Genomic DNA, 288,358 nt, shown 5'->3' on the forward strand with positions numbered 1-288,358 from the left:
CCAGTTAAATCTGCGTGTCGCGTGTATCCGGTACCTCCCTGTCCTTAACGGTGGTAACTCATCATATGACTCTGTTCACGCCCCGGACATAGCCCATCAGGTCTGGTAACAGCACTAAACATGAACATTAGTAATACACTTTGGTGGTCGTTCACCATCTTACTCCCGTTATACCATTTTCTGCTGCTGTTGATATTACCCTCTATAACCGGAAATCCTGGTCTTCTTTCCATTTCAGATCGCTGACCCCTGTTATATCTAGACTGAACCTTTGCATTTCCCTTTTCGGATTTTATCGCTTTCCTACCACGTTCAAGTTAATGACATTCTATGCGCAGACAAGTACAATTTTATCCTTTCGTTGGTTATTCAAACGTTTTCTCATGGTCACTCCCCATTGACAGACCCCTTCCATAAATTCGAATTGGGGACTATTCCAGGATCTTTCGCCGATGTAGATATAATCATAGCACTTTTTCATTTACAGGCTACTTGTCCTGTTATGTGTCTTTAATGCAGTGCTTTCCATTGCCTTTTACAACCCTATGCCATTGATCATTGCTGATTCTTCTGCCTTTAGGGGTAGTTTCCCATCCCAAGAACAAGAGAATGCACTGAGCCTCTGGTCGCTTCTCCACCTCTTCGACAGGGCCGTTGGCAGAATGAGGGTGACCTCTAATGTTGGAAGTATTCCTCTGCCAATGCTGATTGTTTATAACAATGTAAGCGATGGTGGGTATCGATTCTGGGGCCGAGGACGTTTCTATTACTAATCAAAGACGCTACCTCTAGTCCTTGACTTGATGAATATCGCTAGAACTAGACATGATGAATATTCCACTCTTATTAAAGGATCCAGTTACATTAATGTGACCACCGTCCATGCCGGACTTCAACGTGCAGTAACCATTCAAACCTTCCTATGGTAGTTCAAACTGACTGCAAGACAAAAAACTGTGCCTTTTTGCAGCACAGCACAACATTTAATTTCTGGCATTCAGTTTCAAGAGAAAAACTTTGCATTACCATTTAAATATACATATAGCGTATGCCCACCTGAATGTTCATTAGCTTATCGTGTCAAAATGTGAAGTACATCTGTAAACAAACCTTGGGAAATTTTTTTAACAATGTCTCCCCTTTATACATTCCAAATGTATATTTATACACTCCTGGAAATTGAAATAAGAACACCGTGAATTCATTGTCCCAGGAAGGGGAAACTTTATTGACACATTCCTGGGGTCAGATACATCACATGATCACACTGACAGAACCACAGGCACATAGACACAGGCAACAGAGCATGCACAATGTCGGCACTAGTACAGTGTATATCCACCTTTCGCAGCAATGCAGGCTGCTATTCTCCCATGGAGACGATCGTAGAGATGCTGGATGTAGTCCTGTGGAACGGCTTGCCATGCCATTTCCACCTGGCGCTTTAGTTGGACCAGCGTTCGTGCTGGACGTGGAGACCGCGTGAGACGACGCTTCATCCAGTCCCAAACATGCTCAATGGGGGACAGATCCGGAGATCTTGCTGGCCAGGGTAGTTGACTTATACCATCTAGAGCACGTTGGGTGGCACGGGATACATGCGGACGTGCATTGTCCTGTTGGAACAGCAAGTTCCCTTGCCGGTCTAGGAATGGTAGAACGATGGGTTCGATGTTGGTTTGGATGTACCGTGCGCTATTCAGTGTCCCCTCGACGATCACCAGTGGTGTACGGCCAATGTAGGAGATCGCTCCCCACACCATGATGCCGGGTGTTGGCCCTGTGTGCCTCGGTCGTATGCAGTCCTGATTGTGCCGCTCACTTGCACGGCGCCAAACACGCATACGACCATCATTGGCACCAAGGCAGAAGCGACTCTCATCGCTGAAGACGACACGTCTCCATTCGTCCCTCCATTCACGCCTGTCGCGACACCACTGGAGGCGGGCTGCACGATGTTGGGGCGTGAGCGGAAGACGGCCTAACGGTGTGCGGGACCGTAGCCCAGCTTCATGGAGACGGTTGCGAATGGTCCTCGCCGATACCCCAGGAGCAACAGTGTCCCTAATTTGCTGGGAAGTGGCGGTGCGGTCCCCTACGGCACTGCGTAGGATCCTACGGTCTTGGCGTGCATCCGTGCGTCGCTGCGGTCCGGTCCCAGGTCGACGGGCACGTGCACCTTCCGCCGACCACTGGCGACAACATCGATGTACTGTGGAGACCTCACGCCCCACGTGTTGAGCAATTCGGCGGTAAGTCCACCCGGCCTCCCGCATGCCCACTATACGCCCTCGCTCAAAGTCCGTCAACTGCACATACGGTTCACGTCCACGCTGTCGCGGCATGCTACCAGTGTTAAAGACTGCGATGGAGCTCCGTATGCCACGGCAAACTGGCTGACACTGACGGCGGCGGTGCACAAATGCTGCGCAGCTACCGCCATTCGACGGCCAACACCGCGGTTCCTGGTGTGTCCGCTGTGCCGTGCGTGTGATCATTGCTTGTACAGCCCTCTCGCAGTGTCCGGAGCAAGTATGGTTGGTCTGACACACCGGTGTCAATGTGTTCTTTTTTCCATTTCCAGAAGTGTATATTATGTATATTAAAATATGTAGTCTATGTTCATCCACATGCTCATTAGAAGTACAAATCTGAAATGTATCCGACAAGAAGTATTCGAAATTGCTGGTAACAATGTTTTCCATTTATCATTACATTTGCATTGATACATTATATATAAAAATACACAATTTATGTACAAACGAATGTTCATTTGAGCGTCTTTTATACATTTGAAAGTTATGGGTCAAGAATTTTTCGAGATTTTTGGTAACAACGTTTTCCCGTTATGCGTTACATACACCTTTAGACATGATAAGCATTTAAAAATATGTAGCCTGTGTCTGTCCAAATGTTAGGTAGAGTACCGTGTAAAAAATTGAAGTAAAGGTGTCAAGAATTTTCGACATTTTTGATAGCAACATTTCCCTTCTACATGCCACATACAAAGGGTGAGTGACGTAACGGGTAATACCCCTTCATTTCGTGAACTATTACACATTCCGAAACGTAGCTTACGGCAGCTGTTAGAGCGCCGAGAGCACGTTGGTTGCCCTTCGGTTAATGTTGTTAGCGCTGGTATCAACCGAGAAATTGAAGTAAGCACTTTTTTAAAAAATGGAACCATATACATTTTATAATTGAATTCGATAGCTCTTGAAGAGTGATATTACGTTTGTTAATTTTCACTTGACACCTGTTGAGAAAAATCCAGAAATGTCCTACGATGTGAGAGCACGGTGGTTAGAAACGGTATTTGCGTTGCAAACACTGGCAAGCAGTCGTTTTGGGCCATGGTGCGTAGTTGTTTACCTTAAAGTAGAGCTACGCCACCAAAATTATATTTCATTTCCCCTTGAAACAATTTACGACCGAGATGCAGGTTTACCTACGAATGTTGTGTATGAAAATGCGAAATAGGCTAGACTGTAGCGTATCACAAAGGGTTTAGGAAGACCATTTTACATTGGTGTATCCTCCCAGATTTACGTGAGCTGAAACAGAGAAATCAGCTGTTCATGCTTCAAAAATAAAGGGGTGTTCTACGTTGCCAAACTTAACTACTGTATATTACAAGGAGGATTTGACCTCTTTTCTCCTGTATGTGGCTGTGTGGTTCTTAGGTGTAGAACATATGCTGACGGACAACTGTCTCTACCTCCACTCCTCTAAATGATATCTTTTTTTTTTTTTTTTTTAGTCATCAGTCTACGCACGTATTGTCCTTCGTTGTTCTTACGATTATTTGTTTGGCGACCAGGAACTCAGCGGGCACACACCTCTGAGTACCACAACTGGTGGACGAGAGTGTCAGCAGAACCAATGGAGACAACTAGTTGTGGAGCGACGTGTTTGATTGTGGTCCGACGATCACCTCCAGTGAGTGTGTCGGCACGTTCCACATTGCAAGAGTCACAGCAGTATGTAGCAGACTGGCAGGCGTGAGAACGGACGAGTTTACGGGACCTTAATGCGATGATGACAGGCGCTTCACCCAATGACTCATCGTGCCTGTGTTCACTAACAGGCCACCGTTGTCTTTCCGCAAACACCTATGAATAAATGTGACGCTCTGGTTTTGCACCAGAAGAAACTCAGGGGCAGCTTACTGCTTGGAGTGCACCTCTTTCACAGACGTCACTTTGAGGGCTACGTATGGAGCCGCCACCTATCGGTACTACATGAAACTATATAGGCTGCAGTTCGAATATACCACGATGTCAAACAACAAATTCCGCATTTTTTCAACTGAACTTACTTATTCAACGTCCCTTGTATATTCCAATCAGAATTTAGAAAATCACTCTAGTTCATTTCCGTTTTTCAGCCAACTTCCAGTTCCTAGTACTCTTTTTTTCCCTCTGCCTTTGTCCTACATCTTCGCAGTGCTGGCGCTCTTACGGTGGATTTGGCATGGCTAATTTATAAGGTGGCGAGATGCCCGTCTTATTGCCACCCTGTTAGCTCCTCAGTAAGGAATATATTTACACGGAGTGTCTGTGTGCAGGGCACGTGAAAGAGTATGAGGATTTGCTAGATGTTTTTCTATAGCATAACTGAGGTGGGGTCTATGGACTAGTCCAGTATTCATCTAGCTAGACGAGGGAAAACACCTAAAATCCACGTCCAGTGCGACCGGCACATCTACCCTCATCGTTAAGCCGTGTGGCTAATTGCCCATTGTATCGCCACCCTGTTAACTTCCCAGTAAGGAATATTTGTGCTAGAAGTGTCTCTTTGCAGTTCGGGAAGCAATGCTTTAACACACGCCCCTGTCTGGGTCAAACAATTCCTAGTAATATGAAGGTAGTATTACATTGAATAAGCTGAAGAATACTAGTACTAACCCAGCCCAAATATCCCTGCTACAGTTCCTTAATGGTGGCTGATTTGCACCTTTGTAAATAAACACTTTTTTGATACAGCTTCACTGTAACAAGGATGTGGGAACACAATACCAAATATCAAATAACATTAATGAGAAGTATGTCACAAAATGGTGTTCAACTTTAGTAGAGTTTAATGTGTGGCACTTGATGTCCTAAACTTTATACAACCAATCACAATAACTTCACCGTCTCTTGTCAATTTACGTGGTGATTTAGTAGTAATCATAATCAAGCGGACATGCGACAGTGCAATTACTCTATAAATAGCGACTGCTAAGTTGAAAGTCGTCTTTTCTTTCTTTCTTGATTGTTATTTCATGCCTCATACGAGGTGGGCCAGCAGTGGCCTAGATCTGCTGCTCTTTAGCCGATAGATGCAACAGATAGACATAGTAGACATCGAACATAAAAATCATGGTAATACATGACAATGAACATTACCTAATTAGAAGCCATTCAACGGAAGGCACTGTGTACACGAAGGTGGCCATCAGTAGAACACACAAAGACATCCAGTTGGAGACATGAACGTAGGACAATGATGAAAACACTGTAGCACAAAACGAAGAAACACTTATGCATGGAAACACTGGTGACGATCATTGGCGAATCACTCACAAATACACTGATTGAGGGGGGGGGGCTGCCTCTGGGTGGAAGGAAAAGGTAGGAGGGCAAAAAGGAGGGGGGGGGGATTGAGCCAGTAGGAGAAAGAAGGGAGAGTGTGGGGGAGGGGAGAGAGGAGGTGTTGGAAGCCCGGGGAGGGAGGAGAAGTGGGAGACATGGGAGAGAGAAGGTGGGGCAGAAAGGAAGGTGAGGAAGGAGAGATGGAGCCCTGGTGGAAAATGAGGGGAAATGAGAGGGGAGAGTCAGATCTGGTAGGAGGGAACAATGACATCATCAGGAAAGGAAAGTTGGCGGAAGCCACCTTGGGCAAGGGTATGGAGAGTGTGAAGATGGAGCGCAGGCGAGACGCAAGAACACAGGAGCAGCAGTGGGCTGGGATGGGCGAGGATGGGAGAGACAACCGGGTGTGGGGGAATGGGAGAGACAAGCGGGTTAGGGGGATCGAACTTGCGGCAGGTTTAAAACATAAGGTAGTCTTCAGAATTTTGTCTAAGTGTGCTGCAAGTGCTTCGTGACTGTGAGTATTTGGAGAGCAGCGTTATTTGAGTCTGTCGATGAAAGAATATCCATGTCTGTCCACACATGGTGGAAGCAATATGCGGTCGACTACATTCACTGTTGGCTGCTGTCCACTCTATGTACATGACACACAAGGAGGGAAGAGGCACGGAAGAAGGAAGAGGTCCTTGTTTGTGAAGGCCATTTGGAGGCTGCTGAACAGAGAAGGGAGAAGGCAGTCGGGGCTGTGCATGTGTCGTGGTAACTTGATTGGTACACAACATAAGTAAAATTAATTCTGATACCTTATGGTGAATGTTCCTGCTGATCACATATTAAAATTTTCTTTTTCTAATCTACCGAGACAGAAGTGGTATCTGAGAGTAATGTGGCTGATCTAACTTCGAATATTGGTTTTGTCATGAATTTCATAATTTTTCTTTTAGTTTCTTACATGTACCTTCCTGCCTAAGCAACTGCATCCTTCAAAAACCAATTTTTGCATTATTATGGTAGGCCAAGTACATTTATCGACTCTTGCACAACGCTGCAGAGTGAAAGACATACATGCACTGTTTTGCACCATAGTCATGAAGATTCTGTAAACAACCAGAACTGAACATTTTCATCGTCGGAAAACTTGTTATTTCAGCGAGTCACTTCCATGAAAGTCTGGTCATAGCCATCTGTGCTGGATGTTGCTGCAATGCTTTTACGATCGGCACCACCAAAGTCTATTCGGCCATGGTCAAATTATTGGCACTACTTCACTGCAAGTGGACTCGACATGGGAATTGGTCCATATACCGCCAGAATTTCATGGTGAATGTATATGCAGTGCAGAAATTCTTTCGACAATAATTGTAAGCGAGACCGGGCACTTTTACGCATGGGACACGTGTACACGGAGCACTTTTCTCGGGTATCGTTCTTGCTAGAGCGTAACCGACAGTGGAAGGCCACAACCACCGTCTATTAAGGGTTCTCATATTATTCATGACACCAGTTCAGTGAATATATTAGCGCGAAGAATATGTCTGTGTTTTTATGCTACCTGAGTAAATTTTCTTATTCAAATATCGAAGCTCCTAGACAGCATATCTTTTAGAATCTAGAACAGATTAAATATATAGTATGTTCGTTTACAGCAGATTATTGTACTTTACAAGGTACATCCGTACCAATTTTAATCGTGAAATTTACTACAGTATTTCCGGAACTAGCTCAAACATGCCGTTAGTAAACGTTTATGCAGTTCTTTTCGTGCACATGTACGCACTATTTTGCATTGCAGTCCTAACAGTTTCACCAGTCAAGGAAACATTAAGACAACAGCAGCTGAAAGGGCAGTCTAAGCAAAAGAACGCACAGAAGAAAAAAGGTAAAAACTGCTGAAATAGTTATTTCAATGTAATGAATCCGAAGCAGAAATAATTAATTCTATGAGACCAAGAACAGATAAGTGCGAGAAATTTCTAATAACAAGAACAAGGAAAAATGTCGATAGTTCTATTTGTGATGCCATCATTAGTGTTCTGCCCAAAGGCTGGTTTTCACCTGGTAATTCTCCATGCTGACGTGTCCTCTTCCATCCACTTTATGTCCACATAATTTCTGCCATCTTGTATCTCATCCTTCCTCTCAAACTCCTCTTACAAACTAGTCCCTCCAAAGCGTCCGTTAAGAAGGACTCAAGTCTGAATGAATGTCCCATTCAGTCCTTCATCTTTTCTCTTCTAACCCACAGCAACTTGATGAAGAGGATGAAATTTGTCGTTGCAGTAACTGCTAGAAACAGTACAACCAATCTAAAAGAAACGAAGACCTACAAGGTGGACTCACGACGACTGTGCCACAGGAAATATTTTTTTGTGTGCGTAACCTGCAACGCGGACATTGATTTAATATTTAAATTTCTATGTAGGACATATTATCCAAAAAGGTGGAAGATCACCAAAACGTTTCTATACTGCCACTGCGGTTTTGGTATTTAACCATGTCATCTAGTGTAAATAAACCTGTGGTTAAGTAAATAACCAAACAGTTTGCTTAGTGCAAATAAAATATATTTTGTAAATTTTAGCAGTGTGTTTTGTTTCTTTACTCATTATTGTGTTCTATGATAACTGTAAATGTGCGTCTGTAGATGCATAAGACTTCCCCATTCCAACGCAGCAGGTTTATGCACTCGACTTGAGTCCATAGAAAAGTATTTTGTAATATTAAATGTTACGTTAAGCTAGAATCATGCATATCAAACTATAATAACCATGTTATAAGACTAAACAGTTTTGAACCCGATAAATCTAACCAAAAATAGAAAAATATCCGGAAATAAATAAATTTAGTCGTGCCCTGGTCTCTCCTACCGTTTAGTGCACTTGAACTTTGGGGTAATCGTCTCCATTTGCCCCAATATTTCGCTTCCACACTGTGAAGCATGTGTTAACCGTGCCGCTGCAAAGCAGTGCATGCACGATATCCAGTATATGTTCCCTGTTCCGACAACGCTCCACTGTTGTTCCGTAATGATCTTAGAGTGAGGCGATCAGTGGAACTTAGCTTTGAAGATCCTTTCGAATTGCTAGACAGTCTTACAGTTCTCCTTCCGAAAGCAGAGGTCGAGAAATTCGTATCCGAGATCGTCGCAGAACACTCTAGGGCTGTAGATTAATCCAAATAAAAGGACCGCGATCGATTCACTGTACGATCCGGCAAATTGTGATTCTGATTCCGATACTAGCTGCCTTCACGAAGGCACCCAACCACTTGAGAGGAACTGAGGAAAACGTCAGAAAGCAGACGGAAAGCGGCGTTTGTGAAGACACGAGCCATTATCAGCAGCGGGGCGCACCCACTGCACTCAATATCCGCCGGCTAACCAGTACATCCCCGACGAGACTTTCTTACCAACAAACCGGGTTGACACTGGTCTACTGTAGTGGCTCAGCCCACTTTCCGCTTCCACCCAGAAATAGTAGAACCAAAGCAATCTGCTACTCATCCCCGAAGGAGAACAATCTGTTCAGATAATGCACTTCGTACGACGCTTTGACAAAGAAGTTGTCAGGGGATTTCAGTGGCACCACAGGTTACGCAGTTTTCGCTGCCAGTATCCTTGACATGGACGGTGATAGGGGCCGAATCCTGAAGCTTGTCAACCGTGACCACTTTCCAGCTGTTGCCGGACAACAACCAGTTCTGCTTGAATCCAGATACAACAAATACACTATGTGACCAAAGGATCGAGACACCTGGTTGAAAACGACCAAGCTCGTGGCGCCGTCCATCGAATGCTGGAATTCAGTATGGTGTTGGCGGACGCTTAGCATTGATGACACTTCAACTGTCGCAGGCATACATTCAGTCAGGTGTTGGAAAGTTTCTTGCGGAATTGTAGCTCATTCGCCACGGGATGCTGCACTGAGGAAACGTGTCGAAGTCGGTCGGTGAGGCCTGGCACGAAGTCGATGTTCCAAAACATCCCAAAGGTGTTCTATGGGATTCAGGTCAGGACTCTTTGCAGGCCAGTCCATTACAGGGATGTTATTGGCGTGTAACCACTCCGCCACAGGCCGTGCCTTATAAACCGGTACTCGATCGTGTTGGATGATACAATCGCCACCCCCGAATTCCTCTTCAACAGTGGGAAGCAAGAAGGTGCTTAAAACATTAATGTAGGCCTGTGCTGTGGTAGTGGCAAACAAAACAATAAGGGGTACAAGACCCCTTCATAAAAAATACCACCACACCATAACACTACCGCCTCCGAATTTTACTGTTGCCACTACACACGCTGGCAGATCACGTTCACCGGACATTCACCATACACACTTGTGCCGTCGGATATCCACATTGTGTACTGTGGTTCGTCATTCCACAACAACGTTTTTCCACCGTTCAATCGTCTAATGCTTACGCTCCTTACACGAAGCGAGGTGTCGTTTGGCTGTTACCGGCGTGAGGTGTGGCTCATGAGCAGCCTCTCGACCATAAAATCCAAGTTTTCTCACCTCCTGCCTAACTCTCATAGTACTTGCAATGGATCCTGACGCAGTTTGGAATTCCTGTGCGATGGTCTATTAACATGACGATCCTCTTCAACTGTCGGCGGTCTCTGACAGTCAACAGACGAGGTCGGCCTGTATGCCTTTGTGCTGAATGCGTCCCTTCACGTTTCCACTTAACTATCACATCGGAAACAGTGGACCTAGGAATGTTTAGGAGTGTGGAAGTCCCGCGTAAAGACGTATGACACAAGTGACATCTAATCACCTGAACACGTTCGAAGTCTGTGAGTTCGACGGCGCGCCCCACTCTGCCCTCTCACGATGTCTAATGACTACTGAGGTCACTGATATGGAGTACCTGCCAGTAGGTGCAGCACAATGCATCTAATTTGAAAAACGTGTGTTTTGGAGGTTGGGGGTGTCCGGATACTTTTCATTACATAGTGTACGACCCTATCAGTTTTCTTCTATGAGAAAGAAAATCTAAAATCAAGAACACATTTACTAAGCAATCAGTGTGGAATGAATTTAAAAGGATAAGCTAATCGGGAAGGTCGCAGAAAACAAGCGCTACCGCTTACAGCGGCAGGAAGCTGCATTACACTGTTAACTAACTTAACTGTGCACCATTCGCGACTGGAACAGCAATGTGGGTACGATCTGTGCTTCTGGTACACGAAGCTTTGTCCCCGACAAATCATAATTTTGGTTGTTGGGTGTAGGTAAACATGCATAAATAAAAGAAAATAATATTTTTCAGTTTAATTATAGTTTGATACTACCAGAAAATCTGGAAATGACTGTAAGTGACTCTTACTAAAAGAATGTGTTATGAAACATATTGCTCTTCTTTGGATCTTCTGTATTTCCTTAATACCTAACCGGTACGATTCTATTTTTGACCTTCCTTACTTCTTACATCATTTCTATCCGGTACGGTTTTCTAACGCGATAAATGTACAACCATCTGTTGGACAAGTGTTTTATAAGCTTCTTCCTTCGTGGTTGGTTTCCCTTCCCGGAGATTGTTGCAACGAGTCTCAGTTCCTGCAATTAATTTATGCTGTCGCTCCACTTAAAATTGCTCCGTGCGCTCATGCCAAGAAGGTATTTAATGGATAAGACTGCTCAAACTGATTTTTTGGCAAATGCGTAATAAAAAATTACGATTTTTCGCGTGTTTAATTGCAGCATGCAAATTGTTTTGTGCCGAAGGTCAAGAGGAAATACCTGCACCTTGCATCAATGTTCTACAGGTTTTCCTGCATCATGGTATAATTTTCAAGCATTGTGACTACAGTGTACGCAAATGCATCTCTCACTACCGGCCTCACAAAGGTTCCGGCGTTATTATGCAGATCATTTGGCCACATATTCTGTACACTCGTATCTTGTTCATTAGGCGCCAGTGCGCCAGTCGATAGAATGCCTTTCAGAAGTCAGGGAACACGGCATCAACTTGCATGCCAGCAACTACTTTCTTTGGAGCCTCTTGGACGAGCAGAGGTGTATGGGTTTCGGGGAGATTCTCGATACTCAGAAAGGTCGTAACACGTGAGCAGAATTCTTCTACGGAAATTCTGCTACATAATGACGAGAGTGATAAAAGCCTGTAGCTGTGTGTTTTTGGAGAGCGAATCAGTTAATTCGGCTACAATATCTTGAACCCATATACCCTGAAGGATAACTATTATATTCTATCCCGTGATGGCTTATTTACATATCTGTGATAGTGTCGCTCTTGTGGTGTTTTGAAGAACTATAGTGCTATCTCCCTTATTGAAACAATATGCGACAAGGAATTTAATACTTAGAACTGCTATCCAGCGATTTGATGCCACAAAGACAACTGAGATTTTAAACAGGTGGCACTGATCCGTTTACGATTCAATTTATCCTACCTTCTTAGGCTTTTCTGTCAGATCGGTGGATAGGAATATGCCTCGGATTCGTTGTGCGCTCTCGCGTAGCTCTCCGTTGTTTGATTGTAGATTCTTTCAGTCAATATCCTTTGGCTACAGTTAAATCTGCTTTGGACTTCTCTTAGCTGTTGGAGCAGTAATAGCAGTAACAGTGACACAAAGGGAAACTGGAGTACAGCTACTGAGGACAAGGAGACGCTAATAACATGTGAAGGCCACGAGGAATCAAACGAAATATGCTAGTTACCTCATGAAATGTACATATACTAATTCGTACTTGTTTCACCTGGTACATATGAAAAGTCAGAATTTAGTATGTGTAGGCCCAATGGAAAAGCTCGACATTTTTATTTACATATCGACTAGCCCGTATACTCTTTCCTTCCTACTTCCATTAATCTACGAAAATTTGTGAACGCGTTTGCGACGTACAACTTTTAATCATAAGGGGCAACGGCCGTCAGTTTCGCCAGACTGTATACTGAAAGACAGCAATTTACATTAGCCAGCTCGTGCGAAGAGTGAGAGCAGAGTGGCTCAGGACGGTTCTGGAACCGCAGTATTAATTATAACGTTCGCCGCTACAGTCAAATACGTCCATTGCATTCTCCTGGCTGGCAATAAACTCTCTCAACCAAAATAAGTCTGCAATATATCAAACAAACCACTTTAATTATCCGGTGGGGCATCAGTTAGTCTGCAAAGCCTCACCCCCTACGAGAAGTTCGACGGAACACAGTGGCAGCGAAATTATATTTTGTTCCTCGTATAGCTAATTCTCACAGCTCCCGGCGTTAACACAGTGAAGCTTCCTGGGGCTAAAAAGGTACGGAAAGTAATTCATCGTATTATTGGAACGATGTGTACTTGTAGGTCAAATAGTTCCACTAATTTGTAGCGTAAAATTAACGCTTCTGAAGGAGGTTTCCACTCTGTCCCTTGTTAAGTGCTTCATTCTCAAATGTATTGTCATGACTCAAATAGGTCTCTACAACCATGGGCGATTGTCATTTTGTTGACCTACATTTTCTGAATGTCTCGCGTACACACACTGGTCTGAGATAATGACGACAGCAACTTTCGCATAGTGTGACTCTGCCGAGTAACATAGCTCTATGAAACTTGTACCGTGCGTAGAAAGAACAGCTACAGCATAATTCAGAAGGCAACTTGCAGAAATACACGTTAATACGAATATAAATTAATATCGAAAGACAATCATTACACTGAAGCAACGGCGAATAGTGATGGACTTTGCAAAAAGAGGGACATGGTTCCTTTCAGGATGTGCAATCACCACAGAGAGCAATCAATGCTCTGCAACGTGCTGCCATGCTATCCAAGAGGCTGGTGAGAAGTTGTTGTGGTGCAGCGTTCCATTCCTTTAGTACCGCGGTTGACATTTGCTGGATGGTCGTTGGTGCATGTGGACGTACTGTGCTACGTCTCTCCAATGCACCCCAAAGTGCTCGATGGTCAGGGGAAACGGACGGCCAGTTCATTCCCCGAATATCATCTCGTTCCGAGAACCCATGCGCTTGTGCTATTCCATGCGGTCGTGCATTGTCATGCATAAAAGTCAAATTAGGGCTGAATGCACCCCTGAAAAGACGCACATGTGGCAATAACACCGACCGGTGTGTCTATCGTGTTCGGAGATTTGGAGGTCAGTGTGCCATTCCAACACTATGTCTCCATACACCACAAGACCTTGTAACCCTTCGCTCGGGCGCACGATACTCTTTAAAGCCTGTACTATGGTCAGTTGACGGGCTTCACCTTATAAGAAAGGATTTTGGTATATATGTTGACCGCGTGTACCTGAATGGAGGCAAAATCAGACTTACACCCACTCAGTAACAACAATGATACGTCAGGCAAGTCTGAAGTGCATATACACGTTAGGACGGACAAGAAACAACACAGCAGATGCTACCAATTGTTAATAATACGGTCGCCAGCCTAATTAGGCATTAACTGAGTTTCTTCCCTGTACAAGTTGATGTACGTTCATACAAAACAACACGTAATGACACTGCATAATATGGTAAATTTTAGAACCAGAAAATCTACCGTACTAATAGTTTCACTTTCTGTACTAATATGGACAAGCCATAAATACACAACAACACACTATAATGTTTACTACAAACTTCATACTGTCTTTTGATCTGATTAAAATCGGGCATAGGTTACCCTAGAAATAGCACTTTTGAAACACGCATACAATGTCAATTTTGAAAAATGTAAAACACTAATAACTTTTGGTTTTATCTTGACTTTAACTTTGCTGGTCAAATCAGTTCAGTACATTTCAGAATTTACATGAATAGACAAGAAAAAAGGGGGGGGGGGACCCTGAAACTGTTATGATCACTGTACTGAAATTTTTGATTATCGAAATCGTTAAGCACTCATGATTTCCAATATATGAGTTACTACTCTTTTTGTCTTATTTCTTGCTCATGTAACTACCATTATTTTTGTCTCAAATTCATTAGCCTTCATTACTAAACCAATTTCAACATTATCTTCCAACTTTGTCAGACCTATATTATTTACCTATATATTCATTAACAACAAAGTTCTTTAAACATCATTCTAACATAGATAGGTCTGCAGGTAATTATTATTAACATAAACTTTAAATCTTCATCTCGGGACACTCGGATTGCACATGTGGAAAGGACCCTCTCTAGGTTAGTGATGAGGATAATTAAATGATAGGACAGTTCTGGTAGAAGTTAAGTTGTTATTGAACAGTAAGGAACAAAAGTAACACTGGTCCACACGAATACAGTACTAAAAGTTTTAACCTGTTCGTATCGATGCGGCGGTTGGCGGGCGGCGAGATGGCGAGGCGCAAAGCACACATACAATCACAGCTATGGCTCTTGATGTATCGGCACTTTACTTCTTCACAGCGTCGCAATATTTTTCCATTTAGTGCCTACGAATTTTGCCATGCTGTGTAGTCGTCGGAAACGGCACATCCGAGGCTCAATGAAACTGTGTCTTCCAGGAGAGCCTCCTCGATCCTGAGCGTGTTTCTCAGACCGATGCCCAACTCCGACTACTACTGCTGAGCCCGTTACCCGTACAGTGCCCGTGTGCATTTTCCCGCGCTCGCCTACCATCCACCTTTTACCGCTCCCCTACAGACAGGGTATTCACCCGAGGTTTTGCATTCTACGTATCCTAATACATTGCCTACGTATGGACCAGGAGCACAATTGCAACTTTAACATCTTACAACAGTTTCAACATTTCTTACATTTCAATTTTGATATAATATTGCTTGCAATTTGACATAAACATCAATATTTACATCGAAAATTGTTTACAGTTTCTTTAACATAATGACATGAAAAGAAAAGAAATGAATTCAGAACATCTATTACACTAATTTATCGAAAATCAGAAGAAAAAAATTATTATATGAACAATAGTACAGCGTTGTTGTTGTTACACATGTCCCTGTTTCCAGTAAATTTCACTAAGTGCTAATTTGATGGGAACACTAAATTTTCTATTTATATAATGGTTCTGAATCTTTGTGTGAGTGTCCCATCAAAAAATTTTATACCACTAACTTCCTTTCACTCACATTATCTAGTTCTATACTTTTTAACATATCAAGAACATTTACCTATCGTTTGCTTAAGTGGCTTTGGCACAGTCCATCCTCCTATCAAAACATGAATTAAATAGCAAATTACTCATTTTTATTAAATTTCTCAAAGAAATAATTTCAAATTCTGGAACACTAACACTTAACTGCAAAACCAGATACAAATACCTATATACACCATAAGACAATTTGGTGCTGCTTGCATTGAATGGCAGTCCATTTCCTTACTTACTAAAAAAAACACAATAACATTCATAAAATTTACTACACATATTTGCTGCCTAATATTCAGATTTGGGCAGTCCATTTCGCACCTTTTTATCACATCTCCTGTACCACACTTACAATTCTCCTTTGACTATTTATCTGCCCTCTTTGATTTTTGGCAGTCCCACCTTTTATCTGGCTTACAGCATTTGCTTTTTCTTTTCAACCCTTTTCTCCATACATCTTTACATTTATAGGACATTTGGTAATCTGAAACTCACATAACTACATTAGCACACTGACATCAGTATACATACATTTACAAAGATTTGTTACATTTGGAATAAAATAGTTTCAGCATAATATACAGCACATTTACTGCAAATTGCTTTCTGATTGTACTTAGGTCACTCACTTCTAGGAACATACAGTTTCAGGTCCACAACATTTCTTACACCTAAAGGTCTTTTGGATTTTGGGTAGATCAGGCAGTAAGCATTATTGTGTGGAATGTTCTGTATTATATACGGTCCATTATAAATATATTTAAATTTGGAAATTTCATGGTTCAGTTCACTAGACTTTTCGTGGGTTTTTAAAAGAACATAATCCCCAATTTTAAATTTTGACACTTTCAGATTTTTATCATGTCTTTTAGATCTAGATTCAGCTTTTTGCTTTGCCCTTTTTCTGACTAAATCTTTCTTTTGACTCAACCCCAAGCTTGTACAAGGTGGAAACTCTAGTTTTTTCTCAATTAAACTTTTACTTCTGCTGCCTAACAAAATTTCTTCCGGTGGGAACCCAGTAGATTCATGATGTACTGTGTTCATGACATTCTCAAAGTCCAATATAAATCTGCCCCAGGCTCTAAATCATGCCCCTTCCTGTTTTTCCCACAACACACCTTGGTCGACTGTGACGTCGTCCCAAGATACGTTCCTGACCTGTGAACCATTTATATCTGGTGGCTTTTTCGGTTTCTGCAGTTCAAAGTCTTTACTTACTTGAACTTGTTGCAAAATAAACACTGAGTCGTCAGGTGCCTCTTTCTTTCTTTGTTCAGTCTCAACATCTGGATTTTGTTTTTAAACTTCGTCATCATTAGGTACAATATCGCAATTAGCTGTATTCCGATTATTTTCATTATTACCGAAATATTCGTCATCTGAACTATCGTCAGAATCCGACCATTCTGGATCGCTTTCAGGTTCTAACATAAAAGCTTTTCTGAGATAGGCACTAAGTTCTCCCTCTGCATTTTCGTCAGGCTTTAATTTTAATTCAATATCCTCTTTTGACAAAACGGCCTCATTATCAGCTTTACTCACATCCACTGTTACTTCATATTTAGTGTAATTCTCGTGGACTTCAATTACTTTTAGGTAATCACCTGCCTCTTCCCCACAGTGCCTTTCGGTTGCAGCTTGTACTGTTGGCGGATTGTTAACAGAAGTTACTTCCTCGTCAATGCTTAGGATTTCATCCTCCAATTCCTTTCTATCTTTAACCTTCGTCCTATCGGCAGCACGCGTACTTTGCGCGGCGCTATTTATTCTCTCCTCTTTAAATTCGGGCCACGTCACGTTATTGACGTCCCTACTATCTCCTTTTTCAGTAATTAACCTTCTTGCCTCATACTGCTTCTTAAAATCCTCCCAGTCACATTGCTTGAGGCCCTTGTACAGATCGTCGATCTGCACACGCCAATTAATTACTTCCTCTAATTCATTCTCGCCTTTTACTTTATTGCTAACACTGCTAACCGCACCTCTGTGTATCCACAGTTTCGTCTATTATTTCCTTTTCCACGGAATTACCACTCTTAATGTATTCACCAGTTCTTACGGCTATGATTGTACCGAATCCTGCCGCATTGCAATCGGCTTCTCTCTGAACAGCTGTTCTGCTAGGCTGGGCCGTTGCCCCCTGAACTCCACTCGCCTGTTAGTATGTAGCACTCTGCGCAGCGAAAATGAGTCATCTGTGCGCGCACCTGACGCTTGTTCCGCAACAACATTGCGTCGTTCCACTCCTGTCTCTAACCTGTCTCATAATTTTACTGTCAGTCGGGTAACATTTCTTAAATAGGCGCCGGTATGTACTGTCCGCTTCCGTTTGGCCCGCAACGTTCGCGGAAATCAGTTTCCCGCGTCGTTATTATTTAGCGCGGTGTACCCTCTACCGTGACCTGGATAACTTCCTCTTCCTCTTCCTCTACCTCTACCTCTCTGTATCATATTCATGTGAAACCCATCGCCGTCATTTCTCTTGTCATTATTACGGTTATTCCTTTAACTAAAATTTTGATGATTGGCACGACTTTCGCGCCAATGGTCTTCGTCTTCGACCCTTTCGATAAACACTTGGAAGCTGCGATGATTGCTTCCCACGTATCTCTTCGAATCTTCTGGAAGCTTTTTATATAGCTCCCATATGATTTCTGAATCGGATCTTCTCCCTCTTAAATGTGTCACGTTTCGGTACCAATATCCGCAGAAATCTTTCAAAGAATTCCTGCCCTGTTATCATGAAGCTTGGCCATGATAAACTCGCGCCACAAATGTTCCTGGTTTTGTTCGGACCAATATTCTTCCGTAAACTTTTGCTTAAATTCTTCGAACGTCATTCGTTCGGTATTCATATTAATTCCCCAGCGCTTAGCGTCACCTGCTAAGGTGCTAATTACTACGTTTATCTTTTCCTGATCAGACAAGTGTTCAGGAAACATTCTCTCGCAGTTTTTGATGAAATCTAACTGATGCCATCCATTATGTTTCTTGGCGGGATCGAAGCGTTTCTCACCTTCCAATTGCTTCGTAAGTGGTGTGCCATTATAGACAACACCAGGCCTATCTATAAATTTACTCTCCAGATCGAAAATTTTGCCTTGAATTTTTGAAGTATTTTGTTCACATTTTTGCACACATCCGGTCACTTTTTCGCCTAAATCTCTTTCGGTGTCTGATACTGCCTTTTTCAACTGTGATATTCCATGTTGACATTCGTTTACGATCTCAGTTTTAAGACCGAAAACTTTTTCTTCTACTTTTGTTTCGACTAGAGGCTCTACTTTCTCTTGGATGTTGAGAATTTCAACATCAAACCTACTGTTAATGTTTTCAATTTCCTCCTGCATAGTATCCATATTTTTATTAATTGTGTTAATTTCAAACTTCATAGTATTTACCACAGAACTTAAATTACCCACTTTTTGTTCTACCTGTTCTATTTGTTTACTGATTTTAATTCCTTGTTCTTCGACCTGTGCTTTAATCTGACTAACTTGTGTTTTAAGCTGCTCGTCAACATGTGTTTTAAGCTGATCATTTATAGTTTTGAGCTGATGACTTTGAGTTTTAAGCTGCTCATCAACGTGTCTTTTAAGTTGACTAACCTGATTACCGACTTGTTTTTGAAGCTGATCATTCTGGCCTGCAATTTGTTTGGTTAATTGTTCAAATAAATCGTTCATGCTTAATTTTTCACACTGTTTTGTTCTACGGAATCGGTGTGTTCCGATCCTACTTCAAAAGTTTCTTTCGGTTCTTTCTTTATCTTTGGTGAATCAAACATGTCAGTGGATTATTTCACATACCCACCATCATCTACAAAGTCACCCTCTACATCCTGTTTTATTCCTTGCTGCGTTCGAGACGATCTCGACATTTCAATCTGTTCGTTAACGTGTTCGTGATATTGTATGTACGCCAATTGTCTTCCGCTAACGCCATCTGTTATCTGGCCGCGTAAACTCCTGCTACTGCCAGCCGCATTTTCCATTTCGCTCGGCACATCTACTGTTTCTACGTTCTTGTCCATACTGAATGCCAATTACACCTCTCCACTGTACTTGACGTTCACTGCTATTTACTTTACTAATTATTATTGCAATTCGTGCAACTGAACATCCACTGTTCGGTATTCACGTTAATTTGTGACCAACAACAACTGGATGTCCTGTCACCGGGAGCCACTAGTGACCGTTCGCTCGGGCGCACGATACTCTTTAAAGCCTGTACTATGGTCAGTTGACGGGCTTCACCTTATAAGAAAGGATTTTGGTATATATGTTGACCGCGTGTACCTGAATGGAGGCAAAATCAGACTTACACCCACTCAGTAACAACAATGATACGTCAAGCAAGTCTGAAGTGCAACTACACGTTAGGACGGACAAGAAACAACACAGCAGATGCTACCAATTGTTAATAATACGGTCGCCAGCCTAATTAGGCATTAACTGAGTTTCTTCCCTGTACAAGTTGATGTACGTTCATACAAAACAACACGTAATGACACTGCATAATATGGTAAATTTTAGAACCGAACTAATAGTTTCACTTTCTGTACTAATATGGACAAGCCATAAATACACAACAATACGCTATAATGTTTACTACAAACTTCATACTGTCTTTTGATCTGATTACAATCGGGCATAGGTTACCCTAGAAATAGCACTTTTGAAACACGCATACAATGTCAATTTTGAAAAATGTAAAACACTAATAACTTTTGGTTTTATCTTGACTTTAACTTTGCTGGTCAAATCAGTTCAGTACATTTCAGAATTTACATGAATAGACAAGAAAAAAAGGGGGAGGGCGGGACCCTGAAACTGTTATGATCACCGTACTGAAATTTTTGATTATCGAAATCGATAAACACTCATGATTTCCAATATATGAGTTACTACTCTTTTTGTCTTATTTCTTGCTCATTTAACTACCATTATTTTTGTCTCAAATTCATTAGCCTTCATTACTAAACCAATTTCAACATTGTCTTCCAACTTTGTCAGACCTATATTATTTACCTATATATTCATTAACAACAAAGTTCTTTAAACATCATTCTAACATAGATAGGTCTGCAGGTAATTATTATTAACATAAACTTTAAAACTTCATCTCGGGACACTCGGATTGCACAACATGTGGAAAGGACGCTGTCTAGGTTAGTGATGAGGATAATTAAATGGTAGGACAGTTCTGGTAAAAGTTAAGTTGTTATTGAACAGTAAGGAACAAAAGTAACACTGGTCCACACGAATACAGTACTAAAAGATTTAACCTGTTCGTATGGATGTGGCGGTTGGCGGGCGGCGAGATGGCGAGGCGCAAAGCACACATACAAACACAGCTATGGCTCTTGATGTATCGGCACTTTACTTCTTCATAGCGTCGCAATATTTTTCCATTTAGTGCCTACGAATTTTCCCATGCTGTATAGTCGTCGGAAACGGCACATCCGAGGCTCAATGAAACTGTGTCTTCCAGGAGAGCCGCCTCGATCCTGAGCGTGTTTCTCAGACCGATGCCCAACTCCGACTACTACTGCTGAGCCCGTTATGCCGTACAGTGCCCGTGTGCATTTTCCCGCGCTCGCCTACCATCCACCTTTTACCGCTCCCCTACAGACAGGGTATTCACCCGAGGTTTTGCATTCTACATATCCTAATACATTGCCTACGTATGGACCAGGAGCACAATTACAACTTTAACATCTTACAACAGTTTCAACATTTCTTACATTTCAATTTTGTTATAATATTGCTTGCAATTTGACATAAACATTAATATTTACATCGAAAATTGTTTACAGTTTCTTTAACATAATGACATGAGAAGAAAAGAAATGAATTCAGAACATCTATTACACTAATTTATCGAAAATCAGAGGAAAAAAATTATTATATGTACAATAGTACATCGTTGTTGTTGTTACAACCTGGGCCACCAAACGGTCATGTTTGGTAACGTTCCTTGGTAATTTATGCGTTCCCACCTTTGGCGATATGAGGGTACGTCCAGCGTTGCCGAACATGATCGTTTTAGTCGTGGAGGTGATATGACGTAGGGAGGCAGAATGTTGAGTGTGGGTACTGACCTCTAGAGTTTTGAACACGGTACACTCACTGGTTAAGTTTAATGTGAAATGTAATTCTTCTCCATGTGCTTCTTTTCAGTACATTCGACTCTGAACTTGACCCCTTCGAACACGCTGGTGGCGGAGCTCACCCATACAGTCTCTGAAGAGCAGTTCCGAGGACCTTAACGAAGAGTAGCCGCCTATTTTCACGTATGTCCAGCGTGAAGTCAAGATGTCTGGGGGAGGAAGCCAAGTTTACGGCTGTTCCGCTCTCGATCATAGGCAGCAGATTTTTGGGTACCAAACTGTTCGTAATGATGATCGTCACTGCATTATATGTACATTAAGGTTCTTGTTTCATAAGCCTGTGTCATCACCGTATAATGCCAACTTCACCTGTGGTGTTGTGGGGATATCTGCCGTATGCAGAGTGTACCGGCACTTCCTGTATGCCTACGGCGATGGGACGACGTGATAACATTCCTTCGTAACACATAGAAGTCTGGTTCATCCAATTATTATGGGGTGGTGTCAACTTAAGCAATTATCTGTCAATGATGTTGACGAAAAAGGAGGCCCCTGAACCGCTTGCTTCGCGGGGCGGTAGAGAGTAATTTAATCTTCCAGCATGTAAAGGAAACTTCACGATTTCAAGTACATTCAGTTTTTGCGTCTACATAATGACGATCTGCGTACAATTGTTTCAAGTTTTTTAATTGACAGTTACTGTAACACTGATGTTTTGTGACCAATTTGTCTTATCAGTGTCAAAAATGGCTGAAATGGCTCTAACCACTATGGGACTTAACACCTGCGGTCATCAGTGTCGTAGACTTAGAACTACTTAAATTTAACGAACCTAAGGACATCACACACATCCATGCCCAAGGCAGGATTCGAACCTGCGATCGTAGCAGCAGCGTGGTTCCAGACTGAAGCGCCTGTAACCTCTGGGTCACAGCGGACCGCTCTTATCAGTGTCGCATACGTTAATATCATTTAAATCCACCACATTTGATCAAAACTTATTTAATGAATAACGAAAGACATTGTTCTGAGTCATCAGCCATTGCTCTTGAGATCGGACGCAGTAACTGCCGTCTGCGTACCCGTGGCGCGTGTCCTCGCCTATATCACAGACTGTAATTTTAGTCTTCGTAAAAGTTATCAGTGAACATAAAAATTCACCCTATCGGTCACTGGAGTATTTGCATTGTTCTTATTAGAGCAATTAACGATGTTATTATCACCTTTCTTTATGAACTGAACGGTCCGCGTACTAAATGAGTTGCTCTTAAACAAATAAGGCAACCGACTATCAATTTCGAAATAGCTGATGGATGCAGCGACTCGACTGTAATATTCATTGCGTATGACGAAAAACCTGCTTTTATTATAGCACTGCCTGCCTCCAGTATCGTAATTACGAATACATCCACCTATTGAGCAGCTTAAGTCGCAGGTGCTGGGAAAGAGAAGTTTGTGTCTCAATTTAGAAAACCCTCTGAAAGAAGTATTATGTCTAAGTTTCTACGGTCACCAAGTTCTGAATTAGACAATTTAGCTGTAATTGCTTCTGAAATTTACTGTGAATTTAAAAGTAAGGTTGTTCACATTTCTTTGTACTCAAAACTGTAAGATGGAAGCAAGTCAAACTGATTCTATGTTATGGCAGCATTCTTTAAACTGTTTTATTAATTAATTATTGCTATTTATTAAGTTTCAAGTATCAAAATTAACCCCAGGAAATGAAAAATCAAAGATGACCAATGCATTGATACTATAGTGCGGTTTACAAGAAACTACGTAGTTGGCATTGTGTTGGGAAGTACTGTAGCCTTTGATTATTACGATCCTAAAGATCGTAATTTTCCCACAAGTTAATTTTGTAATAAATGACAAAAACTGCGGATCGAACTGTCGTAGAATAATCAAATAAAAGTCTGATTAATTTTACTGATAAACTATAACGTTCAAATTAAGTATTCTTTCCTTTTGCGCTATTGAGAGTAATACTCTGTTTACAGAAGTACTTCACTGGATAAATTGGAAGTCGGGAAATTCATGCATCTATAACTTGATGACAGCAGGGACGACTTAATAGCGTGCAAAAAAAAGCCACATAAATTTAATAAAGTTTCAGTGCACTTTTAGCACCACAATCATTTTTCAATCGCATCCATCGACAATGTATCTAAGCCGTTCGACGCCTCGCCACTATCTCCTTCTTCAGCTACCAAGCCAGTGGTCCAATCAGATTGCTAGATTATCGCGACATTAATGTTTCTCTTAAGTAGAGAATCAGCAGAGCAGTCACATACCGTTTAATACACAGCTGTTAAACTATTTTCATCTTGTTGAAATAGATCACGTAGACACTGACGAAAAAAAACTGCGACACCAAAAAATAATGAATGCATAGGAATGAAATTTCGGAATACGTTTCTCTAGGTGACTTATTCAAGTGATTAACAAAACAAGATCACAGGTTAATGTAAGCGCGACATAAGCCATTGCTAATGCAAAATGCTGGTACATTAATAAGCGACGTTACCGCCGAATGTTGAAGGCATACATGTAAACCTTAATGCATTTAGTTGTACAGTTGCTGGATGTCAGTTTGTGGGCTGGAGTTGCATCCCTGTTGCACACGGTCACCTAGCACAAGGACGGTTAATGCTGGTTGTGGATGACGATGGATTTGTCGTCCGATATGTACAATATGTGGTCGATTGGAGACAGATTTGGTGATCGAGCAGGCAAAGGCAACATATCGACACTCTGTAGAGCATGTTGGGTGACAACAGCAGTACGTTGGCAATCGTTATGGTATTGGAAAACACGTTTTGGAATGACGTTCGTGAATGACAGCACAACAGGTCTAATCGTGGAATGACCACGAGATTACTCTTGCTGTCATACGAAACCGCACCTAAGACATTAACTCAGGTATAGATCCAGTGTGTTTAGCATGCAGCAGGTTTCTTGCAGGCCCTCAGCTGGCTCCTCCTAACCAACACATGGCCATCACTGGCAACGAGGTAGAAACAGCTTTCATCAGAAAACACAACACACCTTCATCACGACTTCCAGTGAACGCTCACTTGGCACCACCGAAGTCGCAAACGGTGATGGTTTGCGGTCAGTGGAATGAACGTAAAAGGCCTCTGCCTCGGAGCTGTCCATGAAGTAACCGTTCATTGTGTCGCTGTGGTGCCAACTGCTGCTACAGATCCAGTACGATGCTCCAGAGCCATACGCCGAACACGAAGGCCTTCCCTTTCGGTAGTGCGATGTGACCGTCCAGAGAGCAGTCTTCTTGCGGCTGTACATTCTCGTGAACCCGCTGCCATCAATCATGTACAGTGGCTACATTCATGCAAAGCCTTTTGCAATATTTCTTGTAGCCTTATTACATGACCCCGTTCAAACTCAATGAGGAGTTGCCAACGGCATCTTTTTCGCCTTAAAGGCATTTTTGCCTAACGTCAGCTCACCACGTCTAAACTCAAAAGTGGCTAACGCTCACGACATTTATAGCGTGTATTTAACACCGCCAGCCACACCATCGACCTCTGAGGCCTACATGCTCACTCAGACCAATCTAATCCTGCTCCAACACAGCTGGAGGCGGAGTGACTGTCATGTAAGCCTTCCCTAGTTAGTTGTCTCTGAGCTAGTTTACTGTATACAATACTTCCGTACCTGTCGGCCCGTTCAGGTAAACAACTAGGCCTCCGATGCCTCTGCTGTGGCTTACATGTAAATTGTCCCTAGGCCTGTGAGGCCGATGGTGTGGTTGAACGTATGTCAGTATCTAGGTCTCAGCGGCCTTGGTGTGCTTGTCAGTTGTCCGTATTATATTTTACAGTATCCCTCTTTTGACTTGATTTTTCCCATCGTTTATAATAATACACGTATTCTTTCAGTAGATAGAATCTTTAGTTTTTCCTTTCTATTGCCAGAATGCATTCTAAGGCGGGAAAAGCAATTCTACATTGATGATGAAATGTTAGCAGAATTGACATAACCTTTGTCAGATGATGACTGTGCCTCTGAAGTTGAATCACTACTATGGGACGGAGATTGTGATACTGAAGTAGAAGAACTTTCCAATTCGGAATCAGAACACTCTTCAGATGACGATCCTGAATTCATCCCTTCATGATGAATAAGCAGTTAGAGAGACTGTGAGACGACATGTCGTACCCGAAACTTCCAAAAAAGACACTTTATCGTCTTCAAAACCTTTAAAGCGACGTGGAAAGATGAAGATAGAATGTAACCTTCAGGTAAAGGGTAAACCACGTGTAGAAGATAAAGTTGCGAGGATGGTAGTGGAGAAGGAAGCTGAGAGATTGCAAATTTACATCGACAGATCAGACGTCAAAGGGAAGAATGTCCCCACAGTTTAGGAAACCAGTTCCATGATAACGACCGCGACGAAGACACTAAAAAAGTATAGTACATCTGAGAGGTAAGACTCCTGGCCCCGTTTCTGATGCTAAGATGCCTGTTGAATGTTTCAGAGCATTTTTCACACATTTCCTAATGCATCTTGTATTGAAATACACATATGAAAGCATGGCCAAGACGAAAATGCGATTTTTCAGCAGAGAAGAAATGCAAGCCTCCCTTCAAACCAGTTGTTATAGAAGAGCTGGAAGCTTTTGTTGTTCTTCTTGTTTTGTCAGGAGCCATGAAAAACAATCATATCCCCTTCAAACAACTATATGATAGCACAATAAGTGGAGATAGATTCCAGGGTACACTGTCTTGCAGCCGCTTTGTTTTTATTAGTAGCCACTTACAATTTGGCGATCCCAGAGTCGAGAAGAGAGACGAAAGATAGACAAATTCCCGTTAGTCTGTGAAATTTGGAATATTCTAATTGAAATGTTGTTGTTGTTGTGGTCTTCAGTCCTGAGACTGGTTTGATGCAGCTCTCCATGCTACCCTATCCTGTGCAAGTTTCTTCATCTCCCAATACCTACTGCAACCTACATCCTTCTGAATCTGCTTAGTGTATTCATCTCTTGGTCTCCCTCTACGATTTTTACCCTCCACGCTGCCCTCCAATGCTAAATTTGTGATCCCTTGATGCCTCAGAACATGTCCTACCAACCGATCCCTTCTTCTCGTCAAGTTGTGCCACAAACTCCTCTTCTTCCCAATTCTATTCAATACCTCCTCATTAGTTATGTGATCTACCCATCTAATCTTCAGCATTCTTTTGTAGCACCACATTTCGAAAGCTTCTATTCTCTTCCTGTCCAAACTATTTATCGTCCATGTTTCACTTCCATACATGGCTACACTCCATACAAATACTTTCAGAAACGACTTCCTGACACTTAAATCTATACTCGATGTTAACAATTTCTCTTCTTCAGAAACGCTTTCCTTGCCATTGCCAGTCTACATTTTATATCCTCCCTACTTCGACCATCAGCAGTTATTTTGCTCCCCAGATAGCAAAACTCCTTTACTACTTTAAGTGTCTCATTTCCTAATCTAATTCCCTCAGCATCACCCGACTTAATTCGACTACATTCCATGATGCTAGTTTTGCTTTTGTTGATGTTCATCTTATACCCTCCTTTCAAGACAATGTCCATTCCGTTCAACTGCCCTTCCAAGTCCTTTGCTGTCTCTGAAGGAATTACAACGTCATCGGCGAACCTCAAAGTTTTTATTTCTTCTCCATGGATTTTAATACCCACTCCGAATTTTTCTTTTGTTTCCTTTACTGCTTGCTCAATATACAGATTGAATAACATCGGGGATAGGCTACAACCCTGTCTCACTCCCTTCCCAACCACTGCTTCCCTTCCATGTCCCTCGACTCTTATAACTGCCATCTGGTTTCTGTACAAATTGTAAATAGGGTTTCGCTCCCTGTATTTTACCCCTGCCACCTTTAGAATTTGGAAGAGAGTATTCCAGTCAACATTGTCAAAAGCTTTCTCTAAGTCTACAAATGCTAGAAACGTAGGTTTTCCTTTCCTTAATCTTTCTTCTAAGATAAGTCGTAAGGTCAGTATTGCCTCACGTGTTCCAATATTTCTACGGAATCCAAACTGATCTCCCCCGAGGTCCGCTTCTACCAGTTTTTCCATTCGTCTGTAAAGAATTCGTGTTAGTATTTTGCAGCCGTGACTTATTAAACTGATAGTTAGGTAATTTTCACATCTGTCAACACTTGCTTTCTTTGGGATTGGAATTATTATATTCTTCTTGAAGTCTGAGAGTATTTCGCCTGTCTCATACATCTTGCTCACCAGAAGGTAGAGTTTTGTCAGGACTGGCTCTCCCAAGGCTATCAGTAGTTCTAATGGAATGTCGTCTACTCCCGGGGCCTTGTTTCGGCTCAGGTCTTTCAATGCTCTGTCAAACTCTTCACACAGTATCGCATCTCCCATTTCATGTTCATTTACATTCTCTTCCATTTCTATTATATTGTCCTCAAGTACTTCGCCCTTGGATAGACTCTCTATATACTCCTTCCATCTTTCTGCTTTCCCTTCTTTGGTTAGAACTGGTTTTACATCTGAGTTCTTGATATTCATACAAGTGGTTCTCTTTTCTCCAAAGGTCTCTTTAATTTTCCTGTAGGTAGTATCTATCTTACCCCTAGAGAGATAAGCCTCTACATCCTTACATTTGTCCTCTAGCCATCCCTGCTTAGACATTTTGCACTTCCTTTCGATCTCATTTTTGAAACGTTTGTATTCCTTTTTGCCTGCTTCATTTTCTGCATTTTTATATTTTCCCCTTTCATCAATTAAATTAAATATCTCTCCTGTTACTCAAGGATTTCTACTACCCCTCGTCTTTTTAGCTACATGATCCTCTGCTGTCTTCACTACTTCATCCCTCAGAGCTACCCATTCTTCTTCTACTGTATTTCTTTCCCCCACTACTGCCAATTGTTCCCTTATGCTCTCCCTGAAACTCTATAAAATCTCTGGTTTAGTCAGCTTATCCAGGTCCCATCTCCTTAAATTCCAACCTTTTTGCAGTTTCTTCAATTTTAATCTGCAGTTCATAACAAATAGATTGTGGCCAGAGTCCACATCTGCCCCTGGAAATGTCTTACAATTTAAAACCTGGTTCCTAAATCTCTGTCTTACCATTATATAATCTATCTGATACCTTTTAGTATCTCCGGGATTCTTCCGTGTATACAACCTTCTTATATGATTCTTGAACCAAGTGTTAGCTATGATTAAGATATGCTCTGTGCAAAATTCTACCAGACGGCTTCCTCTTTCATTTCTTAGCCCCAATCCCTATTCACCTACTATGTTTCCTTCTCTCCCTTTTCCTACACTCGAGTTCCAGTCACCCATGACTATTAAATTTTCGTCTCCCTTCACTATCTGAATAATTTCTTTTATCTCATCATTGAAATATACCTCTAATTGAAATATGTAAGCCCAATTATCAACCAAATTCGTGTCTAACTATAGATGAACAGTTAGTGGGTTTATTGGTAAGTTCCCATTCAAAATGTACCAATAAATACAGGATTAAGACCATAATGCTTTGCGATCAAGCACCTCGATATCTAATAAATACTATTTCATATTTGGGTAACGGTTCCACGCCACCCGGTGTTCCTGCTGCTGTTTATTTTACAAAACTACTGACCAAACCATTTTAAGGTACAAACAGTAATATCACCACCGATAACTGAATTACTGGTATATCTCTGACCGCTGATCTGCTGAAAACCCAGCAAGTGACATATATCGGGACCATAAAGAAAAATAAACGAGAATTCCCCCCTGAATTCATCGATCTGAAGTACAAGGACCGCAAAGTTGGAACGTCGCTTTCCATATTCCGAGAAGACGTGAAAGCTGTTTCATATAAACCCAAGAAAAATAAAATGGTTACTGTCACCTCATCCGTGCATGGAGATGATGCTGTACGTCACGATTACAACAAAACATACGTGATTCTCAACTACAACGAAACCAAAGCGTGTGTCGACCCGCTTGATCAAGTGTCAGTTCTATAGGCCGACGAACACGTCGATGGAATGTATGAGTTTTTTCCAAAGTGATAACCATTGCTTGCATAAATGCCTAAAATGTGTACCTCCATAATTTTTACAAAACCGAGGGAAAGAGAGAAACAGCGATCAAACAAAACCGTTGTCGAGATTTGATTTTATGTTTACGCTTTCTCAACAGCTTACAGCACCCAGGATGTAGGCTAGGCTTGACACATAGATTCCCCATGACCTACAATACAGTATTTATGGATAACTGAACATGACTCCACCTGCAGAGGCAGCTCGTGAAGAAATTGAGCAAGGTGCTGTTCCAAAGACAACTTACTGTAAATTTCATGACTACAAAAAAACAAAGGAAAATCAAAAATTCAGCTTGATTTATGTAAGCTGCCAGTGTGTGTCGAGCACCAACTAGCACCAGTAAAAAATAGGAAACAGAATTTTGTGATAACGGGTTTTACTTCTAAGAAACATTATTAATTGTACGTGATTTTCTGATATGATGCAGTTTTTAGTTATATGAAGTTTAGACTAATATTGTTTAATTTTTGAGACTTTGGTTGTATTTTGTTTTGTTGATTTTTGAGCAAATATATATTTTTTTATGTTATTCAAGGTTATTTAATGTCTTATACCCTAACCCCTACCATAAAATTGAAATTATTTAAGTGTTCCTCATTATTACGATTACATATCGTGTAGGGCTATGAGGCCTATGATCTGATCCAGACGTAGGAGCCTGGTGGTGTGGTCAGAAGGGTTAAATCAAACCTGATTTGCATCCTCAAGTGGAGCGTAATTTGAACAGCATGAACTCCAGATTTAGAAACACGCCTACCAACTTTATGTCGACAACAACTTTTCGGTGTTGCGACTTTTTTTCCCTGAGTATGGAAAGTAAAACATTTAACGAGTTTAAAAAGGTATTTCTATTGATAATCTTCCATATTGTTTCAAGATTAATCGTCGCATATTTCTATTGAAAGCGATTCTTAACTATATTTTGTTTATTTATATGGTACAGTTGTTCCCCTATAGAGAACTGCACCATTGTTGCTTGTGGTTGCGTGCCTTGTTCCCTTTGTGTGCTGGTGTGTGAGATTCATCATTTTCAGCCGAATGTTCCAGTGATGATAAAGCATCGGTAGTCGCAAGGTCTGCTGCTGGGAACCTCGCATCATGTGTTGTTCTGCATGTTGGCTTAAAAGCCTCTTCGTCCTCAATTGGTGGGTGAGCATACTTGCAGACTCTCTTGGAAGCCTTCATGATCATGAGGAGAGTAGCATACTTGCTGATCGAGGAGGCGGCTATTTTCTTCCTGTTGTTGTGGTGATCCTCACCAGTAACAAGCCTTTTCCGTCCGGTCTTCTATTGTTCCACGTGGATGTAGATGTGGCAGAAATCAGCGCCATTAACACAGAAATTCAGCCGTAAGTACTGGACTGCGCCCAGTCCGTAGTGGTGCCCATGCCATCGTCTCTTCTCGTCGCAAGGACCGTCGTGGTTGGACGACCGGCTGTGACATCAAACAGGTTGAGAACCGTTGTTGTCGGCTGCCGACACCTGTGCGTCCGTGGCCGAAGCAACGTGCGCAGCGCACGCGTTTGCCCCGGTAGCCGTGATTCGGGCTCGCGTTCCCGTGTTGCACTTCCCAGTGCTCACTGACTGCCGACTTCAGTGCACCGTACGATCAGCCTCATACACTGCTCTCTGTTAGAAAGCGTTGTTTCTGCGGACACTTTTGCCGCCTACTTGCGGTCTATAGCAGGCAGACGTTATCAGTGCAGGCTGATCGCATGGCGGCGATACAAAGCGTAATAAAATTAATTTGGCAATCACACCGAAGAAAAAATGTAAAAAATAGGTATATACTTTAGCGTATATCATTTGTTGTAAGACAAGTGAAACATTTTGATTCAAAGTATGTAAATTATTTGCTTGCATCAACCACCGTTTTTTTAAGGTATTCCTCCGACCATTTGTGTTAGAGGAAGTATTTTTGTAGCAGGGAGTACCTATGAACATGGCATGAGCTAACTAAGTAGTGGTATTGAGTCATATGGCACACATTCCATGCCGGCAACTGTGCCCGAACAGTTCGAAGGTGCTTTACTTCGGAACCGCGCTGCTGCTACGGTCGCAGGTTCGAATCCTACCTCGGGGGTGGATGCGAGTGATGTCCTTTCGTTATTTAAGTTTAACTAGTTCTAAGTCTAGGGGACTGATGACCTCAGAAGTTAAGTCCCATGGTGCTTAGAGCCATTTGAACCATTAGAACACATTCTATACAGGGAGTTTGGAATCCCGCGTCCGTCGGCCGTCGTAATTTAATATACTATTATTATTGTCATTATTATTTTTTGATTGTTGCCGACTTACGTGGTGGGCCTTAATAAAAATGATATTTAAGTTGAACAATGTAATAAACTTTTCATATTAATTTCCTCGGCTAGTCAGTTCACTTTAAAGCAAAAGATCTTTAGTTATTTATTACAATTGCGGCCCACACACGCGCGAGAGTATTTTTCTTACCTCCTTCAACCATTGTATTGTAGTCGGAGTCCTGGCTCTGGGTCTCGGCTATGGTACTGAAAATAAGAATCTTAAAGCTAAGTATTTCTGCAACTTCGTGCGGCTGTGGAGAAAAATTAATATTATGCTAATAGCGGGCGAGTTTTCAGCTTCCGCTAATTTTTCATAAGTTAATATCACCACGTAATGGCGTCGTTGGCTGCATCGGCCGCTGCGATTGTTGAACTGTAAATTACTTGAATGCAGGTTAATTCAAGGAAGGTGGACATGAAATCGGGATCACCTCTTACAAATTAAAAGTGCACAATGATATTAAATCAGTATATTATATGCTTAACTCATACAAATATGCTTACATTCGCCAGCACTCGCAAAATCTTGTACGTACACATTCAAGACAAAAGGAGAAGTGAAGTCGACTAAAAGATTAACAAAAGAGCGTATCTTGTCGTCTCTTTAGATCATTCTGTAATAAATTATTTCTTTGCAATCTAAACCTACACAGAGAAATTATTATTTTACGGCTACATGATAAAAAAATTGGCACTGGGGACGCTGTATTGGCCCCCGAAATGTTTATGTCATAAAAATGTTCGTGTTTTTTGACATAAATATTTCCACTTTCATGTCCACAGTGTCCACACGCAGATTTTTCTTTCACAGTTTACATATGTCACATCGTATGTTGTAATTACTGAGGTGCGTTGCACACAAAGTGTAACACAGATGAAGTTCAAGGTATACAACCACGAGTTAGTCCGGAATATTTGAAGTCCCAGGGGTGTCAACTGTTCGCTCCCCATTTGGCGCGGCCGTAGGGAAACCTGGGGAAAACCTCGGCGGAGCGACAGACTAACTGCTTGGGTCACTTTCACTTAAACGTTTCTGGGATGTCATTGGAGTATAGGATGTGCATATCTACGCCGCGACGTTTGGCTCGCGACGGCGTCGGTTGGTGTGTTCGGTGCTCGGCGTTCGCGGCGGCTGCGGAGAGGTCAACGCCCGCTCGACGCCAGCGTGTGTCTCGCCGTCGCGGAACGTCAGAATCAGCTGATCGGCTGCACGGTTGGCGATGCGCTTCTGTCTCGGCCAGGCGTGGCGGAGTGGGATGATATTCGCCCCCCGCTCTTGTTGGCAGGAGTCAGCTCTGCTACGCATCTCCGACGTAGTACATGAAACACACACACAACCAACGTAATATTTGTTTCCCGCTGCAGATGGTTACGCTAGTGGGAAAGGAACATTTATTAGTGCGGCAGTTGTTAAATTTTCGCCAGTTTCCGAGTGTCAAGCTAGCACTGTCTTGCAGAATACATGACATGGATCTTCTCCCGTGAATGAAGTTTTGTTGCGCCACTGTTTCCTTTACACGTCAGTTTTTGTCTTGATACAATTATTTATGTTTTCGCCGCACTCGCAGGCACTGGTGAGTGTCCCAATACGAGCTTAGCACAAACATTCGCCGTTTCTGCGGTCGCTATTTTGCAACAGTCCACGCATCGCATTCCAATCTCGCATTGTTGTACTCACTGAAATTACAGTCTGTCCCAAAAATATTTACTGTGGGTTCACTTCACGTTAACAGTTCACATGTATAAGGAAATTCACAGTTTTTCGTGCGTAATATTGGCGTTTGGCGTCTTTACCGCTGTTGAACGTTCAATACTAGCACTTCACTGTCCATATCACAGTTTCACCTTCACAGATTTTCACACTGCTTAAAGTAACTGTTACGATTAGTTCAGAAACACTAATGTATTTCATTCAGTCTGAACTAGATTTTGGCTCGTGCTGGATTTTACTAGTCTCTCGCACTAATTATCTCTTTTCATTTTCCACTTAGAGTCGTACTTGCCTTCAGATTTTTTGACTATACAATTGTATTTCCGTCTCATCTGAGGTAAGTCCCCATGTCATGTCTGCCCACTCATTGCGTACTTGCCCTCCAGAGCCAGGCTTGACTTCACAAAACTTTGCCTCTCGCATTATTGTACACATTTTATAATCTAGGCCTAGCGTGCAAGTTCCTAGATTAATGTTAGATTTGTGACTTTTGTTTACACTACAAATTCGTGCAAATCTCTGCCTTAGCAGATGGCAATATATTTTAATAGTGCTTAGCGTAATCGCGTTTACTGATTTGCTTTGTACCTTGTCCACAACACATGAGGTATCTTGGGTGATGTACACCCTGCACTCATGTTGTTCAGTAAATTATGATTGAGCTTATTTCAAGATCGGTATGGACATAAATACATGGAACAACATATACACTATAATACTGAATTTCATAAGTTGCATTACTACTACAGTTCAAAAATATTCATGACACACTAATGAAAAATTCTTTGATCATTACATGCTGGTGAATTTTTTTTTAAATATGTTTTAAAGCATTTTTCAACATGAAATTTTTAACATATTCTTAAACCTACGTTCATTTTTTTTCAAAATGCAATTGTTTAAAAATACTATTATTCCTTAACATCTACAAAATTGAATCGCACTAACCTTGTGTGCCTCATTGTCTTTAAATATTACACTAAAATCGGATCATTTACACACAGAAAAAATACACTATAAACTTAACCTACTACACACAAATGTAAACGTTGCTCTACTGAGCGAACTTCTTTAAGTCTTTGTAAGTATTTTTTCTTATTTCCTTGGTAACTGCCTCCTTATTTGACCACGGAATGGTGTAGTTTGCGTGACAGAAAGTATCGTGAGGTACCACTTCGATGTTATAGGTGTAGCCCTCGATAACACCGGGTTTTTCCGAAAACACATTCCCATAATCTGTAAGTAGCTGAAACAATTGGTTTTGTTGTGCTTCAGTCAAATGTTCTGACTCCCTAACTTTCATGGCTATCAGTTTCCTTTTTTCCTCTTTGTCTTCAGTAATAAAATCTTTAAAATATACTTGTCTTGTACTTAAGTCAGAATATAAATTCATTACCTGTATTCCTTCGAATCTCGTTTGAAAGCTCCGGCAATATTTACCGTGCACTTCCCGTGTCCTCAACAACGGCAAAACTACACGTGTACCCTCATTCATAAGGCTTACTTCCCCGCACAAGAGGTCGATTTTTGCGTCCCTCTGGCGTAAAAATTCCATTCCCAGGATGCAAGCAACACCTAATCCCTTAACTACTAGGAACGAGCTTTTCATTGCTTCATTTCCTACCGTAAACTCGACTTGCACCTGATGCTTTATGATATGAGATTGTGCACCTATTGCACCTGTTACGCGACAATTCTTCACTGGCAGTACTGGTATTCTATTATTTTGACTCAAGTACTTGTAAAAATTTGCACTCATGACATTGGTTGACGCACCGGTATCGACTATTATGTGTATTGGTGCTCCATACATATCTGCTTGCAATATAGCCTGCACAACACTTTTGTCGGTTCGGTTACATTTCTGCGGTATGTCTACAAGTTCCTTTTCTATTTTTGTTCCTTCATGGTATCTCAGCATACAAAGTTTATGGCTGTCATCCGTGAATGTGCCCTCACTACACCATCCTGCAGCCAACAACGGAGAGCGTATTGTGGCTGTCTTTAGTTTAACGGATGAGCATTAGTGGGTTGACAGTTGTCTGTCACTTCCACTAACCTCACATTGTGGTTCTGGTTGTTGTTGTTGCTACTGTTGGGTTGGCCGCCCTGCCTCCCCGATGGTGTATTTTGATATTGTGTATGGCTCTGGTTTTGCGGTGGTCGGTTGTAACTCCCTGACGTGTTCTGTGACGGACCTGGGTTGACGTTCCATTGTGGCGCTGTGTTTTGTTGCCATTGTGGTCGGCTGTCGGCCGGCCGAAGTGGCCATGCGGTTAAAGGCGCTGCAGTCTGGAACCGCAAGACCGCTACGGTCGCAGGTTCGAATCCTGCCTCGGGCATGGATGTTTGTGATGTCCTTAGGTTAGTTATGTTTAACTAGTTCTAAGTTCTAGGGGACTAATGACCTCAGCAGTTGAGTCCCATAGTGCTCAGAGCCATTTGAACCATTTGAACCACTGTGGTGTCGGTTCGTTACGACCACGCCACTGGTTTCGGTTGTTCCGCCATTGCGGATTGCCGTTACCATTATAACCATTACTCATACGTCCATCATGATGTCTCTTTCGATTTTGACGATTATAACCGTTGCCGTTATAACCATTGCCATTGTTTGTGCCTCGATTCTGTTGCCGGTGCTCTTGCCTATTCCCGTTACCATTTGGTACTAAGTTACTACCATTACTGTGGCTGCTATTGTAATCGGCTTTTTGTTGATTACAGCCTGCATGGTTCCACTTGTTTTCGGTTTTCATATCTTCGATCAATAAGTCAACAGAATCCACTATTTCCATGAATTGTTCTATATCGTATTCCGGCACAATGATGAAATATCTTTTAATTTCACTGGGCAACTTCATTTTTATTAATCTGATTATGTCACGATCGGACATTGGCTCGTCCCAGTACCTGGTTTTGTTTATATACTTTTCGAAATATTTGCGTAACGTTCCCATCTTAGGATTGTACATTTCTGGACTGTACAACTCCTTTCGTAGTCTTTCTTGGACGCTATCGGACCAGAATTTTTGCAAGAATGCACCTTCAAACTGTTGCATCGTTAGACACTTTTCGGACACGTCGGTGGCCCACAGTGCCGCGTCACCTTGAATAAAGGAGACCACGAACTGTATTCTTTGTCTATCCGTCCATGTCCTGGGAAACACATTCCTGAAGCTCTTAATAAATACAACAGGGTGGACATTTCGTTTTTCGCTATTGAAGGGTTGGAATGTCCTGTGTTTTATTACATTGTCCTCTTTTTTGCACGTCTGATTGCTACATTCTGGGACATTCATCACTTCGTGATGTACGCTGCACGGTATCGCATGTTGTTCGTGCTCATAATTCGCATTAGGTTGCGGTTGCGCACTCGTACCCTGCCTATCGTCAGCGTTATTATAGTAATCAGTGCGCGGAGTCGGATTCATGATCTGTCCGCCACTGTTTACATTGCTTTCCAACGCAGACAGTCTTCGCGCGACCTCCTGTTGCCAATTTGGCAACTCCGCTGTCACACGGGACTTGATCTGTGCTAATTCGGCATGTAGTGCGGCAGCGCTAGCGTCAATATTTACACTCGCGGCCGCAGTCGCTTGTTCTACAGCTGTTTTTACATCGCTTTCAATCTTTGCAGATATCTCGCGATCCTTTACTTCTAGCCATTCATTTAATTCTTTTTCTACTTTTTGAGCTTGCACTTCCAAATATGCGTCAATACTTTTCCGTGCATCTATCTCCACATTATCCACGCGGTTGGTTAAAGTCTGGACATTGTCTTCAAGCCTAGCCTGCGACATCTGTAATTTTTGCATTTCGCCGGCTAAGTTTTGCACAAGATCGGGTATTTCTTTGCACGCGTCCCGCATCTCGGCAAGTTCGCTTTGGATACTGTCTAGTTTTGCTTCACTGCGCTGCTCTTACTCAATGAGCTTTTGCGTTAATTTTTTCTCCTGCTCATGCAGCATCTGAGCCAGTTTTTCGTCTCTTTGTTTTTCCCTCTGTTCTAACATTCTTTTTCCCTATCTCTTTCTTCTAACCTGCGCAGATATTCTGCAAATGGGTCTGCAATCGGTGAGCATACTGGTGCCCCACTTAATCTAGCACTCGATTGGCCCCCCTGCCCAGGCAGTGGAGTTGTTACTCTATTCCCATCCTGCTGTGGAGCGTCATTCACCGTCCACAGATCCTCGCCCCCCGCTCCGGAAATTATGTTATCCGATGCGGTGGCTTGGGATTCGTTTACGTATTGCAAATGACCCTCACTTTCCATATTAATAGAATTTTGTTCTTCTGCTACGGATGTTTTAGGTTGTCCTATCTTACCCATAATAAATTCACTTTAAGCCACTGACAAATCAATAACACTGATACACACACGAATAATTATCCCCTCCAAAAATAAACATATAAATAAACAAAACGAATAATTATCCCCTCCAAAAATAAACACATAAATACACAAAACACCGAAGGTATCTCATGTGCACATGGGTTCGATATTCCGCACAGAGCTACACAGGATGCTTGCACAATAGGCCTTACCTTACTTATTTTTCTTTCTCGCAATCCTTTTTCTTTTCTACACTTTTTCTTCTCCAGATCTCCTCAGGGTGTGGTTTTGTTGTTGTACATGTAAAAGAATTCATATAAGCATTAATATTTTACAACAATTAGACACATACATAATTACATTCATTACAATAGAATCATATTAATCGGGCCCCAAAGTTGCGGCGCCAATCTCACGTCCGTCGGCCGTCGTAATTTAATATATATATTATTATTGTTATTATTATTTTTTGATTGTTGCCGACTTACGTGGTGGGCCTTAATAAAAATGATATTTAAGTTGAACAATGTAATAAACTTTTCATATTAATTTCCTCGGCTAATCAGTTCACTTTAAAGCAAAAGATCTTTAGTTATTAATTACAATTGCGGCCCACACACGCGCGAGAGTATTTTTCTTACCTCCTTCAACCATTGTATTGTAGTCGGAGTCCTGGCTCTGGGTCTCGGCTATGGTACTGAAAATAAGAATCTTAAAGCTAAGTATTTCTGCAACTTCGTGCGGCTGTGGAGAAATATTAATATTATGCTAATAGCGGGCGAGTTTTCAGCTTCCGCTAATATTTCATAAGTTAATATCGCCACGTAATGGCGTCGTTGGCTGCATCGGCCGCTGCGATTGTTGAGCTGTAAATTACTTGAATGCAGGTTAATTCAAGGAAGGTGGACATGAAATCGGGATCACCTCTTACAAATTAAAAGTGCACAATGATATTAAATCAGTATATTATATGCTTAACTCATCCAAATATGCTTACATTCGCCAGCACTCGCAAGATCTTGTACGTACACATTCAAGACAAAAGAAGAAGTGAAGTCGACTAAAATATTAACAAAAAGAGCGTATCTTGTCGTCTCTTTAGATCATTCTGTCATAAATTATTTCTTTGCAATCTAAACCTACACAGAAAAATTATTATTTTACGGCTACATGATAAAAAATTTGGCACTGGGGACGTTATAGGGACTGATGACCTCAGAAGTTAAGTCCCATGGTGCTTAGAGCCATTTGAACCATTAGAACACATTCTATACAGGGAGTTTGGAAATTCCCGTTACAGAATTCTGTGGCTTGTACCAATGAAGGAGTACGTAATGTTATGGATAGGAACCTACATCAGGAAACGTGCCGTTTCGGTCCTACTTGTTTGCTAGGTAGATATGCAACAGGGTAGTCGCGAGGCGGTGGCGGGGGTTGGGGTGTGTGTGTGGAGGCGGATTACGTCGGGTCGGATGATCTCATTTGACGTGTATCCTATCTCTCTGACCTACTTCGAACCAAGTGGTTGTAAGACGCAGACGGTACGTATCCGGGCATGGGTTCCAGTTCAAAATGGTATCTCCTCAATCACCTCTACAAGTCCTAGAAGTTAGTAATGGGAATTTCTGAATCCCTGTGTAGTAATATACGTTCTATACGCATTAATGTGCCAGCCGCCTATGTTAAACGTGAATGTGGCATCACTAGTAGTGGAAAGCGTATAAAGCACGTCGGGGAGTAATTTGGGGTGGTGGGTCGCGGGAGACGGCGGGACCGTTGTTGTAGTGCGGGAACAATGCAATTTACCTGACGTCTAGAAGGGCATGATCATTAACTTCTGTGCCATTAATAGAAAAATTCCCGTAACGGCTAAGTTTGTAAAACATTCATATTCCACCGTAGTCAATGAATACCGTGAGTAGCAAAATGGCGCTATGCAAAACCGACACTATAGCAACTGTGGTGGGTCACGGGCCGTAGATTGCAGGGGTGAACCACGGCTGCAGGTATGTGTAAGGGGGAAAAGACGTGCAACTGTTCGGCAAATGACTGCTCAGACTAACTAAGAAGTTAAAACGTTGGGGCATATGAGCCTCCGCAGTAGGCGTCTGCTTTTTGCAACCATGCTGACTGCTGTTCGTCGGTGACGAAGGCTGGAATTTGCACACCAATAGCGCAACTGGACGTCTACTGCGTGGGAACAACTGGCCTTGTCAGATCAATCACGTCTTATGCTCCATCTGTCTGAAATGTATGGAAGCAAATACCCAGCAACAATCGTCTGAAGGGTCCAGTCCGATAGTCTGGAGAACGTTTTCGTGCCATCCCCTGGCTGATTTCGTCATTCTGGAAGGCACAATGGATCGAAAGAAGTATGAATCTAGTAGTATCGCGTCTTATCGATACTGTCGGAGCCGGTGCCTCGAGGTTTTAATTTCGCCACCAGTCAAGAACATCCAGGCCGGCGACCAAGTAATACCGACAGGACGATGTTATAAGTGTTGGGCATCTGGGCACCAGTGTTCCAATCGAGATTACTTACGTGTCGCTAGTTGGTGCCCAACGTCTCAGCGATTTGTTGCTAGCTCTACCGGCAATATTCAGATTAATTAGACTCACGCCCATGTCGGGCCTCGGCTTATAGCTAGCCGCGTCTGCCGCAAGTTGACAACAGTGTAGCATTCCTGCACCCATAAATTGAGTTCATTATATTTATTTAAAGTGCACTTCTGATTGACCTTCCAGATTTCTACAGTGACAGATCCCTATGGCCAACTTCCATCCACTTATCAATAGCAGCGAGGACGTGCCATTATCCTCCTTGAAACATAGCGGCTGCCGACTCCTTCCCAACTAAGTCCACGCCTCGTGCACTTTGTATTCCCTCGGCAAGATGGCATCTACCAACAGGATTATGCAACGTGTCACACAGCTCGCAGTGTGCATTCGTCGTCTGAAGGGCACCAAAATGAGTTTACCGTAATTTCAGGTTACAGAAGGTCTCCGATTTAAATCCAATCGAATATCTGTAGGTCCACTTCAGTGGAGGTTTCCGCGCAACTGACCACATTACTGGATTCGCCATGGCTGCGCATCCCTATCCGTACCTTCCAGAGTCTCACTGACTTTATCCCTGGACGTCTTGCAGCAGTCCGCACTGCTGGAGGTGCTCATCGAGATTTTTGACAGGTGGTGAAATTGTTGTGACTGGACTATGTATGTCAGATAGAGCAAAAATGTTCAAAAAATGGCTCTGAGCACTATAGGACTTAACATCTCAGGTCATCAGTCTCCTAGACTTAGAACCATTTAAACCTAACTGACCTAAAGACATCACACACATCCATGCCCGAGGCAGGATTCGAACCTGCGACGGTAGCAGCAGCGCGTTCCGCACTGAAGCGCCTAGAACCTCTCGGCCACAACGCCAAAAATGTTAACTGCCTACAGTTCTTATATGAGTTTCAGATTTTTAGTCACGATGGTACTACGATAATCTTTCGCAAACGTGATGTATAACTTATTATATAGATCGCTTGCACCTTGCCGTAACGCTCTTAGTTCCTAACTTGAAACAAAATGTCTTTTAACTACCTACGGCATCTGCCTCGAGGACTCTCTGTAGGTAAATAATAAACAGAAGTCGCAGACGTCACTTTCTGTAGATTCAGACGCCACCTAGCTATTCCTTTCTCTTACCATCCTACGAAATTTTTCGCTACAAATCTAGTAACTGAGACACTATCTACATACAATGGCTAAGATAAAACTTTGTTGCATGCTATATTTCACCAAAATACCAGTAAGAGGCAGCTTCTCTTTGAAAGTGCATACATTCTAGATGATAGATGAAAGCACTCACAGTTTTAGGAAATAAGGAACGTACAACGAATTTTTCTCTCGCAGTCTCTTTTAATATGAGTTGACGTCATGTCTAATTCATTCCCCTTACTGTTCGAGTCGGATCCTGTGCGCACCAGGCAAACACATCGTAGTTGCTGACATCATCATCTCTTGCACACTGCTTGTGTTTCTTTCTTTTTTTAAGACCCAAACGTCTTCCCATTGTTGGAGCCGATTTTATTGTAATGCGTTAGTTAGTTCCATGCAGCGAAGTGTGCGCTCATATGAAACTTCCTGGCACATTAAAACTTATCGATTGTCATTTATCATTTGTAGTTCGCGGTTTCAGTTTGTCATTTGGAGATAGTGAGTGGAGCTGTGGACGCTATAAAATGGAGTGCCGAATGGAGAAATAGAAACGTTCCCAGCACATTCTTCTCCCTGATTTCAGTAGATAACTGGCAGCGACTAAGGAATCCACAAACATAGGCGCCGAGTGTGAGGCAATGCCGTTGACCAGAGGAACAGAGCACGAGAAATAAATGGTTTTCTCGTTTTCAAAGGATTGTTTTGACATTAGTGACTCTCCACGCTCAGGAGGACCTTGGTGACGGACGGGGCGAGGATGGGGGGTGGGGGGGGGGGGGTGTTATGAAGATCGTTTAGGCGCGTTAATCCACAGTGACACATTTCATTGTACTCGACACAAGTACAAGGACCTATCAAGGAGAAACTTTTCCAGTTTGTTTTGAAGTTTTACTTTGGTGTCTGACATACGCTTTTTATATGCATCGGTAAGTATTCAAAACAACTGGTTGCAACAGTGCGCAATCCTTGTTCTGCTAAACATTACGTGAGCGGCTGCGAAACGAAAGGTCCTGGGTTCAAGTCTTCTCTCGAGTGAAAACTTTACTTTCTTTATTTACTAAACACCTTTTTCCAAAGCTGTTTCACAGAGGAAGACCGCACTGCAGTTCCTTCTCTAAATCCTCGCACAAACGAAAAAATGGCTGACATCGAAATAAGTGTCCAAGGAATAGAAAAGCAACTGGAATCACTCAATAGGGGAAAGTCCACTGGACCTGACGGGATACCAATTCGATTCTACACAGAGTACGCGAAAGAACTTGCCCCCCTTCTAACAGCCGTGTACCGCAAGTCTCTAGAGGAACGGAGGGTTCCAAATGATTGGAAAAGAGCACAGATAATCCCAGTCTTCAAGAAGGGTCGTCGAGCAGATGCGCAAAACTATAGACCTATATCTCTTACGTCGATCTCTTGTAGAATTTTAGAACATGCTCGCGTATCATGTCATTTCTGGAAACCCAGAATCTACTTTGTAGGAATCAACATGGATTCCGGAAACAGCGATCGTGTGAGACCCAACTCGCCTTATTTGCTCATGAGACCCAGAAAATATTAGATACAGGCTCGCAGGTAGATGCTATTTTTCTTGACTTCCGGAAGGCGTTCGATACAGTTCCGCACTGTCGCCTGATAAACAAAGTAAGAGCCTACGGAATATCAGACCAGCTGTGTGGCTGGATTGAAGAGTTTTTAGCAAACAGAACACAGCATGTTGTTATCAATGGAGAGACGTCTGCAGACGTTAAAGTAACCTCTGGCGTGCCACAGGGGAGTGTTATGGGACCATTGCTTTTCACAATATATATAAATGACTTAGTAGACAGTGTCGGAAGTTCCATGCGGCTTTTCGCGGATGATGCTGTAGTATACAGAGAAGTTGCAGCATTAGAAAATTGTAGCGAAATGCAGGAAGATCTGCAGCGGATAGGCACTTGGTGCAGGGAGTGGCTACTGACCCTTAACATAGACAAATGTAATGTATTACGAATACATAGAAAGAAGGATCCTTTATTGTATGATTATATGATAGCGGAACAAACACTGGTAGCAGTTACTTCTGTAAAATATCTGGGAGTATGCGTGCAGAACGATTTGAAGTGGAATGATCATATAAAATTAATTGTTGGTAAGGCGGGTACCAGGTTGAGATTCATTGGGAGAGTGCTTAGAAAATGTAGTCCATCAACAAAGGAGGTGGCTTACAAAACACTCGTTCGACCTATACTTGAGTATTGCTCATCAGTGTGGGATCCGTACCAGATCGGTCTGACGGAGGAGATAGAGAAGATCCAAAGAAGAGCGGCGCGTTTCGTCACAGGGTTATTTGGTAACCGTGATAGCGTTACGGAGATGTTTAATAAACTCAAGTGGCAGACTCTGCAAGAGAGGCGCTCTGCATCGCGGTGTAGCTTGCTCGCCAGGTTTCGAGAGGGTGCGTTTCTGGATGAGGTATCGGATATATTGCTTCCCCCTACTTATACCTCCCGAGGAGATCACGAATGTAAAATTAGAGAGATTGGAGCGCGCACGGAGGCTTTCAGACAGTCGTTCTTCCCGCGAACCATACGCGACTGGAACAGGAAAGGGAGGTAATGACAGTGGCACGTAAAGTGCCCTCCGCCACACACCGTTGGGTGGCTTGCGGAGTATCAATGTAGATGTAGATGTAGATGTAGACACTGTGGTTAATAATTGTAATTTAGTTCTTATGATGCCTTAATTATCTACTCCTTTGATCCTTCACCAACAAACGTCATGAGCAGATAAATGTACTGTGAAGAAATAGTCAAAATGCCTAATTCCTTTTAACAAATATCTACAAGATGATCGCGGGTGAGAACCACATGTTATTCTTACATAATGGTTTTCAAAAGTGAAGACTTCCGTTCTTAATGATTCCAGGACATATTCCACATTATACTAAAAAAAATCTCCGCCCGAAGAGGCCATGAAGGTCCAACGGTACCGACCGACGGCCGTGTCATCGTTAGCCCACAGGCGTCACTGGATGAGGATATGGAGAGGCACGTGGGCAGCACACCCCTCTCACCGCCATATGTCAGTTTACGAGTCCGGAGCCACTACTTCTCAGTCAAGTAGCTCCGCAGTTTGCCTCACAAGGGCTGAGAGCACCCCGCTTGCCAACAGCGCTGGACACACAGGATGGTCACCCTCCCAAATGCTAGCCCAGCCCGATAGCGCTTAACTTCGGTGATCTGACGGGAACCGGTGTTACTACTGTGGCGCGGCCGTTGGGTTCCACATTATATTACTGAGCGAAAATATACAAAATATATCAATTTACTGATCTATAGCCGCCCCCCCCCCCCCCCCCCCTCCCCGAGGTTAGCAATGACACTAAGTGCGATAGTTGCTGAATTAAGTTGACTTAACAGTTCCTAAACGGTTTTTTTCCACTTTAAATACCCATCACTGTGGGAAAATAAGAATTTCAAGATTCCATCCTATTTATTATATCTTCACCATGCGCTATACTTATCATTGGTGTAGTATCTCTAGATGTGGAGGAGTGAATGTATTGAGTCTTTTTTTAAAAATTAAGAGGGAGAATATTTGCAGCAAGCAAGTTAGTGACACAAAGACACTGATTACCAATTCTTATGATTCTGTATGTTTGCTCAAAATGGTTCAAATGGCTCTGAGCACTATGGGACTCAACTGCTGAGGTCATTAGTCCCCTAGAACTTAGAACTAGTTAAACCTAACTAACCTAAGGACATCACAAACATCCATGCCCGAGGCAGGATTCGAACCTGCGACCGTAGCGGTCTTGCGGTTCCAGACTGCAGCGCCTTTAACTGCACGGCCACTTCGGCCGGCCTATGTTTGCTAGGATTGTCACAATACTAGTGCCACTTGCTAAAGGAAATAATGTTTTGCATTAGACTTAAGGTTGTTTACTTATATCAGGAACAATAGTGGACATAATACTGAGACTTGGGAAACCTATACGGGACTTCCCCCAGTCAGAGAAATTTCCCCTGATTACACTGGTTGAATCATAAAGTATAGCTTGCCGCATTCTTTTGCTTATGACATCCACTGGTTGACTATAACATCAGTCTCATAAAACATCAGTTCATCTAGGAGAATATTATGATTAACAAAGACAGTTGCCTTAGATATGTCGCAGATAATACCAGCCGGCACCTTTTGTTATTTAATGCTCGTAAAATTTGGCGAATGAGCGTGTAAAATGCATTGTGAGTGGAGAAACTCTTGTGATATCAGAAGTGTGATTTACTGAGCATATTATTGTCACTCTGGTGGGATGCTATTCCAGGATACACCATCTTCTGAAATAATTCGGACAGCGATGGCAGTTGTGTATCACATCGGTAGTTGTTGACATCTCGCTTGTCACCTTTCTTGCAGAGGGGCTTAACAAGAATCTATTTCAGTGTCTCTGGAAAAATGCTACTCGCTAGTGATGCATTACATATTTCAGATAAGACAGACCGTGTTACATACGAGCTTCTTTGGTACTCTGTTGGAAACACCATCAAATCAAGATGAGCTTTTTCTTTTGAGAGAATATGTAGTTTTTTTAATCCCTGAATGTGAATTTGATGATACACTTACGTCACTGAATTTTATGAAAGTTGCTTTTTCAACACTTTGCTGTCATATTTCTCCCTATTGTTTGTCCCTACATTTTCTACTATATTTAAGAAACAGTCACTCATTATTTGTAGTCTTTACGCTTTATTCAACAGTAATGTTATCATGTTCTGTGGCTAGTTTTCCTATATTTCGTTTTACTACACTCCATGAAGTCTGAAGTGTGCAGTTGGAATTACTGATTTCTGTCATAATGTGCGGATTCTTTGATATTTTTAAATAACTCTTCTTAGTTACTTTGATTAGTTTTTATAGTGTGCAAATACAGGATGATGGCTACTAATTCTTGGCAACAGATCCATTTTTCTTTTCAATTCATAAGATACATTAACCACCCTAGTTATCTGTGGTTTTTTATATGGTTGTTTACAATTCATTCTGGTTAGCTAACGCGGGAAGCTATTTTCATACGCTGAGAATGAATTTGTCAAGGAACAGACTAAATTTTATGTCAGTATTTTATTTGTTGAAGATTTAATTCCAGGTCATCTCTTGTAAACTAAATTTAAAATATTTTGTTCCAAAGCCATTAATTATTTCAACTGGTTCCCACTAAGAAGTATCCATACTGTACGGCACTATATTGTTGAACCTAAGCAGTTGTGCATCATGAACCGAGATATTTTGTTCCTTATAAATTACTGTGATAAAGTTATAAGATCCAAGAAAGGTTTACAGATCATTTTTCCAGTCCAAAATTAGTAGAAAATCTGCACTGAAGCCACTACAAACTTAAATGCTTGCTAAGATCTGACAGACAGCATTGTAAGGAATCGAAATTTCTCAAAACATTTAAAACTTCTAAGTATGGATCTATATACAGTTACTACTAAAAGTCAATTATTTTTCAGTATTAATTCACAAGCACACACTTCAACGTGCTCATGTGTACAGAATCTACTTGTATCAATGTTTTAGATCATAGGTTCTGTCTTAAAATATGTAAACCTCCTATTCACAGATTAATTGTCCTTGAGTAAGCTGTTAGAGCAGCTCAAGAGTGGAAACATTGGATTGCAGAAAGGAATCGCGCCACAGGTTGGATGCCAGTCTCTTGGCAGACAACGTCAAAAGTCTTCACCATTCGGAACACTCTGTGTCGGATGGTTCCTGTTCCACATTGCTGCCGCTCTCAGCGACCCCAAAGTCGTGACACTGACGAAGTGTTGTGGTTCTGTCTGTGCGCGCGTACGATTAAAAGATTAATAACATTAACTGCAATGTATTTAAATTCCTTATGCAATATGAAACATGATCGCAAATATTTGCTAAATGTTTTGAATGTAACTATTCTTTGCATTGCATTCAAATAGCCTTAACAGACTTTCTTACGCCTTGCTACAAATACAAACCACATTTGAGGATGATGGTCTCTTTTGTGCGTATTCAAGAATCCTTGTTACTTCCACGTCAAATTTTATGTCGTAGCGGCTGCTAGGTACGTTCGCGCATGCCCCATAGTTGTCAGTACTGTAAGAGAAAAAATAAACATTCCCTCTATCACAACCTCTAACCTCGCATGACCTGTGCTACTTATCCCTATACCCTGAGATAAGCGGCCAACTTAACTCAGTTCACAGACAAACGAACCGCCGTCAGTTACAACCAAGCACGTCTTAAACTATGAATGTCTCAGTGAGTATTTTTGTTTTTTACTAAGGACGAAAATTACACTTTCAAGACGTTTTTAACGTTAGCTGACGTTTCTACATTCGGCAGTTAGTTGCTAAATGTATATTGGTATAAAATACGGCTGAGAACAATGGGCCGCACGAATTCTTGCTACCCGCAGGTGGCAGATTGTCGAGCACTGCATTAGAGAAACGCCTACTAAGGTTCTCCTGGTGATACTGGGCTTGCTACCATTGGCCAAAGCCGTAAGATATAGTGATGCACATTACTGGTTCAAGAAGCTTGAACAGTATAAGGTAAACGAGATAATGGAGACAAGAGCAGCATCTAAGAAGAAATTAAAGGCATCTATTGATGGAGAATGGCAAGAAATCAGGTATGGGACAGAAACGGAGAGGACTACGGACCCGTTCCTTCTTAACATGAAACAGAGGCCAAGAACGTCATAATTGATTCCAACCAAGTGGCCTATAAGCTCCGGAATGAGTCCTCAGTCAGCTGCTACGTGAGCGCTGATGTCAAACTTCAGACTGGAGCCTGCGATATTTGACTTTCGTGGGTAAGTGCTCAGCCTACTGAGTCATTCAAGCGTGACTTGAGACCCGTCCTCAGAGATTCACTTCCGCCATTACTCCGTTACTTACTTTCCGAACCACACATAAGTTCTCCTGCATGCTTTGTCGAACTAGCTCTCCTAAAAGAAAGCGTATTGCAGAGACAAGTCTTAGTTGCAGCTTGAGGCATTGTTTCCAGAATGAATATTAACTCGGCAGCAGAATATGCGCTTATTTGAAACTTACTGGCAGATTAAGCGCCCTGGAAACGACCCTCCCACATTGTAGCTTAGCCTTGTCTCCGCTATATCCTCTTTTCCAGGAAGGATAGTCCCGCAAGGGATGCAGGAAAATTTCTGTGTAGTGTGCAAAGTAGATGAGGGACTGGCGGAAGTAAAGCCGTGAGGAAGGGTCGTGAGTAGAGCTCGTATGACTCAGTCCGTAGAGCACTTGGTTACAAATGGCGAAGGTCCAAGATTCGAGTCACTGTTCGGCACATAATTTTAATGAGTTGGAAAGTTTCGGGTTATACACTATCTAGCTACACTTACTGCATGCCCCAGCTACTTACTGAAAATACGTCAACGCACCAGAAACACCTGTGGAAATGGAAAAATCGACATCCCGGACCACATCATCTGGGAGTCTGCCATTAGACAAAATGTTTCAGATCATAATAGAAAAGTGGTTGTTAATACACTGGTGTATAAGATAATAAGGAATGAGATGCTGTGGCACAAGCTGAATTTGATGACAGCGAAAATATCTGAAAGTCCACATGCCCGAGAGTAAACCAAGAAGAGGCCATACAACATGACAACGAGATGCACGTCTTACAACAACCTTCTGGAAGAAGACATGAGCCTCAGGTAGGAACAGGAAGCACTTTCTGAGATCCTGACAGCCATCTCCAAATTTTTATACCTTGGGTGAGACGGCAACACGATTCCTGTAAATTCTGTGTTTTCGCACAGTGCAGCTTGAGCTGTCTATCCCGACAAATTAGGCGATATATTTCCATTCTGACACCAAGTATAGCAGTGTAGTACAGTGTAGTGTAGTGGGTGTAGTGCTGTATGGCATAATGTAGTCTTCAAATACAAACAGCAGATTTGTGTTGCAACAGTGTAGCATAGAGCAACAGATCAGTAGCATGCCTCTTTTGGAAACCAAATGAATGCAGCCCTACAATATCCTTAAAGAGGGTTTAAAACGTCAGGGGGGAAGGGGGGAAGTAGCGTAAAGACAGTTCGTTGCTCAACGAACTGAGAATTGTCGTTTTAGAACATTAATTATACTGGAATCAACACTTCAAGGATAGCAGTGGTTTCGTTGTCGCCCGCACTCTGATGCGTATTTGTATCTATTCTGATTAGCAGTGTATCTGAAGTTCTGCTCCCGAATTTCCATAAGAAAACCGCGTGGTTTCAGCGCAGTGTGTTGTCGTTATGATCTCCATCTCAGAGGCTCTAAAGAAGGGGTAAAATGTGGGTAAGAGTGAGTATGACGTTCTGCACTGCGAGTGACTCGTCCACGGTGGGGGTGGGCTGGATTGTAGTGAACGTTTTCCCAGCGTGGCATCATTAACCAACTTACACGTCACAGGAATTTCTGAACTGTGGCGTTTCTTTCGCACATGTCAACACTTTGCTGTTTGAAGAGTCATAGAGCACGTGAGTGACGTCACAGGGCACAACGCCCTTGCATCATTACACAGAAAGCTGTTAGGCACCGTTGAGCCAAAATTTTAAACTTACACGTTGCAGTGGGACTTAGTTACAGAGTTCCTTTAATTATGTTCCTCAACGGAGATTACAGAAGCCTGTGTTTTGAAAATCTTTGGCCAATAATGCCTCAAAAACAGGTGTTTTGTAATTAATACTGCCTTTCGTGGTTCTTTGTAATGCTGATGTGATAAGTAAATTAAATAACAATACTGGTGCTGTTCAAGATCATTTATTTGAAATGGTGTTCCTTAACAGAAGCCCCCACTCTTTCACACGCTGCTTCGTAATGTCACAACCTGCTACATAACAGCAGTAATAACTAATACAAACAGAGAAGAAAGAGAGAGAGAGAGGAAGAGAGTTCTTGGCATGACAGATCGAAAGGGAAAGGATAGAAGCGCCTGTGCATAGGATAAGTCACACACTTGAGAAGTTTATCAGTTTTTGCCAACTCGAGGGGAGAGATTTCAGTAGCTATAGGCTTCAAATTGTGGTGGATAGTGCTGCAAGTTAAGAGTAACTGTTTTTGAACAATACATTGTTATGTGCAGATGACAGATACTAGTCATCATGTGATCTAGTTATTTGGTTAGTTTCGGTTAAATACTAGGGACAGATTTCATCACATAACATAAGCTCTTGTACTCGCAATTTACAAACACTTTCACTCATTTTGGGGGGAGAGTGCACTGTTGCTCTTAGCCTCATACGTCAGCCTTCTCTCCGGCTACAAACAAACAAACAAACACACACACACACACTGTGAACTGACTGTCTCATGGAACCGCAGTGGCAGCCGAAAATGGTGTCTTCGGTGTTCTCCTACGCAGAACGGTAACAAAGGTGTGTCAGTCCATTGTACACTACATAGTTGTTGCATGAATCTCCTCCCCTGATCAAAGCTGAGAGGAAAATATGTGAAGAGAAATTTTCTTTTATGCAGAGATGTTCTGCACTATATCTACACAATACCTTCACCTAAGAGCGTATAGTGGGTGCTACTTATTCCCGTAGTTTACCTTCACAAACATAACATGGTATGTTTAGAGGATACGGTCATAAGTTTTTGTACCCTGGTAGAAAGTCTTCTGATGCCATAGTGCCACAACACCCATAACATGATAACGCGGTGTAGTTCTGCAATCGGTTCTATTAGTTGGTGTTACCGACTGCACAATTCGTCTGAGGAGGAGGAAGAAGTTGTATTTGTCTATCTTGGAGTCTGGACAGTACGTTAATCTGGCACCAGCGTGTAGAGGATTCGCAAGGGAAGGTACAGAAGCCACAGACTCTATACGTGAGGCAGATGTAAACAATAATCATAGGCCCTTGTTTCAACATGTATTTCTGAACAACATGTAATTTTGTATTCTGTTTAACAGACGTTCATGGCAGAACGTTAATTGGCGAATGATGCAATATATAAATTCCATTCATTTGTAGGGGTTCAAAAATGGTTCAAATGGCTCTGAGCACTATGGGACTTAACATCTGTGGTCATCAGTCCCCTACAACTTAGGACTACTTAAACCTAACTAACCTAAGGACATCACACACATCCATGCCCGAAGCAGGATTCGAACCTGCGACCGTAGCAGTCGCGCGGTTCCCGACTGAGCGCCTAGAACCGCGAGACCACCGCGGCCGGCATCTGTAGGGGCTGTAAGTTTTTATAAGACGAGTATATTATTTTCGCTTCTGAAGAAAAAATTCAAAGCCTCGGATTGGTATATTTCCCATTCGTCTATGTCTATTTCAGGTGACTCAAAAAACATTTTTTGTACTGACTCTACGCATTTATATGCATGAGACGAAATACTTTTGAATCGCTGGAGAAAATTATGAGATACCATCATCTTGTCCATCTCTGGAGAAAATTATGAGGTGTACCACTATAGAAATTAGAACAAAAGCAGTTTCATTATTCCAGTTTTATTTAAAAGTGTATTGATCCATAAATTCAGCGCGCACGTGCAATCTTCTACGCTTATCGGGTAGATCTCGGTTAGTCCTCTCCTCCGCTGTCCCAGAATGTCTTGAGCCTTGCAGAGAACGGCGTCGTCGTCGTCGTTGTTGTAGTCCGATAAACCAAAGGCCCTGAAAAAGAAGAGGGTTCATGAACAAAAGATTACTACCAATCGTGGAAGCTCGTACGGCTCAGACACCACGGAATCGCACGCAAACAGCATCGACACCACCACATCCTCCTCAGTCTTCATGCTTCCAGCGACTTGTACCAAGTGTCGTCATCGTACTTCAATAAATGCCAGGCTCTGGAAAAAAATGCAGGTGAGTCAGCAAGAGCTTACTTTGAGCTGTGAAAGCCCGTTAGTGCTCAGACATCGCTTCGTACCTTCCTGTTGTTCACAAATAGCTTCCACACTTTCAGCTTTTTCGTCGAAGCTTCCAGCGTCTTTTACAGGTTGACTTTGTCGTCGTCATATTCAAATAAATGTCAGGTCCTGAAAAAAATTACAAGTACGTTAGCAAGAATTTACTGCGAGTCGTGGGAGCTCATATGTGCTCAGGGACTAGAGCATACGTTCGAATCGTTCGGGAATTATTCATGAAGAGCTTTCTGCGAGTCGTAGGAACGGTACACGCTCAGACACCATATCATACCTCTAATCTGTTCGCAAACATCTTAGACACCGCCACCTTCTAAAACTTTGCCCTTCCCGTGACGTGTTCAAGGCGGCGCGCTCGATTTCGTACTCAAATAAATGCTAGGCTCTGAAAAAAAAGCAGGTACGTGAGCAATAGTTCACTGCCAGTCGTTAGATCTCGTACGCGCTCAGTCACTGCGCCTTACCTTCGTATCGTTCGCAAGCAGCTTCGACACCGCCACTTCCTCGGCGGCGCCGTCGTCGAAATACGGTCAGCTTCTGCGTCACGCTGCCTACTCGCAGAGTACTCTATCCACGTCTTTCCTTATATAAAAGTATGACAATGCTAAGCGTGGTTTCCGCGGAAACATCAATTCTTCAACCATTGTTCATTAAAGTTACACATGCATGTACCGGTACTACACAACCATTTGTGAAAGGTGTAGCGTGGAAAGACACACTAGCTCACCCACTCATCCTATGTTTGATATTTAAACAGAAAACTTGGTGACTGTAATGTCCAGATAGCTTTTACGTAACTTTCAGACAATATCCTCTACGCTGACCCTTTAATCTGTGTATGGTGTTGAGACTTATACCTTGGTGTTCGTCGCTTTTGACAAGGATTCGTACAAGCGCCATACACAATATTATGTATTTTTAGTAATAGTAAGAGAGGTGGTACAATTGTTAAGGCACCAGAATGGTTCTGGATGACACTAGGTTCAACTCTCTAGATTTCTTCTGTACAACTCCGTGGTTTCTTATCACAGCTTAACGCAGCATAAAGTAACCCTGAGGCCTTTACTGTCGTAGCAGTCCCCTTTTATGACTTTTCTGGCAAAGAGTCATTATATTCTAAGCTTCTTCTTCCTTAATTCTTCCCATATATTTCCAAACTGAGCTTCCGGTAAAAGAAGACATCATCATTCTGCCAACAGCCTTGTCAAAGAGAGCGGAGGAGGCGAAAGACTTTCGTAGAACCCTCTTGTCCTCTTGAGTTTGGAACTATCCTTAAACGATAGAAGATTTAGCAACAATCAACGATATAACGATGCGGAAGGGGATGAGACCATGCCATTAAGACGCATAACGATTGGGTACAAGAAAAGTGCACTATTACAGGTGCCTGGTGGTTTAAAGTGAGTCTGAAAAGTGATGTTCACCCCCCCCCCCCCCCCCCCTCCCAACACACCCGCAACCCCAAATTAAGGTAATTTCCATGACATGTGAAGTATGAAACGTACGAGACTGCTAAACGGAGGGCTTCAGTTCGCTCCTAGATACTGGAAAAGACCACTAGCTCGTTGGAAGGCATTTGCGGGTCCAAGTGGCGTCCCTATGGTATACGCCTCCCGAGACTGCTTAATCAGAGAATGAGGCTGTGGTCAGTCGTATCGGATGATACAGCTATAGACGTCACTCTCTGAACACGTCAGTTCCTGGGTAGATTTGTAAGCCTACGCCTTTACGCTAGCGTGTCAATGTGAGGGAGAAGAAATTGGTGTATGGCCTTTCTAACGCGTTTCACATGAAGCTATACGAAGTACACTGTCTGACAAAGACTTGTAGCGCCTGTAAGACATGTTCAGATGATAATGTAACTTTGCACGAGTACACATATTCGGCGGGCACGTTAATGATTAGAATTGCTATGCTCTATTACAACAGTCATCGGAATGCTTTAGTATTCTTCCTGTTTAGGGATTTTACCAGTCCCGGTAGCATATACAACTGGTGTTAACACCGTCATATATTGAGTGATTACTGTGAAGATCACAGAGATGTAGTGTATTCGTAAGGAACACAGCCATCAGCAAGAGTATGAAAGTGACCTCATTATAAATCTCCGTTTGGCTGGCTGGTCGAATTGTGCAGTATCGAGATTTATGGGGCATTCTGATGTGGCAGTGGCCTGATGTTGAACTGCATGGGAAAGTGACAGCAGGCATACTCTTCGCGAAGTTCCACGGGACCATATATGAGCAGCTGTAGGGAGGATCGCCGTATTTCACACCAACAACTTCATAATGATCCTGACATTAATGCCACCCAACCGAGAACAAGTAACATTCGGTGTCGTCCCACACCAGTGGCCGGAAACTAGGTAGCAGACAGGCTAAAGAATTACTGGCCCATGCGTAGCCTACCCTTAACACAGTAGCACAGAAAATGTTCAAATGCTTCTGAATTCCTAAGCGATCAAACTGCTTAGGTCATCGATCCCTAGACTTGCACAGCACGTAAACTAAGTTAAACCAACTGATGCTAAGGGCAACACACACACCCATGCCCGAAAGAGGACTCGAACCTCCGGCCGGAGGACCCGCGCAGTCCGTGACATGGCGCCTCAAACCGCGTGGCCACTCTGCGCGGCACACAATAACACAATCACATACGTTTCGAATGGTGCTGTGAATGGGAAGAATTAACTTCTGATGAATAGCGTCGCATTGTGATCAGTGATGAATCAATGTTCTGCAGTGCCCTGATGACTGTCGCCAAGTATGACGGCGACCAGGGGTAAGAGCCCATTCTTCCAGTCTTTTGAAGAGACACAGTGGTGTTACTCTACTCCTACATAGGCATTTTTCAAGCCACCGTACGGTGCGCGCCAGAGGGTACCCTCGTAAGATTTTCTCTCCTGTTCCACCCACCAATAGAGCGAGGGAAAGCTACTGCCTGTAGGCCACCGTACGAACCCATATTCCTCTTATCTCCTCTTCGTTTTCCGTACGCGAAATGTACTGCAGCTGCATTAGAATCTTGTACAGTCAGCTGCAAATGACTTTTCTCCAAAGTTCCGCAAAATGGTTTCAAAGAAAGGGTTTCTCAAATGTTCAAATGTGTGTGAAATCGTATGGGACTTAACTGCTAAGGTCATCAGTCCCTAAGCTTACACACCACTTAACCTAAATTATCCGAAACACAGCCACACACATCCATGCCCGACGGAGGAATGGTTCAAATGGCTCTGAGCACTATGGGACTTAACATCTGAGGTCATCAGTCCCCTAGAACTTAGAACTAACTAAACCTAACTAACCTATGGACAACACACACACCCATGCCCGAGGCAGGATTCGAACCTGCGGCCGTAGCGGTCGTGCGGTTCCAGACTGTAGTGCCTAGAACCGCTCGGCCACTCCGGCCGGCATAAAATAACAAAAGGGTTCTATGACATTTTTGTGAGACATTCCTGACTATACTTTTATCTCTAATGAACACTCCAGGACAACGAACTCAGTTCTGTTAGTTAAGTCTTACAGCCACTTACATATCTGAGAATCTATTCTGTATGCTCAGCAGATTTCCGTTAACAGTCTGCAGTCCGGAACTGTGTCAAATGCATTTCGCAAATGTGGGAATATGGAACATGCCGGTTACCCTTCATCAATGTTTCACAGCATACAGTGCGGGAAAGGGACAAACTGAGTTTATCTCGAGTGATGGCTTCTAAATCCGAGATGCTTTGTGGATAGAAACTGTTCTACCACCAGGAAAGTTATTCCATTCTAACTTATAGTATCCTCAAGAATTCTGCAGCAAACCAGCGTTTAGGATACTACATTAAATTTGTTCGAGCTGTGGACCAGCATCAGCTATAGTATGGAAAGACGACAATGAGTATTTGTGCCGGACCGGGACTCGAACCCGGATTTTCCACATATCTCGAGTGAACGTCTTACCATTCGGCTATCCGTCCACATCTCACGATCATACCAAAACTTCCATATGTTTTCAACCACGCGTCTACAACCTGTACTCGTACATCCCTTATGTATATTCCCATTCTGGTGAGACACATTTCTTGAAACTCACTTCCTCAGTCTCGGCGAGTAAGTGCGATATTGAGGTGCCTGGGTTATTCTGAATTAAGATGAAAAGTCCCGTTGGACATGCAGAAATGGATCAGCTAGCAGGATGGACTGGTCGGCATAATTATGACCATAATGAAAGTGAAATATAGGTGGAGAGAACATGTACGCCGACAAATGGATGGCAGATGGAGGACTGAAGTTCTTTACTACATTCCTGGCAACAAAAGAAGGCCTAGACGATAATGCAATGGAAGGCTGGTAGATGACATCAGAAAAAGTGGATGCGTACAGCAAAAAACCATAAACCTTGGGGAAGTACGGAGGGAGATAAGGTCTGTTACCTAATGTGATGATCGCGTTGTGATACCTCTATTGTGCTCATTCAGTTCGAGTAAATTATATACTGCTCGACAAAAAAAGTGAAACAACTAGGAGGTGTGGCGGAACCGTTTATTGCATTTCGTGACGTTAATTATTTATAAATGATATTTCAGGTAGATCAAAAAAATATATATAAAAACCTGTTACCTATTGGCAGCGCAACAATTCATTTGTGTGACGTCATAAGCGAGTGACTGCGTGTGAGATCGCTCTCAAAGTTTTCATATATTTTTAGGTTTCAGATACATATTTTAACGGTTTTTGTGATAATATTTACTATATAAGTGACGTATTAGTGGTTTCTTCATTCTGCTCTGCCTTTCTTGTGTTGTGACCTGATATTTGTGAGTGTTTCGTATCGAGCAACTTAACCTCTTGTCTGTGTTTACATTCCGCGCTGACCAGTTGCAGCTGTAGCGGCGCATCGAAAGGTAAGTACTAATTAATTGTTTGTGTATTGTGGTTTATTTAGGAACTTTAGTAGTCTTCAGCCGGTGTTCTTGGTGTTTTATGGTGAAATAATTTCAGAAGAACCTTTTGGGAACTGTTTTCAGCTTCGTTACTGTGTCATTAGACGTTTGATTCTCTTTCTGTATTAGTCTTTTGTTATATTCACATTTGTTGTTTATTAATACTGTTAATAATAGTAGTTACTTCCCTTGTAGAGTATGTTTGTGATTATTGTAGTCAGGTTTTTAACATCTTCTTATCGTAGTAGCGGAACTTAGAAAAAGTAAAATTTTACCATGAGTGAGAAGTGTGTGCTTTGCCGTAGGTTCGTGAGTAGTGGATTGCGGTGTGAGACTTGTTCGAAGTATTTTCACTGGGGGGGAATGCAGTGGGGAAGCCAGTGGGCATTCTGGTGATATCCTCTCCTGGAACTGCAGGTTATGTAGCAAGAGTAAGTTGATAGAGGAGCAGGAGCGTAAGATCTGTGCCCTTCAGGTGCAGTTGAAAAACGCACAGGAGGAGCTAGATAGGATGAGGAGGGAGAAGGGGGTTGGGGAATGGGAGCTGGCTGTTAGCAAGAGATCTGCTAGGAGAAGAAGATTTTCAGATAGTTTTACTATTGGTGTTTACAATAGATATGACCAACTGTCAGAGTCTAGTGGAGAGGAATCTCTAGTAGCTGTATATGTAGGAAGTATGCAGCAGACCTCAGTGGTTACTGCGCCTAGAACAGTTGCAAAGTCGAAGAGGAAGAAGAAGGTTCTGCTGTTAGGTAGTTCTCTTGGCAGAGGTGTAGGCCAGCAGTTGCAGGAAGTGCTGGGGAATGAGTACCAGGTCACCAGCATAGTGAAGCCTAATGCAGGGTTGGCTCAGGTGACTGTTAACATAGGGGGGTTATGTAGGGATTTTACTAAAGAGGATCAGGTAGTGATTGTGGGTGGGGCTGGTAATAGTATTGGTAGGGATGTGGAGTATAACATAGATGGTGACCTGGAAAAGATAGCCACTCAGACTGGCAACACGAATGTGCATTTCGTGGAACTGTTTCAGCGTCACTATCTGCCTCATCTTAATACAGCCGTCAGGCGTAATAACATGAGACTTGGGGGTGCGCTGATGACAGAAAGCATGGGTCACATTTCAGTGGTGTCGGTGGAGTCTATCAGCAGGACGGGTTTCACTGGACATGGCCTGCACCTCAACAGGTATGGGAAGGGGAGGTTAGCAAAGCTTATAGGTGACAGCATAGGTGGGGTTGGTGGGATCACTCAAGGGAAAATTGCTGCAGTAGTGGGTGTTAGAGCTGCACCTTTTTTAGATTGAAGTCAGCTGATAGGTATTCCTGCTTAAGGGAAGTCTCTCTAACAAGGGAATCACTTTTGACAAAGCTTAGGTATCCGAGTAGTGAGGGAATTAGTATATTTCATCAAAATATACAAGGTATTAGAGATAAAGTTAGTGAACTGCTTATAGATGTTGACTCTGAAATTATTGGTACATCTGAACACTTCTTAAATAAGGAGATAATTCAGAATCTTCCTTTACCAGGATACAGGTTGGCTGGCAGCTTTTCGAGGAGCTCTTTGCGGAGTGGGGGAGTAGCCATGTATGTGAAAAACGGCATCCCATTTGAGTCAATTGATGTTTCAAAGTACTGCACTGAAAAGGTGCTTGAATGTTGTGCAGGTGTGGTTAAATTTAGCGGAGCTATACTTCTAACTGTTGTTATTTATAGATCCCCAGACTCCGATTTCACAACATTTTTGTTAAAGCTAGAGGAGGTTTTTGGTTCACTTTATAGGAAATACAAAATGTTAGTTATATGTGGTGACTTCAATATTAATTGTATAAGTGATTGTGCAAGGAAGAGGATGCTGGTAGACCTCTTTAATTCATATAAACTTATGCAAACCGCATTGTTTCCGACGAGAGTGCAAGGGACCAGTAGAACAACCATAGACAACATTTTTGTTCATTCCTCATTACTAGAAGGGCATTCTGTTAGCAAAAAGGTGAATAGCCTTTCAGATCATGATGCACAAATTTTAACTTTAAAAGATTTTTGTGCTGCAACACGTGTTAAATATAGTCATCAGCTGTTCAGGAAAGCTGATCCAGTTGCTGTAGAGACCTTTGTAAACCTCATAAAGGAACAAGAGTGGCAAGATGTTTATAGCGCTGATTCAGTAGACGATAAATATAATGCTTTTCTCAAGACTTTTCTCATGCTCTTTGAAAGTTGCTTTCCGTTAGAACGTTTAAAACAGGGTACTAGCACAAACAGGCAGCCTGGGTGGCTGACTAGAGGGATAAGAGCATCTTGTAGAACAAAGTGTCAACTATATCAAAACGTTAGAAACTGTCAAAATCTAAATGCTGCAGCCCATTACAAACAGTATTGTAAGGTGCTTAAAAATGTTATTAGGAAGGCAAAAAGTATGTGGTATGCAGATAGAATAGCTAAGTCTCAGGATAAAATTAAAACCATATGGTCAGTCGTAAAGGAAGTGGTTGGTCTGCAGAGACAGGTCGAGGATATAGAATCAGTGCGTAGTGGGAATGTCCGTGTTACTGATAAGTCGCATATATGTACAGTATTTAATAATCACTTTCTGAATATAGCAGGTGAACTAAATAGAAACCTAGTCCCAACAGGGAATCATATAGCGCTCTTAGAAGAAAGTGTTCCGAGACTGTTACCTGAAATGCTCCTCCATGATACTGACAAGAGGGAGATTGAGTTAATAATTAAATCACTAAAGACCAAGAACTCTCATGGATATGACGGGGTATCTAGCAGAATACTGAAGTATTGTTCTATGTATGTTAGCCCAGTTCTCAGCCATATCTGTAACTTTTCCTTTAGGAGTGGTTGGTTTCCTGACCGATTAAAGTACTCGGTAGTGAAGCCACTTTATAAAAAGGGAGACATTGATAATGTTGACAATTATAGACCTATTTCTATGTCATCGGTGTTTGCTAAAGTTATCGAGAAGGTTGTATATACAAGGTTACTGGAGCATTTAAATTCGCATAATTTGCTGTCAAATGTTCAGTTTGGTTTTAGAAATGGTTTAACAACTGAAAATGCTATATTCTCTTTTCTCTGTGAGAATATAAAAAGTTGCGAACGCTAGGTGTTTTCTTTGTTTTAACGAAGGCTGTTGACTGTGTTGACCACAAAATATTACTGCAGAAGTTGGACCATTATGGAGTAAGGGGAGTAGCTTACAATTGGTTCGCCTCTTACTTTAAGAACAGAAAGCAGAGGGTAATTCTCCGCAATATTGAGAGTGGTAGTGATGTTCAGTCCCAATGGGGCACTGTTAAGTGGGGCGTTCTACAAGGGTCGGTGCTGGGGCCACTGCTGTTTCTTATTTATATAAATGAAATGCCTTCTAGTATTACAGGTGATTCAAAAATATTTCTGTTTGCTGATGACACCAGCTTGATAGTGAAGGATCTTGTGTGTACTATTGAAACAGTAACAAATAATGTAGTTCATGAAATATGTTCGTGGCTTGTGGAAAATAATTTGATGCTAAATCACAGTAAGACTCAGTTTTTACAGTTTCTAACTCATAATTCAACAAGAACCGATATTTTGATCAGACAGAATAGGCATATTATAAGCGAGACGGAACAGTTCAAGTTCCTAGGCGTTCGGATAGATAGTAAGCTGTTGTGGAAAGCCCATGTCCAGGTTCCTGTTCAGAAGCTAAATGCTGCTTTATTTACCATTAGAACAGTATCTGAAATAAGTGACACTTCAACACGAAAAGTAGTCTACCTCGCATATTTTCATACGCTTATGTCGTATGGTATTATTTTTTGGGGTAATTCTTCTGACTCAAAAAGGGTATTTTTGGCTCAAAAACGGGCTGTTCGAGCTATTTGTGGTGTAAGTTCGAGAACGTCTTGTTGACCCCTATTCAAAAATCTGGGAATTCTGACATTGCCCTCACAGTATATATTTTCTTTAATGTCGTTTGCTGTTAGCAATATTAGCCTATTCCCAAGAGTTAGCAGCTTTCACTCAGTTAATACTAGGCAGAAATCAAATCTGCATGTAGAATGCACTTCCTTGACTCTTGTGCAGAAACGAGTGCAGTATTTTGCTGCATCCATTTTCAAAAATCTTAGCAGTAGCCCAAACTCTGTTAAGTCTAATCTGAAGAGTTTCCTCATGGCTCACTCCTTCTATTCTGTCGAGGAGCTCCTGAAAGAGCGAAAAAATTAAGCAAATTCCAGAGTTACATTGTTGATTTTCTTCATTTAAACTTACAACTTGTCACCTGAATATGTTTTTTTATATTTCATTTTATCTGTTTCTAATATCGTGATATAATTTCATGTATTGACTCGTTCCATGACCATGGAGACTTCTCCTTAATTTGGTCCCACGGAACAATAAATAAATAAATAAATAAATAAAATCTCAAAAATGATTATCTCGGCTAATATTTGTCACTCCGCTAAAGACGTCTCCCCTTGACGTTGCGTAGAAATGTTGTCTGTAAAGTAGTGTGAGTGGGATTAAATTGCATATCATTTATCAGATTTTACACAACTGTTACTTACGATGGAAGCACCTTTCTCTAGGAAAAGGAACAATTAGTCACAAAATACTACCTGCGCACAACACTGACGTATGTCTCCTATTAAAATATTTCATGCAAATCGTCCGAAATAATCAGGCTTCATACATCAGCAAATAAGAAATTGATATTACGTAACGTGCTGCGAGCATTATTTTTAAAGATTCAATCTAAGTTGAATTCTATCTTTTAAAGTAGATTCGGGACCACCAGTGCACATTTGCTTCCATTCATCTATATCTAACAACATTTATGTTTGTTAAAATTCTATATTCAAAACTGCCACGGAGATATTTTTGCCAAGATGGCAGCAGACAGACGATAGACAATTTGTCTATTTTTATTTTCCATTACTTTTATATCAAGTTAATATATTCAGATAAAAGTCTTTAAACCTTTTGCTTTCTATTCTTCAGCATTTAAAGTTACACTCAGTGATAAATGCCAGCCACTAGTAAACTCCGCTGTAAGGTACTAGCGCTAATGGCTGCGCTCTTAATTGCGGAGATGAAATGTAACACCTAAAAACATGACTTAGATTGGATTACAACTGAAATAAACACAAATCCACGTCTAGGCAATAGGGGCTCCATTTTTCAAATAATAATAACAATACAGTTACAGGCTTTCTCTTTACAGACCTCACACGTCTCACGTCCGAACAGTTCGTCGGCTAGCACAGGAACAACAACTGCACCACAATTATCACAGATAACAAAAAACATTATAATTGTCGTTGTCCATGAATGTAGTTCTCTAATAATAGTTTAAATTAACACAGAAATTAAATTATTACAGCAATAATGGAATAATTGTCGTCATTTTTACACGAACAGTCTTTTTTAAGCGTAATATCGATAATATTTGTTGAAGTTTGTACACTTAGTTCATTTTAACATCTTCTGGCTAGAACATCGTGTCCCGGATATTACAGAGGCTAATAATAAACTTCGTTTGTTGAGAAGGTGTGTTATCTTATTTCGATGATTATGATACACGGTCGAATTCACAAACAACTTTGCATATGAGGAAAAGAGGCACAAAGTGACGTTGTTCGGACATGGAGGAGATAGAGAGAGACAGGTAGTGTCGCAGGTTCGAATCCTGCCTCGGGCATCGATGTGTGTGATGTCCTTAAGTTAGTTAGGTTTAAGTAGTTCTAAGTTCTAGGGGACTGATGACCTAGAAGTTAAGTCCCATAGTGCTCAGAGCCATCTGAACCAAACACACACACACACACACACACACACACACACACACACACATACACACACACACTCACACTGTGACTGGGGAACGCGAGGGCGCTAGCGCGCGCGCGCGCACACACACTGTGTGAACTGACTGTCTCATGGTACCGCAGTGGCAGCCAAAAATGGTGTGTTCGGTGTCACAAAGGTGTTGTAGTCCACTGCAAACGACAGAGATGTTGCATCAATCTCCCGTAATCAAAGCGGTGTCACAAAGGTGTTCCAGTCCACTGCGAACGTCAGAGATGTTGCACCAATCTCCCGTAATCAAAGCTGGGAGACAAATTTGTGAAGAGGAATTTTCTGTGATGCAGGGATGTTCTGCTCTAGATCTACACGATACCTTTAGCTAAGTTGGTATAGTAGGTGCCACTTACTCCAGGAGTTTAATTCACCTTCGCAGATCTAAGACGATCTGTATACAGAATACTTTCATAAGTTTTTGACCCCTGGTGGAAAGTCCTCTGATACTAGATTGCCACAGCACCCATAAAATGACAACGCTGTGTACTTTTGCAGTCTGTTCTACTAGTTGGTGTTACTGACTGCAGGGTTCATGTGACCATCAGGAAGAAGTTGTATTTGCCTATCGTGGTGTCTGGACAGTACGTTAATGTGGCACCAGCGAGTAGAGGAGTCGCAAGGGAAGGCGCAGAAGCAACAGACTATTCGTGCGGCAGGCAAGGGAAGGCGCAGAAGCAACAGACTATTCGTGCGGCAGATATAAACATTAATCATAGGCCCTTGTTCATGAGCAACACATTTCTGAGCAGCGTGTAGCTTTGCATTCTGATTAACAGACGTTCATGGCAGGATGTTAATTGGTGAATGATTTAATCGACAATTATAAAATCCATTAGTCTGTAGGGGATGTAAGCTTTTTATAAGCACCAGTACATAATTTCTGCATTTAAAGTAAAAATTCTGAGCCTCGGATTGGTATATTTCACATTCGCCTATGTCTATTTCAGGTAACTAAAAACATTTTTTGTACTGGCTTTACGTATTTATATGCATGAGACGAAATACTTTGAAATATCTGCAGAAATTTCTTAGATACCATCATCTCGTCCATCTCTGGAGAAAATTATGAGGTCTACCGCTATAGAAATTACAACAAAAGCCGTCTACTTATTCCAGGTTTATTTAAAAGTGTATTGAGTCCATAAATTCAGCGTGCACGTGCAATCATCTACGCTTATTAATGTTCCCCTCCGGCGTCCCAAAATGTCTTGAATCTTCTACTGGTCAAAGCTGTCACGACACCACAATGTATTTTCCTGTTGTTTGCCAACGATGTCGCCAACTCCTCAGCTTTTGCCCTTCCAGCAACTTGTACACAACTGCGGCGTCGCTGTCGGTCGTTGAAGTCCGATAAACCGAAGGCTCTGGAAAAAAAAGAGGGTGCATGAGCAAAAGTTTACTGCCAATCGTGAAAGCTCGTACGGCTCAGACACCACGGTATCGTACGCAAACAACATCGACACCGCCACGTCCTCCTCAGTCTTTGTGCTTCCAGCGACTTGTACCAAGTGTCGTCATCGTACTTCAATAAATTCCATGCTCTGAAAAAAAAAATACAAGTGAGTGAGCAAGAGTTTACTGTGAGCCGCGATAACGCTCAGACACCTCTTCGTACCTTCGTGTCGTACACTAACAGCTTCGACGCCCCTATCCCTTCAGCTTCCACGCTTCCAGCGACTTGTACACGTTGGTTTTTTCGTCATCGTATTCAAATAAATGTCAGGTCCTGAAAAAAAAAATACAAATACGTGAGCAAGAATTTACAGGGAGTCGTGGGAGCTCGTATGTGCTGAGAGACTACAGCATACCTTCGAATCGTTCGCGAACAGTACATGAGCAAAAGCTTTCGGTGAGTCACGGGAACGGTACATGCTTAGACACAATGGCATACCTCTTGTCTGTTCGCAAACATCTTCGACAACGCAACCTTCTCAATATTTGCGCTTCCAGCGGCATAAACAAGGCGGCCTCGTCGTTGTACTTAGATAAATGCTAGGCTCTGAAAAAAAAGAAACAAGTACGTGAGAAATAGTTCACAGCGAGACGTGAGGATTCGTACGTGCTCAGATACTGAGGCTTACCATCGTATCGTTCGCAAGCAACTTCGACACCGCCACCTCCTCAGCTTTCGCGATTGCAGCGATTTCTACACGACGGGGCCGACGTCGGAATACGTTCACCTTCTGCGGCACGCTGTCTACTCGCAGAGTACTCTGTCTACAGCTGTCAGCGTCTTTCCTTATATAGCCGTATGACAATGCTAAGCGTGGTTTCCGCGGAAATGTGCCATGACGTCATTCCCACAAGCATTGTTCATTAAAAAGCCACATGCAAATATCGATACTACACAACCATTTGTGAAAGATGTAGTGTGGAAAGACACACTAGCTTACCCGGTCGTCCTATGGTGGCTGTTTATACTGAAAACTTAGTGACTGTAATGCCCAGATAGCTTTCACGTAACTAGCAGACACTATCGTGTACACTGAGTTTCTGATCTCGGTATGGTGCCTAGACTTATATTTACGTGTTGCTCGTTTATAACAAGGATTCGTACAAGCGCCATAAGCAATATTATGTACTTTTAACATTAGTGCGAGAGGTGAAACAGTTCTTAACGCACCAGAATGGTGCCGGAATGATGCTAGGTTCAACTCTCTGGATATATTCGGTACATTCTTATTTCGTGGTTTCCTTACACAGTTTAACGCAACAGAAAAAAAACCTCAATCCTTTTCTGTCGTAGCAGTCTCCTCTTTTTTACTATATTGGCAAAGAGAAATTAAATTCGAACTTCTTGTTTCTTAATTCTTACTATATATTACGAAGCTAGACTCCTGGTAGAAGAAGTCATATCATTCTGCCAACTGCCTTGTCAAAGAGGGCGAAGAAGGCGAAACTGTTTCAGGGAACTCTCTTGAGCTTTGGGGTTGGAAAGTACCCTTATAAGAGAGAAACGTTGGCTGTAATCAACAATATGACGATGCAGAAGGCAACGGAGACCATGGCATAAAAGGGGCATAATTATGGGCTACAGGAAAAGTGCCATACTACAGGTGGCGAGTCACTTAAAACTAGTCAAAAAGCTGATCATCCATCCCCCAAATAAGGTAATTTGCATCATTTACGTTGTACGAAAAGTATGAGACCGCTAATCGGAGGACTCTGGTGCGATCCTAGATATTGGAAAAGATCGTTTGTTCGTTTGAAGAGAGTTGCTGGACCAAGTGGCGTCCCTGCGGTGGCCTCATACATGTCCAAATTCTGATGGATGGTCGAATTGGGCATTATCTTGATTTGCGGGGCATTCTGATATGATAGTTGCCAGTACCAGAGACTGCTTGAGCAGAGAATGAAGCTGCGAGTCCCGGCCCGGCACTTCTTTCTCACTCCACGAAATTTCTTAGCTCCCTTTCTGACAAAATTTCAACTTCGGCAACTCTTGTTGTACACGACTGGCCATTAAAATTGATACACCACGAAGATGACGTGCTAAAGACGCGAAATTTAACCGACAGGAAGAAGATGCTGTGATATGCAAATTATTAGCTTTTCAGAGCATTCACACAAGGTTGGCGCCTGTGGTGACACCTACAACGTGCTGACATGAAGAAAGTTTCCAACCGATTTCTCATACACAAACAGCAGTTGACCGGCGTTGCCTGGTGAAACGTTGTTGTGATGCCTCGTGTAAGGAGGAGAAACGCGTACCATCGCCTGTAGCGATTGCGGTTTATCGTATCGCGACATTGCTGCTCGTGTTGGTCGATATCCAATGACGGTTAGCGGGATATGGAATTGGTGGGTTCAGGAGGGTAATACGGAACGCCGTGCTGGATCCCAACGGCCTCGTATCACTAGCAGACGAGATGACAGGCATATTATCCACATGGCTGTAACGGATGGTGCAGCCACGTCTCGATCCCTGAGTCAACAGATGGGGATGTTTGCAAGACAACAACCGTCTGCACGAACAGTTCGACGACGTTTACAACAGTCAGCTCGGAGACCATGGCTGCGTTTACCCTTGACGCTGCATCACAGACAGGAGCGCCTGCGATGATGTACTCAACGATGAACCTGGGTGCACGAATGGCGAAACGTCATTTTTTCAGTTGAATCCAGATTCTGTTTACAGCATCATGATGGTCGCATCCGTGTTTGGCGACATCGCGGTGAACGCACATTGGAAGTGTGTATTCGTCATCGCCATACTGGCGTATCACCCGGCGTGATGGTATGGGGTGCCACTGGTTACACGTCTCGGTCACCTTTTGGTCGCATTGACGGCACTTTGAACAGTGGACGTTACATTTCAGATGTGTTACGACCCGTGACTTTACCCTCCATTTGATCCCTGCGAAACCCTACATTTTAGCAGGATAATGCACGACCGCATGTTGCAGGTCCTGTACGGGCCTTTCTGGTTACAGAAAATGTTCGACTGCTGCCCTGGCCAGCATATTGTCCAGATCTCTCACCAATTCAAAACGTCTCGTTAATGGTGGCCGAGCATCTGGCTCGTCATAGTACGCCTGTCACTAATTTTGATTAACTGTGTTATCGTGTTGAAGCTGCATGGGCAGCTGTACCTGTACACGCCATCCAAGCTCTGTTTGCCTCAATGCCCAGGCGTATCAAGGCCGTTATTACGGCCAGAGGTGGTTGTTCTGGGTACTGAATTTTAAGGCTCTATGCACCCAAATTGCGTGAAAATGTAATCACATATCAGTTCTAGTATAACAGATTTGTCCAATGAATATCCGTTTATCATCTGCATTTCTTCTTGGTGTCGCAGTTTTAATGGCCAGTAGTGTAGATATGATGCAATGTTAGCCTTGTTTATCGTTGCCATTTCTCTGCTTTGTATTCATGCCTCAAGAACTGTAGCATTGTTGTGGGTTACTCGCCGACTAAGCACCTCAAGTCCACTCCGTAGTCTCATGCTGTGCTCACCATTGCATACCTCCAATCCAGCCCTCTGTTGCCATTAGCAGCCAGTTTTGCGGTTGTATGGTAGACTGTATGTGGGGTGGCGAATGCCGTAAACATCATTGGCCTTTTGCGACTACGCGCTCAACGGGTACTTTGAAAGTTAAATAAAAACGCATCACAACGCAGATCTAGCCGCAACTGTGGGCTATTGTTCGCTTGCGAGTGTGCCACATCGGCAGAAACGTAACGAAGGAACACACACATCGGCGAGCACAGAGAAGTGTATTTATTACTGCACTGACAGGTTAATATTGAACAGTGGTCGTCAAACGTTTCTGCTCAATAGCCAATGCTGTCATTGCGAGCCGGAAACATGGGCCGTATCTGTACCCATCATGCTATTTATTGGTAACGTACATAAATTAGTATTTTATAAGCCCCCAACAGACTACCAATTGTCATGGTGCGATAAGTTGGCCACCGGCGCCTTAGGACTGATCGTTAAAAGGCGGCACTATTCGGAACACTTCTCGTCGACTGTTCTGTTTCACAATGCCTCCACCCTCACTGACTGCAAATTTGTGACCCTGACGACGTGTTTTTGTGTGAGCGGACGACTTATTAATTAATAACAGTAATGTATTTAAATACCTTGTGCAGTGCCGGCCGGAGTGGCCGAGCGGTTCTAGGCGCTACAGTCTGGAACCGCGCGACCGCTACGGTCGCATGTTCGAATCCTGCCTCGGGCATGGATGTGTATGATGTCCTTAGGTTACTTGGGTTTAAGTAGTTCAAAGTTCTAGGGGACTGATGACTTCAGACGTTAAGTCCCATAGTGCTCAGTGCCATTTCAACCATTGGAGCCTTGTGCAGTATGAGATACGATCGCAAATGTTAACTAAATGTTTTGAGTATCATTTTTCTTCTCTTCATTGCAATAGTCTTACAGCAACCCTAATTTAACTGCACAATCCTTACTATAAATATGAACAGTATTTGAAGATGCTCGTATATAATGCGCATTCGTGAATCTATATTAGTTCCGTATCAAAAAATCGTTCAAATGGCTCTAAGCATTATGGGACTTAACATCTGAGGGCATAAAAAAAAATGGTTCAAATGGCTCTGAGCACTATGGGACTTAACTGCTACGGTCATCAGTCCCCTAGAACTTAGAACTACTTAAACCTAACTAACCTAAGGACGGCACACAACACCCAGCCATCACGAGGCAGAGAAAATCCCTGACCCCGCCGGGAATCGAACCCGGGAACCCGGGCGTGGGAAGCGAGAACGCTACCGCACGACCACGAGATGCGGGCTCTGAGGGCATCAGTCCCCTTTTTTCTTTTTTTATCAAATCAGCTCCTACTTGGCAAAAATAAATGAACGAATCCTTTTGAGGCGTTGCCCCTAAATATTCCCTCACTTTATTTTTATCTTTTATTTTATTATGTATGTATGTATTTATTTATTTATTTAAATGTTTACATTTAGGAGACGTGTACAAATGATAATTCTAGTAACTGAGTGTTACAACAACAAAGGTGGCATTCAAAGAGTAAAATATAAAGAATAAAAATGTAAACCACTGATGCAATTCCAACTAGAAAAGTTCTTCAATAGACGTAACTGGTTCCATTTGGTACTTCGCTATCGATATCTGATATCTCCAACAACGCCTTAGAAGGGTATCTGCAACGGAGGCATTCTGCTTCGCTAGTGCCTCAAGGAAAACAGCAATCCCTGAAGTAGTCTGTCTCTTCCTTCTCTCATCGCTGACAAGGCAGGACGTTCAGCCGTAAGTGTGATGCGGCACAGAACATTAACCGCAGCTTGGCACTCCCCAGCTCAGTGGGGGTTAACGATAATACTGCGTAAATGAATTGCGAAGAGTGTACGGTATTTCCGTGTGCGTGCGAGTGCATTGTCAGCATTTAGTAAGAACCACCAGTAATCAAGCGGCTCTTTCTTTCCGTCGCTAAACTTACAGGCGACGGTAATTCCTTTGAACAATGTAAGCGCATAATATTTTGCGGCGGGAAAGTAAGATTCATCTGGACAGAGTAGGGTCTGAGGGTCAATCATATCAGGCATGATCCGGAGGTAACAAGCCAATATCTTCTGTGTTAGTCGCCAAACTCCGGACGATGATGCGCATGTAAAACGATATTCATCGGAATTCAAGAGGTGACAATCTGGGCGGTAAGGTGAGTCTGCCAGTCCAATAACGTGAAGTCGCTGTCGTGTCTCATAATTTTTGTTGGCGATCTGATACCACTTCGAACGCACCGTGGACGACAGAAAGCTGTGGTGTATCGTTGTCCACACTCTTGTCCAATGAACCGTAGGGTACTTGTTTGCCACCATTTTATGGGGTACAGCCCGCAGAAAGTTGGGATAAAAATCTTTCGCCTTTGGTTGACGTGTGGCGTGGAGGTTCGAGCTGACATAGCTGTAAACAAGAAGGTCGACACATGGGAGAGCTGTGGTGCGACGTGCGCAACCAACACCAGCGGAACGTGAGAGACTGGCATCAGGTCCTGTATTAAACGCCCCTTGAGAGAGGTGTGTCAACTTTTCCATCGTTTCCTCATGTTACTCATGAAAAGGGCAGCTGCTCTCTCTCTGACGTTGACCAATCCCAGCTCCTCTTTGTGCACTGGGAAGGTAAGAGTGTCGTATCGTACTTAAAATGTATGACCTGCGGAAACGTAGTAACTGAAGGCCGCCTGAAGCCGGCGACCTATCTGCAGCGGTAGTGGGAGGACTTGTGCCACATGGTTGAGTTTTGATGTAACGTAGAGGTTCAAGTATTCAACACGTTGTAGCTGATTCAAGTCCTGGAGCAGGTTCTGGTGCACCATTGCGCGTATGATCTGTAGTAACCGTCGATACTTTGCTGCAGCTGTTTTGCGTACATCATTCATGAACGTGATACCCAAATATCGCAGATCAGAAACTGGTGGGACAGGAGTGAGGGCTTCCGGTCCGATACCACGCCCAACATCCAACGCCGCCGACTTTTTGATGTTCAGAAGACTGCCTGCAGCCTATCCGTTTCGCTCGATCCAAGATAGTACGCTTTGAACTTCGTCATTGGAACGAAACAGCAGTAGTATGTCGTCAGCGTACACCGTATAGCGAAGGTGACGTCCCGCAGCATATGCCTCGTAGACAGTGGTTAAAGCCCCCGAGGAGTGGCTCGAGTGGGATTCCATAAAGGTAGGTAGAAAGGGGACAACCTTGTCGTAGAGATCTCTTAATGGGTGCTGGTCCAACCATCCTTCCATTGACCTGGACGTGTGAGTTGGCTGTCGTCCAAAGACGCCGTAGGGTGTCAATGAGGCCTGGAGGAAATCCCATACGGTCCATCACTCGTAGGAGGAAGTTATGGTGCACTCTATCAAACGGGCGATTCAGACCGAGGGAGACGATCGCATCTCTCAGACGGCACGCAGAGGCTTTCGCTTTTAAGTCCCTGAAGTCACCGCTGGCCATATCTATGTTGGCTTCTCCCACCTGCGACGTCTGTTCTGCGCGAGAATCATCGGCAAAATCGTCTTAATACGGCCCGCCATAAGCCTGGCGAAAATCTTGTAGTCAGCGTTCAGCATTGTGAGCGGTCGATAGTCGTTAATTGATCGCCCTCCAACTGGCTTGTGGACTGGTATGAGAAGCCCTTCTACAAACGCTGGCGGCAGGACACAGTCTGGAGACGTAAGTTCGCGGAAGATTATAACCTAGTGAGGCATCAAGATGTCACGGAACGTCCGCTAGAACTCGATGGGCAATGCATAAGGCCCAGCAGACTTAATGGCCGCACCTCTGTCCAGAGCGTCTTCGACTTCTTCGAGTGAGACTTCCTCCTTTAGTGCATTCACGGTAGCCTTGTCGATAGTACGTGTTACCTGCTGTAACATTTCAGTTGTGGCCTCGTCATCTACGGTTCTTTCCTGGTAAAAATGACGAAACTGATCCTCCACCGCATTTACTATGGTTGCTGAGGCAGTACAGAAGCGACCGTCTTGTGTCCTGAGTTGTGTGATTAAGTGTTGGCGATGTCGGCGCATATCCGCCACAACGTGGTGCATAGTGGGTTCCTCTGCGGCCGTTCGGTCTTGCCGTCGCGAGAGGAGTACGGCACCTTCTAGTCGGCGCTTCGTCAATGATAGTATGTGAGCCTTGAATCTGCTTTGGTCATGTTGTCTCTCCAAGGAAGGGGGTAAGGCGTAGAGGTCCCTGAGTGCAGCGTAGTAAAACTCGAGGGTCTGTCGATGCCACTCAGCCATGTCCTTGCCAAACAGCATAAGTGTCCTACGGATTACTGGTTTGGCACAGGAGAGCCACCACTCCAGGTTCGAGGTGTATGGTAGGTGACGGCGGTCACAGTCAGCCCACGTGCCTTCAACTTGCGGACGGCAATCCAGGTCCTGGAGGTGAGTTACATTATTAAGCCTTTGCTGCGCCAGACTTGTTGGAGGCGGACATGAATAGTGCAGATATAGACAATATGATCTGAATAGGCCTAAGGCCATGGTTCGGTGGCCATCACTCCTTGTGTGAGGCCTTGCGACACATATATGCGATCAAGTCGGCTGGCCGAATGACTGTAAGATGAGTGCCGCCAGAGCGATTACCGTGGACTTTTTCCCACGTGTCGGACAAGTGATGCTCTTGGATCATCGCATCCAGTCCCGAACAGGGAATATAGTGTGAGATTTGGTCCTTGGGGTGAAGTACGCAATTAAAATCGCCGGCGAAGACGCTGTTTTCGTACCGTCCGAGGAATAGGTGGGCAACATCCGTGGAGTAGAATCTGGTATGGTTGTGACGTCCTGTGGTACCCGATGCCGCGTAAACATTAAGGAATCAGTTGTTGAGCGACGTTAGTGCTATTCCTCTCGCAGAGGGAAGATACGTGACGTCAGTAACTTCAATACCATCACGCACTAATGTTGCACTCCGGTGTCTGCAGGGCCACCGGGTATCACATATCTGGCGTAACCATAAGCGTTCGGGAGTGCGGTCGTTTTCACTTCTTGTTGGAAAGTAAAATCAACTACCAGGGCTTGTATTGTTTCTTTCAAAAGTTGGTTCTTGACAGGAAAACGTATTATGTTGTTATACATTGTCGCCAGGCGGCAAGCCTGGCAACGCGTTGGTTGGGCGAGGTTATCCATGTCGATGTTGGAGAGAAGCGAACATCGGAAGTGATTTCATCCCCCGCCGAACGCGATCCTCCTTGTGCTGCTTACGCTGCACGATCCGGCAGCGCCTCAGCTGGCCCCGGGTTGGGATCTTGTATCTCTACGTCCTTGGCCCACGAAGTTGGCACGGATGTCTGTTCATGTTCTATAGGCTCCGAGTGTTTGATAGTAAGGAACCAGGTGACTTCGCTGCCTGCATAGGTACCTCCCTGCTGCTCACTGTTTATGTCAAGGGGCTTATAGTATAACGCTGTGTGTTTCTCTGTCTGTTCTGCAAGTTTAATCAATGGAAACGGGCTCAGCCTCGCGGTTGGTTTCTTGAGTGGTTAGTTGTTCTTCCCCGGCTAAATGTGAACCGCCGTGTTCCGACACGTGTTCCGACACGGTCCGATTACGGCGCTTTCGGCGTTTCGGTGATCGCTATTTCCATACGTGGCCTTCATTGTCTGAAGACGGCACTGACTCACGCCCCACCATGACAAATGCTTCGGTCGGTACAATAAGGGAATCAATTGCCATCTTGCTGTCGTCAATGCCCGTCGCGTTCGGTAGCTCCTAATTCATCGTACTATTTTCCCCCACTGGCCAGGCCGGTGGATCATCCAGGTTTCTTTCTGTGGAAGGTGATTCCTGTACGGCTAAATCGGTCAGCTGTGTCTATTTTGCGAAGAACGCGCGTAAGTCACGGGGAGAATAGTCTGCGTCGGTGGAGGTGCAACGTCCGTCGATGGGAATTGTGTGATCCGACGCTGGAGGCACTCGGAACGAAGGTGACCTTCCATGCCGCATCCGGAACTCGTCTTCGGCTAGCTGTCATAAATAACTATGGCCCGGCGCCTTCCTATCTGTAGATAGGACGGCACGTGTCGTTGGAGGTCAATGCGCACTTGGCGTACTCCATTGAGCACTGGATACTTCTTACAATGGGTCCATTTTTCAGCCACGTGTTCGTGTACCGAGCCGTAGGGGCGGAGTGCCGCCACAGAGTCTGCCGCAGGGATTTCAAATAGAAGTTCGAATAAGCGTATACTCCGCAGTCCCATTGCGGCATGGGCGACCTCGACGTTGCCAAAATTTCCCTCTGCGTGGCAGAAGCGGAGTTATTGTTTCATCTCACGAAGCACCTTGTCGCATGTAGCTTCGTTTATGAGTTTTACGTAGACCGTGCTATTGACGATCGAAAAGTGAATGCCAACAATGTCGGCAGCCAGGATCTTGGCTTCTTCTTTTAAAAAGCGTTCGACTTCGAGCGCTTTTGGTCGGGTAAAGTTGTTTCGAAATCAGAATATCAAGGTTGATCTTCTGTATTGGTTTTCCATGGTCTTGTTGTGCTACGGCGTCACATTAGTGTCTGCCGAAGGAAGTAAACAAGGCGTTCGGGCCCGCGCTGATGGCGGAGAGCACACACTACACGTCTGCTTCGCACAGCTGCGAGAGTCGGACTGTCCCCTAGACTTAGAACTACATAAATCTAAGTAACCAAGGGACATCACACACATCCACCACGAGGCAGGATTTGAACCTGCGACCGTAGCACTAGCGAGGTTCCCAATTGATGCGCCTAGAACCGCTGTGCCACAACGACCGGCTTCCGTATCAAAATAGATATCATACCAGTAGCTCGGCACGTTCGCCCACGGCAATGAGTTGTAAGTACTGGATGTACTGCAAGGGAAACAGCTAAACCTTCCCTCTCTCAAACCCTCTACCGCAACAGGTGCTGTCCAAGGTACCGCTCTGCCCTTAAGGTGAGCGGCCAGGTTTACTCAGCTCCCGGCAGAATGTAAAATCATTAATTAATATTAAACACATCCTGAAATATTACTGCCTGTGTAAGGGTTTTTTCTTTGTTTACCAAGCATGAAAACTGTACTCTCTAGTTCTTACGCTAGCTGACGTTTTTGGATTTGGTTGTTAGTTTCTCGATGCATATTATTGCAAAATACGGCTGAGAACCAGAGCCGCACCAGTACTTGATTCGAAATGTTAACCTTTTGTGTTTAACTCCTGTGACCCGGGGCTTACGTGGGGCTCAGATAGGCACAGGATGTTTATCTTTTCAGTACTGTGTAAGTTTTCCAAATAGGCATGAAATGCCGGCCGCTGTGGCCGAGCGGTTCTAGGCGCTTTAGTCCGGAACAGCGGTGCTGCTACGGTCGCAGTTTCGCATCCTGCTTCGGGCATGGATGCGTGTGATGTCCTTAGGTTAGTTAGGTTTATGTAGTTCTAAGTCTAGGGGACTCATGACCGCAGATGTTAAGTCCCATAGTATTTAGAGCCATTTGAACCATTTTAGGCATGAAATCTCTTTACTTTATTACTTCCTAACATTCCCATAAAATAAGCCGATCTCAATTTCAGTACGTTCCACTCAGTACCTATTCGTTATGTATCGGTGTAAATCTCATCATACGTCCCTACCAACACTCTCCAAATGTTCCTATCCTCTTGTTATCTCTATTTTCATAAAAAAATTAAATTCCATACAAGGTTACATTCCATAATTAAGTATCAAGTTTGCCGCTCTGCAGACGCAAAGGTACGAGTATCTTAGCGTTACAGATAGGCGAATAATAGATGCAGCCCCAATGAAAGGTTACCTCTTAAGAGGCAAAGCCAAAAAATCGAATCCTGGAGGAAAATCAGTTAGGCTAGTACTTCCATTACTTTCAAAGTTCAGAGATATTTTTGGGAAAAATTTATTTCCGAAGAAAAAAGCCTCACTGTGCATAAATGATTTATATACAACGCTGAACCTCAATATTCAGGCACAGGTAGACAGACGGTGTAAGTAAAACCAACGGCATAAATATTTTGTTTAACCATTTGCATAATAGTTTACTTTTAATACTGGAAAAGTAGGATTAAAACTCCTATAAACGACCATACTAACAAAAGTACGAGACTAATGTTTTTTTGTCGCTATTATAACTGATTTCGACTAAAATACGTGCTAGCAAAAAGTTGAGGATTCGTCGCTTCCAAGTACTTTTTCAACAGTATGTTGTTAAACAGGTCATTACTCTTTTCGTTCTGATATTTTGCAATGTTGTTGTTGTGGTCTTCAGTCCTGAGACTGGTTTGATGCAGCTCTCCCTGCTACTCTATCCCGTGCAAGCTTCTTCATCTCCTAGTACCTACTGCTGCCTACATCCTTCTGAATCTGCTTAGTGTATTCATCTCTTGGTCTCCCTCTGCGATTTTTACCCCCCACGTTGCCCTCCAATACTAAATTGGTGATCCCTCGATGTCTCAGAACATGTCCTACCAACCGATCCCCTCTTCTAGTCAAGTTGTGCCACAGGTTCCACTTCTCCGCAATTCTATTCAATACCTCCTCATTAGTTATGTGATCAACCCATCTAATCTTCAACATTCTTCTGTAGCACCACATTTCTAAAGCTTCTATTCTCTTCTTGTCTAAGCTATTTATCGTCCACGTTTCACTTCCATACATGGCTACACTCCACACAAATACTTTCAGTAACGACTTCCTGACATTTAAATCTATACTCGATGTTAACAAATTTTTCTTCTTCAGAAACGCTTTCCTCGCCATTGCCAGTCTACATTTTATATCCTCTCTACTTCGACCTTCATCTGTTATTTTGCTCCCCCAACTCCTTTACTACTTTAAGTGTCTCATTTCCTAATCTAATTCGCTCATCATCACCCGACTTAATTCGAGTACATTCCATTATCCTCGTTTTGCATTTGTTGATCTTCATCTTATATCCCCCTTTAAAGACACTGTCCATTCCGTTCAACTGCTCTTCCAAGTCCTTTGCTGTCTCTGACAGAATTACAATGTCATCGGCTAACCTCAAAGTTTTTTTTTCTTCTCCTGTATTGCTTGCTCAAGATACAGATAGAATAACATCGGGGATAGGCAACAACACTGTCTCACTCCCATCCCAACCACTGCTTCCCTATCATACCCCTCGACTCTTATAAATGCCATCTGCTTTCTGTACAAATAGTAAATAGCCTTTCGCTCTCTGTATTTTACTCCTGCCACCTTCAGAATTTGAAAAAGAGTATTCCAATCAACATTGTCAAAAGCTTTATTAAGTCTACAAATGCTAGAAACGTATGTTTGCCTTTCCTCAATCTTTCTTCTAAGATAAGTCGTAGGGTCAGTATTGCCTCACGTGTTCCAACATTTCTAACGAATCCAAACTAATCTTCCCCGAGGCCGGCTTCTATCAGTTTTTCCATTCGTCTGTAAAGAATTCGCGTCAGTATTTTGCAGCTGAGACTTATTAAACTGATAGTTCGGTAATTTTCACATCTGTCAACACCAGCTTTCTTTGGGATTGGGATTATTACACTCCTCTTGATGTCTGAGGGTATTTCGCCGGTCCCATACATCTTGCTCACGTGATGGTAGAGTTTTTCAGGGCTGGCTCTCCCAAGGCTACCAGTAGGTCTAATGGAATGTTGTCTACTCCGGGCCCCGTGTTTCGACTCAGGTCTTTCAGTGCTCTGTCAAACTCTTCACGCAATATCATTTCTCCCATTTCATCTTCATCTACATCCTCTTCCATTTCCATAATATTGTCCTCAAGTACATCGTCCTTGTATAGACCCTCTATATACTTCTTCCACCTTCGTGCTTTCCCTTCTTTGCTTAGAACTGGGTTTCCATCAAAGCTCTTTATATTCATGCAAATGGTTTTCCTTTCTCGAAAGGTTTCTTTAATTTTCCTGTAGGCAGTATCTATCTTACCGATAGTGAGATAAGACTCTACATCCTTACATTTGGCTGGCTCTCCCAAGGCTACCAGTAGGTCTAATGGAATGTTGTCTACTCCGGGCCCCGTGTTTCGACTCAGGTCTTTCAGTGCTCTGTCAAACTCTTCACGCAATATCATTTCTCCCATTTCATCTTCATCTACATCCTCTTCCATTTCCATAATATTGTCCTCAAGTACATCGTCCTTGTATAGACCCTCTATATACTTCTTCCACCTTCGTGCTTTCCCTTCTTTGCTTAGAACTGGGTTTCCATCAAAGCTCTTTATATTCATGCAAATGGTTTTCCTTTCTCGAAAGGTTTCTTTAATTTTCCTGTAGGCAGTATCTATCTTACCGATAGTGAGATAAGACTCTACATCCTTACATTTGGCCTCTAGCCATCCCTGATTAGCCATTTTGCACTTCATGTCGATATCATTTTTGAGACGTTTGTATTCCTTTCTGTCTGCTTCATTTACTGCATTTTTGTATTTTCTCCTGTCATCAATTAAATTCAATATTTCTTCTGTTACCCAAGGGTTTCTACTAGCCCTCATCTTTTTACCTATTTGATCCTCTGTTGCTTTCACTATTTCATCCCTCAAAGTTATCCATTCTTCTTCTACTGTATTTCTTTTCCCCATTCCTGTCAATTGTTCCCTTATGCTTTCCCTGAAACTCTGTACATCCTCTGGTTCTTTCAGTTTATCCAGGTCCCACCTCCTTAAATTCCCACCATTTTGCAGTTTCTTGAGTTTTAATCTAGAGTTCATAACCAATAGATTGTGGTCAGAGTCCACATCTGCCACTGGAAATGTCTTACAATTTAAAACCTGGTTCCTAAATCACTGTCTTACCATTATATAATCTATTTGACACCTTTTAGTGTCTCCAGGGTTCTTCCATGTATACAGCCTTCCTTCATGATTCTTAAACCAAGTGTTAGCTATGATTAAGTTATGCTCTGCGCAAAATTCTACCAGGCGGCTTCCTCTTTCATTTCTTAGCCCCAATCCATGTTCACCTACTACGTTTCCTTCTCTCCCTTTTCCTACTCTTGAATTCCAGTGACCCATGACTATTAAATTTTCGTCTCCCTTCACTACCTGAATAATTTCTTTTATCTCATCATACATTTCATCAATTTCTTCGTCATCTGCAGAGCTAGTTGGCATATAATCTTGTACTACTGTAGTAGGGGTGGGCTTCGTGTCTATCTTGGCCACAATGATGCGTTCACTATGCTGTTTGTAGTAGCTTACCTGTACTCCTATTTTTTGTTCATTATTAAACCTACTCCTGCATTACCCCTATTTGATTTTGTATTTATAACCCTGTATTCACCTGACCAAATGTCTTGTACCTCCTGCCACTGATCTTCACTAATTCCCACTATATCTAACTTTAACCTATCCCTTTCCCTTTTTAAATTTTCTAACCTATCTGCCCGATTAAGGGATCGGGCATTCCAGGCTCCGATCCGTAGAACGCCAGTTTTCTTTCTCCTGATAACAGCGTCCTCTTTAGTAGTCCCCGCCCGGAGATCCGAATGGGGGGACTATTTTACCTCCGGAATATTTTACCCAAGAGGACGCCATCATCATTTAATCATACAGTAAAGCTGCATGCCCTCGGGAAAAATTAAGGCTGCAGTTTTCCCTTGCTTTCCGCCGTTCGCAGTACCAGAACAGCAAGGCCATTTTGGTTAGTGTTACAAGGCCTGATCAGTCAATCATGCAGACGGTTGTCCCTGCAACTGCTGAAAAGGCTGCTGCCCCTCTTCAGGAACCACACGTTTGTCTGGCCTCTGAACAGATACACCTCCTTTGCGGTTGCACCTACGGTACGGCTATGTGTATCGTTGAGGCACACAAGCATCCCCACCAACGGCAAGGTCCATGGTTCATATTATCCAATATTCGTCCATATATTGAACCGACTAAGTCCGACAGCTACCAAAGGATCTATAGTTCAAATGGAGCCATGGTTGAAATTGAAAATCAGCTGTTCACATACATTAATCATTGCGAAAATATGTGTAGGACATTTGGAGCTGTAGTCAGACGCTTATCATTCAGAGAGACTGTTGTGAAAAGAACTCCGAGTTCTCATACACGTGGATAGCAGAAAATTAATCTTTATAAACAAACTGAACGGAAAATATTCTTCAACTTTCCATTCTTCAAGTTTCTTGTAATGAAAATAAAAAATTCTTATTTTCTCCCTTCCAATCAATTTCGCTAAGAAGTATACAACACTCAGTGGTATGCAGCCTCGTATAATAATAATTTTCATTTCATGGTCTAGAATGTGAGACTTTTCACACGATAACGAGGATTTATGATAATATCATGACTTGTAATGTGAACATCAAAATCTACATTTCCATACATTTCTGCAAGCCACCGTACTGTGCATAGCGGACGCGCCTTATACCACAATAAGTCATTACCTTTCCTGTTCCACTCGCAAATAGACCGGGGGAAAATGACTATATGCCTTCCTAGGAGATTTAATTTCTCTTACCTTACATTGGTGGTCCTAACACGAAATGATCGTTGGCAGTAGTAGAACAGTTCTGCAGTCAGCTTCAGGTGACGGTTCCGTAAATTTTCTCAATAGTGTTACGCGAAATTAGCTTCGTCTCTATCGAGAAGTTCCTGTTTGAGTTCTCGAAGCATTCCCGTAATACTCGCGTGATGGTCAAATCTACCAGGAAGAAACCTAGCTAAGGACTTCTGAATTGCAGCGATGTATTCCTTTAATACAACCTTGTGGAGATTCAAAGTCATCTAACAGTTCTCAAGAATTGGTAATACTAACGATCTATGGCGGTATCATTTGCAGATGAATTACAATTTCCTACGATTTCCCCGTTAATACGAAATCCTCCGTTTTACCGTACTTACGCGCTGGTTCCAACTCGTTTCGCTTTCTCTGAAAGCTGGACATCACATAAATATCCTCCGGCGTCACAGCACAGCTTTTCACGTCATAGTGAAGATCATTGTCAGCACGTAGTGAGGTTATCCAAGGTCAAGGGGGAAGGGATGAGGAGGGGAGGGAGAGGGGGAATGTGGGAAGTAGTCTAAAATGATTCCAACTCCATCCGAAACCCCCATTCTCATCCAGTAGGAATCATTACAGTTCTGTGCTCTGTCATGAGAGAACCCATTGATCATTTTTGTAACAAATAATTATTTAAAAATTACCCTGCTGATCGCAGGTCGGCGCGGCGACTTAGCGCCAACATTAACGCTGATGCCCCACCCAGGCTATGTGCTGCTAGCGTGCGAAATGGTGTCGATGTCTGTGTCGTCGTCACAAAATAAACTCGCACACATTTCGAATTATACTGCCATTAGCCCACTGATCATCATTCCTACACGCCCACAGTTTTGTACACAGGATTGGCAGAAGGCACGGGATAGAGATATGGCCGTAGTATCGCGCACACAAGTTATAAAACGGCAGCACACAGGCGGAGCTGTCATTTGTACTCAGTTGATTCATTTGGAAAGGTTTCCGACGTGATTATGGGGCCACGACGGGAATTTACAGACTTTGATCGGTAGTTGCTGCCGGCCGGAGTGGCCGAGCGGTTCTAGGCGCTGCAGTCTGAAACCGCGCGACCGCTACGGTCGCAGGTTCGAAGCCTGCCTCGGGCATGGATGTGTGTCATGGCCTTAGGTTAGTTAGGTTTATCAGTGTCAAGAGTGTGCGGAGAATATCACATTTCAGGCACTACCATACAGCGTTGTCATCCGAGAGCAGCGGCGTTTGTGCAAACTGATTAGTTCTAACAGACAAGCAACAATGCGGGAAATAACAGCAGAAATCACTGTAAGACTTAAAAAGAACGTATTCCTAATGACAGTGCGGTGAAATTTGACGTTTATGTGCTATAGCAGCAGACTACTCAGGCGAGGCCATTGCTAACAGCACGACTTCGCCTGCAGTGCCTCTTCTGGGCTTCTGACCATGTTGGTTGGACCGTAGACGACTGAAAAACCGTGGACTGGTCAGATGAGTCCAGATTTCAGTTGATACGAGCTGATGGTAGGATTCATTTGTGCCGCGGACCCTATGTAGCCAAGCACCTAAGTTGTGAACAAGGCACTGTGGAAGCTGGTTGCGGCTCCATGCTGGTGTGGGGTTTGTTTACATGTAATGGACTGGGTACTCTGCTCTGACTTAACCGTTCTGTGCCTGGTTGTCCTGTCTCTCGTTTCACTTCTTTCCATATAATCTGAAGTGTGTTGTTCAAATATCTCAGTGTGGATCTGTACAGGGTGTTTGGGGAGGCATGGTCAATATTTTAAGCAGTGATAGTATAAGTAATCCTGAACAAAACATATTATATAAACATGGGTCCTCAAATGCTTCGTTAGGGAGGTATGGGTATTGAAAGGATTTCAAAATGGCTCTGAGCACTATGGGACTTTGTGGTCATCAGTCCCCTAGAACTTAGAACTACTTAAACCTAACTAACCTAAGGACATCACACACATCCATGCCCGAGGCAGGATTCGAACCTGCGACCGTAGCAGCCTCGCGGTTCCGGACTGAGCGCCAGAACCGCTAGACCACCGCGGCCGGCTATGGAAAGGATTTTAAGTGTGAAAAATTGATGTGCACAACGTGAACGTAAACCCAATATAGCTGGACCGTAACGTGATTTTCTTGCAAACAACGCACGAGTACATGCCATATTTACGCTATGCAACCTACCACATATTATGGTCCTGTGACATATGTAGTTCAGTCACCCGTCGTTTGCGTAGTTGTACAGTGTAAGCCGCATTGTGTAGTTTACTGCCGACGGATCGGTTAACTGTGTAGTGTATGGTATTAATTGTGTTGGTAAAAGCGCTGCCAACAATGCCACATGTCTATGGTAATGAGGAACAGGCAAATTTGGTGTATGTTTATGGCTTCTGTGACGGTAATGCTACCGCTGCAAGAGAAGAATACCACAGACGCTTTCCGACTCGACGATTACCTGATCGTTGGGTGTTTACCAAAGTGTTTATCACTTTGCGGGGAACAGGCTCTTTTCCTAGTAGATATTTTCGTCCGAGCGTCCACATCAACAAACTTTGCAAGAACAGGAAGAAATTATCGCAAGTGTTGAGCGAAGTCCCAGTACGACCATATGAAGAATGTCCATTAGTATGAATGCCCCACAGATATGTATAAGGAAAACATTACATGTGGAAAACCTGTATCCATTTCATATACAGCCTGTCAAGACTTTCCATGTTAGCGAGATTGCCCAACGACTTCAATTCTGTCACTGGGTAATTGAGAATAGTCATTTTCTTCCATAAATACTATTCACTAACGTACCCCAGTCTCCACGACATGGAATAAACAACACACGCACTAATTATCGATTGTCACGGGAAAATACACACTGTTCAGTGGATACCAACTTACATGTTCATTTTCACGCAAATGTTTGGTGCGACACCTTCGCTAACCTTTTGATAGCTCCATTTATTATCAATCAGCGATTGACAGGATAGAGATACTTGCATTTTTTGGAAAATTCATTTGTGGAACTATTGGAAGACTTTCCTTTAGCCAAGCGAACTGTTATATTCTTTCAACATAACAATGCCCCTCCGCATGTTACCTTACGTGTGAGGGACCATCTCAACCGCACCTACCTTAATCGTTGGAGTGACCGTGGTGGAGCTATTAACTAGCCTCTAAGATCACCTCACCTTACACCTTTAGATTTCTGTTTATGGAGCTGCATGAAATCGGAGGCGCGCAAAGTGAAGGTAAATATAAGGGATGAACTGCATCGTCGTATCAATGACCCTGCTGAATTAATTAGGAAACAATCACAGGCAACTAAACAAGCAACACGTTATCGGTAGAGCGCAAAAGTTCATTGAAGTTCATGGTGTGATATACGAACCTATTCTGTGAACTGTACAACATCTGTACGATAAGTGTTAAAGCCGTTTGTAAGAGACATGTTACGTCTTTGTCAACTGAATGCATGTAAAATGCACGTAGCAAAGAATTGTGTACTAATTAAAAGTAAATAAACAGTATCTAAAAATGTGTAACATAACTGTACTTCTCTGTAACACGGTTGTCAATAAAATTACTATACGGTCCAGTTGTATTGCGTATACGTTCACGTTGTGCACATCAATTTTGCAGAATTTAAGTTCCTTTCAATACCTACACCTCCCTAACGAAGCATTTGCCGACCTATTTTCATATAACATTTCTTGTTCCGAATTACGTATACTATCACTGTGTAAAATATTGCCCTTTCCACCCCAAACAACCTGTATACGGCTACAATTAAAAGTGAATTATTTTTCAGTATTAATTCACAAGCACACAAATTTAAGTGCTGATTTTTACAAAATCTACTTGTATCAGTGTTATAGAACTTAGGTTCTGTCTTAATATACGTAAACCTCCGTTTCCCATCTGAGATATCTTTTAGCAAGCTGCTAGACCAGTGGTCTTCAAACATTTTTGCTCAAGACCCAAAAGTAATATTTTAGGTCAACACCTTAGGCCGCATGTATTTCGATCTTGTTATTAATTGCTATTCTACCTAAAATAGTATCTTATCCACCTCAAATAGACAGCTACTGAAAGTGCGCTATAAATTGGACGCCAGGCCCTTAGAAGAGATTTTTAAAAGTCGGCGCCATTCGGAACACTTTGTATCGACCTGGGTTTCATATTGCTGCCACCCTAGGCGACCACAAAGTTGTGTCACTGACGGAGTGTTGGTGTGCCGTATGCGTTTCCGTACGGATAGAGGATTAATAGCTGTAACTGTATTGTACTTAAATATCCTATGCAATATTGGACACGATCGCAAACTTTTATTAAATATTTTAAATGTCATCTTTCTTTACATTCTATTAGAACAGTCTGAGTTCACTTTCTTATGTCTTGTTACAAATACGAAACACATTTGAAGATGATCATCTCTGTAATGCGTATTCACGAATTTGTGTTACTTCCATGTCAAAATTTGTATCATAACAGCTGCTTCGTACGTTCCCGCACGCCCGTCAGTTGTCAGTACTGGAACAGAAAAAACGGAACATTCCCTGTCCCACAACCTCTAACCTCGTAGGAGCTGCGCTACTTACCCCCTGATCTGAGATATGCCTCAAACGTTTCCAAATTGGGCTGTTAGTTGCTAGATGTATATTATTATTAAATACGGCTGAACACAGCGGGCCGTAAAGATTCTTGCTTCGGGTCCGCAGGTCTCAGTTTGTCGACCACTGCTACAGAGCAACACTGACTGACGTGGTCATGGTGATACTGGTAGCACTACCAGTGGCCAGAGATGCAACATATACTGGTGTACATTATTGGTTAAAACAGCTGAATATGATAAGGTAGAGGAGATACTGGGCACAAGAGCCGCATCTGAGGAGGAAGTAAAGTTATGTATTGATAGAGAATGGCAAGAAATCTTGTATGGGGTAGAAACGGGGCGGAGGACGTACCTGTTCCTTCCTAACATGAAACAAAGATCAAGAATGTCATGTTTGCTTCCAACAAAGGGGCCTACAATCTCCGGATTGAGTTTTCACTCAGCAGCTAGTTGAGTCTGATCGAATCCTTGGACTCAGACCTGCGACCTTTGACTTTCGTGGGCAAGTCCTCGACCTACTGAGTCATTCAAGGGCAACTCACGACCCGTCCAGAAGGATTCACTTCCGCCAGTACGCCAAACTTGATTTAAGTTCTCCTATGAATTAGCAGTCTTGAAAGAAATTGTTTTGTCGTGACATGGCTTAGTCCCAGCCTGGGACATTATTTCCAGAATGAACGTTCTCTCTGTAGCAGAATGTATGCTTATGTGAAACTTAATGACAGATTAAATGCCTGGAAAACAACCCTCCTCGGCTGTTGCCTAGCCATGTCCGCGTCATATCCTTTTCTCTAGGAGGGCCAGGTCCGTATCGACTACAGGAGAACTTCTGTGAAGTTCGTAAGGTAGATAAGGTAGTAGCGGAAGTAAACCTGAGGGTGGTTCCAAAAGGCAAAGGTTCCAGGTTGGAACCCCTTTTGACACAAAATTTTAATGAGGTGGAAAGTTTCGTGTTATATACTGTCTATCGAGACTTGGTTCATGTCCCAGCTGCTTACTGAAAGTTTTACAACGCACCACAAACTCTAGTGGATGTGGAGCAATCGACAACGTAAACAACATCGTCTGGAAGTCTGGTATTAGACAACATGTTTCATTCTAGTGTAGGAAAGTCTTTGATAATGGCAGAAGATCAACTTGCTGACAGGAAAAATATCTGCTAATGAACTGCAAGTCCACTTGGCTGAGAGAGAACCAACATGATAAAGAGATGCACCACTTGCACCAGCCTTCTGGAAGCAGCGAGGAGGTGATCTTCGGGGAAGACCGGGAAGCACTTTGTGAAACTCTGACAGCTGTCTAGAAATCTCCATTCTTTGGATAACACGGCAGCACAGACCCTGTAAATCCTGAGCTTTGGCACAGTGCTGCTGGAGCTATCTGTCCAGACAAATGAGCAGATCTAATTTCGTTGTGATACCAAGTCAGACAGTGTAGTACTGCGCAATGTAGTGGTGTTGTACGACACAGAGTAGTCTGCAATCAGAAATTGCCGATTTTGATGTAACAATGTAAGATAGTACAACAAACCAGTACCACGTTCCTTTTGGATTCCAACTGAATGAATCCCCATAATGTCCATAGATATGGACTTAAACGTTCTGCGGGTATTACCTGCATCAAAGAATGTCAAGGAGGTATCCTTGTTTCTCAACGAACTGAGAACAGTCGTTTCCGACATTGAAATTTAAAGGAATAGATAAGGGAAGGGGAGGTTTCACTATGGCCTCTTCGCCTCTGTTCTAAACAGTGGTGCATCTGAAGTCTTGTCCCAAGCCTCGCATAAGAAAACTGAGTGATCTAAATGCTGTGTGTCGCCGTTTTGACTTTCACCGCAGAGGCATCAAAAGAAATGGTGGGTGAGAGTGGGTATGATGACCTTCTCATCAAGTGACACTCCACGGTAAGGGTGGACACAACTGAGGTGCAATTTGGTGCCAATGTGACATCATTAACGAACCCCATAGGTGACATGAACTTCCGAGATGTGGCTTTTTTTCATTTATGTCGATATCTTGCTATTTGAAGCCCGGGGGTTACATCGTAGGGTACCACGATTTTGCATCTTCACAGAGACTGGTTGTAGGCACTTATACGTTGCAGCAGGCGTCCTTTATGGAGTTCCTTTGTGTTTCGCACTGGAGATTACGCAACCACGCGTTTTGAAAATTTTCGACATGTAATTTCTAAAATACAGGTATTCCACAATCAATAGTGACACTCAAAATAAATTTTCTTCTATCTCGTGAGGACTTTTCATGAAGACTTTTCACAATATAAGATCACTTATTTTAAAGATTTAATCAAATGAAACACCAATATTGAAATAAAATTTCAATATATGTACTATAAAATTTTACTGCCCATTTCATTTCTTTGTAATGCTGACGTGATAAGGAAATTGAAAAATACTACTGGTGTTTTTAAAGATCACTGATTTAAAAATGGTGCTCCTTAGCAGAAGCTTTCATCGTTTCTCACACCGCTTCGTAATGCCACAACTTGTTACGCAGCAGAAGCAACAGATAACATAGACTGGGAAGAGGAGGAGAAAGAGGAAGACAAAAAGAGAGAAGGAGAGAAGCACGGGAGAGGGAGGAAGGGGAATAAGATTCTGTTGCTGACGTTCTTCGCGTGTAGAATAGGAAAGGAAAGGACGTAAGAGCCTATGTTTAGCCAACCACTCACCAATGTAGTTTAATCGATTTGTGTGAATCGAGTTTTCAGTAGTATCGGATTCAAGTTGTGGTAAGCGTGTAACGACAACAGTACATATAATAATTTTTTTCTTTATGAATTTAGATAAATTAATGTAAGCAATGTTTTGAACTTTTTTTTTCGGTTCGTATCGTTATGTTAAAGAGACTGTGAGCAACTTTTGAAATGAATATTATTATTTATGTTAGATATCAAATAATGTGGTGATCAAAGGAAAGTGTATTTAATGTTAAAACTATTGTAAGATGTGAAAATTGTAATTTATACACTTGGTCCATACGTAGGTAATGCATTAGGATATGTGTAGTAGAAAACCTGTGGTGAATACCCTACCTCCAGGGGAGCGGGAAAAGGTGGAGGCAGGCGAGGCGGGAAAACGCACACTGGCGCGGTTCGGCACAACGGGCACAGTAATACGGTCGGAGGCGAGCAACAGTCGGAAGTACACGTACTGTACCGAGGAGGCTACCCAGGAAATGTGGATTCCATCGAGCCTCGGATGAACCGATTCCGACGACTACTTGGCATGGCTATATTCTGAGGCACGAAATTGGAAAGATTACGACGCTAAGAAGATGGAAAGTGCCGATGTTGTGTGAGCCTTAGCCGTGCTTGTATGTGTGCCGTGCTGCCCGCTATCTCGCTGCCCGCCAACCGCCGCACCGACTTGCACAGGTCAAACATTTATTTCATCTTTAGAAGTGTATCTGTGTGGACCAGTGTCGAAAATGTTTCTGACTGTTCAATAATAACGTGACTTTTACCAGAATTGCATTAGCCATGACTTATCCTGATCACTGACCTAGACAGGATCCTTACCTCGTATTGTGCAACCCGAGTATCCTAAACTGAAAGTTTAATGTTAGTATTAATGAAAATTATCAGCAGATTAATCTATGCCGTAAAGGAGCCTAAAATTTCTATGTGTCATTGCAAATGTTGAGAAAGAACAAAAGTGTGACTAAATTGGAAGAGAGTTTTTGTTGGATTGAGTTAGCGATGTTATTTAATTAATTTGAGACAGAAATAATGGCAGTTAAATTATTCAGAAGTAAGACAAAAGAGTAGTTATCCATAGATTGATAATTTTGAGTGTTAATTTGCCTTCAGTACTTAACAGTTTCAGTATAACGACTATAACAGTTTCAGCCCCCCCCCCCCCCCCTTCTCTTGTCCATTCTTGCAAACCTTGAAATGTGTTGATCAGATTTGACCAGTAAAGCTAAATTATATATTAATCCTAAGTGTATTAATGTTTGTCCATCCTTAATAGTGACGTAGTGTGTGTACTTTCGAGATTGCTAATGCTAGGGCAATCTGACGTTGTGTGTGTACTTTCGAGATTGCTAATGCTAGGGCAATCTATGCCCGATTTCAGTCTGACCAAAATACAAAATGTAGTTCGTAGTAATCATTGCTGTGTGGTGTTGTGTATTTATAGCTCGTTCAAATTAGTACTAAAAGAGAAAACTTTAGTTCAGTGGATTTTTCTGGTTCCAAACTTTGCCGTATAACGCAACTTTACTACGTGTAGTCATGCTTGTACATGCACCCACTTGTACAAGGAAAAACTCACTCATTGCCTAAGTAGGCTGGCGACCGAATTGTTAATTACAGGTAGCATCTACTGTGTGTACTTCTTGTCCATGCGAAAGAGTAATTATACTTTACATTTGCTTGATGCATCACTGTAGTTATTGACTGAGTATAAGTCCGATCTTGCTTCTATTAGGTACACGCGGTCAACTTATGTACTAAAATCCTTGTTTATAAGGTGAAGCCCGTGAACTTATTGCAGTACAGGCTTTATAGAGATAACGTACGTCCGAGCAGGGCGGAAGCGTTACAAGCGGTGCAGCAAATCAAAAGTAGCAGTGTCAGTATGGGATCTAGTAACTTGGCTACTTTTGGTTTAGTCATTATGAGGGGAGAATGCACTGTTACTGTCAGCATCATTCGCCAACCAGAGGTAATTAAAGGTCGTCGTGAGTGTCTGTGTGTAACCAGCCCTTTCCTCTGAGCTGGGTTTAAATCTTAATGGGAGAGATCTGAGATACCCTCACGCTCTACATTCATTCATACATACATACATACATACATACAAACACACACACACACACACACACACACACACACACACACGTCACACATGTGTTTCAGTTCATTTTAGGCGACAGAGGTGGTGCTGCACAAGCGAGGCGAAAACTTGTGAAGAGGAATTTTCTGTGTTGCATCCCAGGGTTGTATCTTTTCTGTGCAGAGATATTCTGCACTATGTCGGCATAATGTCTTTACCTTCGTTTTTGTATAGCAGGTTGCAATTCATATTCCTGGTGTCTAATCTAACTTCACAACTCTAAAAAGAACTGTTTACGGAAGATTGAACTTCCTGCCCCGTGGTGTTTACGGAAGACACACGTTCCTGCCCCATGGTGAATAGTCCTCTGATGCCACAGCCACATCACTCACGATTGACGTAGCGGTGTAATTCTGCAATTCGTTCTACTCTAACTTCACGATTCATGAAACCAGCGACCAAGTACAAAGTGTCAAACCAGCGACCAAGTACAAAGTGTCAGCTATCATTCGTTGCGATGAATGATGCAGAACGGTAGGTTAATGTGGCACCTGCGTGTACAGGAGTTGCTGGGGAAGGCACAGGCTCTACACGTGAGGCAGATACAAACAATAATCATAGGTCCTTGTTTATAGACAACACACATTTCGAGAGCAATATGTAGCTTTGTATAATCTTAAGGGAAGCGTTCGTGGCAGGACGTCAATTAGTGGCAAATATAAGAAAAATCCATTCGTCTGTATGTGCTGTAAGGTTTTATAAGCATGGGGTAATTATTTTTGGTGGTCAAGTAAAACTCAGAGCCTCAGACTGGCATATTTCCCATTCGTCTGTCGTTATCGCAGATAAATGAAATTTTCTTATTTCAACTGAAAACGTTTCTTGTAGAAAAGAAATACTTTGCATCTCTGGAAGAAAGTGAGATACCATCCTCACAGTCTATCGTTACCGCAGTTAGAACAAAGTCAGTTTACTTATTCCAATTTTGTTTTATTTAAAAGTATATTGAGTCCAGAAATTCAGCGTAGACGTGACATCTTCCAAGCTCGTCAGATGCAGCTCGCTTAGACTTCTCCTCCGCCGTTTTGATGTTCAAAGCGTCACGACACCACGGTATGCTTTCTCGTCGTTTGCAAACAGCTAACACGCCACCATCTCCTCAGCTTTAGCCCTTCCAGCGACGAAGGCACCGTCGTTGCCGTAGTCCAACAAATCGGAAGGCTCTGGAAAAAAAGAGGGTACATGAGCGAAATAGGAAGGTACATGAGCGAAATTTTACTGCGAATCGTAGGGCTCAGACACAACGGTATCCTTCGCAGACAGCATGGATACAGCCACGTCTTCATTCTTCGTGCTTCCAGCGACTCGAAACCGGCACCGTACGTGCTCAGACACCGCGCCATACTTCGTATCTTTCGCAAACAGCTTCGACGTACCTATTCTCTGAACTTTTGCGCTTCCAGCGACTTGTTCACGACGGCTTTCTCGTTGTTGTACTCAAATACATGCTAGGTTCTGAAAAACAAATACAAGTACTTAACCAAGAATTTCCAGTGAGTCATGGGAGCTCGTATGTGGGCAGACACTACGGCATACCTTCGAATCGTTCACGAACAGTACATGAGCAAGAGTATTCGGCGAGTCGTGCGAACTGGTACGTGCTCAGAAACCATAGCATAGCTTCTGTCAGTTCGCAAACATCTTCGACACCGCCACCTTCTGAACTTTAGGGCTTTCTCTGAGTTGTACAAGGTGGCAGCCGTTATCGTAGTCAAATCAATGCTAGGGCCTGAAAAAAAACCACTTACATAAGCAAGAGCTTACTGCGAGTCGTGGGAGCTCGTACGTGCTCAGACATCGTGACTTACCTTCGTAACGACGCTGCCGTCTCCTCAGCTTTCGCGCTTCCGGCGACTTGCACACGGCGGCGACGTCGACGAAATACGTTCACATTCTGCGGCACTCTATCCACTCGCAGAGCACTCTGCCTAAATGTCCCAGCGTCCTTCCTTATGTAGAAGTGTGACAATGCTAAGCGTGGTTTCCGTGGAAATGTGGTATGACGTCATTCCTTCTACCATTGTTCATTACAATTCTAAATGCGTGTATCGATTGTACATAAGCACTTGTAAAAGATGAAGTGCGGAAATACACTCTAGATCTCCCACTATCTAGCTTGAAAACTTTTTTTTAACCCACTTTACGTTTTATGTAACTTGAAAACACAGTCCTCTACACTGAGTATTTGATCTCTGTATGGTGTCTAGATCTGTACGAATGTGCTCCTCGCTATTAATAAGGATTTGTCCTAGCACCATACACAATATTATGTACCTCTAGTTTTAGTGAGAAAGGTGAAACAGTTCTTACGACAACTGAATGTTACTGGAATGATACTAGGTTCAGCTCTCTGGATATCTTTTCTATACTCGTGATTTCTTTTCATAGTTTAACGAAACAGAAAATAACTCTCAACCCTTTTCGGTCGTAGCATTGACCTCTTGAGACGTTTTTTGCAAAGACACATTAAATTCTAAGTTTCTTCTTTCTTACTTATTACTAAATTTTCATTAATGAGTACCTACTAGAAAAGTGCCCTTTCTTAGGTGGTGGATGACAAAGCGTCAGAAAACTGATGACCCGTCCCACAGATAAGGAAATTTGCATCATTTAGGTAGTACGAGACTGCTAGACTGAGGACGTGATTCGACCCTGGTTACTGGAAAACAACACTGGGTGGAAGACAGTTGTGGAAGACTCATATCTAGAGACTGTTTAAGCAGAAATAAGGCTGCGGTCAGTCGCTAAACTTGTGTCCTGTCGGATAATACAACTGTGTACTTCACTCTGGAGAGATGTCAGTTCCTGCGTCGGTTCGTAAGCTTACGCATTTACACTCGCATGTCACTGTGAGGGATAAGGACTTGCTGTGTGGCCTTCCTAGCACGTTTAACAAGAAGATATATTCGAACTTGGTTGTCCGTGCAATATACCGCGTGACCCTCGGACGGGGCCTAAGAGTTACTGTTTATTCAGATAGTTTGTGAAGTATTCTGCCCTAATTGTCGCCCTGTTCACCATTTGGCAAAGCCTCTGGATTATACGTTTGCCTCCTACCAAATTAGGTCAACAATGCAGACTCTGAACTCTACAAAGTTGATCATATTCGAAGCATCTTAAAAATACTCTCATGCTCGTGTTCACTAACACACGTACATATCAAGGCAATTTAGGAATGAGACAGGCTGTGCACAGTTGAATAAACAAAGGAAAAGTTGCTCCTCCTTTTTTCAGAGGTTAACGTGTGGTTCCAGCAGAGTGAAACGTCAAACGGACTGAAACCTGTCCGTATGTTAAGATTCTAAATTCTCTTAACATCATGGAAAGGAATTAAACCGACGCTTTTCATTGTTATGTTGAGGTTGTGGAATGGTGATCTTTTTATATAACATTCCGTTACGTTCTTAGGTCTCCGCATGCATAATGTCCCCGATATTTAGCTACCTTAGATTTCAATGCTACCATCTACTCATACTTAAATTTATACTGGCTGATCAAAAAGTCAGTATAAATTTGAAAACTGAATAAATCAAGGAATAACGTAGATAGAGAGGTACAAATTGAAACACATGCATGGAATGACATGGGGTTTTATTAGAACCAAAAAAATACAAACGTTCAAAAAATGTCCGACAGATGGCGCTTCATCTGATCATAATAAGCAATAATTAGCATAACAAAGTAAGACAAAGCAAAGATGATGTTCTTTACAGGAGATGCTCAATATGTCGACCATCATTCCTCAACAATAGCTGTAGTCGAGGAGTAATGTTCAGAACAGCACTGTAAAGCATGTCCGGAGTTGTGGTGAGGCTTTGGTGTCGGATGTTGTCTTTCAGCATCTCTTGAGATGTCGGTCGATCACGATACACTTGTGACTTCAGGTAACCCCAAAGCCAGTAATCGCACGGACTGAGGTCTGGCGACCTGGGAGGCCAAGCATGACGAAAGTGGCGGGTGAGCACACGATCATCACCAAACGACGCGTGCAAGAGATCTTTCACGCGTCTAGCAATACTTTGTTTTATGTTTGGTTCTAATAAAACCCCATGTCACTCCAAGCACGTGTGTCAATTTTTACCTCTCTATCTACATTATTCCATGGTTTATTAAGTTTTAAAATTTATACTGACTTTTTGATCACCCAGTATGTACGAATCCTTCATTGGGAACTTGCAGGTTTTGGTGCCCATTTGCATATGTGCTGCGTGTTTCCTCTGTTCTAGACTTCGTGAGACGTCAGTTGTTTGTGATTCATTCACAGTATCAGGCAGTCGTACTGGAGAAAAATAAGAGAAACAATGAGTCATCACCAACGAAACCGACAAGAATTAGGACACATAGTTCATTATATACCTTCTTTTTATTTTTGTAGTGTACCCCTTTCATCCGTCTTGCATAACACCTCATTGAAATAAGTGATGTTATTCCCAATAAAGCAGTGGGACAATTACTTCTCTTCGCCATAACACCCAGTGTAGCTATGAAGAGGTACTATAAGAAGAAGAACGATTAAATGGCCATAGTAGGACTGCTACCGGCCAATAAGCAACTTCGAAAGATATGGGATAGAAGAGTGTTGAGGATACAGCAACCTAGATCACTAAAATTGAAAAATGAGCAATAAATGTGCATTGAGAGAAAAATCAGATAAATAGGAATGAATTAAATAATTTTACAAGGAAACTGGGGTCTATTGTGAGAGAGGATGTCGTTTCCCGACAGTCGCAAGCTTTCAAGGCTCTTGAAACATAAGCAATCCTCAGAGATAAATATAACTGTTTGGTAATTATGGATTTTTTTATACTCCAAGGAATGTTAGTGCTGCGAGTATATCATCTCTTATTACGTATATTGAATAATTATACATTTTACTATACCGAACGCCAAGAACATGCCTACTGAAACTTTTATTCTGATAAATAATCTTCAATACCCTTGTATGAAATATCTTCTGGAATGCCTTAAATACCTTCTCTTTATTATTTTGGCAATATGTTTCGAATGAAATATTCCTTTTTTAACTTGGTTGTGATGCAGTCTATGGAAAAGTTTTTATTTCAGCTTAGCTGTATTGTAAGTAAGATGGTCAAAATTAACTTTTTATTTAAATTTGTTTATGTATTAGGCATGGAGCGTTTCTTAGATTACTATTTGAATAATAGCAAGTAAGACATTTAGCACAAATATTTTAAAATAATTCACCTACAGACCATTTTACATACATATTTATTGATAGATCACAATAACTTCAAAGTCAAAATCGAAATATTACACCGAAAGAAAATGAAGAAGATCAAAACTACTTTTTACTATAGTTTAAAATAGTGCAAGTTCCATATGAAACATTTTTTTGCTTTTGCACAAATAAATATTAACCCCATTTACATTTTCTTTCTTAACAAAAATGTCGAAGTTTATTTTATTTATACAGAATTTTCATTCAGTTTTTATTATTCACCATTTTTCCACAAAAGTGACGCTACAGCAGGAGACAAGTGTACTTAATGTCCTGTTTGTCAGTGGTGAAGAAAGATACTAGCAGATTGTAGCTCTGAGTCTGTTTGATGATCATCTCAGTTTGATAGGGAATCCCCAGTGAAAAGGAAAAGATCCAGTGTTTAAATGCCTCTGCTGCAAATAGTTTTAGTCTTTCCATACTGGTAAGTTAGAAAGCCCACAGCACCGCAGACTGAGGGATCACTCTGGGGGTATAAACCCGCTAGACATTACGCAATGCAAGATAGACGCCATGGCTATAGAGCATCGAACGACTGCAGAGAAATAGATAGGATTCAGTCGTTCTCTCCGCAGAATGATTGAAATTTTTCTATTAAAGTGGATGAGTGATTCATTCTAGCATTTCCATTTGGTGTGCCATTGTCGGAACGTTTTCCATGGCTTAAATTGCAACACGGTTTGGGAAATGATGAAAAGGTTCTATTTCTTCCGCTTTTTTTTGGTGAAAGGCGTCTTAAATAGGACAATTCTTCTTATAGAAGTAAAGGTGCGATTGAGTGAATCAGTGCCGATAAAGACTAAAAATCTGCAGGACGTTCACGACTCGCAATTTTATCTACACTACATTTGACCGACGGTATAAAAATGTATACGAAGTGACAACAGTGGTTAAAAGGTTGCAATCATTAAAATTACGCGGTGTCGTTAGCGTGAATTGTTTTAATTCTTCAGCAGGCGAAACAGACGAAATCGACGAAAAATATACTGTTATATAAAAACATAAAAAAATTAAAAACAAAAATATAAAAAAATATGCGCCCTCTTCACTTTTAAGGACGACAGAAAATTTAACGTTATATTTTCCAACGAATATTCATCTCATTTTTAAAATAATGACTCATAAATGTAATTAAATATTTTATACCTCCTTCTAACGCAGCTTTCATGGGACCACGTATGTGAATGTGAATCAGTTGCAGTGGTTTTTGATCTACGGAAGCGTCATATGATTTGCTTCTTTTTGATAGAGATGCATGTTAGAAATTCTTAAATCATTGAAACAGACGTGATTAATCCCTTGGTACTATTGGCTATGTTATTTACATATTAAAAATGCAAAACTTTCACGTTCAGATAGCACTGGAAAACGGCATTTACATTATGAGCAGACATTAGACGCTCCTGAGTCCATTTAGTAAATATCACTTCATTGTTAATTTATCTAAACGTACAAATGCTACTTTTATGGGATTAGTTTTTGCTGGAGTTGGATTTCATCTTCTGTAAATAGAGGAGAAACAAAAAGTTGCATTCCATGTACACATTATCTAAAGTTTTCATTGCCAACTGAAAAGATAACATGCAAGAAACATTTCACAGAGTTCTGAATCACTGATTATATGAGAAACCACAAACCACAATCCGTTAACAGGAAGTAAATTGATGTGGTTATTTTCTTTCAAAATTAAAAACTTACTGTAACAATTAAGCAAAACCAGAGGCCAGGAAAACCTACAAAGTGAGTTTAGTGTACTTTTCATTTCACCAATCTTAAATCGAAATTGTCAAGTGATATATATATATATATATATATATATATATATATATATATATATATATATATATATACAAATCAGTTTGTTCACATTTTGAACTAAGTCTGAAGCCATATGTTATACTTGTTCACTCTGTTTTCACATATTTACTTATCAGTAACTACAACTTTGAGGAACTGCTGTTGCTATGAACAAAAATCGAAATATGATAGGTACGTAAGTATGACGGATTCAAATCGAAATATCTGGAGCAGACAAGTACCAAGAAATTCTCATTCCTCTTATCAGTCCGAAAAAACCACGCTATCAGTTGAAATTACTCGAACATATTGCAATATAATGTTAATATTCCTTGAGTATTTTATGTGATTGTCTGGCCACATTCATGGTTTTCACACACATTCCTGCTGGAGGTACAACTGTTCAGAGGAAGGAGGAAAGTTCCTATAATAATATGTCCGAAAAACAATACTTGTTCATATATGGACCACTGAGGACACGCAGTTCATTGTCTGAATGTTATTTACAGATGAGGAGGGATTCACAAATGGTAATGTAATTAAGTGCAACAATATGAACGCATGGCAGACTCAAATCCCTGAGCTCACATACAGGTGAAGCATTGAGGTTCCTTCAGTGACATTGTACGGACAGGATTTGTCGATGAAAGACTCAAAGGGCCCTACACATTACCAAACAGATTAACAGGTCCTGTGGATCACCGATTTCTTTAAGATGAATTACTAGTGTCATTGGAGAATGTCATCCTTGCGCAAGAACGTAGCCAAAAGGGAAGTGCAGGGAGTCCGGACATCCCTCCCCTCCCCCTATCACCTAAATGAAATTACACGCGACCCTGTAACGAAACTGAAAAATAGTTTGATTTACAATCAGACAACCCAATAAGATACGTACTACCGATAGTCAGCGAGGCTAACGACAGATTTAAACTACCTGTACTTCCACAGTACTATCGGTCATTAATATTTTAGCCAAACCAATTGCTGGCCTCGCTTCAGCTCATTTGTTGTTTTTGTTAATCAGTTCAGTTCTTACTTGCTGTTGAATTTATTGTTTTTGTGCTGTGTGCATTTGTGATAGTTTCTAGTTATGGATAAATTTGTGACAAGAAATAAAAGGAAAACCGATTTTGGTTTGGCGTTATGGTAAGTAAAATGTAGGTACGCACTATGGTAGTAGCCTGAATACTTATATAAAGCTGTTTAATGTTCGTACTGGAATCATTTGGCGGCTAGTAGAATCTTCGGGTTCCAATGTCTGAGCATTCCACGGGGCAGCGGAGCGGTAAATGTCGTTAAAAATAATATTGAAGTTGCACTTGAATTGGTCGGCGTCGCCCAAAAGGTACACTGATCAAACAATGTGTCACGTAAATGGCGATGGTTGTATTTCTTTAAAACATTTGCTCAGTATTCCATCATTAGTAGCTCAAATGCAAAAATCGCAAAATCTCGTCAGCCGGGCGGATAATGAACGATGAGGAGTGGTTTGTGGAGAACTGAATGGCTATCAGATAACAGCATATTCTACAATTCGTTCGCTTCTAAAAGAGTTTTTCAGTGGGCTGCTTGAATTCGTCCCAGACGACTGCCCCCTACATCCCTCCATCCTCCTATCGTCGAAAACCTATTTACGCTGTTGTAATTCTATGACTGAGGCCCGCACTCTGATTCACAATTTAATCCTGATATACCCATGACTGCAGATGCACAGTTAAAGGAAAAACATGCACTATCAGAAATCAGTCTGTTGTTGTGATTCATTGTACAGGGTGATTCAAAAAGAATACCACAACTTTAGGAATTTAAAACTCTGCAACGACAAAAGGCAGAGCTAAGCACTATCTGTCGGCGAATTAAGGGAGCTATGAAGTTTCATTTAGTTGTACATTTGTTCGCTTGAGGCGCTGTTGACTAGGCGTCAGCGTCAGTCGATGCTAAGATGGCGACTGCTCAACAGAATGCTTTTTGTGTTATTGAGTACGGCAGAAGTGAATCGACGACAGTTGTTCAGCGTGCATTTCGAACGAAGTATGGTGTTAAACCTCCTGATAGGTGGTGTATTAAACGTTGGTATAAACAGTTTACAGAGAATGGGTGTTTGTGCAAAGGGAAAAGTTCTGGACGGCCGAGAACGAGTGATGAAAATGTAGCACGCATCCAGCAAGCATTTGTTCGCAGCCCAGGAAAATCGACTCGCAGAGCTAGCAGAGAGCTGCAAATTCCACAATCAACTGTATGGAGAGTCCTACGAAAAAGGTTAGTTATGAAACCTGAACGTCAACTACCCGAGGCGATGGATCGGCCACCAGGCCGCCCGTGACAGAGCACTTCATCACTGGCCTCCAAGAAGCCCTGATCTTACACCCTGCGATTTTTTCTTATGGGGGTATGTTAAGGATATGGTGTTCCGGCCACCTCTCCCAGCCACCATTGATGATTTGAAACGGGAAATAACAGCAGCTATCCAAACTGTTATGCCTGATATGCTACAGAGAGTGTGGAACGAGTTGGAGTATCGGGTTGATATTGCTCGAGTGTCTGGAGGGGGCCATATTGAACATCTCTGAACTTGTTTTTGAGTGAAAAAAAACCTTTTTAAATACTCTTTGTAATGATGTATAACAGAAGGTTATATTATGTTTCTTTCATTAAACACGCATTTTTAAAGTTGTGGTATTCTTTTTGAATCACCCTGTATTTTATTTTAAATGTACAACAATCAGCTTTTCAAATTCTCCCCCGACGCGGGGTAGGTCTGCGTGTTGAGCTTCCCTAAATTCGAATGGTGAGGTAGTTTGAATCCATCCGCTGGCAACCTAGAAAATCGTTTTCTGTGGTTTCCCATTTTCAGTTTAGGCAAATTCCAGGGTTGATCCCTTAGTATAGGCCGCAGGCATTTCTTTCCCATTATCTTACTTTCCTGACAGATTCCAATTCTCCTGAAGATGCAACCCCTCAGCTTAAATGAATAGAGTTGCACCGAAAGCGAGCCGAGCATGTTTTAGTTGAATACTGGCAGTATCAACCACATGATAAAAAATAATAATCAAAAACCTCCTCATTCGGGATCATGAATTAGTCTGCCGGAACATTGTTTAAAGCAGAGAATAACCATTCTTGCATTGAAAAAAGTGACACGTACATACTTAAATAACGAAATCTGGGTAAGAATTCCAGATCGTTTACATTTTCGCCACCAAAAGTTATTCTAGCTTCTTTGTCGAACAGAGATCTCGTTATTAAAAATAAATCGGTATGGACCACGTTGTCCCTAAAACTTACCACTCTTACTTTCCTGATCACTTCCTCAGCTCCAATCTAGACTGAAAGAAGGAGAGTCTAAACTAACCTTCGTGGATGAAGGGAGATTGGAGCACCACTGCTTCTTAGTGATTTGATAAAATACAGCGCTTCTAAGTATTGAGGCTGTATTTCCACTTTGCGGAAACTCCGATGTCAATTTCGTATAGAATGCTTTCTTGTTCTTTACAAAAATTTTCAGAATAAATAAAAGCACGCGTCTTTCTAAGATATTCCTTAACAAACAGGACCTCCTCCCCCCTTTCCAGGCTAGGTCTTTGCCTTGAGTGAAGACAACGACTGTGGTTTATGTGTCATAGGGCACCACACCGTTTTCTGCAGATCGTGCTAGAGTACCTTACTGGAATGTTTCATAGTTGGTGTATTGGTCGAGAAAGTCTGGTTATAAGGGCTCCGCGTTCACCGGAACTGGAACCGTAGGACTCATAGCTATGAAGACATTTAAAATTATTTTTGTATGCTCAATCCACAGAGAATGCCCTGCCGTTACAGGAGCATGGGACTAATGCGTGTGACGCAATTCGAATGGAGCCTGGTGTGTCTGAGAAAGTACGTGATTTCCTGTGACGATGTGTCAGGATGCGTGCTATCACATGATAAATTCCCTTTACTGTCAACTTGTAAGAAGCAGACAGATGGAAACGAAAGAACAGATTGACCAAAATCTGCTGGACAAATCGTTATAGAAAATTTTCTCCTAGTTTTGGCCAGCCAATACAACCTCCTGTAGGGAAAAAGGACGTTTTCTAAACGCCCTGTACGTGTAATACAAGTGACATACTCGATTGCGGGGATGATTTTTTAAAATTAATTTCGATCCATTTCTTCACGGGGAACCGTGGTAGGGCGGTGCCCTTATCAGCCACTTGTGGTTAATACTTTTGTGGTACTGCTCATTTTTAAACGCAGGAGCTGGTTGCCAGCCAGTCCGTTTAACGTATATACATTTCGAACAGTTTTCACTTACGGATAAGATTTACATACACAACCTGTGTCGTTATCTTTGCAGCGCACCCTTACGTGAACAATTGTGCTTAAAGTCACAATAGGGGACTATGGAATTGGTACCAAAGTAATGGACGATGTCCCATTAGCTATTTAATTCCCAAGATATGAATGAATATTAAATGTATGCAGTAGTAGGGAAATACTTCAGTATGTGAAAATTCTCTAAGTTATCGTACACCGTTCCCCAAATTCGATGTTTGTTTGTGGTAGCTCCACGTTGGTACATTAGGCGCTACTTTGCGAAGTCTATGCAGCACAATTCATTGAAAAATGAAAATCGGCATTAAGATCAAGTTAAAGGTGTGAATTTAGGAAAGCCATCTTGAAATGATGACAAATTGTATTGATTAGTATACAGCTACCAGACAACTGGGTACATTGTCATAATTTGCGTGAGCAAGACAGTTCGCAATAAAATACAAGCTAATAATGACGTAATTTATCGCAGAAAAAAACTTCATCACATTAAATGCAAGGTGATTGAAACAGATATTTATATATGTGCTCAATGAGATTATGCTTGGCACAGTACGTTATTCAAAAGTAACGTCCGCAGCACTGACTGTTATGGGCTCTGTAGAACGAGGTGCCTGTTCCGTATTAGAAACTAGTTCTGCGTGATTTCAGTGTGTGAAATTAAACATCCTGTGTTGCTCAGTACGCAGTACTCGGTAGACAAGGAAGTGCCCATGTTACGGTAGGTTGGTCTTCTATCTACCGTAGCACGGGCTCTTCCTGGTATTCCTGGGATTGTGTCACTCCTGTTTGCATATGTAGGTTACATAGTACTAGTAGGTTACATAGTACTAGTTTCCAGTGTGGAACAGGTGCCTCATTTACCGAGTTCACAGCGATCACTGCTGTGGGTACTACTTTCGAGTAACGTATTACTTTGTAACATTGGAAGCCACAGCCGCACTGAACCAAGCACGATCCCAGTGTCCGCATATGTGAACTGTCTGTTTGATCCTGTCAGTGTGCATTACATATGACGATATATTATTCTGGGGTATATTAAATCTCTGATCTACTGGTTTCAACAACAAACGATTCTGCTCACACAAATTATGAGGATGTGTTCCGCCTTCTGGTGGTTGTATACTAATCAGTGAAATCTGTCATTAGCTCAACGTGGCTTGTAGGTAAGTCGAAACAAGCTATTATTAAAATAATATTTGCGATCTTGACAGTTGATGGTTTTTCTGAATCCTCATCTGTGACACAACATCTCGCTCACCTCCATATTGGACAATGTCAAATAATAAGATAAGATCAGTTGCTGTACGAAACCTAAAAATAATTGTGGCTTTACATTCTGTTCCTACACTGAAGAGCCAAAGAAACTGGTACACCTGCCTAACATCGTGTACAGGTCCCGCGATCAAACAGAAGTGCCGCAACACGACGTGGCATGGACTCAACTAATGTCTGAAGTAGCGCTGGAGGGAACTGACACCATGAATCCTGCAGGGCTGTCCATAAATCCGAAAGAGTACGACGGTGTGGGGATGTCTTCCGAACAGCATGTTGCGAGGCATCCCAGATATGCTCTACACTATTAATTTCTGGGGAGTTTGGTGGCCAGCGGATGGTTTTGATATCAGAACAGTGTTTCTGAAGCTACTCTGTAGTAATGCGAGACGTGCGGGATGTTGCAGCGTCCTGCTGGAATTGTCGAAATCCGTCGGAATGCATAATAGACATGAATGGATGCAGGTCATCAGACTTACGTGTCACCTGTCAGAGTCGTATCTAGACGTATCAGGAACCTCATATCACTCCAACTTCACGCGCCCCACACCATCAGAGACCCTCCACCAGCTTCAACGTTCCTTGCTGCCATATAGGTTCAATGGATTCATGAGGTTGTCTCCATACCCGTACACGTCCATCCGATCGACAGAATCTGAAACGAGACTCGTCCGACCAGGCACCATGTTTCCAGTCATCAACAGTCCAACGACGGCTTTGACGGGCCCAGACGAGGCGTAAGGCATCAAGGGTACACGCGTGGACCTTCAGCTCTGAAAACCAGTATCGACGAAGTTTCGATGGCTAGCACGCTGACAGTTGTTGAAGGCCCGGAACTGAAATCAGCAGCAATCTGCAGAAGGGTTGCACTTCTGTCACGTTGAACGACTCTCTTCAGTCGTCTTTGGTCCCGTTCTTGAAGGATCTTTTTCCGGCCACATCGACGTGGTAGATTTGATGTTTTACCGATATTCACGCTACACTCGTGAAATTGTCGTAAGGTAAAATCCCCACTTCATCACTACCTCGGAGATGCTGTGTCCCATCACTCGGGCTCCGACTATAACACCACGTTCAAAGTTACTTAAATCGTGATAACCTGCCATTGTAGCAGCAGTAACCGATCTACTGCATAGCCATGTTGACTCCAGTTATCAATATACATTGTCAAAATGATAATGAAATGTCAATACATAACACTGCATAGTACTTAATAGTATAAAGTGGGTTCTAGAAGCCCTAGTGATGTAATTATATTCAACGTCGGCAGGATGCTCGGCCGGACTTATGCCGCACCATAGTCCCAGAGTCACATGGTTGTCAAAGTCAATTGCAGATAAAATTTTGTTTTCTGCATTAATATATTCACACCGTACGTATTCCTATTTTATGATCAAAACGATATTTGTTGGAACTATGTACTTCAAAGATTATGTGTAGCACAGAGCATGCCACACAGCCAGGGAATCTTTATTTTCACTCTGATTCTCATTAGCTGCTGTAAAAGCATAATATTATGTCAACCGTCTAAGACGAATTAGCAGCCACGATTACCCTTCTTATATACATTAAAACAATTTTTTAAAAGAATGAGGCAAAACTGACCTGAGAACATAACAAATATTCACGCCGTACAGCCAGCAAAGGTCCCGAAGAGTTTAAGTGGGTTTGGTGCGACTGCTTCCCTCGTCTGTCTGAACCAGTCACGTAACGGTGTTCAGCTTACGACCTAAGACCTGGTGCTCATCTAGAAAACTGTGGATTTTTAGTTATCACTGAGCACTGATTTCTGTTCTTCGCAATTCAAAGCTGAAGCACTACCCGCTGTCAAGGATCTTATCTCACAGCACAAAGTGTACTTTCATAAAAGACATGACCACACTTGTTACATAGAAACAAGTATTTCACCCTGGCATCATAATCCTCCACGTAACTTTAATAGTTGGAATGGTAGTCTCTTGCGCTGCTTCCGAGGACTGGAAAACAAATGCCTAGGCAGCTCTCAGGGCTTAAATCTCGGTAGGGAAAGTTTTCTTCGCCTCACCGTCGTTGTCTTCATCATCACCATTGCTACCAATAATTGGCTTCGAAGCCCGGCATGACCGTCAGTGCTAGTCATCTGCAGTCATCGCCTTCATCAGGCAGTCGTCGCCTTCGTCACGGTTTCATCGTCTACCTGGCAACGTCATTGTCAAACTTCTTCCGTCTTATAGTCTCCGTGTTGCTGTCCTCATAATATAAGATGTACCAAAAACGACTACAATATCCACATTGCACCTGGGGCCCACCCCCTTCTTATTAGCCCCTTTACCACCTAATCTATATATCCACCAGTTATACTACATTTTGCACCTTCTACGCTAAGCGGATTACTCCACCAGTCTTGCCACCTACACAAAATGAATCCTTGTATTTAACAAATACCTTTTGAGCAGATTATACCACTTCAGTGTCTGTTGCAGCTCTATCGCCGCTGCATCTGCTGCCACCTCCGCCGCCACCAGTACTACCATCAGCACTACATCTCTACCAGCCCGCAGCGTCACCGGCCCTTACGGCTGCTTCGTTGCCACGACCATCATCAGTGCAACTGAATCCAGGAGGAGAAATGCCAGCCACATCTACTCAAACCACAACCAAATCTGCACGAATTTCATATCAAACAGTTGTATTCGCATCAGCCACATTTTCAACTTCAACTGCATCAGCTTGTTTCCGTACGAAAACCCACCCCACTCGCCCATCAGTATCCTCATACAATGCATCCCCAAAAGTTCCCGCAAACGGCCAATCACAGACAGTGGTAGTCGATAGGGAAGACACGGCGAACCCAATGTTAGAGTGAGGGTTCAGTAGAGCATTGAGGGTCTAACGATCAAATATGACAGAGGGAATAGAAAATATTCATTCGTAATTTCCACTGCGGGAAGTTTGTAATTCCCACCCTTACTAATCGGTTGATGCGAAAGTTTGGTCGTGACAGCTCGCGCCTGTAAGAAATAATGAATCTTAATAAGGGAATTGTTTCCGAAGAAAAATTACCGGTTAATGGGGAGGATTGTACACCAAGTTATCCTAACGAACAATTTATTCCACTTCTTCAACTCTTTGCTTATCTCTATTTAGAATATTGAATATAAAACAGCGCAGTCATACACGTAAATTACGAAACGAAAAGGAGCACCAGGAACTTCAATATATCACAGCACACTTGAATGTAATAGTTTAGACTTCATTAAACTACCGTTGTCTGTCAGTACCCAAGCGACGTTGGAACAGCAATGACTATTGACGTATGAAGAATGTGGCAACAGAAGGTTCAAATGGCTCTGAGCACTATGGGACTTAACTTCTGAGGTCATCAGTCCCCCAGAACTTAGAATTACCTAAACCTAAGGACATCACACACATCAATGCCTGAGGCAGGATTCGAACCTGTGACCGTAGCGGTCGCGCGGTTCCGGACTGTGGGGCCTAGAACCGCCCGGCCACTCCGGCCGGCAACAGAAGTTTCTCACACACGTTTGCAACAACACGACACGGTACAAAGTAATAGTGGGAATATCACAGCAGATGCTGTAAATCTTAAACAAAATCAAACTGTAATAATCTGGAATGGAAATAGGAGCTCATTACTGAAAGTGATGAACTATTGAAAGGCTTTTCGTTGTAGCAACATTTATATAGCCTCAAAGTAAAGTCTTCTTACGTGCACAGGAGCTACGAAATTTGATAATGGATCTCATTTAACTTCCCTATCTCGACTAATAGCGAATTCACTTTGATACATAATTCACTATTAATGTTCAGCAGAACTGTGTCACCGGAATACGAATACAGTTAACACAAAATACCAATCTACGAGGGTCAGTCAAAAAGTAATGCCTCCTATTTTTTTTCTACGTTTAATTGTCAGGAAATTTAAATGCAATTACATAGGTTGAAAACCACAACATTGAGGATCATTTTGTCATTTTTCAATGTAATCTCCGCCCATCTCTACAGTTTTGGTCCATCTTTGAACAAGGGCATGTATCCCAGCACGGTAAAAATCACAGCTCTGCTTCCTAAGCCATTGACGCACGGATGTTTTGACGGCCTCCTCATCTTCAAAATGAATCCCACGATGAGCTTCTTTTAGTGGCCCGAACAGATGGAAGTCTGATGGTGCCAGGTCAGGGCTGTATGGGGGATGAGGCAAAACTTCCCATCCAATTTTGACAATCTCGTCAGAGGTGTGACGACTGGTGTGTGGTCTTGCATTGTCATGCAAAAGAAGAACATCTGCCATTGATTTTGTTGGGCGAACTCGCTGAAGACGTGCTTTAAGTTTGTTGAGGGTTGTGACGTATTGAACAGAATTTATTGTGCATCCCTGCTCCAAAAAATCAACCAGAATCACACCCTCTGTATCCCAGAAAACTGTTGCCATAACTTTCCCTGCCGATCGCACAGTTTTGAATTTTTTCTTCCTCGGCGAGCTTGTGTGACGCCACTCCATTGACTGCCTCTTTGATTCGGGTTCAAAAAAATGCACCCATGTTTCGTCCCCGGTCACAATTTTTTTCAGAAACTCATCTCCCTCCAAACGGAAGCGCTGCAAGTGTTGGGAGGCTATTGTTTTCCTTGCCTCTTTATTCTGATCGGTTAACATTCTTGGAACCCACCGTGCACAAACTTTTGAGTACCCCAATTGTTTAATAATCGTGATCACACTGCCTTTACTATGAGAAATAATGCGACACACTTCATCTGCAGTCACCCGACGGTCACCACGAATGATGTCATCAACTTGCTGAATGTTGTGTGGAGTCACTGCACTCACCGGCCTGCCGCTCCGCTTTTCGTCAGTCAACGGTGTTTGCCCTTCAGCTTCCTTACAACGACGAACCCATCGTCTAACAGTGCTGACATCCACTGTCACAACACCATACACCTTCTTCAGTCTTTCATGAATGCGTATGGGCGTTTCACCTTCTGCATTCAAGAATTCAATCACACAACGCTGTCTCAAACGAACATCGATGTCGGCCATCTTACAAACTTCTGCTGTGCTGCCACCTGTTGACACAGAAAGTTACTACTGCAGTGGATTGCAGAAGAAGGTTTGAGGAATGGCGCCAAATTCAAATTTTTCACTTAATTTCTTTAAGTAGAAAAAAAATGGGAGGCATTACTTTTTGACCGACCCTCGTAACAAACAATATAAAACTCACAACTGCAAAATTACTATATTGTTTCACTTGAATTCTGATTAGCCAATACTACTTTAATTGCAGTTAATCTAGTTCAGTTTACTTCCCAGTTACATTGCAAGAGTGCACTTGGCCTCTGGTTATTATTATTGAACAGTTAACACACTGACGCTCTCAGTTTTACTTTCAACAACAAAAAGAAACTGTCATTATTACTCTTTCTTAGTAACGTTGTTTCAGCTTTATGCAATGACATTCGAATACTCATTAACAGGAGAGGATTTGAGCTCTACTCTAGATGAAATGACAGGGGATAACAAACAGACTGGGAACCGAAAGTATTGATGTATAATACTTAACACCTATCTCAGTATGAAAGGTTCACTCAGAGGGTCTGGGTATTGCCTTGCAATGTTTCAAACTTGAACAAAACAAAAAAAGACAAACCGACCTTACAGTTCGTCATTGATGCCGAGACAATGTCTTCACTGCCGTCGACAAGCTTCCTGTTGCTCCATATGTTATAGGTACACTTTGACTTGATATAACCAGTTGTGAGGCAGCATATTGATATTCCTGAAGGCTCGTGCGTCTTCCCACACTTGTCATGTCGTTGTGGCTCGCAGTTAACAACCTGGCTTTGCAAGAGCCTAATCTCTCATTAATAATGCAACTCGCGCTTTCATTCACATTCCTGTCCCTCAATGCAGCCGTTACACGAACCCGTACTGACGTCATATTTCCCGCGTCCAGAGACTGCGTTAGCATTCCATCTTCTGTCTCTGACAAAAATTCCCTGACAGCACTAACCCAGTAAAGTTACTTCATATTATAGTCTTTACAGATATTACAAAAAAAAATAACAAAAATAATACTCCATTTTCAATTGACAATTGATATTTCTAGGTTTACTGAGAAACACATTATACAATACTTACATTATTTAAATTTGGTAAGACATTTAACGTACCACATCAGTGTTATAGTGTTGCAAGTGGGAAACAGGCTACTGTTGAAGTTGGTGTGTAGCATATATGATCTGGCGAGAGAGTATCAGGCTTTCGGAAAGATATCATCCTCATAATCCCAAAGAAGGCAAGGAACGTAAATGGGACAACCATCGCACAATTAGCTTAAAGGCTCATGCCTGCAGGTCAGTGATAGGAATAACATACGACAGCATGGAAAAGAAAATAGAGGATTTGTTAGATTACGATCAATGTGGGTTTCGAAAAGGTAAGAACAACAGAGATAGAGTTCTGACGTCGAGACTGATACATCTACATGGTTACTCTTCAGTTCACACTTAAGTGCCTGGCAGAGGGTTCACCGACCCTTTTTCATGCTACTTCTCTACCATTCTACTCCCGAATGGCACGTTGGAAAAAGGAATACCTAAATGTTTCCGTTCGAGCTCTGATTTCTCTTATTTTATTATGATGATCATTTCTCCCTACGTGGGTGGGCGACAACAAAATATTTTCGCATTTGGAAGAGAAAGTAGGTGACTGAAATTTCCTAAATAGATCTCGTCGCAAAGAAAACAGCCTTTGTTTCAGTGACTGCCACCCCAACTCGGGTATCATATCAGTGACGCTCTCAACCCTATTGCGCGATAACACGTCGTTATTGAATCAAGACACGGTCAAAGGACCTGTCCACCTTGAAAACAGAAAAAAAACAAGGGTAATATATCAAGCTGGATAGATAATCTTTACTTCGCAAAAGACCCAAGAAAGAGCAGCAGGAATGGAAAGCCGAGAACGAAGTGCTTGGATTAGAGTGATTCACCCCCTCTTTCCAGACTATATAAAGTTATAAAAGAAAGAGTGAAGAGTGGAACGAAAATCAGAGTGAAAGGATACTGATTATAAGATTCGCTGATGACATTGCCGTCCTCAGTGAAGATGAAGAAGCACTGAAGAATCTTCTGAACAGAATGAACATGCTAATGAATACAGAATATGGATTGAGAGTAAATCAGAGGAATATGAAAGTAATTGGGAAGAGCGGAAATGACATTAGTGACAAACTTATCAAAACGGAAGACCAGGATGTAGACTAAATTAAGGGATCTTCCTCCTTCGGAAGCAAAATAACCCATGACGGACGATACAAGGAGGACATAAAAAGAAGGCTAACACAGGCAAAGAGAATATTCCTGGCCAAGAGAAACACACTAGTAATAAAGATAGGTCTTAATCAAGATGTTTGGAGCACAGCATCGTATGGTAGTGAATTGTGGACTGTGTGAAGGGAAAACGTGAATATCGAAACGTTTGAGATGTGGTGCTGTAAAAGGATGTCGCAAATTAGGTGAGCAAGTAAGATAAGGAATGACGAGGTTCTCTGTAGAATCGGCGAAGAAAGAAACATGTGGAAAATATTGATAAGTAGAAGGGACAGAACAATACGACATGTAATAAGACATCGGCGAATAAGCTCCGTGATACTAGAGAGAACTGTTGAAGGCAAAAAGTAGGTACTATTTCCACAGACTATTTCGTGACTTAGTGTGATGTATAATCACCAGCGAAGTTTACAGAACATATGAAATACCGATTTTTCCGAAGATCTCTGTGTTATGACTACATCAGATTCGTCTCAAAGTATCCGAACTAAAGTATCCACGCAAAAATTTTATAAGACAAAAGCCCATCAATAATTTTCGACTATGCTCTAACTATGTGCTGCAAAAGGGTGCTAAAAACATGGGAAAGCCGAGTGAACGGAACTCATTGTTCATGTACGTAGTTTAGTAGGAAAGAAATTAAATCCCCAAGGGGATCACATGACACTGAAACCTTCGGCAACAGCTCTTGGTGTTAAGAAACCAATTGGATAGAGAGACGAGCCATAAAACTGTTCGCAATGAGCAACTCAATTTTGAAACTAAAGATGTAAAACCACCAGACGCGATCTTGAGTCCTTGAGGCACCTTCAGTTACGACAGCTTTGTAGTGTTATACTGTAATGTATTTAATTGGTTTCTTCCATGTATATAAGACAGAGAGACACCGAGAAACGGAGATTAGTTGCAAACGGTGCACTACGAAATTTGAATCGTAGTTTGGTCTCAAACTATAAGCTTTTGTAGATCGAACAACGATACCAATTAGCCTTAAAAATATTACACAGAATCGTAAACTTCCGCAAGGCATACAGACGTTTCTAGAAGTAACTGTGTGTACTAAGACAGCGAAAACCTGCTGCAAATTCTAGGAATTATAATGACAATGTTTTCTAAGTAAACACTCATCGTGAATTGGCGAGAGAATAACTTGTGTCGTAACTTCCAAATACGCGTACATAGACCAGAATTAGCGAATACGTATTTTGAGATTCGAGTACGCTCTATGATGTGTCTAACGCCTGGTACACTTTCACAAAACAAAAACTGCAATTTAAATGATGATTTAATATCTATTATAATTCCTGCTCTCGTCTACATAATTCAAGCGTCACAATTGTTTCACTCACAAATTTCACTTGTGGTTGTTGAAACGGCAGTCTTTGTACAGCTATAAGCGGAATGGATGGCTTTCAAACAATTCATGTAGATGACTGAAAACGTAGTCTGTTAACTACACACTTGTGTGCAGAAGCATACAAAAAAAACAGAACAATAATTTGAGAAGACCTTACACAGAACAGTATAAAAATAGTTAGATCCCTAATTAAATATTTAAAAGACATCTGACCTGGGAATAGCGTTTATTACGTCTGTGCATATGAAAGACATATAAATTGCTTCATGTATAAGTACATTAATTAAAATTACGCCAACTTTATGTAGTGAATCCCATAACTGATGGATACATTGATAATTAGGCTTCGCATTCCTCACATTTTCTCATGTTAGCTGAAATTCGTTTATAATGAATATGTTAGAAAGTGAATACAGTCAAGTTTTTGTTCGTGGACTGGTCCTGATGCACAATTAATTTTTCGCTAATAATTATATTGAAAGTGTTAAGCTGTAAGACATAAAGTGAATCAGCGTTTTATAACACGTCTATTTGAAGAATTAGAATTAACAATACGTCAATATGAAAACAGGTAAAATTTACGTTGTACTGTACAAAGATTGACAGTAAGGGGTACGACAGAGGCCTCGTTTGGGACTATCATTTTTGTAGTTTGTGATACAGTCTGAAGTACTGTCACAGCATTTAACTACGATCAGCTGTTGTTTTCGTAGAATCCTACGCACGAAGACGATTTTGATTTTATTTCAGCTTTCAAGGAATCTGAACGTGTATCTAGAACGTTTCGTACCGAAAGAGGACAGCCATAGATCATCACACCACAGACGTTTGAACTTCGTTTCAACAAACAATTTCAGCGGAAACATTAAGCGCAGGTCAATTTTCGACCTGCGCTGAATGAACGAGTCAATCATCGTGGCATGTTCTGCAATAAACGTTATTTTTAATAAACGACTGGACTGGAAATTGGTTACAAAATATCGGCTCTGGTCACCGTTAACGAGTCTTCCATCCTGTAATCTATTTTTTTTTCAAGTTTTTCCCCTTCTCAGCTATTTGTAAAATCTGTGTTGTATGATGAACAATGGAAATTTTGTGTTTAATATCTTTAAACTGAGAACCTAATGATTTCTTATTCGTTGTATATATGTTCTCCTTAAGTCAGTGTTTGAACGTGTCGCCTTTTTGGCCAAATAATTCTTTTACGGAGTTCTGATACGTTATCCTAAAGACGCCGCTACTGTCGTATTTGAGCGTTATATGGGGTGTTTCGCGTAATCTAGTCAAATAGTCTGTCGTGCGAAAATCATATTATTCCACTCTCTTAGGCAGTACACGTTCAATATTTTTCGGAAAGAAATCTTTCTTTCTGCCAATCCCTTACTATTTTTCTTTCTGCTTCTATTCTCATAAACTCTGCTTGGTTTTTTATTATTCATTAGTGACGATTATGTGGATCGTAGGCATTTGCACATGCTCTTTGTTTCAGAAAACTGAGATTGTGACAAAAGCATGCTGACAAATAATCAAACCTTCTCAGCAGCAGTAGCCACAGCAGTGACTGACTGGGATAACGAAATAGAGTTTTAAGAGCCACTATGACATGCACAAAATTCTGCAGTTAATACGTCTACTGTGATACAGAGACTTCATTACTAACCTGAATAAATAACACGGCGTATTTGCTTTCGACTTACAAGGAATGATAAGGATTTAGATGTTTTTCCCCATATGGTAGGACTGACTGTAGCACATATATCCTAGATTGCGTATTCAGTATTCTTTATTGAGTTCATTACAGTTCATGAGGTTGGGCAACAGAACCCTACTTTCGGCAGAGTAGGAAGCAGCTGATGTAATTCTCGGTGATGTTGCAGTGGCCACTTAGCAAATACGTGACCTGTAACTGCGTGACAGTTTCTCATTAGCTGGGCGGAGCCACACCTCATAAGGAAACGGAACGAATCCGGTACCGGAGAGGTCGAGATGATTTGTGGTGCCGGGGTGCTGCAAGAGCTGAACTGAACCCAGTAGGAGAAGTTGAGTGGGGGCATCCGACAGAAATGGGCGTGTACCGAACATGGTCGTCACAAATGCTAGAAAAGTTCCTAACCTGTGCTCAGATACGAAAAGACGTAGCGATAAAACGAATTTGAGTCGCAATGATGTCCGGACTACTAGTCGTGAGCGTATATTAACGATTATAGGGTGGTGATTTGCTCTTTAACCCAAGTGTTAGATTACTGTGCATCTTATGTGTACAGTGAAGTCTGGAATCTACCTGGATTACTGCCCAGCAACAAATTTGGGGCGTCCTAAACGCCACTTGAGATGTTATTTCTCAAAAACTGTTTTGTTCTTTGCCAGATGCCTCTTTGTACGACATTTTACTACTTGCAGCAGCTCCAGCACCACGAGCCACTGCGACCAAGATACGAAAATTTATGGAAAATTCAAAGTAGAAGCTTACTTATGGATACTACGTGCAAAGTCTGACGGACTTGTAAATTTCCAGACAGCAGCCTCGCTTGTATTGTCAGTTTAACACAAACTGACATCCTAGAACGCCTTAAAAGTTTAAGGTGAGGGTTGAATGATACAAGAGTATAAAGCTCTTGGAAAAGGGTTAGATATTTTATCCATCATTACTTTCCTCCCATTGCAATGAAATATTGTTAGCTGAAGTAATCTTAAAATGAATTTCACTAGAACGATTGGTAGTGTAAACAGAGAAATATGTTCACTGACTGAACTGCAGAAGTTAAACGCAATGTGGGGAGGCGTAGGGGGAGCTACCATAAGATGCCATTTATGTACTGTGAGTCTAAGAACTCTGACACATGAGAGCATATCTATACAGTGAAGAAGTAGGTACAAATAACACTGATTCAGTTAGACTTCATCAGGATGTTGAGAATTAAGTGGCACTAAAGGCAATAAGATCAAATGAAAACATTAATAATAGAAATTATAATAACAATGACAATAAAAAATAAATAAATAAATATTGGCAGCCATAGAGGCAGATGTATGATCCTTAAGCTGAGAGCAGTTAATCGATGAAAGAGGAAATACAAAAATGTTCAGGGAAATTCAGCAATACTGAAATACAAGTCGCTGAGGACGGAAATATATAGGAAGTGCAGAAAAGCTAAGACGAAATGGCTGTATGAGAAATGTGAAGAAATCGAAAAAGAAAGATTCTTGGAAGGACTGACTCAGCATACAGGAAACTCAAAACTAGATTCAGTGACACAAAAATCAAGAGTGGCAACATTAAGGATGCAACAATTCCACTGTTAAATGTAGAGGAGAGAGCGAATTCATGGAAAGAGTACATTGAAAGTTTGTATGAGGGGGAAGATTTGTCAAATGTGATAGAAGAAGACAGGGTTCCATTTAGAAGAGATAGTGGATCCAGTATTAGAATCAGAATTTGAGTGAGCTATGGAAGACTTAAGATCAAATAATGTAGTAGGGATAGATAACATTATATCAATATTCTAAAATCATTGGAAGAAGTGGCAACAAAACGACTATTCACGATGGTATGTAGGATGTATGAGTTTGGGGACATACCGTCTGATTTTCGTAAAAATATCATCCAAAAAATTCTGAAGACTGAAGGAGCCGACAAGTGCGAGAATTATCGCATAATCAGCTTAACAGCTCATGCATGCAAGATGCTGCCAAGAGTAATATACAGAAGAATGAAAATGATCCTTGAGGATGTGCTAGATGACGATCAGTTTGGATTCAGAAAGGGTTAAGACTCCAGAGAGGCAATTCTGACGTTGCGGTTGATAATGGAAGCAGGACTACACTAAAATCAAGAAACGTTCATAGAATTTGTCGACTTGGAAAAAACATTCAACAACGTAAAATGGCGCAAGATGTTCGAAATTTTGCGAAAAATAGGGCTCAGCTATACGGGGAGACGGATTATACACAATATGTACACGAGCGAAGGAGGACTAATAAGAGTGGACGACCAAGAATGAGGTGCTGGGATTAAAAGGGATATAAGACAAGGATGCAGTCTTTCACTCCTACTGTTCAATCTGTACATTGAAGAAGCAATGATGGAAGTAAATAAAGCTTCAGGAGTGGAATTATAATTCGAGGTAAAATAATATCAACGATACGATTATCTGATAACATTGCTATCCTGAGTGAAAGTGAAGAAGAATTATATGATGTGCTAAATGGAATTAATAATCTAATGAGTACAGAAAATGGACTGCGAATAAATCGAAGAAACACGGAAGTAATGATAGCCGAAATGAGAACAACGAGAAAGTTAACACCAGGATTCATGATCACGAAGTACATGAAATTAAGGAATTCTGCTATCTGGAGAGCAAAGTAACCAATGACGGACGGAGCAAGGAGGACATAAAAAGCAGACTTACTGTGGAAATAAGGGCATTTCTGGGCAAGAGAAGCCTACTGGTATCTAACATAGGTCTTAATTTGAGGAGGAAATTTGTTTAAACCTGGAACAGCAGAAAATCAAAGCATCTGAGATGTGGTTCTACAGGCGCATGTTGAAAATTAGGTGGACTGTTATGGTAAGAAATGAGTACGTTCTGCCCAGAATCTGAAAGAGAAGGAATATGTGGAGAACACGAACAAGGAAAAGGGGCAGGGTGATAGGACATCTGTTAAGACATTAGGAAGTAGTTTCCATGGTACTGGAGGGAGCTGTGGAGGGCAAAAACTATAGAGTAAGACAGAGGTTGAAATACATACAGCAAATAATTGAGGACGTAGGTGGCAAGTGCTACTCTTAAGATGAAGAGGTTGGCACAAGAGAGGAATTCGTGGCGGTTAGCTTAAAGGCAGTCAGAAGACTGATGACTCAAAAGAAAAAAAATAGGTGAGAGAAAATCCTAATGAAACGTAATATGAATAACATTCACTTTGTTGAGGAGACAGTACTGTTCGCCTCTGGTACAGCCAGACTTCAACAATGTTCGGAAGTACTTATTACAATCAGGTTAAGAAAAGAACTAGCTAACCGTTCCAGTGGGAATGAAATACTGTGTAATCATCACGTATTGACAAATTACAAAACCGTTAACAAGACAAATGCTTCAGGGACTCACTAGGGATGCTGTACCCATCATTACTTGTAGCCATATAACAGATTTTCGAGAACAAACTAAAATTTCTTTTTTGTATTACAAACTGTAGTAGAAGACAGAGGCTATGACTTGTTATGGAGGTATCCACCTTCAATCACCATCAGGTAACTTGCAGGAATGACGCAGACATACATCTGGAGAAAATGCATGAAGATAGTGGACTGATACTCAGTAAGTAAAGGGAAATAAAAATGTAATTATCGTGGGACACTGCAAAGCGGTTGCAGGGGAAGGAACTGAGGAAAGAGTAGGAGAGAACAGGCGCTCGGAAATAGGAGTGAGAGAGAAGAAATACTAACTGAACTGTGTAATAACCGCTAGAGGAGTAGTTATACTTGGAAAATTTCCAGAGACACAGGAAGATTCCAACTGATTTACTTTATGTTCAGAGGTACATTCCAAAATTAGACATTGTAATGTGCACCTAGGAGCAAATCATAGTTTAGTAATGATAAAAAGAAGTGAAGCAGGATTATGGATCGACTGCATCGCATGAGCATTCTAATGAGTAGAAAATGTGGACTGTGAGTAAATCGAAGAAAGACGAAAGTAATGAGAAGTAGCAGAAATGAGAACAGTGAGAAACTTAACGTAGGGATTGGTGATTACGACGTATATGAAATTGATGAGTTCTGCTAACTAGGTAGCAAAATAATCCATGATGGATGGGCCATGGAGGACATAAAGGGCAGACTGGCACTGACAAAAAGGGCATTCATGGCCAAGAGAAGTCTACTAGTATCAAACACTGGTGTTAATTTGAGGAAGAATTTCCTGAGACTGTACATATGGAGCACAGTAGTGTGTGGTAGTGGAACATGGACTGGGAGAAAACCGGAAAAGAAGAAAATCAAAGCATATGAGATGTGGTGCTGTAGAAGAATGTTGAAAATTAAGTGGACTGATAATCTGAGAAACGAAGAGGTTATCCGTAGAAACAGCGAGCAACGGAATATATGTAAAACACTGAGAAGAAGCAATCGGATAGGGGGACATCTGTTAAAACATCACGAAATGAACTCCATGGAGTGAAGGGCAAACTGCAGAGGAAACTAAAGGTTGGAATACATCGTGCAAATAATTGACGACGTAGGCTGCAAGTACTAATGCAATTGAATAGGGTGACACTGGAGTGGGATTCATGGCAGGTCGCATCAAACCAGTCAGAAGACTCCTGACCCAAAGAAAAGGGAAGAGGGAGAAAGAGAGAGGGTTAAAAGTACGGACACATATAATCAGTGTTGAATGAAGTGGCATATTGAAGTACTGAGAAATGATGAAATAGGTTTGAAGTTTGCTAAGGATGTGGATACTACGATGAGGAATACAGGAGAAGACAGATCAGTTGAAGAAGACGTATCTAAAAAGGGAAATGACAGGTTTTGGAGAGAAAACATAGGTACATGAAAAGTACCTGCGAAGTAATCTTGGGGAAAAGGTCGGCTAAAGAAGGAATCACCATAATATTTAGGGAAATCTGAGAATACAGCAATATAAATCACTTAGCAATGTAATAAATATGATGTTCTGGATGGAAATGGCGAAATGGCTACGAGAGAAGTGTGAAAAAATAGAAGCAGAAACGATCATCAGGAGGGATGACTCAGCATATAGGAAGGTGAAAACCACATCAAGAGTGTAATCACAATTCCAGAATTAAGTATGGAGGAAAGAACAGATGAACGGAAAGAGTGCACTAAACGCCTGTATGAAGGCGGCACTCGTCTGAGGTAGTAATAGAAGAAATTACAGAATATGTCAAAGACATAGGGAACCCAGCATCAGAATCATAATTTAAATGAGTTGAGGGAGATTACTGCCAGATTAAATCTGTGTGCCAGACCGAAACACGAAATTCGCACCTTCCAATTTCGCGTCCTACCACCTACCTATGAAAGGCACAGATCCCGAGTTCGAGTTTCGGTCTGGTACACAATTTTAATCTGCCAGGCGTGTACACTTCTTTAATCTGCCAAGACGTTTCATTTCAGCACACACTCCGCTGCAGAATGAAAATTTCCTTCTGCAGCTCAGGAATGGTTGAGATCAAATACGGCAGATGTAATAGATAACTTTCCATCGTAATTTCTAAAGTCTCTGGTAGAAACGGCAACCAAACCACCATTCAGGTTGGTGTATAGAATCTATGAGACCGACGACATACCATCTGACTGTTGAAAAATAGGCAAAGAGAGAATCCCTGACCAAGACAAGTCTACTGTTAACAAAACATAGGATTTCATCTCTGGATGAACACGGCATAGTACAGTAGAGACTCTTGGGTGGAGGGAAGCTAGAATAGAATCGAAGCACTAGAGAAGTGCTGCTACCGAAGAGTTCCGAATATTAATTGGACTGTAAGATAAGGAAAGAGGAAGTTCTCGACAGAATTGATTAATAAAGGGACACGTGGAAAATTCTAACAAGGGAAGGCACAGGATGATAGGAAATACATGACATTAAGGAATTTCCTACAAGTTACTTGAGAGAACTAGAGAGGGAAAAAACTTTAGTGGAAGACAGAGATTTGAATACATCCAGCTTGTAATAGAGGACGTGGGATGCAAGTGTTAGTCTGGAATGAGGAGAATGTCACAGGAGACGTATTGGTGGCGGCCACATTGAACCACTCACAAGAATGTTGATTGAAAAAATATTGGCTTATTTATCCAATTATCACTATCTGTGAGAACACAAGAGGAGAGACTACATGATAATGGAAAGTGTCTGTTGGCCTACATAGTTTAGAGATGACTGATTAGAAAATTAATTATTAAAAGAAAATAATTAATGAAATACAAAAAATTGTGAGTGACTATACGGACAAATAAAATTTCATAGGAGAAAGAATTTAGCAACTGCGACGAAGATGGAGGTTCACGCAAGGAAACACTTCAACTTCGATATGGCGACTGCGAGCTCATTACGCAGTTGTTCAGCTCTTCTGGAAGCCCGTGGAAAATGAAACCTACTTCACAATTCGGAACTTTGCATACAAAGACTAAGCTGCTGTTTCCCAAGTACAAATACTTCAACGTAAATATAACCTTACCATTTATATTTCTTGTTAGCGCACTGTTTGCGCTTTGTTATAAAGCGGTTGCTTGTTGTTAATATTGCAATTGGTTTGCAACTGACTGCTGTGTTTCTGCCATTCATGATAACAATTTAGTCGCAGCGCTTAGTGGTTCTGCATGGAATCAATATTGGTGAACAGTGCATCTGTTACGCAAAAGAGCCTATGCATGATACATCGACTTACTAATAAGAGTTCTTAGATATGAGTGAATCTACGTTGCATTAATAAAGCCGAATTTGGTTCGTTGACAAAGTAATGCTGCGGTCCAAAGAGTCCTCTCTCGCAGCCATACACAGCTCACTCGTAGTACATGTTTAGCAAATACTTCTTCGTCTATGCATAGACGAAGAAGTATTTGCTAAACATGTACTACGAGTGAGCTGTGTATGGCTGCGAGAGAGGACTCTTTGGACCGCAGCATTACTTTGTCAACGAACCAAATTCGGCTTTATTAATGCAACGTAGATTCACTCATATCTAAGAACTCTTATTAGTAAGTCGATGTATCATGCATAGGCTCTTTTGCGTAACAGATGCACTGTTCACCAATATTGATTCCATGCAGAACCACTAAGCGCTGCGACTAAATTGTTATCATGAATGGCAGAAACACAGCAGTCAGTTGCAAACCAATTGCAATATTAACAACAAGCAACCGCTTTATAACAAAGCGCAAACAGTGCGCTAACAAGAAATATACCTTCATTAACGTTTATGCTCCCACCAACATTGCTAACAGAAAGGATCCATAGAGTGCGGGGAAATTCTGGACCGATCTTGAGGAAGTAACGGCTGATATTCCAAAGCAGGAGATCAAAAACTTATTCGGTGACTTCAATGCTCAGATAAGCAGAGAAAAGAGTGATGGAAAACTGTAGGAAAATATCCCGACCATAAATTTACCAACAAAAACGGAAAAATGGTTTATCGAACCATGCCAACAAAACAAATTTAAAATCACGTCATCATCATGAGAAAGAATCCCCAAAAACAAAATAGCTAGACATCCTCAATTAAAGAGCTCGATGAATATCAGATTGATCATGTTGCCGTCTCATATCCTCTACAGAAAGAAGTCCATGATATACAAGTCCATAGAAGTGCAAATATAGATTCAGACCGCTATCTAATACGCATAAAAATGAAATTTACCCCAAAGATATTCCACCGCATGAACGTGAACCAACATAAACTGGACACCAGAAGTATCGAAGAAACTAAGCTTGGAGAAGAACTGGAAAATGTCCCGGCAGATGCTTGGGAAAAATTTCATAGTAAAACAATCTGGAAGGCAACAGATTTAGTTCCCCTGAAGAAAAACACAAAACATCCGTGTTGGGATACAGAATGTGATAAATCTTAGGAAAAATAAAAAAAGGCTTTTCTTGACTACAGTAGAAAGAAAACATCGGAAAATATTTAATAATTTTATGAAATTAGGAAACTAGTGGCGAAAATCATTATGCAGACCAAAAGAAAATACCGGAAAAACCGACTGAACTTAATGGACGTAAACTTTTGCAACTACAATACACGAGATTTTTACAGAATTTTGCAGAAAAAAACTGCGGATACAGTCCACAAAATTTACGTTTCAAGAAATTTGACACAAAACTTCCACTCACTAACCAGGAAACCTGTAAGGAACTGGCACATTGTTTTCCAACGCTCCTAAACTGTCCGGAACCGCCTTCGAGATTCCCTTAAGAAAGACCTACTTACACGCACCATGAATCATCCGCACCAACACAAGAAGAAATTCGCGAACATATTATTAAATTAAAAAACATTAGAACATCTGGTGAAGATGGGATTGTTGCTGAGCTACTGAAAACTCTAGGACAAAATTCTCTGAGAGAGTTAACCCAAATAATTGCACATATTTTGGAGCCAGAAAAATTACGACAGGAATGGAAATGTGCACTTATTCATCCGTTATACAAAAAAGCAGACAAATCTGATGTAAATAATTATCGAGGCATATCCCTACTTCATGTCGTAAACAAAATCCTATTAGCCTGTCTTCTTCAAAGAGCACAAGAGCAACAAGAAGACAAAGCTGGTAAATACCAAGGTGGCTTTCGCCCCAGTAGATTCCGCACAGAATAAATTTTCTATCTAATGACCGTGCTAAAATACAAAACAGTCAGAAGTAGCCCAGTAATTTGCACTTTGTTGACTTTAAAAAGGCATACGACTCAGTTGATCGAGAAGGAATTTTTTATATCCTTGAAGAACAAGGGTCAGATCCTAAAACCCTTAACCTCATTAATGAATCATTGACCGATACTACCTCCAAGGAGAAATTCATGGGTGAAATATCTGAGCCCTTCCTAATCAAAACTGGCGCCCGACAAGGTGGTGATCTGTCTCCTCTCCTATTCAACATTGTGCTGGACAAAGTCCTTCGCGAATGGGAAAAGCCTAAGGAAGAACCTACAAGGTGTTTAATAAAAAACGCTTGTCCAAAAAACACTAAAATTAGACGCTGTAATACAGTATTTGACCCTGAAGTCCTGTATGCCAGTGAAACCCTGACAGTCTACATGAAATGTGAGCTAGAAACCTTAGTAAGGGAAGAATGTAAAATCATCACAAAGATACTAGGGCCAAAGGAAACAGGAGAGGGCTATAGACTACAATATAGTCAAACAACTGAGAAATTGTCCAATCTTGCAGCAGACATTAAAAAAAGGCGATTAAAATTTTATGGGCACCTCTCTAGACTTCCCTAAACAAGACTTATGCACAAAATCCTTAAATACATATCAGGCCTTAAAAATATACTATTGATGCCAGAGGTCAAAAAAGGGTCTACAGAAAGCTCAGATATATTATCCGATATTTTGAACAGAAAGGTATTTAAGCAGAAAGTTGACAGATGGGAAATTAAGTCAGGAAACGAAGCTCCGAAGAAATCAGGAACAAAATGGACAGAGGAATGGAAGAGAGGACATGCATAAAAGAGTCAGAGCAGTGCGGAAGAAAGGAAAAAGAATCAAGGTGTGAGTGATCCAACAGGATCTAATTGCACGTAATAATAATCATAAGAAGAAGAAACAATGGGATTACTACTGATAGCTGCGTTCCCATCCTTCCTTGAAGATACATTGTTGGCAGCAACTATTACTGAATTTTCCATTCGAGTAAATTTATATGAAATACTGACACAGTTAGCATCAAAATGAAGTCTCATTGTGTAGGGAATTGTACTGCTCAGTCTAGAGTATATTTTGATTAATGTTTAAAAGGTGTATAATGGTTTTATTTTAAGGAGTACAGATTCGTAATTATTATATACTATGGCATCTTGAAGATTGTTCAAATTGATGCACAATGGACGTTTAGTAGGAAACTGCAGGAACGGTTTTCATTTCCTTTGGGAAATAGTATTATCTTCTTACAAACGATATGCTGAGATATAATGAGGACATATACATTTCAGATGAATTATGCAGCAACACTGATACATGCAAAGGGCAAATAGAGGATATAGTCAGGCAGCTATTAGCGCATTGGTAGACACAGTTGCCATCATGAATGTCATTGTGAGCAAGTTTTTTTGATAAGGTCACTAAAACCCATCGCCGGTGGGAGTGGCCGAGCGGTTCTAGGCGCTACAGTCTGGAACCGCGTGACCGCCACGGTCGCAGGTTCGAATCCTGCCCCGGGCATGGATGTGTGTGATGTCCTTAGTTAGGTTTAAGTAGCTCTACGTTCTAGGGGACTGATGACCTCAGACGTTAAGTCCCATAGTGCTCAGAGCCACTTTTTTGAGACCCCATCACGTCCCTATTCCATCGATCAGAACTGCAAAATTATGGGAACAATCAGCACAAAATCGTGAAGCATTAAATGGAAGAGAGAGGTTCATTTGCACATAGGATATGGGGCAATAAAGAGTACATTCCTAATCGTTAAAGGCTTATCTGTGAGCTACCTAGCTGACATGGTTAAGTGGATTTTGGCGGCTGATTCCAAGGAAGCTATTCCAGATCTGATAAAAAGCAAAGCACACCATGGCAAATATAGCCAGGGTGTTAGGGAAAAGTTTACTCAGAAAGGATTACCGTGTGCAAATGACACAGTTTCACTGTTTTGAAGAGTAAAGGGCACACTCGTAAATGGCATTTACTACAAATTGAATCACAACCAAATTAAAGTATGAAAGTCACGATGTCAGGACACTATAAACCAGACTGAATTGGCGGACCTACTAATGAAATATATTAGTATACTACCTGACAAACCACGTATACTTCCTGACAAACAAGATAACATTTTGGTAGATCAGAAAAATATTACACTGGGAGGTCACTGAGATTTCCCTTTCGCCTTATAGTAGTCCTTTGCTGGCACTTGTCAAACCAAATGATCAACTGCGTTCAGTTTCAGACATATGAGTTGAAATCCGTTACAAGCATGAACGGCTAGATCTTCATTACTTCCAAATATTACACATAAGCGTTAAAGACGACAGTATAGCTGATACTTTACCGGAATTGTCTGATTGTTCCCCAAAATTTTCAGATACAGAGGAACAAGAGATATATTTTAAGATGTATCAAATTAATGATGCTATACACAGCCAATATTACTTAGGTGTGTGTCATAAATCGATAGGATGCAAACCACGACCACATGTGGCTCAAAATAAGACAACCAGAAGTACACCGAAATTCACAATAATGTCTTACTTCACAGGTGCAATTTCGATAGTGATATATGGTACGTATTTCTTACAGCAGAGGATGATCTGATATGGTATACTCACTATGCCTAGGGAATTTTAAAGTGTCGAAATATACACATAATGTTGGTATACAATGCCATTTTCCAAATTTATGTAGAAGAGTGCATCAGATTTTTATGACCTTGTTTGACCTTTCACAAAAAAGCCACTAAACAGAAATAACAAACAGAACCACAATGGTATTCTTAGAGAAAAATAATTAGAAATCGTGTCAATTTATGGTGTAGGCCCCGTACCACAAGCTAGGGGAGGTGTTACGTACTCAGTAGCCAAGTATTAATTGTTTTCCAGATAAGTCAGATTGTGTGCTACAAACCCAGCAACAGCTGTCCCATTATCAAAAGAACCGTAAACGACAACATACTGCAATTCGGTAAAGTGCTATAACTTGTATTTGAAAATGCGTTAAACTTTACATGTTAAAAATAAGTAAGAAATGGGGAGCTTTTCTACAGGAATATGTAATAAAACTAATTTTAATAACCCAATTTCAGCCAGAAAGTAATCCACAGTAAGGATAATTAAGGAATTCAATAGATTTATGTGCACTTATGCGCCAAACAAAGAACTGTACAAACAAAGATGTAGAATACTTAGCACCATTTGAAGCAATAGTCATCAATCTACCTGTCATGTCTGCATTACAAACACCAGCTGATGTGTTCTTGAAAAAATGTGCGAACAATAATTGGTCACAGCCCTTACCACAATTACAGATAGAGAATGAATCAGAGGAGGAAAATATCAGACACACTATGATTTCAGAGACAGAGTGCTGGTAAAAGAAAGGAAGCTTTTGACAAAAGGTTACACCCAAAGCTCAAGAATTTAAATTAGGGGGCAAGGCACTCCTTGTACCCTGTAAAGATCCTTTCTTAATGATGAAAAAGAATAAGAAGTGGCAACTGATAAATACTGCGCCATTTAGAGCGGTAAGAATATTTCACAGAGGCTGTTAACCAATAGCACACTGAGACTAAGAAAAATTGAAACTAATGGATCCTCACTAGGATCAAAACGTCTGCGTTGAATAGTAATAAGATTTTATATTTTTTATGTCTTGTGTGGTGTGATATGTTTACAGTTACAGATACTCAAGTATACAGAAATAAATCTTTATAGTATATTCCAGCTGGTTATGGTAGTGGATACTGTGTCAATGACACTTAAAAAAACATGAACATTTATATGAGTAACATGTAGAGTATACATTTTGCTACTCACAATGGTTTTCCAGTACGAATAGATACTACCAAGTGAAAATAATGGCCATAAAGCCATACTACAAACTTTATGTTGTATACTTGTGTCCGAAATTAAGGCCACAAACTACTGTCTATCTGTCCTGTGTCATATTGACGACATAATCATACATCTGTCACTACGGTCGTCTTCTGCACGGACGATGGCATTCCGGTCAACTGACAACCACGCCGACGATGACGTCAGGGCACCTATCAAACAGAGTACTGTTGGCCAGGTAGTCCCACACCCACAGCCGGTGTGTACACAGTCACAGACGGTGGAATATGGCACAGAGAAGACGCCTACCAGACTCTCTGCGGTTGAGGGCTATAGGAAGAATGGAAATAGGACAGTCGCAAACCGATATGATCCGATGGCTTAATGTGAAGGGTTCTATTGTTTCTCGGATGTGGCGACATTTTAGAGAGACAAAAACTGTATCCCGAAGACCAGGGCAGCGCCGACGACGTGTGACATCAGGAAGAGAGGAACTCTATTTGGCTGTAAGGACATGGCGGTACCACATCAGCACTGCGTGGCAACTGGCAGTGGCCCTCGCCGCATCTATTGGACGAGTTGTATCGAGGAAAACGATGCACAGAAGGCTTTGTCAGAGTGGCCTTTATCGTCACGGACTGCTGTACGTGTACATCTCACTCGTCTTTAGAGAAGGGAACGTCTGGCGTGGAGTCGTCAACATGTCACCTGGGTGGTCGAACAGTGGGCCAATGGTACTTTGACTGGTGACTCCCGACTTCGTCTGGCGAGTGATTCAGGACAGATTTACATCTGGGTAACGTGTGACAGGATTTCTCGACCCGAACATTGTAGAATGATAAGCAGGACGATCAGTGATGGTGTGAGCGGGGATTCTGTTGACCACTCTAACAACCCTTCATGAAATTGTATGGGTGAGTCGGCAAGGTTTAACTGTTGCCAGGTATCGTATCGAGGTCTTTGGACCATATGTACGTTAGTCGCAAGGTGTTGTAGGCTGAGACTTCGTATTGGTGGACAGTAATGCTCGACGTTATGCAGCACAGGTGGTTGATGTTTTTGGTACACAGGAGGAACTACTATACTGTAGCACAGAATTTAACTTAAAGAAATACACAGTGAGATGGACTAAAATATCATACCTATTCAGAGACAGTATTTACACTAACATGAGAGGCGGTGACCACCGGGTAGTTTGTAAGTAGGCTGTTTATGTTTTCTTATTGGCAACGTTACGTAGCGCTCTGTATGAAAATAACTGGCTGTGCTGTGTGCAGTCTGTGGCTAGTTTGCGTTGTTGTCTGCCATTGTAGTGTTGGGCAGCGGCAGCTGGATGTGAACAGCGCGTAGCGTTGCGCAGTTGGAGGTGAGCCGCCAGCAGTGGTGGATGTGGGGAGAGAGATGGCGGAGTTTTGAAATTTTTTAAGAGTGGATGTCATGAACTACTATATATATATTATTACTATTAAGGTAAATACATTGTTTGTTCTCTATTAAAATCTTTCATTTGCTAACTATGCCTATCAGTAGTTAGTGCCTTCCGTAGTTTGAATCTTTTATTTAGCTGGCAGTAGTGGCGCTCGCTGTATTGCAGTAGTTCGAGTAATCAGGATTTTTCTGAGGTAAAAAAATGGTTCAAATGGCTCTGAGCACTATGGGACTCAACTGCTGAGGTCATTAGTCCCCTAGAACTTAGAACTACTCAAACCTAACTAACCTAAGGACATCACAAACATCCATGCCCGAGGCAGGATTCGAACCTGCGACCGTAGCGGTCTTGCGGTTCCAGACTGCAGCGCCTTTAACCGCACGGCCACTTCGGCCGGCTTTGAGAGGTATGTGGTTTGTGAAACGTATAGGTTAATGTTAGTCAGGACCATTATTTCGTAGGGATTATTGAAAGTCAGATTACGTTGCGCTAAAAATATTGTGTGTCAGTTTAAGCACAGTCAAGTATAATTGCTGAAAGGGGACGTTTCAAGTTTTATTTTTGAATGAAAGAGTCATCTCTGTTCGTCTCATTGTGCACTTTTTGCATTACCTTCTGCACTGTACTGTACCAGTTCTATTTGTGTATCGTCCATGGTTCATCGAGCTTTGTTGCAGCGGAATGACACATCATGTGAAATTCATGTTCGTCCTTTAGTTTTGCACAGCAATCAGTATCGGACAGTGTACAAGGACGCGCTGAAAAGTGATGCCTCCGTCTTTTTCAATCCGTTCTCAATATCTGTTGAGGTATTACATGGCATGCATACTACTCAGTCGACTTTCTCGCTTCGCTAGCGCAAGTGGCAACCGTCTGCCACTAGAGGGTGCCAATTATAGCTTGCTACATGGCGCTGAGTAATGTAACTAAGTTGGTGCGTGAGGAACAGCGTGCTGTACATCCTCAGAAACCTGGAAACATGAATTCGGAGAGTTCGCCCACATGTCGAGCATCCTTGTCTTGAGCACGACAAGGCCAGACCCCACACAAGTGATGCGATATCTGCAACACTGTAACGTCTGGGGCTGCCTGTAATCGATCATCCTGTATACAGTCCAAATATCACCCCAGCTAATTTTCATCTTTTTTCCAAGACATTACGAACGCTTTCATGGACTTCACCTTAACAGTGACGGAGTGGTGCTAGTAGAGGTGAAGTTTCGATTCCGTTAACAAAGTCAAAAATTTTGCCGTGACGATGTCAACAATGTGGTATCTCATTTGGAGACGTTTTCATCGCCAGGGTGACTATGGTGAGAAATAAATATGTAGACATGAAGAATAAAGATAGAGAATGTTAGTAAAGTTTGTTTGAATAAGATAACCGAGATGTGTCACGTAAAAGATTCGGTGACATCATTCTCTAGCATGCCCACGTAAGAAGAGCATCACAAGGAAGGAAGTGTTATCATTTTTATGCCTTTTTCTTCGAAGTTTCATGTTTCCCACGTGTGAATACAGTTATCGACAAGGAAAGCTATATTTTTCATGAATAACGAATCCGCAGTTATTACTTTTTGTCGTTATTAAGACATAAGATAAAGTTGGCAAACATATCAGTTTAGTGTCGAAATATATTTTCAGCATTTAATATCCATACGAGATACAGAACTGCAAGTAAAGCATTTACTTTACTCTATGTAATTTTATGGTGAAAACGACGTAATGAAAATTTCGGTTGATACTTTGTGACATGTCGTACATTACTTTTCGTCAGAACACATATAGGGGGCTTTTCTATATTCATGGATCTTTAATCACATTCACCTGCGAATTTTTGATTGATCATCAATTGCTCATTCTTCATGAGACGCTTGTGGCATAGGAGGCCGTAGTTATTCGTTTGGTAGCATAGCTTCGAATGGAGGTAATATTTAGGTGTCGTCTGCGTGTATGTGCTTGTTTTCCCCTTATTACATTCAGTACGTTGCATCATTTTAACTGTGAAAAAAAATACTTCTACAATAACACCATTCAGGTACCGCCCTACAAATAAATTTTATTATTTTTAATGAATATCGGATTTACAATACATAAGTGGAAGAAACTTCGCTGAAGCCAGGATAAGAAAAATTTCGGCACTCGTGTAGCATTGTAATCGTAGAAGATGGTTTAGTTTGCTTTGTTGAGCGACACTTATTCGATTAAGTGTGTTAGGGAAATGATATTACGGACGCGATGCAAACGCGTTTTTATTTATTTATTTATTTATTTATGCATTTATTTTACCTGGCAAGATTAGGGCCTTCAGGCCCTCTCTTACACCTAACCAGGCATACTCAGATTCAACAAATTTCAGTGTCTACAGAAAATTAGGACATATAACATGTTATACAGTATTAATGTTAAAGAAAAAAATAGAGATTATAAAAGTAGTACAATGATAATTATAACAATCAAAAAATAATTATAACAATCAAGAATAATAAAAATAATAATAATAATGATAATAATAATAATAATAATGACTATGTATATGAAAGTAAACATATTTTTCTTATATGAGTGTCAGTCCTATTGCTAGTTGGGAATTTTCTCGTTATATTCTTGCAGCTTGTGAGTTATTCTCATCAAGCTGAGACATAAGACGATGGAATGGGGTGAAAGAGATATAGAAGAGGTAGATAGGTTAGAGGAAGAGAAATAGAATGGTAAAATTCGAAGCTATGATGGAGAGGAGAAAGAAAAAGATGAGGTGGAGGGGGGGGGGCACAACAATGGTGGCTATACCGTCCCTAATATGTAAGTCTTAAGTTCCCTCTTGAATGTTGAGTGGTTTTGGATAAGACGCAGATCACAGGGGAGCGCGTTCCATAGTCGTATGGCTGAGATGGAGAATGACACGGAGAAAGATTTTGTGTTATGTAAAGGTAAAAGTACATAGTAAATTTGAAAAAATAATTTTGGGTATTAGGCCAGATCATTGTAAAACACTAAAGCAACTTAGCTGCCTCCGATTCGACCGACTTTCTGTGGTGCCCTTCAGAGCAGTTAAGAGCCAGCAGTTATTAGATCGAAATGTCGGCAATTTACTTGTTTTGGTGTTTTGCAAAGACTTGGGCTAATACATCAAGTTATTTTATTTAGAATGACACTGTGCGTGGATGCCTACGAACTTATATTACGTAATTTTTGACTGAGTGATATCACATTTCAAAAGTATTAGCTCATAATCACTGCCAGAATGAAAATTTTAAGTGTCTATACTGACACCGGCGTAATATGTGTCACTGAGACCAGTTACAGTATTCCAAAGTTAAGGTATTTCATTGACAAGAAACATCACACATCTTATCAGATTATTATACAAAGATTTTATGAAAGTTTGAAGGTGAGTGTAGGACTACATGATGTGGTGTAGATACACAACCAAGTCATAACAGCCTCAGAAAAACTGGATGATTTCTTCAAGAGAAACAGTTTCACAAATAGAGCAAGTCGATAACACATTGGTCTACCTCTGGCAGTTATAAAAGCAGTTATTTGTTTCGGCATTAATAAAATTGTCGGGTGTCCAATGGGAGCTAATTTCTTCTCTTCTCTTTTTTTTTTTGAGTTATCAATCTTCTGAATAATCTGATGAGGCCCACCACGATTTCCTCTCCTGCGGTAGCCTTTTCACCTCAGAGTAAAACTTGCAACTTACGTCGTCAATTATTTGCTGGATGTATTCCAGTACCTGTCTTCCCTTCTTTTCCACTCCACATTTCCCTCTAAGATCATTGGTGTCGTTCCCTGATATTTTAATGTGCTGTCGCCAGCACGTCAGTCAGCAAAGATGAAGTGTGAAGATCGATTAGTAGGCGTTGGATCAAGTTCACCTGTCATGAGAGAGACCAGAGATGCACCCACAAGCAACAGACCGCCAACGCCCTCTCGACAGCATGTATTTAGGTCGCCACTTAGGACCGGAGGCTCTCACTCCCTCGCCGGCCGCAGTGGCCGAGTGGTTCTTGGCGCTTCAGTCTGGAACCGCGAGACCGCTACGGTCGCAGGTTCGAATCCTGCCTCGGGCATGGATGTGTGTGATGTCCTTATGTTAGATAGGTTTAAGTAGTTCTAAGTTCTAGGGGACTTATGACCTCAGATGTTATGGCCCATAGTGCTCAGAGCCATTTGAACCATTTTTTTTTAATTTGCTCTCACTCCCTCACCCACTCACTCGATCATCCAGTTGGCGTCTGTCAGTATACTCGCAGAGCGGGTTTAATCCGTCACAGGCTACGACGGTGCATAGCGACAATAGCGCTGACTATAGCGGGACTAGTTTACCACAGCCAGAATTGTACTTTACTATCTACAAGGGGACTATTACTGATGAGCTTGTACTACGAACATTGACTCAACTCACGTTAAGTAAATGTTCCATATCATGTAAATAAAGATCCGTATTTATCCAGGTGCGCATTTTTATCTTAGAAAGAGGATACCAGCCACCGATAACACCATCCTCTTCCTTGCTTTCTTGAAGTACAATATTCTACGTTTAACAGATGTACTGTCGTCCTGCCCCTTCTCCTTGTCAGTGTTTTCCAGACATTTCTGTCCTCTCCAATTCTGCACGCAACTTCTTCAGTTCTTACCGTATCAATCCACCTACATTTCAACATTCACGTGTAGCATCACATATCAAATGTTTCGATTCTCTTCTGTTCCTGTTTTCACACAGTCCATGTTTCACTACCATACAATGCTGAGTTCCAAACGTACATTCTCAGAAATTTGTTCCTTAAATCAAGGCCTATGTTTGATACAATTAGAGTTCTGTTGTCCAGGAATATCCTTTTTGCCAATGCTAGTCTACTTCTGATGTCCTCCTCTCAGTGTCTGTCATCGGTTATTTTACTGCCGAGAAAATATAATTTCTTAACTTCATCTACTTCGTAGCCATCACTTCTGACGTTTAGTTTCTCACTGTTCTCATTTCTTCAGTCACGCTGGTATCTCACTGCTACCCTAGGGGTCTCCAGAAATGTCTTCACTGGTCATCGGGGCTCTTTCCGAAGCGCGACTCATAACTGGAGAGTATTTCAGTCAACGAGATGCTACAAGGGGACTAACACGTTATTGATTTGCTCAATTCGTGAAGCTCTTATCGTTGAATAAGTTATCCAGTTTTCCCGAATTTGCAATCGTTTGTATGGTTACACATGTACAGTCGTGCTCAAAAGTATCCGAACAACCCGAATTGCATTTCGCCTGATTTACATGCAACCCGCATAACGATTCTGTCTAGCAGGTTCTCTAATCACCCCTTGGTACAGTCGTTTGACTATTGAAAATGTTTCCAACAAGTCACCACTAGAAAACACTGTTCTGTATCGCAATAACTGAAGATGTAAAAGTAGTACCACGATACTAGAAGTATCACGGAACACCTTATCGCAGATAAGACTGTCCTTAAGGCTTGTAAGCTCACATTAATTGCAATAAATGACATACCTGATATGTTACCACTCTCATTATTACGTCAGATAGGTAATGAACGTAGTAAGTTCGACGTATTCATGATTTCCTCTTCAGTGTGCTCCCTGCCGCCGTTGGATAAGCAACTGCAGCAGCAAGTCGTATACTCCTAGCTCACTCATTTGTTACATAGTTTAATTCTTAATTTATTTGCGTGTTTTCGGTACTTGCACTACTTAATTCATAAATTTCGGGCGTATTATAGTATTTGAGAGTTGTAGCATCGCGTTTTAGTACCTGAATAGTGTAAAATCGCGTAGTCTCCTTCCGCCGCCGAGCAGTGTGTCAGCAGTGCGCAAGTAGCAGCATTACTGCATTTACTAGGCAATCTTGTACTTTAATAACCGTTTAAACTTTGTCGATTTGTTTACGCTCTCTGTAGATTAGTTCAGACGTTCTTTGCACAACAGTTTTTAGCATGGATAGGGACTGCAACTGCTGTGTTCGGATGCAGGCTGAGTTGGCATCCCTTCGCTCCCAGCCTCAGGCAGTGTTGGCTTCGGTCACACAGCTTGAGGCTGTTGCCATTGGGCATCACTGTGGGGGTCTGGATGGGGGTTTGTCGGGGACGGCCAGCTCGTCCCACGCATCCCCCGATCGGACTACGACTGTGGTTGCCCGGGATACTGCCCGCACTGAGGCTGATCCCTCACCTGTGGTAGAGTGGGAGGTTGTCTCAAGGTGTGGCAGGGGGCAAAAGACATTCCGGAGGGCTGAACGGAAGGCCTCTTTAGTTTGTCTGACGAACTGGTTTCAGGCTCTGTCTCAGGCTGATACTGATCTTCGGCCAGACATGGCTGCTTGTCCTGTTCCAGAGGTTGCCCCTCAGTCTGCAAGATCCGGGCGGTCGCAAAGGGTGGGCTTACTGGTAGTTGGGAGCTCCAACGTCAGGCGCGTAATGGGGCCCCTTAGGGAAATGGCAGCCAGAGAGGAGAAGAAAACCAATGTGCACTCCGTGTGCATACCGGGGGGAGTCATTCCAGGTGTGAAAAGGGTCCTTCCGGATGCCATGAAGGGTACAGGGTACACCAATCTGCAGGTGGTCGCTCATGTCGGCACCAATGATGTGTGTCGCTATGGATCGGAGGAAATCCTCTCTGGCTTCCGGCGGCTATCTAATTTGGTGAAGACTGCCAGTCTCGCTAGCGGGATGAAAGCAGAGCTCACCATCTGCAGCATCGTCGACAGGACTGACTGCGGACCTTTGGTACAGAGCCGAGTGGAGGGTCTGAATCAGAGGCTGAGACGGTTCTGCGACCATGTGGGCTGCAGATTCCTCGACTTGCGCCATAGGGTGGTGGGGTTTCGGGTTCCGCTGGATAGGTCAGGAGTCCACTACACGCAACAAGCGGCTACACGGGTAGCAGGGGTTGTGTGGCGTGGACTGGGCGGTTTTTTAGATTAGATGACCTAGGGCAAGTACAGAAAGGGCAACAGCTTCAACGCGTGCGGGGCAAATTCGGGACATGCGGGGACCAAGCAGCAATCGGTATTGTAATTGTCAACTGTCGAAGCTGCGTTGGTAAAGTACCGGAACTTCAAGCGCTGATAGAAAGCACCGAAGCTGAAATCGTTATAGCTACAGAAAGCTGGCTGAAGCCAGAGATAAATTCTGCCGAAATTTTTACAAAGGTACAGACGGGTTTAGAAAGGATAGATTGCATGCAAACGGTGGTGGAGTGTTCGTCGCTGTTAGTAGTAGTTTATCCTGTAGTGAAGTAGAAGTGGATAGTTCCTGTGAATTATTATGGGTGGAGGTTACACTCAACAACCGAGCTAGGTTAATAATTGGCTCCTTTTACCGACCTCCCGACTCAGCAGCATTAGTGGCAGAACAACTGAGAGAAAATTTGGAATAAATTTCACATAAATTTTCTCAGCATGTTATAGTCTTAGGTGGAGATTTCAATTTACCAGATATAGACTGGGACACTCAGATGTTTAGGACGGGTGGTAGGGACAGAGCATCGAGTGATATTATACTGAGTGCACTATCCGAAAATTACCTCGAGCAATTCAACAGAGAACCGACTCGTGGAGATAAGATCTTGGACCTACTGATAACAAACAGACCCGAACTTTTCGACTCTGTATGTGCAGAACAGGGAATCAGTGATCATAAGGCCGTTGCAGCATCCCTGAATATGGAAGTTAATAGGAATATAAAAAAAAGGAGGAAGGTTTATCTGTTTAGCAAGAGTAATAGAAGGCAGATTTCAGACTACCTAACAGATCAAAACGAAAATTTCTGTTCCGACACTGACAATGTTGAGTGCTTATGGAAAAAGTTCAAGGCAATCGTAAAATGCGTTTTAGATTGGTACGAGCCGAGTAAAACTGTGAGGGACGGGAAAAACCCACCGTGGTACAACAACAAAGTTAGGAAACTACTGCGAAAGCAAAGAGAGCTTCACTCCAAGTTTAAACGAAGCCAAAACCTCTCAGACAAACAGAAGCTAAAAGATGTCAAAGTTAGCGTAAGGAGGGCTATGCGTGAAGCGTTCAGTGAATTCGAAAGTAAAATTCTATGTACCGACTTGACAGAAAATCCTAGGAAGTTCTGGTCATACGTTAAATCAGTAAGTGGCTCGAAACAGCATATCCAGACACTCCGGGATGATGATGGCATTGAAACAGAGGATGACAAGCGTAAAGCTGAAATACTAAACACCTTCTTCCAAAGCTGTTTCACAGAAGAAGACCGCACTGCAGTTCCTTCTATAAATCCTCGCACAAACAAAAAAATTGCTGACATCGAGATAAGTGTCCAAGGAATAGAAAAGCAACTGGAATCACTCAACAGAGGAAAGTCCACTGGACCTGACGGGATACCAATTCGATTCTACACAGAGTACGCGAAAGAACTGGCCCCGTGCCAGCCGTGTACCGCAAGTCTCTAGAGGAACAGAGGGTTCCAAATGATTGGAAAAGGGCACAGGTAGTCCCAGTCTTCAAGAAGGGTCGATCTGTTGTAGAATTTTAGAACTTGTTTTTTGCTCGAATATCATGTCGTTTTTGGAAATCCAGAATCTACTATGTAGGAATCAACATGGATTCCGGAAACAGCGATCGTGTGAGACCCAACTCGCTTTATTTGTTCATAAGACCCAGAAAATATTAGATACAGGCTCCCAGGTAGATGCTGTTTTTCTTGACTTCCGGAAGGCGTTCGATACAGTTCCGCACTGTCGCCTGATAAACAAAGTAAGAGCCTACGGAATATCAGACCAGCTGTGTGGCTGGATTGAAGAGTTTTAAGCAAACAGAACACAGTATGTTGTTATCAATGGAGAGACGTCTACAGACGTTATAGTAACCTCTGGCGTGCCACAGGGGAGTGTTATGGGACCATTGCTTTTCACAATATATATAAATGACCTAGTAGATAGTGTCGGAAGTTCCATGAGGCTTTTCGCGGATGATGCTGTAGTATACAGAGAAGTGGCAAAATTCGAGTTGTAGCGAAATGCAGGAAGATCTGCAGCGGATAGGCACTTGGTGCAGGGAGTGGCAACTGTCCCTTAACATAGACAAATGTAATGTCTTGCGAATACATAGAAAGAAGGATCCTATATTGTATTATTATATGATAGCAGAACAAACACTGGTAGCAGTTGCTTCTGTAAAATATCTGGGAGTATGCGTGCGGAACGATTTGAAGTGGAATGATCATATAAAATTAATTGTTGGTAAGGCGGGTACAAGATTGAGATTCATTGGGAGAGTGCTTAGAAAATGTAGTCCATCAACAAAGGAGGTGGCATACAAAACATTCGTTCGACCTATACTTGAGTATTGCTCATCAGTGTGGGATCCGTACCAGATCGGGTTGACGGAGGAGATAGAGAAGATCCAAAGAAGAGCGGCGCGTTTCGTCACAGGGTTATTTGGTAACCGTGATAGCGTTAATGAGATGTTTAATAAACTCAAGTGGCAGACTCTGCTAGAGAGGCGCTCTGCATCGCGGTGTAGCTTGCTCGCCAGGTTTCGAGAGGGTGCGTTTCTGGATGAGGTATCGAATATATTGCTTCCCCCTACTTATACCTCCCGAGGAGATCACGAATGTAAAATCAGAGAGATTGGAGCGCTCACGGAGGCTTTCAGACAGTCGTTCTTCCCGCGAACCATACGTGACTGGAACAGGAAAGGGAGGTAATGACAGTGGCACGTAAAGTGCCCTCCGCCACACACCGTTGGGTGGCTTGCGGAGTATAAATGTAGATGTAGATGTAGATGTAGAAAGTGACATACCGCGCTTGTTATTTAACACAAAATGACATTAAAAATTTAAGTTATTCACGAGCAGCTAGTTTAGAATATGTATTTACTTCAAATGACACGACGAACCGTCTCGTTCTGCATATGGATTCAAATCCAGGTCATGCAGATTAAGATTTTGTGACTGATGGAAACTAACAGTCATTCCTGACTAGGCATACAGAGAGTGATATACCTCGATTTTAGACAGTACCAGTTAGCAAATATCAACTTAAATTACATAACATAAACATTTTTAACGGAGGCGAATTCCTACCCAGCATCTATTGTCCCTGTTAAAGAACTACGGGAGGTGTTAAATATTTCTTCTTCACAAGTAACTTACTTGAAATGCCGTGAAGTAAAGCTTTGTGTTGGACTGGGATTCGAACCCAGAACCTAATCGGATTGTTATCGAAGCACAATCAACTGTGACATATCGGATTTTCTCGGCAGTAGCTAGATGTTTTAACTGAAATGACGAGACGAAACATTAATTTTTTCCTTCCCTGGACTCCATCCCGGCACCTATCGCTGTAGTATTCTAGAGAAAATTAACGTTAAATATGGGTTTGTTACACCAGCAGCGACATGTGAGCATGTTTGAACTAGAAATAATATGACGATAAGTTCGGTGCTGACTGGGAATCGCTCCCCACACATATCGTTGTTTACTACACACAAAGAGACGCCAGCCACCGAATTTTTCTCCACCAGCAGCTCGGAATAACATCCTTGAACTTACAGTGATCTCTCAGATAGTTTTGTGTCTCACTGCTAGTCAAAAACGTCTGATATCGTTAGTGACGACAACGAATGAAAATGCATTAAAAATCAAAATTATTATCCACGAGGAGATAGGTGTTCTCATGCTAGATCTTGATAATACATAACGAAAACTTTAGTGCCGGGACAGGATTGGAACCCATTCACGCGCAATATGTGGAGATGTTGAGGAATCTGCAGTTTTGAACAAACAACAAATTGTAGTCGAGCTGTATTGTCACGAAGGGATCAAATTCCGCGTTAAGGGCGGTCTGAGTTGCATTCCCAGTTCAGAACCAATTTTATCGGCATACAGATGCTCAAATAAAAGATGGAATAAGTGACCCGTGACCCTACATAGCATTTGTTTCCTCACTAGAAATAAATAATTATTATAAGATAGGATACTGGTGATAAGGTTTCTAAATGCCGCCATTCCTGACTTTATTGTGGTTCAACCTAACGTCTACTTGGTAGAGAAGGAATATCATGTTTAATGTGAATTTCAGACCACAATGTCATTATACCTTCTTCACTTGGCGTAGTCAGAAGCGAATAGAATCTGTCTCTCCCTGTCTAAAAGCATCGGCAGAAGTTGGAATCGAACCTACACCGTCAGTATATGAATCTATCATCGATCCAACAGACCACTAAATCCTCTTCTCTGTGACTCATTTTTCTATCAATAACACCGATGCGGCACACTCGATGAGAATTCTGACACACAGTCTCCCTGTAGTGGATTGTAGCATGTCCAGTACATTCATTTACTTGGTTGACCGAATCGCCATGAAATAGCTGCGTCTGCTATCCAGTGCATACATTCGACTCTATTTTGTAATCACCGAAATACAATAACGTAACTGTCACCTACACAGAACTGCCAACAGTGTAGGATGCAGAAATTTAAACAGGAAGTGTTCCTTTCCATTTGAGCTACTTTATTGCGCTATCTGTTTGTTGAAACCATCGTGCAGCGCAAAAGAAAAGCTGTAACTGTCAGTCTGTCGGAAGTCTAGATCCGGCCATATGCATTATCTCACAGCATTGTGGAATGCGGAATTTCTGGAGGAAATGTTCTTGACTTCGGGAGCTGATGTACCAGTGTGTCAGCTAGTAGCGTAACGTTACGCGTCACGCGCTGTAGATAAGATGTCGCGAGTTCTGTTACAGTCGTTGATACATTTTGCAAAACGCAATTCTGCTGTCTGCTGAAGTTATCAATTTAATGAAACTTTGAACATACTTCCCTTCACTTCTCAACCCAAAATAGTTGCATGTCGAGAAAGGGCTAACATCTGCGACATTTGGTTCTTTTCAGGTTTAATAGACGGCCAGGGAGCAGATGCACCTGGAAAGCTTTTGTATTATGTATGGGGAGAGCGAATCGTGCCGAAATAGTCATGAAAGTATTTTCTGCATTAGCTGTCGTCTGGTAGTGGCATATTATTCTTCTTCAAACCTTGTTTGACAGCTTTAACTCAGAACAAGTAATCTACCTGCATGTAATCAATAAACTGCATGTGCATTGTAAGACTGTTATAGATAACATCAGAGAATTCGCGTATATCATTGATGATTAATTCCTCTCTCATGTTTAGTATTATTTTAACAACACTAAAAGAAACCTTACGAAAATTGTGCACTGTATTATAAGAAATGAAATAAAACTACCCACCATAACAATATGACGAAACTCTTTTTGAATAAAACTGAGTATCTCTACACAAGCGTGTCTCTATCGGCACGAATCAGTAAAATTCAACTCACTTTGTTTTCGATTGGGTCTGTGTTTAATTGGTATGCTGTGTCATACTCAACAGGTATGCAAATGTGGCATTTCATAAATAAAGTTATGTATTCCTAGAAACCCAAAATTTGCTTGTCAGCAGCGGAAAGAGGCGTTACCTGTTGTGGGGCATGGTAAGTTTTTCACCATTGCACTATGATCTGAAAGTATTTTCTTGCGATTTGCTTATCATTTCATTTCCTTCATACTTATCACACTGGCATGTGAGTCTTAAGTGGAGAACAATATTTAATTTCGTATCGTTGACGGTCGATTCGAATTTTCTCAGAGATCTTGTATTGTGAAGCAGCTTGGCAATCAGAAAGCCGAGATCTGTGACCATTAGCACAACTTACTGAGTAGAGCTGCCAAGAGGATTTGATGTGTGATGGTTTTCTTCTGATTTCGTTACAGAATTTTTTGTGGAAATTCGCAGCTCCATAAAATAAACCACAAAAGAAAAGCTCGCGCACACTGGCCCCTACCACGGTTAGAAGTGACGACTCATTGTACCATTGCGACATGAGACACATGTGGTACCACTGGGCTTCGGACACACTGCTACCAGCACGCCATTCTCATCATGGTATTGGTCGCTCAGCCTCATAACGCATCGTGAAAGGTAATAAAAGCTCTTACGTATGTAAGAATAGGATTTCGTTAGACAAAAAATTGAATTTTCTGTCTCAGTGTCTTGGTTTACAAGAGGATTATATAGCACGAGTCATTCTAATGGAAAGGGAATATCAAGTCAAATTAGCTAGTCAGTTCAGTACCATATGCGAAAGTGATTGCCCTGTTACAGTGTTGCCTAATGTTTGTGACGATGTTGCCAATTCTCAGCTGTGCTAGGAACAGCTCTGAAGCGGTATGCGAGGAGAATCCCGTGCTCGTGTCATAGCAGGATACGGAGAGGAGGCGCGGGGTTTGGTTAATATGCAACGTTTTCTCCTACCAGTTGTGTCAAACATTCAGGTGTGTAATCTTCCATCACGATTACAGTTTCCCACAAAATATATACGAATAAAACATCTACCTTGTTACTTTGTGACAAATGATTATTTCAATACAATAAACATTCTTTGGAAATCAACTTTGCCCACATGTCGCGAAAAGTAAGATAGCAAACACTTTGCACCTCGAAATCAAATGCATCTATGTGCAGTCTTGTGATCATACAAGTAGAACTTCATGAACTGCACGGGAATGTAAAAAAATGTTGGTGCAACTGGAAACTGTAAGAAACACAATTAACTAATTATTCTGTACCATGTACTAATCAATTCATTTGAAAATTAAGAAGAGGAGAAACTAAAAATGATGCCCATTAAGACAGAAACTAAAGTGCAGCTGCGGACACTGTGCAAATCTGCGCTTTTTCATCTTCAGATTTATACAAATAATGTATACTAACCAGCGTATTCATTGCTTTCGTAATGTTTCCCTCTTGTTTAGTCTTCTAATGATGGAATGGATCCACACCGATGAGTCTGATTGTTTCTTTGTATCCTTGCATCTACTATATTTGTGTGCTATTGTTCGGTGCTCAAAAAGCTAAAAATTATGTCTGCTCCCACGAGGTATTATAACGAGGTTGCAAGAAGGCTAACCAAATACAATCAAAATACAGTCAGACGCCAGTTTGGTTGTCGTCATCGTGTTAAAAGTCGACAGAAATAGTTGGGTGTTATTGCCTGCATCAACGGCATCCCGTTGTCGTCTTCTCTTATTGAGATTTTCATATTACCCTGAACACAAGACGCCGAGATAAATGTGTATGTTCTCCGTGACGAAACATCCCACATTCCATTCATCCAGAACCATTCGTTACGTGCATCGGCGGCAATGAGTGATAGGAAAGCTGTTGTGAGGTGAAGAATAACAATAACAATGGTAGTAATAGCAAATCAATAATCAAAGATGTTTACTGCGTTACAGACGATCAACAAAATAACCACGAAAGGCTGAGTGTTTAATTGGCGCACTCCGTAGGTGTTCTTACCACTTTGTTACTGAATTCTGTTCTGGCTGTTTGCAGAGAGAAAAGAAAGAACCCTGTAGCCATACATATCGCTAGTACAACGAGACATTACCTATCAACTATCCCAGCTTTACATCACAAGACGAACACGGCGTCACTGAGCTGATATTTGAAATACATTTCTGTTTTCTCTCTCTCTCTGTCTCTCTCTCTCTTTATTTTTATTTTTTGAGGAAAGCATCGAGAAGCGCAAATAATAAGCAAATAGGCATATAACCTGTTTACAGTTATTTTAATCGGGAAACATAATGCAAATATACAAATTTTAAGTTCATTATTGCGTAATTCCAATTATTGACCGTCTATTCGTGAACTTGCTCGCATTCAGTGGGGTGAAACTTATCACAGAATCAAGCAAAACACAAATATTTCTTGCACCATGCGCAAAACACAAACGAAATCTCCTTGCACTGACGTGTTGTCCGATATATTGCATGGAAAACATATCTGATTCATGTTGCTAAATACAGCTCTATCATTATCAATTTGGATGCGTAACAAGTGTATAAAGGTAAATCTTGAAATACGCAGAAAGGCCCATAGAGGTATTCAACTGAAACATAGCCATGACCAAGATTGTAACTGGGATCGAGCGCATCGTCGTCTACCACCTTGACAACTCGAACGGTGACAGTGCTCGGCCGGTTACTTACGTTTACTGGTATCAAAGCTGCAGCATGAAAACACACAAATGTTAAAAACCCGAAGATCATTACTTTTGAAACCCATAGAAAGTAAAGCAGTTATCAGTCGGAAAAGTGGTTGGAACACCACAGTGCTTTAATAGGCACGGTCTTATTGGAGGTGGTATGCCGTTGCTTTCCTCCAACCTTTGAGTTGACTTACCTACCCAGTTAATAGGGGAACCTACAGTTTAACGTGGCTTTCGGACCGCAGTGCAGCTAGGAATTTTTCACATAAACAAACACTTCCCTGGGGGAAATAAGTGTAAAATGGCACATAAAAATCGTGGGACTAACAAGGGATCGAACCTGAGACCTTCGTATCCATAGTCATGCTCTTTACCACTTTCCCACCATGCAGACAAGAGAATGGTTTATGCTTGGCATTAAAATTAGAATCTCTCGTTTGTGCCTGCGTTGGCACTTGCGTGTCCCTTAGGAGACCTTACATTTAGGATTACCCTCGTATACGTGTGCGTAAACGCCTTCCAATGCCCACTCAAGGAAGACAAGGATACACAGTCTAGCTTCAATATTACAAATACTCCTCAGTTTGTGGATGAACGCAGACTTAGGTTGATAATCATTTTGAATATTTAGCAGTACTGTACCCATTGGTGTTAAACTCCTTTTCAACCAATGATTCCCACACCTACAGGAACACTACTTGTGATACCTCTTAGACAAAATACTTACGCAGTGCTATCAGACGAAAAGGTCAACCTGACAAACTGTGGGAAGTTTGTTTTACAACCTTCGTATCTGGATAAAGAGCTATTCCTATTTGAAATATCTGTGAACTTTAAGAAGAAACTAAATTCCTTCAGCTACGCCAATGTTTAAATAAATCGTCTTAACAGCACTAAACCGTGGTTTGTGGATCGTTTACCAGCCATACTCTGCCGCATTTCGCTGGGTGGAAGGCAATAAGTTTACTGACAAATTTCACAGAAGGAAAAGGGGGACGAAATGTCTCCCACTGGAAGGTCATGTTGTTTTATTTATATGACTGCAAAATCAGGTAAAACGAACAAAGAGGTTGTCAGTATAAGCACATTACTGTTGTTAATATGATGTTGCACCGCCCAGAGCCTGTAATGGTAAACGGCACGTTTAGATCAGGTATACTGTATACAGAAGTGGAAGAGAGAGCACCACTAAATTCTACAATCCGTGTGCATTGCATACACACAGAAATTATTGTTACAGTGTACTTATGGAGCCCAATGAGTGAATTGCATATTTTCCGGTGAGAAAGAGCACTGGCAAATAGTCTTCGTTACATTAGGGTCCTTAAACTGGTGTCACTCAGAGCTAGAATTTATGGTCAGCAACCAAGTGTAAGGACAATGAGTCAGATACGGGTTTCGCAACTGTGAAGTACTTTCCTTCCTTATAGAAGCGAATATAAAATTTGAACTAATATTGCGAAAATTTTGGACTTGGATAGCTTAGAATGAAACTCTTTCTGTTTATTGCAAAGGAAAACAATTTATTTTCTAAAACATTCTCTGCCATACGCAACTTGAAGCAAGTCACGTCGACCAAATCATATGGAAGAACTAACAGCGACGTATATTGGAAGGCAGTAAGATCCCTTGGCTTTTGGTTTAGCAATATTCGACAGCAATTTCTAGGCGCAAGTAAATGAAGAAAGGGAGCGCGTTTTTGTTATCAAGGAACGTCTTCATCAATTACTTTAGTTTTAATGTGACCTACGAGTAATTGCTGATGTTTGATGTTAACATGAAAAGGATTCTGTAGACAGGGAAAGAACCTGTTCTTGGGCAACTACTTCTATAATGCCCAAAAGGCCTTAAATGATCTTCAAGCATATGTATTCCACAGCGGTATGAGGAAAATGATAGTAATAATGACGGTAATAATCGAATTATCCGGTAACTTCACACTTTACAGTGGATTTTCTCGAACTAAGAAATTTCCTGAGTTAGTGACAATTTCAAAATGGCTTCACATCGAGGCTATGATGGCTTGAAGAGTCTTTACATCCTTCTGACGTGAGAATACCACAATCTCCGTGTCAGAAGCTTGCTTCTACTTAACCATTTAATGGATTCGCATTTTTCCACCGTGGCTAATTTTGTAAGCTAAGCACATCATCTGTTACAGCACACTCCTGGGGCTGAGATATGTGCTCACAATGGTCTGGTGGAACGAACTATCACAAGTGCAATGCGTGGATTCAGGCATTTACATTTTCAAGTGGCACAAACAGATTTACTTTACCTCTGGTAACTCAAAAGAAAAATGTTATAATCCAGTATCCGCATTAAACATCACGTTCCTTCATTCCCAACTGGACAGAGTCGGTTTACTTTGGGAAATGACATAGGCGGAGGTCATTGTAAACAGAAAAACTGTCGCCGGTAAACTTACTAACATTAGAAAATTTTATTTTATTTGATGAACCGATAGCCATTTAAAGGAACAGGGCTTTTATTTTACTTGTACTTGATTGAACTAGAGACGTTCAAAAATTTGGTGCTGGACTGTGATTCGAATTCGTATCTCCTTTTTCGAGGATCTGAATCTCTCGGAACAGTACAGTTCAATCATTTCGTTCCTATTCCCAAGACTGCAATCTTCTCTAGGTCTCATCCAAAGGTAAGTATGTGGGTCCAAATCCTAATACAGTACAAAAATATTCATAATTTCATTTCAAGCCCTTTCACGTCCACACCGGCCAGCTAGTGAAAATTAACGTGCATTTTTAATGTCTGTTCATGTGTTGCCACCAATTTCTGGTCAAACACCGCACATTTTACTGTTGGTGAGTAAGCAATTGATATTTAAGCTATATTCGTCGACGATAAAGAAGATGGATAGGCGTGCGGTTCGGTTCTCGTTCAGGCACAAAAATTGGTCTCCGTATTTTAGATTCAAACACCTAGCAGTTGGTAAGAAAAACCGATACATAACATTTGATTTTACTTAGTTAACAATCCTATTACGTGATGGGTTCATATCTCCGTCACAGAACTTCACATCATGCGCTTCATCTTTAAATTAATACACACTTTGTTACTTCTGAATTGAGGTACATCATACATCTTTCGTGGTTAGTTAACAGGGATGTAAGGGTCTTGATAGGAGTCCCGGTTTATTACAACAATTGTAGTCTTTTATTTTCAAGTTTAGATTAGGTAACTGATATTGGCAAAAATTTCGGTAATTCATGACTCTTCATGGCTAGTCAGCAATGTGATAAGATTATATTAGAGTAGATTAATACTTGTTCCGTACATCATGAATACATTTCGTAATGAAGTGGCACGTGTCGTTTTAATGAAAGATTTCTTTACATACCAGTATTCAATTTCTTTACAACAATATGTTACCCTCTCTTTCATTCTTTTTTATTTCTCTCTCTCTCTCTCTCTCTCTCTCTCTCTCTCTCTCTATCTCTGTCTCTCTCTCCTCTCTCTCTCTCTCTCTCTCTCTCTCTCTCTCTCTCTCACACACACACACACACAAACACTCACACACACACATTCTCCTCTTATTTTTGTTTGTTTGTTGTGCTCGACTATTGGCGAGGCATGAAAACGTCCGTAAATGACTTTCTTAGTTTTGAGTACAGATACGAAAGAAATATAAAAACAACTACGAGAATTACTAATTTATGATGCTTGGTTAGCAGTAAATTCGGAGTATTATTAGTAACTACGCTCCAGTCCCTAAACCTATCGGATGCATTACGTATTCCAGGCCGTAGCAGCTGTGTCTTTAGACGCCAGCTGTCACTTCCTAGCCCGTTGTAGGATCACATCGGTTCGTCTCCTTCCTGCTGGTGCTGTAACCGAGATTTGGCAACAAGGCAAGGTATGTCTGGCAACACTGTGATCGACGAGTTACTTCCTGGTGGGCACGGAATTAAGCCTCAAAGTTCACTTGATATTTCCTGTCATTTACATTCAATAATATGAGTTATTATCGCGTGAGGTATAACAGAAGATTGTAAATTTACAGTTTTCAGCCCAGGAAAGTCGTTGCACGTCGAATTCGCAGCTAATCTCGTCCTTTAAATAGCGGTTTACGAGTTCTAGCCACTATTGCCCTTGTAAGATGAAGGCACAACACATACCTCTTCGCTAGCTCCGTGGTGATGTGCTGAACTGTAGAAAGGCGTCTGTTACGGTTCGCGTTTCCAGTCTCGCTGACTGCAACGTTTTTATCCCTTCGGTGAAAGATTCATAGCGAATCAGATCAAACATCAATAAGCAAATCGCAAGAAAATACTTTCAGCTCATAGTGAAATTGTGAAAAACTTACAATGCTGCACAACAGGTAACGCATGTTTCCGCTGCTGTCAAGCAAATTTTGGGTTTCTAGGAATACATAACTTTATTTATGAAATGCCACATTTGCATACCTGCTGAGTATGACACAGCGTACAAATTAAACACAGACCCAATCGAAATCTAAGTGAGTAGTATTTTACTAATTCGTGCAGATAGAGGCACGCTTGTGTAGAGATAGTCTGTTTTATTAAAACAGACTTTCGTCGTAAGGTTATCGTGGGTAGTTTTATTTCATTTCTTATAATAGGGTGCACAATTTTCGTAAGGTTTCTTATAGTGTTGTTAAAACAATACGTGCGGTTCTAGGTGCTTCAGTCTGGAACCGCGTGACCGCTATGGTCACAGGTTCGAATCCTGCATCGGGCACGGATGTGTGTGATGTCCTTCGGTTAGTTAGGTTTAAGTAATTCTAAGATCTAGGGGACTGATGACCGCAGATGTTAAGTCCAATAGTGCTCTGAGCCATTTGTTAAAACAATAATAAACATGACAGAGAAATTAATCATCAACGATATATGCGAATTCTCTGATGTTATCTATAACAGTCTGACAATGCACATGCAGTTTATTGATTACATGCAGGTAGATTACTTGTTCTGAGTTAAAGCCGTCAAACACGGTTTGAAGAAGAATAAAATGCTACTACCAGACAACAGCTAATGTAGAAAATACATTCATGACTATTTTGGCACGATGGGCTCTCCCCATACATAATACAAAAACTTTCGAGATGCATCTGCTTCCTGGCCATCTATTAAACCTGAAAAGAACAAAATGTTGCAGAAGTTAGCCCATTTTCGACATGCGACTATTTTGAGTTGAGAAGTTGTAACCTCCCCCTCACTTATCGACCTTAATGACAGTGAAAAATTAAACTGCGTGCACCCAACGGAAATTTGGGATAAGCAATCGTCACCGAAGTTAATTTGTAGGTAAAGAGGGTGGAAAGGGTTACATCTAAATGAAAGGAAAAATACAAATGAAACTGGTGAAAATTCATTTTGAGAAAAGGGTACAATTAATAAAAAAAGTAAATGTGCGTTCGGTTCGTTAACCATTAATTGGCGTTAATTAGATATTTGAGATGTGGGGAAAATTACGGTCACCAGTCCTATGGACAACTACTATAATAACTGAAAATGAAAGATTAATGCACATATAATTAGCACGAAAGGTGAGGCAACTGAAGGTTGACACGTGCTGTGTGAAAACTGAATGTTTGTCAGAAGTAATAAATTTCGCTACAGTCTGACTTAATGTAGCAATTGAATTAATAAAACCGGAAAACTGAAAGTTAATTTAGTGACTGAAATTAATAGGGAACTTTGTTTCTGAAGCACTACGAAATTCAATAATATAAGGTTAGTCTTGGGCTACCTCAACAATCATTTCAAAAGCTACTTGAATCTACGCAATTTAGAAATAAGGGATTTAACTTTTAACATGAATTAAATGATTCTGAACAATTAAAATTTAGTATGTACCAACCTAAGCTGCAGTCACTGGTAAGCTATAATATGGTAACAAAACCCGCACTCTTAATTTCTGCTTGTGTCATCTAAATATTGTAGCCAGCTATGAATGCTTTAACTAAACTTTGAAATTAAAGTAGTGAAATGGTATGATATTACTGTAATGCTGGCGTTTGAATTTCAACGACACTCGGGTTCATTCCGTAAAAGGAGGGTACCCAGCTTGGTAATGCAATTGGGACGATGAGCAACAAAAGTTCATGCTAAGTTGCTGTATTTTTGCGATGCAACAGTTTGAAAAGCTGAAGTCTGCCATACAGTTCTAAAACTTTACGTGCTTTTAGTCTTCCTTGTTGGTTGATTGAAGGTTTGCAGTCGTTGATCGGGGAGGTGGCGACAGTCACTCACCGTCGGCCGTCGCTCTTGCAGAAGCTGGATGTTGGCGCGCCTTCTTCTCGACACGGTCACCAGGCGAAACAGGCTCTTGATGTGCGCCAGCTAATGCTTCCCGTCCGCGACTCCGTGTCAGAAACTATCATAGCAAGTCGAGCGCAATTACGTGCTGCCAAACCCCGAAGGCGCGGCAACTCGCGGGAGCGTCATGCAACACACCTGCTCCACCGCCCTACCTCAGCCAGACTCCCTCTGCCTGCGCTCCATGCGGCAGAGTTAACACTACCAAAGATCCTAAACACTTTGATCCTCCACAAGACCTATCGATGTAATCGTTCGATAGCATAGTTTTCAATAGGTCAGACTCAGCGTAAAAATACAAATTATATTCACAAAACAAACCAATTATACATCGACATAAATGCATATATATATATATATATAAATATATATATATATAGTAAAATAATTACAATATATATATAGACACAGGAATGTCATATCTTCAGGTAACAGAATAAGGAAAAAAGTGTATAGTATAATAGATGGAAATAGTAGGATATGCATTTCCGGCGTTACACGTGCCCCACATTGTCTGAGGATGTTCGTGTAACATAAACAGACTCAGAAAATGTCCCAAAAAGGGAAAAAAACTGTGGAAATGAATATGCTCAAAACATCAAGAAAATTTAGCATTACGCTAATGAACCATAAACCAATTTTTGGACCATAATAACTGGATGGAGACGCTCCTAACCTTATTCCACTCTGTCATCTTACACAAAAGGAAACAGGTTGACAACATATTAAAATTCATAGAAAACAGAAAATGGTTCAGTTATTCTAAATCAGCAAAATTCCTAACAGTATCAAGAAATGGAGTACTATTTACAAAATTAACCAGAGTACATGGTCATAAAAAAACAGGTATATCAAAATACGCTCAAAACATCAAGAAAATTTAGCATTACGCTAATGAACCATAAACCAATTTTTTGACCATAATAACTGGATGGAGACGCTCCTAACCTTATTCCACTCTGTCATCTTACACAAAAGGAAACAGGTTGACAACATATTAAAATTCATAGAAAACAGAAAATGGTTCAGTTATTCTAAATCAGCAAAATTCCTAACAGTATCAAGAAATGGAGTACTATTTACAAAATTAACCAGAGTACATGGTCATAAAAAAACAGGTATATCAAAATACGCAAATTAATAATTAATTACATAGAATACACATTTTATATAACCTTATCATAATTAATATTCTCGTCATGAGAGTCCACTTAACGCTAAACAAGAATACAATATACAGCAGATCGAAAAAACAATATTGACAGCAGAATTCTTTCACATCAGCTGTCCGGGAAGAAAAACAACTCCGCCTTCCGTACCCTCATGTACAAAGAATGCCGAGAGCGGCACAAGAGCCGACAGCGACTCCGCCTCGCCAGTATTGTTGCGCCCGCCTGTGGGGCACGTTTGGTCTCACTCGCCTGTGTAACGGCATTTCCAGAACGTCCGTTTCACTGAATTATTTCGGAAAAACTCACTCTCGAGTAATCTCAAGGAGTCCATTAACAGTATCACAGTGGATAACTCAACACTGTCCATCATCACACGCATGTACTAGCCTTAAACTTAAAACAGCGTCTAAGTACATCGGCAATGACTAGTAAATCACATTCATGAAATATTACAGCTAGTTACAAAATCATATTTACATTCCTAAATCTACTGTGACTCAGCTGAAAACTTAAACGAGCAGCTTGGATTTTTCAATTAATTAATAATCAGTTACTCTTAAATCATTTAGTCAAAATGAATTACTTATTAATTACAACTTCTTTAATGTCCTCTTGGTCAGGCAAAAGCATGGCTATCTAGCAAATCCTTAAATCTTACACTCTGTATTTACATACTGTACAAAATACCCATTCTGTGGGATTAATCAATCCCAGGTTGGTACAATTTCAAGTCTACAATGTTCCGTACACCTAATAGTTTTCCAAACCTTGGATACTCTACTCAATAAGCATTTGTGTGAGCTATACAATGATTTTGTATGGTCCATTGTAAACAAACTTAAATTTAGAGATTTCATTGTCTATCTCGCTCGATTTCTCATGAGCTTTTACAAGTACTAAGCCTCCGATTGCAAACTTAGCAAAACGCGCTTTAGCGTCCTGACGACGTATGCGAGCATCGGCTTTTAGCTTCATTATTTCTCGCAAACGATCTTTTTTCACATCAATACTAACGTCAATCCGTGGAGGGAATTTGATTATCTCTTCCACAAGTCTCGGTTTGTCTGAAAACACACTCTTATTCCTCATTATTACTTCATGAAGGCATCGTCTTTGTTCGTGTGTTACGTTTGACACACCGCCTACAATACTTTCCAAATTACTTTCTACACTATTGTCAATGCCAAGATTCCTCACGTTACAGTAGTTCAAATACATATCAACGTCAATGGCATCCGGCCAGTTAACAATGAGTATAGGCTGGTTTTGCCTATGCACACCATCTCCTGCCTCATCAAAACTCACTACTATTGTTTTATCTTGTGACGTACATGTCAAAGTTTTGCTTTCGCAATTGGTTCAAATGGCTCTGAGCACTATGGGACTCAACTGCTGAGGTCATTAGTCCCCTAGAACTTAGAACTAGTTAAACCTAACTAACCTAAGGACATCACAAAGATCCATGCCCGAGGCAGGATTCGAACCTGCGACCGTAGCGGTCTTGCGGTTCTAGACTGCAGCGCCTTTAACCGCACGGCCACTTCGGCCGGATTTCGCAATTAATCACTGCACGGTACTTTAATAGCCAATCTAACCCGATAATTACTACCGTAGTTAAGTCTGGCACGACGACAAACTCTTGTTCAAATCGTGCCCCACATATCTCGAAGTTGACAAAAATCTGTTTTGTGACCGGTTTGCTGGCCTTCCCAGTTGTTGTTGTTGTTGTTGTGGTGTTCAGTCCTGAGACTGGTTTGATGCAGCACCCCATGCTACTCTATCCTGTGCAATCTTCCTCATCTCCCAGTACCTACTGCAGCCTAAATCCTTCTGAATCTGTTTAGTGTATTCATCTCTTGGTCTCCTTCTACGATTTTTACCCTCCATGCTTCCCTCCAATACTAAATTGGTGATCCCTTGATGCCTCAGAACATGTCCTACCAACCGATCCCTTCTTCTAGTCAAGTAGTGCCACAAACGTCTCTTCTCCCCAATCCAATACCTCCTCATTAGTTATATGATCTACCCACCTAATCTTCAGCATTCTTCTGTAGCACCACATTTCGAAAGCTTCTAATCCCTTCTTGTCCAAACTAGTTATCGTCCATGTTTCACTTCCATACATGGCCACGCTCCATACAATTACTTTCAGATGCGACTTCCTGACACTTAAATCTATACTCGATGTCAACAAATTTTTCTTCTTCAAAAACGCTTTCCTTGCCATTGCCAGCCTACATTTTATATCCTCTCTACTTCGACCATCATCAGTTATTTTGCTCCCCAAATACCAAAACTCCTTTACTACTTTAAGTGTCTCATTTCCTAATCTAATTCCCTCAGCATCACCCGACTTAATTCGACTACATTCCATTATCCTTGTTTTGCTTCCCAGTAGCACCCATAATTTTCACTCCAGTTACTGGCATAACTGCGACACCATGTCTGTCTTTCAGTAACTGAAATATTTTCCCAGATACAGCACTCAATTCTGCACCGGTGTCAATCAACACGTTTAGTTGTAGGCCGTGCATATTAACAGACACTACTATCTGTCTACACTTATCCTCGACTGTTTCTTTATTTTTCCGACAAGAAATCCTCGTCTATATCCAGGTCATTCCAGAAAAAAACCATCTGGCTTTGATCCTAAATCCGGCTTATATGGCGGCTTTTTCAGCTTCTGTTCACATACAGTTTTAATTTCAACACGTTTGTCCCGAGGCTTAGCCTGTAGCTTCGCCTCCAATACCAAAACCTTTTCCTGCAACTCGTCAACTAATGAGTGTTGCTTTGCTATCAATTCACTACTTGTCACCTTCGTTGATTCCTCTTTGGTCACATTGATCTCATCTGCCAATCTACATAAAGGAATGTGCCCGGTAGTATCTGCAATTACTTCCTCTGGATCTACGCAACCCACACTACTACCGTCCGACCGTATAACGTCAGCTCTAAACTCATACACGCTGTAATCTATGTACTTTTCTACCAATCGTGTCCGGCTATCACTAAAATTTTCGTAATCTTTCTCCTTAATACTCTCGCAATGTTTAAACTGGAGTTTTGCGTCGGACGGGTCGGCCGGCTACTTCTACCACGGTAACTTTCGGTAAGGTCTGCCGGTTAGGGCCAGAACTTTCCGTTACTACTTCAACATCCAACTCCTGCGGGACGAAACACGACGAACCTTGCTCGTGCTCCCCATTAACATCAACTATATCTGGTAAAGTCTGCCGGTTAGGGCCAGAAGTTTCTATCACTTCACAAACACTAACTTCCTGCGGGACGAGACGCGGCAAATCCTGCCCGCGCTCCCCATAAACACTTCTCCTGTACAGGCCTCTGTAAACTCTTAGTTGGTCGTATAAGCGACCTAACTGCCTTAACCAGACCTCATCCCTCTCTGCATCCCCTCGCTCGATGACGGACGTGTTATCCGACATCTGATCTTCTCTCAACAATTGCGAATCATTCTTAAACTTAATCTCCAGTTCCGCTGTGGGTGTTACAGCCGCCACTTTATAATCGATTTCCGGAACACTACTTAAATTGTTCCGACTGACAGTGAATGTATTTTCTACTGCCGTGTCTACAGCTGATCCACTACTTGTGGCCGTACTCCTTTCTCATTACACTGGCACACTCACCCGCCGTTGATTATTCCATACGGAAGTTTCATAACGACGACACCTGGGTTTTCTCCAGTTATTGGGCCGCCAAAATTTCTCCACTCCCGGTCGGCCCCTCACCGGCGCGGCTAATGGTTTCCCTGTCTCGTCCCAGCAGATCTGCTCCCCGGATGCTGCTGAGGCGGCTTATCACACCCTCACGCGTTATTACTATTCTGTGAAGCCCGTATCACGTTAGTATGATACTGGTTTCCATCATTCCTGTTATTATTTGCATTGTACCGATTGTTATTACGGTCCGAACCATTATTGTTATTGCTGCCATGGTTGCGGTGTGCATTATTCCCATGGTTATCGTTGTTATGGTCGTTGTGGTACCCATTGTTGTTACCACGGCCTCTATCACTGTTGTGATTATTGCGCCAATTGTCCTCGTCCCCAACTCTTTCCAGGAAATCATTGATTGTCTTGTAATTTTTTCCTACGTAGAGTATTGTATCATCTGGAAGCCTCTTGTAGAGTTCCCAGACTATTTTGGATTCCGTGCGGCGATCACGCAAATATTCTAACTTACGGATCCAGCCCTCACAAAACTCCTTCATCGAGCTACGCGAATTCGCAAGCAAAGGACTCGATACGACAAATTCGCGCCAGACAGTTTGTTGTTTTTGCTCTGACCAGTATTCAGCCAGAAAAAAAATTTTAAACTCGTCAAAAGTCAGGTTCGTAATGTTGAGGTTTAAGCCCCAACGCTTGGCATCACCAGCCAACACGTCAATAACCGCATTAATTTTTCTCTCATTAGTCCATGATCTGGGTAAAACTCATTCACAATTTTTAATGAAATCCGTCGCGTGTATATCGCCTTTTTCAAGGGGTCGAGCCGCTCCTCTTTCGTCAACAATTCCGAACTATGTACACAGATTGGCACATAGCCATTTGTTTCGTCAAGTTTATTTTCTAATTCCGACACTCACGTAATTATTTGGCAAGTGGTTGTCGCAAGCAATTCCACTTCCCTCTTTTTCTCTTTGCGGGTATTAGCCTGCTTCCTCACTTTACTATCTACTTCGGACACTAAAGCCTTTAAACTTTCCACCTTCTGTTGATCCTCTTTTTTCACTAATTGAATTTGTTCCGTCACCTTATTCCCGATGATCGGAGCAACTGCTTCTCCTACACTTATCTCGATTCTGCTAATTTCGGAATCAAAACGAGTATTTATGCTCGCAATTTCCGCCTGAACGTCCGCAGCCCGTGGTCGTGCGGTAGCGTTCTCGCTACCCACGCCCGGGTTCCCGGGTTCGATTCCCGGCGGGGTCAGGGATTTACTCTGCCTCGTGATGACTGGGTGTTCTGTGGTGTCCATAGGTTAGTTAGGTTTAAGTAGTTCTAAGTTCTAGGGGACTGATGACCAAAGATGTTAAGTCCCATAGTGCTCAGAGCCATTTGAACCATTTTTTTTCCGCCTGAACGCCTATCATTTCCTGTTTAAGATTACTGATTTCGGTTTTATTTACAACAATATCTTCTTTGATTTTATCAACTTTTGTCTTAACAACTCCAACATTGTAGTTAACAACATTAATAGCTTTGTTCTGATTGTCTAGCTTCCTGTTAATTTTTTCAAACTGAGCTTCTTACTTGGCAGACTGAGTTTCTGGCTTGGCAGACTGAGCTTTAATTTCTGCCGATTGAGTTTCTATCTTGCTAGACTGAGCCTTGATTTCGTTAATCAAAACATTCAATAATTCAGTTAAATTCCCGGAAAACTGCGGTTTTACTTCCGTAGCGGGAGCCTCTTTAATTGTCCCCCCCCCGCATTCCTCATCAAGGGGTTCAGGTTTGATTTTCACTTCCGATTCCGAAACATTTTCAAAAGTTTGGAATTCCATTTCTGCTCTTTGTGGCGTTTCGGCGGTCGCGTCTTTCATGCTAGCCGACTGCCCCTGAACAATGGGTTCCGCGGTGCGCGTTTCCCACTGTTCGACCGATTGTTCCATATCCAAGTTTACCAAATTTTCCTAATTGTTGCCTTCAATCATTTTAATAATTTTCAGTATAAATGCCAAATCTCGAATCTAATTAGTCTCGCTGACGTAACGACCTGTTCATAACCAGTACTTTGTTACGAGATTTGCACAATGCAAAATTCGTGTCCAAAACAACCTCAAATCCGAAGATTGCCCTGTCATCAGGTCGCCACGTGTAACCTCCCCCACACTTATCGACTTTAAATGACAGTGAAAAATTAAACCGCGTGCACCTAATGGAAATTTGGGAAAAGCAATCGTCACCGATGTTAATTTGTAGGTAAAGAGGGAGGAAAGGGTCACACCTAAATGAAAGAAAAAATGCAAATGAAATTGGTGAAAGTTCATTTTGAGAAAAGGGTACAATTAATAAAAAAAAGTAAATGTGTGGTCGTTACGTTAACCATTAATTGGCGTTAATTAGATATTTGAGATTGGGAAAAATTACGGTCGCCAGTCCTATGGATAACTACTATAATAACTGAAAATTAAAGATTAATGCACATATAATTAGCACTCAAAGTGTGGCAACTGAAGGTTGACACATGGTGTGTGAAAACTGAAAGTTTGTCAGATGTAATAAATTTCGCTACATTCTGACTTAATTTAGCGAAAGAATTAATAAAACAGGAAAATTGAAAGTTAATTTAGTGACTGAAATTAATAGTGAACTTTGATAATGAAGCACTACGAAATTCAATAAAATTAAGGTTAGTCTTGGGCTACCTCAACAATCATTTCAAAAGCTACTTGAATCTACGCAATTTAGAAATATGAGATTTAACTTTGAACTTGAATTTAATGATTCTGAACAATTAACAATAGTAAAATTTAGTATGTACCAACCTGAGCTGCAGTCACAGGTAAGCTAAAATATGGTAACAAAACTCGCACTCATAATTTCTGCTTGTGTAATCTAAATATTGTAGCCAGCTATGAATACTTTAACTGAACTTTGAAATTAAAGCAGTGAAATGGAATAATATTACTGTAATGCTGGCGTTTGAATTTCAATGAAACTCGGGTTCATTCTGTAAAAGGAAGGAACCCTGCTTGGTAATGCAATTGGGACAATGAGCAACAAAGGTTCATGCTAAGTTGCTGTATTTTTGTGATGCAACAGTTTGAAAAGCTAAGGTCTGCCATACAGTTCTAAAACTTTACATGCTTTTAGTCTTCCTTGTTGGCTTATTGAAGGTTTGCAATCGTCGATCGGGGAGGTGGCGACAGTCACTCATTGTCGGCCGTCGCTGTTGCAGAAGCTGGTTGTTGGCGCGCCTTCTTCTCGACATGGTCACCAGGCGAAACGGACTCTTGATGTGCACCAGCTAATGCTTCCCGTCCGCGACACAGTGTCTGAAACTATTATAGCTAGTCGAGCGCAATTACGTGCTGCCAAACCCCGAAACCGCAGCAACTCGCAGGAGTGTCACACAACACACCTGCTCCACCACCCTACTCCAGCCAGACTCCCTCTGCCCGCACTCCATGCGGCAGAGTTAACACTACCAAAGATCCTAAACACTTTGGTTCTACACACGACCTATCGATGTAATCGTTCGATAGCATGGTTTTCCCTAGGCCAGACTCAGCCTAAAAATACAAGGAACATTTTACAAAACAAACCAATTATACATCGACATAAATGATTAAATATATATATATATATATATATACAAACAGTAAAACAGTTACAGTATATATAGACGCAGGAATGTCATATCTTCAGGTAACATAATAAGGAAAAAAATGTATAGTACAATTGATGGAAATAGTCGGATATGCATTTCCGGCGTTACAAAGGGAAGGGAAGTATGTCCAAAGTTCCATTAAATTGATAACTTCAGCAGACAGTAGAACTGCGTTTTACAAAATGTGTCAGCAACACTAACAGAACTCGCGACATCTTATCTGCAGTGCGTAACGCGTAACGTTACGCTCCTAGCTGACACATCGGTAAAGCAGCTCCCGAAGTCAAGAAGAATTCCTCCAGAACTTCCGCATTCAACAATGCTGTGAGATAATGCATATGGCCGGATCTAGACTTCCGAGAGACAGACATTTACAGCTTTTTTTTGCGCTGCACAACGGTTTCAACAAACAGATAGTGCAATAGAGTAGCTCAAATGGAAAGGAACACTTCCTGTTTAAATTTCTGCATCCTACACTGTTGGCAGTTCTGTGTAGGTGACAGTTACGTTATTGTATTTCGGTGATTACAAAATAGAGTCGAATGTGTGCACTGGATAGCAGACGCAGCTAGTTCATGGCGATTCGGTCAACCAAGTAAATGAATATACTGGACATGCTACAATCCACTACAGGGAGACTGAGGCACAGAGAAGAGGATTTGGTGATCTGCTGGATCAATGATATGTTTATATACTGACGGTCTATGTTCGATTCCAACTTCTACGATTGCATTTTGATAATGAGAGACAGACTCTATTCGCTTCTGGCTGCGCCAAGCGAAGAAGGTGTAATGACAATGTGGTCTGAAATTCACATTAAACATGATATTCCTTCTCTACCAAGTAGACGTTAGGTTGAACCACAATAAAGTCAGGAGTGGTGACATGTAGAAACTCTATCACCAGTAACCTATCTTATTCTAGTTATTTATTTCTAGTGACGAGACAAACGCTATGTAGGGTGACAGGACACTTATGCCATCTTTTATTTGAGCTTCTGGATGTCGATATAATTAGTTCTGAACTGGGAATGCAACTCAGACCGCCCTTAACGCGGAATATTGTAGCCAGCTATGAATACAGCTCGACTACAATTTGTTGTCTGTTCAAAACTGCAGATCCTCAACATCTCCATATATTGCGCGTGAATGGGTTCGAATCGTGGCCCGGCAAAAAGTTTTCATTATGAGTTATCATGCTCTAGCACGAGAATACCTATCTGCTGGTGGATAATAATACTTATTTTTAATGCATTTTCATTCGTTGTCACCACGAACGATATCAGACGTTTTTGATTACCATTGAGACATACAACTATTTGCGAGATCACAATAAGTTCATGGATGTTATTTCGAGTTGTTGGTGGAGAAAAATTCGGTGGCTGACGTCTCTTTGTGTGTAGTCAACAAAGGCATGTGTGGGGTGCGATTCCCAGTCAGCACTGAACTCGTCGTCATATTACTTCTAGTTCAAACATGCTCACATGTCGCTGCTGGTGTAACAAACCCATATTTAACGATAATTTTCTCTAGAATACTACAGCGATAGGTGCCGGGATGGAGTCCAGGGAAGGAAAAAACTAATGTTTCGTCTCGTCATTTCAGTTAAAACATCTAGCTACTGCCGAGAAAATCCGATATGTCACAGTTGATTGTGCTTTGATAACAATCCGATTAGGTTCTGGGTTCGAATTCCTGTCCATCACTAAGCTTTACCTCACGGCGTTTCAAGTAAGTTACTTGTGAAGAAGCAATATTATACATCTCTCGCAGTTCTTTAACAGGGACAATAGATGCTGGGTAGGAATTCGCCTCCTTTAAAAATGTTTATGTTATGTAATTTAAAGTTGATATTTGCTAACTGGTACTGTCTAAAATCGAGGTATATCACTCTCTGTATGCCTAGTCAGGAATGACTGTTAGTTTCCGTCAGTCACGAAATCTTAGTCTGCATGACCTGGGTTTGAATCCATATGCAGAACGAGGCGATTCGTCGTGTCATTTGAAGTAAATACATATTTTCAACCAGCTGCTCGTGAATAACTTAAATTAGTAATGTCATTTTGTGTTAAATAACAAGTACGGTATGTTACTTTGAAGAGGAAGTCATGAAAACGACAAACTTACTACGTTCATTACCTATCTGACGTAATAATGAGAGTGGTTAAATTTCAGGTATGTCATTTATTGCAATAAATGTGAGCTTACAAGCCTTAAGGACAGTTTTATCTGTTATAAGGTGTTCCCTGATATTTCTAGTATCGTGGTATTGCTTTACATCATGTGTTTTTGCGATACAGAGCAGTGTTTTCTAGTGGTGACTTGTTATAACTATTTTCAATAGTCAAACGTCTGTACCAAGGAACGATTAGGGAATCTGCTACACAACCATGTTATGTGTGTTGCATGAAAATCAAGCGAAATGCAATTCAGGTCGTTCGGATACTTTTCACCATGACTGTACATCTCATCTAGCTTTGTTCTTAGTGGGTAACAGGGTTCCTACTGCTTCATCCCTTAAATAATTTCTCTATATGTTGAACTGAAAGCTGGTTCTACTGTTGTGTACGCTTTCTCAAATGCAATTCGAATTCGCTGATGGTACAAGTCCAATGATTCACTAAATATTGTAAATAAATGATAAAAAATGTCGTAATACAAATAATGTTTACGACTTCTTAGTTTCACAAACTGTTTAATACTGTAAGCTGGTTCTACTGCTGCTTTGTCAAATGCACTTCGAATTCGCTGAGGGTACAAGTCCAATGATTCACTAATATTATAAATAAATGATAAAAAAAAGTCGTAATACAAATAATCTCGATGACTTCTTAATTTCACAGACTGTTTAATTTCATGCAGTTTGGCTTAAGCCGTAGCAAGATAACTCTGAAGGAGTACATCGACGCATACTAACGCATTTAGTTCCTATCCACAAAAAACCAACGTGAACCGTAGTGAATCTAATTATGAGGTCTGATGAACGTTGGTGATGTCGAATGCAGCAAAATTTCTTACATAACCGTAGGTCTGATATGGACCATTGCTGAGCTACGTCCACCAAACGGTAGCCAATTCGTTTGGACGGGATGTCTGTAACTGTGAAAAGGTGGTCGCTGTTTTTTTGAGACTGAGCCACAGATTTACCATGTTGGAGACAGAGAATTCGTGCATCTACTTTAAATGTTATGAAGAAAACAGTGATTAATATTTTATTTCTGTTTCGTCTTTCACTAGTGTCCCAGCTACCAGTTAATGATCTATTTGTTAGAAATACGTTCATGTTCTCAGGAAATTAGAAAAGTTAAACCAACCATTACGTTCTATTATTAAAGCCATTCCAGCTTGCTGTAAGAAATGAAAAACAATTTATTGCCCTATTTCTTATATGGTTCTTCATATTGCTTTAATTAATTAGTATTATTACAGTAATTCTTACATAGTTGATTGTATAGCCAACTCTTAACGATCAAACATCGCACAGAAATTGTTTATTACGAAACCTATCGTCGACAATAATTTAAAGCTACCCTAGCTGCAGCTCTGCATCACAATCAATTAACACGTGCTACATGAAGTGCACTGTATGCTCGTGATGTTGAAAAATCTAAAGTATTTTTACAGTTTTACTATAATCTATTGTCTTTCCTGGTCTCAGTGAAATGCAATTACGGCATTTGGAATGAATAATGAGCGCTGTATAGTAAATTTTATTAATAGAGTTGTGTACAATGATGAGCTGCATTTATTCTAATTATTGGAAACGTTAGTAAATCGCAGAATAAATGGAAAATTTTTGCGTCCATAGATTTTGTTTGGAATATATTGTGTAATTTGATAACACTGATGGTTTCTATCAATTTTAAGTGATCATGTTTCCTGCTGCTTATTTTAGGTTTGGTGGAATGTTTTGTTTACATCCGATTGTAGCCCACGGTGAACAGTTTTTAGTGGATATTCTTTAGTGTGCTAAAAATACTAATGAAGTCATACCTGAAAAAATTCAGTAAGAGAAAAATTGCATGCTATTGAGAGGGACCTACGTATCACATATTCAGGAAGAGGCCCCACATTTATTGCCTGCTGATGGTTCAAATTCTAGAGTTAACAATGGCGCTGTTGATGCTAAAGCCTTCCTACTACTTTACTGTTCACTTACTTCCAGGATACTCTACCCTCTCACGCTGTTTACGTTTCATCACTTAATTCATAAAGAAGATCCTTCAATAATCGATGATCGATATTCGAAATCCATCACAACACTTGCCCAGAATTATACACTTAACGTTGTTTTAAGTATAGAATTCTGTTGCTAGGTAGTTGTAATACCAATCAAGCAATCATACATTCATTTTATGTAAACTATATTTGTCTACTAGTAACGTCATGTTAAAAAAAATGACGAGTAAATCTATTGTGCACTGAGTAAATACAAACATAATAAATATATGCTCACGAAAGAAGCCAGAAGTGCTAATAGATTTTTCTCATTGATCTGCTGAAAGGACAGATCTCAGTCATCATGCCATACGTATCTGGTAAAAATACGGTCCCCTATACTCCAATTATAATTATTTTGTGACCGACGTTTCAGTGAGTCGACTGGTAGGGGCAGCCACCATTCAGCCGTAGTTCTCTCTCAAGAGTAGCAAGCTCGCTGTGTTTCCAGTTCTTCAGGTCAAGTGGCTGGATGCACGCCTCAAACACTGCTCACCACCACTGTAATCTGTCGATTACAAAGTATTTTTAATCGCAGTTTACACGTGGGATTATATGATATATAAGTTTTAGGAAGAATTTTTGAAAATTTAAAACAATTATGTTTATTCATAAGTCTCAGTTACATAGTTTTAAATATATGACCAGTTTCTAGCTCTCTGATTCATTTTCAGATCTACGAGTTGCAGTTACCTCAGCAAACCGTTAAGCCTGTGTCAGAGCATCATATCGGATTAGTTTAGAAAATCTTATACATTAGTTTTTTTATTATTGCTTCTTAAAGCATCAATAAGTGCAAAACTTTTCAAAACACTTTCAGATCGTATAAAAGCTATTTTGCTTTATCTTGGTAGAGTACAAATCTGTAAGACATATGCAAAAGAAATAGTGCATGAAAGAAACATGTGCTGATTTCTCATTAGATGCAGCCTAAAGAATACTCAGTGTCCTAACCAGTGACTACTGGCTGCAGCATTGGAAGCTTCAAGTAGATTAAATGCACACACAATCTCTCGCACGTCGCTGGTTGTATGGCTTTTGTAACCAAGATACTCAAGGAAGCTTTCGGACCGACCGTGTTATGGTAAAATTTCTTCGATTCAAATGTCCGGTATTCTGTTCTGTCATTATCAATTTCTTCTCTCCGCTTGTGGAAAATGGACAGGGAGGCTGAGGTTAACTGATCATTCTCTGTTGTAGCTGGCTGGTCTGTTGGCTGCCAAATCCTTGATTTCGTATCACTGAGACCACGCAACTAAACCCGGTTAAATAATTACTTATTATGGTTCATTCCACAATTAACCACCAATCACGTTGGACATGTGATGCGAAAAAGTGTTTACCACAGGTGACTAAATATGTAGGTTAACTAAGATCCGTGTGAACCTGCTCGGATTGTTGGTAGCGGGATGACGTCTGAGGAAGAGGTGTCTGTACTACCCCGTAGTACTATTCGTGTCCTACTCAACAGAGTAGAATAGCCTCATTAATAATAAAAAATAATAGTTATTCCTAACGATCAATTTCTTTCAGGTTTCCTTTCACTCATATTACTAACCGGCCTAAATGAGTAGAATATCGCTATCCTCAAAGGAGAGCTTTAGATGAAAGAGATGGCTTCGATATTAAACGGACATTTTAAGAAAAATGTTAATTTAAGTATTAAAACTTTTGTCAGTGACATTGTATTACAAACTTTTGTACAGACGATTACGGAACATCTTTCTCAAAAAGAATTTACATCATGTGATGAATGACACTTCGTTACATGGTCTTCAGAATAGTAAAAGAAAATGGTTAATCTGAGAAAATCTAGACAACCTATTGTGAAGTGGAGCCATAGGTTTAGATATTCAAAAGGGAATAAACCGCAGACTGGCACCGACTGTTTTACGATACGAAACAAAATAACAAATAAAAATAATAGTCTAAGATCAAAGGTTAGTACTATTAATTTCTCAGTGATAAAGCGCTTATGAATTAAGCTCTCAACACCGTTCTCACCTGCCATAGCGTCTTAAAGAGACTTTATAATCATATATTAGTTTGAATGTGTATTGACGACTGAAAAGTGTACCATACCAGGACTCGAACCAGGATTGCCTGCTTATCATCAGCAGTTGCCTTAACCATTAGGGCCAGCCGTGATGGCCGAGCGGTTATAGGCGCTACAGTCTGGAACCGCGCGACCGTTACGGCTGCAGGTTCGAATCCTGCCTCGGGCAGGGATGTGTGTGACGACCTTAGGTTGGTTAGGTTTAAGTAGTTCTAAGTTCTCGGGGACTGATGACGTTAGCAGTTAAGTTCCATAGGGCTCAGAGCCATTTGAACCATTTAACCATTGGGCTAAGTACGTCTCCAGTCTTGAGCCAACATTTATTTACCACAGATATTTACATACGTGACGTCTGAGCACCACCGCCACAAGTTTTCTAACAGGATATGTCGGAATATCACGACTGGGGGGAGCGGGGACGGCAAGTGACCGTCCCTTATCCTGCCGAAAGACTTATTAAAATCTTTGGTGGCGCTTGTAATTTTGTACTCATCATTGAGAGGATGGTGACAACTGCAAAAACCACTCTAGGATTGATTCATGATCGTACGTCTATGGTTGTTGTTGTTGTTGTCTTCAGTCCGAAGGCTGGTTTGATGCAGCTTTCCAAGCTACTCTATCCTGCGGAAGACCCTTCATCTCTGAATGACTAGTGCAACATACATTCTACTCAGTCTGCTTACTGTAATCGTCCCTTGGTCTGCCTCCACGATTTTTAGTCCCTGTAGTTCCCTCCAATACTAAATTGGTGGGGGCCGCGGAGGTCGAGCGGTTCTAGGCGCTTCAGTCCGGAACCGTGCGACTGCTACGGTCGCAGGTTCGAATCCTGCCTCGGGCATGGATGTGTGAAATGTCCCCAGGTTAGTCAGGATTAAGTACTGAGTTCTAGGGGACTGATGACCTCAGATGATAAGTCCCATAGTGCTCAGAGCCATTTGAACCATTTGAACTAAATTGGTTATCCCTTGATGTCTCAGAATGAGTCCTACTAATTGATCCGTTCTTTTAGTCAAGTTCTACTATAGATTTCTTGTCTCCCCAATTCTGTGCAGTACCTTTTTATTAGCTGCTTGATTATCCCATTGAATCGTCAACATTCTTCTATAGCACCACATTTCGAAAGCTTCTATTCTCTTCTTGTCTAGTTTACCTTCAGAGAAGACTTCCTAACACCAAAATCTAAATTAGATGTTAACACATTTTCCTTCTTTAGAACTGCTTTTCTTGTCATTGTCAGTCTACATTTTATATCTTCGCTATTCCAGCCATCATCAGTTATCTGCTGCCCCAAAAACAAAACTCATGTACTACTTCAAGTGTTTCGTTTCCTTATCAAGTTCTCTTATTATTACATGATTTAATTCGACTACATTCCATCACCCTGTTTTAGTTATGTTGATGTTCGTCTTATACCCCGCTTTCAACACACTGTCCATTCCGTTCAACTGCTGTTTGAAATCTTTTGCTGCCTCAGACAGAATTGCAATGTCATCGGCAAATTTCAGAATTTTTGTATCTTTTCTCTGCTTTCCTTTACTGGTTGCTCAATGTGTGGACTGAATAACAACTCTGCCTCATTTCCTTCTCAACCACTGCTTCCCTTTCATGCTCCCAGATAGTTGTAACAGCCGTCTGGTTCCTGTACAAGTTTTAAATAGCCTTTCGATCCCTGAACTGTACCCCTGTTACTTTCAGAATTTCAAAGAGCATATTCCAGTCGACACCTCCAAACGCTTTCACCAAGTCTACAAATGGTGGAAACGTAGGTTTGCCTTTCTTTCTTATCTTCTAAGATAAGTTGCAGGGTCAGTACTGGCTCGCGTGTTTCTACACTTCTCCGGGATCCAAACTTATCTTTCTCGAGTTTCTACCAGTTTTTCCATTCTTCTGTAGAGAATTCGTGTTAATATGTATGGTGGGCAGAAATGTTAAACTTACCTTCGCGGTACATAATTTTTTCAGTACCATTTGCTCGTTAATGGACATAAACACTCAAGGAAACGAGTAGGAACTTCACTAGTGATCACTGCAGCTTCAAAGGCAGGGAGATTCACGACTCGGGGGAGACCAGTTACAGTGGTCACCGCTGGGAATAAATAGTCTGCAGTATCATTACTGCAATGACAATTGGTGACACCTGATGCGAAATTGAGACAATAAAAACCAAAGCTGGAAACAATATGTTGTGCGGCTTGGGCCACACATTCCATTAATTTGCAAGTGAATTCCAATATAAATCGTCTGACATTGTAACTAAAAATAAGTTTTATTAACGCCCGTCTTTAGTAGAACATTATGTTAACACAGAAAATTTACGCAGCAATTGGAACGATAACCATTCTGCACTTGTGAGCTAAGATATTCTGACCACTGCCCACTGCGACATTGAATGCCTACTTGTGCCGTTACAATCACATGATTAGGTAAGATACGTATAGAAGTAAAACAAGTGACGCTGAAAAGGGCAAATTGTTGTGGCTAGGAACTGGGAAGGAGAATATCAGAAGCTGCGAAACTGCTCCGCTGTTCCCGCACACTGTCGTGAATACCGGTGGAAAGCAATCGGAGGACTGTGACAATCTGTTGCACTACAGTCCCATCACAGGACATGGTCGTTGGAAGTGTGTTTACTCCGTACATGAAGACAAGTGACGATAGCTGGCAGATCTGATGGCAGAGTTCACTTCTGGTACAGGCACAATCGTTTCGGAGCACGCCGTTCAGCACACGTTGTTGGACGTGATGCTCCCCAGCAGAAGCGTCCTCCGTGTTTCAACACTGACTCATCCGCATTGTCAGCTACATTTCGCTCGACTTACCCCTTCAATAATACGTTGACAAATGCGGAAAGGTGGTTCAGTTCTACCAAATTGTGAGTCCTGAAAAGGACCTTATGAGTTCCTGTATGCCCTTTGACTGAGAGGTCTTCAAATGGTTCAAATGGCTCTGAGCACTATGGGACTTAACATCGGAAGTCATCATTCCCCTATAACTTAGAACCACTTAAACCTAACCAATCTAAGGACATCACACACATCCATTCCCATGGCAGGGTTTGAACTTGCGACTGAGGGGTCTTTTCAGAGTTTGTTATTACTGGTGTCTTCTTAGTACCATCCGAGGCGTCACGCTTAGGATACATAAGGGTTATATCCAACGGGTAAAAAACATAGCCCACTGTATAATGGTGCTCACGCTAAGAAAAGAAACGCAAAACTCAATCAGACAGTGGTTCAAAGGCCCTGAGCAGTATGGGACTTAATCTCTGATGTCATCAGTCCGCTAGAACGTAGAACTGCTTAAACCTAACTAACCTAAGGAGATCACACACATCCATGCCCGAGGCAGGATTCGAACCTGCGACCGTAGCAGTCGCGCGGTTCCGGACTGAAGCGCCTAGAACCGCTCGGCCACCTCGGCCGGCAATCAGACAGTGGGATCAATTACGGGTAGCATTCGAACATTCTGCACTATTCTGTTCTCAGCTATATCACATTTCCTGCTCAAAGATTAGGGCTCCTGAAGATCTGGCACAAGATTCTGAAGATTCCTCAGCTACCCACCCAGAACATCAACCCTTCAAATCAAGAAAACTGTCGTGGGGCACCACAACAGACTCTTTTAGTATCAAACACTGAAGGAAAATCCTGTGCGAACAGTCATCAGTAGTCAACAAACATCTACATCTACGCCGATATTCCGCAAGCCACGGTGCTGTGCGTGGTGGAGGGTACCTCCATCTTATGTTCCACTCGCTGTAAGAGGGAGGGGAAAACAACTATCTATATGGCTCCGTATATGCCCTAATTTCTTGCATCTTTTCCTAGTGACCCTTGCGCATAGCGTACGTTGGCGTTAGTAGAATCATTTGGCAGTCAGTTTGAAATACCGGTTCTCTAAATTTTCTCAATGATGTTCTTCGAAACAAAAACGTCGCCTTCTCACCAGGGATTCCCATTTGAGTAACCGAAGCATCTCCGTGATTCTTACATTTTGTTCGAACCCACCGGTAGCAAATCTGGCAGGCCGCCTTTGAATTGCTTCGATATCCTCCTTCACTCCGACCTTGTACGGATTTCTAACGCTCGAGTGGTATTCAAGAATAGGTCGCACCGATGTCCTGTATGCAGTCTCCTTTACAGATGGACCACACTTTCCTAAAATTCTCCTAATAAAGGGAAGTCGACAGTTCGCCTCACAAGCTTGTTCCGCTTCATACCGCTTTGCAGCGTTACGCCCAAATATTTGAACGATGTGAGTGTGTCGGGCAGTACACTACTAACGTTGTATTCGAACATTGCAGGTGTGTTTTTCATATTCATCCTCATTAACCAACATTTCCCCCATTCAGAACTAGCTGCCGTTCATCACACCAACTATAAATTTTTTCTAAGTGATCTTGTATACTGTTACAGTCATTTGACTTTGGCATCATCACCGAATAGTTGAGAATAGTTACGTAATTCAAAATTGGATTGGGTTAGTTCTGGCAGTTGTAACAGTCGTGTCCCATACAGTCAGTTCACCCTGTCGTTGCTGACTGTCCTGTCGACCGTACAAAGGAAAGATAATGGACGTTCACTTCGCATTGCATGACGTGAGCGATTGTGTCATGGAACTGTTAGGTCTACAATGTTGCTTCGGCCGTTTTGCAATAGATGGCAGTAGCGGCGAGTTTTAGTGCAGCTGATAGGTCGAAAGTGTTGTACAGTATGGTTAGGCGTTTGTAAACATGACGGCATCAAAATATTAGTGGATTTATGGTAGTTATTCTATCTTAAATATGTCAGTTTATGAGCCCAATTCTCGTCATTTATGGGAAGTTTTAATTTTCTGCTTTAACATGAACAAATCTGCAGCTGAGCCTCACAAAATTCCGGTTAAGAGCTGCGGTGATGCTCCTATTAGTGAAAGAACGTGCATAGAATGGTTTCAACGCTTCAAGACACGTGATTTTGACGTCGGAGGTCGGTACGGCGATGGAATACAGACGGTTTTCGAATCTACTGAAACCGACGGTAACAATCAGAAGAGATCGTTATCAAAGGCAGTTGGTGCCTTTGACCCGAGCCCTGAGAGACAAGCGACCACAACACAGCGATACAAATGAGAAGGTGATTTTGCAGCAAGACATAGCTCGACCTTATCTCGCAAAACTCGGCAAAACACACGCGGAAACGTTGAAATGGGAAGCCCTACCCCACCCTCCGTATTCTCCACACTTGCTCCTTCTACCATCTTTTTCGGGCAGTGGCACACAGCCTGACTGACCAGCACTTCCGGTCATAGGAAAAAGTGCTAAACTGGATCGATTTATGGACTACCTTTAAGGACGGCCAGTTCTTCAGCTGTGGGATTCGTTTATTGCCCGAAAGATGGTAGAAAGTGCTGGCCAGCTATGGCCAATATATTCAGTCATAAACGTTTTGTGAGTTTTTCACAATAAAGTCTCAAACTTAGAAAATAAACGGTGGAAGCAAAGTTGTAGGCCAAACAGACCTGGAGCTGATAAATGTAATACATAGAATAGTCAGTTACGATTGCAATGGCCAGAGAATCGTCGACACTGGATGGTGGATCAATGGAAAGTAGTCGCCCGGTCGTGTGAATCTTGTTACACCAAATGGTACAAATGGCTCTGATCACTATGGGACTTAACACCCGAGGTCATCAGTCCCCTAGAACTCAGAACTACTTAAACCTAACCAACCTAAGGACATCACCCACATCCATGCCTGAGGTTGGATTCGAACCTGCGGCCTACACCAAATTGATGGAATACACCATAATCATACCAAAAGCCTGCTCCAAACGTACACTGCTCTAAGGACTCATGTCAGTGAGAGTCGTCATACCCGACAAGGGGAGGGGGGGTGGGAAGGGGAGGGGGTACTCACCCGGGTTTCCACGTGGCCTACGGTAGTAATCGAAGTTACCATTACAACTGTATAGACCAGCTTCGATGCCGTTTCACAGCAGGGTAACTGTCCGTACCACAAGGCTTAAATGGTGTTACAATCGTTCCAGTTGACAGTGAACTCAAGTCCATTTCTTGACCACCATATTCGTCTGATCTGAACGCAATCGAAGACGTCAAGGACGCTATCAGGTGTCAGCACCGTGTCCATTAACTACAGGCCCGCAATTTACAGCTACTGCCTGACCTGAGTGTTGATACCTGATTTACGTAAGTCGAGAAAGCTACTTGTCGTATCCAAGGCACCCAGAATCGCTCCTCAGCACCGTTGGAAAGTTGGACCACCACGCTTTACAGCAAGTGTTGATAATGTTCTATCCCATCAATGTATGTAGTCATCAACTTCTTAATTCTCTATTCCAAAAACTCTGAGCTAATGGTGAGGTATAATAATAATTCTATTTGCCTTAAAAATGGCTCCGAACACTATGGGACTTAACATCTATTGTTATCAGTCCCCTAGAACTACTTAAATCTAAATAACCTAAGGACATCACACAACACCCAGTCATCACGAGGCAGAGAAAATCCCTGACCCCGCCGGGAATCGATCCCGGGAACCCCGGCGCGGGAAGCGAGAACGCTACTGCACGACTACGAGCTGCGGACTTATTTGCCTTAAAACAGCGAAAGCCCCATTAGTCAGTTAATGGGAAGCATAAATAACATAAGGTTGAAACATATGCAATCGTCAAGTCGGGACCAGAAGGACTACCTAAAATGGTAAGATGAACAAAGTTATGTTAAAAAGTTGAAAATTATATTCAGCTTGGAATCAATATAAAATCCGCTTGGGCCAAGGTACACACTCGCCAAGCTACACGATAGGAAGGCGATCACAAAAATGTGACACGGCATCCGAACTAGCAATGTAGCTCACCAGGATGAGTGGATCGCAAGGGAAGCCAAGATGGCTACTTGTAGTAACGTCTTCTGAAAACTCATGTCTCATACAATTTCTGAATCGGCCTCGTATTTGGCACTTGAAACGTTTTGACGAATTGGTATTCATAGGATACTCATTTGTAGTCTAACGATTTAATCCAAAATCTGAAAGCGAAGAGGTGCTGGTGGACAGGTAACTTAATCGCTAGAGCAGTTCTAACTGTATGAAAGATCGTTATTTACATGTGTCATCGTTGAGTTCATATATGAAACTTATCGTGTGAGTAGCAGTTTCTCCGTGTACAGAATAAGGGACTTCATTTTTATTAGAGACAGGTAAATACAGTTGAGCAACATCAGTCGGTCTCTGTTGCATACGAAAATAGTAGATGACGATTAATTCGATGTGAAAAGGCAGGGCGATTAATATCTTTATTGATTTTCTATTCGTTTCTACCTAATAGGAAAGGGAGGGAGAGAGAGGGAGGGCGAGAGAGGGAAAGAGAGGCACTTTTCATAAGAAAGTGAAGTATATACAGTTTGTATTGGAAGCACAGCGAGGTGTCGGCTTTCCGTTTCTGACACACACACACACACACACACACACACACACACACACACACACACACACACACACCTTTTCTCCACTTATTCTCGACCGTCTACGCACACCCTTTGGATAAATACTATTTATCGTCGGCATACTGATTAGTTCCGGTTTCGGTTACTATATTGTATGCTCTTACTCCTTCATCTCGTGACAAAGGAAGGTCATCCTGAAATCTGTTTTGCAGAACCGAGCGGATCAGGTTGTGGAAAGTGGCCCAAATCAGTTGCTGCTAGTTGCAAAAACATACAAACCTTATGTGGTAAAAACTCTTAATCACAGTGCCCTTAAAAGTATTCAGAAACAATACGGCTGAAGGCCAGAACGCAAGTTATTAAAATTGCGTTAAGGAATACATACGGCTAAAGGCCATAGTTACAAAATAGAAGTTAGGGCTTAAAGCCTGGATAACGAGAACTCCAGTAAGGAAATTTTAAAAGGTTTTAGACAAAGACCTTTCACATTTTAATTTAAGTAGGCTGAAGGCTTAATCTTAAAATGTTTCACACGAGGTTCGGCTGAAGGCCCTATACTGAACATAGAAAAACTCAAGGCTTAAAGCCTGAATAATAAATTAAGACAGAGAGAGTATTTTGAAATGATGATTTTTTTTTTCTTCAGACGGCTGAAGGCGGTACCTTATCATATTTCACATAAGGTTCGTTTGAAGGACCCGCACAGTACTTGACAATCCCAACCAACAGAACAGTGGTGCTCAGAAGTGTTCCAAGAGTCGGACTGGGGAGGAAACTAACAAAAGGGTAATGTGAGACAGGCAGCCAAGCCTGATGCTAAATAACCTGGGTGGCAGCACAACCTAGGGACGGCTGAAGAACCAACCAACAACCTAATCAATTCCCTTTCACTCAATCATCGGCACGACAACCGAAAATATCACTGAGGACGAAGATCACAGCAGCAATATGTCTTGATAATTGGCATCTAAACACAGTCAAGGCACAATAACCACTCAAAGAAAGAAAGGAGAACACCATCAAGCTGTCGAAGTACACGCCATACCAGACAGCATCAACACAGCGAGGAAAACACACTGCCGGAAAACTATGCTAATGACCAAGGCAGGAAACCTGAACGTTAACGGCCACAAGGTAGAAGATACCGCTGGTTGACTTCACTAATAAATTACAATCATTTCAATAGTTAAACACCATACAGGAAGACAGTTGAAAAATTTGCCGACTCCAGTACACCACACGTTGCTGCTTGTGGGAACGGCCCAGGTAGTAACAACCGGCAATGAATGGTGATGTCACAGCAGTTGAGGTTTCGTAACAGGTTAACTGATTACTCAACTCCAGTATGCAGGTTGTGTGGGCGACGAGCTTTGCAGCTCTCACAGCTAGTGTCTCAGAACTTCGACCACGCGTGCACGCCGCCAGCAGCTCTGGCCTGACTACACACTGTGGAGACTTCCTCGCTGCTCTCTCGCAACTCACCGACTACCCACACACCAACACACGCAAAGTATAGCGGCCACACCAAAGATGGTACAGTAGTACTAGTATCGATAAACGCTGCTGCTGCCACTGATGGAGGCAAGTGAGCAACTCGTTCAGGTAGTAACTGAGGGAACAATAAGGCGCCACTCGATGGTGAGAAAATGCCAAAGAGAAAAGAAATGGCATCAACGTGCGCCAGCCATGGCTCACCTCCATTCTGGAAGCTTGAGGGAGGACTGTTTTCCGCTTTTTGCCGATGTTTAGTCGCTATCAGTGTGACTAGTGCAGTGATATGTCTTTAATTTTCCAATAACTCGTAGCACCACATGAATTCTCATTACCCGTGTCTGCACGAAAGTAAAGCATCAGGAAATCTGTCTTGCCTTGTTGGTATGAGAATTTAGCAGAAGTTGTCTGGATATTAATGAGGAGAGTAGTATCTGTAGAGGATTGTATAATGTACCTCCGCTCTTTGGTAAGCTAATTACCCTATAACATAATGATCTCTAGATCACAGGATACACAAAAATTCTAGCCAAAAAATGCAATGAAAATTGTAACTGATCGTTGTCGAATAAGTACTTATTCGAAACAACGGTCAAAACAAATTTAGTGATCACGTATAAAAATTAATGCAGTTAGCTAAGGCTGTAATTAAATATGTAGCTGCGATTGGTAGAAATATTAATTACTGGTGGATGAAATACGGTCGCAAGAAATTGTTTCGTAACAAATGCTGAGACGTGTTGGGGGGGTAACGGAATTTCACACACGAAAGCTCAACGAAAACACGATTATAAAAAATAAAGGACTTAATTATTATTGTAACAGATACATTTGAATCAGTAGGAACCAATACCGCTTAGCCATTAGCAATACGTAACACGATATCGCCTGGACAGCGATACACAGAATAATATTGTCTGGCGTAAGGTATATTGGAGCAACACCTACAACTAATTAAAATTCGATACCAGATTTTATGTCTGTTATGGTCAAGATGATTTGATATATAGCAGCAATTGCCATAAACAACGCCGAAATTAGGAAAACCAAGAAAGACTAAGAGATAAATGGAGCACGTACTATACACAAACAATATGATTACTTTTGTGAAATAGTTAGGTTAATAATACCTTGCCAGTATTTTGAAGTAATTTTGTATATGCACTGAGTTCTCTGATCATCACAGAATTCAATTAAACGTGTTGCACTGGAACATTAATTTCAGCTTGCTTAGATTCTAGTTTTGAAACAGTTAACTTTAATTTTTAAGTTTTCAGATGGCTTTTACTTTCAAATCAAGTAATGTTTAAATGATAACGATTCACTCGGTCTTAATAATGAAAATAGGAAAGGACTCTGCTGATGGTAGATGACGTAGGAAATCAGTTACACTGAAGCTAATGACAGTCTAATAAAGTTACTGCAATATCCACTTTACCTGAGTCAACAAAATTGTAAAGTCTTATACAAAGCTACTCTGCGTAGAGGCACGCTCTTACTTTGTGTTCAGTTGCAGATGATGCGACGTAACACATTCCGTGGCAGGAGTAGTTGGCAACAGGCTCTTCAGGCAGTAACGAGCAAATTGTATTAGCCTTGAGCACGTAGTACTCTCCTCCATTATTGCATTTGCCACATCCTTTTTGTGAGCCACATACGTGCTCGCTCATTAAGGATTTGCGATGCCTAGCCTCACATTAGAAACTACTCCGACAGTGCACCTCATTACGCTCTGCTACACAGGCGCTGTCCATCCGCGCTATACTGCACTACGATAGTAGCTCCCAACCTCGTCTCTCTGCACGTGCTCTTGCCCCAAGGACGCTACAGCCATACTCTCAGTTTTACAGTGAAAATTCACTTACTTGGATAATATTTGCACACCACCATTTTACCGTTTTGCTTTTAAATATATTGTTAAAGGTATACATTGCTCTATCTTCGCTTATGATGGTGACTAACCAAATATTGAAATAGACACTTTTATATTGGGAAAGTAATATTAATATTGCAAAATTAAATTAAATGATAATTACGTGAAAACGTTTTGTAGTGTAACCTCCCCACAGAAAATTTATTATTGAAATTATAATAATTATTATGGATAGCGATTCTCATTTTTGTGTGACCTCAGAACAAAACTAGTTCCCATTTAATGTACCCAAAAAATTCATTTCTCATTTAATGTAAGCACGAAACAGAAAAATTCCTAAGCCTCATAATAAAAAAAAATTCAGTAACCTGGTAAAATTTGGACGACAGCAGTGCTGCGTCGTGGCCCTGTAAGATCATTCTGAATAAAAAGCAAAAATTCTTACCTCAGTAAAAACGGCGAATATATCTGCTCTTACTTAACATTTTTCCGGCACGGTTCTGTTCAATGCTGGCCTATACATTTGTGATTTGTGAAAGGAAGCAACAGATTTTTTAATCAATGTTATTTTTAAAAAAATTAACTTTATATTACCAAAATTATTATTAGGACTTTTTCATACATTTGGATGACAGTTCAGATACATTACTAGATATGCGCGACGCTCCTTCTTTACCTTATACAATAATACTCCATCTCCAGATTCCCGACCGGAGGAGACTGCAGACAAGCGCAGACAACCTCAGACAAGCGACCAGCAACAACAACTGCTACAGTTACACAGTTCGTACCGCAGTCAACACTGCTCTCTGGTCAGCGATTCTCATATCGCAGACAGCGCATACCTCTTACATAACCCTTCACTGGGGGGGCAAAAATTTGGCAGCGATGGTGAGTCAACTGGACTTGCCATGAGTAACAAATTTTTCTAAATTAACTAAGTATATAGTCACAGAATATATACATACATATAAGTATAGAACATGAAATAAAATATAGTGCACGTGCACTGAGTACAGAACATATCAGGAAATCACAAAATGTATACGCAATGAGTACAAATGATATTAACAAATGACATAAAGTGCACACGCACTGTAGTACAGAACATATCAGGAAATCACAAAATGTATACGCAATGAGTACAAATCATATTAACAAATGACATAAAGTGCATATGCACTGTAATTTTTTTTTGCCATTTTACAAGAACTAGGATAGGAAAGGGAAGGATTGCATCATGGTTGTAGCACAGTAGGTTGCACGTAGCTGTACTGACTGTCCATATCTTTCTACAGAAGCACAACACCAAGTGCGACTATCTGAAGTTCTCTTACCTGAAGAATTAATCAGTGTAGCCAAGACACTGAAATGTCGTATTAATATTCAATGTTACCATCTTGGTAGTACATTAGGTACACCAAACGGTGGGACCATAATAACATCTCCATCGCTCAAGGTGGTGGACAGCATGTAGTGTCAACACCACGTTCTTGTAAGGTACACCAACGTAGAATTAGTGCAAAAACCAAATATAGTGCTCCATGATCATGAGGATAGACAGGACAAACGGATATTGCAGTAATTCCTGGTAATTAGGTCAGAAGGTGAAGGACATTAAGTCTTATGCCAGTCATCATTGAGAATTACACTAGTCTATCAACTGATTTGAGTAATTGGTGGCACTCATCGCCTTGTTACTGAACATTTCTGTACTATGTATGAAGTACTACAGAATAATATTCATAAGTCATGTGATTATAGTGAACATTGGCACTCATTGACCAGTCACAAACAATTTTATGCATTATTCAAAAGTGATCATTCAACAAGAGTTCTTTAATGGCATACTATTTACATAATTCAGCTAGTTATAGTAATCATTGGCACTCATTGGCCAGTTACAAACCATCAGAAGTCATCCTTCAAAACAGGAGCTAATGAGTATAGTATCAAGCTACTAGTTTTCGTATATATAGCATGTAGGTGACATAATACAAATATAAGAAACAGTGGAATTCATTGGCCAGTTACTAAACATATAGCAAGTATTGAATATTACAAAACGTTTTTCATCATTCAAGTGACATATGACATATTTAAAATAATTATTGGCACTCATTGGCCAGTTACAAAACATAAGAAGTCATCCTTCAAAACAGGAGTAAAGGAGTGTAGAGCATGTATGCATTATTACAAAATATCATTCACTATTACTCAGAACTCATCATTCAAGTGACATATGACATATTTAAAATGTAACCCACTGTAACTATTACTCAAGGTCTGTTATTAGAAAAAGATCATTCAGCATTACTCAGAACTCTCTTAAACTGGTAGCATTATTTGGGACTCTTAATACATTTTTTTTATACTAGCATTGCCTTGGGATCGATAATTAATTGCTGGGGCATAACAATATTTACTCTTGACTTACTGCTGCAAATCAGGATAGGTAACGTCATTCGTCATGAGTCAGCTGTAGCAAGGTTATGAAACAAACAAAGTATATGTAATCACATTCATGAATGACACACACAAATGGGTAAAAAAAAATGCAAGTACTAGAACAGGTTTAATGACCAACTGCTTATAGCACATTAATTTCATGAATAGCTTCTCCTGGAAAAAAATACAAAATGGACTATTAAGCTGGAAGAAGAAACGCATATTATGCTGAAAAGTAGTGAACTTCGAATTAACAGGTAATGAAATGTGTATTAAATATATATGTTCTCTAGCTGTCCTTTCCAAAACCTTCACTCATCATACCATGCGACATAAGACATACTGTCAAAACGAACTGCAACAAATACTTAAATAACTACATAGCATAAATACATAAACTTCATCATTATCCTCATCTGGAAAGAAAAACTTAAAAGCGGTGCGTTTAATGGCGATATAATGTTTATCACTATCAACATCTGTAAACAAAAACTTCATTATTCATATCACCTTAACTCCATTATTATCATCACCTGTAAAGAAAAACTTCATTATTCATATTACTATATTCTTCATCACTATTCATCACCATTCATTATCATCTGCAAAAAGACACTTCATCATACAATTATTCATAGTATAGGGTTCCTTATTTCTAGCATATTTCATCACTAAATCTAAGATTTGCAGTTCTGCCTGACAGCCTGCATCAATCGCCACGTATTCTGAAAGAAAAAATTAGGTAAGCCCGCTATCATACGATGTGTATAGTATATTCTTGTAAATGCTTGTTAATGCTGATCCATTTACGCTTCGTGACGAGGTATTGCATCTTCTTTCGTTCATTCCGAAGGTGAAATTCCCATTTCATAGTAATCCACTGTGGTTTGTTTAATTTATTTCTTTTACACGTTATTGCTTTCTGAAAATGATGAACATTGATTAATGTCTTGCATTTAAATCATATACCCCTTAAATAAAAACTGGTTCCTAGTGATATAACTGAGCATACAGCATAGCATAACAGAAAACGTAATATGTCAAAAACATAGACAGTGTGCAGGTGCAAAAAATGTACACACAGTATCACAATGTAGCAGCAAAAAAAAAAAAAAAAAAAAAATTAAATATAATATGGACACGATGTTGAGATATCATAAGGCAAAATGTCAAAGTCAACTGGTGTTTGTTATATCTTAAAGATTTCATAGTGCATACAAACAAAACAGGAAAACAATCATATATACATGAAGAATGGAAAATGTGCACGGTCTGATGTGTAACGACAAGAAATGCCTTTCTTTGTCCAGCTTGTATGTTGTGTAGTTGATAGAGGCGAGAGTTGAAGACATTATTGGAGAAAGAATTTGATAAAATTAATATGTCACTAGATAGAATTGCATAATTGGTCATAAAATATGTTAGCTTATCTGGAAAAATGTGCACGGTCTGATGTGTAACGACAATAAAAGCGCCCTGTTAACCTTACCTTGCCGGGCACTTGCGAAGAAAAAATACGATAATCATCAGTAAGAGTTCATATAAATATAATTGCATAAGTAGTCATAAAATATGTAAGTTTATCGGGAAAAATTTGCACGGTCTGATGTGTAACGAAAAGAAAAGCGACCTGCTAACCTTACCTTACCGGGCACTTGCCAAGAAAAAATACGATAATCATCAGTAAGTAGGCACATAAATATAATTGCATCATTGGTCATATAAAAATCTGGAAATGGCATTACAGGGTGATAAAACATAAAGTATATTCATTTAATAAAGGGTTTAATATTGGAGACATGGTGATTGCTTTAACTTTTTCTGGTTCTCAAAGTTTCGACGTGTACTAACTACATTGGGGTGAAAAATGCTGCGAATTCGATATGGACCTGCGTATAGAAGCTCAAATTTACTACACCTATTCTTCCTCTGTTAGATAAATAATGTGTGCGTACTAATATCTTCTGTCCAATGTGAAAGTCACGGCCTATACAAACCTGTTTTTGCAGTCTTCTCCGACGCTCTGCGGCACGTTTGATGTTGTTCAGCGCAATGTCAATTATTTCATGGTGTCATAGTCGACGAGATGTAGGAGAGGTTACTAATTCTTTAATTTTGTTAGGCGGTTCAACATTTTTCAGTATAACAGTCGCAGATAGCATAGTAGATTGATTTGGTATGGAATTAATTACATCCTGGAATGAGAGTATGTGTGTGTCCCAATCAAAATGTCTTTTATGGCACTATATTCTACACAGTTTACCAATTTCTTTCATTAATCGTTCACAAGGGTTCGAAGAAGCATGGTACCTAGATATATAGATCGGAGGAATGTTTCTAGCTCGTAACACATGTGTCCACATAGCATATCGAAACTGTGATCCATTGTCGGAAATTACTTTCAATACACGCCCTACATGGAATAGAAAATGTTTTACAAATGGTTTCGAAACAGTTTTAGCAGTAGCTTTGCGTAACGGAGTGAAGGTAACAAATTTTGAAGTGCTTTCAACAGCGACAAAGATGTAGCAAAAACCTCTATTAGTTCTGGGAATCGGACCAAAAATATCTACAGCAGCCATGTGTCTCAATTTAACAGGTACAATGGGATGTAACGGAGCAATATATGAAGTCGTATCTGACTTAGCTTTCTGGCAGATTTTACATGACGCTAAAACACGTCGAATACGTTTCTCCATGTTGGTAAAATAACAGTTCTGTCTCAGTATAAGAAAACATTTTCTGGTACCGTAATGTGCGTAACTTAAATGAGCATACCAAATTAATTTGTTAACAAGCTCGTCAGGAATACATAATAACCAATTGTAGCTGTCAGGGTGAGAGCGGCAAAACAGAATATTATTCCGTACAATGTAATGGTTTCTAATGGTAACATTATTCCTATCTTGCCAAAGGTGTTTAATTTCTTACCATACGTTGTCTTTACTCTGCTCTTGTACTATGTCTGTAATGACGATGAAATGAAATTTTCAAATGCAACTTGTTGAATGTACATGACGCTGAAATTTGCTTTGCAGAAGTTGGTAGCGATGTCTTGCTGATTGTTGCTGAGAGAACGGGATAGTGCGTCTGCTACAATATTTTGTGTGCCGGGAATGTGAACAACTGTAAAATAAAATTCCTGTAAACAAAGTTTCCATCTCCTTAATCTGCCGTGTGTAAATTTAGCGGAAAGTAAAAACTGTATAGCTCTATGATCTGTGTAAACGGTAGTGTGTCTTCCATAAAGAAAATGCCGAAATCTCGTAAATGCCCAAACAAAACATAGTGTTTCAAGTCCTGTAACAGAATAATTGCGTTCAGCAGGTAACAGAATGCGACTTGCAAAGGCGATGTTTTTAATTACTGTAGTGCCATCTTCTTCAATTGCCTGGAAAATGTGTACGCCTAAAGCGGTGTGAGAACTGTCGGTGGCAATGGAAAAATTTCTAGTAAGATCTGGATGTGATAAAAGTGGTGCATTCAACAAAGCTTCTTTCAGGTTCATAAATTCAGAATGTGCTTGCCTATCCCAGGACCAAATAGTGTTTTTACCCGTCATTTGACATAATCTAGGGGTGTCTAAAGCAGAGTAATGAATAAATTTAGGAAAAAAGTTAATTAAACCCAAAAAGCTGCGTAATTGTTTCTTCGTCGTAGGAACAGTAATGTAACGTAAAGCTTTAAGTTTTTCCGGGTCAGTCGCAATGCCTTCTGCTGAGATTACATGTCCAAGAAATTTTATAGAAGTTTTGCCAAAGTGCGATTTACTGAGATTAACTGTGAGTCCTTGTGCACGATAAGTTTGCAACAGTTGTTCAAGAATCAGATTGTGTTCAGACCAGTTAGCTTCTGCAATAAGAATGTCGTCTACGTACGTTGTGATTCTGTCTTAAGTTCTGTCGGAAGTATACTATTCAAACCGCGAATAAATGCTGCTGAAGAAATAGTTAAACTGAACGGTAATTGACAAAATTGATAACAGTCACCAAAACAGAGAAAAGCCGTGTACTTTCTGCAGTTCGGATGGAGTTGAATTTGCCAAAATCCCGATTTCAAATCTAATGTGGAATAAATAGCAGTACCATGAAATTTCTAGACTCTAGTGTTTGTGGGCGATCTGTTTCATTAATAATAATGTCGTTTATGTGACGCGAATCAAGTACGAGACGAAGTGAACCATCCTTTTTCTTAACAATATGGAGTGGATTTATGCACGGACTAACTGCCGGTTCAATAATACCTTGGTCAAGCTTAGCTTGCAATTCTTTCTTAACTTGTTCTCTGTGAATATACGGAATGGGATAATGTTTGGCTTTAAATGTGTTGCGCTGTTTAACCTGAAATTCATACATAAAGCCGGACATTGTACCAGGAACGTCAAAAACTGGAGCTTGCTGTTAAAGAGTTTTGTGTAGTAGCGTGCGTTCGTCGTCTGTATTTGCACTGCTCTGTTTAACTTTCTCAGAAATCATTTGCATAAAGTCATAGTCAGCTTCGTCTGGAGTATTATAGTAAAATGTGGAATGACAGTCTATGTCACGTGATCCGGAAATGACCTCTGTACGATTAATTGTTTGTTCAACGTCTGTTGTCAGTAAGGGAAAAATCCAAAAATTTGAGTGAAATGTATGACCTGCAATACAAAATGATAAATGTGTCTGTAATTTTATATCTACTCCTTTACCAGATACTTCTCCTTTTACTTTAGTTTTGCCTAATGATAACGTAGGGTAGGTATTCTCTTTGTTACATTCGTTGAAATTTTCCTCATTTATAACTGACATGGGTGATCCAGAATCGATTATTGCTGAAAATTTGGATGATCCAATCTTTCCTTCAATGACAGGGTGTGAAATGGTTTTTTGAATAACCGGTCTTTCCTGCAAAAGAGTGTCTCGAATGTCGTCAAAAATAATAACATTTTCTTGAACAAGATTCTGCGTGTCAAAAGCATTGCTTGCGTTGCTGGAAGGTGCAACCTGTACTGTATGTAGTCAAATTCTATCTGACGTGCTATTATTTTCGGGAGGATGCTGTGGCATTTCCACTATTTGTACTATTCTGTTATTTCTTCCTGACTTATTACGTTCGGGATGATATCTACTGTCTGGTTCATTCACGATAATTTGTTGTTGCGGATGATTTTGCTGCTGGTAAGGCCGACTGTTATTAAACGTACGTTGAAAATTGTGCTCATTACTTTTACGCCTGTCATGATAGTCATTTCTATACGGTGCATTGCGATATGAGTTGAAATGATGTGTCTTCTGTAAGTACTGATTGCCTTGTTGTTGTGCATTACTATTTGTTGGAGCTGGCGCTATACGTGTAGGCGGCGAAACATTAAAGCTTGGTTGACCTTGCAGACTGCATTGTTGGTTAGGTATGCTAACCGGCTGGTTTTGATGCTGTTGTTGAGAAAAACCTCTATTGTTACCAAAATGCGGATGCTGATAATTTTGACGATTACTAAAAATGTTGTACATACTGATGATTACAATTTTATCTGTTATTATAATTACGCTGTTATTTCTTTTCAATCCGGTAGTGTCTAATGAAAATTGTCACTTTCGGTAAAATTTGTCGTATCAGGTTTTCTTTACTCCTTCTTAATCCTAGATAGATCGATGGTTGAAGAGCTATTTTGATAGATATAAAGGATAGTAGAAGAGAAGGCAGTAGTGCAGAAAACTAAAGATGAAATAGCACTGCTACGGCACATATTCATCGAAGTGTAATGAATCCCCTGAGGTCGATTACGCGCTACAAATAAATTTTAGCTTCTGCATTACAGGCAATGCCGGTGAAAATTCAAAAGCAAATTGTTGTATCCAATCCAATTCTAGTTTCTGCATTACAGGCCAAACTGATGAAAATACAAAAGCAAATTGTCGTATCCAGTCGAAAGGATGTATTTGTGTTCTGTCATTTTTAAATACTTTAAATTTTCTCAGTGATAGAAAGTGCTTGTAATCAAAATTATCGTCTTTGTATGTCTGAACAGGTTCAGGATTGTATGATAATCAGTTTGTTTGCGACTGTTCGGAATCTAACTCACGTACTCTCTGTAAATTACCTAAGTTATACTGGCTGTGTGAGTCTGATAAACGTTCGCAAAGTGGCGTCTGCTGTGATGTGTTAAAGGCTGAAATATTTTTTATTTCCGTCACTTCGTGCTGTAAGGATGACAATTTTCTATGTAATGTTTTATTGGACGAATCTATCTCACTGATTGTCTGCTGTAAATTTGGAAATTCGGGTGTTTCATTAAACGAAACTGGTGAAGTATCGTCTGATTTGGTGTCATTATTATTTTCGATAACATCAATACGACTGGCCAATTCATCATATTTTTCAGTCAGTATTTTTACCTGATCATCGTTTTTAGTCTCGCAAGCATTAATTTGTTCTTGTATTTTACGCTTGGTTTTGTTCAACTTTTTAACGTCTGCTTTGATGGCATCGGGATCCTGAATTAGTTGTAATTGTTCAAGTCTGTCGGTCACTGTCTGAAAGTCTATTGTGTGTGTGTGTGTCTGTTTTTGCTTTAAGATCGGAAATTTCATCATGCAATTCGGTGTTCAACTGTTTGATAGTATTAATTTCGTCTGATACTGTAGCAATATTGTTGTCTACGTATGTCTTTGCTTTCGTAAACAATTTACGTTTATCTTCCTGTCTCTGTGCAGTAATTGTTTCCATGACTTGTCGCTTTACTTTATTCTGTTCCTGTATAAATTTACGGTAACGCGTTTCACTGTTTTGAAGGTGGTGATTAAAGCGTTCATCAATTTGGCTGTTCTGTTGGTCAAATTTCGCGTCTACTTTTGCATCCAGTGTGCGTGAAAGTTCTGCTGACATTAATTTAAACTCGTCGCGTAACTGTGTTGCGTTTTCAGACCATTGTTTAGCGACTGCACTAATTTTGTCTCTAAGTACTTTAGTTGTGGCTGCATGTGTATTAATTAATTCATTAGCCACAGATCTAATTTCTTCACTATTGTTCCTAGCACAAGCCTTAATTTCCTCACATAATTGTTCTTTAGTATCACGACATTGCGCGGCAACGGCTGTAATCTGCTCACTAAGCTGTTTGGAATTGTTGTCTAGTTTTTCATTAATTTAATTAATTTGTTGTTTGAGATTTTCACTAAGTTGTTTGTGATTATTGTCTTGCTTATCATTCGACTGTTTAAGACTTTCATTAACTTGTTTGACATTTTCATTATTTTGTAGTAATAATGCCATAACTTGCTCCCAGCCAAAATTAAAGGGCTCTATTCTCTGTACTGTGTGATGGTGTATCTGCAATTGTCACGTTTTGTGTAACCATTTGGTTATTCTGTGATTCTTGAAAATGTTTGCTAATCGGATGTGCACTGTTGGTCACTACACGGGAATTAAATAAATCTGACGTATTCTGATTACATTGTTCATCTTCGTGAAAAAAAAATATCTGTTCACTATTCAAATTTTGCAAACCGGGTGTGTCAAACTGCGCATTGTTCATTGTATCGGAACATGCCGCGTCATCAATTGTTACATTTATGGTGGACATAATTGAATTTGTTTGCTCATCATTAGCATTATAATCGTTACTAGTGATGGGTTCGCACTGATTGTCTATAAATGGAGGATTATCATTGTTACACTGAGTGTCGCAAGTATTATCGGTCAAATTATTCGAGTCGGCTATATCACTCATTACACATAGCGATGTACTGTTAACAGTTTTCTCGCAGCATTTTTCACAAATCAAAATTAAGCACAAAAATGAAACAAAGACAAAGCAAAAATGGAACAAACACAATTACAACAAAGAGCAATAAATTGTCGATGATCTGTGAAAGAAAAAGCGACAAATTAGTAAATGCGTTGCACCAGATGCAAACTACATTAAAGTAAATAAGAGCAGATACATGACTACTTCTCAGAGATTCACAAAGAAATACGATCCTGGCCGGATGTCGCCAAGTGTAACCTCCCCACAGAAAATTTATTATTGATATTATAGTAATTTTATGGATAGCGATTCTCATTTTTGTGTGACCTCAGAATAAAACTGGTTCCCATTTAATGTACCCACAAAATTCTTTTCTCATTTAATGTAAGCACGAAACAGAAAAATTCCTAAGCCTCATAATAAAAAAATAAATTCAGTAACCTGGTAAAATTTGGACGACAGCAGTGCTGCGTCGTGGCCCCGTAAGATCATTCTGAATAAAAAGCAAAAATTCTTACCTCAATAAAAACGGCGAATATATCTGCTCTTACTTAACATTTTTCTGGCACAGCTCTGTGCAATGCTGGCCTATACATTTGTGATTTGTGAAAGGAAGCAACTGATTTCTTTTTAATGAATGCTTTTTTAAAAAAAATTACTTTATATTACCAAAATTATTATTAGGACATTTTTAAAACATTTGGATGACAGTTCAGATACATTACTAGATATGCGCGACGCTGCTTCTTTACCTTATACAATAATACTCCATCTCCAGATTCCCGACCAGAGGAGACTGCAGACAAGCGCAGACAACCTCAGACAAGGACTAGCAACACCAACTGCTACAGTTACACAGTTCGTACTGCAGTCAACACTGCTCTCTGGTCAGCGATTCTTATATCGCAGACAGCACATACGTCTTACAGTAGTCTTATAAATGGAATAAACTTATTCCTTACAAAAATCCATGTGACAAAGAGAAATCATGTTACCTTGTATCTCTGCCGTAAAGACACGGTGGAAGTTGGACTGTCCTCTATTGAGTGTACATCTGTTTTGTACATGAGGTCAAATTATTTTGCTGTGCTATATAATTTTTATCCAATCATTGATTGAAAGAGAATGTTCCTTATCTAGAAGCACACATTCTAATTCATTTTGTGTGGAAATATTTTAACCCATATTGTAACCGTATACCGTCGGCGTCGTATTTACGTAATTGTCACCAGTATTCCTACAGTGTAATAATGGCTCACGTTACTATAAGGACGCCGATTCGTCGTTTGGACGTAATTCTGCATTATTTATACCAGGCACCTTTGTTTTGCCTGTTAAGTGTGGCAGGTCCCACACGTCTATAAGAACAAATCAACAGTAAGTAAATAATTAATTTACTGCCTGGCCTCATATACTGTCAACTACCCCATTTTTACTTAACGTTCATTGGACACTGTTCATCTAAGCTTCTTCAAGTAATGCACTACCCACACAGGTAAATCATTACATTTTCTCAGTTAATCTAGTCTTTCCATTAGCATATGGCTGAACCGCAACTTGGATGAAGACAGCCCACTATAGGGTGAAAGTGAGGGAGTATCAGTACGAACATGAATTCATGTACGAGATGTTGGTATTTTTAATGCCGTATAAACTTCGGGCAGAGTTTCTCTTATTAGTAGGTCAATAAAATGAAACAGTGCAGCATATTCTAGTTTTCCAACCAAGCTATTGGCGTTTTTATACGAATTAGGAATGGATTTATTTAGCAATGCGTAGTTTAGAAGAAACAGACCTAACTTTTGGTACAGTAGAATAATTTGTGGACACAAAAATGTAGATTACCGTAAGCACACATCTCACTTAACAAAGCCGGAAGCCTGTACTCTGTAGTGTAATAAATATGTAATGTATTGAATCGACTGTGAGAAAGCTAAGTAGCAAAGACTTTATCTGAGAGACTCGTGATAATTATGTCGTTGACTCGGATATTACTTTTCTCTTTGGTTTACTCGTTACTAAGGGTAACTAGAGTTTTCATTTCGCTCCTGTTGATATTATGTGGAGAATTATACAAGAGACGCAATAAACCGTTTATTTCATGAGAACAAATGTGAGCGTCACGACCTTCATTAGTATTTTTGGAAGTATTGAAATAGCAGAATTGTTTCAGATTGAATGCGACGTGTACGAGAAGAGACGTGGGCAACAGCACTCGAACCTGCAATCTCACGTATGAATAGTTGCTAAAAATACCCAGCCGTCTCTCCCAAGACTCTTCATACACGCAACAAACAGTAATTCTTTTTACAGCACTATCAGAGACAATTTTATCACGTTGTTACGACCTTTTACTTTGAGCAACAGACAACAGACAAACAAAAAATAGACAAACACACAAAAGAATCTACCACAACTCCCACCTGGTCAAAAATTAGCCGTAAAATCTGATTTTCTTTCTCAGCTTTCACTGCTGAACTGGCTTAAGTACGCTGCAGACTTTTCCACGCAGCCGCTTGGAAAACAATCATTTGTAATAATTTTGCTGGTTTCAAACTTGAAAATGATTACAGTAGAAGGAGAATCGTGCTCGTATTTTCCTTAGAAACATCACGTACAATGAACTCTTCACAAATAGTTCTAAATGTTGGCATAAAGGTTCCTTAAAATTTCGTACAATTATCAACCTCAAAGCATTATCGACTTTAGTTCGTAGCTTCAGCCCTGAAACGGAATTACGATCACCCACAAAGTGTAGACTTACTGGCAAAGAATGTGTAACTCTGACAAATAGTTTCTATTAACGCTTAGAACCTGAGTGGTCGATAAACTCTTTGTCTCTCTTTTCTCTTTTTTTAAATTGAATTATCCGAATGGGAGGAAAATTGCTACGAAAAAATTGTATGATTAATTCCACGAACGTAGCGAGTCAATAACGCGTTGGTCCACCTTTGGCCGTAATGCAAACGATTTGTCGGCTTGTCTTTGATTAATAGAGTTGCGGGATGTTCGTGTGAGGAATTTCATACCACGTTCCGTCCAACTTGCACGTTAGATTGTCACAATCCCTAGCTGGTTTGAGGGCCCTCCTGGTAATGCTCCAAACGTTCTCTCTTGGTGAGAGATCCGGCGAACTTATTGGCCAAGGCAGGTTTCGATAAGCACGAATCCAAGCAGTGGAAACTCTTGTCGTTAGCGGAAGGGCATCATGTCGTTGAAATATAAGCGGGTGCCTTGTTACGAAAGGTAACGAAACGCAGCGAATAATATCGTGACCTACCGTTGTGCTGTAAGAGTGCTGCGTACGAGAACGCAAGGAGTAATGATATGAAAAGAACTGGCACTCCAGACATGGTTGTCAGGTCGTAAGCCGGGCGACAATCAGGTTAGTATCCGGGGTGTCTCCAGACACATCTTCGGCCTGGAATTTCAATGACTGGAGTATGGTCCTCAGTGATGAGGCATCTTCGAACTCAGCCCCGATCATGAGTGAGACTCACCGACGTCCCGACAACAACTAGTGATGGAACGGGCGCCATTTCCTTTCATATCAGGACCCCTTTGGTTGTCATCCGCGGCACTCATACAGCACGGCGATACGTCGACGATATTCAGCATCAAAAGATAATGCCCGCTGGTACACGACGAGAGTTTCTGCTGTTTGTCTTCATGCTTGCCAAATCTTACTTCGACCAAAAGGTCTCCGGATCTCTGCCCAATTGTGAACAATTTTAGCATTATGGGCAATGGCCTCCAGCCAGCTCTGAATTTTGACTCACACCAGATGGACAGAATTTGAACGCTATCCCTTAGGAGGGCATTTAACGACTCTATCCATGCCAAATCGAATAACTGCTTGTATAAGGGCCAAATGTGGATCAACGCTTTACTGAGTTGCTCAATTTATTAAGCTCTTTCCCGCGAGTAAGTCATCAAATTTTCTAATCATTTCTTTATCTGTAGATGAGAAAATAATAAAAAAAAGAAAATCACTGTGCGCGTATATTTTATTTTAGAGGACTGCAGCTTAGTACAGTCTCGAGATATACTCGATAATGTATTAAACAGCGATATATGTGCCTGAGCCGTTAATGGTTCGTGTTCGTGCCATCTCTCTCTTTTTTTTTTTTACTTTCTGTTTTTACTGTACTGCCACCTCGTTTTGTTAATTCAATTACTGGTGTTATTGAGTTTCTGCCTTGCCCGCCCGTGAGGGAAGCAGCAGCGCTTATCGATATATGTCCCGCCATTTCATCTCTTCCGGACTGCTATTACTCCCTGGTTGTCGTGTGTTGAGAAGTTAGTTCTTATCTGGCAGTGAGTTGCAGCGAGCCAGCAGTGGAGTTCACGCCTGGCAGTCGGACAGTTGGGACGCGGCAGCAGTCGGTCAGATTGGTGTGGCAGTGAGGTTCGGATAGCCATGAGTCGCCCGACCGCTGCCGGCACATAAGGCTTGAATGGGAATGGTCTTGGTTGATCGTCGGTTGGTCATGTTACCGGACGTCGTGATTGCTCGCTCATCGTTTATCGGATGGCGATGCGTGTGTCTCAACTCGTGGTTCGTCCTCGTCACTGCATAGTCACTGTTTCTACCACTGGTCGCGTTATTCGTCCAAGTGTTTGTGATATTGTGTGTAGCCTGTGATGTCGACTGCTCAGTTATTTTAGTGCTGTTTCCTTGCTGATGTGTAACAGTCGGTCTTTTGGTGTGGATCAGCCAGGAATCCGCGCGGCGCAGCGGGCTGGGCCCGCTGGCGGTCTCTACGCAGTGTCGGAGTGTGTGGGAGCTGTTCCGATTGCTACGAGGTTCATGACTCACCGACCCAGGACATCAAAGTTGAGTAGTGATTTAATTACCGAAGCCAGTCTGTTCACATTGTGCCGATGGTTTTCATGGTTGGCTGTTAGGGGTATTCCCGTGAGCAACAGCGAGTGTTCGAGTTGGCGAAAGATTGGCCACCATCCGGTGGAGTTTAACTGTATTTTGGTTATTTGAAGTCCAAGTGCACCAGCGGAATTTTCTGCCTTGTGGCCGTTGGCGTTCCGGTTACCTGTCATGGCCGCTGACGTAAAATTCAGGCAGTGACCTTTCCTCGCCGTGTTGTTGCTGACCAACAGGTGTGTGTAGTTCTGACAGCTTATGTATACTTGAAGGAGGGCGGCTACGCCTTTTACGTTTTGGCTTTGGAGTTCCTTGTGTACTGGTCGGATGGAAAGCAAGTCGTCTTGTCGGTGGGTCCGTTGACTGTCCCTTGGATGGGTTGCCCGCGGATCGGATATAGTTGGGCCGACTACCTGTCTCCCCTAAGCTAACATTAATATTTCGAGTGCAGACCGACCCCCGGAAACTTCTGAGCGCCGCTGGCTGTACTGCCTTTTCTAATTGGTGTTTGATTGCGTATTTTAATTGCTCATAGCCGCTGATATTAATTTGTATGCTTTTAGTTGGGTTTTAAATAATGGGACTTCATCCACTTTAAAATTGAAAGTTCCTTACTTGTCAAGTCTTGCATTGTTTGGGCCTTCAGCCTCATTTAAAATATTCTTTTGGATAAAGCTTTGGGCCTTCTGCCTTTTGAAAATACATTGTTGTTGTGTTTTTTAATCATGGGCTTTCAGCCGTCTTAAAATTAAAATTCCTTACTTGTTAGGTCTTAGATTGTTTGAGCCGTCATCCCCATTTGAAATATTATTTAAGGATAAAACCTTGCGCGTTCTGCCTCTTGAAAATTTATTGTAGTTGTGTTTTAAATCATGGGCCTTCAGCCGTTTTAAAAATTAAAGAGGTTGTGCCCTTAAGCCATAGGATTGTGTGACATATTCAGTCGATAATTAAGCTCGGAAATTTGCGCTGTAATGTTTGTGCAACTCAATAAAGTTATTGTGTTCTAGTGTAACTCACAGCCGCTCATTTTTGGCCTCTTTCCACAATTCCAACTACCTGTTCTTTCCTGAGGAGTGAACCAGGCGTTTCAGTGCCTTTTGCGTGTCTTTATTACTGCTAGAAGTCGATGTATTAAATTTTGAAAATGGAATGAAAATCATGTTTCCGCACTGACGATAACAGAGAGTGTTAGACCAAGAGCACCATGACTAAAAACAATTATTACATTAATAATCGACTAATTCCACACCTATGGGATACGTCAATTAATATTTAATACCTGTGCAACCTAATTTACAGTGTTTGCAGTACAGACAGAAGCCATTCACAGAGATGAAAAATTGTCAGCATACACAATACTTATTGCCTGTGCGTTGCGTCACAGGGATTGTCCAGGTGGGAATCACAACACATCACGTTCGGATGAAGTGTAGTATGCGGCTGATCCCAATCTTTCAGATTTTGAGGGAGGTCTTGTAATTGGCATTAAGATAATGGTAGCTTCATCCGACAGCTGAGGTAGGCAATGGGCTCTACAGCAAGAACTGGGGAACAATGGATGGAATGTGCCGAGATGGAATCATGACAGCAGTATGACAAGAAGAGCAGACACATGTTCTTTTAGAAGGACTATGGCTTGAGAAATCACAGGATTGCTAGTGTTGTGCTGATGTGTGGAAGGATGACAACACATGGAATCCGTGCAATGGAGTCACCACGAACCGCTGGACACTGTGTACTGGATGACTGGTTGAGTTTTGTGTTTGCGGTGCAATTCTTACCGCCGGTACCGTACCACAGGCATCTATATTTCTATTATTTAGGGGCACCATAAACTAGGATAATGAGTAGCATTCTGTGATGTTAAGCGATGAACCTTGGTCATCTTTGAGTGTCTCAAATCATCGCCAAAGAGCTCGTAGACGATCTGATGAAACGCCTGGTGGTTATAATGAAAGTACAGCACTTCACAGATGTCCAGTGTGGAGTGCAATTATCGTATGGCAGCGAAACTTGGTAGGTATGCTAATGCGCTAATGCGGAACTGTTTACACTGGAAAACAAATTGGTTTCAATTGCCCATGTAAATCTGGCTGTGTACACTGTTTGTATGACGGTATGACATCTACACTGTCATTTGACAAGCTATATAGTGAGTGAACAGTATAGCTATCCAGAAGAGAAACTATGCATTATTAATTAAACTGTTTTATGTGAATGGTAGCAGTTACAGTGCAGCTTTGAGAAAGTATCACCTACTGAAAGGTCTGAGGAGAATTCTGATGTCAATATATGGTTTAAAGAAGGTGATAAAGAAATTTGAAAATACTTGTGAGCTTCCAGTGGCACCTAGAAGAGATGGTGTCGTTACCCAGTGCAAGTTACTGCTAAAGTTGCTGTTGCTGTAACTGACCATGCAGCATGTGGCCCGAGTAGTGTTAGTGATGGTGCAGTGACACGAGAATTGTCCAACCCACGGTCAATAGTATGGAAAGTTTTGCGGTCTATATTACGCTGGTACACGAAAAAGATCCAGACGGCGCTGCAACTAAAACCTCGCGATCAGCAACAGTATTCTGGCTCGAATAGAAATTAGTGACATGTGATGGGGCAGTGTTCCGTGTGCGGATTACATACATTTTACACTATAGGGTGTAGTGAGCACGAAATGCCGAATCTGTGACAATGAGAATCCGCGCATTGTGCGGGAAGAGCCATTGCACTCGCAGAATTTGACTGTGTGGTACGGCTTGGAAAGCAGTTTTATGCTCGGCCCGTTCTTCTTTGAAGAGAATAATCCCAGAGAGGCTGCCAAGCGTGCTGTCACGTCTGCATATTACAAACACAGTGAGCGATTCCTGCTTTGGAAGAGAGCAACAGTGTGGAAACCACTGTTTTCATAGAATATGAGGCAACCCCTCATGGCGCTCCACCAGTGAAAAATCCGCTCAATGCAACCTTCCACGAACGTGATATTTGCTGATGTTTCTCAGATGAAGAGCCTACACAATCACCTGATCTCATTCCATGTGACACTACTGGCCATTAAAATTGCTACACCAAGAAGAAATACAGATGATAAACGGGTATTCATTGGACAAATATACTAGAACTGACATGTGATTACATTTTCACGTAATTTGGGCGTGCATAGATCCTGAGAAATCAGTACCCAGAACAACCACCTCTGGCCGTAATAACGGCCTTGATACGCCTGTGCATTGAATACAACAGACCTTGGATGGCGTGTACAGCTACAGCTGCCCACGCAGCTTCAACACGATACCACAGTAGTAACTGGTGTATTGTGACGGGCCAGTTGCTCGGCCACCATCGACCAGACGTTTCCTATTGTTGAGAGATCTGGAGAATGTGCTGGCCAGGGCAGCTGTCGAACATTTTCTGTATCCAGAAAGGCCCGTACAGGACCTGCAACATGCGGTCGTCTATTATCCTGCTGAAATGTAGGGTTTCGCAAGGATCGACTGAAGGGTAGAGCCACGGGACGTAACACATCTGAAATGTAACGTCCACTGTGCAAAGTGCCGACAGTGCGAACAAGAGGTGACCGAGACGTGTAACCAGTGGCTATGACGAATACACGCTTCCAATGTGCGTTCACCGCGATGTCACCAAACACGGATAAGACCATCATGATGCTGTAAACAGAACCTGGATTCATCCGAAAAACATGACGTTTTGCCATTTGTGTACACAGGTTCATCGTTGAGTACACCATCGCAGGCACTCCTGTCTGTGATGCAGCGTCAAGGGTAACCACAGCCATGGTCTCCGAGCTGATAGTCCACACTGCTGCAAACGTCGTCGAACTGCTCGTGCAGATGGTTGTTGTCTTGCAAACGTCCCCATCTGTTGACTCAGGGATCGAGACGTGGCTGCACCATCCGTTGCAGGCAAGCGGATAAGATACCTGTAATCTCGACTGCTAGTGATATGAGGCCATTGGGATCCAGCACGGCGTTCTGTATTACCCTCCAGAATCCACCGATTCCATATTCTGCTAACAGTCACTCGATCTCCACCAACGCGAGCAGCAATGTCGCGATACGATGAACCGCAATCGCGATAGGCTACAACCCGACCTTTATCAAAGCCGGAAACATGATATTACGCATTTCTCCTCCTTACACGAGGCATTACAACAACGTTTCACCAGGCAACGGCGATCAACTGCTGTTTGTGTATGAGAAATCGGATGGAAACTTTCGTCATGTCAGGATGTTGTAGGTGTCGCCACCGGCGCCAACTTCGTGTAAATGCTCTGAAAAGCTAATCATTTATATATCACACCATCTTCTTCCTGTCGGTTAAATTTCGCGTCTGTAGCACGTCATCTTCGTGGTATAGCAATTTTAATGGCCAGTAATGTACTTTTGGGTCCGGGGATATCTAACGCGTTTACCAGGGACAAGTCCGGTCTCTAGCTCCTCTGCAAGTCAGTGCCCACGAACACGTTGATCAGATTCCGCGCGATCTGCTACGAACAACTGTTGATGACGTCGTTTTACGGTTGCAGTATCACGTCGACATCTGTGGTTCTCGTACTGAACTAGTTCTGTAAGCGGCAGTTGTGAAGAAAATGAGCGTTATGTCTTTCTTAGTTGTTCGACGTTTTCTGCCCATGTTCCGTTCATAGTCCACTACATTCTTGAATTCACAGCGCCAGACTTGCACCTGGTGGTCATAACTGAAACTATTTTTTTTTAGCGTAAATCGTTTACCCATCAACTCGTCAAAATATCTACTACGTTCTGCTGTCGTACGATAAGTACAGACCACACTGGACCTCTGCGAGTGACAGCACTTCAATGACATCCTCCCTGTACCATATAAAGCATCGATTCTCCATACTCGTTTCTCTTCAGGTACTGATATCGTGGTGAAGGGGAGCTGTTTCACATGAGAATAAGACTGAGATGCTACGTGCTGAAAGCAGGCTGAATGCTCTCCAGCGTGTAGCAAAAATTGTAACCACTGCTGTCATAGTCTTCAAGAGAAACTTACGGAAATGAAATATTCCAACATGATAATGCGAGGCCACAAACTGCAGTTCACGCGACAATCACCATGTGGAATGTGTGAACCCGCAACTGGTCTTTCCAGTTCCCCTATTTGTCACCTGTAGATAGTGTCTGGGACGTGATGTGCAGACGTATGCATCCCTAGCAGCTCACAGCCAGCAATCTTTTTAAACTGATTCATCATATGTTTCAGCGATGCCAAAAAATTCCTCACGACGATACTCCATTTTATCACATGCTACAACTGATACAAGACTGTATTTTTGTTTGCTTGTTTGTTGATGACGGATAACAGCACCGAATGAATGTTATGTGATGAACTCTGCACGAAATATTATAAATAATGAAACGATTAAGCGTGGTGTAACGCTTTCCATCTCCGTCATCGTGTTAAAAGACCATCTAGTGACATACGTCTGCAACTCCTTCAAGAACATTGATAAACCTATGATTAAAGAGAAGTTAAACGGCAAAACTTACGAAAATAGATATTTCTGACATTTATGCTGTTCTATGTGCAGTGAAATAAAAATACGTAACTGTACGAAAGGTTTTTGAAATGGTTCATGTTTAATGTGACACTAAAAGTATAGCGACTCCACCTTCCTTGCATGTGCACAAAACTAGTGGAGCTCATGAACATCGCACTGATCTTAGATACTTTATTCGTCGAGCACTTTTGAAGTACTAGACATGAGCCACCGCGTGAGAGCTTCTTAGCAGTGGAGTGAGTCACCCTTGGAAGCCGGATGAAGGTGGTTGGTCCGCGCTGTATTAAAACTGCGCCAGTGAGGTTCGGGCGAGCAGCCGGGCAGCTGGTCCCCTGACTCAGCCGCTGCGTCGTTGCCTCATCAATCGCTGATCCGCATTACAAGGGCTTTGCGGATTACGCCCTATTCATTTCCTTGTTCTTACGTCTCCCTGCAAGCTTCCTGATCCGCCTAACGATTCTTTTGCTGGAAGCTGTAAGGGCACAATTGGAGGGGCCTTGATTGGAACTATGGAAACCTCTCAGATAACTGTCTCTCACAGTGGCAAGAACCACTTGATGGACGTGATCCGACAGGTTGAAAGGACGGTGGCAACGCTGCCCTTAGTTACCATATCCTGTCTTACGATTAAGAGCAACAATCACTGTGTGTTCTGGAAATCGATTCCAATGGCAATGATGCGCAAGGACATGAGAAACGTTGGCTCGTGCTCCATTAACTGCCTTAAATAATTTTTGCACTAGATACGAGCAAGTATTATTAAAATATTCCAAAAGCCTATAACGTGTACTGGACCATTTTTTTGAATATAGTTTCCTGTGGACTAACGTCATTTTAGTTCTTTGAACAGAACTATGTTGTTGTTACTTTTATTTGCAGTTCAGTGCAGTCGTGATAAGTGTTTTAATTGATTAGAGCGAACACTGTGATGCATAATTTTGTGAAAGATAGGCTGAATCTCAATAAAATCTGGCCTGAAGGCAAGATGACCACGATAAACAAGAGCTTCAGTAGCCACTGCCAGAAAATCTACGAATTAGTTTCGAGTAGTCGCAGATGTAGAGTTTTATTGCGGAAAATATACGATCTAACTAAAATTTACTTGGATATTAATTTGCAAGAAAATACAATGACGTTGACATTTGAATCGCATCGCTTAAATTTCTACTAGTGAGACGAGCAGCAATGATTTATACAGTCATCATTGTCATTCAAGTTTGCCACTTCTTTCGAAAAGATGTACTTTCCGACATGGCTGCTTGGTTGGACTAGTAGTACAGTTGAAATTCAATTGTGGCTCAAATGGCTCTGAGCACAATGGGACTTAACTTCTAAGGTCATCAGTCCCCTAGAACTTGGAACTACTTAAACCTAACTAACCTAAGAAAATCACACACATCAACGACCGTAGCGGTCGCGCGGTTCCAGACTGTAGCGCCTAGAACCGCTCAGCCACCCCGGCCGGCGAAATTCAATTGTTGTTGTGCTCTATGTAGTAGAGCATACACTTAATTTGATTATATCACCATATACCGTGCTACAGGAAACGTCGTGATTCTATCACTGTTTCCCACTTGTTACTTAATCTGTCAAAATCGCCTGTTGCCAGCAAACACTCTCAACCGACGAGATTCCATTTTGGTCCCTCCTATCCGCTTATCTCCTTACCCTTTTTTGTCAGGCGGTATCTATCTCCAGGTCTCTTGGTCTATTTAGGTTGATTGTTAAACTTTTGTCGATATTGATAGAAGTGTTCTAGCTTTAGATACGATGCAGCGCGCACGAATGTACCACACATCGTTCTGTTCTTTGAGCGATCTGGATGAACGAAAAGATGCAATACACAAGAACATTGAACACCTTCTGCGGCGGGGCGGGTAATGAAATTTGCGATGTAAATGTTTGATCACTGTCTTTCGTTGTACTGTTCACTACAAAAGTTCCACATACCTCAGTACGGCTCTGATCACCAGCCCGGCTCTCTGCATACGTACGTACTGTTCAGACGACGTTAAAAGCAGCGTTGAAGAAAACCGTTGTCGAATCTCACTTTGCAAAGTCTGCGTAAAGTCGAGTAGGAAGCTATCCTGAAATATCTTATAACAGTTTTCGTGTGGAGGGCGATTGCTACATCTCTTTAGTAAAAGGTCAAAATTCTGAAACGAGTGTATTAATTTTCTGAGTTAAACAAAAAACACTTGCCATCAGCCCGGAGCTTAAGTGTGAAATGCAGAGTAACCATGTAGATGTAGATCACTGTTCTCAGTTCACCGTCATGCAATACATTTCTCCCGCAAAGCAGCCAGAAATGAACTTAAGTCCGACCCGGACTATTACGTGATCTTCAGTCAAATATTCCGCTACTATATTTGAGTTTCGCATTCAGTTTTTTCCAGTGGATTTCTATTAAACAGACTGTTTGCCAAATATTCCATAAACGAATACGAAACATGTCACACGGAATTTTTACTAAGGCCGAAAGTTCACACGCGGTTCTCTTTCCAACGAAAGAATCCAAAAGCTTCCAAACTTTACACAACTGTCCGTAAATGCAACTATTACGGCCACACAATATGGGCGCGTGGGTCAATTATTTCTTCATTTTACACATAACAAAGACCGAAGTTTTCAACATGACCTGCGCGTCGGATAGCTGACTAGCGACTCCTGTTCAGTCTGCTTCTCTCCCAGTATAACTACCTAGCAGTGCGTTAGAACTGCTTAACTCTTATTGGTTGATCAAAACGACCAGTCAATCAGAACTACCTTTCGAGATTATTCTCGCGCCAATAGTGTCCTACGCCAATCACTATTCACAGATCCATTTACGTCATTTCAATGTTGTTGTTTTTGTGGTCTTCAGTCCTGAGACTTGTTTGATGCAGCTGTCCATGCTACTCTATCCTGTGCAAGGTTCTTCATCTACCAGTAACTACTACAACCTACATCATTCTGAATCTGCTTAATGTATTCATCTCTTGGTCTCCCTCTACGATTTTTACCCTTCACGCTGCCCTCCAATACTAAATTGGTGATCCTTTGATGCCTCAGAACATGTCCTACCAACTGATTCCTTCTTCTAGTCAAGTTGTGCCACAAACACCTCTTCTCCATAATTCTGTTCAGTACCTCCTCATCAGTTATGTGACCTACCCATATAATCTTCAGCATTCTTCAGTAGCACCACATTTTGAAAGCTTATATTCCCTTCTTGTCTAAACTACTTATCGTCCATGTTTCACTTCCATACATGGCTACACTCCATACAAGTACTTTCAGAAATGACTTCCTGACACTTAAATCTATACTCAATGTTAACAAATTAATCTTCTTCAGAAACACTTTCCTTGCCATTGCTAGTCTACATTTTATATCCACTCTACTTCGACCATCATCAGTTATTTTGCTCCCCAAATAGCAAAACTCCTTTACTACCTTAAAGTGTCTCATTTCCTAATCTAATTCCCTCAGCATCACCCGGTTTAATTCGACTATCCATTATCCTCGTTCTGCTTTTGTTGATGTTCATCTTATATCCTCCTTTCAAGACACTGTCCATTCCGTTCAACTGCTCTTACAAGTCCTTTGCTCTCTCTGTCAGAATTACTATGTCATCGGCGAACCTGAAAGTTTTTATTTCGTCTCCATAGATTTTAATACTTACTCCAAATTTTTGATTTGTTTCCTTCACTGTTGCTCAATATACAGATTGAATAACATTGGGGAGAGGCTACAACCCTGTCTCACTCCGTTCCCAACCACTGCTTCCCTTTCGTGTCCCTAGGCTCTTATAACTGCCATCTGGTTTCTGTACAAATTCTAAATAGCCTTTCGCTCACTGTATTTTACCCCTGCGACCCTTAGAGTTTGAAAGAGAGTATTCCAGTTAACATTGTCAAAAGCTACCTGTAAGTCTACAAATGCTAGAAACGTAGGTTTGCCTTTCTTAATCTTTCTTCTAAGATAAGTCGTAGGATCAGTATTGCCTCACGTGTTCCAATATTTCTACGGAATCCAAACTGATCTTCCCCGAGGTCGGTTTCTACTAGTTTTTCCATTCGTCTGTAAAGAATTCGCGTTAGTATTTTGCAGCCGTGACTTATTAAACTGATAGTTCGGTAACTTTCGTATCTGTCAACACCTGCTTTCTTTGGTATTGGAATTATTATATTCTTCTTGAAGTCTGAGGGTATTTCCCCTGTCTCATTCATCTTGCTCACCAGATGGTAGAGTTGTCAGGACTGGCTCTCCAAAGGCTATCAGTAGTTCTTATGGAATGCTGTCTACTCCCGGGGCCTTGTTGCGACTCAGGTCTCTCAGTGCTCTGTCAAACTCTTCACGCAGTATCATATCTCCCATTTCATCTTCATCTACATCCTCTTCCATTTCCATAATATTGTCCTCAAGTACATCGCCCTAGTATAGACCCTCTATATACTCAATCCACCTTTTTGCTTTCCCTTCTTTGCTTAGAACTGTGTTTCCATCTGAGCTCTTGATATTCATGCAAGTGGTTCTCTTTCCTCCAAAGGTCTCTTTAATTTACGTGTAGGCAGTATCTATCTTACCCCTGGTGAGATAAGCATCTACATCTTTACATTTGTCCACTAGCCATCCCTGCATAGCCATTTTGCACTTCCTGTCGATCTCATTTTTGAGACGTTTGTATTCCTTTTTGCCTGCTTCATTTTCTGCATTTTTGTATTTTCTCTCTTCATCAGTTACATTCAATATTTCTTCTGTTACCCTAGGAATTCTACTAGCCCTCGTCTTTTTACCTACTTTATCCTCTGTTGTCTTCACTACTTCATCCCTCAAAGCTACCCATTCTTCTACTGTATTTCTTGCCCCCATTCCTGTCAATTGTTCCTTTATGCTCTCCCTGAAACTCTGTACAACCTCTGGTTTGGTCAGTTTATCTAGGTCCCATCTCCTTAAATTCCCACTTTTTTGCAGTTTCTTCAGTTTTAATCTACAGTTCATAACCAATAGATTGTGGTCAGAGTCCACATCTGCCTCTGGAATTGTCTTAAAGTTTAAAACCTGGTTCCTAAATATCTGTCTGACCGTTATATAATCCTTCTGAAACCTGTCAGTATCTCCAGGCTTCTACCTGGTAAACAACCTTCGTTTATGATTCTTGAACCAAGTGTTAGCTATGATTAGTTTATGCTCTGTGCAAAATTCTACCAGGCGGCTTCATCTTTCATTTCTTCCTCCCAATCCATATTCACCTACTACGTTTCCTTCTATCTCTTTTCCTACTACCGAATTCCAGTCACCCTTGACAATTAAATTTTCGTCTCCCTGCACTATATGAATAATTTCTTTTATTTCATCGTACATTTCTTCACTTTCTTCGTCATCTGCTGAGCTAGTTGACATATAAACTTGTACTACTGTGGTAGGCGTGGGCTTCATGTCTATCTTGGCCACAATAATGCGTTCACTATGCTGTTTGTAGTAGCTTACCCGCACTCCTATTTCAATATGCAAATATTAATATAATGTTTAACAAAACCAAACGAATAGAAAACTAAACTCGAAATAAATTTAGAAACTTGTTACTCTGCAAACGGCTATTCTGGCTGCCTCCTTAAAAAAGGAAGTACACTAAGACATACGTCATCAGCAATGTGGGTAAAACACAACTTTCCCACGACACAGCTACGTAATGGTGTATATAATATAATATTGAATTTTTACGTATATCAAACATACACACTCTCACACCTTCTCATTCATTCCACAACAACAAAGCCAGTAGATATTAATTAAGTAATAATCTTTTCTGAATTTTATATTAAGATAATGAAAAGTAGTTAGTTGACCTAACACTTTGTGAACTTCAGTAACCGTTTCAAATTATACTAAAAGACAAACTGTTGTTATTCCTAACTGACTTTTTTAGTTTAAGTGTCGGTTTGCTATGTTTTAGATAATTTCCTCTAACTCCGAAACTATAATAGATAGAAAACAGAAATTTTTATACAATATTCTCTTGAATAACAAAAGGTAGTGTGACGATTTTTAACTACATTGAATTATATCTAATATAAAACTTCCTGGCAGATTAAAACTGTGTGTCGGACCGGGCAAGTGCTCTACCACTTCCCCGAGAAAGGCAAAGGTCCCTAGTTCGAATCTCGGTCCACACACAGTTTTAATCTGCCAGGAAGTTTCGTATCAGCGCACACTCCGCTGCAGAGTGAAAATCTCATTCTGGAAACAACCCCCAGGCTGTGTCTAAGCCATGACCCCGCAATATCCTTTCTTCCTGGAATGCTAGTTCTGCAAGGTTCGCAGGAGAGCTTCTGTGAAATATGGTAGGTAGGAGACGAGATACTGGCAGAAGTAAAGCTGTGAGGACAGGGCGAGAGTCGTGCTTGGGTGACTCAGTTGGTAGAGCACTTGCCCGCGAAATGCAAAGGTCCCGAGTTCGAGTCTCGGTTCGGCACACAGTTTTAATCTGCCAGGAAGCTTCATATCAGCGCACACTACGCTGCAGAGTGAAAATCATCTTTCTATATTAAATATAGTTTATTTAGATTCTTAGTGGTTTGAATATACAATTGCTCAAAGTGACACGGATACCGCTTCCCACGGCTAGCACAGCGGCAGGTGCGAATGACTCAATGCTAAGACACAACTGGCGGTCTCCTTCATAGCCAAAGGCTCCAATGCTACGGGCTGTTCTGCAAAGTAGCTTACTGCAATAAATTTATCTCATATTGACTCGCGACGTTACACTCCGACATTACAAACGCTACGAGGGCGTGTAATAAACTGAAGCAGAAGAAGTTTCAAGACCCACATGAAGATGGAGGTCGGTCGGTGAGTCCGAGAGGTTCTAGGCGCTACAGTTTGGAACCGCGCGACCGCTACGGCCGCAGCTGCGAATCCTGTCTCGGGCATGGATGTGTGTGATGTCCTTAGGTTAGTTAGGTTTAAGTAGCTCTAAGTTCTACGGGACTGATGACCTCAGCAGTTAAGTCCCTTAGTGCTCAGAGCCATTTGAACCATTTTGAAGATGGAGTTTTGTCTCTGAAGCAAGATGGAATTAAATATTAAGTATAGCTGACACTAATTATTCAATATTGTGACTGGAAGCCACGAAACATTTACACTATATGAGGGTTAAGTTATTGACTAACATAGTCTACAAAATATTAGGAAAAATAGAGCTTCCAAACTATAATAAGACTAAAATGTATAAGATCAACGAGTTTATAGATTTAATAGGAAATTACAGAAGTCTGAGGAAAATGGTGGGACTTTGCAAGAGGACAGCGGCTATTCACATTACGTTAATACGTGGGGAATACTTACAGGAGTAAGTAGGAAATTAGGTAGAAAATGTTCAGTATCTTCCTGAAGCGATATCACCACAAGACTGTACCAGTTCTGAAGGCAGAGTGTGATTTTCTATATCAGTTACTGGAATAAGAACGTAACTAAAGAATGTCTCAACGAATAGATGGAATACCGCTAATAGAAAGAAACAATTTGCTGCAAATGTATGACTGCGCAATAAAGATGTGCATAATTTCTGTTAAAAAAAGAACCTTAGAAATTCTCTGCATGTTTCGAAACGTGTACTTACTGTTCATTTCTTTCCGAGTTAATCGTATTACAGTTTTTCACACAGTTTCGCTGTCTCAGTGACTAAGGAGTCCTACATTCTGTCTGTACAAAAGAAGCTATAATCCCTTAAACGTGTTTCTAGCAAAGAAATTTCATAATGAATGCACTCGTTAAGCAGAGTTCATCATCGTCGATTGAAACTACCGGGCAATGTCCACGCAGTGCAAAGCGTTGTAATCTTATTATAACACAATGGAGACTTCCATTACTTTTCAGTAACTTCGTTACACGCTCTAGATGAACCCAAAATGAAGTGTTAGCGTTAGGCAGAAACAGTCTCAGTCGAAATTTGTTCATCTCGAGAATACCGGCAACCAAAATACTAACACTATGGGGGGAAAATGAAGTGGTAGCTGCGGATTTAGTACCGCAGTGCTGTAATTCTGTCACGTTGGTATTTATGGTCAAATAATTACAGAAACAAACTAATATCAACTTAATTTCACCTTATGGTCTCACATTAGTTATAAAATACACTGAAAAGCCAAGGAAACTGATACACCTGTCTAATACAGTGTAGGGCCCTGCGAGCATGCAGAAGTGCCGCAACACGAGATGGCAATGACTTCACCAATGTCTGAAGTAGTGCTGGAGGGAACTGACACCATGAATCCTGCAGGACTGTCCATAAATCCGTAAGAGTACGAGGGGTGGAGGTCTCCTCTGAACAGCACCGTGCAAGGCTCAGTAACATTCATACGTGGGAGTTTGGTGGCCAGCGAAAGAATTTAAACTCAGAAGAGTGTTCATGGAACTACTCTGTAGGAATCCAGGACGTGTGGGGTGACGCACTGTCCTGCTGGAATTGCTCAAGTACGTCGAAATACAGATTGGACATGAATGGATGTAAGTGATCAGACTGGTGCATGGGGGCTTTATTAATTATCAATTGAAAATGTTTTTAGTTTTAGTAACTGTATGTCCGATTACGCAGTGTCTCGTAATCGGCTAGCCCTGACTAGAATTATTACGCTATCTGACTGCAACAAACAATGTAAGAAAATTTTCGTAAACACAGTTAATTAATTAAGTCCCCAGCAACTATAAAACCTACAACACCAATAAGCACAAGAGTAACTGTTCTGTATGTGGGAGTGTGACTCAACGTCCACATCTGGCACGGTTCTTTTCCAACAAGACAAGAATTTTTAAATACCAATTATACTGACGTGACAAAAGAAATTTAGAAAAACTATAATTACGCAAGAAAACCAGAATTCACTCTAATACAAGAACACAAGCCAGATGCTTTGTTGACTGAACCTGTAGTGACGCATTATTTCAGAAACACAAATAATAAAAGAACATTGTAATTTTTACCTTCATATATATTGACGAAATGCACTCATTACAATAACATCTGCTATCTCTCCCATCAAATAACTGCATAAAACATGGAACAACACTCTTTACTACCACATCTCACTCCGACTTCACGACAAGCAGTGCCCACTAGCACATCTCGGTACGAACTCTTAACACATACTGTCCTCTACGATCTCATAACAAGCACTGACCTCCACGAGCTCTCTACTAGCACGGACTGCTATGAACTCTCAACAACCACTGACCTCTACGAGCTCTCGACAGGCACTGTGGAGGCGGCTTAATAGTACTCTTTGGCGCAATCTCTGGCGCAGTGGCTCAGTGTAGCCACCTTTCATATGCCCCTCCTCCACAGGCCAGAATTTGATGGTATTTTTGCCAGCATTGGTGGTGAAAATACCACCAAATTCGTCCAGAAAAATACAGACAAAAATAAAAGATAATATTAATACCTAAATATCACATAATTAGTTAAAATTTTGGCTTTGCACTGACCTTTCACTAACCTAATATATGAAATACAGTAAGCAATACAACTTCTTTTCATACATGTGACTTTACATAATAGTTTACACAATATACAAAAAATCAGTTTATACCAATGTTCACATAAAATGCTTTCAATGATTAGTTTATACAAAAAAAAAAAAAAAAAAACACTAACAGGTGACATCTTTTCAGTAGAAGCAGTTCATCAGTTGCACCCAGTAAAGTTTAGCAGGTACACCCAGCAACAAGTCACATTAATTCAGTAGAAGCAGTTCATCAGTTGCACCCAGCAATGTTGAGCAGGTGCAGACACCAACAAGTGACATCATTTCAGTAGAAACAGTTCATCAGTTGCACCCAGCAATGTTGAGAGCAGGTGCCCACAGCAACAGGGGACATCTTTTCAGTAGAAGCAGTCCATCAGTGGCACCCAGCAATATTGAGTAGGTGCAAACAACAAGAAGTAACATCATTTCAGTAGAAGCAGTCAATCAGTTGCACCCAGCAATGTTGAGCAGGTGCACACAGCAACAGGGGACATCCTTTCAGTAGAAGCAGTCCATCAGTGGCACCCAGCAATGTTGAGAGCAGGTGTAGACACCAACAAGTGATATCATTTCAGTAGAAGCAGTCCATCAGTTGCACCCAGCAATGTTGAGCAGGTGCAGACACCAACAAGTGACACCATTTCAGTAGAAGCAGTCCATTAGTGGCATCAGCAATGTTGATCAGGTGCACACAGCAACAGGGGACATCTTTTCAGTAGAAGCAGTCCATCAGTGGCACCCAGCAATATTGAGTAGGTGCAGACACCAACAAGTGACCATCATTTCAGTAAAAACAGTTCATCAGTTGCACCCAGCAATGTTGAGATCAGGTGCCGACACCAACAAGTGACATCATTTCAGTAGAAGCAGTCAATCAGTGGCACCCAGCAATGTTGAGCAGGTGCAGACACCAACAAGTGACATCATTTCAGTAGAAGCAGACCATCAGTGGCACCCAGCAATATTGAGAGCAGGTGTAGACACCAACAAGTGACACCATTTCAGTAGAAGCAATCCATCAGTTGCACCCAGCAATGTTGAGCAGGTGCAGACAGCAAAAAGTCACATCTCTCAGCCGAAGCAGTTCGATAAAATTCACTAGCACTGATCACACTGTTCATCAGAGTTTATGAGCACAAATTAAACATGTCCTAGTGGCACCAATCATGTAGAAAAGGTACCAGTAACAGTCCATGATTTTTTTTTTTTACAATCACTGATCACACAGTTCATCAGCAGAAATTAAACACGACCAAATGTCACACATCATGTTGAAAAGTGCAGGTAACAGTTCAGAATATTTATCTTCACTAATCAGACAGTTCAGGCATGAACAATAGTTTGAATGCACATACAAATGCTTTTACAGTAAGATACAAATCATAACAAACACACAAATGATATCAGATAATTGTCCTATTAACTATTACAATACACAAATACCAGTAAACCTATAATATTCATGGGTGTCAGTGCAAGCCACTACAAACAAATAAAATAATATTTAGGAGATAGGTGGTTAGGATTAGTAAAGGAAAACACACAGAACACACTCACTCATCTCTCATCCACATTAAGTACTACTGTGTAACTGAATAGTGTTAATTGTGTAAATGAAATTCTGTCTAAATCTGATGTTCATCATGTGTATCAAGTAGTACTGGCAGCAATGTATAACAGTCAATAATAGTTAGGTCAACGTCATAGTCATCATGTCAAGACCAATGTTTGCCAAGCCAGATCAAATGTACTGTTGTTGAACAACTGTCAGTGAGCCAAGATATGCAATTACTTCCTCTCTCCAAAAAAAAGTATATACTGCTTAGTGATTTAACAAAGTGTGTGTATAGACTATCTTCCTTCTACTTTAGTGTTCTAGTCTGCTATCTTCATCCTCCTTGTTCCATAAGACCAACAAAAAAAAAATGTGCATCTCACTTACTTTACCTCTTATACACCAAAACTCCAATAATCATCACCTTCACACAATCTCAATAATACCTCAATAATACCTCTTCAATACGTCTTATCATCAATATCATTTACCTTACCTCTTGTCCACAAAAACTCCAATAATCATCAACTTCATATAATCTCTATACCTCAATAATACGTCGATAAATATAAACCTCAGCACCAATATCATTTCACTTCCATAACAACTCTTTCCTCTAGTCAGTCTCCTCGAACAAGTACAGATAAAATCCTAGTGCAACTTCAATTCAGCATTCCATACAATCCGAAGACACATTGTCAACACACAACCTCTGTGTAATCCATCTGAGCCCAATCTTCTACTCATTATAAATTATAAGATACATTTTGGTTCCTTGTCCATCATTAAATAAAAGAAATGCATACCTGACCTCTAACAGACTTAGTTCGAATAACTCTCAGTAATTAAGTACGATTACGGAGTGTGAATGATCGTAATATTTCACAGTGTGTACACCACTTCAAAAATTATGGCAGACAGAAGCAAACACGTGGAGTATTTTTGTGTCAAGTGTCACTTCCTATTTCAATTGCTCACGAAAATGCAGTGTAATACTGTCAATGGTCTAAACCTAGTTTTGGTCTGTCATGTCGTTAGCTTCCTTCCTATTAGCATAAATTTATACAGCTTCCATAAAACCTCAGCTCATGTGACTTCTATGACTTTCTTGTACTAATGTCGTTCGTCGAATTATAGCAGTTAATTTTCTTATCTTAAAAATGTAAGGCACTGAGCGTAAGCAAAACAAGCAATAGCGAGTAAATATACCAGTAGAGAACCGAATGTCAACAAGTGGATGCAGCACAATTCCTACAACGAGGCTCTGCCAAGCGAACAATCTATAATTAATACCATAGTGTGACCTAAACTCTATGTTTATACACTGTACATCAGCATTTCTATACACCAAATTAAAGAGCAGTTATGGCAACAAAACAGAAATGTGTAAATATGTAATCCATACAAAAAGCAGCAAACATATATCTTATGTAATAAACAAGTCATTAGCATCATATCAGCCTAAGCAAATAAATGTTCATTTGTCATCTTAGCAAGTAAACATGGAGGCGCAAGCAGATAAATCACAAGGTATAACTTACATACCTAAACACATCAGCACAATAAATCAGGTTACAATTATAATTCAAATAAATAAGCACAGCAGGCACATAATAAAAAAATATGACATCAGTGAAAAAGCATAGCAGCCAAGCGATGCATAATATATACAAATAACAACCCTGTTCATTAATCAATAATTGTCAAAATCAGTAAATGTACACAAGCACGTCGCTTCACAAGTAAATTCATAGAACATAAAATTTAGCACAAAATGAATCACGTAATCGCGAGCAGCAAATTACGTCTAAGTACGTACCTAAGTGGAAATTTGTTACCTGAAAATAAACTCAATTAATAGTTACCTTTTTTTTTTAGTTAATTAGTTTCTTCTTCGAAATTACATTCTTCCTGAAAATTTCTCGATAGCCAGTCGTCTTAACGTCGGACACGCACAGAATTTACCTGAAGGTCTTAAATACTTTATACACCGTATCCTGCAAAATACTGAATGTTAATAACACAATTCAACAAGTCCTTATAGCTTTATACAGAATTTAGTCGGAGAAATTAGACTGTGTATTTGTTTACGGCTGTCAGTGCATTCGCACTGAGCGCTCGATCAGCTGTGGGCGCGTGACGTAGTAAGCTATTGTTCGCGGTCAACGACTGCCTTGTGTGGCTCGCAGACTTGACTGTTGCTTTGAGTATGTGCCGCCGCCAAAACACAGCGCGGTATCCTTGTACTCTCCGCATGTTTACATCTAGCTGTTAGTTTTTCACAAGTATGTCATTCCACAAAAATTTTTACGTTTGATATATGATGTATTCCTTTAGAGCGTCGAGATTTAAGAGTTTCTACTTCAACAGTGTTATCATGTATAATTTTGCGAATTCTATATGGACCGTTATAAAGCAGAAAAAATTTGCGACACAAGCCTTTTCCTTTGTGCGATAAACGGTGGGACTTAATTAATACCTTTTGGCCAACTGAAAAAGTTTTTAAACGACCAGGACGTTTCGCTGATTTCTCTCTTCTAGCAGCCGCAGATGCAATATTTCGTAGAGCCAGGTTGACAACTTCAGAATGCCGCAGTTTCCGTGAAGGCGGAAAAGGAACTATTTCAGAAATGCGATTTGTTGGTGCTTTATTTTTTAATATCAATAGAGGCGGTAACGAAGTTGAGTCATTAGGAAGTTCATTCAGAATGTTTTGAAAAATATGAAGATACTGATCCCAAGTTCTGTGATTCTGATGACAATAAAGACGGCACAATTTATTGATTTCCTTCATCCATCTCTCTGAAGCGTTAGATTGAGGGTGAAAAAGTGAAATGAAGATTGGTTTAATTTTACGACGCTGTAGAGTACGAAGCCAAATTTTAGAACGAAACTGTGATCCATTATCTGATATAACCTTATCAACATGACCAACTTCTTTAAGAAAATGTTTGATGAAAGCGTTAGATACTGAACGAGCTGTTGCTTTTCGTAAAGGTGTAAAACACACATATTTTGACGTCAACTCCACTGCTACGAAAATGTACGCAAAACCATTAGAAGAACGAACCACTGGACCAAACAAATCGACTGCAGCCATCTCCTTTAATTTCGCTGGAATGACGGGAAACAACGGTGCTCTGTGAGAAATCGTTGGAGGCTTAGCCATTTGACATAATTTGCATTTGGCAAGAACAGATCGAATACGTTTTTCCATATTACTGAAGTAACAATTTTCTCGTAATTTATGAAAGCATTTTCGGGGACCAAAGTGCGCATAACTGAAATGCGTATACCAAATCAGCTTATTAACCCACTCATCAGGAATACAAACTAACCAAACGGATTTGTCGACCGATTTCCGTTTAAAAAGAATGTCATTGCGAACTGAATAGCATCTAGTTTCTCTGGATCAGGAAGAATACCTTCTGTAGCAATAATGTGACCGACAAATTTCACCTGAGAACGACCAAATTCAGATTTTTCCAAGTTCACTGTCATGCCAACTCGTGCAAAGATACGTAACAATGAATCCAAAATTTTGTTGTGCTCACTCCAAGAACGTTTAACAATAAGAATGTCGTCAACATATGAAATAATATTGTCACGAAGATAAACAGGTAACATTTCGTTTAAACTACGAATGAATGCTGCAATAGGTACAGTAAGTCGAATCGGTAATTTCCAAAGTCACTTTTGGGTACAATTAGTCATATCAGGTTATTGTTCACTTACTCACTAGATAGATTGATAGTCGAAGAGTTGGTTTGACAGATGCAAAGAATAGTAAAAGAGTAGGCAGCGGTACAGAAAACTAAAAGAGAAATAGCACCACTACAGCTCGGGGCCCTATGCTCGCTACGGCACATATTCACTTTAGAGTAGTGAATCCCCTGAGGACATTAATAACTGCACATAATTTCAAGTTTGTGACTTAATGGCAACTTTGGCGGAAGTGCGTACATAATTTGTTCTAACCATGCACATGGATGTATGTCATTCTTAGAGTTGCGGAAGATCTTAAATTTCCGAACAGTCAAAAAGTGTTTATAGTCAAAGTTTTCGCCTCGTGGCGACAAAGACCTACCGCGTCTGTCCCAGTCCGAATGTCGATTATTGTCAAGTTCACGCGCCTGGCGCTCTCTTGTTGCTTCTCGTAAATGAAATAAATTATTTTCTTCAAACCCCTCTGCTACCTGTGATTCTAAATTTCTTCTGCTATCTTTTCCTACAATTTCACCTTCGATCTGCTTGACTTGCTTTCGTAATGCCTCAAATTCCCTTTTCACGCGTTCATTAAATTTTCCCTGATTTTCAACATGCTTATTTATGTTCTGGTATTCTTCGGTTTCTGCAAATGGCAATGGAGCCGTATCATCTGAATCTCTGTCCCCATGTAAACTAAGATTTGTCAATTTATCTGAAATTTCCTCAACTCTTTCCGATAAGTCACCTATTTTTTCTTTCTGTTTGTTTACATCTTCCGTAAGTGTCGCGACTCGGGTTTCAGTATTGACACATTTGGTAGTTAACTGTTCATATTGTCGTGTTAGATTATTTATTCTGTCATTTGGTACGGATTCCTCGATTCTTTCAAATATTTCTTCCTTATCCTTTGCACGTTATAAATTTAACTCTGAAAAATTCTGTACTATCACGCGATCTCTTTCTTCCTGTTCTCTATCCTGTTCCCTTTGTCTGATTTCTACTGCAATTAATCTATTATTGTGAGCATTCAAAATTGGTTGCACTTCTTCTCTGATTTCTTTCTTTAATTCATCTTTCATATTTTTGAAACATGTCCCTATTCGTGAATCTAACCGTGTTTCCAAAGTTCCCATCTCTTTTTTAATTGTTCCTATTTCTGTTTTTAATTCAGATCCTAACCGAGTTTCCATTGTTCCCATCCGTGTTTCCATTGTTCCCATTTGTGATCCCAGTGAGTCTAACTTTGTTCCCATATCAGTTTTAATAGTTCCTATTTGTTTTTCCATATCTGTTTTTAATTCAGATCGTAACTGTGATCCCACATTTAATATAGCACTCATCAACTGCTCCATAGTAACTGTTTCAAAATTCTTTTCACCCCTCACATTTCCCACAAAACCAGCTTCCTTCTGCATGGCTGTAAAGCTATCTGTGTTCGATACTATTCCAAAATCTTCTATCGTTACTCTCGTATTCTGTGAATTTTCTGATTGAGAAAAATTTCGAAATGGTTCTGGACTATTTTCCCGACTTATTACATTGTTTTCCACTTCATTATCCACGATACTGTTTTCCTCTGTTGGCGAGTTCGCCATGTCAACAATTTCGTCATTCTCACTATCCATCATTTTTGCCTTTTTCATAGATCGCGTAATCATTTACAAAATACACAAAAAATTCGTCACTGTTCGAAAATCACACACAATGACTCCTTATCTCAACAATACCATTCAAATGCAATGACTCCCTCAAACACGATCAATCGAACAATTGAAATAATTGCACTAATTTGTCAAACGCGTATACTAGGCAATAAAAATTAAATTTTGAAAAATACCATTAGAAGAATGCCAATTACCAAATCTACACACGCAAAATAGACTACAATTACTATACTACAAATTACTACAACAATACTACCGTCTACTATTTTCACAATCAGAAGAATCCAAGGGACGATCCGAAGCAGCGGTCGCCACGTGCATGGGGGCTTTATTAATTATCAATTGAAAATGTTTTTAGTTTTAGTAACTGTATGTCCGATTACGCAGTGTCTCGTAATCGGCTAGCCCTGACTAGAATTATTACGCTATCTGACTGCAACAAACAATGTAAGAAAATTTTCGTAAACACAGTTAATTAATTAAGTCCCCAGCAACTATAAAACCTACAACACCAATAAGCACAAGAGTAACTGTTCTGTATGTGGGAGTGTGACTCAACGTCCACATCTGGCACGGTTCTTTTCCAACAAGACAAGAATTTTTAAATACCAATTATACTGACGTGACAAAAGAAATTTAGAAAAACTATAATTACGCAAGAAAACCAGAATTCACTCTAATACAAGAACACAAGCCAGATGCTTTGTTGACTGAACCTGTAGTGACGCATTATTTCAGATACACAAATAATAAAAGAACATTGTAATTTTTACCTTCATATATATTGACGAAATGCACTCATTACAATAACATCTGCTATCTCTCCCATCAAATAACTGCATAAAACATGGAACAACACTCTTTACTACCACATCTCACTCCGACTTCACGACAAGCAGTGCCCACTAGCACATCTCGGTACGAACTCTTAACACATACTGTCCTCTACGATCTCATAACAAGCACTGACCTCCACGAGCTCTCTACTAGCACTGACTGCTATGAACTCTCAACAACCACTGACCTCTACGAGCTCTCGACAGGCACTGTGGAGGCGGCTTAATAGTACTCTTTGGCGCAATCTCTGGCGCAGTGGCACAGTGTAGCCACCTTTCACTGGATGCTTACGTACGTGTCATCTGTCAGAGTCATATCTAGATGTTTCAGGCGTCCCATGTCACTCCAACGGCACACGCCCCACACCATTACAGAGTCTCCACGAGCTTTAACAGTCGCCTCCTGAAATTCAGGGTCCATGGATTCATGAGGTTGGCTCGTACACGTCCATCCGCTCGATACAATTTGAAACGAGCGTCGTCCGACAAGGCAACATGTTTCCAATCATCAGCATTCCAATGTCGATGTTGACGCACCCAGGCGAGGCTTTGTGTGCAGTCATCTACATCTACATCTACATCCATACTCCGCAAGCCACCTGACGATGTGTGGCGGAGGGTACATTGTGTACCTCTATCGGTTCTTCCTTCTATTTCAGTCTCGTATTGTTCGTGGAAAGAAAGATGTCGGTATGCCTCAGTGTGGACTCTAATCTCTGATTTTATCCTCATGGTTTCTTCGCAAGATGTACGTAGGAGGGAGCAATATACTGCTTGACTCCTCGGTGAAGGTATGTTCTTGAAACTTCAACAAAAGCCCGTACCGAGCTATTGAGCGTGTCTCCTGCAAAGTCTTCCACTGGAGTTTATCTATCATCTCCATAACGCTTTCGCGATTACTAAATGATCCAGTAACGAAGCGCACTGCTCTCCGTTGGATCTTCTCTATCTCTTCTATCAACCCTATCTGGTACGGGTCCCACACTGGTGAGCAATATTCCAGCAGTGGACGAACAAGTGTACTGTAACCCACTTCCTTTGTTTTCAGATTGTATTTCCTTAGGATTCTTCCAATGAATCTCAGTCTGGCATCTGCTGTACCAAAGATCAACTTTATATGATCATTCTATTTTAAGTCACTCCCAGGTAATTTATGGAATTAACTGCTTCCAGTTTCTGACCTCTTATATTGTAGCTAAATGATAAAGGACCTTTCTTTCGGTGTATCCGCAGCACATTACACTTGTATACATTGAGATTCAATTGCCATTCCCTGCACCATGCGTCAGTTCGTTGCATATCCTCTTGCATTTCAGTACAATTTTCCATTGTTACAACCACTCGATGTACCACAGCATCATCCGCAAAAAGCCTCAGTGAACTTCCGATGTCATCAAGGGTATATGAGTAGGCCTTCGGCTCCCAGAGCCCATATCGATGAAGTTTCGTTGAATGGTTCGCACGCTGGCGCTAGTTCATGGCCCAGCATTGAAATCTGAGCCAATTTTCCGAAGGGTTGCACTTCCGTCACGTTGAACGGTTCTCTTCAGCCGTCGTTGGTCCCGTTCTTGCAATATGTTTTTTTCGGCCGCAGCGACGTCAGAGATTTGATGTTTTACAGGATTCCTGATATTCAAGGTACACCCGTGAAATGGTCGAACGGGAAAATCCCCACTTCATCGCTAACTCGGAGATGCTGTGTCTCATCGCCTGTGCGCCGACTACAACACTACGTTCAAACTTACTTGATTGTTGATAGCCTACCATTGTAGCAGCAATAACCGATCTAACAACTGCGCCAGACACTTGTACACTCCTGGAAATTGAAATAAGAACACCGTGAATTCATTGTCCCAGGAAGGGGAAACTTTATTGACACATTCTTGGGGTCAGATACATCACATGATCACACTGACAGAACCACAGGCACATAGACACAGGCAACAGAGCATGCACAATGTCGGCACTAGTACAGTGTATATCCACCTTTCGCAGCAATGCAGGCTGCTATTCTCCCATGGAGACGATCGTAGAGATGCTGGATGTAGTCCTGTGGAACGGCTTACCATGCCATTTCCACCTGGCGCCTCAGTTGGACCAGCGTTCGTGCTGGACGTGCAGACCGCGTGAGACGACGCTTCATCCAGTCCCAAACATGCTCAATGGGGGACAGATCCGGAGATCTTGCTGGCCAAGGTAGTTGACTTACACCTTCTAGAGCACGTTGGGTGGCACGGGATACATGCGGACGTGCATTGTCCTGTTGGAACAGCAAGTTCCCTTGCCGGTCTAGGAATGGTAGAACAATGGGTTCGATGACGGTTTGGATGTACCGTGCACTATTCAGTGTCCCCTCGACGATCACCAGTGGTGTACGGCCAGTGTAGGAGATCGCTCCCCACACCATGATGTCGGGTGTTGGCCCTGTGTGCCTCGGTCGTATGCAGTCCTGATTGTGGCGCTCACCTGCACGGCGCCAAACACGCATACGACCATCATTGGCACCAAGGCAGAAGCGACTCTCATCGCTGAAGACGACACGTCTCCATTCGTCCCTCCATTCACGCCTGTCGCGACACCACTGGAGGCGGGCTGCACGATGTTGGGGCGTGAGCGGAAGACGGCCTAACGGTGTGCGGGACCGTAGCCCAGCTTCATGGAGACGGTTGCGAATGGTCCTCGCCGATACCCCAGGAGCAACAGTGTCCCTAATTTGCTGGGAAGTGGCGGTGCGGTCCCCTACGGCACTGCGTAGGATCCTACGGTCTTGGCGTGCATCCGTGCGTCGCTGCGGTCCGGTCCCAGGTCGACGGGCACGTGCACCTTCCGCCGACCACTGGCGACAACATCGATGTACTGTGGAGACCTCACGCCCCACGTGTTGAGCAATTCGGCGGTACGTCCACCCGGCCTCCCGCATGCCCACTATACGCCCTCGCTCAAAGTCCGTCAACTGCACATACGGTTCACGTCCACGCTGTCGCGGCATGCTACCAGTGTTAAAGACTGCGATGGAGCTCCGTATGCCACGGCAAACTGGCTGACACTGACGGCGGCGGTGCACAAATGCTGCGCAGCTAGCGCCATTCGACGGCCAACACCGCGGTTCCTGGTGTGTCCGCTGTGCCGTGCGTGTGGTCATTGCTTGTACAGCCCTCTCGCAGTGTCCGGAGCAAGTATGGTGGGTCTGACACACCGGTGTCAATGTGTTCTTTTTTCCATTTCCAGGAGTGTATTATATTGGCGTTGGCGACCGCAGCGCCGTATTCTCCCAGTTTAGAAAGCTCTGTATTTGAATATACATGTCGTTATCAGTTTCTTTGGTGCTTCAGTGTATGAGGCCGTCATTAATACCGTGGGGCAATGTCCTACACAAGTCAAATTGGAATGCTTGGAAAGGCAAATTATTAGGATTTCAGTGGAACCGCATAAAATGGATAGTTATCTGCTTTCTGTATACAGGGTGATTTCGTGATGATGTTACCAACTTTCAGAGATAATCCGGAAACGACAGAGTTGAATGACATTAGCGAAAATCATTCTGATAACTCTGGCAGGGGATTACATATACCACTGCTATTTTTGTTAAGACTGTTGGGTACGCATCTTTCAGAAACTGTAGTATGTATAAAAATAAGGAAAAAAAGAGTAGTGATGGGCTCCAAAATCCATACATTACGAGATGTTTGCACTTCTTTACTTCGGATACAGTGGAAACACGTCTTTTATACAGCGAGCCCTTTCTTTTCCACATTTTAGGAGGAGATATCATAGACTAAATCAAAAAAGAAATGTTTAGTAAACATAGGCTCTAAAATGCATGTTTTAAGAGATATGATTACTTGCTTGTCTTCACCTTAGTAAAACAGATCCCTTCTCCTGAACGAGTGCCCACACTTCCTAAGATATTGATTTTATAGTCCTTATTTACCGAACGTTTTTTCTTGCTTGGGTGCGTACTACCTTCCTCAAAATTATGAAAATCCATGGGCTAGCAGTAAAAAGAGATATAATTCTCAGTATCGAAGACCAATAAGTGCTCGTGCCTCTTACGGTATGCAATTCAGATCTCTTTGACTCATCAGCCTTCTCACCATTTATGCTGCCCGTCACATGTTCCTCTCCTGCGCTAACCTTTTCATTACAGAGTGGCACTTACAACCCAGATCCTCAATTACTTGCTGAATGTATTCCAATCTCTGTCTTCCTCTACTGTTTACCCTCTACAGCTCCCTCTAGTTCAATGTAAATTATTTCCTGACGTCCAAACAGATGTCCTATCATTCTGTCCCCTCTTGTAGCACCACGTCTTAAATCTTTCGAATCTCCGTTCCGATTTTCCCACAGTCCATGTTTCACTGTGACAAAATGCTGTACTTCAACCGTACGTTCTCAGATATTTCTTCCTGAAACTGAGTCCCATGTTTGATACTAGTAGACTTCTATTGCCAGGAATGTCCTTTTTGGCTGTGCTAGTATCTGCTTTTTATGTCCTTGCTCCATCCGTCATAGGTTATTTTGCTGCCTCGGTAGCAAAATTCCTTAACTTCATCTACTTTGTGATCACCAATTCTGATGATACGTTTCTCGGTATTCTGATGTCTGCTATTTCTCATTACTTTCCTCTTTCTTCGATTCATTCTCAATCAACAATCTTGTGCTCATTAGACTGTTCATTCCATTCAGAAGATCTTGTAATTCTTCTTCACTTTCACTGAGGCTCAATGTCATCAGCGAATCTTGACACTGATATCCCTTCATCTTGAATTTTAATTCCATGTTTACTAAATATTACTACCTTGTTTTGGTTTGAAAATTGTTTACTGTCCAAACTTTGCAACAACTCTACCTGTACATATAGGGTGTTTCAAAAATGACCGGTATATTTGAAACGGCAATAAAAACTAAACGAGCAGCGATAGAAATACACCGTTTGTTGCAATATGCTTGGGACAACAGTACATTTTCAGGCGGACAAACTTTCGAAATTACAGTAGTTACAATTTTCAACAACAGATGGCGCTGCAAGTGATGTGAAAGATATAGAAGACAACGCAGTCTGTGGGTGCGCCATTCTGTACGTCGTCTTTCTGCTGTAAGCGTGTGCTGTTCACAACGTGCAAGTGTGCTGTAGACAACATGGTTTATTCCTTAGAACAGAGGATTTTTCTGGTGTTGGAATTCCACCGCCTAGAACACAGTGTTGTTGCAACAAGACGAAGTTTTCAACGGAGGTTTAATGTAACCAAAGGACCGAAAAGCGATACAATAAAGGATCTGTTTGAAACATTTCAACGGACTGGGAACGTGACGGATGAACGTGCTGGAAAGGTAGGGCGACTGCATACGGCAACCACAGAGGGCAACGCGCAGCTAGTGCAGCAGGTGATCCAACAGCGGCCTCGGGTTTCCGTTCGCCGTGTTGCAGCTGCTGTCCAAATGACGCCAACGTCCACGTATCGTCTCATGCGCCAGAGTTTACACCTCTATCAAACGCGGCAACCCCTCAGCGCCGCTACCATTGCTGCACGAGAGACATTCGCTAACGATATAGTACACAGGATTGATGACGGCGATATGCATGTAGGCAGCATTTGGTTTACTGACGAAGCTTATTTTTACCTGGACGGCTTCGTCAATAAACAGAACTGGCGCATATGGGGAACCGAAAAGCCCCATGTTGCAGTCCCATCGACCTTGCATCCTCAAAAAGTACTGGTCTGGGCCGCCATTTCTTCCAAAGGAATCATTGGCCCATTTTTCAGATCCGAAACGATTACTGCATCACGCTATCTGGACATTCTTCGTGAATTTGTGGCGGTACAAACTGCCTTAGACGACACTGCGAACACCTCGTGGTTTATGCAAGATGGTGCCCGGCCACATCGCACGGCCGACGTCTTTAATTTCCTGAATGAATATTTCGATGATCGTGTGATTGCTTTGGGCTATCCGAAACATACAGGAGGCGGCGTGGATTGGCCTCCCTATTCGCCAGACATGAACCCCTGTGACTTCTTTCTGTGGGGACACTTGAAAGACCAGGTGTACCGCCAGAATCCAGAAACAATTGAACAGCTGAAGCAGTACATCTCATCTGCATGTGAAGCCATTCCGCCAGACACGTTGTCAAAGGTTTCGGGTAATTTCATTCAGAGACTACGCCATATTATTGCTACGCATGGTGGATATGTGGAAAATATCGTACTATAGAGTTTCCCAGACCGCAGCGCCATCTGTTGTTGAAAATTGTAACTACTGTAATTTCGAAAGTTTGTCTGCCTGAAAATGTGCTGTTGTCCCAAGCATATTGCAACAAACGGTGTATTTCTATCGCTGCTCGTTTAGTTTTTATTGCCGTTTCAAATATACCGGTCATTTTTGAAACACCCTGTATATTCCACTGTCAGAGGCATCAGAAATTTTCTCACCTATAAGTTTAGAGTCCGCCATTGGAAGACCAGGGTCTCTGACCTCAAACTCATACGTTTTTCGCCCTGCATTAGTCCTAAATGTTTGTATGTCGTTACAGAATCACCTCGTATAAGGAAAAATAACGCATATGATTGTTGTCTGCTTATAAGAAAATCGCGTTAGGCCTCGTGTAAGGAGGAGGAACGTCCACCCACATTTTTAGAATTTAACAGTGGCAAGACTGGCGCCTGTCGAGACTGTGGCGCCATGTTCCGCAATATTGCTTCTCACGTATGTTGACAATCCATGAATGCCATACCACAGCTGCTTCATTCGGGCAATACTCAACATTCTGCAGCATCTAAATGGCCCAACGCGATTAGCGCCAGAAAAGACAGACGTTTTGTTTTGTTTTGTTTTCTATTAGATATGGAGCAACACGACCTTCGGTACGGGTTCAAAATGGCTCTGAGCACTATGGGACTCAACTGCTGTGGTCATAAGTCCCCTAGAACTTAGAACTACTTAAACCTAACTAACCGAAGGACATCACACACAACCATACTGAGGCAGGATTCGAACCTGCGACCGTAGCGGCCGCGCGGTTCCAGACTGAAGCGCCTACGAACGTAAAGCCTTGCGTGTTCGTCTGGGGTGCTACTGAGTACATGTCTATTAAATGTCTTTGATGCGTTTCACTCTCACAGGAGCATCGTCAGACATCGGGTAAAAGCATTCGGGAACTACTGGCAAGTGTACAGAAAGTCTTGCAATCAGAAAAAATGGCACGTCATCCAATAAATTTTACGGGACACACCCACCGAGTAAAACCACTCGAGGACTGCTGGCAAGAGTACAGAACGTCCCACAGTCACCACAAATGGCACATCGTCCAATGAAACATTCAGGACACATCCACCCATGTTACGCGGATTCGCTCTTAACACAACGCAGAGCTGGCCGCTGTGGCCGAGGGGTTCTAGGCGCTTCAGTCTGAAACCGCGCGATCACTACGGTCGCAGGTTCGAATCCAGCCTCGGGCGTTGATATGTGTGATGTCCTTAGGTTGGTTAGATTTAAGTAGTTCTCAGTTCTAAGGGACTGATGACATCAGATGTTAAGTCCCATAGTGCTCAGAGCCATTTGAACCATTTGAACCACAACGCAGGGCATGTTTACAACACAGGCCAGGTCCATAAAGCGTCCTTATGGCACACTTTTACGGTTTCTACTCATGCCCTATGTTGTGTTAAGAGCGAATACAAGTAGTACAGGTGGATGTTCTTGCAACCCTCATCGCTACTGCTCACTGTTGTGAGTTCGTGAAACGGCTTCTGGTGCAGTACACCGCTAAGACAATTTCTCCCTGCCACTGTTACACGGCTATGTCCCAAGGTCAGGTAACAGGACAGGAGAACGAAGTTCCGCAACACTCCAACAAATTAGTAACGAAGTCATACAAATGAGTTAGAAAGATTTACTTATTTTTGTGACTTGTTGAATAATGAAGTCTTCAACACTGCAACAGAAACAGTCCCTCAACGGCTAAGTGAAAATAATAGTAGGTAAACATCACAGCAAATAGCAAATGCAATTTACAACAACTGTCTGTTCACTTCTAAGATATCACTGAACGACGTTCACTGCCTAAGGCAGCCGCGGACGATGATCTATAGCGAGGTGGGGGAGAGCTGTCCTTCTATCTTCGGTGTAGGGCTCTATCCGTTGTCGTCATGTCATTGGCGGATAGTATTTGGTCGGTAATTGGCTGAGGCGAAGTCGATGTCTTCATCCACAGCGCCGCCCGTGGCGCTGGTGGGACTCTAGTATGTGGTGAGCCTCTGTGGCAATGGCACCAGCTCGCATCTTTTTCGCCTGTAGTGCTTTTGCCCTGGCTGTGTCTTATTCGGACGATACAGCAGGTGTGTCGTGTATGTTTTATTGGACGAAGTTCCATTTTGGTGATTGCAGGGCTTCCTATGCACTTGCCAGTGCTTCTCGATTGTTTTTACACGATCTCTGATGATGCTCCTGTGAGAGTGAAATGCGTCAAAAATAAAATAAATAAAAAAAACATTATGCAATCGAGACTGCCTATTATTTCTTGAGCATCTCAAGTTGGTGCTGAACCATGAGCCAAAAGGCGGAGCAGTGCGATTTTCTACCGTCACTTCTGAACAATAACCAGGGCCATCGTCGCACATGAGCTGGAGTTAGTAAATACGGTAGATTGATACCAATTTTTAGGTGTGCATACTGCTGAAAAGTTGAACTCGAAGAAGCATATTACCGAGCTTATCAAACAATTAAATTCGACTGCTTTCGTGTTTTGTAGAGTTGTTAATTTTGGAAACAAATGTGTCAACCTTCCGCATCTTTTCCACCCTCTACTGTTTTACGGAATAAGTTTCTGAGATAACTCATCACTTAGAAAGAAATTATTGATTGCACAAAGCATAGCAATAAGAATAACATCTGGTGTTGAAACACGTATGTAACGTAGCAGCGATGGCGAGGCATTGTAGCATCTGTGACCAGAGAGTATGCGCTTGACCGCGCGAGTGTTGCGAGCGGTTCTCAGTCTGTCAGTTGTCGCTATGCAGAGTAGCAGTCAGTCAGTCGTTGCGAGTCTGTAGTCGTCATGCAGAGCGGTCGGTCAGTAGTAGCAGCCCAGTGCGGTTGTGTGATGTAGGCGGTCGGCAACAATGGTCAAGATGAGGAATAAGGTATACTGTTAATTAATATAATCATTAGATAATGAAAAATTTTATTTATTGTAATTATTCTCCAACAAGTCTCCCAATAATAATTTTTTATTTCAAAAGCATTTTCTCAAAAGTTTAATTTTTTTTTGAACTAAAGATCTCGTTGCACTTCCCATTTCATTCCACTTCTTTTTGAAGAAAAATTTCACTAGAATTACAAAAAAAAAAAAAAAAAAAAAAAAAAGGAGAATATTATTATTTGCAATGCAGTTCCTCCGAGCGGTGCGCAACAACAAGAGCAGATATGTGACATCTATTTATTCTGAGGTAAGACTTTAATTCTGATTGTTTTACACAGGGCCAAAGACCGATATTTCGGTTTAATTGAATTTTTTTGTCACTGAATGGACTTTAATTTTTTGAAGGATTTATAATTGAGTCAGATTGCGAATTTCACATTTGTTGCTATTGTCAGTACATTTGATTGTAGGCAGGTTACGCATAGAGCCATGTCCATCAGCATTTCTAATTAGTATCGTTATTTTCTTTTAAAATTTTTGTGGGGAGGTTACACTTGGCCCCCAGTTATATTAAGTATTGCTATATATTTTCTTTAAAAAAATTGCGGTGGGGAGGTTACACTTGGCGACACCCAGTCCAGGATCGTATTTCGTTGAGAGTCTTTTGAGCGACAGTCAGATATCTGCTCTTATTTGCTTAGATAATTAGGATTTGGCGCAACGCTTTTAATAATATTGTGACTTTCTTTCTACAGGTCAACGGCAATTTGCTGCTTTGTTGTATTTGTGTGTTGCTTTTGCATTGTGCATATTTATTTTGTGAAAAATTGTGACTATTGTAAAATGCCGCGAAAGACTGTGAATAGTGTATCGCGAGGTATTATGAATGAAATTACCGACCCAAACAACTTTGCCGATAGGACATATGACACGCAGTGTAATGATGACAATCCTGCGTTCACTAACAATCAGTGCATTCCAACCACTAATGATGACTTTCACCTTAATGATGAACAAACGAACTCAATTGTCTCGTCTGTTAACTTGACGACAATTGATGACGCGGAGCGGTCTATAGTAATGAGCGCTGCCGAGCTTAACACACCCGATTTAGAAAATCCAAGTAATGTACAGACAAATTTGTCTAATGAAAATGAACAGGATACTGAAAGTACGTCGGATTTATTTAATTCCGAAATAATGTCTGACAGTGTATGTCTAACTGGCAAACCTTTTTCTAAAATACAGAATAACCAAATGGTTACAGTAAGCGAGAGAGTTCCAGATCCACCACTAAACAGCACAGAGAGTATAAACGCTAACTTTGGTTTTGAACAAATTATGGCAAGATTGCTCAAACAACAATTTTGTGAACAGGATAAAAAATTTAATAAAATTAATGAAAAACTTGACAAAAATGACGAAAATTTCAAACAACTTAGTGAACAAATTACAGCCGTTGCCGCGCAGTGCCATGACACTAAGGAACAGTTGCGCGTGGAAATTGAGGCTTGTTCACAAAAAAATAGCGAAGAAATAAAGTCGGTTGCGCAAGAATTAAGGGAAATGCAAACAGCCGCGACAGATACACTCAGAGACGAAATTAGCGGAGTCGCCAAACAGTGCTCTGAAAAAGCTACACAATTACGGGACGAGTTTAGAGCAATGACGGTAGAACTTTCGCGCACTATGGACGCAAAGATAGACGCGAAATTCGAACAGCAGAACACTCAGATTAACGAGCGCTTTAATCAGCACATACAGAACAGTGATACGCGTTTCCGCAGATTTATTCAGGATCAAAACAAAGTAAAACGACAAGTTATGGAAACAATCACTGCACAAAGACAAGAGGACAAACGTAAAATATTCGCGAAAGCGAAGACGTATGTAGACAATAATATTACTACAGTGTCCGACAAAATTAATACCATAGAACAATTGAACGCGGAATTACGGGATGAAATTTCTGACCTTAAATCAAAAACAGATACACACACAGTAAATATTCAAACAGTGACAGATAGATTCGAACAGTTAGATCTAACACAGGATTGTGATGTTATCAAAGCTGATGTTAAAAAACTGAGCGAAACTACGCGCAAGTTGCAAAAACAGATTAATGCGTCTGATTCTAAAACCGATGATCAGGTTAAGATATTGACTGAAAAATGTGATGAATTGGCCAGTCGTATTGATGTTATCGAAAATACTAATGACAATAAATCAGACGATACTGCACCGGTTTCATTTATCCAAACGCCTGAATTTCAAAATTTACAGCAGACAATTAATGAGATCGATTCATCTAACAACACGTTACGTCGGAAGTTATCAAATTTACAACAAGAAGTAACAGAGATGAAAAACACGTCAGTTAATAACATACCACAACAGACGCCACTTTATGAACATGTGTCAGACTCACGCAGCGCGTATAATTTGGGTAATCTACAGAGAGTACGGGACTTAGATTCCGAACAACCACAGTTCAATAGATACTCTTACGATCCTGAACCTGTTGCATCACACAGAGATGATAATTTCGACTATAAACATTTTCTGTCAGTAAGAAAGTTCAAAATATTTAAAAACGATAGAACGCAGATTCACCCACTGGATTGGATTCAACAGTTTAGCTTTGCTCTTCCACCGACTTGGCCTGTAACACATAAACTTGAATTTATTTGCAGTTTTTTGGAAGGCGAACCGGCAACTCGCATGAGACCGATCGCAAGGCAATGCTATTCAGTAGAGGAATTTCAGAATGCTTTTCTGTCAGCGTACTGGTCGAAGACGACACAGCGCGGAATTAAAGACCAACTAATTAGTTTGCCAAACTATGAAAACTCAAATTTTCCCAGTGTAACGCAATTTTTTGAGCACATGGTACAACAAAACCAGTACCTAAGTGAACCGTACAGTGAATCCGCACTTATACAACTATGCATCTCTAAATTACCACGGTCATTACGAGTGTCACTTCTAACGGGCCAGCAAAAAGAAAACATTTCAGCATTCAGAGATCTTTTACAGCTCTTGGAAGTACAGCAATCTGATTATTCTTTTGTAAACAAAAACTTTTTGAGTAACAACCAAGGTCAACAACAGTACTACAATTATGATCAGGGACGTAATTCCAATCGGAAAGATAACAGACGTTTTAGGAACGACAACTACCAAAACTTTAATAACAGGCAAAATTCTAATTATCAATACCGTCAAAATTTTCAGCAACAGGAACAACACTTTAGTAACAATAGAGGTGTTTCACAACAACAACATCAAAACCAGCCGGTTAACATACCTAACCAACAATGGAATACACAAGGTCAACCAGGCTTTAATGTTTCGCCGCGTGGACGTATAGCCCCTGGTCCAACAAATAGTAACGTACGTCAGCAAGGAAACAACTACGTACAAAGAAGACAGTATTTCAATTCCTATCGTAATGCACCGTATAGGAATGACTATTACGACAGACGTAAAAATAATGAAGACAATTTTCAGCGAACGTCTAACAACAGTCGGTCATACCAACAGCAAAATCGTACGCAAGAACATATTCTCATAAATGAACCCGACAGTAGGTACCATCCAGAGCGTAACACGCCTGGAAGAAGTAATAGGACAGTTCAAATAGTCGAAATGCCACAGAATCCTCCTAATAATAATAACACGTCAGATAGAATCTGACTAGATAATGTACAGGACGCATCTTGCAATAATACAAGCACTACCTTAGACACGCAAAATGTTGTTCACGAAAATGTAATTACTTTTGACGACATCAGAGACACTCTTTTACAGGAAAGACCAGTTATTCAGAAAACCATTTCACATCCTGTTATCGAAATTAAAATTGGTTCATCGAAATTCTCAGCAGTAATTGATTCCGGATCACCTATATCAGTAATAAATGAGGAGACTTTTAATGAGTGCAACAAAGAGAATACTTATCCGACATTACCTTTAGGCAAAACAAAAGTGAAAGGAGCAGTATCGAGTAAAGGAGTAGACGTTAAATTACAGACACATTTATCATTTTGTATCGCAGGTCACACGTTTCACTCTAATTTTTGGATTGTTCCTTTATTGACAACAGACGTTATTTTAGGTACGAATTTTCTGGTACAACACGACGCAGTTATTGATTTTCAGAATTCTTATTTAATGTTAAAGGATGAAAATGTACAACTTGCTTTAGAATTTCAGCACTCTTTATCTACGGAAGAACAAACAATTAACCGCACAGAGGTCATTTCCGCAACACGTAACATAGACTGTAATCCCACATTGTTCACGGATACGTACGTACACAACTATAATACTCCAGACGAAGCTGACTACGACGTAATGCAATTGATTTCTGATAAGGTTAAAGAGAGCAGTGCAAGTACAGACGACGAACGAACGCAATTACACAAAATTCTTTTACAGCAAGCTCCAGTTTTCGACAACATTCCTGGTACTATGTCCGGCTTTATGTATGAATTTCAAGTCAAGCAGCACGATACATTTAAAGCTAAGCATTATCCTATTCCGTATATTCACAGAGAACAAGTTAAAAAAGAATTGCAGGATATGCTTGATCAAGGAATTATTGAACCAGCAGTTAGTCCGTACATAAACCCGCTGCATATTGTTAAGAAAAAAGATGGCTCACTTCGCCTTGTACTTGATTCACGTCACATTAATGACATTATTATTAATGAAACAGACCGACCACAGACTTTAGAGGAACTTTTACAGAAATTTCACGGTACAGCTATTTATTCCACATTAGATTTGAAATCGGGATTTTGGCAAATTCAACTTCATCCGAATTGTAGAAAATATACAGCTTTTCTCTGTTTTGGCGACTGTTATCAATTTTGCAAATTACCATTCGGCTTAACTATTTCTTCTGCAGCTTTTATTCGCGGTTTGAACACAATACTTCCGACAGAACTTAAAGACAGAATTACGACGTATGTAGACGACATTCTTATCGCAGAAGCTAACTGGTCTGAACACAATCTGATTCTTGAACAACTGTTACAAACTTTTCATGCACAAGGACTCACAGTTAACCTCAGTAAATCGCACTTTGGCAAAACTTCTATAAAATTTCTTGGACACGTAATTTCAGCAGAAGGCATTGCACCTGATCCGGAAAAACTTCAAGCTCTACGTGACATTACTGTTCCTACAACAAAAAAGCAATTACGCAGTTTTTTGGGCTTAATTAACTTTTTTCGTAAATTTATTCACCATTCTGCTTTAGACACGCCTAGACTATGCCAATTAACGGGTAAAAACACTATTTGGTCTTGGGATAAGCAAGCACATTTTGAATTCATGAACCTGAAACATGCTCTGTTGAATGCACCACTTTTATCGCATCCAGATCTTACTAGAAATTTTTCTATTGCCACCGACAGTTCCAACACCGCCTTAGGCGTACACATTTTCCAGGAAATAGAAGAAGATGGTTCTACAGTAATTAAAAACATCGCATTTGCAAGTCGCATTTTGTCACCTGCTGAACGAAATTATTCCGTCACAGAACTTGAAACATTATGTGTTGTATGGGCTTTCACGAGATTTAGGCACTTTCTTTATGGCAGACATACCACAGTTTACACAGATCACAGAGCGATACAATTTTTACTTTCAGCCAAATTTACTCACGATAGATTAAGTAGATGGAAACTGTATTTACAGGAATTTAATTTTACAATAGTTCACATTCCCGGCACGCAAAATGTTATAGCAGATGCACTATCGCGTTCTCTCAGTAACAATCAGCAAGACGTAGCAACCAACTTCTGCAAAGCAAATTTCAGTGTCATGTACATTCAGCAGGTTGCATTTGAAAATTTTATTTCATCGTCATTACAGGACATAGCACAAGAACAAAATAAGGACAATGTGTGGAAAGAAATTAAACACCTTTGGCAAGATAGGAAAAATGTTACGATTAGGAACCACTACACTGTACGCAATGACATTCTGTTTCGCCGCTCTCATCCTGACAGCAACATTTGGTTATTATGCATTCCTGACGAACTGGTTAACAAACTAATTTGGTACACTCATTTAAGTTACGCACATTACGGAGCACGAAAATGTTTTCTTATACTGAGACAGAACTGTTATTTTACCAACATGGAAAAACGTATACGACGAGTTTTAGCGTCTTGTAAAATTTGCCAGAAAGCTAAATCAGACACCACTTCACATATTCCTCCTTTATATCCCATTATACCTGTGAAATTAAGACACATGGCCGCAGTAGATATTTTTGGTCCGATTCCGAGAACTAACAGAGGTTTTTGCTACATTTTTGTCGCTGTTGAGCTCACTTCAAAATTTGTTACTTTCACTCCGTTACGCAAAGCTACTGCTAAAACTGTTTCGAAAGCATTTGTAAAACATTTTCTATTTCATGTAGGGCATGTAATGAAAGTAATTTCTGATAATGGATCTCAATTTCGTAGTAGTGTATGGACACGCATGTTACGAGCTAGAAACATTTCTCCGATTTATATATCCAAGTACCACGCTTCTTCGAACCCCTGTGAAAGATTAATGAAGGAAATTGGTAAGCTGTGCAGAATATACTGCCACAAAAGACATATTGATTGGGATACACACATACTCTCATTCCAAGATGTAATTAATTCCATTCCAAATGAATCCACTATGCTATCTCCGACTGTTATACTGAAAAACGTTGAACCACCGAACAAAATTAAAGAATTAATAGAATTCCCCAAAAATCGTCGCCTACGACACCACGAAATAATTGACATTGCGCTGAACAACATCAAACGTGCCGCAGAGCGCCGGAGAAGACAGCAAAAACAGGTTTGTACACGCCGCGACTTTCACGTTGGACAGAAGATATTAGTACGTACACACTATTTATCCAGCAAATTAAAAGGTAAGTGCAGTAAATTTGAACTTCTATACGCAGGTCCGTATCGGATTCGCAGTATCCCTCACCCCAATGTTGTACACGTCGAAACTTTGAGAACCAGAAAATCGAAAGGCAATCACCATATCTCAAACATTAAACCGTTTATTGAGTGAAACCACTGTATGATTCAACACACTATGATGCCATTTACTAATGCAATTAATTCACGTGACTAATTATTGATGATTATCGTATTTTTTTTTCTTGGCAAGTGCCCGGCAAGGTAAGGTTAGCAGGTCGCTTTTCTTGTCGTTACACATCAGACCGTGCATATTTTTCCAGATGAATTTACACATTTACGACTATTTCTGCAATTATATTTATGTGACTACTTATTGATGATTATCGTATTTTTTTTCTTGGCAAGTGCCCGGCAAGGTAAGGTTAGCAGGTCGCTTTTCTTGTCGTTACACATCAGACCGTGCACATTTTCCATTTTTTTGTGTATATGACTGTACTCCAGTTTTGTTTGTATGCACTATGAAATAGTTAAGATATAACACACACCAGTCGACTTTGACATTTTTTTTGCCTTATGACATCTCAACATCGTGACTGTTTCACATTTTTTTGCTACTGCATTGTATTATTCTGTGTACATTTTTTCGCATCCGAACACTGTCAATGTCTTGGACATATTACGTTTTCTGTCATGTTATGCTGTATGGTTAATTGTGTCACCATAAACCAGTCATTATTTAGTGGGTATAGGATTTAAATGCAAGACATTAATCTTTGTTCATCAATTTCAGAAAGGCATGATGATTCTAAGAAATAAATTTAACATAAATGGGAATTTCACCTACGGAATAAACGAAAGGAGATGCAATAACTTTATGAGGAAGAGTAAAGGGATCAGGATTAACAAGCATTAACAAGACTATACTATACTCATCACAGAATAGCAGTCTTAACTAATTTTTTCTTTCAGAATACAAGGTGATTGATGCAGGCTGTCAGAGAGAACTACACATCTTAGTTTTAGTGATGAAATATGCTAGAGATAAGGAATAGTTATGTAATGAGTAATGAAGTGATTTTTTGCAGATGATAATGAATACTGATGAATAATGATGAAGGATATGCTGTTATGAATAATGAAGTTTTTCTTTACAGGTGGTGATAATAATGAAGTTATGATAATATGGATAATGAAGTTTTTTCTTTACAGATGAGGATAATGTTGAAGTTATGTATTTATGCTACGTAGTTATTTAAGTATTTGTTGCGGTTTGCTTTGACAGCAGGTGTTACATTGCATAGTAGGATGACGGAAAGTTTTGGAAAGGACAGCTATGGAACACATTCTATACACATTTCACTACTTGTTAATTCGAAGTTCACTACTTTTCAGCATAGTGTGCGTTTCTTCTTTCAGGTCAATAATCCGTTTTTGTATTTTTTCCAGGAGAAGTTTTTCATGACACTTATTAAACCTGTTACTTATTATACCTGTTCTAGTACTTGCATTTTTATATTTTTTACCCATTTGTGTTTATCATTTATAAATGTGATCACATGTACTGCCTTGTTACATAATCTTGCTACAGCTGACTCATGACGAATGACGTTACCTATCCTCATTTGCAGCAATAGGTCAAAAGCAAAAAGTATTATGCCTCAGCAATTAATTATCGATCCCAACGCAATGCATTGCTACCAAAAAAAATGTATTACCAGTCCCACATAATGTCACTAGTTTATGATAATTCTGAATAATACTGATCAACTCTGAATAGCATGTCACTCGAGTAATGACCTCTTAATGAGACTATATTCAAAATAATGCTTTGTCACTAGCTAATAACTGCCACTGTTTATTGTAATGCCTGTGATTACTAATGATTTGACTGTAATTAACTGATTTTTAATAATGACTTTGTAATGATCTGAATAATACTGAATGATGAACTATGTTTTATTCTATTCAATACTTGATGGCCACTGAGTGCCAATAATTAATGTCACTCCACGAATTGTTATTAATTATGCCATTGATTAGCTCTTGTTTCCAATGTTGATACTTTGTAATTTGAAATGAATGTGACGGTTTAATAATGCTTTGTAATTAATTAAGGCTAATAATTCTTAATATATTGAAATGACAAATGATCAATTAATTAACTGTAATTATACAAATGATTAATTAACTGTAATTAGACAAATGATTAATTAACGACAAATGATTAATTAACTGTAATTAGACAAATGATTAATTAACGACAAATGATTAATTAACTGTAATTAGACAAATGATTAATTAACGACAAATGATTAATTAACTGTAATTATACAAATGATTAATTAACTGTAATTAGACAAATGATTAATTAAAGACAAATGATTAATTAACTGTAATTAGGAGAAGGTTAATGATTCTTAATTATACTCTGTAACTGAAAAGAATGCGATTATTTCATAATATTTTGTAACCAGGAAAAGAAGGCTACTGATTCTATGTAAAACAATTAATGAACATTTTTCTGTAATACTACATACTTGGTACAGAAATGTTCAATAACTGGGCTATGAATGCCACGAACTATCAATGAAGACTGTAATTGTCAATATTATGTGACTTGATGTCCTTCACCTCATAAGCTGACTACCCTGAATTACTGCAATGTCCATTTGTCCTGTTTATCCCAGTGATCATGGAGCACTATATTTGGTTTTGCACTAATTCTACGTTGGTGTGCCTTGTAAGAGTGTGGTGTTCACACGACATGCTGTCCACCACCATGAGCGATGAAGACATTATTATGGTCCCACTGTTTGGTGTACCTAATGTACTGCCAAAATGAAAACATGGAACATTACTACGACAGTTCAGTGTCTTGGCTACACTGATAAATTCTGATGGGAAAAGAACTTCAAGTTGTGTCACTTGGTGTTGTACTACTGTGGAAAGATATGGACTTTCAGAGCAGCTGTGTGCAATCTAAAGTGCTACAACCATGATGCAATCCTTCCCTTTCCTATCCTGATTCTTGTCACATAAAGAAAAAATTTTTTTTTGGTAACATCATTTATGTTCATAGGTTATACATTTTTCGATTCGCTAAACTCCAGTGTGAGTACACTTATGTCACTGGTCAACATGATGTTTGCCATTATGTTTATTTGTTGTGAAAATGCTAAAGACATTTTTCAGTGCATGTACACTTGTCAACATAATATTTTTTGCCAGTCTGTTTATTTGTTCTGAATATGCTAAAGAATTTTTTCAGTGCCTGTGCACTTTGTTATCTGTCAAATAATTTGTATATACTTTTCTGATTTGCTACTATGTTTTGTACTCACATTTTGTCTTTGTCTGATATATTTTGTACTTAGTGCGTGTGCACAACATTTACTTTATGTACTACATCTAATTATTCTTGCCAGTCTGTTTATTTGTTCTGCATATGCTAAAGAATTTTCAGTGCCTGTGCACTTTGTTATCTGTCAAATAATTTGTATATACTTTTCTGATTTGCTACTATGTTTTGTACTCACATTTTGTCTTTGTCTGATATATTTTGTACTTAGTGCGTGTGCACAACATTTACTTTATGTACTATTTTTTCAGTGCCTGTGCACTTTATCTGTCAAAAAGTTTGTATATACTTTTTTCTGATTTGCTACTATGTTTAGTATTCACATTTTGTCCTTGTCTGATATATTTTGTACTTAGTGCGTGTGCACAACATTTAAATATTCTGTAAGTTGTAGGATTTTTGTTAATTAAAGAAAAATTTTGCCGCGCTTGGCAAGTCCAAATGACTCACCATCGCTGCCAAATTTTTGCCCCCCGAGTGGAGGGTTATGAAACACGTATGTAACGTAGCAGCGATGGCGAGGCATTGTAGCATCTGTGACCAGAGAGTATGCGCTTGACCGCGCGAGTGTTGCGAGCGGTTCTCAGTCTGTCAGTTGTCGCTATGCAGAGTAGCAGTCAGTCAGTCGTTGCGAGTCTGTAGTCGTCATGCAGAGCGGTCGGTCAGTAGTAGCAGCCCAGTGCGGTTGTGTGATGTAGGCGGTCGGCAACAATGGTCAAGATGAGGAATAAGGTATACTGTTAATTAATATAATCATTAGATAATGAAAAATTTTATTTATTGTAATTATTCTCCAACAAGTCTCCCAATAATAATTTTTTATTTCAAAAGCATTTTCTCAAAAGTTTAATTTTTTTTTGAACTAAAGATCTCGTTGCACTTCCCATTTCATTCCACTTCTTTTTGAAGAAAAATTTCACTAGAATTACAAAAAAAAAAAAAAAAAAAAAAAAAGGAGAATATTATTATTTGCAATGCAGTTCCTCCGAGCGGTGCGCAACAACAAGAGCAGATATGTGACATCTATTTATTCTGAGGTAAGACTTTAATTCTGATTGTTTTACACAGGGCCAAAGACCGATATTTCGGTTTAATTGAATTTTTTTGTCACTGAATGGACTTTAATTTTTTGAAGGATTTATAATTGAGTCAGATTGCGAATTTCACATTTGTTGCTATTGTCAGTACATTTGATTGTAGGCAGGTTACGCATAGAGCCATGTCCATCAGCATTTCTAATTAGTATCGTTATTTTCTTTTAAAATTTTTGTGGGGAGGTTACACTTGGCCCCCAGTTATATTAAGTATTGCTATATATTTTCTTTAAAAAAATTGCGGTGGGGAGGTTACAGTGTTCACCCACGGACGTCTTGTAGTTACCTCATCAAGGAGCTATGCATGTTCACTGGACCTTCACAGTACATATATTCGCTAATGATAGTCGTCATTAATAATCCATCAGAATTTTAGAAGAACAGTGATGTCCATACCTACAACACTAGAGGGAAGAGTGACCCTTATTAACCATTGTTAAAGCTCTCAGTGGCTCCAAAAAAGTTCAATACGCAGCACCAAAGACTGTTGATCATATGCCCAATAATATAAAATGTCTGGCAGATAGCGAAGCAGGTATTAAAGCTGATTGAAATTCATTTCTTCTGGACAACTCCTACTCCATTAACAAATTTTTGCTTAAAAAGTAATAGCCAATAAAAATAACACAAGGAATGAAGCACAGCTGATGAATACAGTTGATCGTTAATGACAATGATTTTGTTTGCACTATGTATATCCTCCAAGCCGGCTCATTCCACATCCTTTAAATTAAAGAATCATTCAAATGATCCATAAAACACGTAACGAATAACTAACTACCACAATTAGCTACGGATCTCAAGCCGTTAAGAGCTCTGCCTATGTCTTACGTAGTAGGTATATGTAAATTTTTCTTTTCAGTGTTACGCAGCACGTCACGTTGTTGTAACTAAATGCAGAGGGTGTTTGACTGCCGCAGTGACTAGAAGTTTGGCAAACTGACTACCAGTTTTCAGTGATATCTCTGACGGTGCGGACATGTAAACACATTCTTCATCCTCTATCTCAGTAGCATTTCAATGCGTTTTACACCGCAATCGTTCGCATTGTTTTGCTTCAGTGATAAGGTACAAAATTTTCGAACCTATTATATTTTACAGTTGAATCTAACATATCACCCAAATAGAATAAAATATTCCTGTATTATCTTCTTTCTCTATCTATTACGCCACATGTGTCTGCCAATTTACGAATCAGAGAATATAATAAATATCAATTATTTTTATCTGTAATCAGTCATAACGTTTCAGAAACGTGCTTCAGCTATTACACACAGCAATATCAAGGTATTGTACAAAACACACTTCAGCTACATTTATTACTCGAGGCATTGGGATCTCAGTACAGAGGGACTGTTTTCAAATTCTCAAATAGGTTTCTAATGATTTCACTGATTCGCTTAAACCAAATGGCGCAGTGATTCTATTGGAAAGGGCATCGTCAGTTTCCTCTTCTATTCTTTTTTAAAGTAGATTGAGATCCATCTCAAGTAACCTCATCATAATAAGGCTGTTAAACCTATTTCATACTTCCTTTGTCCTTTTATTTAACTAAGATAATTATCGAAGTTTTATTTCTCCGCTCCTAGGAGATGGAAGAACATCCACACCAAACACTGCTAGTTTCGCCTGAAGTAGGAAGGCTAGGCCGCCTAACAGCCCTGTTGACGCAATGTTTCAAAATTGCCGACGTCTAGTGAGCCAGAGAGAAGCGACTAACAAGAAGTATGGAAATTTGCCACTGAAGATTGCTATTCTGTCACGGTGCTGTTGTTGGCGGTTGCCGGAAATTCAGAAACACAAGATGATGACAGACACGATCCCTTATCAATCACCAGGTAAGAGAAGATCGCCTTATGTAACACGTGACAAACTACATTCAATTCGTATTGACACGTTCAGACGCAGAGACATACAGTACCTTAAAGGCTGCGCCAAAGATTAAATTGAGAGGGATGTAGAATATAATCTCTGTAATGTTCATACTGGATTCTCTTTTGTTTCATACTCCAAGAAGGAGTTCAGATACACTTTCGATTGTTACCTTGTAGGGGACGGACGTAATTTTTTATGTGTGCGGAAAGGCAGCCATCTTGTTGGTATTTATGGTTTGTGCGACGAGCAGAGCAAGTCTTATTGCCTTGTGAATAAAAAATAGTGAGAAGTATCCAAGTTTTACGAGAATTATGTAAAGCGAAGTAGCATTGTGTTCCTTGGTTTCATCGTCTTCGTGAAGTAAACCGATGCCGACTTAGGAAGATACACACGGTCAACAAAGAGAAGAACATCGATGGGGACTAATGAATTAATATTGTGGCAGAAGGACTAATTCTACGTCTAAGGTATCAACAATGGCGTAGAATTTAAAAATGTAATTAATAGGAAGTGTAAATTATATTACAGGTCAATTTCACTCAGTGCTGAATTCGTCCGCATTCAAGCCGGTGAATACAGTCCGTAAAAAAGCCTGTCAAAAATTCATAAGATACAGTTCCATATCCATAATTTTCTTTTTCAAAAATCAATAAAATTTAATGTTTTTATTTATTTCGTCACACTGGCGACCGCTGACAGGGACAGTGCTGGTGGAACAAAGAATAAGTACTTGATTGTTATACTACAAATGTACTTGTACTAATTACTGTTTCTCTGTTACATGACGCACATGGAAAATATGAATAAGGTGAAACAATATTAATTGTATAAACGGATGGCACAATAACCAGAAGGAACAAGGACAAGCATTTACAAAACTAACGTAATCGTGAGTGACGCAGCTCAGCCGGAATTGAGGTAGGAAAGCGCAAACGCGTGTAGCGCCTGCACCTTGGCTGCTCCACTAAAAGCAGAACCTTTTCCTTTCCATATTAAAATCCTAGTAGTGTTTGTGGCAGCATACAATTTCACTTTGATAATTATTTCTTTATGTCCAACAATCACAGAATTGAAGGACATAGTGCGCCATCCTGTAAATTTCCGACGCGCAAAAATAACTATCACGAGATATTTTTATTAATTCAACTGCGAGAGAATTTAAAGATTTAGATTAACAGTAAAGTCCAGATAAAAATAATATCTTCACAATGGAATCAGAAAATTTTAATTTGACAAATGTTCATGGACACATCACCGATTCTGACAATAGTGAAGTAAATGATGACGCAATTAGTTTTTCAGCACAACATTATGTGGAAGTAAATACAATTCAATTGCACTTCACAGGGATTAACGGACCACTTGCAAATGAAACCTTGTACACAATCGATGAAGCATCGATTACCAGATCAGACGAAAATATTTCGCGTGCAATCAGTGAACCTAGCCCGGTTGCGATTCAGTCAGACCGTGGTAGAGAAACATTAGTTACAAATAATGGCATAAATACAAACACACAAGCTTAGACAGTTACGCTTGAGGCATCACATAGTCTGATGTCAAACTTGAGCACGCAATTATCTGATTTAAAAATCAGCCACAACATGACAAACTCAAAATTGTCAAGCATGGAAAGTGGGTTCCAACTGCAGTTTTCAAGTGTAAACACACAATTTGAAAATATGCACAAACATTTCGATCAACGCTTAAATAAACTCACCAATGAAATCGGTCAAAAGATCGAAGGCACAGTCATCAAAACAGTCAATAGTGTATATAATGTATTGGCACATGATTTAGAAAAGAAACTTTCAGATCTTACAAACAAACAGGAACAGGAAATGTCAGAAATCGTAGAAACACACAATCAAAGACAAACGGTACAAAAAGAAATACATGAAACGTACAGGCTATTCAATTAAATGTAACCAGAGTACAGTCCGCATGTGAAGAAATAACTGACCAAGTTAATAAAGTTAACGTGAAGTCGGTCTTCTGAAACAGGAGACTCGACGTATCAACGCGGACATTATCAAAATAAATGAAACTCTAGAAACCGGTAATGTAAATGAATCCATAACTGACCGGGAAACAAAACTTTTTGAAAAATTAGGTAATGAAATCAAAGTAGCCGAGGACAGAATACGTAAGGAAATTGCGGGTAGACTGAATGTTTCAAATGATTTGCCTACGTCAAGCAACAGGCAGCGTGACACTTATTCGCCCGTGCCAGATTACAATGTCAATAATGCAGAACATCACGCGCCCAGTCCGGCGTATGTGCACGCACCGGCGCAGGCAAACAATGGCTATTCGCCAAACGCGGTTCTGCAACAGGCAGCAGGCGTGCCGCCTTGCATCTCGACGATTCTAGTCGATGAGAGCCCGTTAAAACAGACAGTTTCCAGTTTTCTTCATAGAATCCAGAAAAACCCATCCAATCGTATACGCAAGAGCATTTAAAAAGTCTTACCAAGAAACTGGACTGAGGCACAGAAGATCAGATATGTAGCAGGCTTCACACAAGGCAACGCACTTTTGTGGGCCACAGACATGGCTGAACAGTGCGTCACCTACGAACAATTTGAACGGGCTATCTTGGAGAAATATTGGTCGACTGGGGTCCAAGAAAGACTGCGACGTGAGGTATTCAACCCACAACCGTTCAACCTAAAGAACGGCGGGTTGAGAAAGTATTTCGAAAAGTTTTTGAATAAAACGCGCTATTGAAACCATCCAATACTGCACGTACATGGTCTCAAAATTCTGAGAAACAGAGTACCCGCGAACTTACGTGAAAAATTGGTAACCATTCCGGAGAACGACCTTGAATACTTTATTTCCGTGCTTGACTCAACTGATCTAATATATGAAGAAGAGTCGAGTACAAGTAATTGGAATGAACACTCCGTTGTTGTTGTTGTGGTCTTCAGTCCTGAGACTGGTTTGATGCAGCTCTCCATGCTACTCTATCCTGTGCAAGCTTTTTCATCTCCCAGTACCTACTGCAACCTACATCCTTCTGAATCTGCTTAGTGTATTCATCTCTTGGTCTCCCTCTACGATTTTTACCCTCCACGCTGCCCTCCAATACTAAATTGGTGATCCCATGATGCCTCAGAACATGTCCTACCAACCGATCCCTTCTTCTGGTCAAGTTGTGCCACAAACTTCTCTTCTCCCCAATCCTATTCAATACTTCCTCATTAGTTATCTGATCTACCCATCTAACCTTCAGCATTCTTCTGTAGCACCACATTTCGAAAGCTTCTATTCTCTTCTTGTCCAAACTATTTATCGTCCATGTTTCACTTCCATACATAGCTACACTCCATACGAATACTTTCAGAAATGACTTCCTGACAGTTAAATCAATACTGGATGTTAACAAATTTCTCTTCTTCAGAAACGCTTTCCTTGCCATTGCCAGCCTACATCTTATATCCTCTCTACTTCGACCATCATCAGTTATTTTGCTCCCTAAATAGCAAAACTCCTTTACTACTTTAAGTGCCTCATTTCCTAATCTAATTCCCTCAGCATCACCCGACTTAATCAGACTACATTCCATTATCCTTGTTTTGCTTTTGTTGATGTTCATCTTAACCAGACAAAACAACGGTAACGGAAATCATTTTAATGGCAGTGGACAAAACCAACACAGTTGGCATCCGTATGCGACAAGGCCAAATAATGGAAACTGGAATTACGGAAATCGGAGGAATTCGGCGCCACAGAGACGTGAAGACCGAAGATATAATACAGATTACGGTCCACGCCGGTACGGAAATGATAGACATCACGTTAATGATTGGTCAAGCCCGCGTGATGAAAGGCGGCACACGAATGAAAATTACAATAGTTACAGTAATAGGAATGACCGACCAAGGAGAAATAGCGACGGCCGGCCGCAAGAAAATGTTGCACGCAGCGGTCCGGAAACTAATTGGCGACGGAATAACCACTCAGTACACTTCGTAGAGGTAACGGACAGTAACCTAGCTACACCGTTGCCCCCCCCCCCTCCCCCGGTAAACAACAATCAGTCGCAATGAGCCCCCACCGGCCGATCTATTTGACAACAGGGGGCACAAACAAGCACACATTACATCTTAAACAATTATTTTTAAGATATGATCAGGATGCTACCGTAAAAGAAGATCTATGTGAAGAAGAGATGAAAGCACCGAACAAGGTAAGTGACCTCGTGCAGGCTGTAATAACAGCAAAGATAGGAACTATAATTAGCAACGTAATTTTAGATACAGGCGCATCTGCGAGTATTATTTCTAACAGTTTATTTAAAGAAGTTTCGAAAGCATTAAAAGTACCAGTGTTGCCAACGGAAAATTGTAAAATCTTGACAGCTGTAGGTTGTTGTTGTTGTTGTGGTCTTCAGTCCTGAGACTGGTTTGATGCAGCCCTCCATGCTACTCTATCCTGTGCAAGCTTCTTCATCTCCCAGTACCTACTGCAACCTACATCCTTCTGAATCTGCTTAGTGTATTCATCTCTTGGTCTCCCCCTATGATTTTTACCCTCCACGCTGCCCTCAAATACTAAATTGGTGATCCCTTGATGCCTCGGAACATGTCCTACCAACCGATCCCTTCTTCTGGTCAAGTTGTGCCACAAACTTCTCTTCTCCCCAATCCTATTCAATACTTCCTCATTAGTTATGTGATCTACCCATCTAATCTTCAGCATTCTTCTGTAGCACCACATTTCAAAAGCTTCTATTCTCTTCTTGTCCAAACTATTTACCGTCCGTGTTTCACTTCCATATATGGCTACACTCCATACAAATACTTTCAGAAATAACTTCCTGACACTTAAATCTATACTCGATGTTAACAAATTTCTCTTCTTCAGAAACGTTTTCCTTGCCATTGCCAGTCTACATTTTATATCCTCTCTACTTCGTCCATCATCAGTTATTTTGCTCCCCAAATAGCAAAATTCCTTTACTACTTTAAGTGTCTCATTTCCTAATCTAATACCCTCAGCATCACCCGACTTAACTCGACTACATTCCATTATCCTCGTTTTGCTTTTGTTGATGTTCATCTTATATCCTCCCTTCAAGACACCATCCATTCCGTTCAACTGCTCTTCCAAGTCCTTTGCTGTCTCTGACAGAATTACAATGTCATCGGCGAACCTCAAAGTTTTTATTTCTTCTCCATGGATTTTAATACCTACTCCAAAATTTTCTTTTGTTTCCTTTACTGCTTGCTCAATATAGAGATTGAATAACATCGGGGAGAGGCTACAACCCTGTCTTACTCCCTTCCCAACCACTGCTCCCTTTCATGTCCCTCAACTCTTATAACTGCCATCTGGTTTCTGTACAAGTTGTATATAGCCTTTCGCTCCCTGTATTTTACCCCTGCCACCTTTAGAATTTGAAAGAGAGTATTCCAGTCAACATTGTCAAAAGCTTTCTCTAAGTCTACAAATGCTAGAAACGTAGGTTTGCCTTTCCTTAATCTTTCTTCTAAGATAAGTCGTAAGGTCAGTATTGCCTCACGTGTTCCAGTATTTCCACGGAATCCAAACTGATCTTCCCCGAGGTCAGCTTCTACTAGTTTTTCCATTCGTCTGTAAAGAATTCGTGTTAGTACTTTGCAGCTGTGGCTTATTAAACTGATTGTTCGGTAATTTTCACATCTGTCAACACCTGCTTTCTTTGGGATTGGAATTATTATATTCTTCTTGAAGTCTCAGGGTATTTCGCCTGTTTCATACATCTTGCTCACCAGATGGTAGAGTTTTGTCAGGACTGGCTCTCCCAAGGCCGTCAGTAGTTCCAATGGAATGTTGTCTACTCCGGGGGCCTTGTTTCGACTCAGGTGCTTCAGTGCTCTGTCAAACTCTTCACGCAGTATCGTATCTCCCATTTCATCTTCATCTACATCCTCTTCCATTTCCATAATATTGTCCTCAAGTGCATCGCCCTTGTGTAGACCCTCTATATACTCCTTCCACCTTTCTGCTTTCCCTTCTTTGCTTAGAACTGGGTTTCCATCAGAGCTCTTGATGTTCATACATGTGGTTCTCTTATCTCCAAAGGTCTCTTTAATTTTCCTGTAGGCAGTATCTATCTTACCCCTAGTGAGAGAAGCCTCTACATCCTTACATTTGTCCTCAAGCCATCTCTGCTTAGCCATTTTGCACTTCCTGTCGATCTCATTTTTGAGACGTTTGTATTCCTTTTTGCCTGCTTCAAATGGCTCTGAGCACTATGGGATTCAACTGCTGAGGTCATTAGTCCCCTAGAACTTAGAACTAGTTAAACCTAACTAACCTAAGGACATCACAAACATCCATGCCCGAGGCGGGATTCGAACCTGCGACCGTAGCGGTCTTGCGGTTCCAGACTGCAGCGCCTTTAACCGCACGGCCACTTCGGCCGGCCCTGCTTCATTTACTGCATTTTTATATTTTCTCCTTTCATCAATTAAATTCAATATTTCTTCTGTTACCCAAGGATTTCTACTAACCCTCGTCTTTTTACCTACTTGATCGTCTGCTGCCTTCACTACTTTATCCCTCAGAGCTACCCATTTGTCTTCCACTGTATTTCTTTCCCCCATTCCTTTCAATTGTTCCCTTATGCTCTCCCTGAAACTCTGTACAACCTCTGGTTTTTTCAGTTTATCCAGGTCCCATCTCCTTAAATTCCCACCTTTTTGCAGTTTCTTCAGTTTTAATCTACAGGTCATAACCAATAGATTGTGGTCAGAGTCCACATCTGCCCCTGGAAATGTCTTACAATTTAAAACCTGGTTCCTAAATCTCTGTCTTACCATTATATAATCTATCTGATACCTTTTCGTATCTCCAGGGTTCTTCCATGTATACAACCTTCTATCATGATTCTTAAGCCAAGTGTTAGCTATGATTAAGTTGTGCTCTGTGCAAAATTCTATCCGGCGGCTTCCTCTTTCATTTCTTAGCCCCAATCCATATTCACCTACTACGTTTCCTTCTCTCCCTTTTCCTACACTCGAATTCCAGTCACCCATGACTATTAAATTTTCGTCTCCCTTCACTATCTGAATAATTTCTTTTATTTCATCATACATTTCTTCAATTTCTTCGTCATCTGCAGAGCTAGTTGGCATGTAAACTAGTACTACTGTAGTAGGTGTGGGCTTCGTATCTATCTTGGCCACAATAATGCGTTCACTATGCTGTTTGTAGTAGCTTACCCGAATTCCGATTTTCCTATTCATTATTAAACCTATACCTGCATTACCCCTATTTGACTTTGTGTTTGTAACCCTGTAGTCACCTGACCAGAAGTCTTGTTCCTCCTGCCACCGAACTTCACTAATTCCCACTATATCTAACTTTAACCTATCCATTTCCCTTTTTAAATTTTCTAACCTACCTGCCCGATTAAGGGATCTGACATTCCACGCTCCGATCCGTAGAACGCCAGTTTTCTTTCTCCTGATAACGACATCCTCTTGAGTAGTCCCCGCCCGGAGATCCGAATGGGGGACTATTTTACCTCCGGAACATTTTACCCAAGAGGACGCCAGCATCATTTAACCATACAGTAAAGCTGCATGCCCTCGGGAAAAATTACGGCCGTAGTCTCCCCTTGCTTTCAGCCGTTCGCAGTACCAGCACAGCAAGGCCGTTTTGGTTATTGTTACAAGGCCAGATCAGTCAATCATCCAGACTGTTGCCCTTGCAACTACTGAAAAGGCTGCTGCCCCTCTTCAGGAACCACACGTTTGTCTGGCCTCTCAACAGATACCCCTCCGTTGTGGTTGTACCTACGGTACGGCTATCTGTATCGCTGAGGCACGCAAGCCTCCCCACCAACGGCAAGGTCCATGGTTCATGGGGGGGGGGGTACCAACTCAAAAAGTATTAAGTGACAGACGCAAATACCTGTTACCATTAGCGATGGCACAATAAACTGTACATTCTCAATCGTTGACAAGTTAATCGTCAATTGTAATTTAGGTATGGAAGTTTTCCGGCAGTATAAAGTAAACATCGATATAAGCAGCGGACTTTGCTATTTCCGAGTGGGCAGTCGTAGAGTGAAGGTCAATCTTGTAAAGTCAACAATAGAGCGTAATGGCCAATTACTGAAACAAGCTGAAGTAAAATTAGTTTACCAACAAGTGGTATTGATAGATATTCCTTTCCCCGAACTATTAGACAAGAAATAATTAACGAAAAAGAAGGTAGGAAATCCACTTGTCTTTCAGGAACTCAACAAAATGAACTACCAGATCTTATTTATGAATACCGAGATATTTTTAGAAAACAGCCGACAATAATCAAAAATTATGAATACAAAATGGAAGTCTACCCCCATAAAAAATACTGCCATAAATCATACGCGATACCATGGGCAAAGAAGCAGCGTTTCGCAGAGAAATAGACAGAATGGTTCTGTGGAAGGTGATAGAACCTTCGCATTCACCGTTCTGCAGTCCCATCCTATCTGTCAGCAAACCTGACGGGTCAGTCAGATTAGTACTTGATGCACGGGAAATTAATAAAATCATCTTACCCATATGCACTAGGCCGGAAAACGTAGACGAGTTGACATGAAGGCTTCGTATTGGCAAAAAGGCCTACATAGTGATAGCAGAAAATATACTGCGTTCATTCAACCTTGCAGAAGCTATCAGTTCCAAGTACTGCCATTTGGACTCAACTTAAGTGTTGGGGTGTTTATAGAGGCTTTAGACCGAGTATTGGGTCCACAACTGACTAGCAAAGTGACGTTGTATGTAAACGATCTCTTGATAGCCACGGAGACCTGGCAAGAGCATGTAGAAATGGTACACAAGGTGCTCGAAAAGTTCCGAGAATATGATGTCACGGCAAATATTAAGAAGTCCGAATTCGGAAGAGATCGAATAAAATTTTTAGGCCACATTATTTCACCAGGTGGAATTTTGCCAGATCCAAAAATGCTTGAAGCCATAAAATATTCTGGAGTCACGTAATTTTTTTCGAAAATTCGTGCCCAGTTACTGAATAGTGATTCCCTACTCAACCTTTTAAGGAAAAACCACACATGGCTGTGGACAGAAAAACGTGAGGAAGATTTCGTAAAAACCCAACAGGGACTCATAAATGCACCCATTATGAAGCATCCTAACATGAACTACAACTTTTGTTTGAGCACAGACGCCTCATGTCAGAGATTACGCTCTTGTCTGATCCAATTACTAAATGATAATGGAGAACAGAAAGTAAACATAATTAGTTTTGCCAGTAGAACGTTAACGGAATGTGAAAGAACCTATTCGTCAACTGAACTTGAAGCGTTAGCTGTAGTGCGGGCTTTCCGCAAGTTCCAATACTATCTCTGGGGAAGGCATACACGAGTGTTTTGTGACCATCAAGCATTATTGTTTTTACTCAAATGTAAATTACTGCACAAACAGATTGCACGTTGGTGTTTATTCCTCCAGGAATTTGATTTCGATATAGGTTATATCAAGTATGAACAGATGTAATTGCCGACGCATTATCGCGCTTGCCACAAGGCTTGAGCGAGTTCAATGAATTGCTCGAGCCACTTCCGATTTTAGAGTTTTTCTGATGCATGGTGACACATTTCAACCATAGTACAGAAAGATGAGTAAAGACATGAGCAAACTACAAAAGCAAGACAATAGATGGAGACAAGTTATACAAAAACTGCAGGCAGATGACAATAGTACACTGAAACAATATTACACACTGTCAAAGGATGTTCTTTTGTACAGGTGCAATCACAATCCAACATCTGGTGTGTATGCATACCTGAAGAATACATAGACAATTTGATAAGACACACACATAGAGTATGGGGACACTGCGGGGTATCAAAATGTACAGCGAAAATATCAACGTATTGCTACTTCCCGAATCTCAGACGCAGGATTGAACAAATAATAAAAAAGTGTACAACATGTCAGAAGGTTAAACATCTTAATAGATCTTGTTAGGACGTATTACATCCCATCATTCCAACTAGACCAAGAGAACTAGTTTCCGTGGAAGCAGCACGACCAGATCCACGAGCTAGGGGAGTAGTTAGATACGTGATCGCATTTTATGATGTCTTCACAAACTACTTAAAAATGTATGCTTTAAAAGCAGCACTGTCGGGATCAATAATCAAACGCATGATGGAAGATTTCATACCACTAGTGGGAAAACCGAAAATTATATTAACTGATAATGCAACAAACTTCACTAGTAATAAGGGGGAAACATTTCTCGAAACTCAAAAGATAAAACATATTTTGCTATCCAAAATTCACCCAGAATCGAGCCCGATAGAGAGAAATTTTAAAGAATTTAATCGCTTTAGAAGAAATTATATACCAAATAAACAGACAAAATGGGTGATATACATAGCCACATTTCAGCATATTGTAAATAATCTAATTCATACTTCAACAGGCTTTACACCTATACAGTTAATGTTTCAAGGCACAGAACTTGACGAATGGGCTAAACCTTTTCCTAAATTAGCCACAAGAGAAATAACACTAGACGTAAAGGTACGTCAAGCCCTACTACAGATGGAAGAACAAGCAGAAATAAGGAGAAAACAGTTGAACACAAAGGTAAGAAAGGTTACAGAATTTAACAATGGGCAGGAAGTACTATTATGTACCCACCCAAAATCCTCTAAAATTAGGCGTTAAACAAAAAGTGGCTGTTTTTGTATGATAGTCCTTTCATTATAATAGACAAACCTCCGCCAGGATGTTATCTGTCAGGTAACGCACGAACGGGCAAGGTGAAAGGGTTATACCCCCACAAGGATATCAAGGATTTTTTTCATTAGAGTTTATATGTTATGTTAACAAAATTGAAATTATACAACCTTGGATCACACAGCAAACCTAAGAAACTTGCGAACACGAAAAAAAAAAAAAAAATCCAAGTTCGGTGTTCGTAGTTTAAGAAGTACATTGAAAAAGACAGTCAGTTAGTGAAAAACATGCATTAAACTAGAAAACGTAACTGAAGTTTCAATTAAACATCGAAACCAGTAACCAACTGGGGGCATATGCCAGCTTTAAAACGCATAGTTAACCACACCTAATGAAACATGTGTTACTGTGACTCTTAACACTATGAAATAAACCATACGGTACTTTCGTAGTCTAACTCAGTTATTTAAGAGAGAGGAACAATGACAAATTAGCGCGTAGGTCAGAGTTTGTTCGCTTGAGACGAGCAACAAACCACGCGTCGAAGTTGCAATACAACGCTCAGCTGACGAGCACGCGATAGCGGCATGGCAAGACGAGGGCATTGGCCGCGCTGTAGGCAGCGAGCCGGGGAGAAATATTCCCCCTTCCCTGTCCGATCAGCTGAGTGTAGACAAAGCGCGAAGGCGCATGCGCGGTCGAGTCCAGACGACACGTGACTCATATTACACGATGGCGGCTGTCACAAGTAATATTCACCAACAATGCAGAGTTTTCCCCGTGCCTGCAGTCCAGTCGTGGTATATAAGCGCGCATCCGCGGAACGTTTAAAAGTTTTGAGACCACGCTTACTTTGAGACACAGTGACGAAAATCGTTCGAAAACAATAAAGACAAGGGTACACAAGTCTTGCAAATAGTAGCTTAGAAAATTTAATAATAAGCTGGTACTTCGTAATAAATGTGAACATACGAGTACATACTGGTCATGGACGATATTGTAATATTGTAATATTGAGTAAAATCTTAGCTTATACGGAAGGAGAAAGAAAATAGCACAATAGAAAAAAATAAATAATGCAGATATATAACCGGAAGAAAGGCTATGTACACGAGAACAACACACAATTACATATAGAGAAAAGGTAGCAGCAAAGAGGAAAGCAAGAGATAACGCATACATTTACATTACACAGCAGCGAGCGACGTTCAAAATGAACAACAAGACAAACGCGTCAATTTTTTGTGTCCAAGGAAGCGAATGACAGAAGCTTTAAAAAAGGAAAATAATAAACAGATCTATGCACATGAGTAATGAACTGAATCGCCCTCAAAACAAAAACCTAGGCTTTAAAGAGAGAGAAACACATTAACGTTAGCAAACACATAAAGCACTCAGCAAACACAACTTTGTAGAATATATAAGCTATACACGAGGGTTCATGTACGAAAGCTAAAGTGTAAAGGAAGAAAATATGAAATGATTGCGCATTAACGTACCGTAAGGCAGTTATGTATGTAAGAAGAAATATTTAGTTGTAAGTATTATTAGTATGAGGGGACGATGATCAGCACATCCTGAATTAATTTGGAATACTGAGGGAATAGTGCAGGGAACCGAAAAAGGGCCCCACCAGCAAAGTGTATATTATAGTGGTAGATATTTTGTGTGTATAAATGTATGTATGAATATGTGAAAGGCGAAAGAAGCACTGTACATAGAAGTGTGAAAGGAAAATTAAACTCTAAGACAACCTCGTATAAACATGTATACCGAACGTCAAGAAACAGCGTAATTAAAACCGTAAGACTCTAAGAGTTTACGAGAAAATACGAAAAACCTGATACATGGTGTAACATTAGCGACGCTTCACTCAAGTATGCAGAAGGAAGTTATGAATTACTTCACACGCTTGAAACTTGAAATGATAAATCATGTCAACATTATATCTTTCATAAATATCACGAATTATAGTCACAAAGAATGAAAATGACATCGCCGCTGTACGAGAAAAAGGTGAGTAGTGTGATCGACGACCTGTAAACAAAAGGAATCGCCTATAAAATAAACTGAAAACAAAAACGTCATACAGAATTTTATGCTGCACTGAAGCTATGAAAGTAGGAATATTCGTGTACATAGATTTTGATGACAACCGATGCATTAAAATGTCTGTTTTTTTTCTCATAACACAAGACGCCTATAAGCGCACTTTAATTGAAGATGATACACGCACACAAGGGAGTGCCGCTATTATGAAACACTGTACATAGTAATAGTAGTTACACCCTGAACTTCAAGATTGTATTTTTATATGTCCATGTTAATGTATGAAATTTTATTAGGGTTAATGATCTACAAGCACATCAGAACGTGCTTAAGCACAAAACACTGTACATATTAGGGTTATGCTACATATAAATGATTGTTTCGTGCATTTTCAGATTTTATACGTAAAGAAACCGTAGAATACACGTAGTAGTTGCCATTGCCCTAATTAGAAGGTAAAAAATTCCCTTCCCAAGCTTCAGTGGAGCGGCTTCAGCTGTATTCTTTGCACGCTTAATGCATGTCGTTGCGTATGAAGAATATTTAACGTAAGTTAAAGCTTAACTTACACACGAGTTCAAATATGAAAACAAAGGACTTGTTCCTTCTAACTGATGAATGGAAAAAGGTGTGTGTGTCAGTAAAATCCAAGACGAAGCAGCCATTATGAGTGCTCAAAAAAATTTTCAATTTTCGTCGATAGTTTTTTCCTGTAATTAATGTAAACAATGTATTGTATGTGTTACATGTCAATCCGTTTTTGTGATGTATTTTGCATTTCATGCCAAGTCCCGTGACTTACCAATTTGTGAATACTTATGTGCAATGACCAGAAGTATCGAGGGGAATGACTCTCGGGGCAATAGGTAAAAGGGATTAATGCGAAGAAAAAAGTGTAGTGAAAAAGGAAGTTCCGATCGCAATACTCGTGGTTAAAGAGGTGTGTGTAGAAATTAAAATTGTGCAAACTAGTGCTACGTTGCAAGTGTCAGAGAGCCTAAACAAGTGACATCGAAAATTGAAGCGTGTTTCGTCAAACGACCATGGCGACACAATAAGACAAGACAATGCCAAACAAGTTTGACATGGTACGTTTCTTACCTGGAGTTGCATCGACGGGATCGTCCTCCGCCTTGCAAATAGTGTGGTGTGTTCTTGGGGCACATATTCCAATGTACCACGTCGTATCCGCTCTAAGTGCTGGAAGGAACTACAAAAAGCACACGCATACTGAGGTTAGGAAGTCTGGACGGTACCCGCACGTTGGTGTATATTTACTACACTGGCGCGCGCATTCAACCAACGTTGCCCACTAACGGACGACTAAACAATCAGGCGGGCGTATCGCCCGCCCATATTCAACACGGGGGCTAGCGAACAAAGCTCGTCGCCCCAGAATAAATACAGAAAGCAATACAAGGACTCAATTTTCACCTCTGATGAGGAAGTGAACATTTGTAAGTAACGTTGTATTCATCGTATATTTTATTGTACAAACTTTACTACATGATGTCGTTTTCTCAGTACTAATGAAAAGTTTGTATGTTAGGATTAAGGTTTTGTAAATATTAGCATAAGTATGCCAAAAAACTGACGCACACTCAGTAATACGAAAGAATTCACAGTGCCATGAAAATGAGAGAGTAAAAATGAAGTTTGTAAACAAAAGACCCCCAAACCTATCAATTGCAAGTTCGACTACTGTATCCTGTCAAACAAATAGAACTTTCTCGTGACAGTATACAGTAGGGGGGCTGTTATAATGACACATTCCGACGCAGAGACATACAATACCTTAAAGGCTGCGACAAAGATTAAACTGAGAGGGATGTAGAATAAAATCTCTGTAATGTTCATACTGGATTCTCTTTTGTTTCATACTCCAAGAAGGAGTTAAGATACACTTTCGGTTGTTACCTTGTAGGGGACGGACGTAACTTTTGATGTTTGCGGAAAGACAGCCATCTTGTTAGTATTTATGGTTTTGCGACGAGCAGAGCAAGTCTTATTGCCTTGTGAATAAAAAACAGTGAGAAGTATCAAAGTCTCACGAGAATTATTTAAAGCGACGTAGCATCGTATTCCTTGGTTTCCACCGTCTTCGTGAAGTAAACCGATGCCGAATTAGGAAGATACGCACAGTCAACAAAGAGAAGAACATCGAAGGGGACTAATGAATTAATATTGTGGCAGAAGGACTAATCCTACGTCTAAGGTATCAAAAATGACGTAGAATTCAAAAATGTAATTAACTGGAAATTTAAATTATATTACAGGCAAATTTCACTCAGTACTGAATTCGTCCGCATTCAAGCCGGTCAATACAGTCTGTAAAAAAGCCTGTCAAAAATTCTTAAGTTACAGTTCCATTTCCATAATTTTCTCTCTTTTCAAAAATCAATAAAATTTAATGTGTTTACTTATTTCACCACAAATTCCAAGTCTCCCCTTCCCTCCCAATGCCAGACGTTCTCTTATCAGTCATATCCCTGGAATTTACAGTGATACCTACCATAATGAAGCCCCAGATCACACATCAGAACGATCTGAATATCTTACAAGTATTTATCAATTAAATGTGTGAAACCTGGTGGTAGTCAAGGAAAGGGAGGATTCGGTTACGGTTGTGCACAGGGCCATAATCAGTTACTGCTGGTTGCCTTTTACAATTCCACACAATTTATTTTAAGCCAATAACTCCAGACTCGACAATAAATAAAAAAAATACCACACATTATTAATGAAGGAATAAACAACAGTGTAAATAATAGTGTTTTCTGTGAGTTACAATTTAGCAAATGACCATTAAATACAGATACAACAATAATGCTTCAAAAGCAAGCCACTCTGATCCAAGCAGAAGACCTAATACTCCAGGATTGGCAATAAAATAAGAATTGTTTAAATCTCGCTGCAACTTACAAATTTAAGGTATTCAAATATTAAAGGCATGTCGCCACCAACACTGCAGACAGCATCAGACGCCGGGAATGGCAGTAAATAAGGTTTTAAAGGATTACTGCTGAAATACAAAAACAGAATCAGAATTTTAAGGCAAGTGACCACAATCACGGCTGAAGGCCTTACACGCCAAGATCGGCAATAATATAAAAAATTTTGAAACCTTCTGTAAAACAGGAAATGCAATAACAAAAGTTAATTAAAAGAACAAGCAAATGATCCGGATGGCGCTCCAGGAATCGACCTCTGAGAAGGTCCGGCAACAAAGACTTTCGCGAGCGATGAGATACACGGTCAAGAGTTGCATTCACTGCATAAGATATTAACTCAGACAAGTGGCAGTCTAACGAATCTTGCTGAAGCTACCTGACGTCCGATAAACCAAATGCAACGATGGAACAATACGCCAAACCCGGAACCGGCGGTCTGCACTATATCCAGAATACTGTGTTTAGAGCCCCTGGAACGAGAAAGGAATCCTTACCATCAGAGTAGAGGAGTCACCAATCGGCCTACAATCAAGAAGCTGTCAAAACTACACGCCTTACCGGACAGGCGAGGAAATGTTCACTGCCGTTACATATACTAACCCCCAGGGCAGGTAACTGGGGCGTTAGCGGCCACTAGGCAAGAAGAATTACCGCTGGTTGACAAACCGTAACAAGTTGAAGATAGTCAACAGTAATAAGAAGTCGAGGAAAGCTCTTCAGATCCGCTTACCCCAAGCACTCCACTAGTTGCTCTTCACCTTGGCGACATTACGAGCAGCAGCATTAACCCAAGTCACTAGAGAACTCCGAGATGTCACAATGGTGGAGCGTTCTCTACTTGGATTAAAATGTACTCATGTTAAACCTTGCTGGATCCGGTTACGACGAGGTCGTGCACCCTCTTGACCTCAGCCCTTCCATCCGGCAGTCTATACGAGCCTCCAGCGGTCCTGGCGTGTTCCCGCACTGCGCGGACCTCGCTTCTCCTCAGTCCCCAACCGAACTCGCACACTCACACGACCCGGAAAAACAGCGACGTTGCCCCAAAGATAGTGCAACAGTTACTACATATTGATAACCGCCGCTGCTGCCACTAGCAGACAGGCAACGCTTGCGAAACCGAGTGGCGCCATTCAACACTAGAAGAAGACAAACAACCCCAACAATGCTAACTGAACGACACCGTCTGGCCTCCAACAGAGGGCGGAAACCTACAAAGAGCACTAACACGAGTCGAAGCACAGCTCAATGTGTTTCTCCAAACAATTAAATGAAGGGTGAGCCTAGCAACATTTCAGTGTCTAAAATACGTCAGTATAATACACACACGTACACACACAGACACACACATCCGTACTTTCTATGATTCACGTAAAATTAGAAAATTTTTTACACAAGTGTGTTGCTAACCATGATTTCACTCTCCACTGCAGGAAATGGTTTATGTGAAATGCTGTACACTGATCAGTAAATTTCCATTTTGGACCTTTGAGCTTCATTGGAAACTGCATACGTACCATTCACTGTAGTTGTCGATGATACTGCTCCACAGGCTTGAAAATACGGAATAAATTCAACTAATAATTTTTTAAGTTTCTGTTGCTTGTCATAGCCAACAGTTAGCAGTGTTCATAGTTCGAAACTAGAAATTTATTATTTGGCACAACAAAAATTGTCTCATCAGCTTTCAGTAAAGGAATAGTGAGGTTTTCGGAAAACGAAAACCACAAATTTGAGAATGTTAAACAGTGTTAATTGCTTTAGGTAACAAAAAAAAATGTTCCTGTAGAACATCGAAAATTTCTTGCTTTTCGGTTATAAACATGATGTTAAATATAACTCTCCACTCAGTTATTGCCCCAGCTTTTTCATATTTATAAATGCAAAGCACAATATTTTGTGTGGTGTACAATAATACTGTGGAACACTCCCAATATTTTGTTTTTAATTCCTAATTATTCTTGCTGAGTATTCAGTGTTGCCCAGGTATGTGTTTATTCCACTTCTATTAGTTCATATCCACCTTTTCTCTCTGTGTGTCCATCTCCTCCGCCCCCTCACTATTCATCTCCTTCTTCTTCCCGCTCCCACCCCCGTCTTTCTCTCACACTCTCTCTTTACATCTGCTCTTCCCCCCTCTGTTAATCTACTCCTTTCGTTCTTTTCGCCTTCTTGTCCATGTCCATCTCTTTCTTACCCCTTTATCTCCTTGTCAGCGTCTCTATCTCCTTCCACTCCTTCTATCTCCGCCTCACCTCTCTCTCAACCAATCTCATCCTCTTTCCGTCCTCAGTCCACCTCCGCCTCCCCCTCACTCTGCTCATCTCCTCTTCTTCCATTTTTCTGACCGTTAGCCCTTCCTCTGCTCCCTGTCCACCTCTCCTCCCCCTCCCCCCATAACTATGTCCATCTATTTCTTGCACCACTCTGTCTCTTCCTCCCCCTTTCCTTTCCGCGTTATAAACCCCACCCCAATAGGAGCTTGCTTGTTCTTACCCCACAGTAATTCTTTAGAGATAGTAGGAAATATGTGTGCTCAACTTGGCTGAAATCGATCAAGGGAGGCGTTTATTATCCACAGCGTTGCCCACATATGCACATGTCATTCAAATTTAACGTATTTCACACATATAGGTACCCATATTCCACCTGCAACTCTGGTGAATTTCGCGCTGCGGTTTCGTTTCCCCGTTTATGATGTCATATCTTCCGGACTATGTGTTGCACAATAACATAATATTGTTAGTACACTTACCGGAAAGCGTGGATTCTGTCTACGAAATTTGCCGCGAATAGGCATAGTAGGATATAAGAAATATATTTAAACTTCATGTATGTTGATGCCATTTTTACGCATTTCAGTGTTTATGACGTCGCATCTCCTGAAATATAACTGTAGGTACATTCAGTGGTATATGTGAATATCGCCTGAAAATTCTCTCAAGAATACAGACAATGCAATAAATTAAAAAGTCGTGCCTGATGCGGCAGTTTTACGATATGAATAGCGAAAAACTAGGAAACGATTAACATTCTTCCTTTCGGTATTTTATAGGTATTGTTAGTGACGAAATGTTTCGTAAAGGTTTGAAATTATCTCTGAAGTTTGTTCCAAGCCCTTAAGTTCTCACATTCTCAAACAGTGGACGGGTATTCACGCATTTTGAGCTGCACTTCTGTTTATCACCATCGCCATCCCTGTGACAGATGTTTCTTACCCCCACAGTAAGTCTTTCCAGACAGAAAGAGGAATCATTTAACACCAATAGCGAGATTTATCTAGCACTACCATTACAGAATACAACATTAAACAAGTTACTTTGAAGATGTGCACGTTCTCCAAATTTAACAAAAAATACCGCACAATAAATTTCCCTTACTTTACGTCTATGGTCACAAACTTTTTGTCATCATACCGCCGGTTTCGGTCCATAACAACCATCTTCAGATCTGTTTTACAAAAACATGTGCTAATACAGTACACATTTAGTTCAGTACGTGACAACAGCTACACAGAGGTAGGGTAAGTGAACCCCGATACAACAGGCGCGGCTAGATAACGTTTCCTACCATATGTAAAGATAAACTCACAGTCTCATTAGAGATACGCAATGCTAATAACGTTTAACGTCTCCTCTAGCCTTGGTAATTGCCACAACTCGGCGAGGAAAAGAGTTTTCACGTTTCGTCGTGCACGGCATACCGAACTGAAGTCCCTCACTCAAGATCACATCGTGTAGTGCTACAAAACTGTGGAATGTTAGTTGTTCCATCAGCTTTTCGAAACAGTCTCTCACTCCTTCTACAGACTTACTATTTAATGAGACAACTGAGATGTGGTAGTGGCTTATGCGTGTTCGTCAAAACAAGGACTTTTGCTTGTAGTCGTGTGGATACGCCTTTCTCAATGGCATATGACGTAGACTTTTTCCCGTTATTTCAACTGCTTTGTGTTGCAGGGCCAGCTCCATTTGGCCCTACAATCCCGCTGCCTCACGCCATGTGATGAGATGATGTGAGATTTCTGCCAACATGCGCCGGAACTTTCATTGATTCCCGCCGATTTGTTAATACGTCACTTTACCTATCTCGAGGCCCACGAGAAAGACAGGCCGTGGTGCGTACATCACGAAGGTCGGCCTGAATTCGCTCGCTCGCTCGGCTCAGCAGACAAAACGCGTTTCTAAACATGTTAACTCGCAGCTGGGTGTGTACGCAGTAACGACGTTTGCAGCTTGTGCTACATTCTGCTATTATGAAGTCTTATTGATTAATAGTACTACAAAAAATTAATTTAAGGTCAATACTATGTAAGCAGGCTGTTTAGGTTTTTATGTTGGTAACGCCACGTACAGCTCTGTATGAAAATCGCTGACTGCGCTGTGTGCAGTCTGTGGCTGGTTGGACTCATTATTGGAATATTCGCTTGTGTAGTGTTGGGCAGTTGGATGTGAACAGCGCGTAGCGTTGTGCAGTTGGAGGTGAGCCGCCACCAGTGGTGGATGTGGAGAGAGAGTTGCCAGAGTTTTGAGAGGTTAATATAAGCGGACGATCTGGACGTGTGCGCGCCAGAAAAAGGAAATTTGTAAAGATGCATGGCATGAATTGCTAGATATATATACGACGACTTTTGAACATTATTAAGGTAATTGTTTTTGTCTATCAAAATCTTTCAATTGCTAACTATGCCTATCAGTAGTTAGTGACTTCAGTAGTTAGAATCTTTCATTTAGCTGGCAGTACTGGCGCTTGCTGTATTGTAGTAGTTCGAGTAACGAAGATTTTTGTGAGGTAATTGATTCATGAAAGGTATAGGTTACTGTTAGTCAGGGCCATTCTTTTGTAAGGATTATTGAAAGTCAGATTGCGTTGCGCTAAAAGAATATTGTGTGTCAGTGTAGTGATGATAAGAATAAGTAAAGAGAGAAATATCTGAGTACGTTCAGTTTAACTCAACTGTCTTTGTATCAAATAACGTAGAAGTTTACTTGCACAGTCATTCATAACTGCAGCATTAGAAAATTGCAGCGAAATGCAGGAAGATCTGCAGCGGATAGGCACTTGGTGCTGGGAGTGGCAACTGACCCTTAACATAGACAAATGTAATGTAATGCGAATACATAGAAAGAAGGATCCTTTTTTTGTATGATTATATGATAGCAGAAAATACACTGGTAGCAGTTACTTCTGTAAAATATGTGGGAGTATGCGTACGGAACGATTTCAAGTGGAATGATCATATAAAATTAATGTTTGGTAAGGCGGGTGCCAGCTTGAGATTCATTGGGAGAGTCCTTAGAAAATGTAGTCCTTCAGCAAAGGAGGTGGCTTAGAAAACACTCGTTCGACCTATACTTCATTATTGCTCATCAGTGTGGGATCCGTACCAGATCGGTTTGACGGAGGAGATAGAGAAGATCCAAAGAAGAGCGGCGCGTTTCGTCACAGGGTTATTCGGTAACTGTCATAGCGTTACGGAGATGTTTAACAAACTCAAGTGGCATACTCTGCAAGAGGGGCGCTCTGCATCGCGGTGTAGCTTGCTGTCCAGGTTTCGAGAGGGTGCGTTTCTGGATGAGGTATCGAATATATTGCTTCACGCCACTTATAGCTACCGAGGAGATCACGGATGTAAAATAAGAGAGATTAGAGCGCGCACGGAGGCTTTCAGACAGTCGTTCTTCCCGCGAACCATATGCGACTAGAACAGGAAAGGGAGGCAATGACAGTGGCACGTAAAGTGCCCTCCGCCACACACCGTTGGGTGGCTTGCGGAGTATAAATGTAGATGCAGACGTAGATGAATTTTTCTAAGCGGACGTTTCAACTGGATATAAATGGTTCAAAAAATGGCTCTGAGCACTATGGGACTGAACTGCTGAGGTCATTGGTCCCCTAGAACTTAGAACTAGTTAAACCTAACTATCCTAAGGACATCACAATCATCCATGCCCGAGGCAGGATTCGAACCTCCGACCGTAGCGGTCTTGCGCTTCCAGACTGCAGCGCCTTTAACCGCACGACCACTTCGCCGGCGGATATAAATGCTATAACGGCTTGTTTATAGCATTTTCTCTTCACCTTAATAGTCCTCATTTCATACACGAAGTACTGCCTTATGCATCTAATAATGATTATGGCTTTATTTTAAGTTTATTGTACCCCAATGCAGCTGTAACAAGTTATCAGTAAGCCTATCGACTTCCGATCACTGTAGGATTAATAACAATAAGACGGCATAATAGCGAATTCCAGTAGAAGATGCAATTCCCGTTTGTATGTACACCTCTAGTTACGAGTGAATAGGTGAGAAACGCAGGAATGCGAGCTCTGGACTATTTTCGTGATGTACGCACCGCGGCGTGTCTTTCACGCAGGCGTCTATCTATCTCGTCCTTCAAGTTTTGCAGAGCAGTGTATTTTGCCCCTTTAGCTTATTTTAGACAGTGTAATGGTACTTGAATTACTTAACCATTACGGCAGCTCATCTCAACCTCTCGATACCAACAATATTCTACTGTGTTTCTGTAAAGTAGTTAACATGTTTCAGAGACAACATTCAGATTTGATTTCATTAATGTAGAGGTACTTTAATTCATCGATATGTTTATATTGCAATGATATTATTCTTATGTATATTCTTTCTTTTGTCACTATGATCTTTGACGTACTTGTAACTCTGATTTTTGGGCGCGTAAGCGATTATTAGTTAGTTGTTAGAGAGTCGGAGCTTCAGAAAGTCAAGTCTTGATCGTCATGTTGAAAAGACGCATATTGTAGCCAGTTTATAAAATGTGAACTTTAACAGTGAGGAAGATGTTTTCAAGTACGTTTTGCATTGTGGAGTGATGTTTTGTGTGTTACGTCATATTGCAGCAAACATAATAAAAAAGAAATGTAACTTAAATTCGGAGCGCTGATTATTCTTTTACATCACCATTGTGCTAACTTTCAAAGGTTTAATCTTCAAGATTGGTTTGTGAAACACATCTATAAAACTTTTGAATTAGCAGAATTAAACTTAGGCCTCTTTGCATTCGAGCTTGGAATCATCACCATCTAGTTTTCCGGTGATTAAGCCATGATTTTACAACGAGACTAGCGTGGGAAACACGAAAAGATGAGTGCCTTGCTTATTCATTGTTACATGAAATTACTTTATTAACTGTGCTCTAATGACACCTGCCACGTAATAACTTTGTTGTTGCCCGAATATGCAGTATTTAGCAGCGTGAGCAACACCACAATCATGATTAAATTTTGAATTTTGTTGTGGTAGAGTTGTTAGAACAGGCAATGCTCGGACCGACAGAACAATCACACGAATTAGAAAAGTATGGAGTACTGATTCTTACCTAAGGACGGCGGTTCTAATACTAGCATAGAAAGACGAACGCTTCATTTTACGATGGTGAAAATCGGCGCACAGCCATAAGCGCTTGTGCGGGCGAAGTCCTGAGTGGACAGTGGCCGACGGCAGGCACACGCGACGTGTCGGCGTCGGCTCGCCATTAATGACGTCGTTGTCGGGCAGTGGTGGGCGTTCGCCGGGCGCTATCAGGGGTCGCCGTCCGGCGCAGCTGCACGCAAACTCAGGGGACACATACACGGCAGGGGCGCACCCACGCTCCTATACAGTACCAGGCGCTATCGCCGGCTCTCTGCGCACGCCATTCGTAAAAGTTCTTCGAAATTCGCTCTACAAACCGCCTTCTGCTCCTGATGCTGCGCGCGTGCCTCGCTATCGACAAGTGAGAACACGGTTGCTGCAGATAACATCGTTAACACAGATTTTTCCCAGGTATTTGTTTCCAGCTGAGCGTCCACACCCGTACTACGCAGCGTCTGGCCTTTATGTTCAACGGACAGTTACATTATAAACTCGGCGCACTTTATTGAAAAACTGAGTGAGATTAACGTCAACCCAAGTGATATTCTTGTGAGCTTCGATGCAGTGTCATTGTTCGAATGGTGTCTGTAAACGAAGCTATTTCATATATAGCAGATATTTTTACGACTGACATAGGGGCTTTATTTAAACACTGCCTGACGACAACTTATTTCCAGTATAACAACGAGTTTTACGAACAGATCTACAGGGTGGCGATGGGAAGCCCTCTCAGTCCAGCTGTTGCCCATTTATTTGTGGAGATCTTCGAACAGCGAGCGCTGCAGACTGCCAGTAAAAAGCCTGCTAAATGGTACCGCTATGTTGATGACACATTTGTAGTGTGGACTCATGGTGAAGAGGAGTTGGATGTCTTCTTGGTGCATCTGAACTGTATTAAGCCGAAGATACAGTTTCTTGGATGTGTCGGTAATTAAACGCGTGGAAGGGTCGCTGTGCCACAAGGTATACAGAAAGAACACTCACACGGATCAATACCTCCACAAGGTATCAAACCATCATCCTAGGCAAATAAGACGTGTCATGAAACCCTTGGTGGACAGTTGTTGTTGTTGTTGTGGTCTTCAGTCCTGAGACTGGTGTGATGCAGCTCTCCATGCTAATCTATCCTGTGCAGGCTCCTTCATCTGCCAGTGTCTACTGCAACCTACATACTTCTGAATCTGCTTAGTGTATTCGTCTCATGGTCTCCCTCTACGATTTATACCCTCCACGCTGCCCTCCTTTGCTAAATTTGTGATCCCTTGATGTCGCAGGACATGTCCTACCAACCGATCCCTTCCTCTAGTCAAGTTGTGCCACAAGCTTCTCTTCTCCCCAATCCTATTCAATACCTCCTCATTAGTTACGTCATCTACCCACATAATCTTCAACATTCTTCTGTAACACCACATTTCGAAAGCTTCTATTCTCTTCTTGTCCAAACTATTTATTGTCCATGCTTCACTTCCATACATGGCTACGCTCCATACAAATACTTTCAGTAACGACTTCCTGACACTTAAATCTATACTCGTTGTTAACAAATTTCAGAAACGCTTTCCTTGCCATTATATCCTCTCTACGTCCACCATCACAGCTGTTTTGCTCCCCAAATAGCAAAACTCCTTTACTACTTTAAGTGTCTCATATTCTAATCTAATTCCCTCAGCATCACCTGACTTAATTCGACTACATTCCATTATCCTCCTTTTGCTTTTGTTGATGTTCATCTTATTTCCTCCTATCAAGACACTTCCAAGTCCTTTGCTGTCTCTGACAGAAGTACAATGTCACTGGCGAACCTTAAAGTTTTTATTTCTTCTCCCTGTATTTTAATACCTACTTCAAATTTTTCTACAACCCTGTCTCACTCGCTTCCCAACGACTGCTTCCCTTTCATGCCCCTCGACTCTTATAACTGCCATCTGGTTTCTGTAGAAATTCTAAATAGCCTATCGCTCCCTGTATTTTACCCCTGTCACCTATAGAATTTGAAAGAGAGTATTCCAGTCAACATTGTCAAAAGCTTTCTCTAAGTCTACAAATGCTAGAAACGTAGGTTTGCCTTTGCTTAATCTTTCTTCTAAGATAAGTCGTAAGGTCAGTATTGCCTCACGTGTTCCAACATTTCTACGGAATCCAAACTGACCTTCCCCGAGGTCGGCTTCTACCAGTTTTTCCATTCGTCTGTAAAGATTTTGTGTTAGTATTTTGCAGCTGTGACTTATTAAAGTGACAGTTCGGTAATTTTCGCATCTGTCAACACCTGCTTTCTTTGGGATTGGAATTATTATATTCTTCTTGAGGTCTGAGGGTATTTCGCCTGTCTCGTACATATTGCTCACCAGATGGTAGAGTTTTGTCAGGACTGGCTCTCCCAAGGCCATCAGTAGTTCTAATGGAATGTTGTCTACTCTCGAGGCCTTGTTTCGACTCAGGTCTTTCAGTGCTCTGTCAAACTCTTCACGCAATATCGTTTCTCCCATTTCATCTTCATCTACATCCTCTTCCATTTCTATAATATTGTCCTCAAGTACATCGCCCTTGTGTAGACCCTCTATATACTCCTTCCAGACAGAGCCAACAAAATATGCGAGCCGGCTTACTTACAAGATGAACGAAATCACTTACGGTCAGCCTTCAGGAAAAATTGATATACCAGCAAGGAAATTGACTGAGCCCTCCATCAAAGAAGAAAAGAAGCCAGAAGTCCAGAGCAACAACGGTCACCTACTGGAAAAGTTTTCCTGTTGTTGTTGTTGTGGTTTTCAGTCCTGAGACTTGTTTGGTGCAGCTCTCCATGCTACTCTATCCTGTACAAGCTTCTTCATCTCCCATTACCTACTGCAACCTACATCCTTCTGAATCTGCTTAGTGTATTGATCTCTTGGTCTCCCTGTACGATTTTTACCCTCCACGCTGCCCTCTAATGCTAAATTTGTGATCCCTTGATGCCTCAAAACATGTCCTACCAACCGATCCCTTCTTCTAGTGAAGTTGTGCCACAAACTTCTCTTCTCCCCAATACTATTCAATACCTCCTCATTAGTTACGTGATCTACCCACCTTATCTTCAGCATTCTTCTGTAGCACCACATTACGAAATCTTCTATTCTCTTCTTGTCCAAACTAGTTGTCGTCCATGTTTCACTTCCATACATGGCTACACTCCATACAAATACTTTCAGAAACGACTTCCTGACACTTAAATCTATACTCGATGTTAACAGTTCATTAATAAAGTCACGGACCGTATCGGGAAAGTTCTGGCCAAGTATGGGATCGGAATAATCTTCAGACCCACCAAGAAGATTAAAGGCTATTGAAGAACCGCAAAAGACGCCCGACACCCTCTAGCAACACATGGGGTATACAAAATTCCATACAGTTGTGGACAAGTGTATATTGGAACAACGAAAAGAAGTGTAAACAACCGCTTAGCCAAACGTAAAAGAAACTATCACTTAGGACACGTTGAAAAATCGGCCGTAGCTGAGCATTTTTTTCGAGATGGCAACCACGAAACTAAATTTAATGAGACAACCGTTCTAGCACGAGATCCCATTATCATGCGCGCATGTGTAGAGAAGCAATAGAGATTCACAAACACCATAACAGTTTTAATAGAAAAGAGGAAGTCGTAAAGTTAGACAAAATATGGATGTCGACGTTGCGCCAGCGGAACGACAATCGATTACTGTTAATCGAGAATGATGACGCCTTCCAAAGATAGGCATACCGTCGGCATCACGTGACGAATGGTGGTGCCCTCTATGCGCTCTATAAATACGAGAGTACCTGGAGCCTCAGTGGCAGTAGCCGGACGACCTCAGAAGATGTCTCCCGCAGATGGAGACGAAACGTCAGGCGGAAATTTTATACATCGAGCACGGCCTCTCAGCCCGGAAGTTTTAACTGAAGACAACACCGGCGGTGAAAGCCTACATTGTGTGACTTTATGTTCAATGTTTGTGACTTCATGTATCCTGAACTACGTGTCGCACACCAGAATAGTTTTGTTTAGCGATATATCCTGATACTGCCTGCAAAAGTGTTGCATATGGAGTTAGTTCAACGAGGTAATAAATTTAAACATCATGCACTATGCAGCAGTTTTTCACGCATCTCACTGTTGATGACGTCATATTCATTTATTTATTCGTCAAGTTCCGTAGGAACAAGTTGAGGAGCAAATCTCTAAGGTTATGGAACGTGTCAGTACATGAAATTACAACATAAACGTAATAAAAGAAAAAAATGTTCATGAACCTTAAAAAGTCAGTCCATATGTTTAAGCAAACGCTATCAGCAATACAATAAAACTCAGCTTAATTTTTCAAGGAGGGCTTCGACAGAATAGAAGGAGTGACCCATGAGAAAACTCTTCAGTTTCGATTTGAAAGCGCGTGGATTATGGCTAAGGTTCTTGAATTCGAGTAGCAGCTTATTGAAAATGGATGCAGCAGTATACTGCACACATTTTTGCACGGAAGTTAAGGAAGTCGGATCCAAATGCAATTTGATTTATGCCAAATATTAACCGAGTGAAAGTTTCTTACTCTTGGGAATAAACTAATATAGGTAACAAGAAACGACATTAAGGAATATACGAATTGAGAGGCCAATGTCAAAATACCCAGACTCGTGAACAGAGGTCGACAAGAGGTTCGTGAACACACACCACTTATTGTCCGAACCCCCCGTTTCTGAGCCAAAAATATGCTTTTAGATTGGGAAGAGTTACCCGAAAATATAGCACCATACGACAATAGGTAATGAAAATAAGTAAAGTAGACTAATTTTCGTGTCGCACGATCACTCACTTCTAATCCGTTCGAATAGTAAAAATGGCAGTATTAAGTCTTTGAACAACATCCTGAACGTGGGGTTTCCACGACAGCTTACTATCTACCTGAACACCTAGTTATTTGAACTGTTCAGTTTCACTCGACTCCGCGTTACACAATGACGGAATACTGTAGGTAAATTCAGCGGCATTCAGGGTGACAGTTATTGAGCTATATGAAAAATAAACGTAAATTAGTTACAAACTACGGCGTGCACACACTTTATTCAACCTATGAACGTCACTACAGATAATCGTGTTTATGTCATGACAGATTCGATATGCCTGCCATCTTTGGCGATTATCTGGCGCAGACGAATAGCGAAATTTTGCATGACCCACTGAAGCGTCGGAACGTCGATGCTGTCAATGATCTCGTGAATGGCTGTTTTCAGCTCAGCAATGGTTTTGGGGTTATTGCTGTACGCCTTGTCTTAAATATAGCCCCACAAAAAGAATTCGCTGGTCTTCATATCTGCAGCATATGGCGCCCTATTGAGGCCCATGCCAATGGTCTCTGGGTGTCCCAGAGCCAGTTTGTGGTCCGAAAAGTGTTCCTTCAAGACACCAAACACTCTCCTGCTTCGATGGGTTCGAGCTCCGTCTTGCATGAACCGCATCTTGTCGAAATCAGTATCACTTTGGATAATGAGGATGAAATCATTGAACTATCAATTAGGGCGGTTCACAACCAACAACTCAAGTACACATGTTATTCCAAAACGTTAGCGTGGAAGTAGGGGCCAGGAGGTGCTGCTGAAATAACACACACTGCTAAGGATACCTTTCTCAATAATAAATTTTTGAGTCTGGCTTATATATATATATAAGACAAATAAAAGACAACAATTTAAGAAAAACACTCTTTTTAAATAACTGGCAAATTTTCTCTATGTAAAGGATATTGCAAGGTATGACGTAAACAACTTTACAATAATAAGATTTTAAAATTATTATGTATATATAGGAGAACAATTCCTTAAAAAAGAACCTTTAAGTAGCTAGTTTGTACTAAAGTTAAAATAGTTGTCTCTGGCCACTTAAATAACTTGTATTACACCTGTCAGTTGTTACAAGATAAATGTGAATAAGCCAGCACACAACCTTCACATTAAAGGCAGTTCCCAAAAAAAAAATTTCCTTAGCTCGGTGAGGGAGTGACACGTCAAAAGGGGCCCAGATCACAACAGTCGGAATAGTTATTGGTGGTCTACAGGCCCACAGCATATCAGCCCAAAAACTTCCATTGCAAGCCACCACCTCCACTAATTACCCAAACCCATAAGATGTAGCAACGTCGGTGTCTGCACAGTCTCCGAACCACAGACACGCGACACCGACCCTAAATCACCCAATCGAGGTGTGAATGAAACGGCCCGACCAAGAAACAATTACCACAATCCCGCGGACAGGCAAACGAAAACTGTGGTTGGAAGACCCCAACAAAGCCACCGGTGATGAAACTCATACACTTCACTATATACAACTCTGTTACGTTAAAACAGTACTCAACTTCTCACACTCCACCCCAGCGCCAGGAACAGGTCGCACTTCCAAATGCCCGTCAGAGCCAACCGCTGCCAGTGGTTTCAACGGCCGATAAGAAGACATACGGTCCCACGCGCTGGTCTCCTGCACCGCGGCTTCTTAGCTTCATAAGCCACGTACATGCGGGTAAGGCAGACTTAGCCCCTGACAGCCACGAGGTCGGCCAAAGCACGTGGCCCGCAGTTGACGACCCCCAATAGCAGGGCCGCGCTCGCGCCACCACCTCTCTCGATCACCGCCCAGTACGTACTCCTCGATCGTCACGCGGCCGTACACCTCCTCACCTCCCGCCAGAGGGCGGTAGAGATCCAAACAGCGCGCCAAACGGAAAGCGCCACGGCAAACACTAGACGCGAAGCGAAAGCACTCCGCCTGGCGCGCTTTTCGAAGAGTCGGACGCAACTGCAGCTCAGTCATCTTCCAAAACCTTCAGGCATCGTTAGGTAGTCACCGTCTCATCAAAGAATATGGCACCGACTGTTCCGTGACTGGACACTGCACGCCACACAGTCTCACCCGTTGACGGTGAAGAGATCTCTTGATCGTGAAATGCTGATTCTCTGTCCCCCAAATGTGCCAGTTTTGCTTATAGACAAACCCACCAAAATGAAAGTGGGCTTCGTCTCTAAACCAAACATCACAGCGCATACTAATTCCCATCATTCCCCGCTGCAACAGTGCATTTTGAACGTCCTACCGCAAACTGTTCAGAAGTTACGAGGATTTTATTTCATGTAGTCCAACAATTGTCACTCTGTGCGTGGTTATTGTCTGCGAAATTTATTGCGAGTTACTAGCCTGGGATTAATAAATTTAAAAGTAATGCATGACACGGCTATTTTTCAATCGTCTCGTTGTTTATAACGCCATATTTCCTGAACTATGTGCCGTACAGTTATATAATTTTACATTTACGCTCAGTGGTGTATGAACATACTGTCTATAAAATATGCCACGAATACAAGTAATAGCAAAGAAGTAATAAATTATAGCGCAATGCCTCTTGCAGTACTCTTACTGCCTGAACAGTGGAAAAGTAGAAAGCGATAAACACTCTTTCTTTCATCGTTTTGTATGGGTTGTCAGTGAGAAAAAATTCGTACAAGTTTGAAATTGTGTGTAAAGTTTGTTGCAATTGGCTAAGTGCTCTCATTCTTAAGTACTGGATGAGTGATACCTGGGAATCCACACGTCGTGGGCGGTGCTCCTTTTTAATTTCTACCTCTACCACTTTGACAGGTGGAAGGTTACTACACGCACAGTGCTTGTCACTTGGCAGTATGGGATGTATGTACTAAGAGTAGCTGACATCGGTCAAGTGGTCTTCGGAGGAGACGTGGAACATACACGTATAGGCCCACACACACATACGCACACATACATTTTTATAAAATACATAAAAATACGCAATAAGACTAAGGATCACACTGTATTCTATACAGGAATATCGGTACTCTAGAAATAATCTTAAGAATGTGGCGAAGGATGCTTATGATGCCACTCCTCTATCCAGCCGCACGTGTGAATGCTGCGCGGGAAAGTCGATCACCGATTAGGTCCCTTATGAGCTCTAATATTATAACTAAAATATATGTCGTAGACTGCTTCTGTAGACGAATGTGTAGCTTCGCACCCTTCGTTGTGGAAGATTCTGGTTTCGATTCCTGGTACCTGGTCCGCATGTTTCTATGCTAGAGGTCTGGAACAGGGTCCACTGAGATTTATAAGACCAAATGAGGAGATGCTTGAAAAAGAAACTGCAGTCCTGTCAGGATTCATTCATTGGCCATGAATGCTGGAGGGATGGGCGACAAGTTGATCACCTGTCCCACGTTCGTAGAAGGCTACTAGTGCCGCCTTGTGGGCAGCAGTCGACCTGTCCCAACATGCAATGATGAAGATACCAACAAGCAGTAGTGAAATTAACTGTCGCATGAGTTAATATGCTGCTAGCTAATCACTGACGGGAAACCACACAACCCTTTAATAAATTTAGTGGCTCGTCTGCTAACATAGGTGTCTGACTGGGCTCTGTTGCACTGTGTCTTTACGGAATTATTTAGTAGTAAGCCATCCTAAAGAACAGTCATTCAGTATAGAGGCAAATAAATTTAAAAAGATAGAATTAATGAAATGGAAATAGTGCGTTAGGACAGATATTTACTCTGGCACGATACTTATGTTCGATGTTGAATTTTATTCAAACGAAGACGTAGCAAGTTATCTGAAATGGTATTCTTGTAATAGTCATGTTGTTGTTGTTGTGGTCATCAGTCCTGAGACTGGTTTGATGCAGCTCTCCATGCTACTCTATCCTGTGCAAGCTTCTTCATCTCCCAACCCCTACTGCAGCCTACATCCTTCTGAATCTGCTTAGTGTATTCATCTCTTGGTCCCCCTCTATGACTTTTACCCTCCACGCTGCCCTCCAGTACTAAATTGGTGACCCCTTGATGCCTCAGAACATGTCCTACCAACCGATCCCTTCTTCTAGTCAAGTTGTGCCACAAATTCCTCTTCTCCCCAATAGTATTTAATACCTCCTCATTAGGTATGTAATCTACCCATCTTATCTGCAGCATTCTTCTGTAGAACCACATTTCGAAAGTTTCTATTCTCGTCTTGCCTAAACTATTTCTCGTCCATGTTTCACTTCCACACATGGCTACAATCCATACAAATACTTTCATAAAAGACTTCCTGACCGTTAAGTCAATACTCGATGTTAACAAATTTCTCTCCTACAGAAACGCTTTCCTTGCCATTGCCAGTCTACATTTTATATCCTCTCTACTTCGACCATTATCAGTTATTTTGCTCCCCAAATAGCAAAATTCCTTTACTACTTTAAGAGTCTCATTTCCTAATCCAATTCCCTCAGCATCACCCGACTTAATTCGACTACATTCCATTATCCTCGTTTTGCTTTTGTTGATGTTCATCTTACACCCTCCTTTCAAGACACTGTCCATTCCGTTTAACTGCTCTTCCATGTCCTTTGCTGTCTCTCACAGAATTACAATGTCATCGGGGAACCTCAAAGCTTTTATTTCTTCTCCATGGATTTTAATACCTACTCCGAATTTTTCGTTTGTTTCCTTTAATACTTGCTCAATATACAGATTGAATAGCATCGGGGAGAGGCTACAATCCTGTCCCACTCCTTTTCCAACCACTGTTTCCATTTCATGTCCCTCGACTCTTATAACTGCCATCTGGTTTCTGTACAAATTCTAAATAGCCTATCGCTCCCTGTATTTTACCCCTGTCACCTTTAGAATTAGAAAGAGAGTATTCCCGCCAACATTGTCAAAAGCTTTCTCTAAGTCTACAGATGCTAGAAACGTAGGTTTGCCTTTCCTTAATCTCTCTTCTAAGATATGTCGTAGGGTCAGTATTGTCTCACGTGTTCCAACATTTCTACGGAATCCAGACTGATCTTCCCCGAGGTCGACTTCTACCAGTTTTTCCATTCATCTGTAAAGAATTCGCGCTAGTATTTTGCAGGTATGACTTATTAAACTGATAGTTCGGTAATTTCACATCTGTCAACACCTGCTTTCTTTGGGATTGGAATTATTATATTCTTCTTGAGGTCTGAGGGAATTTCGCCTGTCTCATACATCTTGATCACCACATGATAGAGTTTTGTCAGTACTGGCTCCCCCAAGGCTATCAGTAGTTCTAATGGAATGTTGTCTACTCCCGGGGCCTTGTTTCGACTCAGGTCTTTCAGTGCTCTGTCGAACTCTTCACGCAGTATCTTATCTTCCATTTTATCTTCATTGACTTCGCCTTCCATTTCCATAATATTGTCCTCAAGAAATCGCTCCTGTATAGAACCTCTATATACTCCTTCCACCTTTCTGCTTTCCCTTCTTCCCTGTTCCATCAGAAATTCTGAACTCATTGAAGGAAGTGGCAAGAAAAAGACTATTTACGTTGGTGTGTAGAAAATATGACCTTGGTGATGTACCATCTGACTTCCGGAAAAGTATCATCCACGCAATTCAGACGACTGCTAGAACTGACAATTACCGCAAAATCAGCTTAGCAGCTCATAGATCCAAGTTGATGACAGAATTTGTAAACAGAAGAATGGAAAACGAAATTGGGAATGTATTAAAAACGACTGTTTTGACATTAGGAAACGTAAAGGCACCGGAGAGGCAGTTCTGACGTACCAGTTGATAATCGAAGCAAGAATAAAGAAAAATCGTGACATATTTACAGAATTTGTCGACCTGGGAAAGTGTTCGACAATGTCAAATTGTGCAAGATGTTCGAAATTCTTAGAAAAACTGTGGTAAGTTACAGGGAAAGTAAAACTTCCCGGCACACAGTTTTAATCTGTCAGGAAGTTTCATATCAGCACACACTCCGCTGCAGAGTCAAAATTTCATTCATACAGGGAAAGTAATACGCAGTATGTACAACAACCAAGAACAAGCAGTTAGAGCGGAAGGCCAATAACGAAGTGCTCAGATTAAAAACGGTGTAAACAAAGGGTCTTCTTTCACCCATTGTTCAGTCTATACATAGAAGAAGCAATAACAGAAATAAAAGAAATGTTCAAAGGTAGAATTAAAATTCAAGGTCAAATAATACCTGTTACAATATTCGTTGATGATATTGCTATACTCAGTGAAAGTGAAGAAGAATTATGGGATCTGCTGAAAGGAATGGACAGCCTACTTAGTAAAGAATAGGGACGCATGGTAAATCGAAGAAGAAAATAATGAGAAGGAGAAGAAATAAGAACAGCAAGAAATCAGAATTTTTGATCACGGAGTAAATAAAGTTAAGGAATTCTGTTACCTAGGCAGCAAATTGATCTATGTCGCAGGTTGCTAGGGAGACACAAAAAGCATACTACTACTGACAAATAGGTAATTCATGAGCAAGAGACGTCTGTTAATATCAAACATAGATTTATTTTGAGGAAGATATTTCTGAGAACGTACGTTTACAGCGCAGCATAGTACTGAAACATGGACTGTGGAAAACCGGAACAGAAGAGACTCGAAGCGTCTGGGAAGCGGTTCTATAGAAGAATTTCGAAAATTTCGTGGACTGATAAGGTATGCGTTAAGGAGATTCTCCTCAAATTCGACGAAAGGAGTATATGAAGAACACTGTCAAAGAGAAGAGACAGGGTGGTAGGACATTTGTTGAGATATCGCAGAGCAACTTCCTTGATATTAGAGGAAGCTGTAAAGGGTAAAAACTGTAGAGGATTTCAGAGACTACTTTCCGTTTAACAAATAATTGAGGACGTTGGTTGTAAGCGCTTCACTGAGATGTAGATGTTGGCACAGGAAAGGAATTCATGACGGGCGACATGAAACCAGTCAAAAGACTGATGACTCAAAAGAAAAACGTCACCTCTAGTGGTTAGTCGTATAAGTGTCATCATGGAATCTGCTTTCGCTACATTTCATTTTATGTGGTTATCCAACTTCATTTCATTCTGGACAGGTGCAACTGGTTATTTTATGGTTGTTATGGTCTCCAAAGAGTTATTATCAAGAGCTTAATCTAACAGTAAAAGATCATTTCGACTAATTATGCTCAACAAGTAACACTGATATAATTCTGGGTGAATTCACGGCTCCTGCATCAATCATATATCATTTGCACGGCTTTCTGCATTCCCCATAAACAAAGAATCGTCTGCGAACACCCTCACAGAACTTTCGACGTTATCCAGTTGGTCTTTCATGTACAATTATTACACAGTGAAGGCCCTGTAAGACTTCTGGAAGTATTCTCTACGTTAAATTTAAGTTGTGAGTCTTCTTAGTCCGATATTCGGCTACATGTCATCATTCTGAACCTGACTCATAAGTACTGGTGATTTTAATTTCACGAGCAGGTCTGTGTTCATATGTAGCTGATACTAGATCTCTGACACTTTATTTTCACCTGGATTGGCACAGAGTTAATATGTGTTTCTTTCGTCTTCAGATATCCAGCACACCTTAGAACGATGTGATTTGTCGTCGCAAGCAGTGAACAGGCATGCTTTCAAACTCGCAAATTTCCAAGATACTTGGAGTGAGGTTATATCTGAGAAGGCATTGTCTTTACTCTGGTACACACCAAAGATACCCATCCACAAACTTGTCTGGAACGTATAGTTACATAAGCAAAAATTAGCTCATGCCCGTGGGTTCTGATTATAGTTTACAAGAGGCTTCATTTAGTCCCTCTAGATCCACTGTGGATGTAGGACAGCGGCTGACCAAATATTTGACAACGAAATTCACTAATCAGCCGTGCCAAATGAGATTTTATTTTATTTTACTTTCGCTACCAGTTTCGGCAATTCAAGACCCAAATCTTCCAAGGTTGCTTCGTCGGTAAAGAGGACCGATGAAATTCTGTGAATGTCACGGTCTGGTACAAAAGCCATCGACAAAATCCTTCCCGTAGACAATAATCCGCTGCTTATAATCATTGCACTCGTTGTGGTTGTCATGCAGGATACAAATAATCGTGCTTTGGTTTCCTCCATGTTGGTGGACCAGTTGCCTTGAGTAGGGATATCTCAATTTCGTGCAGAACCCGGTCATCCAAATCCGGTGTAAGCACAGGTTGTGGTAACGTCTTATCACATTGGCAATGTTCGCCCCTAGTAGCTGAGTGCTCAGCGCGACGGAATGTCAAACCAAACGCCCCGAGTTCGATTCCTGGCTGCGTCGGAGATTCTCTCCGCTCAGGGACTGGATGTTGTGTTGTCCTTATCATCATCATTTCACCCCATCACTTCACAAGTCGCCGCAGTGGCGTCAGCCTGAAAGACTTGCACCAAGTGAACGACCTACACGACGGGAGGCCCTAGCCACACGGCATTTCGTTTTAGCTTTGGCAATTTTGCTGCCTGTGTGGTATGTAAGGGGAAGGTTTCAGACTTCACTTATTGCACTTTGCTTATAGGTGTTAGGCCACAAAGGGGTCCTTTCGCCTATGTGGATAGTGGAAGTACATATTCTGTTTTATTTTATTATATTTTATTCTTTTCTTCTATTTTTTATTTTGTTTATATTTTTTACAGAAATTTGCACGTAAAGTGAGGTTATTTAGTGTCCTGCAGGTGCAGCACCATCGTCAGCCAGGATGGATCGTGACATTTTATATTTGTGCCATTGTTGGGGAAGGATTGTGCCTACTGTTGCTACTTGACAATTGGCGTGACGTAATGTGTCGATCTCGGATCCCGTCAGACAGCTTTTGGGCCTTGTCCCGCACTTTTTGGCACAGGTATTTGTCGTGGAGTACACCGTGGAATTCCTATGTCCTCATCCTCACGGGAGCTCTGTGGGTCCATGTAACACATTTCTTTTGTATGACTTGGAGCTTCTTGAAATTGATGTCGAATGTTGTGCTCCAGGAAGCCTATCCACAGAGCAGCGTAGGCTCCGCGGTGGCTCATTATAATCTCATCTTCGTTGCAACATTCAGATCCTTACTCCTGCAGTAGGGGATGGAGGTCTCTACATTCTTTATGCGGCTTTCTTCTTTTCTGCGACGTGGAGGATGAAGACTAGTTTCGTATCCCTTATTGTTGTTGCTGTTGTTGTGGTCTTCAGTCCTGAGACTGGTTTAATGCAGCTCTCCATGCTACTCTATCCAGTGCAAGCTCTTTATCTCCCAGGACCTACTGCAGCCTACATCCTTTTGAATCTGCTTAGTGAATTCATCTCTTGGCCTCCCTCTACGATTTTTACCCTCCACGCAGCCCTCTACTACTACATTGGTGATCCCTTGTGCCTCAGAAGATGTTCTACCAACCAGTCCCTTCTTCTAGTCAAGTTGCGCCACAAACTCCTCTTCTCCCAAATCCTATTCAGTACCCCCTCATTAGTTATCTACCCATCTAACCTTCAGCATTCCTCTGTAGCACTACATTTCGAAAGCTTCTATTCTCTTCTTGTCCAAACTATTTATCGTCCATGTTTCACTTCCATACATGGCCACACTATATACAAATACTTTCAGAAACAACTTCCAGAGACTTAAATCTATTCTCCATGTTAACAAATTTATCTTCTTCAGAAAAGCTTTCCTTGCCATTGCCAGTCTACATTTTATATCCTCTCTAATTCGACCATCATCAGTTATTTTGCTCCCCAAATAGCAAAACACCTTTACTACTTTAAGTGTCTCGTTTCCCAATCTAATTCCCTCAGCTTCACCTGATTTAATTCGACTACATTCCATTATCCTCGTTTGCCTTTTCTTAATCTACCTTCTAAGATAAGTCGTAGGATCAGTATTGCCTCACTTGTCCCAATATTTTTACGGAATCCAAACTGATCTTCCCCGAGGTCGGCTTCTACTAGTATTTCCATTCGTCTGTAAAGAATTCGCCTTAGTATTTTGCAGTAGTGACTTATGAAACAGATAGTTCGGTAATTTGCACATCTGTCAACGCCTGCTTTCTTTGGGATTGGAATTATTATATTCTTCTTGAAGTCTGAGGGTATTTCGCCTGTCTCATACATTTTGCTCACCACATGGTAGAGTTTTGTCTAGACTGGCTCTCCCAAGGCCGTCAGTAGTTCTAATGGAATGTTGTCTACTCCCGGGACCTTGTTCCGACTTAGGTCTTTAAGTGCTATATCAAAGTATTCACGCAATATCATATCTCCCATTTCATCTTCATCTACATCCTCTTCCATTTCTATAACATTGCCCTCAAGTACATTGCCCTTGTATTGACCCTCTACATACTCCTTCCACCTTCATGCTTTCCCTTCTTTGCTTAGAACTGGGTTCCCATCTGAGTTCTTGATATTCATACAAGAGGTTCTCTTTTCTCCAAAGGTCTCTTTCATTTTCCTGTACGCAGTATCTATTTTACCCCTGGTGAGATAAGCCTCTATAACCTTACATTTGTCCTCTAGCCATGCCTGCTTAGCCATTTTGAACTTCCTGAAAATCTCATTTTTGAGACGTTTGTATTCCTTTTTGCCTGCTTCATTTAGTGCATTTTTATATTTTCTCCTTCCATCTATTAAAGTGAATATTGCTTCTGTCAGCCAAGGATTTCTACTAGCCCTCGTCTTTTTACCTACTTGATCCTTTGTTGTCTTCCCTACTTCATCACTCAAAACTACAGATTCTTCTTCTACTGTACTTCTTTCCTCCATTCTTATTCCCTTATGCTCTCCCTGAAACTCTGTACAACCTCTGGTTTAGTTAATTTATCCGGGTCCCATCTTCTTAAATTCCCACCTTTTTGTAGTTTCTTCAGTTTTAATCTACAATTCATAACCAATAGATTGTGGTCAGAGTCCACATCTGCCCCTGAAAATGTCATACAAATTAAAACCTGGTTCCTAAATCTATGTCTTACCAATATATAATCTATCTGAAATCTGTCAGTATCTCCAGGCTTCTTCCATGTATATAACCTTCTTTTATGATTCTTGAACCAAGTGTAAGCTGTGATTAAGTTGTGCTCTGTGCAAAATTCCACCAGACGGCTTCCTCTTTCATTTCTTACCCCCAATCCATATTCACCTACTACGTTTCCTTCTCTTCCTTTTCCTACTACCGAATTCCAGTCCCCCATGACTATTAAATTTTCGTCTCCCTTCACTATCTGAATAATTTCTTTTATCTCATCATACATTTCTTCAATTTATTCGTCATCTGCAGAGCTAGTTGGCATATAGAATTATACCACTGTTGTACGCATTGGCTTCGTGTCTATCTTGGCCACAACAATGCGTTCGCTGTGCTGTTTGTAATAGCTTACTCGCATTCCTATTTTGATATTCATTATTAAACCTACTCCTTCAATACCCCTACTTGATTTTGTGTTTATAAGTCTGTATTCACCTGACCAAAAGTCTTGTTCCTCCTGCCACCGTACTTCATTAATTCCCACTATATAGAACTTTAACCTATCCATTTCCATTTTTAAATTTTCTAACCTATATGCCCGATTAAGGGATCTGACATTCCACGCTTCGATCCGTAGAATGCCAGTTTTCTTTCTCCTGGTAACGACGTCCTCCTGAGTAGTCTCCGCTCGGAGATCCGAATGGGGGACTATTTTACCTCCGGAATATTTTACCCAAGTGGACGCCATCATCATTTATCCATACAGTAAAGTTGAATGCCCTCGGGAAAAATTGCGGCCGTAGTTTCCCCTTGATTTCAGCCACTCGCAGTACCAGCACAGCACGGCCGTTTAGGTTAGTGTTACAGCGCCAGATCAGTCAATCATCCAGACTGTTGCCCCTGCAATTAGTGAAAAGGCTGCTGCCCCTCTTCAGGAACCATACGTTTGTCTGGCCTCTCAACAGATACCCCTCCGTTGTGGTTACACCTACGGTACGGCTATCTGTATCGCTGAGGCACACAAGCCTCCCCACCAACGGCAATGTCTATGGTTCATGAGGGGCGTATCCGGGTAACGTACAGGTATTTTACCATGGATGACCATGGAACTGGTTGGTTTCCAATACAGAGTCTCTTACGGTTGATCGGTCCGCGCCTTTTGAAAATAATGGCCACTGTTTAATCTGGTTTGATGGTAATCGTCTGTAGTTGTGGCCATCACTCTATAAGATCCAGTGGCAGTCGCAATCTGTCAATCGCTTATTCTAATTTTCTTTCTCCTATCACAGAAAAGCTGTATCGTCGGCATAGAGGCTACACATGAGGCAATGTAGGTGCATCGTTGATATATACGTTAAAAAGTACTGGGGAGCTTACAGATCCCTGTGGGATACCAGCATGGACTGATTTCTTGGCAGATTTCTTGCTGTCTTGCATGAATTTACCAAGTAGTTTTACGTAGTAGTCGTTTGTGGTGGTGTTTTGGTTCAGTTGACAACTACGTATTCACGAACTACTTTATCACAAGCTTTCTCGAGATCCAAAAATAATGCAGTTTCGATTATTAAAGTTGTATTGTGTAGTTTCGGTAATCCGGACGAGTTTATCTTGGAAACCTAACTGTTACGGTCGGATCACGTTGACCCGTACCATAATCTGTTGTAGTTTCGTGAGTAATACCCCGTCCAGGAGCTTCCACAGCTTTGGTAGAATACTGATTGGGCTGTAATTGTTTGGAAGGGAGAGAAGCTTCCCAGGTTTCAGCAGTGACACCACCTCGCTATTTTCCACGCCTCTAGAAAGTATCCACGGTGAAGACAACTGCTAAAAATTCTTTTGATTAGGACCATCGGCTCCCTGGGAAGATGTTTTAAGTCTTTCTGGGTGACAGAGTCATGTCCCGCCGAGTTGTTGGTCGTTTTTCAGATGAGTTGTTTAATTTCCGCTGGAGTGGCAAACTGTGGCCCGAATTGCGTTCGTGCATTTCGGATGATCGTATGGGCTGTCGTGATGTTCTCCACGTAGCGTAGGACTTCGTAATCTTGTGCAGGTGGAATAGCCATCTGTTGTTGATATGTGTCGGCATAGAGTTCCGCATGTACTAGTGGGTCTTATATGAGGCCATCTGGACTACGTACTGCTGTTTTTGGTGACGTAGGTTCTTCACCACTTGCCATTCGTCTCTCGCTCGTAGCAAGAAGTCAGATATATTGGTTCCCCAGACGTCCTGACATTCTGTGACATTTATGGAGTTCCCCGTTAATTGGTTTATCTATCTGGTATTCTCAGGATTCCTAGAGCAGAGCCAACGTCTCTGGAAATAATTCCGTTGTGCTTTGGTGGCTTGAAAACGTGGGAGATACGCCTCAAAGTTCAAGTCTGATTGAAAAATTCGTATTGTTCACCAGTATTTCACAGTTTTGATTTTGGCCGTTAACGTTATGTGTACTGCGTCGATTGTGGCCCTCGATGAGACATCTTGTGTTGGACGAACCCTGACACTGTCGCCAGTCGGTTTTCCTTGTGCTATGTGGTAGCAGTGGGATGTGTGCTCTGTTCAGTATTCCTGTTACCAGCTTGTGATCTGAGGATAAGTAATTGATCACCCAGAGTTGGAGGCTGAGGTTGACATACTTGAGAACCGCTATATCATGGACGTCCGCTTGCTGGGGACTCTCATAGTGTCCCTCCGACCGATGACAGTAATACTTAGGTCTTTTCCTAGACCGAATAGTTGCTGAATCTTTGGCTTCGTTTTTCCCGCGTTCCAACTAGTGCACTTGTTATTAGGTCGCCGCACGACAGAACGCTGTCGGAACGATCGACTAGGTCACGCAGGTCTTTAAATAATAATCACCTGTGTCGATTTGGGGTGTGCACAAACACACGGGACGTTTCCTACGGCCCTAGCGATGATGACCACTGTAGCATCATATTGTCTTATTGTTCCTCGTGAGGACGAATTTCTTTTTTGACTAGAATGGCATACCCGCCTCCACTTTGAGAGATCCGATCTGTACAGAACACGTGTGTGTTCCGTATAAGGAACTGTGTCGACTTGTGAGGAGGCGAGAGGAATATAAGATAAGAAATTCAATTATATTCAGCTGAAGTTCACATGCAAAACATAATATTCCTGTAAATAACAATAATGGTGTTCCTATCATAAATAGCACTAGGGTCTTCCACCTCGACTTCTAATAATCAAAGCTGACTGCTCGCAACAAAAGTGGAAAATAATATCACCACTTGCCACGCGGTTTTGTTAACATTATGATCAGCATAAAAACAGTTACTTCCGCGATATCTAAGCGATCCAGAACGGTGTACAGTCCTCGCGAGTTCACTTCCTATTTGCACCGGAAACATGCATTAAGCTGCCGCTGGCTGTTACATCATCCGAGGCAGCGCGTAAGTCGATGTTTGACTGACGCAGACAGAGTGATAGCTTGCTGCGAAGTGAAGTCCTTACTGCCTCTCAGGCCGTATTTATATATGGGCACAGCGGAAGGCCGAAGGGAACACCTGCCGTCATCCTCTTCATGTCCTGGTAGCATCCTCTACATGGCCGCTTTCTCGGATACATGGTATTTTCTAACATTCCCAAGAATCAATTTAGAATCTTAGTAATTTTTGTGTGAATGGAGTAGAGTTGGCTTTAATTACAGAAAAAGTTTCAGTTCGGCTGCATTTCAACTTTGTCGGCTATAATTTTTAGAACGGAAGTGGCAATAGAACATGACCTATGAACCATGATTTTAAGAGACCTTGCACTGATTGTTATGTACATCAAAGTCTTTAAACCTGTTATAACTTTATTATTGAATGGGTTTCATTAGAACTTGCTATCATTAATATAAATGATACTTAATCTATTACAAATAAAGTCTTTTAGTTCGAACGTCCTTTAGTTTTCACTAAATTTCTCGAAAACAATTTGAGGTAGCTTAATGGGCTCGTATAGTTTAGGTTTTTATATCAAACCAAGGCTTCATACCAATTTTCTTCTTTCTAGGTCTAATATTTAGCACCTTGAATTTTTTGTAAAAACACCGATTTTGACCAAATTATTGCTTCAATCAAGTTGTGACTTGCAACAGTTAATTTTGACATAGATTTGCACATTATGAACATTTTCATGCTTTTTAGCTTTATTATTTAGCGTCACTTACTTTTTCTTTAGATGTTATGTTTAGGGAAACGTGTTCATCTGAATACTCTTAACAATTTAAGCGTTAGTATACTTAATCGTATATTAACAAAGTTAGGAAAACTTACTTTAATTTTTAATTTCTTCCATAGCTTATGGTGCAATACTTGTCTGCTACGCACAGGTGCGTTTTGATGACGTGGCGCAAGTAGAAATGAACTGGGGTAAGTCCCGGCACACTCGTACCTCTCAAATGATACAGCGCTTGTTTCGCCACATACTCCTTTAAATGCGTCTCCGAAATCGCATTTTTAATCCCGTGGCGTGTCAGAAAGTCCTTTAGTTCTCTTTGATTTGTTATGACACAATTCGCGTTCCATATGCAGATCTTGAGGTACGTTGTGGAGTGTCTGAGGTCGATTCTAGGGCGAAACGTAGCTTTGATGAGATTCTCTACTAGTGAGAGAATGGTGCTCAGTTTTCCAAGCAATGAGTAGTGTGAGGATATCTGTGATGGCTGGTGTGTTACAATCCTTGACGAACGTCGCTGGTTCTCCAGAGGGTCGTTGGAGAAGTGGGGACGCCACGTCGGCGTCCGTCCTTGAAGGTCGTTGTGGTCGCGTGTCGGGTTGGGCTGTTGTCATATGTGTAGCCAGTTGCGTTGACAGTGTTTCGGCCACTTGTCACAAACGCCCAAAAAGAACTTGAAATGTTGTGTGATGTGGTTGGTATACCGGACCATTCTGCTGCGTACAGTATGGTGTGTCAGTCACAGAGCCTGCAGCACAAAAGGAACACATGGTACATAGCCAGAGCATCTTTCGTTCGTCAGCGCCATCTCCCGTGGCATTGAAGCATCTACGGACACATGTTTATAGGAGCTTTTTTTCCTCCATTTCCGGTTAGGAATCAGTTCCTGCAGATTGTAGGTTTTATTAATGTTCACCCTGTATAGTGTCAATAGGTTCAGCGTGTCCTCGTGAAATATCACGAGAAAAACTCACGACAAGCGAACCGACGCGATCTCAGTCCCAGGGGCATTGATATTGTGCGTCGACTGACAAAGTAATCTCCGGAGGAGAGACGCCTGCGTATCACAGGCAAACAACACGCAGGCCGACGACGTCGTGCTGGCAGCCTATGTAGTCGGGCTACGACCGATATCCGACACTTACGGACAGAATACGCACTCGTAGTTGTGGAAAATGTTATTCGCAGGTATTGACAAGGGGAATTCTGAATCGCACCCCCCTCAGATTTTGTGATAAAATGTCACTGTGGATAGCACGTCAAAAACTGAGCACAGATTAACTATGAAGACTGGAAGAAGGTGAACTGAAATATGAAAAAAAGTAAAATGCAGTGAACGATCGATGCTCTAGATGTGCAACATAGGGTGCATTGCAAGATCAAGGTTGTCGTGGTTGTGTGGTCAAGGAGTTGGAATGCTCAGCTGGTGTTCCGTGATTAAATCTCCCTCTTTCTCTACATTCAAATTTACGAACTTTTCGTCCGGTCACTGACGCGTGTGTTCTGCTTCTGTAGTTTTGGCAGTTATCATTATATACATTGGTTAAAGACAGGCAATTCTGACGTAAGAATGTATTACCGTCGCATCTATGTATGATGAATAGTGAGAACAGACGAGTCGTCGCTTAGACCTCCAACAGGAATGAATACAACAAATTAGCAGGTGTGAACTACGTTAAAACAAAGAAATTCAGGATTCAAAAACATCGAAAACGGAACGCGACAGTTATAACATTTGGTACCTGTATGGAACAAATCGTTGGTACGTGCGTCTGGAGGTTTCTTCCTTACTTGGCCGAGAGTTTCTAGGCGCTTCAGTCTGAAACCGCTCGATCGCTACGGTCGCAGGTTCGAATCCTGCCTCGGGCATGGGTGTGTGTGATGTCCTTAGGTTAGTCAGGTTTAAGTAGTTCTAAGTTCTAGGGCACTGATGACCGCAGAAGCTAAGTCCCATAGTGCTCAGTGCCATTTGAACCATTATTTTTCTTCTTTACTCCTGGCTGTTGCAAACGGACGTTACATCACGACACAGACGGAAATTTGAATATAGCGAAGAGATACGTCAGTGAACCGGCGGACGTTCGTAATTTTGTGAAAAAGAAAAAAAAAAGATGAGATACAATGGAGAGCCGAAAACGGGTCTCCACCTTCACAGTCTAGCACCGTGACCACATAAACATGACGCCCTGTCTGTTCAAATTTGCTCGATGTTGCATGTCTTTACCTTGGACCGTTTACTATTTATATTTTCGTCCTGTTTTCATAGTTCCACCTTCCTGCTTTAATAGTTGATCCAATGCTGAGACGTCTTAGCACTACATCTGACGGGTTGCGTGAGTGTTTTAATGTAGCTATGTTTCCTGACTTTTTGGAATCATTAATTTTGGCCGACCCGAGGTAAATGTCATTAGCATGTGCTTAGAAAGATAGTGCTATGATCAGGTACCGCAAGTTTTCGTTTTGGTAATTCACTTCTCTCATGGTTACAGTGACAACACGGTCTCGTTTACCTGGAATCTCTAACAACTTCTTGTCTTAGATCTGGTAGCCGTTACAATGGAGTTACGTGCCGCAATGAATGATTGTGTAATTTCATGTAAAGTAATCTTGTTGTTGCGTTCTGTGTCTAATACTGAAATATTTTAGATGAATATTTGATCAGTGGTTAATTTTCCCAAAATTATTTCTACGGATGACGATTGATGGTTTACCCAGCACAATGAAGTATCAGTCTAAATGTGTAATGGAGCCATGTGGACGTTAACAAGTATTCAAATCTGGGCGAGACTATCTGGCATTAAAACCCACCACATCGAAATCCCTTAGCAATGGGAAATACTTGTCTTAAAGGTTCGATTTTTAGGACTCTGCTAAGTAACTACCAGCTTTTTGAGACCTTTGTTGAATGTTGCTTTTACACAATTAAGCTGTATTTAAAATTAATGGTTTTCGTGGAAGACGATATTGATTTTTATAATCTTAAGTATTTAACCACATCCTAAAACTAAAAGCAATCGCGTTCGGTCACAAATCGTGATTTAATTTTTTTGAAGCAAATATCTTTGAAATAAAATCAAGATTTGTGACTGAAGGCGGTTGTGCTTTGTTTTATGAAACTAATACAGATTTGAGCCTGCGTTCCCAGTTGTTTCTGCATTTTATGGCCTAACTGCCATTGTTTAAAAAGCTACGTACTTGAATTCGAGTGAAATGAGTTTCGCGAGGACACTCTACAGACTGATGTGTCAAGTTGTTGTAACATGTTTAGCAATTTTCGTCCGAGTTCGCTGTATGTATATGTCGCTCTAATGAGAGGTCCTCTCGAAATATGGACAAAGGTACTTGAATGACGTAGTCTAATTCATGAGTGTAATTGATCCCTTTATTTTACCTTTCGTAGACAGGGAAGTGATTCACGATAACCTTTTCCATTGCTTTTTCTGTGTCATTTCTCGTATTTCAAAGCACTTATGAATAGCGGAATTTTATCATTTAAAGCTGCCACTCCGCTGTTAACTGAAATGTACAATATCGTAATACACAGTAGCCTTTGTATTCGCAGTGTAGTGTTTGTCTTGTAACTCGCAATGTGTCCCAACCTTTGCTGCTTCTGTTGAGTGAAGTGGTTCATGCTGTAGATGCTGGGTACAGAGTTTCTGTCAGTTTCTAAATTTTATAATTTTTAATGATAGTGTAATTTTTGTCCGCAATCTAACCGCGTGTCCTAAACCTTGAAGCTGCTTTTAAATAAAGTGGTTTGTATTGTCTATTTCAAAGTAATGAGACTAATGCGTAGCTATATCTTCAAAGAATTTCTGCTCGTTGGCATATTTTACAGTTTTCGGTGATTTTGTCTGATAGTTCACAATGTGTCCTACCCTTGCTGTGGATCACACAGCTCTGAGCTTAAGAACGCTTACTTGCTCGGGAAATTAATTTTGATTCTGAATTTATAGTATTTTTTACCCTTCATTTGATATTCATGGATGTATCGTCCAAGCTTGATTTACATCCCAGGCCTTCCCGATTACTCCATGATCATATCAATGACAGTGAGTTTCAGATGAGGAAGGGAGTGCTTTCCTTTTGTATCCATATGCTACTGAACTGAGTATCTTCAACCCACCTGTTGTGTTGCCTCACACATTTTAAAAACCGGGGCCGATGAGAGTCGCTGCTTCAGCTGCTTAGCATAGTCCTAAACTGCTACATGTCCGATCATTGGTCAGTATAAAATTTATTCTATTACTATAAGCCATAAGATTAAATGAGTTATTCACTAAGTCAAACACATAAACATTCAATAAATGGAAGAATGTTTATAATTATGAGCTATAGTCTTGACATATTTGGGTGGGCACGTGAAATCATAACATGAGACTACATTGAGGCCTCTGAGCACTGTGGGACCTAACTTCTGTGGCCATCAGTCCCCTAGAACTTAGAACTACTTAAACCTAACTAATCTAAAGATATCACACACATCCATGCCCGAGGCAGGATTTGAACCTGCGACCGTAGCGGTCACTCGGTTCCAGATTGTAGCGCCCAGAACCGCTCGGCCACCCCGGTCGGCTTCCCAAGGCTCATGATGGTACCAGCTACTTGGCTGCTAATGCTAAATTTACACAATTAAACACTAATGAAGTCTAACAAGTACGCACCCCCCTTACCTCAATTGCACTGACAGCTAATTCTTACCACTCTCTAAATGTGCGATAGAGGATGGTGGCTACGACAGCTGGAAACTAAGTGCAGCTCGACCTCTGTACTCTGATCTGGGTTGGAGACATTTTTCTCTCTCTCTCACTAGTATATTCTTCAAGCATACTGGAAGCAAGCATACTCTTCGGCGTCCTGGGAGCACATGTGTTCTTTTTAACCCTGACTTACCTGGTTCTGCTAGTGTAGTAATGTCGTTGGCCATTTGCTGTTGACCATGCGAGTTTCCAGCACTTTTATAAAGAAAGTTTAACGAATACCTGCTCTTCGGGTGTTGTCGTGGTTAAGACGTAATGGCGTGACACAGGAAGGAAGGCATAGAACTTCTCCCTGTACATGACTGTTTCCAGGCCCAACCAACCAAAATACTTGCATGAAGACACACAGAGGAAAACACGCCTTCTACTAACGTAATTACTGTGAGTCAGTCACCGACCCTCTTACTCGGATCTGAAGGAACATTTCTGCACAGCATAGCCATGACTAATGTCTTAAGCTACGGTCTCAAGCACTGAGAGTTTCACCTGCCTTTCAGTTATCTCGCCAAAATAATTCCTTCTGAAGTATCACACAATGCACTTTTTGTGGAACACAAGCAGTCCTTCTAAGTGCCCGCTGTCTGGACGCGGGACGCAGCCACTTCCCATTTCTGTACTTGGTTGGGGGTAGTTTTCAGTACTGAGCCAGCTTTTGACACCCCAGTTCTTCTAAGTTAACTTTCCTGTCGCAAGTCAGCTAAAGAAAGACACAAGTCTGCAGAAAATGGCGTTTCTCTCTCGCCACAATAGGAGGAGAGAAGAAGAAGAAGAAGAAGTAATTAGCCATGAAATCATTTACAGTAGTGAATGTTGTGTACAGTTTTCAAGCAGCAATACAGAATTGACTCTACTGACTATTGGGATGCACATATTACGTTACGAAATCGTTTATATGGCAGTTTGGCCATAGACTACGACATTGGCTATGCTTATGAATGTATCATGTTATCTTCTCCCAGATGTAGCATATGTGTAGAGGTTTCAGTGTAGGATTATACGTCAAGAGCTCCTGTTCTTAGAGAATAAATTATTTTTTTTGTGATTAGCAAATCTCGAGTCTCCTTAACATACTTTTTGTTGCTTGATTTCATTTCACTCCCCTATAAATGCTCCAAAGTGATGATCTGAATGATGTACCTATTTATTATCAGTACTGTCATGTACCCTTCCCCGTGCCTCTCCAACATCAGATAAAATTCATCTCAGATATCCGCTATATTTATCAACAATCAATTTAAATACTTGGTCGCAACAAAAGTCTGGAGACTGATAAAGAGATGAACATGAAGGATAGTGAATGTGGCATGAAAAGAGGAACGTAAATCTTACAACAGTCAAATATAGAAGTGCAAGTAAAATTAAACATCCCCCAGGTGAAGAATAACACCGCGCTTTCTTGGTGCCTCTGCAGAAACTTTCGGCAACGAAATAAATACTTCAATTGATAGATGAAAATGAAAACAGGAAACAAAATGTTAAGGAAACGACAGAAATCGAGCAATATTAGTTACCTATGCCCGAAATAAATAGTAAATGCAGAAACGTCTATATCAACTGGCGGCAGGAGAATGTGAAGGAATCGAAAACGAAATAGTGGTTGAAAAGATCGATTCAGCAAAACAGATTTCGATGAAATTAAAAGCAAAGACGTCCACATTAAGAGTGTAACGGGCATTCCACTGTTAAGTCTAAGTGAGACCGAATTTTTTAAATCAACACCCTAAGACCTCTGGGGAGCAACTGTCTGATGGCGAAATAGGAAAGAAATAGGGTCGATATGGAAGACATTAAGCCACAGTTTAACAGACCCTCGGAAGGATTGCGATCAAATAGGATACAACGTATATACAACATTCCTTCGTGGTATTAAGGCCTGTACTCTATATGGTGTGTAGGATCTATAAGACAGTTAAATACCACTAGCCATTCTGAAAAAACATCATCCACAGAATGCCGAAGTCAGCAAGGACGTACAATTGCGGGGGTTACCATACATTCGGTTTAAAAACCCTTGCACACAGTTTTCTGAAAAAAAACATGCAAAAGAATGGAAAAGGAATTTGAGGATCTGTTACATGATGATAATTTGGTTTTCTGGAAGGTAAAAACTCGGCAGAGACAGTTTTGAAGTTGCGGGGGCAAATGGAAGAAAGACATAAGAAACATCAAGACATCTTCATGGGATCTCTCGATCTAACAGGAGTGTTCGACAGTGGAAATAGTGTAAGATTTTCGAAATCTTGGGAAAAATGGTGTAAGATATAGAGAAACACTGGTAATGCACAATATGAACAACAACAAAGAGACAATAATAGAAATGGGAGATCGAGTACGAATTTTTAGGATTAAAATGAGTGAAATGCAAGCTCCAGTCTTTCTCTCTTAAATTTCAGCCTATATATCGAAGAACCAATGGCAGAATAAATGTGAGGTTCAAGAATGGGATTAAAATTCTCAGTAAAACGACACCAAACACAAAATTCGCAGAAGACTGTGAAACTGAAGAAGAACTACAGGACCTGTTAAATGGTCTAATGACTAAAGAATATGGAGTGACGGTAAAGTGAAGAAAAACGAATGGAGTAGCGGATATCACATTAGTGATGTGCTTAAACTGACAACGACGAAGTAGAAGTAGTAAATGAATTCTATTCCTTGCAACCAAAACAGCACATGACGGACGAATCATAAAATGGGGACTAGTACAGGCAAACAGGGCATTCCTGACCAATGGAAGTCTACTGATGTTGAAACGTCCCCTTTGAACAATTTCTACATGGCTGTGCTTAAACTGACACACAATATTTTTAGCGCAACGCAATCTGACTTTCAAAAATCCCTACAAAAGAATGGCCCTGACTAACATTAACCTATACGTTTCACAAATCACTTACCTCACAAAAATCTTCGTTACTCGAACTACTGCAGTACCGCGAGCGCCACTGCTGCCAGCTAAATAAAAGATTCAAACTACGGAAGGCACTAACTACTAATAGGCATAGTTAGCAAATGAAAGATTTTAATAGAGAACAAACAATGTATTTACCTTAATAGTCATAATATATATAGCAGTTCATGACAAATTTCAAAACTCCGCCATCTCTCTCCCCACATCCACCACTGCTGGCGGCTCACCTCCAACTGCGCAACGCTACGCGCTGTTCACATCCAGCTGCCGCTGCCCAACACTACAATGGCAGACAACAATGCAAACTATACACAGACTGCACACAGCACAGCCAGTGATTTTCATACAGAGCGCTACGTAACGTTGCCAATAAGAAAACATAAACAGCCTGCTTACATAGCCCCCATGCTCCCCACAAAAAATTTTACAAATTGTTTTGGGCAGAGGCAAATAATGAGTTGATAAAATTTTTCATGATTACAATAACAAAGATATCAAATGCACACACTTATTGATACAATGTTGGTTAAAAGCTAAACTTTCTCACAGTCCATAAAGACAGTCCTAATCGTTCATCACAGTAAAATAGCAGTGTTTTTCTCAAAGTCTGAGCAGTAAAAAAAAATGCACGTGGTGGTAGTGGATTTCCATGCAGTCTTGAAGAAGTAGTGTTGTCCTTCCAACGGAAAGACAGTGCTGACTCTCGACATGCAGACAAGTAATGGGTCACAACAGAGCAAACCCACAGCAGAGTCAGTCGAAGTTTTGAAGAATATTGGTAGGTAGGTGATCACAGAGCATACCCATTGTAGTCCTGGTAGAGATTACGATATTGGTGGGCCACCAGAGGTGCAGACCCACTGCAGTCCTTGTAGAAATAATGGTATTGGTGGATCACCAAAGGTGTAGTCCCACTGTAGTTCTTGTAGAGATGGCCAGCAGCCATCTGTTGTGACTGTGCAGGTACACAATCACCATTGAAGAGTCTTGCAGATAATATAGCAAGTTCATAACCAACACTTGTGCACTCACAAAGTTTTTGGAATTGTCCTTAGATCCAGCAATGCTGTTATCCAGTCCCTTGCTGAATTATTAACACACGTGCAAACACTATCAGTCTCTACTTCTCACATATTGTCCATTTACTATGACCAACAGAAACGTGTGTAGTGAAATGGAACTTACAAGTTACTTAATTTGATGAACTGGTGTCAAGTACAATTTTATAACATAAGAATACAATTACAAAGGTACAAAATACATCATGAAAGAACATAACAATACAGATAACATTTGTAGTAACACAGGCTTTACAAAAGAATAGAAATAAACATATACATCAGTGTTACAAAAATAATGACATAAGTACATACATCAAGACCAGAATAACTTTTGAAACATCACCTTCACATATGAGCAACAAAACAGAATAAATAATGTCTCAACATCTTTACAAAGTAAATAGCATAGTATTAGAAAAATTCTACAACATAGCTCTCATCAGCTAAACACATAAAGACAGAATAAACACAAATACACAAGGGTACACAAACATATAGAGGGATGACACAAAAGGAAAGGACAGGGTTTGTTTTACTGCAGTATTTTGCATGGAGATCTCCCTTTGTTCATCATTATTCCCAAAAGTACGATCTAAGCCTGCTTTCTGTATTCTGTTCACATCCTCTTTCAAAATAGTTTTTTTCCACTGTACACTACTTTTTTTTTTGGCCAAACCATTTTCTTATATCTTCTCAATGCATTTCTTCCAATTCATCATAGTTAGTTTCTTATATAGTCTACCCCCTCTTAAGCTAACTTAAATCTACTGAGCTCAGATGCTAAACTAAGGGACGAGGCAATGCAGCAGTACAAAACAATTAACACAAACAGGAAGAAAAAAAATTGCAGATTTTCAAAGCAAGCAGCATAAATTACAACTAATATAAGGCAATGAGCAGCAAACAAGAAAAATAAATCAGTAGTAAACTGGCTTAGCGGAGTAACACAAATTAAAATTCAGTAGCACTATGCCTGGCAAACAGCAGCAGAAAATGAAATAACTTGTACCTAAACATGACATAGCTCAAGCAGAAAAAATAGTACACTAAAGATAACAATGCAAATAAGGGAAATGTAAATTCACATCTTAATGTCTACGTAATTAAAGTGGTGCACCACAAAAACTAATTCTACCGAAAAAGTTACAAAGTACTTGAAAAGAAAATTATGAATGCAGTTCCTGTGAAGGTAAATGTCTTTTTGTGCTCCCACATTTTTTTGAAAAAATTATTATTTACTCGATCTGTAGACAGAAGATATTTATATTAGTACATCTATAAAATTTTATTTTATCCAATGCTGCAGTGCCGCTAGAAACTAGATATTAAACAAAATGAGCAATCTCTCAACTAGAAAGACAATGGATGTAAAATGTTTCTCATCATTTCATTAGGCATTTTAGTAAATATCATAAATTAAGAGCTCCACAGTGTAATCATATGTTTTCAAGTTCGAGCGTGTCGTATTTGCGATGCTTTCTACAAAGGAATGTCAATAGCGAGGATAAGGCCTCCTTTTTTTTTTTTTTTTTTTTTTTTTTTGCACCTAATGGCTTTTTTTTGTCAGACGTCTACCTCTCAGCTGGGCGCCCAACAAAACGCATTACGCGAAGGTCACTTACCTTTCTTGCTGAAATATTTATGACGGCAGGTTCTGCCATGGTGACAGTCTCATATAAAAATATTTCACACGTCAAGAATTTGGGTTACACATCTGTAGAAACAAAATCCTATAAATATAACAGCGTCCAAAAAATTTTCGCCAGCATTGTCATACATTCACGCGTATACACACATTTCATAACTCTTAAAGCACGATTCTTGGTTTCCAACAAACTTTTTCACAAACCAGAGTCCCTAACCACTACTCATTATTCCTTACCTTATTCGTCGACACTTCTTCAATATTTCATCATTACAGATATGTAGCATAATCAAATAACTCATATAGCATCAGCTTACTGATCATAAACATACCGCAACAGCATAATACACGTAGTCATCGTAATAATAACATCAT

This window comes from Schistocerca americana, chromosome 4 (assembly GCF_021461395.2).
Source record: "Schistocerca americana isolate TAMUIC-IGC-003095 chromosome 4, iqSchAmer2.1, whole genome shotgun sequence".
Lineage (NCBI taxonomy): Eukaryota > Metazoa > Arthropoda > Insecta > Orthoptera > Acrididae > Schistocerca > Schistocerca americana.